Genomic DNA, 209,135 nt, shown 5'->3' with positions numbered 1-209,135 from the left:
TTTTTTTTTTTTGCTAGTTGCTTTACGTTGCACCGACACATATAGGTCTTATCCATTCAGGAATATTTGCCTGTTATCACACATTTGTCAGGATATTGTGTAAGAGCAGTTCTTCAAAGGTTGAAGTGTGAAATTTGTAAAACATCACTCATTTTGGATAGAACATTACCATTAACAGATGTTCAGGGTAATTATGAGCTTATAAAAAGTGTTGACAGTGAGGGGGGGGGGGGTCTGCATTGTCCCAACCCAGAAGTTATTAATGCCATTATTTTCACTTGCTTGACTGTCAAAACCTTGGTATCTGAGAAATATGAATACATGTTTATGAAGCACCCATCACAGCAAAATTTAGTTGTAACACTGGCAATATCTGTGATTAGAAAAGAAGTTGTATTACTTCTTGTGGGGTTGCCATGTGCTCAAGATGACCATACTCAAGAGAAAATTCTCTCTTACATTGTAAAAACAGGATGTAACATACTCCTTAACAATTATGTTTCACGTTGGTACTAACAACGTAAGACAAGCAGGTATAAGTACCAACATAGTTGGGGATGTGTGGGATCTGGTAAATGCAGCACGGATGAAATTTAAGAAAGCGGAGAATGTTATCAGTGGAATTCTGTGTAGGAGGGATACTGACTGGAGGGTGATTGGATATTACATGAGACTACGGAGTGGGTATGTAGGAGACTGGGAGTGAAATTTCTAGATCCTATTTTTTTTTTTTTTGCTATGGGCTTTACGTCGCACTGACACAGATAGGTCTTATGGCGACGATGGGACAGGAAAGGCCTGGTGTGAAAATGGGAAACCACGGAAAACCATTTTCAGGGCTGCCGATAGTGGGATTCGAACCTACTATCTCCCGGATGCAAGCTCACAGCCGCGCGCCTCTACGCGCACGGCCAACTCGCCCGGTTTTCTAGATCCTAATGGGTGGGTAGGAGATAGGGATCTGCCCTCAGATGGCCTTCACTTAAACTGCAGTTGTACATATAAGTTAGGAAATTTGTTTAGAAGGGTTATAGGGAGGTACATTCAGGGAAACAGAGTGGCCTAGGGAGCGGTGTTAAAGGAACAGGGAACTGGAAATCAAGTAGGGATGACATAAAACTGTTAGTGCTCAACTGTAGAAGTATTGTAAAGAAAGGAACAGAATTAAGTAATTTAATAGATATATACTTACCAGATATTGTAATAGGAGTTGAATCATGGCTGAGAAATGATATAATGGCTGCAGAAATTTTCTCACGGAAGTGGAGGGTGTATTGTAGAGATAGGACAGGAATGGTAGGAGGGGGGAATATTCATTCTCGTGAAAGAAGATTTTATAAGCTACGAAAAAGTTAAAGATGACAAGCACGAAATTCTAGGGGTAAGGCTCATTTCTAAAGATAATAGGCAACTTGATGTCTTTGGAGTGTACAGACCAGGAAAGGGTAGCGCAGATGCTGATTCAGAATTATTTGATAAGATAATCAGCTACGTGGGAAACGATAGGGAAAGGAACGTGATTGCAGCGGGTGATCTCAATTTACCAAATGTCAATTGGGAAGGTAATGCGAACGACAGGAAGCATGACCAACAAATGGCAAATAAGTTAATATGGGAAGGACACCTGATTCAGAAAGTGATGGAACCACCTAGAGGGAAGAATATTCTGGATGTGGTGCTGGTAAAACCAGATGAGCTCTATAGAGAAACCGAAGTAATAGATGGTATTAGTGATCACGAAGTGGTTTTTGTCGTTGTTAAAAATAAATGTGAAAGAAAGGAAGAGATTAAAATTAGGACTGTTAGGCAGTACCATATGGCTGATAAAACAGGCATGAGGGAGTTTTTAATAAGTAACTATGATCGGTGGAAAACAGTAAATAAAAATGTAAACAGACTCTGGGTTGGGTTTAAAGCAATTGTTGAGGAATGTGAAAATAGGTTTGTACATTTAAAGGTGTTAAGGAATGGTAAAGACCCACTATATTACAACAGGGAAGTAAAGGGACTAAAAAGGAGGTGCAGGTTGGAAAGAAATAGAGTTAGAAATGGCTGTGGAAGTAAGGAGTAATTGAAGGAAGTTACTAGAAAATTGAATCTAGCAAAGAAGTCAGCTAAGGATAACATGATGGCAAGCATAATTGGTGGCCATACTAATTTTAGTGAAAAATGGAAGAGTATGTATAGGTACTTTAAGGCAGAAACAGGTTCCAAGAAGGGCATTCCAGGAATCAGTAATGAACACGGTGAATGTGTATGCGAGGATCTTCAAAAGGCAGAAGTATTCAGTCAGCAGTATGTAAAGATTGTTGGTTACAAGGATAATGTCCAGATAGAGGAGGTTACTAATACTAAAGAAGTATTAAAATTTACCTATGACAGCAATGACATTTACAGTAAGATACAAATGTTCAAAACTAGAAAAGCAGCTGGAATTGATAAGGTTTCGGGGGATATACTAAAGACAATGGGTTGGGATATAGTACCATATCTGAAGTACTTGTTTGATTATTGTTTGCATGAAGGAACTTTACCAAATTAATGTAGAGTTGCTATAGTAGCCCCTGTATATAAAGGAAAGGGTGATAAACATCAAGCTGAAAATTACAGGCCAGTCAGTTTGACATGCATTGTATGTAAGCTTAGGGAAAGCATTCTTTCTGATTATACAAGACATGTTTGCAAAATTAATAACTGGTTTGATAGAAGGCAGTTTGGGTTTAGGAAAGGTTATTCCACTGAAGCTCATCTTGTAGGATTCCAGCAAGATATAGCAGATATCCTGGATTCAGGAGGTCAATTGGACTGTATTGCGATTGACTTATCTAAGGCATTTGATAGGGTAGATCATGGGAGACTACTGGCAAAAATGAGTGCAATTGGACTTGACAAAAGAGTGACTGAATGGGTGGCTCTGTTTCTAGAAAACAGAACTCAGAGAATTAGAGTAGGTGAAGCTTTATCTGTCCCTAAAAAAATTAAGAGGGGAATTCCTCAAGGCAGTATTATTGGACCTTTATGTTTTCTTATATATATCAATGATATGTGTAAAGAAGTGGAATCAGAGATAAGGCTTTTTGCAGATGATGTTATTCTCTACAGAGTAATAAATAAGTTACAAGATTGTGAGCAACTGCAAAATGACCTCGATAATGTTGTGAGATGGACGGTAGGCAATGGTATGATGATAAACGGGGATAAATGTCAGGCTGTGAGTTTTACAAATAGGAAAAGTCCTCTCAGTTTTAATTACTGCATTGATGAGGTGAAAGTTCCCTTTGGGGATCATTGTAAATACCTAGGTATTAATATAAGGAAAGATCTTCATTGGGTTAATCACATAAATATGATTGTAAATAAAGGGTACAGATCTCTGCACATGGTTATGAGAGTATTTAGGGGTTGTAGTAAGGATGTAAAGGAGAGAGCTTATTTGTATCTGGTGAGATCCCAACTAGAGTATGGTTCCAGTGTATGGGACCCTCACCAGGATTACTTGATTCAGGAACTGGAAAAAATCCAAAGTAAAGCAGCTCGATTTGTTCTGGGTGATTTCTGACAAAAGAGCAGTGTTACAAAACTGTTGCAAAGTTTGGGCTGGGAAGACTTGGGAGAAATGAGACGAGCTGCTCGACTAAGTGGAATGTTACATGTGATAAAATTCATTTTTGGGTCCGTATTGAAAATATTTGTATTAAATAACACTTGTATGTTTTAATATTCATCCACCTATTTAATACAATACAATTTTAAAAATTTTAAGAGATTGTCGCTATTAAAATTGTTGACATAAAATTAGTATATTAGATGGTACATGTTTCGCCCATTAACAGTGGGCATCCTCAGCCATATTTTCTACCTTAGAATAGATCAGGTACCTGATTAGAAATAATCTATGAATGCTGTTAAAAACTACGTCGTATAAAATATAGTGGAGACAACTATTACAGTATAAACAATGTAGTATGCTGTTATTTGACAATATTGGAGTCTAAAACACGGCAGTTGTTTGAGGATTAGGACATAATAAAAGTTATTACAATGAAGATAAAAATCAGAAAATACTTTCCATTTAGTTGTCAAATGGCGTATTGTTAAAAAAATTTTCTTTAATGGAAAGTTAAGTAATGGTAATGGTCGTTGGTTCTTGAAGTCAATAATTGTTGGTCGCTTTTTGAGATGATATTAGTTGGAAATGTTGGTGCCGTAGGCTATATTGAAGTCTTTGTAGGCGTCATTAGACCATCTTCTATGATGTGGTAAGAGTTTGTGATGTTGCTGTTGAGCGTGTTGAGCTAAGCGTGTTAGTTGGAGGGGAACGTTGTTGTCATTCGGTGGTTAGCCAAAGGTATGATGAGTTCCTTTCGACCGCTGAGATGTTAGTTTACGTTGAGAGTTTTAGAGTTAATTTTATGTGAACAATTTTAATAGGTACAATGTCCTACAAATTTTTAAAATTGTATTGTTTGAATATGTGGATGAATATTAAAACATACAAGTGTTATTTAATACAAATATTTTCAATACGGACCCAAAAATGAATTTTATCACATGTAATATCAAAGCCAATCAGGCAAATGTTAAAATGAATAAGTATTTGAATCTTAGAATAAAGATCGGTAAAATCTCAAAGGACACAACATTTCTTAAGGACTGCTTGAAACTAGGACCAATACCTAAGTTCCTCAAATCACTACAAAGGAAAAATATTCCATACCAAAAGTCAAACAGCACTCAAAATAAAGTAAACAACATATGACTGAGAAATGAAATTAAACAAATGTATAAGAAAAAATCATTCCTAAATTTGCAATTATACCAGACGCATTTGACCATCTCACACTATTCATCTCCACTTGAATGGAGCTCTTTTCTTAGGTACACCGACTATAAACTGACCACTATATTAGATAGAAAACAAAAGGCACTAAACCACAAGCTAACTTGTTTACAAAAAGCCGAACCCAAAGCCCTCAATCAGAACAGGAACACTAGGCTTTCTACACCTTCGTTGACGAACATTCCCACTACAATTAACTTATCTGACACAGTTTTCTCAGACAATGAAATGAGTCTTCTCAATAAACGCATAAAATACAACTGGCCTAATCCACAAAAGGTCGAAGATGTAATCACCACTGTACCGGGCGGTACACCTCCACGCCGCTAATTTAAAAGTTGCGCCAGTTGAAACTCCTCTGCTGGAGGAAGTCTGAACTTTATTGACGGTATTAATTTTCTACTTTCTCAGAAGATGTCACTACCTGTAAATTTCGGAATTTTAGAACTGTGTCATTTTTGATGTGTTTTTGTTTTGCTTGAAGTAAGAAGTGTGAACTTTCTCTTCTAGAGGACACTACTGAAGAACTACAATAGTGCACCCTAGTGCGAAGAAAAAGAACTGTTCTTTGGAGAAAATTTTATTTCAAAAGTTTGTTCTTTGTTAAATTTCTTTCTGTCATTGGTTAAGTTGGCAATATTACCCCTTTCTTTCCCCTTGTTTTAAAACTAGCCAATCCCGAATTTCTGAAATTAATTTTCCACCAATAATGTGTTTCTTCTTCATCTTGTGTAGGGGTTTCTCTTTATTCTCCAATAAAGTGATTGTGGGCGGGTGTTCTCATTCCCCTAATGCCTAGAACCTTCCGCGAGAGTATATAAACTGCTGATTTTGGGGTCTCTGGGCCACTTCTGTTCCATCTTTCAGTGTGTAAAGTACATAGCAGGGGGCGGGAAACGCCTCTTTCTTCGGCGGCGGTCAACAACAAGGTAATGGCCGATTAATTACTTATTTTCTTGCTTGCTCAGCAGTTTAACTCTCGGGGCGGGTCCGAAGCTTTTTCCATTATGTAACCTTCCTTAAAATGTAAAGAAACTTGTATCTATTTCATCTTTTGAACTGCATATCGGGATAGAGAGTGCTTAACCCTCTCGAGCTCCCAATCATAATGTTTTGAGGTGAACTTATTTTTCTCAACCTATTCTTCGTTAATATAATGTAAATTGTTCTTTTCTGAAGTCACCTCTGTAGTATGGGATTAGCCCTTGCATTAATGGCCTAGAGCCAAATTAGGTTTTAAAAACAAAGTGTATTAGGAGTGCAGATCGCCTCCTCTCAAATTGTTATTTTGGAGGTCATGTAATCAACCTTCTTTTCATTTAATAGACCTCAGTAGGTTGGGTATTTTACCCCTGTGTCTATGTCCAGTGAGGACAACTCGAAGGTGGAGTTGGTGTGGCCTTTGAGAGGCTTAGAGTTGAGAGCGAGTGGCTCTTTTTGAAAATTGAGTGTTGTATGCCTCGTGGAGGCTTTTCAGTGTAATTTGGAGCAAGGGCTCCTAGGCATGAATGGGGTTTTCTGCCCCTCTGTTGAAACTTGTGTTTAGGGTAAAACTGAGCTGATTGCCCAAGCATTGTGAAGTCAGGGCGCGAAGCCCAAATCCTGTAAATATTGTAACTACCCTTTTGACTTGCTACTTTGTACCTGCCATGCTTGTTATTTCCTTATTTTGAAAAGAAAATATAACCTTGTTAAATTTTAAATTAATTTTACTTTCGTAGCTTGAGACCCGTTCACACCCGCACCTTCTTTCACCTCTACCTACCACGGAAAGCTCCGTAACAAGTGGTAGCAGAGCGTGGTTGAATGGGTCTCATTTTAGCCCCTTTTGACGGCTAAATATCGTTCTGTTCCGAACTCTAACCATTTTCTCAGTTGCTGGAATTTTTGAGGTTTTCAAAATTGTTCTGTCACCATGCCCGGCCCTCGCGATGTTCTCCATCTTAACTATTTGCGCAAGGAGGAGTTGATCTATGAGTTAACTATCAGAAATGTACAATCTGGAGGCACGGTTGCAGTAGACACAAACAAGCTTAGAGAGTCCCTAGATTTGCCCATTTCCATCCTCAATTTGGGAGAGAAAGAAATTGACGACTCTCTTTCCACGATCACGGAGAATATTACTGGGCTAGCTTCTGTAGTTAGTTTTTTTTGATGAAAATGATCCTTCTCCTAATCAAATTAAGCGTGTGCAAGCTAGGCTGTTTCATTTTTCAAATAGAGTTAACGATCTGTTGTCTCTAAAGTTGAATGACGTTCAGAAGAAGGAAGCTAGTACGCTGCTTGAAAATATGTCTGAATTATCTAGCAAGGTCACTCAATTGTTAACTGGGGAAGTTCCTCCCAAAACTGATCAACCCGCCACGATGAATGTAGGTAGCGAGGAAGAGCCTCCTAAGGGAGAAGTCAATAGGAAAACCATTGCTGCTCAAACAACCTCTGCCCCAGTGGACGAGTCTGAAAGCCGTAACTCATTAAATAACGTACGTCCTGAATTAACTTCCTTGCCATTGAAACCTTTACCTACTATGTCACCAGGGTTTAGCAGCTTGCCTCATCCATTGGCAATGTTGCTCAGAGGTATCTCTAAGTTTTCCGTTAATACCACCAGTGACGTAATTTCATTTTTAAGATTTCTAGTTGAATTTCAGGATCATGCCCTTGTGTTTTCTCTTTCTCCATGTCAAATTTTGCAAATTATCTATCCTTATGCAATTGGTATTCTCTCTGACAAAATAGTAAGAGCCATCGCTGAACAGTCATCTATTGAAGATTTTCATGCACACTTGCTTGCAAATTTTATTCCCGCCCGCGCGAGGTCATCTCTGATTCAGAAGTACTATTATCGTGTACAGCGCTTGGATGAAAACTTGGCTGATTTCATACAGGACATTAAGTTTTATACTAGGGTGTTTGCCCTTCATTTTCCTGAAGACCAGATTGTACAGGCTATTGTAGAGGGAATTTCACCTCCCTATAGGTCATATTTGTGTTTCGCGGCGTGCCCGCAAACTTTCTCTGAACTCGAAGCATTGGCCGTCTCAGCAGAAGGAGTTAGATACGCCGATTCTTTGCGTGTAGCGAAAGAACCCCCGCCTTCCTTTAGTAATACTCGGCCTCCACCTCGCCGATCAGTCACCCCTCGTAAATGTTATGCTTGTGGGTCGCCTGACCACCTGCGCAATAAGTGTCCACTGATCAAGTCGAGTGGGACAAGGAATGGGGTTGGTTCATCGCAAGGCTGTTTTAAATGTGGGGCTTTCTCACATATCGCCAAGAATTGCCCAAACTCAAATAGCACCCCCTCCTGCTCAACTTCTGGTGCAAATTCCACCTATGCCAATAATAAAAAGTGACTAGTGGCTTCGGCTGAGTTGACTAATCCATCTTCCCGAGACTCAGCCCCTGGTAAACAGGTTGTAAATTCAGGGAACGAGCAGTCTTCAAATTCATCTTTTGAATGCCCTAAAGAATGTCTTAGGATTGCGGCGGATACCCCCGCACCTATTCCTTTTCTTAAGATTGAGCTAAATAACAAGCCTATAACCGCTCTATTAGATTCAGGTAGTGTTTGTTCAATTATTTCGGACCAATGGTATTCAAAATTTAAGTCTGTTTGTAAACTACCTGACTATGTCTCCTCTCCTGTTCAATATGTTTCGGCTAATTCATCCCCATTAGAAATTCTAGGTTCCTTACTGGTCAAAATTCGTATTTTTAAATTTACATGGAAAACCAAACTGTTTGTGGCTAAGCACTTGTCTTGCCCCATCATACTGGGAGCGGACTTCATTTCTCACACTGGTCTTGTGCTCGATCTTCAGAGTAAGTCGTGCACATTCAAATTTGCGTCCAAATGTAAAATTCCCTTGTTAAAGTGTAATTCTGTGTCATGTTCATCTATTTCGCCTACCCAGGATGAGATGTTGTTAGACCTTAGACATCTACCTGAGGAGCAGGCTGATAGTATTCGTAAATTATGTCAGTCATTTCCAGAGGTGTTCTCTGATACTCTTGGTGTTACTGACCTTATTGAATACAAAATCGAGGTCACGGATTCGATTCCTGTCCGTTTTCCACCTTATAGGCTATCTCCACCTAAAATGAAGGCTCTGAAAGAAATCATCGATCAGATGTTGAAGGACGGTATTATTAGGCCATCCAAGTCGGCGTACTCGTCGCCTATTTTTCTAGTCCCGAAACCCCAAGGAGGCTTCAGGCCTGTCATTGATTATAGGGCTCTCAATCGGAAGGTGGTGTTACAATCTGTGCCCCTTCCTGATCTTCATTCTTGTTTTTCATGGTTCCGTAAGGCCAAGTTCTTTACTATCTTGGACCTGAATCAGGCCTATAATCAAATTCCCCTTGCCGAAGAGTCTAAACACCTCACAGCGTTTGCCACGGACTGGAACTTATACGAATACAACCGCGTGCCTTTCGGGCTCCCCACGGGAGCAGCTGTACTCACTAGGCTACTAGATAGGGTCTTCTCCGACATCAAATTTGAGTACTTATATCACTACTTGGATGATGTCGTCGTATTTTCAGAGACTTTTGAAGAACATCTAGATCATCTGCGAGAAGTCCTCGATCGCCTTCGTAAGGCTGGGTTAACTGTCAAGTTGTCCAAGGTTGCCTTTGCTAAGCCCTCTATGTCATTCCTAGGGCATATTGTGTCACCTGATGGTGTAGCAGTCGATCATTCTAGAACACAGGCCATCCGTGATTTTAAACCTCCCAAGGACATTAAAGGTATCGCCAGGTTCATTGGTATGGTGAATTTCTTCAGGAAGTTTATTCCTAACTTCGCTAATAGAGCGGCGCCCTTAAACCTTCTTCGTAGGAAAGGAATCAAATTCGAGTGGGGACCTTCTCAACAAGCCGCTTTTGAAGATCTTAAATTAGCTCTCTGTAATGCCCCTGTACTTGCTATGCCTGATTTCTCGAAGAAATTCATCGTCCAAACCGACGCGTCGTCGTCAGCAGTAGCTGCAGTCCTTCTTCAAGAGACTGAACTAGGGAGGCGACCCATCGCCTATGCATCTAGGACTCTATCGGCTCAAGAAGCCAAGTATTCCATCTATGAGCTCGAAGGTTTGGCAGTCTTATTCGCCTTAGAGAAGTTCCGTCTCTATCTGGAACATGTCAAATTCGACCTGGAGACAGATAATCAAGCCTTAAGCTGGGTCTTAGGTAGGCCGCGTCGTACTGGTCGTCTAGCCCGTTGGGCCATCCGTATTTCTGCCTTCCAATTCGATGTCAGGCATATCAGAGGTACCGAAAATGTTGTTGCTGATGGACTCAGCCGCATGTTTTCCAACGACGTCGAGACCCATAAACCGGTCGATAGTTCATCACCTTCCGAGTCCATACTATCTGATGTTAATGCCATCTTAACAGATGCTCCCATGCTCTTTAGGGATATCGAGAAATACCAACGTGAAGATCCGACGCTGGCTCCGATAATGGAAACCCTTTCTTCTGGGGAACATGTCGTCCCTTATGTTCTGAGGAATGGTGTTCTATGTTGCCCCTCGAGGCATGATAAGATGATGAAAGTTGTCGTTCCAGCTGTTCTTGTACCTATGATCTTCAAGTATTATCATGAGACCCCATTAGGAGGGCATCTGGGAATCTTTAAAACTCGTGAGAAGATTCGTGAAATGTTCATCTGGAAAGGTATGGACGGTGAAATCCGTGAACTTGTGAAGGCTTGCAAACCCTGTTTGCTCAGTAAACCCACCATGTCCTCCAAGGTAGGCCTTTTGGCTTCTCATCAAGCGTCGCGCCCCATGGAACGCCTGTATATTGATTATGTAGGACCCTTCCCCCAGTCTAAGGGAAATGCTAACAAGTTTATCTTTGTATGCGTAGATGGCTTTACTAGATTTTCCTGGTTATTTCCGACTAAGCTGGCTACCGCTCAGTCTACCATTATTGCTGAAATTCTATTTTTGCCTCTTTTGGTCCGTGCCAATATATTGTATCTGATAATGCTAAGGCGTTTACATCTAATTTATTTCGTAAATTCTGCTTTGACCTGTCCATCTCTCATGTAACTACTTCTGCTTATTACTCTCAACCATCTCTGGCTGAAAGGGTTAACCGTAATCTCAGGTCCGCGCTTATTGCCTATCATCATGAAGATCATTCCAGGTGGGATACGTCCCTGCATTGGTTAGCTTTTGCTTTGAATTCGGCGGTTCATGAATCACATAAATTTACTCCAGCCTCATTGATGTTCAAGTTTGTTCCCAACACGCCGCTCTCTAACCTCTGGTCTCTGAGTGACATTCTGCCCGAGACAATAGATCCGGACAACATTAAAGATCTTTGGAAGAAGGCTAAAGCCAATCTTAAAGTGTCTCATGAAAAGGTTAGGGAAAGGTATGATCGTGGACGGAGACCCACCCCTTTGAAGGTAGGTGACCAAGTTATGGTCAAGAACTTTGTTCCCGCGGGCAAGCTTGCCCCCAGATTTCATGGGCCTTGTATCATTCTCGATTTTCTTACGCCGGTTACGTTGTTATTAAGTAATCCAGCCACCGAGAGGATATTTAGGGTTCACCTGTCACAGGTGAAACCAGTGTAAATTTTGTGTCAACTTGCTTCATATAATTGTGAAAGGAATATGAAGGTTATATTTTTTTTCGAGTTTCACCTTTAAGGCTTTCTGCCCCTTCTATAAAATTTAGTTTCATATGTAAGTATTTTTGTAAACCCTCCCCGCACCGTTAAACTGCCATTCTGTCCTTACCACGGCCATTACCACGCTCCCGTCTCCTGCTATACACACTGTGGCTTGCTTACATTAAATGCCATGGATATCTGCACGCCGCTGGCCCCTCAACCTCTCCACCAAGCCTGTGCCCTCAAAAAATGATGATGGTCCAACTATTCTGCCGCCTAGTTTCAATGTTTCAGTGCTCCCGCAGCCGCGTGGCGCCGTGCCGCGTCTGGGCTTGAGGACGGGCCCCCTCGACCCCAGCGAGGACGACATATGCACGGCGAGCCGGAGCTCTCCTCCCGGCCAAGGCTGATGTGCGGCGCACGACCTGCTACTTGCCCGCAGCCTGTATATGTTCACCGCGGGCGCGGCGTGTTTCAACACCACTGCTCCCCTCATAGTGCGGGCGAGCGGTATCTCAGGGTACTTGAGGGGTCCGAGCGGCCTCCTCTGGACGCAAGCTGCAACGGCCGCTCTGGCCATCCAACTTAATCAACATCTACTACATGAACAGTTACTATAAGCAATGACTACATTTGGGAATTCAACAGCAATATTTGGTGGACATTGCAAAATTTTTCTTCACTTTCAAGTATTAAAAGTTTATCTTTTGAATTCCACTTCTACAACCATAAAGACTTTACTTCACCTGCAACAACAAAATTTTGAAACTGAATCAAACCACATTAAGAGAATCTTATAAATTTTTTGGCAATTAATCTCCATATCTACATCAAACTTGGACCTTGTTTTCAAACAAATTTCATGTGTCACCCCTGGAGGAACGTTTGGGGGGGGAGGTCTGTACCGGGCGGTACACCTCCACGCCGCTAATTTAAAAGTTGCGCCAGTTGAAACTCCTCTGCTGGAGGAAGTCTGAACTTTATTGACGGTATTAATTTTCTACTTTCTCAGAAGATGTCACTACCTGTAAATTTCGGAATTTTAGAACTGTGTCATTTTTGATGTGTTTTTGTTTTGCTTGAAGTAAGAAGTGTGAACTTTCTCTTCTAGAGGACACTACTGAAGAACTACAATAGTGCACCCTAGTGCGAAGAAAAAGAACTGTTCTTTGGAGAAAATTTTATTTCAAAAGTTTGTTCTTTGTTAAATTTCTTTCTGTCATTGGTTAAGTTGGCAATATTACCCCTTTCTTTCCCCTTGTTTTAAAACTAGCCAATCCCGAATTTCTGAAATTAATTTTCCACCAATAACGTGTTTCTTCTTCATCTTGTGTAGGGGTTTCTCTTTATTCTCCAATAAAGTGATTGTGGGCGGGTGTTCTCATTCCCCTAATGCCTAGAACCTTCCGCGAGAGTATATAAACTGCTGATTTTGGGGTCTCTGGGCCACTTCTGTTCCATCTTTCAGTGTGTAAAGTACATAGCAGGGGGCGGGAAACGCCTCTTTCTTCGGCGGCGGTCAACAACAAGGTAATGGCCGATTAATTACTTATTTTCTTGCTTGCTCAGCAGTTTAACTCTCGGGGCGGGTCCGAAGCTTTTTCCATTATGTAACCTTCCTTAAAATGTAAAGAAACTTGTATCTATTTCATCTTTTGAACTGCATATCGGGATAGAGAGTGCTTAACCTTCTCGAGCTCCCAATCATAATGTTTTGAGGTGAACTTATTTTTCTCAACCTATTCTTCGTTAATATAATGTAAATTGTTCTTTTCTGAAGTCACCTCTGTAGTATGGGATTAGCCCTTGCATTAATGGCCTAGAGCCAAATTAGGTTTTAAAAACAAAGTGTATTAGGAGTGCAGATCGCCTCCTCTCAAATTGTTATTTTGGAGGTCATGTAATCAACCTTCTTTTCATTTAATAGACCTCAGTAGGTTGGGTATTTTACCCCTGTGTCTATGTCCAGTGAGGACAACTCGAAGGTGGAGTTGGTGTGGCCTTTGAGAGGCTTAGAGTTGAGAGCGAGTGGCTCTTTTTGAAAATTGAGTGTTGTATGCCTCGTGGAGGCTTTTCAGTGTAATTTGGAGCAAGGGCTCCTAGGCATGAATGGGGTTTTCTGCCCCCCTGTTGAAACTTGTGTTTAGGGTAAAACTGAGCTGATTGCCCAAGCATTGTGAAGTCAGGGCGCGAAGCCCAAATCCTGTAAATATTGTAACTGCCCTTTTGACTTGCTACTTTGTACCTGCCATGCTTGTTATTTCCTTATTTTGAAAAGAAAATATAACCTTGTTAAATTTTAAATTAATTTTACTTTCGTAGCTTGAGACCCGTTCACACCCGCACCTTCTTTCACCTCTACCTACCACGGAAAGCTCCGTAACAACCACTATCGCCGAGACACAGTTTCCCATAGAGAAACAAAACGATATTAAACACGAAATAAAAAAGAAAATACCTACTCTCGTAAATGACCTAATAACTAACAATAATTCTAACCTTTCAAAACAAAACCTAAAACTAAAAACTAAAATTAACAACAATAACGTCATAGTAACAAAGGCTGATAACGGCAATACAACAGTTTTAACGAATAAACAGGACTACATAAAAAAAAACAGAACATTTTTCTCTGATAAAACCTACACATTAATCAATAAAGATCCCATAGTAAAAACACAACGCAATCTAAAAACACTCCTTAAAAATTCAACAATCCTACTAAATGAACAAGACTACCAAAAAATGATTACTATGAATCCAAAAAAAAAAAAAAAAAAAAAACAACAACTCTAAAACGCTCAACGTAAACTAACATCTCAGCGGTCGAAGGGAACTCATCATACCTTTGGCTAACCATCGAATGACAACAACGTTCCCTTCCAACTAACACGCTCAACAGCAAGATCACAAACTCTTACCACATCATAGAAGATGGCCTAATGACACCTACAAAGACTTCAATATAGCCTACGGCACCAACATTTCCAACTAATATCTCAAAAAGCGACCAGGCCATAAAAACAACTCTTCAAATATATAAGCAAATAAATGAAAATCAACAATTATTGACTACAAGAACCAACGACCATTACCATTACTTAACTTTCCATTAAAGAATTTTTTTTAACAATACGCCATTTGACAACTAAATGGAATGTATTTTCTGATTTTGATCTTCATTGTAATAACTTTTATTATGTCATAATCCTCAAACAACTGCCATGTTTTAGACTCCAATATTATCAAATAACAGCATACTACATTTTTTATACTGTAATAGTTGTCTCCAATATATTTTATACGACATAGTTTTTAACAGCATTCATACATTATTTCCAATCAGGTACCTGATCTATTCTAAGGTAGAAAATATGGCTGATGATGCCCACTATTGATGGGTGAAACATGTACCATCTAATATACTAATTTTATGTCAACAATTTTAATAGGGACAATGCCCTAAAATTTTTTAAAATTGTATTGTATTGAACAGGTGGATGAATATTAAAACATACAAGTGTTATTTAATAAGTGGTATGTTCCAGTGGAGAGATGGAGTGGGAGGACATCAGTAGACGAATAAGTTTGGATGGTGTCTTTAAAAGTAGGAAAGATCACAATATGAAGATAAAGTTGGAATTCAAGAGGACAAATTGGGGCAAATATTCGTTTATAGGAAGGGGAGTTAGGGATTGGAATCACTTACCAAGGGAGATGTTCAATAAATTTTCAATTACTTTGCAATCATTTAAGAAAAGGCTAGGAAAGCAACAGATAGGGAATCTGCCACCTGGGCGACTGCCCTAAATGCAGATCAGTAGTGATCGATTGATTATGTTAAGAAACTTAATAATGTCCAGAGTCGCATAAATACAAAGAGAAGGAAACTTAACAGTCTCATAGGTTAAGAGTACTAAATTATCTTGTAATAGAGTGGTTCTACAGTAAGAGGATGAAATGTTATAATGTAGGCGTACCCTGTAAACTTGGCTATTATGTCGTCATATTCCACCCTTTAGTCAGTGATAAACTGGTTCAGACATTTTCATATATGCAGTGTAGTGTAATTCAAAACATGTCATATTTTCAAAATGTTCTTCAATTAATATAAAGTGTTCATTGCTATCACAAAGGCAACAGAACCAAAAGATGTATGTGTACTTGCAAAGGAGGAAAAAAAATTCTTAAAATTTTAAAGTACTGCCTTCATGAAGAACTTACTAGTTCACTTTTGAGCTCTATGCCAAGGTTGAAATCAAAATTAAATCTCATGATGTTTTTAATGAACCTAAATCTTTGCACAGTTTCATTAATGGGTTTCCTTGAAAAATATTAGGTGCTTGCATACCCTTTTAAATGTGTCTTGTAATTTTAAGAATTAATATCTTGCAGAGACTATGGTTTGGATGCATGATTATTTCAACAATAAAGATAGTGTGTTGGGAAGGAGATGAAGGCAAAAGAGTTGTAAGAATTTGCATAGAGTAGGTTATGAATTATGTGGAAATTTTAGAACAATACAAATTGGAGACTGGTGGTATCAAATGTGCAGCCTTCAGAAATGAAATACCTCACTTAATGATTGGCTTTCTTTCCATATTACCATGTATGTTGTTAATTATTTCTTTAAAAAATATACTCCAAACCTTTGTGTATTTCTACATGTAATCTGAATTTAATCAGGCATTTCTGGGCTCTAATTTTGTGATAATATTGAGCACATGTACTCATATTCTGAGTGTATTGTAGTTGATTCACTGTTTCAAAGTTAGTCTATTGCCATAAAAGGCTTTTCTTCCACCATCCTAATTGTATGCTAGTTTCTAAGTTAATTTGTTTTCAATAAAATATATTTAAAAATTTTCTTGTAATTTGAGCAAAATATGCACTAATTTGAAATTTTAAATTTCTTATGCTAAGAATTTTTTTCCATATTATGCTAGTTTCTTAGTTAGCCTAATTTGTCTTCCACAAAAAGAACATATTTAACAACTTTCTTGCAATTTGAGCAAAATATGCACTTATTAGAATTTTTAGATTTCTTATGCTTAGAATTTTTCCTATGTTATGCCAGTTTTTAAGTTAAATTGTCTTCCATAAAAACATATTTAACACTTTCCTTGCAATTTGAGCAAAATATGTTTAAACCAGTGTGTTGGAGAGAAAGAGAGCTTTTACATTAACAGAATGTGATTGACAGGGTTTTACTCGAAAAGTCAAAAATTAAGTATATTACTGTATCTTACCAGTAATGGAGAAAAGAAATACTGAACATCTAGGACAAATGTCAGATTATTTCACTGGAAGACTTAAGGAAAATTTCAGTGGATTTTCAGTAATGTTTGTGGAATTATTATTATTATTATTATTATTATTATTATTATTATTAAACATTGAAAATTTTGAGGGTTTAATTTCAACTAAATAACAGCAAATGAGTTTAAACAAGTTTCCATGAGAAAATTCCCTTAATTAAGAATTAACAGTTCAGAAATTTGTATTGATGTAATGTTTATACAGAAGAATTAAGTTATTTAACGGAAACTATGCTATTATTGTTAAATTGTTGTATTTCCTGTTATGAATTCCAGCACAATTTCATCATCCTCTGTGAATCATTCCCTCCTTTGTATTCTATTTTCCATTTGTAACTAATTATTTCCATTATGTATAATCTCCAATTTGTTTCTAAGTCAGCACTAAGACAGAAATATTTAACCAAATAGTAAAAATAAAATGTTCTAAATAAGAAATAAAGGAAGGTTTCCGGTACGTTAAAGAGCCTTAAATGGGATGAAATTCCAGTTTACTTTGGGTTCTAATTAGTAGTATTATACGAAGGACCTTAATTATTAATTCATATAATTATTTTATTTTCCAGTAAAATGTTAACTGTTTCTTCACGAGTAAAACGTAGGTTAATTACTAATCACCAAGGTTCATAAAATGAATATTAACTAAAAAATAGTAACAATCAAATTAAAACCCCTTGTTGCTATTTACTATCACTCTGAACTTTTACCATATTTCCAGAAAACGGAGTGCACCATCTCTCCGTCTTTAATTAGTCTCGGTACAACTGAAATAAATGTATTACCAATATGCTCTAATACCCTGAAAGAGCATCTTTTGAAAACGTTTTGTAAAGCACACAAGTTCTCATCATCAAAGTAATTCGTTCAACAACCACTGAAGTGACTTCCTATCCTTGTGACGTCATCAGCCGTGCTGTGAGGCCTGTAGTATTAGTAGGTACTGGTCAGACTGTTCAGATGTGCCCATTAAGAGTGTTTCCTAACGACCTGGAGAAATTTCTGCTGAATCAATCAAATGTACAGTTAAACTTTTTAAATACCAAAGTTTTTGGATGATCCCTTGACATTGCTATACAATGAGACATTAAAAAATCTTTAGCAATATGATCATTTTTTGGATAATTTTAAGTACAGTAGAGTCCAGCTAACTTAATTTGAGTTAACTGGGACTGATGCTACTTTGAATTACACAGAAATAAGAACTAATGAAATGGCAATGCATGAATAAACGTTTAATGGGTTCAAAAAAAGGGTTAAACAATAACGCTGCATACATACCGATGCTAGATATGGGCTAATATTATTACTTTTAAAAGAAACATAAATTTATATTTCAAGAAATTGTCAAAAATCTTTTGTTTTAGAATTGAGCCTTGTTTTTGAGCAGCAATGTCAAGCCACCTTCTAAGAAGCATAGTATCAGTCAGGTGAGCTTCCGCTTGCTGTTTGTCATCTAGCACTCCCAAATCCTCGGGTGTGGGTCATCAATGGTACAGCCTTTTCAGGCTCTTCTTCATCGTCACTGTCTTTAGCAGGTTCACTCATTGTTTTAACGACTGAAACATTGGTCAAGGTTAGTACTAATGTACAGGAGCGTACAGTAACGGTCGGCCTGCCATTGTTTTATTTTTTGTGACAGCTGTCATTGGGTGGGCTTTTTCTTTGACAGGAATTCATAAATCTGATGGACATTTATGACCTCAAATAAGGAGGGGATCAACAAAGAAACAACAGCATATGGATTCCACTCAACAATCAGACTAAGAATATTTGTCAACCTGTAGTAGAGGCAGCAGAGTAGGGTTCTTTACTTATGAATAATTAAGTGAAAAAAAAAAAAAAAAAACTGTACGAAACACACAAACAGGGTTTTACCATATTTTGCAAAAGTTATGTAAGACCGGCTCGAATTACACAGAGCCTCCAAATACCCGGCCTCTACTGGAATACCGTACAAGAATGAGCGTTCAAGTTATGAAAGTGAGATGCAATACCGATATAATGAGAGCCAGATTGCTAGATTTTGAAATGAATACAGATTAGTTAGGCTGGTTTGTTAAGTTCCAAAAAAATAGTTCCTCCCTCTCACTTCTTGCTAAAGGCACTTGTTTTTTTTTTTTAACGTAGCACGGACACGGATAGATCTTATGGCGACACTGGGGCAGGAACGGGAAGGAAGCGACCGTGGTCCTAATTAAGGTACAGCCCCATAATTTGCCTGATATGAAAATGGAAGACTAAAGCACTTGCTTTCATTGTGTACTATACTTCAGTCTATCTGCAGTCACTGACGACATTGCCACAGCAGCATCTCTTTTAAAAGTGTGCATTTTTATAAAGTGCTTTAGGAAATTACAGTTTGTAGAGTTCATCACCGTTTGTTACTGAACTGTGTTGACAACGTTTATTTAATTCTTCAACTTCAAATTAACCTACGGGTAGTTCAAATATCTTTACAATCTAGATGTGAGCCTGTGATATTCCTAAGCAGTGTTACATGGATATAAACTTAGTTACGTTTAGTTATAAGCTGTGATGTGATATTAGACATATGCTACATAAACATTTCAAAGGATCATTGCAAACAACATTTTCAATTTATAAAAGTCTTTACTAAAGATAACGAACACTGTACAGCTTCAACTTCACACCATTTCTCAGTTCAGGGATTTAAGCCAGGCACATCCCATAACTTCACACCAAGCGCATCCGATGAGATATCTCTGGACGGGATGAGGAACTCTCAGAGCGTGCAGAAGATCCTTCACTTTGGAACTGCTACGTAATGTCTTCCAGAGCCACTGCCGCGCCACAAAACGTGACAGAGCTTGCAGAGACTGAACCAAACATGCTGCTGTGAACATAAACACCAGTGGGAGGTCAGCGGTTCTCAATCTGTAGCAGGACTATCATGAGACTTTGGGGTTATGCAAGCAGCTTTCAAGAGAAAATCTAAAGAAGAAAATACAAAAAGAAACATATGAAAAGTGAAAACATTTACATTAAAATATTTTCCCACTACGAACTCAATATGTCAAAACGTTGCTGGTGAAGTTTTAACCTGGTGCTCTCTATTCAGTCACAGCCTACAAGATACTTTTAAAAGTTGCAATAGTGTACAGTATTTATCAACGTAGTGTTTAAGGGGTCATGATATTCCGAAGTCAGAAAACCTAAATTTTCGCTGGCTACCTTGTAAGCAAATAATATATTAAACTTGCAACTGTTGGAATACAATTATTTTAAAACATTTTAGCAACTTGAAACAGACCTTCAGCTAATTTGTACATGAAGACGTGCCAACTTTCGATGGATGAGGAGAAAGAAGTATGGTGACGGCCGAGAAGAAATTGGGTCAACTTAAACGTAAGTGATGTATACAACAAAAAACATTAATTTCATTTCAATATAATCCAGTTGTCACCAAGAAATGTGATTACTGGTGAGAAATAAAAAGTTTGGTGGAAGTCACTAAGCGCACTTCCGCTGAGTTCAAGGTCACGAATAAACTAACATTTTTTGAGCTTTGATGTTTCTTTACAATTTTTGAGTGGTGTTTTTGAAAGTAGGAAATATCACAATATGAAGATGAATTCAAGAGGACAAATAGGGGCAAATATTCGTTTACAGGAAGAATAGTTAGGGACTGGAATAATTTAACAAGGGACATCTATATAAATAAAACTGTAGGGGGTCTGCTGTCTGTAATTTCTTTTGTTTTGCCAATTTTTCAGATATTTAACTGTTTTAGGTCAACTCAAGACCGAATCGGTGGTTTTTACGTTTCGTGTCTGTTTGTTTGTTTGTTCCACCATCACGTCGAAACGGCTGGATAGATCTCAACCAAACTCCATATTTAGAGTATACTCACCCCAGGGAAGGTTTCGATATGCATATCATTTTAAAATCTTTGAATACACGGGGGGTTTATAGGAAAACCAGAATGGTTTTTCCACCATCACGTCGAAACGGCTGGATAGATCACAACCAAACTTCATACTTGGAGTACACTCATCCCGGGAAAGGTTTCGATATGCATATCATTTTAAAATCTTTGAATAGACGGGGGGTTTATAGGAAAACCTGAATGGTTTTTCTACCATCACTTCGAAACGGCTGGATAGATCTCAACCAAACTTCATATTTAGAGTATACTCATCCCGGGAAAGGTTTCGATATGCATATTATTTTAAAATCTTTGAATAGACGGGGGGGTTTATAGGAAAACCAAAATGGTTTTCCTCCATTTTCTCTTATACTATTGATTTTCTGTAAACTTAGTTTACCGTACGTGAAACGTCTCTTCATTATAAACAACTTTTGTTATGTTCATAATTTACCTTACTCTTCACATGACGGAGAAATTTACAATATTCCGCTGGTATCATGCTCTGCATTGAGTGACCGACAGACCGACAACGAACCTACAGGTTACCATGGCAACGTCTCTGACTGCATGCCAGCAGGGAAGTAACGTATTGCCATTTTCCTCATCATGCTTTTAAATTCGTGGTTGTTCCTTGGGTAGAAGGCAAGAGAGGCGTCAATCGGCCTATCTGCGGGATATTGGCGGAATATCGTAAGATGTTATAACTGCCCTCGAATAGCTTAAGTAATAACACCATTAGTCATCTTATCTGTTGACCTAAGAATGCCTGGGCCTAAATTTCTCCTCTGTTACCTCTTTCTAATATCCATAACTCACACCAACATAATTTATTGAGGGGCATTTGATTTTCCAATACATTCACTTGACATTTACATATTTGTCGTTATCCGGCTGTCCTCAGTTATAATCCATTTTCTATTACTTTCAACTTTCTTAACTGTATTTTTTTCTTCCTTAACTATGCCGTATGTACGCGAGTGCTACAAACTACTAGATGTATTTCCACCAAGACTCATATTTAGAATACATCTGTCCTTGATAGGTTTTAGGGCAAATATTTTTTCTAAATCCCTGAACTGATTGGGGGTTTATACGAAACCGAAACAGTGATTTTGCACGTCCACAAAATACACACAATCAAACTTAATGGAAATCTACCTACCTTGGTAGAAATTAATTTCTAAACCTTTTTTCTCATGTGCATCATTTCGATACGAGGATTAATAAGGGAGATATCATTAATGGACCGTTTTTCTGTACAAGTCCCATCGGACTTAACTCACGAGCGGGTGCGTGTAAAGCGTATTCCTTACAACTTGAAAACTACTGAAGACATTCGAACCAAAATTTATATTTAGCATCCACCTGTCCAAAGGTAGGTTTTAAACATAAATAACATTTCATGTTCCGGAATGGACTGGCGGTTTATAGGGAACCAAAATGGTGATTTTACTCTTCCACAATATATACAGAACAAGACCAACCTGACTGGAAATCGACCAAACGTGATGGAATTCCACCCCTAAACCTTTTTTTTCATGTGCATTTTTTTCGTCAGGAGGATTAATAAGGGAGATATCATGAATGATCACTTTTGCAGGTTAAGTCCAGCGGACATAGCCCAAAAGGTGTTGTACATGGAGCAGATTCCTTATCTATATAAATCAAATTGTAATGACTGTGTGCCTCCACACTGACTATTTTGGCGAAATTTTCGTACAGCTTTCCGTTTAAGGGGTAATAATGACCATCTCCATAATTTTTTGTTTAGTTTCCTGAAAGTCCTAATTTTTACCCGCCTCGCCCAAAATCCAGATTGCGGCATAATCTGCCAGAAGAAAAAGAAGATAATTGAAATTATACGTTTTAGCCTGTAACGAACGGAAAACATCCTAGGTCATTAAATGTTTCACTTTTTATCCCCGAAGAATATCGAAATATGCAGGCAATTTTAATGATGGTGCAGACCTTCGGAAATTCCTATCACATAACGGATTGCACAATCTCCGTTCAATTTGGAATGATCCACAACCTTGGTCTTATGACTTTTTGCCATATCTGTATCCATTTTACGTTTGATTTTTCTCTATTAATCGATGTTAAGTCAATTTGGAATTTTCACATGCATATTTCATACTTTCAATTACTTATATGAAATACAGAATCATCAAACTCTTCACGAAAATTGGCCCACCCAATAGCCATATGTGAGCCAAATACTATGTATGTAGCTGTCACATAATTATCCGAAAAGTAATGTAATGTGAGATAATCTTACAAAACCTTTACCCTGTTCCACGTTTCTAACTCAATCTGACCCAAGAATAGATGACATATCATAGGACCAGCCATTTAGGCCACTAAATCCGGCGTGTCTTATGGTATAATCCTTTGTCGATATGACGCACGTTTAGTAGCAGTTAATCTGTAAATGAAGGTCTTCAATATTGTAAACACGCCAACGAGCTAGAATAACATAGAGAGGCGGAAGCGCTGCCTGGGTGAACCTAATAGAACGAACGTCCGCCATGTTTCCTGTTGTCACACAACCAAGGGGGCATGGCCTTTAAATGACGAAAAGTGTAGAAAATGTGCATTTTAGAATCGCTGGGGGAGAATTAAAGTCCGTTGCCGAAAGCTTGAAGCAGGAAAGCGAATACCGCCACTTCATCATATTTCAGGACGAGGCCAACATCACGATCAGTCGATTGTAGGGTAGTTCGAAATCATCGCACAGTGACATACGAATAGGCCTCGAAATCGGAACAAGAGCGTTACCCTGCTTGGCTGTTGTGGTTAAGCGTAAATTAGAATAAAAACGATGGACATAAATATTTATGACAGGAAACCTTAAAATCATAGGGACCTATAATATGTTACAACCTCATTCTGTTAATATTTTTAAAATTATTGCATCCTCATGAGTACTGTGTTCCTTTCTTAATCTGTTTACCCTCCCGGGTTGGTTTTTCCCACGGACTCAGCGACGGATCCCACCTCTACCACCTCAAGGACAGTGTTCTGGAGCGTGAGACATTGGGTTGGGGGATACAACTGTGAGGGAGGGCTGCACCTGCTATGCTGAACAGGGGCCTTGTGGGGGGGGAGAAGGAAGCGGCCGTAGCCTTAAGTTAGGTACCATCCCGGCATTTGCCTGGAGGAGAAGTGGGAAACCACGGAAAATCACTTCGAGGATGGCTGAGGTGGGAGTCGAACCCACTTCTACTCAGTTGACCTCCCCAGGCTGATAGAATCCCGTTACCGCCATCGTGCCCCTTTTCAAATTTCGTGGCGGAGCTGGGAATCGAACCCGGGCTTCCAGGGGTGGCAGCTGCTCACGCTAACCAGTGCACCACAGAGGCGGCCCATGAATACTTTACCACAATAATAGTTTAGTGTAATTATTTATTATAATATAGGGGGATATCATGTTTCTCCCATTACCATATCATACTGGGATTACTAGCATGAAAGTTGTCCATTATGAAGTGTGGCGTAGTTTTAAAAACCAAGGCAACAGACATCTACAATAAAGGCTGTATACATTTCAAAAATAGCAGTAAAATGCTGTATTTATCATACTTGGTGTACGTTTGAACGAAATAAGTGATTGTGGTTACGTTTTCTTGGTGGTGGGCGTTTCATTTCCTTTATTTGTAAGTGTGAATGAACATTAAATAGGGCTGGAAATATACAGAGCATAAGCAACTGAATTGAGTGGGATACCATTTATCTCTTTTTGCCCTCACAACGCATTGTTCAGTTAATTCCTTGTTCTTTAAACGAAATCTGAAACAAAATTCGACAAATAATTACCGTGGCTATCCGTACTTTCGCTAAGTAAACAATAAAATGGATTTAATTACAAACAGAAATTACAAAAAGGAATCTCGGCTATCATTCAGTAATACTTACTTAAAGTACGATATATCCTTGGTTTTATTACTCCGATTAGTACAACCATACGCTGAGCTTACGGCTGGCATTCTTGAAAGCGAGAATCCATCTTTTCACTTCTTAAAACTTAGGGAATTAAATTGGCAAGCACGATCTCCCTTGTCACCTCAACATATGCTCTCGCGCCAATTTGCTTTGTTTTGACAACCGTTAACATGGCTGCCCCTTATCAACTTGCTTCAAGCAGGGAGCGCTGATGTCAGGTATACAGCCCCTCTATGTTATTCTAGCTCGTTGAAACACGCATATACTTTTGTATGTCGATCTATATATATTCACTGATGTCGATTTTTAGCGATCGAGAAAGGGTGGGTCTGCTATTGTAATCAGTACTCCCCACACCTTGACTGGCAGTAGGAAAGGGTTCCTTCTCCAACTCCTGTGTAACTGTCATTAGTAAGGAAGGCCTACAATTGTAATGAATAGTTCCCTTCTCGATTTGACTTGCAGAAGGCAAGTGAGCATGCAGTTTTGTTTAAAACTCCCCTACCCGATTGTGTTTGGCAGTAGGCAAGGGTGCCCGCCATGTCCTCATCTAAAATGTGACTGGCATTAGGCATAGTGGCCTGCTATTTTGATGGAAACTCACCAACTTGGTGTGACTGACAGTAAGCTGGCTGGCAGTAGGAAAATGGACCTGGCATTATAATGATAACTGCACAACTCAATTTCGAGTGATAGTAGGGTAATTGCCTGCCATTATAATAGAAACTCCTCAACTGTAATCTGTCTGGAAGTAGGAAAGGGGGCTGCCATTTTAACGAAAACTCCCCAAATCGATTCTGTCCGCGTAGTAGGCAATGGGGCCTGCAATTATAATGTAAACTTCCCAACTCGATTGTGAATGCCAGTAGGCAAGTGAGCCTGCCGTTATCATCACAAATCCGTAACAAACACTTTACATTGGAAACAACGTACGGGGACCTCCCCATGCTGTTTCTCGGATAACGCTAAGAGACATGCCATTTTAATGCTAACAATTTCGACAGGGACACCGGCTATCAATTAAGTAATACCTGGTTGCCAGCCATTAAGGATTTACGTAGGTAGTTCCCTTCCCTGTCCCTTCACTACTGTTATTTCAACTTTGTGTTTTCCAAATTTTTACGTTCCTCATCGCCAGACGTTTCATTCCGGGCTTGTGTCGATGTCATTTGTTACGTACACATGTTATGGTCCCTCTTAGACTGATTATAATGGTGCAGCCGTGCAGTGCACACAGTGCCAACACTCAATATATCATATTCTACAACATAAAAGAAGCCCTCACGCTATCACCAGAACAAATGTACATTGGCTAACATCGACATAATTTAAACCTTACTTCAAGATGTACAGCATATCAAATGAAATTCAGTTCATAATAGGCACTATTTAACTTAATAATGGCACACGCAATTCTTCACAACAACATCTGTATATCAAGATAACTTCATCACCTGCATACTAGCAGTAGTCAAGGAAAATTGGAATGAATGAAAAACAATTATAAGCCTCAACTTTGGCATATATACACCGTGTACTTACCAGTTTACAAGTACAATGCAGCAATAACAAACAGTACAAATTAGAACAAAAAATTGGACCCATTTTATTTGTTTTTACCATTTCATCCATTTTTAACCGGCCTGTTACATCGGGTCTAAAACTTTTTATGTATACATATTCTTAAAGACGATAAATGGTGTAAATATGTAACAATTTTACAAACACTAGTGTAAACAAGTGTAAACTTCATTTGATGTTCAATAGATTAGGCACAATGAGGCGATATGCCTCACATAACAAGTATTTTTTAAGCCAAAGAAAAAGATCCATTTACTATTTTAATAAGCAACTTTTTAATGTTTGGTTTAATTGGGTCAGTTGTATGAAGGTGTAATGTCTTACATGTGATGTTTTTGAAACTAATTTAATGTGTGTCAGCTGAGGATGACCCCATAGGGGTAGAAACCGCTACTGAATTTACTGCATTATAGTAAATAAATATTGTATTGATAAGGTGGAGGCTTCTAAATTATTTTTATGTTGTAGTAGCAATCAATACGGAAATGAAGCTAATAGATTATGATTCTAATGGTTCCGTCAGTTTCCGCTTCGAACACTAGCACTGTACCGTGTCCGGGTAGCCACCTGGTGATGAATGAACGTACTATTTTCACTTCTATTATAACGTCTAAAATTCTAAGCTCATTGTTTAAGAAGCCTTTCTCGTGGACGGTCGAGATTTTCTTCTGATGACGCAGAGAACTGTTCTCTGCGAAACGCAAAGAATTTCACCTTATTTTCTTGACACGGCATAAGCCCAAAAGCCTATATCATGTTTATAGCAGTGATTTATTTCCTTCTTACAATTGGCTTTAGGTCGCACCGACACAGATAGGTCTTATGGTGATGACAGGAAAATGCTAGAAGTGGGAAAGAAGCGGCCATGGCCTTAATTAAGGTACAGTCCCAGCTTTTGCCTGGTGTGAAAATGATAACTGCAGAAAATCATCTTCAAGACTGCTGACAGTGGGGTTCGAACCCACTATCTCCCGAATACTGGATACTGGCCGCACTTAAGCATATAGGAGTGTCTCTGGCTCTATCGCATGAACAAATGATACAAAACAAAACTGCATTAACAACTGATCACAACATTAATTGAACAGCAATCACAATCACACCAAACAGAAAAGAAAAAAAAGAACACCAGATTTGATGATGCTAGTTGTTTAAAAGGTCGTAACATCTAGGTCATCGGCCCAACACCAAATTTGAGCATTGCAATATTCACTTTCCAGAGAAGAGGTGAGGAAAGTACCAGCTGTGTGTGATTGGGCGACAGACATTCATCCTGGTTCCAGACCAAAAGTGGAGTACAACATTATTGTTTATCATCTTCATGAATGACATAATGAAGAACATCAAGAAAACCTCTGGTGAACTAAATGCAATGGCTTTTGCTGATGATGTTTTGATCGGTATTCCTCTGAAAGTTTATTTAATTCTTCATAACGTGGATTACCCTGCGGTATTCTTCCCTGAAAGAATTCCAATAATGGTTGTAGAGCTGGGTCTGTTTGTTGTCGAGACTCAATGAATGGAAGGTTAAGTTCCAGGATTTCAATCTCCAGATAAGCGAACCCAAAACAGTAGTGATGGCAGTAAACAGAGAGGGACGACCAGCGAACATCATTCTAGGAAACCATCCACTAGAAAGTGTGGAAAGCTTTACATACCTCGGCAGTGTAATATCTCGAGATACACTAGCCACAAAAAAAGTGGCAAACAGAGTGCAGAAGAGCTCTCAGTTTTACCAGCAAGCACGAACACTCCTCTGGGGTCCCAAAGTACCAACAAAATCAAAGCTGGTTATGTTCAATCGGTACTTCATACCAATCTTAACCTATGGTATTGAAACCTGCACCCTCACTAAGAAAGACTCATCAAGGTTGCAGGCATCCGAGATGAAGTTCCATAGGACCACAATTCAAAATACCAAACTGGACAAGTTAAGGAATGACGTGGTTAGAAAGGAAGCTGGGATTGTTACATCATTGTTAGATCGGGTCAGCACGTCCAGATTGAGGTGGTTCAGGCATGTAATGAGGATGGAGCCAACAAGGACAGCATACGTTAACTTGGAGAGATGTGGCAGGGAAATAGATGGTGGGAGGACCAAGAAAACACTGGATGGACATTGTAAAGATTGGGGAGATTGGGGAAGGACACTGGAGGGCATCATTAACAACAGAATGTATCTCAATAAGACAGAATAGAAGAGGCTCGCCAACAGTACCTGGGAAACTGGAACTGTAAAATGATGATGATGAATGAGAAAAGGACTTCCGATTACATGGCTAATAAGCCACTCCTAGCGAACAATAAGGGAAGCATTAACAGCAACCAATAAGAGAAGGACCTTCAGCCACTGAAAAGTCAGCAGTATCAAACCATATTTCAAGTTTTGCAACCACTGACTTAAAATTGGGAGAAACAATTAACTGACCAGGAGGTTGGGAAGCAGTGTAAAATATCAGGAGTCTCCTGCCTAAATCAGGAGAGTTGCCAGGTATAACCACAGCCTTCAAGCTCAGGAAATAATTTCTTCTATGTTGCAGACACTAGTTGAGAAAGCCTAAGCAGTTATGAAATAATGCTTTTAAGATAGGGAGAAAAGAAATATGCATAATATAGCTACCTTCTATCCTCTGCAAGGCAACGAGTGAAGAATACGAAGGAACCACATAGTCTTTGAGAATATGCAGAACGCTGTCGAACCCGTTCAGATAGTTGGACCATAACCATTCGAGAATATGGTTGGCGTTGCACGCCACTGAACTCTCGTAGATGATACGCACCATAGCCTCGTTTTGCTGCAGATCGCTGAAAAGGCATGCTGCCACAATAGCATCTGGTATGAGTAAATCACCAGTGTACTCTGCAGACCTGGAAAATGACAAAATAGCATCTGGTAAGAGTAAATTATTGGTGAAGTTGTAACCGTACGTATGTACGATCCCCGAGTTTTTAGGTTAGAAAATTTTCGTATATAGTTTGTAATGTTAAAATCATGTAATTTTGTTTATTTACAATGTAAAAACGTAATATTATAAGAAGAACGTGTAGTTAGGGAATACTGCATATGTGCATCATTATATTTTGTATACATTTCCATTTGGGTAAGAGTCTGTAAATATGGCCTAGCCATAAGGATTGTGCAACCGGGAAAACAGCGACTATATCGGGAAGGACGGTTGAGGTCAGTTGTGTGTGTTGCAACTAAGTGGCTTGGAAACACGGGGTACGGCAGGTTGTATCGGTTGAAGAATTGGAGTGCATCAATGTGGACATACGAGTGGACGTTCTATGTCACATCAAATACTCGATAGCCAATGTGAGGGCTTTGTTTTGAGCGAGATTTGGGTTGACTGAGTGACGCGGGAAGAGGTGCCTGTGAGAGCGTTGCTACCAGTAAACTTTTCAGGACGCTATAACCACGTGTAGCAAGCATATATAAGTGTGTACGCGTGTGCGGCGAGTCATTCTCATTCTGATTCTGATACTTATTCTGATTCTGACTCTGATGCTGATTCTGTGTGTTTCTCATTTGTACCGGTCTGCGGGAGCTACGTATTTGCGCAGTTTGCTATGCGATCTGCTATTGTTCGTGAGTATCTGTTACGGAGTGAACATGGTATAATCACGACGACTTACCAGCTTTGCAGTGGACTTTCTGTAAAAGAAAGTGTTTGTTTGTAACTTGTCAGCCGAGTATGCAGCTTCAGTTGATGGAGAATGTTGCTGTTTGCTTGCCTCTGGATATGTAACGCTTTCTGTCCAGCCGGCAATTGGAAAGGATTCAAGACGTCGATGAAGAAGTGTAAATAAGGTTAGGGATGCTCTTCGTAAAGAAGGTTGCACCCATATGTAGAGAAATAGTCGTCGTACTTTTCTCTACCAGATTAGGATTCACGGTAACAGTGGAGTGCAGTGGGGCTCTTACCTGGAGGTATGTTAAAAGTATAATGATGTTCTATTTTTTTATTGGTGATTTTAATGGTTTGTAATTTGCCTTTGTAGACGGCAAACACGAGTTGGTCTCGTTAAATGATATTTTATTTTTTATTGGTGATTTTAGTGGTTTGTAATTTGCGTTTGTAGACGGCCCACACGAGTTGGTCTCGTTAAATGATATTTTATTTTATTGGTGATTTTAGTGGTTTGTAATTTGCCTATGTAGATGGCAAACACGAGTTGGTCTCGTTAAAAGATATTTTATTTTATTGGTGATTTTAGTGGTTTGTAATTTGCCTTTGTAGACGGCAAACACGAGTTGGTCTCGTTAAATGATATTTTATTTTATTGGTGATTTTAGTGGTTTGTAATTGGCCTTTGTAAACGACAAACGAGTAAATCTCGTGAAGATATGATTTTGTTGGGTAGTATTGTGTATATTTGCTCTATGTAAACGGCAAGCACTAAGTGGGTTGCATAAGTGTTGATTTTTGTTGGTGTTTGTCACATATTAGTTCTTATTCTGGGAGTAAAGTCATAGAATCAAACTTAAAGTGAGTCTTTTGTCCGTGGAGTAAGGCTGAACCTGGCATGTTACCCAAATTTAATTTCAGGGGTTATATAGCAACAGGTAAGGTTATAAAGTAAGTCTGGAGCCTCGTCAGCCTGATGACCGTCGCCTTGGGAGAGGGAGTGGTTCGTTGCTCTACATAATTAAATATTCCTGCAATTGTTTTGCAGGTGGTGCCCATTATCCTTGTTATTTACACTTATTTGAGTCAACGTTTATCTGTTCAGTATTTCAATAGCTTGCAGTAGTTGCAATTGGCGCCCAGCGTGGGGCAGAATGATATCCAGGCTTGCTATATGACCTCGAGAGGCACATTTGGTCCCGTGTTTTAGTGAGCTTGTGTTAGGAGTTATGTATCGGTGTTGTCATGTTTTGAGTTCTATGTTTAATCAGTGGAATATGAATAACAGTAAGAGTAATAGTAGTGTAATGAATTTGAGAAGGAGAAAAGTGCATAAAGGAAGTATGTCAGTTAATGATGAGGAGAGCAGTTTTGACACAAGCACACAAAGTTTGATGAAAGTAGTTTTCAGAGTGATAATGTGTCTATGGAAAAAGTGTATGGAATTGTAATGGGGGGTGAAGGGGAAGGTAGTGAGCAAAATCAAAGTAACATGTGGGGTAATAATGAGTTTATGAAGTTAGTATTGGAGCAGTTGGCCAAATTGATTGATCAAGGGAATAATTTAAGTAGTCAAATTAGTAATCAGGGGAAGGAATTAAGTGATAAAATTAGTAATGTAGGGGAGGAGGTAAGTAATTTAATTGATAAGCATTGCACGGCAGCTAATGATTGGGGTAGTAGTGTGGAGAAAGGAATTGATAATGTAGGGAGGGAAGGTGGTGATTTGAGAGATTTTGGGGGCAAGGGGTGTGAAGAAAAGGAGGAGGATTTGTCGGAGGACCTACTATGTGCTAAAATTTATGGTGACAACACTGTGATAATTGATGCTCTTTGGGAAGTTGTAGAAATTGAAAAGGAAGTTAGTTGTAAAGGTGATGAAGATTTTGTGGAGGAGGAGTCTTTGAGGAAGACATATCATGTTGTAGAGGTTGGTGTAATTGAGGAGATTAATGTTACGTTGAAAATGTGTCAGAGGAGTGATGATTTTGAGATTAATGAAACTTCTGTTAAGAGGGTCACGAGCAACAGTGTTGATGGCATGAATGATGTGCGAGTGGGAACAGCGATGAAAGATATGGAAGATGTAGGGATTGTGGGAGAATTTAGTAGTAATGGTCGGGATCTCGAGGTCAGTAATAGTAGTGATTTCAGGAAGAGAGAAAGTGTGAGTGAAGGAAAGTATGAGAAGGGTTGTGCAAATGAGATTGAGGTGATTGAAGCTGGTATGTCCGATAAGGACGAATGGAGGAAAACTGTCGATGCTGAGGGTGAAAGTCTTTGTGAAGTGGAGGTTAGGTCACATTTTGTGCATAATGAGAATCATAAGAGTGGTTGTGAATATTATGGGGATTCAGGGTTTGAAGATTTTATGAGGAGTAATTGTGTTGGAAAGCTTTTTGGTATTTGGAGAAAGTTCAAAGAAAGTGAGAGTGACATTGTGTATGAGAGAACAGGAGGCCGATTCAAACGTATGTTGAGTGGAATATCTGATGCTGAAGATCGTACGAATGATTTCAATGAAGTGTGGAAGAGTATTGATGAAAGAGGTGCGATTGTGGTGTGTGTTCAGAACAGGAGGGATGTTTTGATTGTGAAATGTATATGTGTTCCGAATGAAAGTCTGTGTAAGTTGTGTGTGAAAGAATGGGAAGAGAGTTTTTGTGTGAGATTGGCAACCATAATAGATCTATCCTCAGCAGAAGTAGTATCTTCAAAGGGGATTGAATTAGCAAGGCAGTATTTAAGGAAGGCAGCTGATAGGAGGATGATGCAGCAGGGAAGGCATCATAGGGGAGGAGGTGTTACTAAAGGTTCCACACATTTCATCTGCAGACAACAAAGAAATTCATAAGTTTTTTAAATTGTATCAGGGACCTTACACAGAAGGTAAGAAAGTTGGCAAGTGTGCTTATCACCTGTTGAATAACAAAGGTGACATGATTGGTACACACAATATTCACAATCTTAAGAGGTATGTAAGGTGAAGTATTGTAAGTTCAGATGTTCTGTGTATGTTAAGAAGAATGTGTGAATTTTCTTTAAATCCTGAGTGACTTTGACAGGCTGTGTAGGCTGCTGTACTGAAAAGACTGTGATTTGCTCAGATGTATTGTATATAATCTTCACAAATCAAGGGGAGGTATTGTAACCATACGTATGTACGATCCCCGAATTTTTAGGTTAGGAAAATTTTCGTATATAGTTTGTAATGTTAAAATCATGTAATTTTGTTTATTGAGAATGTAAAAACATAATATTATAAGAAGAATGTGTAATTAGGGAATATTACATATCGATGGCCTAGATTGAATACCTCGTATCTCAAAAAGTTTTTCGTAAACATTATTTCCCTTAAGACTGGTCACACCTCCCAGCCACACATGAATATGCAGTCCATCAGAACAATGTTCATTGGGTTTATTTTCCTATGCTGATGCGTAAAGGAAAATGAACCTTATAAAATTAGACTGTAGGAGTCAGTAAATACGTCACGCAGACATACTTTCCTATAGTACGGTACGATAAGGTTCATTTTCCTTCACACGTCGGTATAGGAATAAAGACACAACGAACATTGTTCTGATGGACTGCGTATTCATGTGTGGTTGGGAGGCGTAACCAGTCTTAAGGGAAGTAATTGATAGGAAGAACTTTGTGAGATACGAGGTTTTCACTCTAGGCCATCGATATGTGCATCATTATATTTTGTATAAATTTCCGTTGGGGTAAGAGTCTGGAAATATGGCCTAGCTGTAAGGATTGTGCAACCGGGAAAACAGCGACTATATCGGGAAGGACGGTTGAGGTCAGTTGTGTGTGTTGCAACTAAGTGGCTTGGAAACACGGGGTACGGCAGGTTGTATCGGTTGAAGAATTGGAGTGCATCAGTGTGGACATACATGAGTGGACGTTCTATGTCACATCAAATACTCGATAGCCAATGCGAGGGCTTTGTTTTGAGCGAGGTTTGGGTTGACTGAGTGACGCGGGAAGAAGTGCCTGTGAGAGCGTTGCTACCAGTAAATTTTTCAGGACGCTATAACCACGTGTAGCAAGCCTATATAAGTGTGTACGCGTGTGCGGCGAGTCATTCTCATTCTGATTCTGATACTTATTCTGAATCTGACTCTGATGCTGATTCTGTGTGTTTCTCATTTGTACCGGTCTGCGGGAGCTACGTATTTGCGCAGTTTGCTATGCGATCTGCTACTCTTCGTGAGTATCTGTTACGGAGTGAACATGGTATAATCACAACAACTTACCGGCTTTGCAGTGGACTTTCTGTAAAAGAAAGTGTTTGTTTGTAACTTGTCAGCCGAGTATGCAGCTTCAGTTGATGGAGAATTTTGCTGTTTGCTTGCCTCCGGACATGTAACACTTTCTGTCCAGCCGGTAATTGGAAAGAATTCAAGACGTCGACGAAGAAGTGTAAATAAGGTTAGGGATGCTCTTCGTAAAGAAGGTTGCACCCATATGTAGAGAAATAGTCGTCGTACTTTTCTCTACCAGATTAGGATTCACGGTAACAGTGGAGTGCAGTGGGGCTCTTACCTGGAGGTATGTTAAAAGTATAATGATGTTTTATTTTTTATTGGTGATTTTAATGGTTTGTAATTTGCCTTTGTAGATGGCCCACACGAGTTGGTCTCGTTAAATGATATTTTATTTTATTGGTGATTTTAGTGGTTTGTAATTTGCCTTTGTAGACGGCAAACACGAGTTGGTCTCGTTAAATGATATTTTATTTTGGTGGTGATTTTAGTGGTTTGTAATTTGCCTTTGTAGACGGCAAACACGAGTTGGTCTCGTTAAATGATATTTTATTTTATTGGTGATTTTTGTGGTTTGTAATTGGCCTTTGTAAACGACAAACGAGTAAATCTCGTGAAGATATGATTTTGTTGAGTAGTATTGTGTATATTTGCTCTATGTAAACGGCAAGCACTAAGTGGGTTGCATAAGTGTTGATTTTTGTTGGTGTTTGTCACATATTAGTTCTTATTCTGGGAGTAAAGTCATAGAATCAAACTTAAAGTGAGTCTTTTGTCAGTGGAGTAAGGCTGAACCTGGCATGTTACCCAAATTTAATTTCAGGGGTTATATAGCAACAGGTAAGGTTATAAAGTAAGTCTGGAGCCTCGTCAGCCTGATGACCGTCGCCTTGGGAGAGGGAGTGGCTCGTTGCTCTACATAATTAAATATTCCTGCAATTGTTTTGCAGGTGGCGCCCATTATTCTTGTTATTAACACTTATTTGAGTCAACGTTTATCTGTTCAGTATTTCAATAGATTGCAGTAGTTACAAATTTTAACAATTTAAAAATAATCAATAAGATTATATTATGTCTATTAAAACAATAATATTGATCCATTAAAATTACTTAAAATGTAAACTGGAATGAATGACTTAAAATGTTACTATAGTATGTGTTGATTAGATGTTCGTATAAATCGTTGACCATTATATCTTCGCTCAATTTCATTAGACTGTTTATGATAAAAACAGTTATTCACATAAGGGTGAGCTCTTGTAATAAACTATGATGTTGTTTTTTTAAAAATAAACATGATGAGGAATGCTAAAATGACAGATAATGGTTGAAAAACGAACTTCACTGTTGATAAAACGTCGCCTGGATCGGCGTAAATGAACCTTTATGGGACTTCCTCGCGTTGTATTTCAAACATTATTTTGTGTAGTAATGTGTTAATATTGGGCTCCTAATGGAGAACTACTGATCTCGTAGGTGAAATTTAAATCGGGTGTATCCCGTGTGTGAATTGAGGGGAGATTTGTCTCTTGGTTGTTTACTGAGGTTTGATGGTCACTGACTTGCTGCTGCGTGTGTTGTACTGTTTTTATCATAAACAGTCTAATGCAATTGAGCGAAGATATAATGGTCAACGATTCAATATTATTGTTTTAATAGACATAATATAATCTTATTGATTATTTTTAAATTGTTAAAATTCATATTTTATCAATGTATATTAGACATTTTTCCTTTTTTTCTTTATATACAAGGATCAGGGCCCTGACCCACCATGGTTTATGTTATCTATAGCTGAAGATGCTCACTAAGATTGAGCGAAACATGTCCTACTTGTAATTAAATGGTTTTATCCTAAATATAAAGGACATTGTGTATTGGAAAGGTGGTTTTATTAATATAATAATTTCTTATTATGACACTTAATGTAAGATCATATAATTAATAGTATATCCTTTATTATTACATGTAAATATGATATATAAATCCAGTGTAATGTTGTGCAACACAGGGTAAATAGTCCAGAATAACGCACTGAAGGTTGATAGAATGTTCGATCCATTTGTACATAGGTTATTGGAGACTCAAGGAGATTCGAGAAAAACATGTTGGATCATACTATTCTGGAAGCCTGGCCAGGCAATGTACATAAAGAGGCAGTCTTGGGAGACGGTGTAGAGTTGTTAGCGAGAGTTACTAGTTACAGTCGTTAGTCAAGTGTGTGAACTCATGTTGTGATTTTGTTGTGTTGGTAATTGGTTGACATGTTAATGTGGCAGTCTTCTTCTTCTTCTTCTTCTTCTTCTTCTTCTTCTTCTTCTTCTTCTTCTTCTTCTTCTTCTTCTTCTTCTTCTTCTTCTTCTTCTTCTTCTTCTTCTTCTTCTTCTTCTTCTTCTTCTTCTTCTTCTTCATAGCAGTGTTTTGTCAAGATGGTGGTTCATTAATGTGTGTGTATATAATTTGTAAATAAAATAGCATACACAACAGGCAGCATCTCATGTGTGTGTCTTTGAGATTACAATAAGGTTCTTTAGCCGTATTGCAGAGGTGCCAACCTTTGAAGTGGGTTATCAGTAATCAAACTCCGCTCCTTAGCAGACTTTTCGAGTCAAGTCCATAGAATGATCCTCCCTCTTACCTTCCTGTCAGAATTTTATTCTACAGTATATCATATTACACAATAACATTTTCACACTGCCTGTTAATTCAGTGATAAAACATTCTTTGTAACTTGATTGGCACCCAGCAGCTGCTTTTCAGTGTAGGTATTCGTGAAGCATCCTTTCCTCGGTGATGACACTTTCGTCTTTTGAATCATTAAGTGATTCCAGTGTACCTACATGTGGTTAATGTAGCCCTCATTTCTGTAAATACAATATTATTTAACAATTTATAGTGGAGAAGAGCAGAGCAGAGTGACTTCATTCACACAATGAATTTAACAATGCTTACGGGTAATAAAAGAAAGTGACGATCGAATAGAAGCATCGTTGCCAACTCACAGGCATTGAAACAAGGAAGATTGAGGAGAAATGCTGCAAAGGATTGACATTTTTTTTCTTTTTTTCCGTAGAAATTTTTGTTCATGTCACTTCTCCGCAATAATTTTCCCTTTGACCGTAACGCCGTAATCATGAGGTGAAATTTGTAATAATTACGGACAATCCGTAATAATTGGCACTTCTGCGCAACTTGGTATCCATTCCACTAATATCTTCTTTCACACTTTCAAAGAGTTCATCAAAAGATTTCTTTTACATTCTGAAGTAACTCAAATATTTGGTACCATCATCATATAAATCACCGAATATTTACAGAAAAGGCCTCTTTTTCAAAGGACATTTGAACACAGAATGTGACTGAAACCCACGATGCTTTCTTTTCGACAATAACAAGAGCAACAAGAGGGGGCTAAGTAGCAACCGCTCGCAACACGGAATTCGCACAAGCTACCCTGCAGGCGATTTTGGTCACCAATTCCTGTCGCCTACTTTGAAGCGGTCCTTACATCAACAGCCTGCTTCTGAGGATGAAATGCAGAAATCTTATACTGAGTTGAAGAGACTCCCTCAACAGAAACATCTGTGGCTGCAACGAAAAGGCTTAGCCTCTGGAATATGACGAGAAGAAACTGAAAGAAAATGCCTTCAACTTTAACACATTTTATATATTAGTCCAGCTGGAAGAGAAAAATTCACATGACAGTGTTCACAATTAAAATTGAAATATTTGTTGTTTTTGCATTCATTTTGAAACAATGAATAAAAATCTGTCACGACTAAGTTGATTATGTACTTACAGGCTGGAGCCATCCAGATCACATCCGTGCTTTAACAATTTCCGAAAGAAATGGAACTTTATTTGCATAAAATATTGCGTTGAGTCGTTCGTATCACACTCAGACAGCACAAGCCCGACAATGGGAGGCATCATGCCCCCACCAGCCGCAGCGTTTACTGGAATACCTAATACATGAATAGAAAAACAAATTAGCTTTCTTAACCAAGCCTGACATACAATATCTCAGCTAGACTAGGGCTGAAATCCTGGTGATGATGGATATTTTTATCAAAACATGGCCTAGCATAAATACTGACAGCACATGAAATATTTTGAAAATACCGTGGATCCATACAAGAGAGAGACAGTTGTGGAGCTGTTGATATGAAAGTCAACTAAACTTTCAGCTTAGAACAATAATTCAACCAGAATGTGCAAGATATTCAGTTTTGCAACTGCCCGCAATTCCTGACATAGCAATTAGAAATCGGTGGGGATACCTTCAATGTGAGAAATGTGTACGTAATGTACCCATCCCGGGCATATCAGGGCAACTATTACAAACAGATATATAAATGGAATTGTTGGAAGAGAACCTTTGGAAGTCATTTTCCGGGCTCGAAGTCTTGTCCCCCCTACTTTCATTGCGTCAACGGCTAGAGCTCAAAAGCATATGGGCAATGGAATGTTCGTAAGAGAAAATAGGCACTACAAAAAATATAACAAAAGTAGGGTTCTCTATAATGTGAGAGGAATACACTAATATTATTAAATGAGAAGAATCTTTGTTGAGAATATTTGCTAAACATTTTATTATACTGATAAAATCACTTGGTAAGTACACAAGATGATGCCATATTACAACACATAAACAAAGAAATAATCAAGACTGAAACAATAATTATATATAGTATGCCTTAACATCCTTTTAGTTTATTCACAGTTGTACTTGTCGCTTGGCATACCTTAAATCATTTGAGTAATACGCACTGATACGTGGATTTATTTATAATAGTGATATTAAATGGCACCTACTATTTTAATAGGCTAATAAAAATGGCACCTTCTAGTTGAATCATATCTTTAATTAACTATCATGCTTGTGGAATGTATGCATTCCAATAGTACACTTCCTTTTACACACGAGATTGCATCGCCGTATATCAAACACATGGTCTATTTGACCACGACAATTATATATTACACTGAACACACACGCGTACCCTGGGTTTACCTAACAAATTATATTCAAAGTAAAATCAACCAACGCTGGTATCGAACCCACCACCATAAAACACTTTGGGAATAATAAAACACGTAAACACATTACATAGAAAAAATCAAACATATATCACAAAATACATCTTGAAGATATGGCTTAATTAAGACATAGTATCAGGTTAAACCCATGGTTCCAACGTGAGTCAAACCCACATACTTCAGTTTCCGAGGTAAAAAAATCTGAAATTCCTATCACGAGCTAATTTAGTACCTAAAAATGGGGAGTAATCCATCCTTCGCAAAATCATAAAATTATCCACGTTACTAATAAGATATTAGCATGGAATCGATACTGCACTGGCAAATGAAAGAAGGCTTGCAGGTAAATGTCAAGACTCTTGGAAACAACACAATCTCCCCTCAGACCGTGCAAATCCTTACACCGTAAATTCGTCACTCTATGACAATGGCTGTGTGTCCAGCTCTGCAGCTACAAAGACATCTTGTATTCCTTCCTTCTTTCTTTCTTTCTTTTCTCTTCCTGTCATCTTGGCTCGTTCTCAAGTATGCATTCATTTGAGAGCCACTACTTCTTATTATTTATTATCTGGCTATATATTCAGCCGAATTCAATATATCATGACAGCCATAATTATTATAGTCCTTTATCATTCTAACATCTCAAACATTTCACAAGCTTCACCTTCCCACATCATACCACTGCATCTCAAATCTGTTCTATTAAATTACAGAGAAGACTCCATTCTCCCAGGTTATTTAACTAATTCAATTTCACTCGCGTATCTATATAATTCACATATTACCTCGGTTTGAACATCTTCAATGATCATTTATTATCATATGGGATTTATAAATACCTGAATCACCTTGAAGCAAACATATAGTCTATATTCAAATTACTATGAAAATCTTTACCAGATAGTAACATTACAAAGAAGTTATAAATTTAGCTAAAGCACTATTCTTCTCAAAAATGTGTGCTTCATATGCACTAAGAATTTATGGGATCTATATACAAATTCATTCAATAAGCCCACTAAATATCAATGATTATTCTTAAATCACCTAGAAACCCTAATTAAAATAACAAATAATCTTTTCCCAGTCACATGCGTATAGTGTTCCCTACATTTAATATTATTAATTATAACATTTGAATATTTACAAATAAAAAATTGCTACGGGCATGCATATCTCGTGGTTTAATATATTCAAATCAAATGTACTCATCGAATGCTGGGTATGGTTTGCTGTCATCCCGAGGTACACTTGAAATTTTACACCATCATGATGACTGCTCCTCTCTTTGATAGTCCTTGATTCCTCTTCATCCTAACATGATCCTTGTCTCGAACTGTGGTCTTCTTAGTGGAGTTTCTAGACGTTCCCTGAAGAAATGATTGCAGGCACTTAGGCGCGATTCTCGTAGGCTCCAGTCCTTGGGTTCGATGATCACTCACAAACATACAGGCAAAAATGGGAAAATCCGTTACTAAACACTGTTTATGTGCTTTCAAAGAATCTACTGGTGATTAAATCCACTAATAACTTTAAATAGATTAATCCAAATTGTGGCAATTTGTATAAATCACTATTCATTTCCCCATTAATCACATAGTTTAACTAATTATCACCATGAGTGTCCATGGAGTATGCAAATGCTTTTTTTGTCAGGAATATCGTTCTTTAATTTTATTGAACGTCACTCACTCTTAAAATGCTTTAGATCGGTCACTATTAATTACTGAACGTAATTAGCTGTCTCACTACTTCTAAACAACCTGATGCGTTTGCTCTTTCACTAATGATTGCACCATGAGCCGCGACTGACTGTCGTTGATATTTAAAAGATTAAATGTTGAGATAAGACTTCTATTCATCACCACTATACATTATTTTGTACCACACGGCTTATTTTGCGATATTTTACATCGCACTGATGTGTTTTCCTTCCTCGACACAACACTTCATACACTGATATCCACAGTTCACTACTAATGTGCGAGTACTGCAGCTACACAAATTACAATGGGATATTGCATCTAGGTCCGGGTTTTATTTATAGTATCTGGACTGAGTGGTCGGGGAGGAGGCCCCTGATCGAAATTAAGCTCCGGTAAATGGAATCTTTCAGCGACGTGAAAGCAATCAAATTATAGCTCGTGACCCCTATTTTCTACTGATTTCGGCATGTAAAAGATCTCTGGTGATACATTTGATATTTACCCGACAAAATTCATTAAATCTCAGCCATAGACGCCCAAAAGAGATCCGGTTTACTCTATCTGCCATCTAGTGGTCCTAGAGTAAAACAGAACGTCGAAATTGACGAGCAGACAGCCAGATGGCGCCAAATCGAAATGTCTGCACATGGTAGCTGAGGCCATACGATTATTATTATTATTATTTAAAATCAATACGATCAGCGGGTCATTCACAATCTCAAAAGCGTCCTTTTAGCAATTCACGCGTCATGGTTCATCTCGCAAGACCTCCCACTTTTTTTCTCATGTTGCCAGATTTTGGTAGTCATCTTTAGTCTGCGTACCATTATATAACAGGCGTCATTACCGATCCACTATTAAAGTATTGCATTTATATGCATCAACAATTAGTATTAAATACATCGGTTCAAATGAGACATGACTCATAAATTTCCAGAGATTATCTCAGACGAAGGTGTTCTTCTTCTTCCTCTTTTTAGTTAATTATGGTGAAGTGGCACCAATGAATGCAGTGTTGAAGTGTTAAAGGATATTTATTTCTTGGGGGTTAACACACCTTAATTCAGCCCACTCTGCGACAACCTACATTTCCACGCGTAGCGTCATCTCTCCTCCTCGCTCGCACAAGTGAGAGCGCGATTTGAAAGTTCCGGGGTAATAAGTTACCCGATACAGCGCAGTAAACTGCTCCCTTCGGGCAGGCGTATTGCAAGTCACATCCCGGTTCGGCATGTAGACTACTAATTACGACATTATATGTCGCAGAATGTTGCGGGAAACGCATATATGATCGACTAAACCTCCTAACGTGCCTATGGCATGGTGATGAACGGTTACAGTTAGAAATGCATACAATAAATGGTTGATGGTTTTCCATCCATCCGTCCGTCCGTCCGTCCATCCATCCATCAGATCTGCATTTAGGGCTGTCACCGAGGTGGGAGATTTCCTAAATTATTAACTTATTCTTGTCTTAAATGATTTCAACGTAGTTGAAAATTTTAGAAACGTCTGCTTTTGGCAAATTATTCCAATCCCGTACTCTTTGTCCTATAAATTAATATTTGCCCCAATTTGTCCTCTTGAATTCTAACTATATATTCATATTATGACCTTTCCTACTTATTATTTCAATCTCATGTAGCGGAGAAAACATCATCATGATCATCTGGAGCTGTTTCTAACCACAAGCTGGGTCTGCTTAGAATATAAGTTTCACCATCGTTTTCCATCCATTCATCACTTCTCTTCTCTCACTGTCATCCAGTTCCCTCTTCTTGCGTTGATGCTCTTCTTTACACCTTTCAGCCATCTGTCCCTCGGTTTTCCTCTAGGTCTCCATCCCCATCCCTTCAACTCCATTTCTAACATCCTTCTTGGTATCCTCTCTTCTCCCATTCTCTTAACATGGCCACACCACCGCAGCCTTGCTTTTTCTATCTTTTCCCATAGGGGTAGCTCATTTACCAGTTCCCAAACTCTTTCATTTCTTACTCTGCCCATTTTCATAAGAAAAATATATGGTATTTTCAATACAATATATCAAATAAATGATATTACATAAGTCTTGGGACTAGTTTCAACCACTTAGTGGCCATCTTCAGCCAAATAAAATTACAGTAAACAGATCATGTGATAATTAAAACATATATATAACAGACGAAGACGATGTAGCATGAATAATTATAAGATTAAATTACACATAATAACAAAATTTATGATTATGATTTTCTTGTCGTGATATGATGTCTTAAAGTTCACTTCAATACGGAACAAAAATGAAACTGTCCATTCTTGTTAAACCTACTTGACACCTCTGAAACTTCATTTCCACTGCTTGTATTCTACTTTTATCCCTCCCCTTCATCACCCACGTTTCTGATCCATGTGTCGAAATTGGCATCCTTTACATCTCTGTGGTACATTCCTGTTCCATATCAATCGTTCCACACTCCTAAAGAATCCATTTGCACACCTTCCTCTTTCACTGATTTCCATCCTATTTCCTTCATTTTCTTCAGTTACACTTTCCAGATATTTAAAGCATAATGTGGTAAAAGAGAGAACATTATATGAACCAGTTTCAGTGTAAAGCCTAAAACAGATTGCAAAGGAAAACTACCACCCACCTGACACAGTAGACTGATTATTACGGAAGAAAAAAGAAAAAGTATCAGATAAACCACATCTGAAAACAACGATTTAGTGAACAAGAATACGTACCAGATAGTTAACATTTTCAAAAAGCAAGGTCTAAAAATAGCCTTCAGAATGAACATACTACAAAGACACATCAGCAAATGCAACAAACAAAAAACCTTCCTCACAATCAGGAGTTTATGGCAAGAAGCGAACTGAAATGGCACACATACAGGCCAAGCAAAACGCAATTTGCTCACCAGATATAAAGAACACAAAATTGTTGCTACATATAATCGGCATTCAGCATTCGGAGAACATGTATATGACAGCTCACATCATTTCATAGACACAAACACAAATCTAAAATTTAACATAAAAAACAAAAGCAAATCATAAAGGAGGCGGAAAAAAAAAAAAAAAAAAAAGGCCAACCACACCAACCTCAACGATCACACACATCCCTCTTCACACTACTAAACTAATTCAAATTTTGGTGCAACATTTCACATTATTTTTCATCAGCTTTAAACCCTTCCCAGCATCAACCGCTTATAAGCATCAAGGTAATTATTCACAAGTTGCATTAACCGCTTTTAAGAGTCCGAAGATTGCTTGTGCTTGTTTAAAGGAGCCTAACATCTAAGGTCATCGGCCCAGTCAGATGTTTATAGATATTTCTGACATATATTAGCCTTATTTTGCAACAAATACATTTTATTTCCATGGAATATCGTATTCTATGTAGAATTTTTGTGGCCGAACACACATTTTCTGTGTGGTCAGCAGTCAAAGCAATTAAAATCCCCGAGTGTAAACAAAGTAATTTTGCAGTGATATTGAGCGAATGCTCTTGCTTTGCGATGAAAGTGAAGTATGGATTGAGTCATGAATTCCATGATGACCGACACAAATGAGAAGAAATTGAAAATCTCAGACTGACTGGGTTATGTACGGAGGGCCATGCAACAGATTCGATTTTGCTGGCAATAGTGGGATTCGTGCTAACTTTGGGGATAATCCCGAATCACTGACAATATCTGAACATTTTCTTAGTGATGAAAACTTTTCTGAAGTAAAAAATAAAATTTTATATATATATATGCAACACGTGGAAAATCAATGCGCAGTTAAGGGGTTAATGAATCCTAATGGAGGTTAATCTGACAGAATGTATGTCTCGAGTGTGGAAATCTATGAATTCTCTTAAAAATTACTTTTAACACATGCACATAATATAACTCATGTACAAATCGTTTACGTACAACATTGTTTAGAATGTGAGGATGTTTTTTTGTAGAATGAAACATGTCATTCTTTATATGTGTGTGAGTTTTTACCAGATATGTTACAGTGTTATAATTAGTGTTTCAACAGACTGAAAATCTTTAAAGTTGTATAGTAAGAAAATGATGCTTTTTCAAACATAAAACACATCATTCTTTTTCAGATTCATCAATCACTGTTAAAAATCCACTAATAGAGCATTAGTTACCCCCTTGTTAAGGGCCTGTACTACGACAGCTGGATAAAAGTGTGGTTTAAATTTATGCGGCAGTTTGGACATGTATCTGGAAGTTAGGTTGAAAAGGCATACTACGACTTTTTAATGTCAAAAACTTCATTTTACTCCGTATTGAATCCAGATTTAAATTAAGGAGCGAGGGTAATTGGTTCCACCTATTCAATACTACAACAGTGTGAAGTCATTAATACATCACATATTTATTAGATTACAACATAGGGACCGGTTTCGGCAACTGTATTTGCCATCATCAGCCTAAGGAAAAATTGTTACAAGGCGTTATACAACTCTATATTAACAAAATTTTAAAATATATGTATATACAAATCGAACCATGCTCTTAAACTATTTTGTGTATTAGCTGTACACCATAAAACTTTTAATTGAAATTACTAGCATATTACTTATGTGATATACTATAATTTGTTAATTCTGTACAATCTTTTGGATATAACTAGTTAAAACATTGTCAATTCCTTGTAGTTGTTACAAAATGCTGATTAAGCATCTAGTTTACTTAAAATAAATCTCTTTAAAAAAATGTTTTTTTCAGCTGCTTAGACAATAAGGGCATACAGTTTTTCTTGGCCAATTATACATTCTAGTTACTAACATATATTAAAATAAATTCAGCTGATATCATTTTGAAACATTAAACATTTCTGTGTTTGGTATGGAGGTCCATTGTAGTACAGGTCTTTAGTAAAAAACGGTTCCTCATAAAATGAATGTTAGCAAACTATAAAAAGTGTTCACTCTCTGTCTTGATAAAATATGAAGTTAAACGACAATCCTTTGTGAATACACTGGCTTTTCGTAATATTAATGTGCGTTTTTAGTCTATATTTTGATTGTAGTGTTCTTAATTATGGGTAGACTTGATAATAGTAGACTGGTGGACCGGACTTCTTGAAAAACATTACGTTCAAAGGATTTTGAGATTCTAGAAATATCTCGAACCAAGACGGACCTAAAAGAAGGAACATATTACGTATTAGTGTAACAGAAACTGAGATAAGGAAAACACTTTTGTTTTAAGTAGAAACTCACCTTGACAACTTGGTGCTCGAGGTGAGTTTCTACTTACAAACAAAAGTGTTTTCCTTATCTCAGTTTCTGTTACGCCAATACGTAATATATTCCTTCTTTTAGGTCCGTCTTGTTCGAGGGAGGAGTTGGAGAGTTTGAGGGAGATAATTAGGATTCTCACAGAAGACAGGAAGGAAGATAGGACTCCCTCAAACAATGTACAGGTTACAGTAGGTGTACAAGAGGGAAGGGAAGGAAAGGGGGGAGTTGGAGAAGACAGGTGGTCTAATGTTCTAAGGGGAAGGAGATTGCAGGCTAAGGGCTCTATTCAGGATCAGAATTCAGGACAGGTGTCTGTGCGAAATCGGTACCAGTCACTCCAGGTAGAACAACAGAGGGAAGATGAGGGACAGAGAACTGTTGCTGAGATGTGTGGAAGTAGGAAGAAGGGAAAAGGTAGGAAAGGGAAATGTAGAGTAGAGGATAGGGAAAGACAGGTGGAACAGGGTCATGGGAAGGAGAAAAGGGCTTCTGCAGCTATAAAGGAAAGATAGGGCTGACCAGGAGGGGAGGGGATCAAATGAGGTGGGTAGGGTTGAGGCTCTGGTCATGGGGGATTCCATCGTTAGACACGTGGGGAAAGTGTGTGGAGGAAAGGGAACCAGGGTAGAATGTTATCCAGGAATTAGGTTGAGGCAGATGTTGAGGAAAGTAGATTGAGAGGAGGGGAAGGAGAAGGTGGTAGTGTTTCATGTTGGTACCAACAACGTAAGGCAAGCTGATATAAGTACCAACATTGTTGGAGATGTGTGGGATCTGGTAAATGCAGCATGGGTGAAGTTTAAGAAAGTGGAGATTGTTATTAGTGGAATACTGTGTAGGAGGGATACTGACTGGAGGGTGATTGGGGATTTAAATGAGACAATGAAATGGGTATGTGGGAAACTGGGAGTGAAATTTCTAGATCCTAATGGGTGGGTAGGAGATAGGGATCTGCGCTCAGATGGCCTTCACTTAAACCGCAGTGGTACGTCTAAGTTAGGAAATTTGTTCGGAAGGGTAATAGGGAGGTACATTCAGGGAAACGGGGTGGCCTAGGGAGCGGTGATAAGGGAACAGGGAACTGGAAATCAAGTAGGGATGACATAAAATTGTTAGTGTTGAACTGTAGAAGTATTGTAAAGAAAGGAATTGAATTAAGTAATTTAATAGATATATACTTACCAGATATTGTAATAGGAGTTGAATCATGGCTGAGAAATGATATAATGGATGCAGAAATTTTCTCACGGCACAGGAGTGTGTAAAATTCTAAATTCCCATGGAGGGAATTAGATATTTTTTGCCAATGGAGCATGTAAAAAATGTCAAACATATCAGATGTAAGGCTTTTCAGGCGTTTGCTCTATTAACCAGCGTTTCGTCTTAGGTCTGACACTAGACTCATCAGAGTGGGATGTGTCAGACCCTACCCACTGACGCTTAGGTGCATGCAGGTGAACCTATCAGAAGCCCTTATAAGAGGCACAGTCTGATAACTGCATACGGGAGATAAATCTCCACAATGGAATTATTGCCCGCCTAGCAATTCCAAATGGAAAATTCTGAGGGACAGGTATACTACCGTGCTAAATTTATTTACATTTTCAGTAACCTTATTGCCAATGCAATTAAAAAATTACTCCATCTTCCATATATCAATAATGTAGTTAAAATTTGTTAGTAGTAGGCAAGGAAATATTTAGCTTCTGGTTTGCAAAACTGCAGCCTATGTATTTGGCTGTTTGACAGGCCCTGAGATGTTAACGTGGCATTATGGAAATCGTGTTTCACAGAACACTATAATAAACTCGTTAACTAACATGGTGTTAACATTAATGATCAAGTCAGCAGTGTGTGGCATAAACATTATTTTGCTCTTCTGAATGATGTCGGGCATAATATTATCCATTTGCCACCTTTCACCTGTACTCGTTTTTGTTTAGAATAAAAGGTCCCATTTGAAATTGAACTTGCTCGGAAATAGGACGAGATAGTAAATTAGACTATGCACAGAAGAAAATTATAATGGAAGGTGATGGGAAAGAAACTTTGGGCCAGTAATTTTGCTTCAGTGGAGGAAAAACTGTCAATTTACTTTCTGAATGTGGGAGTGTTAGAAATCTAAAATGACAGATGGTACATACCTAAAGGGAAAAGAAAAGGTGTGGAATGAGTTAGCAAATGAATTCAATAGCCACTTGAATGTGACCACATGGTCAGCAAAACAAATAAAACACCTGTATAACAACCTGGACAGAATTTTATAACTATTAGGTTTTCAGTCTATTAAAACTAATTATGAGTAATAAATTTATTATTTTTTTATCTTTTTACTTTCAAAATCTTCCTCCACTTGGAGGCTGCCAAAGACAAAGAATACAGAAACAATCAATATGTCCTATACATTAATATACAACTTTGACAGGGGGGGGGGCACAGAAACACAAGAAGAAAAACATGCTGCCTACGACTCATTCTTTCGTTCTGATTAACTGAGTCCCTAGTGCTTGCAGGACGATTGCTGTTCCAAATCCTCAGGTGTATGAAGCGCACATGCTGCTGTGGTGAGCAGAAAACACGATACACGAAGGCGATGGACGAGACACTTGCGAAATAAAGCATTAAAAAAATACGCTTGAAAATGAGGTTGCATAATTTACAAGAAACAATTAAAACAGACTGAAAAGTCTCATTCTTGAAAGAACTTCATCAGCACTCAAAATATTTATAAAAGTACAAACAGTTTATGTTTATTTCTTATGAACTTGAAATCTGGAAGTTATCTTAATGAAGTTCTGTTTTCTTTCCAGTCTAGCATAGATTGTGCGGTGTTGTCATTGGCACGAATCCAGCTGGCCAGTCAGTTAGGTAAATTACTGCTAAGCCACGCCCACCTCCTTGGCTAGGTCAATGACATGCTGTATTTTGCCTACAGGCGTTTTATTTTTAGTGCTCCTCTTATTATTGTTGTTGGTGTTGCCGCTGCTATTATCATCATCCTTATATGATAATTCTTTTGTAAACTATGCAAGGATTCTTAATGAACATCGAATGGTTTGCTATTATACTGGTAATTATCTATTTTCGTTTACTCAACTTGTTGTAAATATAAAGATGCACACAATTTCAATTGTGTACAGTTCACACACACACACACACACACACACACACAAAAAAAAAACTAATAACTGCCCTCTTGAACAAAACACTGCTAAGAAGAAGAAGAGATTGCAATACTTGCATGTCAACCAACTACCAACCCAAGAAAGTTCACATACTTAACTTCAAACACTCGGCTAATGACTTCCACTACTAGTCTTATTAAACAACTCAACTCCCAAGACTGCCTCTTTATATACATTGCCTGCCCAGGTTTCTAGAAGAATATGACAACAGGTTTTCTTATAATTTCGAGTACCGGTACTCCAATAGCCTATTCACAATGAAAAGAGTTTTCTACACAATTCCAGTGGCAAGATGCGTTGTTCTGGACTATTACCGTGTGTTGCACAACATTGCATTGGATTTATACATCATCGGTACAGGTAATAATAAAGTATATACTATTAATTACACGTTCTTACATTAAATAAACTCATATTAATATACATACAGCACATGTTTCATGACATAACCTCGCAAATAATAATATCACGATTTATACCAAATAAAGTCCATACATAACTACGTAAATAATAATACTAATAGATGTAAACAACTTCATAGCCACACCTCACAAGTCATAATAATAATTGTACCGGGAGGTACACCTCAAGGCCGCGCATTCAAAATAAGCGCCTTAATGAATTCCTCTATCGACCAAAAGTTGAAAATGATAATACATGAAGTTGGAACTTCAATCTGAAGATGTCACCACTGGAAAATTAAGGAATAGCGTTGTGATGAAGTTTCCTAAACAGATTGAAATTCTCCTTGTTTTGTTCGCTATACATCAAGAAGTTTGAACATTTTTCCACAGATGACATTACCTAAAAACTCTGATCATGCACTCTGGTGCAAGAACCTGTAACTTAAAGAAGTTTTGTATTTCTAGGTTTTCCATACCTGAATCTATGTTCATTTATTTGTGGGTTGGCAACACTTCTTTTTCTTTCCGCCAGTTTTGAATCTATCCAATCAAAAATTTCTGTAATTAATTTTCAGCCTATCACAGGCTTCTTCTTGGTTTGTTGGGTTTAATTTTGAATGAACCAATAAAATTGAGAGGGTGTGGCCGGATTATTCATGAATGCTCTCGAACTATCCCTGAGGGTATATAAGTTGCAGCTTTTCGGGTTTCCTTGCCAATTGATCGTCGTCTTTCTGAGTGTGTGTGTTAAGGCAGGAGGCGGGGAGCCTCTTTCTTTGGCCAGCAGAACATCTACAAGGTAACGGCCACTTAAATTCTATCTTTCTTACTGTCTCCGCAACTTTATCTGAGGGGAAGGTCCGAATCTTAACTATGTAACAACCTTCTAAAATGTAAATCTTCTTTCGGCTAATGTAAAACTTCATAAAGTTTTTAACTGTAAATCGGGGATAGAGAGTGAGTTACGCTCTCGAGCTCCCCTTCATATTAGTTTGAGGTGTCTACGATTTAGTAACTGTTTTCTTTTCTGTAATGTATTAACTCATTGGACCCGAGCCACGGAACCATTCCATGCATCGTCTCGGTGTACCAAACGCCGGACCACGGAACTGTTCCGTTGTCTCATTTTACTACGTAATTCAACTTTTCCTCAAAGATGGCAGAGTGAGTTGCATTTGTGATTTGTGTAGGGACTCTTTCTTTGCAATTTTATATGCTCTTTGCTAATATACATTGATAGTGTGCTTGGTAATATTAGTTTGAAGTGGGCTATCTCTAGTTTTGAGATTCACTTGTAAACAAGATGGCTGCCAGTATAGAACTGATACTTACCGATATATAACCCCTTTTAGGACGTAATGATGATTAGGAATGAATTTTTTCTGTGAAATTAGTAGTAATATTAGTACTAGTGTGAGCAACGCTCCTGAAGAACAAATAGATGGGGAAATCGAAGAGGAAGTGCAAAGAGAAGACTGTGTTACAGCTCAGCAGGCGGACTGAATACGGTTCCGTGATGCTAATAAAATAAAATGTTTTACAGTATTCCTTCTTCCGCAGTTTGTGGTATGAAAGCCTTTTGTTTTCATGTATATGGTTCATGTTTGTGGGTTACTGTAGTCATGTCCTAGTTCGTGAACCATGGGCAACGGCTGAGTGGCCTAGTAAGTGGTCCTGAGAGTCGGGATACCAGTTGCTATGGAATGGGAGTGGGCATCTCGGACATATTCTAAGTCGTGGCCCTCCTTGTGCTCAGGCGGCTAGGACTATACAATTCACCAGTGGTCCATAACCCGTCAGAGGAGAGATCCTCACTTGGACTATGTGCAAGTAGGGCAGCATCCTGCTTTATGAATTAACCGAGCTCAGAACACTTTAAGCAAGCCTCGGACCTATGGGAGTAATGGAGTCCCACTCCCATTTGACAGGCGAGGGACTCCTTGGTAACAACTTGGCGAACGAAATGGAATTCGATGGGGAGCTATCAATATTAATGGGGCTTATGGAAGAAAGAAGGTAGAACTGGCTGAGTCAGCAAAGAGGATGCATCTGGATGTGCTAGGAGTAAGTGATATTCGGGTAAGGGGAGATAATGAGGAAGAGATAGGAGATTATAAAGTGTACTTGACGGGTGTCAGAAAGGGAAGGGCAGAGTCTGGGGTAGGGCTCTTTATCAGGAATACCATTGCACGCAACATAGTCTCTGTTAGGCACGTAAATGAGCGAATTATGTGGGTAGATTTGTCAGTGGGAGGAATTAGGACAAGAATTGTGTCCGTGTATTCACCATGTGAGGGTGCAGATGAGGATGAAGTTGACAAGTTTTATGAAGCATTGAGTGACATCGTGGTCAGTGTGAACAGCAAGGATAGAATAGTGCTAATGGGCGATTTCAATGCGAGAGTTGGGAATAGAACTGAAAGATACGAAAGGGTGATTGGTAAATGTGGGGAAGATATGGAAGCTAATGGGAATGGGAAGCGTTTGCTGGACTTCTGTGCTAGTATGGGTTTAGCTGTTACGAATACATTCTTCAAGCATAAGGCTATTCACCGCTACACATGGGAGGCTAGGGGCACCAGATCCATAATAGACTATATCTTAACGGACTTTGAATTCAGGAAATCTGTTAGGAATGTACGAGTTTTTCGCGGATTTTTCGATGATACAGACCACTATCTGATCTGTAGTGAACTAAGTATCTCTAGGCCTAGGGTAGAGAAAGTGAAATCTGTCTGCAAACGAATAAGAGTAGAAAATCTCCAGGTCGAGGAAATTAGACAGAAGTACATGGATATGATTAGTGAGAAGTTTCGAACAGTAGACAGTAAGCAGGTTCAGGATATAGAAAGTGAATGGGTGGCATACAGGGATGCTGTAGTAGAAACAGCAAGGGAATGCCTAGGAACAACTGTGTGTAAAGATGGGAAAAGGCGAACATCTTGGTGGAATGATGAAGTGAGAGCAGCCTGTAATCGTAAAAAGAAGGCTTATCAGAAATGGCTCCAAACAAGGGCCGAGGCAGACAGGGATTTGTACGTAGATGAAAGAAACAGAGCGAAACAAATAGCTGTTGAATCCAAAAAGAAGTCGTGGAAAGATTTTGGTAATAACCTGGAAAGGCTAGGTCAAGCAGCAGGGAAACTTTTCTGGACAGTAATAAAGAATCTTAGGAAGGGAGGGAAAAAGGAAATGAACAGTGTTTTGAGTAATTCAGGTGAACTCATAATAGATCCCAGGGAATCACTGGAGAGGTAGAGGGAATATTTTGAACATCTCAATGTAAAAGGAAATCATCCTGGTGGTGTTGCAAACAGCCAAGCTCATGGGGAGGAGGAAAATGATGTTGGTGAAATTATGCTTGAGGAAGTGGAAAAAAATTGTAAATAAACTCCATTGTCATAAGGCAGCAGGAATAGATGAAATTAGTCCTGAAATGGTTAAGTATAGTGGGAAGGCAGGGATGAAATGGCTTCATAGAGTAGTAAAATTAGCGTGGAGTGTTGGTAAGGTACCTTCAGATTGGACAAAAGCAGTAATTGCACCTATCTATAAGCAAGGGAACAGGAAGGATTGCAACAACTATTGAGGTATCTCATTGATTAGTATACCACGCAAAGTATTCACTGGCATCTTGGAAGGGAGGGTGCGATCAGTCGTTGAGAGGAAGTTGGATGAAAACCAGTGTGGTTTCAGACCACAGAGAGGCTGTCAGGATCAGATTTTCAGTATGCGCCAGGTAACTGAAAAATGCTACGAGAGGAATAGGAAGTTGTGTTTATGTTTAGTAGATCTACAGAAAGCATATGACAGGGTACCGAGGGAAAAGATGTTCGCCATACTGGGGGGCTATGGAATTAAAGGTAGATTATTAAAATCAATCAAAGGCATTTATGTTGACAATTGGGCTTCAGTGAGAATTGATGGTAGAATGAGTTCTTGGTTCAGGGTACTTACAGGAGTTAGACAAGGCTGTAATCTTTCACCTTTGCTGTTCGTAGTTTACATGGAACATCTGCTGAAAGGTATAAAATGGCAGGTAGGGATTCAGTTAGGTGTATAGTAAGCAGTTTGGCCTATGCTGACGACTTGGTCTTAATGGCAGACTGTGCCGAAAGCCTGCAATCTAGTATCTTGGAACTTGAAAATAGGTGCAATGAGTATGGTATGAAAATTAGCCTCTCGAAGTCTAAATTGATGTCAGTAGGTAAGAAATTCAACAGAATTGAATGTCAGATTGGTGATACAAAGCTAGAACAGGTCGATAATTTCAAGTATTTAGGTTGTGTGTTCTCCCAGGATGGTAATATAGTAAGTGAGATTGAATCAAGGTGTAGTAAAGCTAATGCAGTGAGCTCGCAGTTGCGATCAGCAGTATTCTGTAAGAAGGAAGTCAGCTCCCAGACGAAACTATCTTTACATCGGTCTGTTTTCAGACCAACTTTGCTTTACGGGAGCGAAAGCTGGGTGGACTCAGGATATCTTATTCATAAGTTAGAAGTAACAGACATGAAAGTAGCAAGAATGATTGTTGGTACAAACAGGTGGGAACAATGGCAGGAGGGTACTCGGAATGAGGAGATAAAGGCTAATTTAGGAATGAACTCGATGAATGAAGCTGTACGCATAAACCGGCTTCGGTGGTGGGGTCATGTGAGGCGAATGGAGGAGGATAGGTTACCTAGGAGAATAATGGACTCTGTAAGAGAAGTAGAGGGAGACCAAGACGACGATGGTTAGACTCGGTTTCTAACGATTTAAAGATAAGAGGTACAGAACTAAATGAAGCCACAACACTAGTTGCAAATCGAGGATTGTGGCGACGTTTAGTAAATTCTCAGAGGCTTGCAGACTGAACGCTGAAAGGCATAACAGTCTATAATGATAATGTATGCATGTATGTATGTATGTCTGTATGTATGGTCTTGTAAGTAAGAAATTTCTCATGATATGAAGCGACACTATATTTCCTCCAAAATAATCCCAGCGCCAATGCAGTTTCAATCCAACAAATATGCAGGGCTGAATGGGTTAAAGTAATTTCCATTCGAGCCACCTCAGTAGTTTGGGAATAGCCCCTGTTTCATCGGCCGAGAGCCCTGTAGGTCTTAATTTTTCATTATCTGGGAGTGCAGTGTATGCCTCCACTCTGTTTGTGTTCGGGCCATTTATTTAACCTGTTCCTTGTCGCAAAGGCCCTGTAGGTTAAGTACTAGATACCTCTGTAAGTTGTGCCTTGAGAGGCCAGAGACTGTAAGACTTGTAGGCCGTAAGAAACGGAGAGCCTGTTAGCTCTTTTTCAAAGTTTTGTAACCATAGAGAGTGCCTCTGGAAGGCTAGACATTGTAATTTAGGGAGCAAGGGCTCTTGGAATTAGAAGATTTCTGCCCTTGAGTAAATGATTCCTTATTGTTAATTAAAGTTTTGTAAACTGGATCCGGTATCTCTGGAATTGTAAAACTAGGGGCTTGAAGCCCAAAACTGTTAAAGTTCTAAATCTGGGATTTATCTAAGTCTTGTTTCAAAATTGCTTTTTTGTACCTGATATGTCATTGTTATTTCACTAAGTGAAAATTTGTTAAGTTTGTTGTTTTTGGAAAAGAAATACAACCTTCAGTTCAAGTTTTAAATTAATTTTGATATTGTAGATAGACCCATTCACCCCAGCACCTTCTTTCACCCCTTTCTGTTCCCTTAGTATGCTATCATAACTCTTTTCAATGTCTAGGAATAGTAGAAAAAGTGGTTTTGCCTATTTCCCAGTGCTTTTCCATTAACATCCTGACAGCAAAGATAAGGTCTGTAATTGTTCTTCCAGGCCTAAAACCATATTGTTCCAAACCCAACAAACCAAACCCCATGGCACTACAGTCCTTGAAGGGCCTTGGCCTACCAAGTGACCGCTGCTCAGCCCGAAGGCCTGCAGATTACGAGGTGTTGTGTGATCAGCATGACAGATCTTCTTGGCTTTCCAGACCGGGGCCACCATCTCACCGTCACGTACCTCCTCAATTGTAATCACGTAGGCTGAGTGGACCTCGAACCAGCCCTCAGATACAGGTAAAAATCCCTGGCCTGGCCGGGAAGCGAACCCAGGCCTCCGGGTAAGAGGCAGGCACGTTACCCCTACACCACGGGGCTGGCACTAGAGGTTATACTGGTCAAAAAGAGGAAGAAGTAAAAATAAATCGGAAGACGAGTTAAAAAACGGAAAGTTTCGGGGTAAATTGGAAGAGTTGGCAGGTATGCAAATGCATAGATTAATATACTGCATCACGCGCCCGTGTGATTGTGTGAAGCGCAATGCTATTTTTATCAAGTAATAAATTAAAATTTGCCAGGATTGCCTCCAAATGGCTCCTAAAATCTCTAGAAAAGTCACTAGTTGCTATCTTTGAAATTCTGTCACTAAATTAGTAAAATAGACTCCAAATCTAGCGACTAGTCTCTAGATTACAAGTGATTATTTTCATTTTGACCATAATGAAAATCAATTATTAAATGTTAAACAATTAATTTATTGGAACCACCTTTTCAATACTAGTTAAGTCTTTAGGACTATAACACTGTCATTATATTAAGTATGGTACATGTTTCGCCTGTCATTGCAGGCATCGTCAGCCATTAATTCTAACTCCAAGTCAGAGCTCTGAGTGGATGTTTACTAGGATTATTCTAAAACAATATTTTTATAACAATTTGCACTGAAGTACAAGAACATTAGTACATATTGGAGTGAACAAGCAGTTTATGTTTTCAAGTTCTAATGTGACGTCCCACACAAGTTCACATCCAATGGAAATTTATTAACTGTCAAATCTCATAATGCCGGTAATGAGAACGGCATGATACAAATGGGATTTAAAACATCTGTACGTTTTTACAGTCTACTGGAGATTAACTTGTAATAGAACTATTCTTAAAAACTATTTCTTACACAATTTACACTAATATATATATATAACATATGGTACAATTTGCAAATGAACTGACTGATCTTGTCTAAAAGTTCCAATGGGACATCCTACTCGTGTCCACGTCGTATGGAGATAATACAAAATATCAACACACATAATGCCGATGCTGGGATGGCAATTGTAGTCTATTGGATCATAACATTTAAACATTTCTTTTTACATTAGTAGGAGATCAAACACATTCAGCTTATATGGTTTCGGGATGGCTTAAATATTTTATGATCAACATCACTTCCTTGAAGAATGAGAATCGCTATTAAAGTGTAGTGCTGGTTGAATGGCAAGAATGCTGGTAGAGAGCTTGATCGAGTTTCATTAGATAACGGATTATTTCACCTCCATATAAACAAGCTGTATATTGTTTATGTTGTGAAGCTAAGTTATTCCGTGTGAGCCTGAAGAGGAGTTCAACTGGATTCTGGATGTAAGTGTGCGTCTAGTGAGTGTGTTGGAATCTGTGGAATATAACGAAAAAATGTGTGCTATATTAGGATGATTTATTAGTGGATTTAATATTCTTGACACTTACCCTTTAGACGTTAGGATGAAGTCCGGTTGTGTTGCTTGTGTGAGGTGGTCTGAACAGTCGCTTTATCTCTGCTTCTCGTATTGTAGGGGTGTGTCATTTTTGGCTGGGAGTGTGTTGGGTGGGGCTTAAGAACACTATTGGTGCAAGTGGGAGAAGGGGTGTGGCTAAGTGAGGGGGCAATGGCTGCTGTTGATATATGGGTATTAGTGCTGGATTTATAGTTGAAGATTTAAAAAACAATTATTACTGTTTATATTAATAGATGACAATAAGTTAGGAATTTGTTACATGACCGGGCTCTTTGTTTCTACGATGTCATTTAGATGTTTATTTTTATTGAAGTGTTGGTCTAAAAAGATGTAGGTATTTTCCAATTCAGTCACTAGACTACCTTTATTAATGATCTTTAAGATTTGAAGGTCCTGGTCTATGGTGGTGAAGTTATGCCCCTTTCTTTCATACGGATACTCATAGCGGAGTGTTTGTTGTGATTAGATGCGTTGTAACGGTCTAAATACCTTCTATGAAAACTGCGTCCAGTTTACACAACATAAGAAAATTCACATTGGGCACATTTGAGCCTGTAAATTCCTGAACTGGACTAGACTGATGTGAATGAACATGAACATAGCATGCGAGAACGAGAGCTTGACAATCGATATACACATTCAAGATTATAAATTTCATTATTGGTTCCGAAGTGAATTAAGATTACATATAATTTACAAAGTTTACTCCACCTACTTATTACTATTCAATAATTGCAATAAATATAAATACATTACAATATGTTATCAAGGGACTAGTTTCGACCCTATATGGGTCATCATCAGCCTAACTAAGATACACTTATGGATTTGCCGAAGTCCTAAGACAGAATTACATTGTGCAAATAACATTTTAAAAGAATGAACTGCAATAATGTACGTATAAAATGGTGGATTGCTGAACTGTTGTGGATAAAATAATGTTATACTTATCAGTGACAAATAAAATTTTAGTATTTACGTCAATTACAATTAGACTGTAAGAATAGTTATCATTATTACAATGATGAGTAGAATATGCCCTTTTTAGTGAATACTCTAAAATTGCACTTTAAAAACGTAACATGCCGGTTGAATGCAAAGTCCAGATGCTTCTACTGAGTTCTAAAATCAGATCAAAAATTAGATGTTGGTTTTTTCAGGCGATTGCTCTATTAACCAGCGTTTTGTCTTAGGTCTGACACTAGACTCTTCAGAGTGGGATGTGTCAGACGCTGACGCTGGGGTGTATGCAGGTGAACTTATCAGAAGCCTATTTATGAGGCACAGTCTGATAACTGCATACGGGAGATAAAACTCCACAATGGAATTAATGCCCGCCTAGCAATTCCAAATGGAAATTCTAAGTTCCCATGGAGGGAATTAGATATTTTTCCACCAATAGAGAATATAAAAAATCAGATCAAAAATTAGATGTTGGTTTTTTCAGGCGTTTCGTCTTAGGTCTGAAGAGTCTAGTGTCTAAATGATAACTGCTCTAGTGCTCTAGTGCAAACGCCTGAAAAAACCAACATCTAATTTTTGATCTGATTTTTGATATGCTCTATTGGTGGAAAAATATCTAATTCCCTCCATGGAAACTTAGAATTTTCATTTGGAGTTCTAAAATTCCGAGTGTATCTTCAGGTGGAGAATTGTAAGTTGAACATTGGTGCAGAGGGTGTCTGTCTTGCTTGAGGTCCAATATTTCTGATACAGAAATTAAATGTAGATAAAACCATGCAACATTCCTATAATATAATGTACGTTCAGTCCGTCAACGATGCCGCTGGTGGGATCCTCAACAGCTCTGCCATCAGCTGTCATAGATGACCTAGGCATCACTGAAGAGGCGTACTAGGAAAATGAGGAGTGAGGTAGTTTCCCGTTGCTTTCCTCATAGTGTGAGGAAAATTCCCAATCCAAGTTGGAACCAATAGAACCTGATGAAGAAAAAGTTAGAATAAACATGAGATATTTTAAAGGAAGGGAATGGCGAAAAACGAAGACAGAAAACAACGAGTATTCACCCTGCGCGCAATTTGAACAACCTGACCGGTGGAGTGCAACCAAGGGAATGAGAATGGCGTGGAACAGGGAGGAGCAATCCAGTGGAGCGGGTGACGTGGCGGGGAAATGGGAAGTGGCTTAAGGCGGGGCCGGCGGGTGGGGAAATGGTGGCGATTGTATCGGCGGAGGACCTTTAATTGACTTAACCTTTTAAGTGCTGAGTTACCAGTTGACTGTTTGGTACCTCAGTGCTGAGTTTTTTCATTCGTATGTAAAGTTTTTTGTAAAAGCCTCAATTTTTAACTTATCAATGGGGTTTAAACCTAGGAATTTCATTAGTTAGTCGGAACATAGAAAAATGATGAACTCTTCTCAGAAGAACTCTTAAGGTTTCACTTTACTTTTTCCTGCCTGCTGGCTCTTCAGAAATGTGTACGTGTGTGTTTTGTATTCAGGAATCATTCAAGACGAATATTTCCGCACTACAAGATGTGCGGTTAAGGTTATTTTTAATATGTATAACTTTCCCCGTTTTTATCTCCTTGTAAGATATGTATTGTTTAATTTCCTGTTGTGAATGTTTATCAAGAACTCAAGGGAGACTTCATTAGTTATTCGGAACATAGAAAGAATGATGAACTCTTCTCTTAAGGTTTCACCTTACTTTTTCCTGCCTGCTGGCTCTTTAGAAGTTGTGTGCGCGTGCGTTTTGTATTCAGGAATCATTCAAGGCAAATATTTTCGCACTGCAAGTTGTGTGGTTAAGCTTATTTTTAATATGTATAACTTTTGCTTTCTCAACGATGCATGTGTTTCTACATTCGTCCCTGTTTTTATCTCCTCGTAAGATGTGTATTATTTAATGTAACACCTTGTGTAAAATATTGGGTTATATGAAGGAGTTATATCATGTTCAAGATCATGCTTTCACGTCTCTGCACAATATTTAAAATGAAATTTTACCGTTGGTCTTTATAGCTATTGTTGAGAGTGAAGGAGAATTTCCTGTTGTGTATGTTTATCAGGAACTCAAGGGAGACTTCATTAGTTAGTCGGAACATAGAAAAAATGATGAACTCTTCTCAGAAGAACTCTTAAAGTTTTCACTTTACTTTGTCCTGCCTGCTGGCTCTTCAGAAATGTGTGCGCGGGTGTTTTATATTCAGGAATCATTCAAGAAGAACACTTTCGCACTGCAAGATGTGTGGTTAAGGTTATTTTTATTATGTATTACTTTTGCTTTCTCAACGATTCATTTGTTTCTATATTCGTCCCTGTTTTTATCTCCTTGTAAGATGTGTACTGTTTAATGTAACGCCTTGTGTAATATAAATGCCTACATGCTGGCCTATTTCCCACATTTTGGCTGATGATGACGCAAAACAGCGTTGAAACTAGTTCCAAGTGCAAATACATGTTATAAATAAACTATAACATTTTTGTATTGAAAAGGTGGACCGTTTTAAGTTTTCCTATTCCATTATCAGTGGGGTGATTAGCTTAAAATGTTTATAAATGTTGTTTGTTTATAAATATAAATGCAAATGGAAAATCCTACACTTATGTTCAATATTATTTTGGGAGAAAACAAAATTACACTTACATGCCCATCCGTGTATTATCTTTATACAAAGTAAAGAGCCCAAAATAATATTATTTCCTAAAATCTGTAGGCAACTGATACATGTACCTTCTTAGAAGTGTATAAGTTGATATTTTAAAATACTTTCCAAACCTGGAATGTGGTGATAGTTAAATGTTTTCTACTGGTTGTTTGTGATGCCGGTATGTTCAATTATCTGCACCAACTCCACTGGCACAAAAGTTTCTAAAAGTCAATGATTTTCGGGTTGTCATCAAACACTACTTGGCCCTCAGAGCCTGTCACAGTTACCTGAAACACTGGTGAAGAAAAGTAATCCATACACCACGAAATTAGCGATAAAATAGCTTTTGTACTCCCCGTGTTTTTCTTCTTTCGTCCAGAAGGAGGCTCTGTTTCTCTCTCACACACAATATTTTCGGCACTCCCTCTATCACTCTCACTTTCAAAATAGCTTAACTATTCCTTAAAATGATTATCTCCATCATCACTTTCCGCTGTGGTTAATAACTGAAAGATTCTGTGATCTGAAATAACATCGCTGCAAGAACAAATAAATTGTTGTTCCGCCATGTTTGTTTACATCACAGATGAACTCCACAGACGTCTACAAAAAGCTCTAAGTTACTTCCTGAAGCTATAATCTTTGATTAGTTAGTTCTACATAATGCCCAACAGATGGCAGAACATGTCGCTCGAAAGTGAACCGGGAAACTCAAAAAAATTAAAATTCTTGCGCACCGTCTATACGCGGGCGTAGCACTCATCGGGTTAAAGAAAGATTTTTGATCTGCTAACTTGTTTTTTCTGAAATAGGTAATGAATAAATCAAATAAAATATTAGACTTTTCCGTTATTTCGTTAAGGTTATAGTTAGCGTTAAAGTACTGGTCCACATATATATAAAAATTCTCGATTATATTAAGCAGAGGGCCCTTGTTAGCTATTTCAAGAATGTCCATGTCTAATTCAATGTTCATGAATTTATGATTATAATCGACCATATGTTGGCCGACAGCTGAAAATTTATTATATTTGACTGTGTTGGTGTGTTCCAAATATAATTCACAATGTAATTCTGTCTTAGGACTTCGGCAAATCCATAAGTGTATCTTAGTTAGGCTAGTGATGACCCATATAGGGTCGAAACTAGTCCCTTGATAACATATTGTATTTATAGACATTGCAATATTGTACAGTATTGAGTAGGTGGAATAAACTTTGTAAATGATATGTAATCGATATACGCGTTGCGATATACAGGTTTCAATAAACATAGCACATTCGCGCGCATTTCTCGTATTAATAAATGTCGATATTTCATTTGAAAGCGGCCATTGAGCAAAGGACTTCCGGCCACTGGCGAACAAAGCTGAAATGGCGGGATTTGAAAACAAATGTTTGAAGTTCACAAAAAGAAAAATTAGGTAAAATCGGGAGAAATAATAGAATAATCAGGAGGCAGGAAAAACTGTCAAAAATCGGGAGTCTCCCTCCTAAATCGGGAAAGTTGTCAGGTATGCCGTTCCTTTCAATGATCTTTCTATACATGACTTGACAAAGCTTCCAAACTGTACAAAGAGAAGAAGGAAACAGGAAAGATTACTGGTATTCCTCTTAATGGAACTGTAGGACAAGGGTGAAGGACAGCGTACCTCTCTCCAGAAGAAGATCCATCATTTCCTCAGCTTTTGGCTGCAGCAGGTGGTCTTTCAGTAGAAAACCCAGTGGTGATATACAAGTATATAAGAATTCATCATCATGAGGGACGCTCACGGGGATTCCAGCATTGCATACAGTAGGACCAAGACCAGAATCAAGGATCAGGGTCAAACACTCCAACCTGCACAGAACAAAACATTTTTACTACAGTAAAAGTGATTAATTTTATAAACAGAAAATGAAAAACCTGACTGAACAAAGACTTCTTTAATTTCAATTTTCAAGGTCAAATTTGTGAATAATTTGAACCTTTCTCGCCTTCCTCGACTTTAGAATAACACATGGAATAACAGTACGAGTTGTTATTGGTTTGCCCTGATCCTTCATTAATTCAATATTTAATTTTTGTACATGTTTCGAGAACTACCATCTCTTCCTCAGCGAATAAACATCACAAGCAAAATCTCCCGTATTCACGGAAACACAAACTTAATTACATGAATATTAATATTAAAACATGAATGCATTACACATACGATATTAAAATGTTCTCTTGTAAAGTAAAAGTTTGCACTTAAATTGTTATATCAACTATATACGAGGCGTGTTTTTTAAGTAAGGTCCATTTGAAAATAAGTACACAACGAAAGGTTATTTAAAAAAAGTAAATTTATTTTTAGGAAGTACATACTTCACTCTATTTTTCGACATAGTTGCCAAGTTTGTTCAAACACTTATCATACCTCATAACCAATTTTAAAATACCCTCTTCATAGAAACTTGCCGCCTGCTCCGATAACCAAGAGTTCACTGCCATTTTCACATCGTCGTCATCATTGTAATGGTTGCCACTGAGGCGATGTTTGAGGTGGAGGAACAGATGGTAATCTCTCGGCGCAAGATCAGGACTATAGGGTGGGTGGTCTAAAACTTCCCAGCCAAAACTGTCGAATAAATCGCGGGTCTGACCTGCAGTGTGAGGTCTTGCATTGTCACGGAGAAGGACAATTCCCTTTGTCAGCATGCCGCGTCTTTTGTTTTGAATCGCTCTGCGTAGCTTTCTCAGGGTTTGGCAGTATGCTTCTGCATTGATAGTGGTTCCTCGTTGCATGAAGTTGACCAACAAAACACCATGCCTATCCCAAAACACCGACGCCATGATTTTGCGCTGAGACAGAGTCTGTTTGGCCTTCACCTTTACAGGCAAGTGTGTGGGTCTCCATTCTATGCTCTGTTGCTTCGTCACCTTCTTCGTCATAACGAGTCAAGAACTTCATCGCACACTCAAATCTTTGGTTTTTGTGGTCCTCTGTTAGGAGTTTCGGGACCCAACGGGAGCACAGTTTCCTAAACTTTAGGTGTTCAGAAACAATGTTGTAAAGCAGGAAATTCGTTTGAGAGATTTGTTATTGTAAAGCGCCTGTTCTCACGAATCTTCACTTCAACTGAAGCCAGCAAATCGTCTGTAATCAAAGAAGGGCGACCGGAGCGGTCCTCATCATGGACGTTGTCACGGCCATCTTTGAACTGTCGTACCCACTTACGCACTTGCTTTCACTCATAACAGTATCACCGTACACTTCGCAAATCTGTCGATGAATTTCTGCAGCAGAGAGGTTCCTTGCTAACAAAAACCGTATCACTGACCGAACCTCACACGCGGCGGGCGAGTTGATAGTCTTAAACATTTTGAAAGCACAGAACAGAATCGTACAGGTTAGCTACAGAGCTGAAACTGAGCACAGTTGTTCCCGAGGCATGCCGGTACACGACGCACACACTCGTTGCGATATGCGCGCAAACTACTAGTGTCTACAACAAAAAGGACCTTACTTAAAAACCATGTCTCGTAGCTATACACTGAAAGTTCATATTGAAACATGTTCATTATCATGAAAGAAAACATTGACCAATGAAACCTCCAAAATCTTAAAATGTAGTCCTGCTACAGTTATCATTTCCTTCTTCACTGACAATTGTCTCATGAATCATTGGATTATGCAGCACCTTATGCCATGTTGAGCAGACCTCAAACTGATCAATACTGGTGCAAGTCTAATTAAAAATAGCAGGGATTAACAACTCGTGCTGTATCCTTGAAAAGTCAAATGGATATTTTTCTTATTAGTACATAGTGAGTCAGCACAATCTTGGTCAACAGTCAGACATGACCTATTCTACGAGTTTGTTAATATGGACCAATTGTGAACCATTATGGTTAAATTTGTTCATAGATATTCCTACAAAACACAATTTTCCTGGTAACCCCCCCTTTTTTTGTGTTTAAATTTAATACATTGTTTAATTAGAAGTAAAAGCACCACATTACAACTCACATATTTTCAAAAACTGATGTTTACAGATGTTGGAACAATGCGTGCGTGCAAGAGGAAAATAGTGTAGAATCATACTGAAGCTGGAAATGTGGAAATGGAACTGTAGTTGTTGTGAAGCTAAGGAACGGTTCAAGCTCTTGGCCGCATCTAGATAGCGAATTCTGAGTTCTACTCATTATGTCTAAAAGTGCAGGATTCCATCTATCAGCAGATAGATGAAATGAAATCTTCTACTGGCTACTGAAGGTTTAGAAGGTTATTTATTATTTATTCGTGTCAGAGGTACCAATATACAAAAAATCAATTCAAATTCAATTCAAAATATAAGGTGGAACATGGGGATATTTCGGTAAAGTATCCATCATTAATTGCATCTAAGCTTTGTTACTGATCCAAAACAAATAATGGAATGTGTTGTGTACATGCAAATAATTCCCACACCCAAATTTTAGAAAGGGAAAAGTACAGCGAAAGAAAAGGAGAAGGTATTTGCATAGCTTCGTTAAATATTTACATTGACAATCGATGTATATAAAATAAGAGCTTTGTCTGTACATTGCTCAGAATTTAAAAAGAAAGGTATTTCTGTATTGGCTGTGTCCACAGGAACAAGGAAATGCACTCCCCCCCCCGCCTTTTCTGTATGTATGTACGGGCATCATGAGAAAATAACTGACGAGAATTTAATGAAAATAGGTATGTAAAGTCGGGGAATGATGCACTACAATCTAGGCAAGGAGTTCTCAAACTTTTCCTGTCACGTCCCCCTTCTGAAACATGACATATCTACCACCCACCCTCCCATTCTGCTTTCCTTTCTTAGCACTTCTCTCAGGGTACTTCGCACAAAAACGGATCACGAGATCAATCAATCACTCCTGATCTGCATTTAGGGCAGTCGCCCAGGTGGCAGATTCCCTATCTGTTCTTTTCCTAGCCTTTCCTTTAAACGGTCACAGAGAAATTGGAAATTTATTGAACATCTCCCTTGGTAAGTTATTCCAATTCCTAACTCCCCTTCCTATAAACGAAAATTTGCCCCAAATTTGTCCTCTTGAATTCGACTTTATCTTCAGACTGTGAACTTTCCTACTTATTCGTCTACTGATGTCATTCCACACCATCTCTCCACTGACAGCTCGGAACATGACACTTATACCAATATAAATGGTCCGTTATTTACCAACTGATGAGCCCGACTTAGCACACTGGGGCGAAACGCTGGCAACCAGGAATGAGATGGCTGGAAAATGTATGTCCAATAACGGACCATTTATATTAGTATTATAAATTTTACTCATTCGGGACTAATATTTCAGGTTCCCTATGTGAATCAACATCTATATCATAACATACCACTTAGCCGAGCACCTCGTCTCCTTTCTCTCAAGTCTTCCCAGCCCAAACCTTGCAACATTTTTGTAACGCTACTCTTTTGTCGGAAATCACCCAGAACAAATCGAGCTGCTTTTTTCTGGATTTTTTTCCAGTTCTTGAATCAAGTAATCCTGGTAAGGGTCCCATACACTGGAACCATACTCTAGTTGGGGTCTTACCAGAGACTTATACGCCCTCTCCTTTACATCCTTACTACAACCCCTAAACACCGTCATTGCCATGTGCAGAGATCTGTACCCTTTACTTACAATCATATTTATATGATTACCCACATGACGATCTTTCCTTATATTAACACCTAAGTACTTACAATGATCCCCAAAAGGAACTTTCACCCCATCAACGCAGTAATTAAAGTTGAGAGGACTTTTCACAATTGTGAAATTCACAACCTGACTTTTAACACTGTTTATCATCATACCACTGCCTCCTGTCCAACATTATCGAGGTCATTTTGCAGTTGCTCACAATCTTGTAACTTATTTAATACTGTGTACAGAATAACATCATCTGTAAAAAAACCTTATCTCTGATTCCACTTCTTTACACATATCATTGATATATATAAGAAAACATGAAGGTCCAATAACTGCCTTGAGGAATTCCCCACTTAGTTATTACAGGGACAGATAAAGCTTCGCCTAATCTAATTATCTGAGTTCTATTTTCTAGAAACATAGCCACCCATTCAGTCACTCTTTTGTCTAGACCAATTGCACTCATTTTTGCCAGTAGTCTCCCATGATCTACCCTGTCAAATGCCTTACATAGGTCAATTGCGATACAGTCCATTTGACCTCCTGAATCCAGGATATCTGCTATATCTTGCTGGAATCCTACAAGTTGAGCTTCAGTGGAAAAACCCTTCCTAAACACAAACTGCTTCTATCAAACCAGTTATTAATTTTGCAAATATGTCTAAGATAATCAGAAAGAATGCTTTACCAAAGCTTACATGCAATGCATGTCAAACTGACTTGCCTGTAATTTTCAGCTTTACATCACCCTTTCCTTTATACACAGGGGCTACTATAGCAACTCTCCATTCATTTGGTATAGCTCCTTTAACCAAACAATAATCAAATAAGTACTTCAGATATGGTACTACCATATCCCAGCAAATTGTCTTTAGTATAGCCCTCGAAACCTTATCAATTCCAGCTGCTTTTCTAGTTTTCAACTTTTGTATCTTACTGTAGATGTCATTGTTGTCATAGGTAAATTTTAATATTCTTTAGTATTAGTCACCTCCTCTATCTGGACATTGTCCTTGTAACCAACAATCTTTACATAATGATGACTGAATACTTCTGCCGCTTGAAGATCCTTGCATACACACTCCCCTTGTTCATTAATGATTCCTGGAATGTCCTTCTTGGGACTTTTTTTCTGCTTTAAAGTACCTATACATACTCTTCCATTTTTCACTAAAATTTGTATGACCGCCAATTATGCTTGCCATCATTTTATCCCGTGCTGCATTTACCAGATCCCACACATTCCCAACTATGTTGGTACTTATACCTGCTACGTTGTTAGTACCAACGTGAAACACTACCACTTTTTTCTTTCCATCCTTCATGTCTTCTACTTTCCTCAATATCTGATTCAACCTAATTCCTGGATAACACTCTACCCTCGTGCCCTTTCCTCCACACACTTTCCCCACATGTCTAACAATGGAATCCCCCATGACCAGAGACTCAACCCTACCCACCTCATTTGATACCCTCCCCTCCTGTTCAGCCCTATCTTTCCTCTCAGCTGCAGAAGCTACTTCCTCCTCTCTTTTCTCCCTCCCATGACCCTGTTCCACCTGTCTTTTCCTATCCACTACTCTACATTTCCCTTTCCTACCTTTTCTCTTTCTCCTACTTCCACATTTCTCAGCAACAGTTCCCTCTTCCTCATCTTCCCTTGGTTGTTCTACCTGCAGTGACTCGTATCGATTTCTCACGGACACCTGTCCTGAATTCTGATCCTGAATGGAGCCCTTAGCCTGTGATCCCCTTACCCTTAAAACATTAGACCATCTGTCTTCTACAATTCCCCCTTTCCTTCCCATCCCTCCTTTACACCCACTGTATCCTGTACAGTTTTTGACGGAGGCCTACTTTCCTTCCTGTCCTCTCCTGCATACTCCTTAATGCCTGGCCACACCCACAGTTCCAACTCTTGCACTCCTTTGCCATTATTTATTTATTTATTTATTTATTTATTTATTTATTTATTCACAAAGCACAAGATACAGCTACACTGAGCAAATTTCACTTGCACTGCCAACAGACTATTTAACAAACGTAAACTTTCATAATAAAATATAAAAAACATAACAAAATATAACAAGATCAGGTACACAGCCTACTAATAACAACTGACCAAATCGAAAACCATAAGAATGTCCATATTCATAGCCAAGTCGTCGTGGGTCAAGATGGCGGTATAATCCCTTCACATCAACTTATCTTTAAGAGGCTATTTACACACCTCTCGAATACACTTTTATTTGATGCTATATCGAGTTCTTGTCTCCTGTTAATATTGTTAAAGAGTGTCGGGAGGCGGATTAGGAAAGATCGTTGAAGTATTGAGTGCTGAGTGTGGGGAATGTGGAGAAGGTCTTTGGTTCTGGTGGAGCGGAAAGGAACACGGAGAGAGAAGAGTGAGACAAGATGTTCCGAGCGGTAATGCCCATTTAAGATCCCGTGGAGGAAACTCAGGTCAGCTACCTGTCGCCTGATGTGCAGCGGTGACATATTAATTGCCATTAATACCTGCTGCGTAGACAGATTTCTGAGCTTGGGGTTTCTGTTCCTTACAATTGCAGCAAAGAAGGACACTGCTCTGTCTAACTGCTTAGTATTGGAGGGGGAGGCTGTTGTCCAAATAGGAGAGCAGTAGTTTAAGAGAGGTTGAATGATTGTGAGGAAGAAGTGACGAAGAGCAATGGGGAATAATGGGAAGAAAAGGAAAAGTAAAATAACTTATTCTGTGAAAAATTAAAATGAAAGGAAATAAATATTATCTAGGATTGTTCACGAAGATCACACTACAATAAGGTAATTAATATAGGCTACTACTACAATACTACTTAGTTGTACGTTTTTTCCTACAACACCCTAACAGGATGAAAATATTGTTAATTACTGAAAATGGAAAATAATACACAAGAATTACACAATTCTCAACTGCAATTAAGTCTACCCTAATTACTACAACAGAATTGTAGTAAGAGAAATACTACAGATACCGGTACCACAGATACTATACTACACAAATATTGCACAGTAATATAATAAACACACTAATTTCTAGGGTACTATAATACACTACAATAATTTTAAACTACGTTAAGACTACTTTCAGATACTTTAATACAGTACAGTAATTTTAAACTACGTCCAGACATAACCGTAAGTACAACAGGTTATTACTAAGCACAAACAGAAATGGAAATTACAATTAAAGTTTGAAATTCGCAAGACTACTCAAAATAATAGAATAAGCCCTCTAATTTCTAATAAGTTTCTACAATACACTACAATGATGCCTGGTCACACCCACAGTTCCAACTCTTGCACTCCTTAGCCATTATTTACGGAATAATGGGAAGAAAAGGAAAAGTAAAATAACTTATTCTGTGAAAATGGAAGGAAAGAAATATTATCTAGGATAGTTCACGAAGATCACACTACAATAAGTAAAACAAAAAATAATTGGTTTAAAGAAGTTCAGAATGATTTAGAAGAGCTGAATATTACAATAAACAAATTGAAAATAGAGAAGAAAAAAGGATTCTGAAGAACAAACAAATAAGCTTGTCATTAAAAACTGTACAACACAAACAATATGTCATATCTGATGAAGAAAGGGCAGCCAGGTCAGCCAGAATGAAGAGGTTTTGGGAAAGGAAGATGATGCAAGCTAAATCTTCAGTTATTTCTTTGTTAACGTAAATGTATTTGGGTTTGATTTAAGTGCTCCAATGTGGGCGTAAACTATGTAAGTAAATAAATAAATAACACTACAATAATTTTTAAACTACGATCAGACGTATCCTAATTACAATAGGTTATTACTAGGGCTCGGAGGTTCATGCATTTGCATGTTTTTTATAGGGGTTAAAAATGTATACTTATACATTATGTGCACGAAATATGGAATTTTCATTCATGGTGCATGTAACTGCATATTTTTTGTGATTTTGATAAATGCATCATATTTTAATATTTTAGCACCTATATGGCATATTTTAATCAGTTTAATGGTTTTTACAGTATTTTTAATCAGCTTTTTTCAGCTGGTTGATGTTGGCATTAATGTTGCGCATGATGCAACTTGTCATGTGGTGAGGAGTTATCATGTCACGCAGTGAATCCCCTGTTTCATCATCAATCAATCAATCAATCAATCAATCAATCAATCAATCAATCAATCAATCAATCAATCAATCAATCAATCAATCAATCAATCAATCAATCAATCAATCAATACTGATCTGCATTTAGGGCAGTCACCTAGGTGGCAGATTCCCTATCTGTTGCTTTCCTAGCCTTTTCCTAAACGATTTCAAAGAAATTGGAAATTTATTGAACATCTCCCTTGGTAAGTTATTCCAATCCCTAACTCCCCTTCCTATAAATGAATACTTGCCCCAGTTTGTCCTTCTGAATTCTAACTTTATCTTCATATTGTGATCTTTCCTACTTTTATAAACGCCATTCAAACTTATTCGTCTACTAATGTCATTCCACGCCATCTCTCCGCTGACAGCTCGGAACATACCACTTAGTCGAGCAGCTCTTCTTCTTTCTCTCAATTCTTCCCAACCCAAACATTGCAACATTTTTGTAACACTACTCTTTTGTCGGAAATCACCCAGAACAAATTGAGCTGCTTTTCTTTGGATTTTTTCCAGTTCTTGAATCAGATAATCCTGGTGAGGGTCCCATACACTGGAACCATACTCTAGTTGGGGTCTTACCAGAGACTTATATGCCCTCTCCTTTACATCCTTACTACAACCCCTAAACACCCTCATAACCATGTGCAGAGATCTGTACCCTTTATTTACAATCCCATTTATGTGATTACCCCAATGAAGATCTTTCCTTATATTAACACCTAGATACTTACAATGATCCCCAAAAGGAACTTTCACCCCATCAACACAGTAATTAAAACTGAGAGGACTTTTCCTATTTGTGAAACTCACAACCTGACTTTTAACCCCGTTTATCAACATACCATTGCCTGCTGTCCATCTCACAACATTTTCGAGGTCACGTTGCAGTTGCTCACAATCTTGTAACTTATTTATCACTCTATGGCCTGGTTTCATCAACGTGGGTTAAATATTCTCTAACCCTGGGTTTGTTAACTCAGGGTTAATATTTTAACTCATTCTTACAAGTCACGCGTTTCACCAAGCTATTTCGGCAGAGGGTTAACTAACACCGCGTTAACCCTCGCAGGAAACAGCTGTCCTAATAATCAAGGAGGCAGTGACTAAAAATCTGAGATCATGAACACACTTCTTGCGTGGTTCTTTTGTTTATTTCTTGCGCTGTATTTCGTTTTCTTCCTCAGGTCCATGGTAGATATTATTCTTTCGTGATCTTGAACGAAAAATGGAAGAAGTGCAGAAGAAAAATAGTGGCACGAATTTTTCTGCTTTAGAAAAATCATTACTTATTGAATTAGCCACCGAGTACCAAAGTATTATAGAATGCAAGAAGATTGACGGTATACAATTAAAAGAAAAGGAGGATACATGGAAAAGAATAACAGGGGAATTTAATAATATTGCCCACGTTACAGTGCGATCTACGAAACAACTAAAACAGTTCTATAAAAATTTTAGCTTCTCTGTGCCAAGAGTTGTTTTGAAAGTTGGCACACCTTCACAGCAATATTACACACGGAAGTAAATATACAGTTTAATTTCAAAGTGCATTTCTGTATAACCACTACGTAATACACAGTATAATGTTCATAAGTGTTGTACTATTGAAGTGGTGGTGTGCAGTTGCATTTCTATACGCCACTGCAGTGCTGTCGTTATCAATGTGAAGAATGATGTCATTCTCAATTCCAACATTCCTGTTCCTTCTCCTTCCTGTGAGATACTGACGCAGAGTCAAGTCCTGTGGGGGAAGTTAATCTCGGGTCTCCACAGCAATATTGTGTAATACCGCTGTTGCTACTATTACGGTCAATGTAGTTTCTTTTAGTTCGCAAGCCCAAGTTTGTTTCGATCAGCTGTGTATTCTAACCTCTCGCGAACTTCATCGACGAATTTTCTGACGACGGTTTTTGAAGTCTATCTCTTCAGAAATTATTCCTCAGATAGTTTTCAAAGTCTTTCCTTCTTATTATAGGCCTATTTCTGTTAGGAACACCGTTTAACAAATCTAAATAAAGCAACTTTGCATCAAATGCATGATTTACTGTGGCCATATTGCTTTTAACCTCAAATAAACAGTTTAACCCAGGTGAAAGGCGGGGTTAACTTAACTCCGGTCTTAACCTAGAGTTAAAAATAACCTTCCTTGATGAAACGGAATGAACAGTCAAACTCAGAGTAAAAACTGTGTAACTCGGGGTTAAGGTTTAACCCACGTTGATGAAACCGGCCCTATAGAGAATAACATCATCCGCAAAAAGCCTTACCTCCGATTCCACTCCTTTACTCATATAATTTATATATATAAGAAAACATAAAGGTCCGATAATACTGCCTTGAGGAATTCCCCTCTTAATTAATACAGGGTCAGATAAAGCTTCACCTACTCTAATTCTCTGAGATCTATTTTCTAGAAATATAGCAACCCATTCAGTCACTCTTTTGTCTAGTCCAATTGCACTCATTTTTGCCAGTAGTCTATCCTCATGTTTTGTGCTTAGCTGTCCACTGGCTGTCCATTGAGTCGTGTAACGGTGTTGTGAACTGGTTGTGACCAAACTATGTTTCGCGTATAAAGTGTCCGTTAAAAAGTTCTTTAAATGCCGAAAATAAGAGCAACGTCGAGTTGTAGATTAACTCATTTACAGAAGGAGTTGTCAGTTGACTTAATATCTGCAGATAATAGGGTACTGTTCTGTGGAGCATGTAAGAACACTATAGGGAGTGAGAAAAGATTTCAAACAGTTCAACACATAAACACAGCAAAACATAAGGAGAATTTAACTAGCAAACTCGCAAATAAAGAGCCTGTTCAAAAACAAATATTAGTTTTTACGAAGTAAGATTAGTAAATTTTCTTACGGCTTATGCCAAGCATGTTTAGCTGCTGATATTCCCTTGTATAAAATTAATAACCCCACATTAAAACATTTTCTTGCCAAATACACTCGACAACATGTGCCTGAAGCAAGTACATTGCGTAAAACTTACGTAGGACGTTGTTACAATAACGTACTGTCAAATTTACGAACTGAATTAGCGGATCAGTTTGCGTAATTGTCTTTTGATGAAATCATTGATTCTGAGGGCCGATTTCTTGCTAATGTAATTGTGGGCGCCTTAAATAAGGAACAAGGGACGATACCATAACTTCTTAATGTGTGTGAATTGCCGGCCACTAACAATGTAACTGTAACGCAGTGTGTGACAGACTCAATGAAATTATGGATATCTGGAATCAAATATGACTGGCTACTTTTATTTGTTACCGATGCACGTACATAAATGGTAAAATCAGGACAAACACCGAAAGGTATATTTCCTAACTTGTTTGGCACATGCTCCTAATCGCATTGCTGAGACAATACGCAATTCCTTTCCATTGGTAGATTGATTTGTGGCCTGTTCAAAGAAAATTTTTGTTAAATCTCCTTCGAGAGTCAAGTTATTTAGATCAACAGCAACCAATATCCAACTTCCTCCTGCGCCAGTGTTAACACGATGGGGAACATGGCTGGATGCAGCTTTGTATTTTGCTCAGCACATAGAAGTATTCAAAGAGGTTGTTAATTCATTGGACTTGAATGAAGCTGCATCAATACAAACAGTGCAAAATATTCTGTCAGGCATTGAGTTAGAAGAGAATCTTGTTTTTATAAATGCCCATTTTTCTTTTTTGCCAACGTCACTGGAGGCTGTAGGATCTCCCTTAAAAGAAATACTTACTGTTTTTGAAAAACCGATATCCAATGTAAATTCTGTTCCTGGTAGTATAGGACAAAAACTGAAAGAAAAAATAATTTACGTAACTTCAAAAAATCCAGGTTAAAAACAGTTGTGCGATATTCGAGACATTAAACCAGTATAATGGTCCGTTATTGGACATTATAAATTTTCCAGCTAACTCATTCTTGGTAGCCTGCGTTTCGCCCTCGTGTGCTAAGTTGGGCTCGTCAGTTGGGACTTAGCACACCTCCCAAGACGCAAGGCTAGTGCATACCGTGGAGGCCACTGCATGGGCTACTTGAAGCCACCAGCAGTGCCAATGCACTATGAGAGCTATACCTCATTTCCAAAAATTGATGCCTGCCTGGCTATCAGATGATATAGATATTGATTCCCATTGGGAACTTAATGAAGTTGCTAACTTTTAATACATTATGTCCGGCGTTAGATGTTTATTGTTTAATTTACTTTTTTCTATTGTATCGGTGAACAGATTTTGGGCACTTTCCTCAGGGCACTCTATAGTCACTAGGCTTTCAGTAAAGAATCGAAAATGCTCCTTCTTAACACAAATCTAATATTTTAATATTATCGCATACGATTATGGTATTGAGACCAGAGCAGATGTTGCACCTTACATGCAAAATGCCATGGGAGAGCTTAGGATTGCCTATTATTGTTTTGGTCCTAATATAAGACAGGGAATTTTACATTTTTGTGTTAAAATGTTACAAAAACTGCAGTCATTTTATATGCGCAGATTACATTTAAAAAGTTCGTATCATTTCCCACTCGTACAGCGAGCGCGCTTTCCAGCTGAGCTCACGGTCACGAATAAATTTCTGAAATTTTTATGATATTTTTTCTATTTCCAATCTGAATGTGATTTAGTGATGGGCAGAATTCAATATAATGCATACAGGAAATTTTGAGAATCGATACTTACATTCGAAACCATATTCTCGAGTTCAACATAACCTTTAAAAGCCGATGTAGGCCTAATTTACGCGGTAGAAGATTTACAGAAACTATGAACAGCATACCAGCGACCAAATTACAACAGAAGATTAAAAAAAGGGATTTTGCCATCATGTTGGGCAATTTTGTATTTAATGCGCTTTATTTTATTACATTAAAGAATTAAAAACTACTTGTGGTCGATTGTTGTTTGGCTTGGCGTTATTAGATTTTTCAAAGAGTTTGGCTGATCAAAGTTGCTGAACTGAATGTAAAGTTTCAAGATTCTTAACTCGCGTACCGGTAATAATTAATGTTCGTAGCCGGCTCCGCGGTCTAACTTGCCTGCCTCTCACCTGGAGGGCCCGGGTTCGATTCTCAGCCAGATCAGGCACTTTTACCTGTATATGAGGGCTGGTTCCAGGTCCACTCAGCCTACGATTACCGTTAATTAAGGAGCTATCGAATGGTGAGACGGCGAGCCCGATCTAGAGAGCCAGGAATAGCAGCCAAGAGGATTCGTCACACTGACCATGCGTCACTTCGTAATCTGCAGACCTTCGGGCTGAGCAGCGGTCGCTTGGTAGGCTAAGGCCCATTGGGTCTGTAGTTTGGTTTAAGAGTGTTTGCTCTAATTATACTTATTTCATTTTTGTGATGTTTAGCTATAATCTTCTTCATCCATTCCCTTTTCCAGATTCTCTCTGGGTAGGGTATGATGGTTTATTCATTCCCGGACTTCCTGTTTTCGCGTGTTGTACGTATTTTTCCTGGGGTCCCTCCAAAAATGGAGAATCGAGGTTCCACTGTACTGGGAACATAGTAAAATGGCAGACAGCACACACAGCCAAAGCGTATTCTGAACTGTCTATACTAACAAGGACGGCAGAGAAGCAGCTGACGGAGGGCGACAAGCTAAAGTTCAATTATCACCCAGTTCATACTTAAGCTCCCGATTAGTGCAGTATAAGAAGCCTATGATCCTAGCAGTGAATTGAAGAACTACATAGAACCAAGCTTTAATTTCTTTACGAATAATTGTGCAAAGGAGCTAAAAAAGTATTAAACAAGTGGGAAAAGGTGCTGACATTAAGAAAAGGTGCAAAAATGTGCAACTAAAACATAGTTAGGGCTGTTTATTTTATGATTTCTTTGCAAGACAAGCTAATTCAGGCATTTTAATAGTGAAAAAGAATTAATGTGCAGCACCTAAAATTCCTAGCTCTAGCTATCACATGTATCAAGACAGAGAAGAAGGGGGTTGTTGACATACACGCCTGTAACATTATCAGTTAAAAATAGTAAAGCAGTAAACAAATACCATTGTATCCTTCAATTAGATTTAACAAAACATAATCAAAATTTTACTGTAATTGGATACTGTACTATAACAACCAAACAAAGAGTAACATAATAAAATTCATGAATGACTTAGAACAGCTACTATAAGGAAAAATAAAAATAAATACTATTATTACAGGTGATGACAATATCAATTTTCTTGAAGAGGATGGACATTATAAAACTTATCTTCAGATGTTGAAACGTTACAATAAGATCTTGCCTACGAGAATTACACCATCTTCAATATTAAATGACCACACATTCGCTAATAAAGCTTCTCATAGCTATACTGTTTATAATATTATTCATGATTTAAGCAATCACAATATTCTAATATTAGATATGTTTAATAATTCTAGTAAAATATCACACTCACTGGGAGAGATAAACTCACATTATGCCAGCATCAATCAGTGCTTCACGTATACCCTAACCCTAAACATATTTCAACAACTGACATAAATGAAACCTATGAAAGCCTGTGCCATTATATCAGCAATGCAATAAAACAATCAAACTTAAACATTACACAAACTCAACAAGAAAAGTCTCCTTTAAACCATGGGCAACTTCTGCATTTCCTAAGCTGTAAATGAAAAACATGTTTTTTTTATCTGAAACAAAATATAAAAACCCATCAGCTCAAATAACAGAACAATAAAAAGCATATAGCAGACAAGTAATCAAACTGAAGAGAGAACTTAAAAAAACATATTACTGCAATAAAATTGTGAAGGGAAATGGTAACAGACAAATGTGGCCTACAGTTAGGAATATTCCCAGAAAATCTACCAACATTCAAGAGATCTCTGAACTGAAAGTTCGAAAAATCACTTATACTTCTGAAAAGGCATATACAGTAGAAGTCCGTTATAGCGAGAATTCACAACAGCGAAAAATTCACTCGCTATAACGGATTGTCGTTATATCCGATTTTTGTTTAAAAGTCGGAAAACCCTTCATGCACATTAAAGTCGGTATGAAACGGCAATCAGTTTGTTCAAAACTTGTGTTTCAGCAGATTATATCCACACCACGGCTTACTTGTTTGTTATTTTTCGTAATCCGATACTACGTGAAAGTGTATGTTTAATTTATTTCTGAAAAAATATAGCAGTGTATTTCTCCGAATCCAAGATGAACCCCACTTTTCCCTTCAAAAAATTTAAATCAGGCTCAAAAAGAAATGTTAAAAATCATATGAATGCCTTGTTGTACAGTAGGCCTACGCATTTTAGACTATTTTTAAATGTCGAACATTGACTTTCTTCACGCCGTTGTTTTTTCTCTTTTTTGCGACTGCACAATTATTCTTTATTTCCGCGGGTTTAAGGGTCATTAACTTAACATTGGCATCATAATACCGAAGAGAACTCGTTGAAAATTTTCCGGCATACCTATTTCATGCGTCTCTACAATACAACGATCCATCAGGAAATTATTCTTGCTATCTATAAAACTGTTACTTTTACGCAGCGTCAGATATAACCGGCTACCGCTACATGCTCGTCTCGCTTGTCGGGTTCGGCCAAATTCAGCGGCTAGCGATGTATAGGCCTAATCGCGAACGTTGAAAGTCAACGAATGAGTTTACTGCGCCACGGTATGGCCATTCCACCCTTGCGTTTTTCGTGCACATTTCCCACAATTTCACCTTCGACTTCTTTAAAGCGTCCTTGTTGCGGACCACTGAATGCATTTTTTGTGCAGTACGCATTTTTTTAGCTCTTTGTCTTCACGCTAACGTCAAATATTGGCTTTAGTTAGGCCTATGCCGTATTTTCTTGCGGCTGCACAATTATTCTACACTTCCGAGTGTTTAATAAACATTAACTTAAAATTGGCATCATAATATCGACTAGCACCCGTTAAAAATTTGTCGGCAATACCTTTTCCACGTATCTTTAAATTACGACTATCCATCACGAAAATATTCCTGCTGTGTATAAACCTTAATTTTACTAAGCGTCAAGTACAATAGACGCGTTATGACTCTGCCACTGAGTAGCCATGGCTTTTCTAAGAATTCGAAAGGTCGCATGTTTTGATGCCATTCTGCAGATTTGAGAAATACACAGGCACTGCACAACCGGTTGTCGCGGCTAGCGATGTGTAGTAAAGAGGCGGTCGTTTATTGTCAATGAGTTATGCGCGTGTGAAAAGAAGCAGTGTGGTTACCGCGGTAGTTGCTAGTGGTATTTATTAACTTACTGTTAGGCCGCGAATGCAACAACCCTTGAGTTTTCGCATAAGATTCTGAGAAAAAAAGTCTTGGATTCAGAAAAATACGGTATCACTCCAGAGATTTATGTGGCAAACACCTCAGTTTTCTTCTTCAAACAGCGTCACTTAACATAACCGTATATGTAGCCTATCATAAAAACATATTTGAAATGCATGTAGAGAAATAACCTCCTTGCGAAAAATTTACATGTAAATAGCCGTAACTAAACGGGAGAAGATATGAAATATCCTCTGAAATCAGTGATGTACTCTGCCATATCTTGAGGTGTATCACATTCTTACTTAATTTCCGTATATAACATTAAAATTAAGATATTGTTTACTTCAGTCTTTATTTTTAACGAGTTAACAACTGCTGTGGGCCACGTTATTTACGCATTTATTACGAAAATATGTTCTCTTTCATTTCAAATTTTCTTTACGGAATAGCTGTCGACGGGTATTACTAATCGCCAGTGCACATAGCGAGGAAACGATGCCGAAGGTAATCGATCGCATGCAATATCATCGCTGTGGTGCATAAATATTGGTAACGGATAACGTGCGCACGCTCAATCGCTCGTAATAATGGATGCGCCAGTGATACGGTTCTCGCTGTAACCGAAGGACGATACACAGTTTAATATAAGAATTTTGAAGGGACAGAAAAAAGTCGCCGCTATAGCGGACTTCTACTGTATGTGATACTTTTAATCTGCACTATATGAAAGTGGTGCAGGACGCAGTGAAAAATCTCCCGTCCCCAAAATAAATTTCATTTCTCAAGAATTCACCTTGTCAGTCAACATTACTTAAACCGAAAATAAAAACTGAAATTGTGGGAATTATAAAATCCTTAAAGTACAAAGATAATGTTAAAGATGATAAAATTAATAACATCTTTTTGAAAAATTGTGGTGATCATTTATTGTCATTATTTTTCCTTTTGATCAACATGTCATTAGAAAATGGAGTGGTACCAGAGAAAGGTACGAAGCGTGTTTTTTAAGTAAGGTCAGTTTTGTTGTAGACACTAGTAGTTCTCATGAATATCGCAACGAACGCGTGAGTCGTGTACCGGCATGCCTCGGGAACAACTCTGCTCAGTTTCAGCTTTGTAGCTAACCTGTACGGTTCTGTTCTGTGCTTTCAAAATGTTAAGACTAATAACTCGCCTGCCACGTGTGAGGTTCGGTCAGTGATAAGGTTTTTGTCAGCAAGGAACCTGTCTGCTGCAGAAATTCATCGACAGATTTGTGAAGTGTACGGTGATACTGTTATGAGTGAAAGCAAAGTGTGTAAGTGGGTACGACAGTTCAAAGATGGCCGTGACAACGTCCATGATGAGGACCGCTCCGGTCGCCCTTCTTTGATTACGGACGATTTGGTGGCTTCAGTTGAAGCGAAGATTCGTGAGAACAGGCGCTTCACAATAACAGGTATCTCAAACGAATTTCCTGACATGTCGAGATCAGTGCTTTACAACATTGTTTCTGAACACCTAAAGTTTAGGAAACTGTGCTCCCGTTGTGTCCCGAAACTCCTAACAGAGGACCACAAAAACCAAAGATTTGAGTGTGCGATGAAGTTCTTGACTTGTTATGACGAAGAAGGTGACGGCTTCTTGAGTCAGATCGTAACTGGAGACGAAACATGGGTTTCGCATATCACGCCCGAATCAAAGCAACAGAGCATGGAATGGAGACACACACACTCGCCTGTAAAGGTGAAGGCCAAACAGAATCTGTCTCAGTGCAAAATCTTGGTGTTGGTGTTTTGGGATAGGCATAGTGTTTTGTTGGTCGACTTCATGCAACGAGGAACCACTATCACTGCAGGTAGAACAACCGAGGGAAGATGAGGAACAGGGAATTGTTGCCGAGAACTTTGGAAGTAGGAGAAAGGGAAGAGGTAGGAGAAAGGGAAATGTGGAGTAGTGGATAGGAAAAGACAGGTGGAACAGGGTCATGGGATGGAGAAAAGGGAGGAGGAAATAGCTTCTGCAGCTGTCAGGAAAGACAGGACTGACCAGCAGGGGAGGGGATCAAATGAGGTGGGTAGGGTTGATGCTCTGGTCATGGGGGATTCTATTGTTAGACATGTCAGGAAAGTGTGTGGAGGAAAGGGTACCAGGGTAGAGTGTTATCCAGGAATTAGGTTAAGGCAGATGTTGAGGAAAGTAGAAGGGAAGGAGGAGGGAAAGGAGAAGGTGGCAGTGTTTCACGTTGGTACCAACAACGTAAGGCAAGCTGATATACGTACCAACATAGTTGGAGATGTGTGGGATCTGGTAAATGCAGCACGAGTGAAGTTTAAGGAAGCGGAGATTGTTATCAGTGGAATACTGTGTAGGAGGGATACTGACTGGAAGGTGACTGGGGATTTAAATGAGACTATGGAGTGGGTATGTGGGAAAATGGGAGTGAAATTTCTAGATCCTAATGGGTGGGTAGGAGATAAGGATCTGCGCTCAGATGGCCTTCACTTAAACCGCAGCGGTACGTCTAAGTTAGGAAACTTGTTTAGAAGGGTTATAGGCAGGTACATTCAGGGAAACGGAGTGGCCTAGGGAGCGGTGTTAAGCGAACAGGGAACTGGAAATCAAGTAAGGATGACATAAAAATGTTAGTGCTCAACTGTAGAAGTATTGTAAACAAAGGAATCGAATTAATTTAATAGATGTATACTTACCAGATATTGTAATAGGAGTTGAATCATGGCTGAGAAATGATATAATGGATGCAGAAATTTTCTCACGGCACTGGAGTGTGTATTGTAGAGATAGGATAGGAAAGGTGGGAGGGGGAGTTTTCATTCTGGTGAAAGAAGAATTTGTAAGCTACGAAAAAGTTAAAGATGAGACACATGAAATTCTAGGTGTAAGGCTCATTTCTAAAGATAATAGGCAACTTGATATATTTGGAGTGTACAGATCGGGAAAGGGTAGCACTGATGCGGATTCGGAATTATTTGGTAGGATAGTCAGCTATGTGGGAAACGACATGGAAAGAAATGTGATTGTAGCGGGAGATCTGAATTTGCCAGATGTCAATTGGGAAGGTAAAGCGAACGACAGGAAGCATGACCAACAAATGACAAATAAGTTAATATGGGAAGGGCACCTGATTCAGAAAGTGATGGAACCAACTAGAGGGATGTGGTGCTGGTAAAACCAGATGAGCTCTATAGAGAAACCAAAGTAATAGATGGTATTAGTGATCACGAAGCTGTTTTTGTGGTAATTAAAAATAAATGTGAAAGAAAGGAAGATATTAAAATTAGGACTATTAGGCAGTACCATATGGCTGATAAAACAGGCATAAGGGAGTTTTTAATAAGTAATTATGATCAGTGCAAAACTGAAAATAAAAATGTAAACAGACTCTGGGGTGGGTTTAAAGCAATTGTTGAGGAATGTGAAAATAGGTTTGTACCTTTAAAGGTGGAAAGGAATGGTAAAGATCAACTATATTATAACAGGGAAGTAAAGAGACTAAGAAGGAGGTGCAGGTTGGAAAGAAATAGAGTTAGAAATGGCTGTGGAAGTAAGGAGAAATTGAAGGAACTTACTAGGAAATTGAATCTAGCAAAGAAGTCAGTTAAGGATAACATGATAGCAAGCATAATCAGTGGCCACACTAATTTTAGTGAAAAATGGAAGAGTATGTATAGGTACTTTAAGGCAGAAACAGGTTCCAAGGACATTCCAGGAATCATTAATGAACAAGGGGAGTGTGTATGCGAGGATCTTCAAAAGGCACAAGTATTCAGTCAGCAATATGTAAAGATTGTTGGTTACAAGGATAATGTCCAGATAGAGGAGGTGACTAATACTAAAGAAGTATTAAAATTTACCTATGACAGCAATGACATTTACAGTAAGATACAAAAGTTGAAAATTAGAAAAACAGCTGGAATTGATAAGGTTTCGGGGGATATACTAAAGACAAAGGGTTTGGATATAGTACCATATCTGAAGTACTTGTTTGATTATTGTTTGCATGAAGGAACTTCACCAAATGAATAGAGAGTTGCTATAGTAGTCCCTGTATATAAAGGAAAGGGTGACAGACATAAAGCTGAAAATTACAGGCCAGTCAGTTTGACGTGCATTGTATGTAAGCTTTGGGAAAGCATTCTTTCTGATTATATAAGACATGTTTGCAAAATTAATAACTGGTTTGATAGAAGGCAGTTTGGGTTTAGGAAAGGTTATTCCACTGAAGCCCAACTTGTAGGATTCCAGCAAGATATAGCAGATATCATGGATTAAGGAGGTCAATTGGATTGTATTGCGATTGAGCTGTCTAAGGAATTTGATAGGGTAGATCATGGGAGACTACTGGCAAAAATGAGTGCAATTTGAATTGACAAAAGAGTGACTGAATGGGTGGCTCTGTTTCTAGAAAATAGAACTCAGAAAATTAGAGTAGGTGAAGTTTTATCTGTCCCTGTAAAAATTTAGAGGGGAATTGCTCAAGGCAGCAGTTTTATTGGACCTTTATGTTTTCTTATATATATATCAATGATATGTGTAAAGAAGTGGAATCAGAGATAAGGCTTTTCGCAGATGATGTTATTCTGTACAGAGAAATAAATAAGTTAAAAGATTGTGAGCAACTGCAAAATGACCTCGATAATGTTGTGAGATGGACAGTAGGCAAAAGTATGATGATAAACGGGGATAAAAGTCAGGTTGTGAGTTTCACAAATAGGAAAAGTCCTCTCAGGTTTAATTACTGCGTTGATGGGCTGAAAAGTTCCCTTTGGGGATCATTGTAAATACCTAGGTATTAATATAAGGAAAGATCTTCATTGGGGTAATCACATAAATATGATTGTAAATAAAGGGTACAGATCTCTGCACATGGTTATGAGAGTATTTAGGAGTTGTAGTAAGGATGTAAAGGAGAGAGCATATTTGTCTCTGGTGAGACCCCAACTAGAGTATGGTTCCAGCGTATGAGACCCTTACCAGGATTACTTGATTCAGGAACTGGAAAAAATCCAAAGAAAAGCAGCTCGATTTGTTCTGGGCGATTTCCGACAAAAGAGTAGCGTTACAAAAATGTTGCAAAATTTTGGGCTGGGAAGACTTGGGAGAAAGGAGACGAGCTGCTTGACTAAGTGGTATGTAAATACAAAGTATGTTACAAGTGTTTATTTATATATCCACCTATTCAATACAAAGATATCTTTTTAGAAATTAAATATTATTATAAAATGTTCAACTGAGGAAAGGGCACGAAGATCGGAGCGTCTGAAGAAGTACTGGGAGGACCGCAAAGCCCGAACAATCCCTTCAAAGAGACCTGAACGACGGACTGACTAAAGTGATCCTATGTGGTCATAAAAGAAGAAGAAGAAGAAGAAGAAGAAAATGTTAAGGGACATGTTTCGCCCATATTAAGGGCATCATCAGCCTCAAATTCAAACCTGTATGGTGAAAAATCAGGATCCTGATTGCTCTTACAAGCCATAAAAAGAGGATATCATTATAGGTGTCAGTCTAAACATACAAAATATTAGAATGTCCTTGGCTAAAATTGCAGTATCAAGCTGCATGTCATAAGTTCACATGAATATACTTTCCGGAGCGTTGAAAAACTTGTTGGGGTAGGGCAGTAAACAGCTCAGTCTTTATAATGAAACAGAAATGTGCCTCCTTGAAGATGATAAGAAAAAGCAAAGCTGATGTCAATATCGTATGTTGTGATAAGACAACAGATCTCTTAAATGGCTGTTCAGCTGCCTATAGTCTATGTAACTGGCTGAAGGAGTGAAAGTCGAATGTGTTATGATAAGATAACGGTCTTCCTTACGTAATTGTAGGAGCAAGGAAAAAGCATTCGGTTGTCTATAGATGTATTTATCTTATTTGAAGGACGAAAGTCGAAGGTTTATCGACGTTGATAGAGCTCTTTGGTGTGAAGTCTGTAACAAGAGGAGAGTGAATGCTTAGGAAGGTATTTTTGAAGAGAAAGTGGGTTTAAAGAAAGGTAAAACATGGAAAATGTATAAAAACACTTACCCTTTCATCTGTGAAGATGTAAATCAGTTATGGAAAGGTCAGTTGAAGAAAAATAACGTTATGTGTAGGTTCATTTATTTCTTTGACTGTTAATGCAGTTGCTATGGTAGCGTTGAATGACTGACACTTGTACTTCTGGTATTGTATCGATGTGAGATTGGCGGAGGAGGGTGTGATTGAGGGGAGGGGGTAGGCGGAGCGTTAAGTTTATGTGTTGTTGGTTGCGAGAGATTTACATGGTCGGACAGACGAAAGGGTAAGTGTTTTTATACATTTTCCATGTTTTACCTTTCTTTAAACCCACATTCTCTTCAAAAATACCTTCCTAAGCATTCACTCTCCTCTTGTTACAGACTTTACACCAAAGAGCTCTATCAACGTCGATAAACCTTCGACTTTCGTCCTTCAAATAAGATAAATACATCTATAGACAACCGAATGCTTTTTCCTTGCTCCTACAATTACGTAAGGAAGACCGTTATCTTATCATAACACATTCGACTTTCACTCCTTCAGCCAGTTACATAGACTATAGGCAGCTGAACAGCCATTTAAGAGATCTGTTGTCTTATCACAACATACGATATTGACATCAGCTTTGCTTTTTCTTATCATCTTCAAGGAGGCACATTTCTGTTTCATTATAAAGACTGAGCTGTTTACTGCCCTACCCCAACAAGTTTTTCAACGCTCCGGAAAGTATATTCATGTGAACTTATGACATGCAGCTTGATACTGCAATTTTAGCCAAGGACATTCTAATATTTTGTATGTTTAGACTGACACCTATAATGATATCCTCTTTTTATGGCTTGTAAGAGCAATCAGGATCCTGATTTTTCACCATACAGGTTTGAATTTGAGGCTGATGATGCCCTTAATATGGGCGAAACATGTCCCTTAACATTTTATATTAATATTTAATTTCTAAAAAGATCTCTTTGTATTGAATAGGTGGATATTTAAATAAACACTTGTAACATACTTTGTATTTACGTACGTTTCAATACGGACCTAACATGAGAATTATAACATGTAAGTGGTATGTTCCGAGCTGTCAGTGGAGAGATGGCGTGGGGGGACATCAATAGACGAGTATGTTTGGATGGTGTCTTTAAAAGTAGGAAAGATCACAATATGAAGATAAAGTTGGAATTCAAGAGGACAAATTGGGGCAAATATTTGTTTATAGGAAGGGGAGTTAGGGATTGGAATAACTTACCAAGGGAGATGTTCAATAAATTTCCAATTTCTTTGCAATCATTTAAGAAAAGGCTACTAAAACAACAGATAGGGAATCTGCCACCTGTGCGACTGCCCTATATGCAGATCAGTAGTGATTGATTGAAGAAGCATACTGCTAAACCCTGAGAAAGCTACGCAGAGCGATTCAAAACAAAAGACTCGGCATGCTGATAAAGGGAATTGTCCTTCTCCATGACAATGCAAGACCTCACACTGCAGGTCAGATCCGCGATTTATTGGACAGCTTTGGCTGGGAAGTTTTAGACCACCCACCCTACAGTCCTGATCTTGCGCTGAGTGATTACCATCTGTTCCTTCACCTCAAACATCACCTCAGTGGCAATCATTACAATGATGACGACGACATGGAAACAGCAGTGAACTCTTGGTTATCGGAGCAGGCGGCAAGTTTCTATGAAGAGGGTATTTTAAAATTTGTTAAGAGGTATGATAAGTGTTTGAACAAACTTGGCAACTATGTCAAAAAATAGAGTGAAGTTTGTACTTTCTGAAAATAAATTTACTTTTTTTGAAATAACCTTTTGTTGTGTACTTATTTTCAAACAGACCTTACTTAAAACACACGCCTTGTAAAATTGCTAGGACTATACCAGTTTTTAAAAGTGGGCAAGTGTATCTTGTCTTCCTTTGCAAAATTACTCGAGTCGGTAGTAAAAGTAAGATTCATGGATTATTTAAAATCGTGCAACTTTTTCCCTAAAAATCATATGGCTTTCTTCCACATTGCAGCACCCTGATACAAAATTCTCTCGAAAACAACAAAATTGCTGCAAACCTTTTCATTGAGCTAGAGAAAGCGTTTGATAAAGTGGTTCCAAAGTTACTTAATAGCAAAAAAACAATATGTATTTTTGAATGATACGATTGCCCTAGAAACAACAGTTACATTTGGTGTCCGTCAGGGTTTAGTACTAGGACCAATACTCTTCCTGCTATTTATAAACAATATAGGAAAACTTGCACTATAGTAGAACCTCGATAATTCGAAATTGGTTAATTAAAAATCCCACCTAATTCGAAGAAGCTCTTGTTCCTGGAAACATGAGGTACGGTTTTGCATGTTATTTAAATTGTTTAATTCGAAATACGGATGATTTGTAATTTAAAAAATACAATGTCTGTCCCATTACCGAAATTCAGACTTTTAATAGGGATTAGGCAGAGAAAGTTCACGCCAGATAGCGCTCGTGTACTACTGGGTAAGCGCAAGGCGATCGCCTTATGTTTACCCCAGTCAGCTGTAAGTAATGTATAGAATGTGACCGAGTTTTCTGAGCTAAAGCCGATTGTATCTTCTCTAATTTTACTCCAAGACTATATTAATTAATTGTATAGGTATATCCTCTAGAATATTACGGACGATTTTCAGCGTTTAAGCCTTAAACAGATGCAAAATGAGCTACGGAGCAGAGACGCTAAAACTAGCGGGAGGAAGGAAGAATTAGTACAGCGGTAGTTAGAAAATTCTAACACGCTTTATTATTCAAATAATAAATAGGATGCAGCATGCCTTTTTCTGATGATTACAATTACCTGAGTATTGTACACTGATAAATATATAAATATATAAATGTACCTCCACAAGACTTAAATCATAAATAGATATTTAAACACGGACTTGCTCCCGTGGCTTATAGACTTCGAATCATGCATTTTTTTAAGGTTGATGGCTTACATGAAACTGAAGATACAGCCTTTTTTCCACCACCAAAGGCATGTGAATATTCTTCAGTTTCCCAGTGCCGGTTCCTTTGAATATTTAACCATCAGCCATAAGGTGAAGATCACTATCACAAATTTGCATCTGATGGATTATTTCATATTCAGAAAATCGGAAATAGATGGAGCACCTGTTTCCAACTACAAATCATTGTGTTATGCTAGATACAGACTTTTCAGTGAATTTGTTTTGTTTATAAAAGGTTAATTTCAATCGGGTGAAATTATAAAATGCAGTGCTGTGAAATCCGAGTACACAAAACATAAGACATATAATGTGAAGCTTATTTTAGGAGTATCTGGTGACATTACAGGAGGGGAATGTGAGTGTTTTTCTGGAGCAGGCCCCAAGGCATGTTGTAAGCATATTGCTGCTGTAAGCTACGCCTTAGAGCACTTCCCCAGGACTGGTATTATTCAGTGTTCAGAAACATGCAGCCAAAATGTATAAACTTTTCAGCATCCCCCTGCCCTATGAAAGTGGAATGTTTGCCCTTGGAACAAGTTTTGCTATGTATAATCTCAGTTGCACCAGTTATAACTCTAGTCGAGGGGTATTTCTGTCTAAAAGCAAAGGGGCTGTTTTAGTTGAGGGGTATTTCTGTCTAAAAGCAAGGGGGCAATTTATCTATCAGACCAAATGTTCAACTCTTTAAATTGGCAGTACATGAAATTAATCCAAACATTAAATATTCTCCCAACAGTAGTTTTATTGATTCCGAAGTTAAAGCCTAGTTCTTCGTCAGATTTGTTGGTCCTTAGCTTCATAACTGTCAGGAAGAAACACAGTCTGTTTTCTCCCAGAACAGCAAACACCATATTACAATGTTGGACGTCTACAAACCCTGTATAAAGCAATATGACATCACGATTACGCATTGTTTACTCAACAACCAAATTACCTGTAGTATTTCTTGATTGCTGATGTCTTTGAAAATGGGAGTCACAAATATAACATTCACTTCTTCGGGTATATTTACGATTTCTTCCCGTACTTCAAAGGAGGCCATTTCTGCATATTCCGATAGTTTAGGCTTATCGTGTTAATCCGGCAATTTTCTGGTGTATGGCCTCTTCCTTGTTTTTGTTGTGTTCGTGCTCCATGGACAAAGCGATGGAACAGCGCCCGTTTTTAATCTTGCTCTCTCACCTTTAAATACAAACGCATAAATTTGCTGGTTATCAAAATGCCTAATTAGTTTATAGGTAGGAAATAGGAATTATTTCCCTTTGTAAATCGCACTTACCCAACAAAGTTTTTGTGAAGTCACCGGGTTTAAAATAATGGGAACACACTTTAATATTTTCGGTCAGATTCTTCTCACCGAAATTTTTCCTTCTAATAGTATGTAACCATTTCTTCCTCATTTCTTTATTTTGTGGAAACTGGTGAAACGAAAAAATGGGCTTCCCTGATTTTTTCAAAGAGGAATACTGCAAAAGCTCGGCATAGTTACGAAAATAACAACTTAAATTCATGGATATTTAGCGGCATGAGTACACTGGAGACAAATTAAGAGCGCATTGCGCTTACCCAGTACAACAGCAGTGCACTCTATCGGTGCTAGTTCTATACATCCCTATTGAAAACTGCCTTTACATTAAAAAAAAAATAGTATTTTACAGAGTAATTTAATTTCAAAATTTATTTGCGTCATGACAGAATGCGTCTTCCGGAACGTGCAGGGGTAGCTTTCTGCACTTTCACTCACTCTTCAGTGTGTCTACAATGTGCTTCACATTTGCTAAGTTCGAGTGAAATTGTATATTCGTATACCAATATACCCTATGGGAATCAACATCTTTATCATCTGATGGCCAAGCAGGCAACAATTTTTGAAAATGAGACAAAGTCTCACACAGTGCATTGGCACTCCCCGTGGCTCCAAGTAGCCTACGCAGTGGCCTCCACGGTATGCACTAGCCATGCGCCTTGGTAGGTGTACTATCTGCCAACTGATGAGCCCAACTTTGCACACTGGGGTGAAACGCTGGCAACCAGGAATGAGTTAGCTGGAAAATTTATAATGTCCAATAACGGACCACCTATATTGGTATTATTAATATTGTCAATGCTGATGAAACTGCATTGCTTTTTTAATGCCAAACCTGAACGACTTACGGTTTTAAAGGAGAGAGGTGCTAGCTGAGAAATAGTACAAGGGTGGGGACCTTGTACCGAGTTGCAATGCACAGTGCACATGGAAGCGAGGGACTTCCTCCCCTCGTCATGGGGAAGTTCGATAAGCCACGATGTTTTAAGGGCGTCGGGCACTTTCCGTGCCAGTACGAGGCACCTAAAAATGCAAACTGTACAGCAATCCAAAAAATAAAGCATTTACGCAGGGGAATCAGCATAATTTGTCCTCGTCTTTGAATTGTGTGTTATTTTCTTTCGTTGCACGAGGTTATGTTTGCTACTGATTTATCCAAGAGCATTATTTGAATGCTGTAAATGCACCCTATTGGATACATTACGGAAACAGTTTCTTCCATGGCACTTGAAAGGTTTAAACTGTAAATCAAAGTTAACTGCATGTAGTAATGGGTCTTAGTATATTTTGTGACACGGCAAGCGTTTGCATTTCTGAATTACAAATTGGCGGTTAATTCGAAATTATGTAATTCGAAGTCCAATTTTTGCATCCCAGCGACTTTGAATATATGAGGTTTTACTGTATATGGTAAATTGCTGTTATTTCCAGATGATATTTTCCTTTTTTACAAAGATACCACTGCAGAACAAATAATGGATAAAGTACAAAGAGATTTAGATACTCTCCTACAATGGGTCACAGTAAACAATCTCGTTTTAAATACTTCTAAAAGTAAATATAGTATATGTTTTTTTCCACTATGAAACAACCTCTTTAAACAGAGTAAACACTAAAATTGTGGAAAGAGTCTGTTCATTTACATACTTAGGTCTTATTCTGAACACAAATTTAAGCTGGAAAGAATATTTAACTCATATAGAAGAAAAGATCACTGCTGTTATAGGAGTGCTGAAAAGATTACAAGACATAGCATTAACTAGACAACAGCTTAGAAGCATTTATTTCTCGTTTATTCACTCGCGTCTATTTTACATGAATGTAATTTGAGAACTGTGCAACAGAGAAGAAATAAATGTACTTGGAAATACTTAAAAAAAAAAAAAAAAAAGAGGCCATACGATTAATTTATACATACAACTTCTGGAAACGGTGAGATATATAGGGACACGGACATCTTACCTGTCAGAATGCATGACATACTCTGAAGCACTACTCATGTACAAATATAAAAATGATATGACTTCCTTAAACACAGAAATTAGGTACAGGAAAGACATTCATAACTATCAAACTAGGTCAGTAGATCAGATATACACTGGCCGGATCTTCTTCAAGGTATGGAATAAATAGTACACCAGATTCTGCTGCAGCATCATACCACAAATTGCCAACTGAGTTAAGGAGTACTGATTTTTTGTCACTGTATTTTAAGAAGTCCATTTCTAGTTCTTTTTTACAAAAATATATAGAAATGTATTAATTATTATTGCCACAGTTAAATATAACTGCTACTTATCTCCATCGTACTGCTAACATTGTTGTGATCAACGTATATTATATTAAGAATATTAAATAATTTTACCATGAATTGTAAAGCCAAAACTGTAAAGGACAACCCCTCCCTCGAGCTAATAGCTCATTGGGACAATACACACAATGAATGAATGAATGAATGAATAAATAAGTAAATAAATAAAGAAATAAATAATTTGTGACAGTAGAATCCAGGTTTATTACAAATGTTTCTGAATGAGCCTCAGAAGCCCTCGGTTGGTCCTCCGTGTAACAACCAAACCTTCGCCTTTGTAGAGTTAATCTAATTCCTAGATAAAACTACCCTGGTACCTTTTCATTCACACACACTTTCCCCACATTCCTACCTATGGAAACCGCATGACAAGAGACTCAAACCCTTCCACATTATTAGATCCACTCCCTTCCTGATTTCCCTTATCTTCCCTAATAGCTCCAGACCTTACTTCAGAAAGAAGAGACAAGGATATATGAACTGTGCTTACTTACGAACAGCCATCGATAGCCAGACAAGGAAGACTGACCAGGTGCCTGGGAGCCAAAGCACTGTTCTTCAAAATGACGTCCCGAGACGTTTCCTCCAGCAGAATCTTCACCAATCTATAACAGAGTTTGCACCGTCTCAATAATACAAATACAAGGAGAAAGGAGATCACATTTTCTAGTACTCTTCTAAGTATAGGTAGGGAGCTGTCCTGGATCGATACAACAGAAGGGCAGGGCATCAACACTCACTGAAGTGTCAAACCTGACAATCTTGATGTGGGAAGAGAGAGAGAACAAAAGAGCTGAAGTACTTGATTTTTTTGCTACCTGCTGTATGTCGCACCAACACAGATAGGTCTTATGGCGACAATGGGATAGGAAAGGGCTACAAGTTGGAAGGAAGCGGCTGTGACCTTAATTAAGGTATAGCCCCATCATTTGCCTGGTGTGAAAATGGGAAACCACAAAAAACCATCTTCAGGAATACCGACAGTGGGATTCGAAATCATTTGAAATCATTTAAGAAAAGGCTAGGAAAACAACGGATAGGGAATCTGACACCTGGGCGACTGCCCTAAATGCAGATCAGTAGTGACTGATCGATTGATTGCAAAATAATAACAGGAAAGTTTGCCGCATTTATGAATATCTACAGGTGTGGCGGTAAAGCGCTTTATTATCATAATGTAAGAAATAGAGTTAGAAATGGCTGTGGAAGTAAGGAGAAATTGAAGGAACTTATTAGGAAATTGAATGTAGCAAAGAAGGCAGCTAAGGATAACATGATGGCAAGCATAATTGGTGGCCACACTAATTTTAGTGAAAAATGGAAGAGTATGTATAGGTACTTCAAGGCAGAAACAGGTTCCAAGAAGGACATTCCAGGAAAAATTAATGAACAAGGGGAGTGTGTATGCGATGATCTTCAAAAGGCAGAAGTATTCAGTCAGCAGTATGTAAAGATTGTTGGTTACAAGGATAATGTCCAGATAGAGGAGGTGACTAATACTAAAGAAGTATTAAAATTTACCTATGACAGCAATGACATTTACAGTAAGATACAAAAGTTGAAAACTAGAAAAGCGGCTGGAACTGATAAAATAACTGGAGATATAATAAACAAAATGGGTTGGGATATAGTACCATATCTGAAATACTTATTTGATTATTGTTTGGTTGAAGGAACTATACCAAATGAATGGAGAGTTGCTATAGTAGTCCCTGTGTATAAAGGAAAGGGTGATAGATATAAAGCTGAAAATCACAGGCCAGTCAGTTTGATATGCATTGCATGTAAGCTTTGGGAAAGCATTCTTTCTGATTATTTCAGACATGTTTGCGAAATTAATAACTGGTTTGACAGAAGGCAGTTTGGGTTTAGAAAAGGTTATTCCACTGAAGCTCAACTTGTAGGATTCCAGCAAGATATAGCAGATATCCTGGATTCAGGAGATCAAATGGACTGTATCACGATTGTCCTATCTAAGGCATTTGATAGGGTAGATCATGGGAGACTACTGGCAAAAATGAGTGCAATTGGACTAGAAAAAAGAGTGACTGAATGGGTGGCTACATTTATAGAGAAGAGATCTCAGAGAATTAGAGTAGGCGAAGCTCTATCTGACCCTGTAATAATTAAGAGGGAAATTCCTCAAGGCTGTATTACTGGACCTTTATGTTTTCTTATATATTAATGATCTGAGTGAAGAAATGGAATCAGAGATAAGGTTTTTTGAGATGATGTTATTCTGTATAGAGTAGTAATTAAGTTACAAGATAGTGAGCAACTGCAAAATGACCTCGATAATGTGAGATGGAGAGTAGGCAACGGTATGATGATAACCAAGGTCACCCACCAAGATGCATGGCTAGTGCATACCGTGGAGGCCACTGTGTAGGCTACTTGGAGCCAGCGGCAGTGCCAATGCACTATGAGAGACTTTGTCTCATTTCCGAAAATTGATGCCTGCCTGGCCATCAGATGATATAGATGTTGATTTCCACAGGGAACCTGAAATATTTGTCCCGAATGAGTAAATTTATATCAATGTAGTTTGTCCGTTATTGGACATGATATAGATGTTCTATTTACCAACTGATGAGCCCAACATAGCACACTGGAGCGAAACACTGGCAACCAGCAATGAGTTCGCTGGAAAATTTATAATGTCCAATAACGACCATTTATATTGGTATTATAAATTTACTCATTCGGGATAAATATTTCAGGTTCCCTATGGGAATCAACATCTATATCACGTCGTGGCCAGGCAGGCATCAATTTTTGGTAATGAGACAAAGACTCTCATAGTGCACTGGCACTGCTGGTGGCTCCAAGTAACCTACGCAGTGGTCTCCACGGTATGCACTAGCCATGCGTCTTGGAAGGTGTGCTATTTACCAACTGATGAGCCCAACTTAGCTTACTGGGGCAGAACGCTGGCAACCAGGAATGAGTTAGCTGGAAAATTTATAATGTCCAATAACGGACCATTTATATTGGTATTGTAAGTGGTATGTTCCGAGCTGTCAGTGGAGAGATGGCGTGGGAGGACATCAGTAGACGAATATGTTTGGGTGGCGTTTATAAAAGTTGGAAAGATCACAATATGAAGATAAAGTTGGAATTCAAAAGGACAAATTGGGGCAAATATTTGTTTATAGGAAGGGGAGTTAGGGATTGGAATAACTTACCAAGGGAGATGTTCAATAAATTTACAATATATTTGAAATCATTTAAGAAAAGGCTCGGAAAACAACAGGTAGGGAATCTGCCACCTGGGCGACTGCCCTAAATGCAGATCAGTAGTGAATGATCGATTGATTGGAAAATAAATAACAGGAAAGTTTGCCGCATTTATGGATATCTACAGGTGTAGCGATAATGCGTTTTATTATCATAATGTTTAATTTTGTATGTTCGTTGTCTCCATTTTAAAAATTAAGACATAGTATGTTTTGTTTGGCATTTCCAAGAATCATGAAAGTAGTTAGTAAATTCATAACATTATTTGTTAGATACGTCGCCAAGTGAAACAATCGCTATGATTGGATTTTTTAAAAATCACGTTTTAAACCTGCTTCTCACCAAAAATTACCTATATTGGCCCAAGTTAACACATTCACGCCCATCATCTGAGCGGCTATTTAAAGGGCTGGCCCAGCTATTCCAGCTGTTAGTGGCAGAGCAAACAACAACGAATTCTTTTCACAGTAAGTTCTAAACTGAACAAGATATGGAAACAAAATTTTGCACATACCTTAATGAAGTCCTCTAGTATCTCTGTAGGGTGTGCCAGGTAATGTCACACTTTCCTGGGTGAATGGGAACACTAAACATTCCAAAAAATAGCGTGTTTCACTAATAATTTTATTTTTGAAGCACACTTTGCACATTCTTCAGGGGAATTTGTCTATATTTGAGGGTGGAAACTTTAAGAGAATATACTCTTTTCTCTTCGCATCTAACCTAAATGATGGATCCTTGGCCGGTGCCCTTTTTGGCGGCAAAATTGCAGGACGTTGACTTGGAGCTGATGATGTAGATGGAGCTGAGATTTCGGAGAGAGGTGACTGTACTTGTATGTCGGGTTCACTTTTTACCCCGTTTGAGAATTGCCTGGTGTTCCTTTAGATCTTTTGGTACACCCCTATTTGCCCGCATTGTTCCCCATACGGCAGTGTTCTGTTCCCGTAATTGTTTCGCGAGTCAAACGCTATTTGTAATAATTGTCCATATAGACTGTATACCCCCAGCCAAGATGATTTTCAAGCAGCTGAAAGACTGTGCTTTGTAAATTCGCATCACTTGCATCATTTATATTGTCCCTACACGCCATAGTTATACTTCAGAACGTGACTATACACACGCTTCTGCAATCACAAACCAACTACGCAGCTAGTTGTACGAGCGCTAGGCTACCTTCAGAAACAAAAACAAAGAAAGTGCATTGGGAGGGAAACTCGCCATGGCCATGTGGTTTTCGGTGAGTAGAAACATTCATAAGGGTATTACATTCATCTCTCTCGCACATATTTGTGACCAAAATAGATCCCAGCTGCGTAGGAACGGCTCGAGTTCAAGGTTGCGCTTATCCGGGCTAACTCGGATACGGTCCACAGCATGGTCACGCGCTATAGGCAATAACTCGGATACGGGCGTGAATGTGCTAAGAGATGTGAACTGGTATTGCATATATGAGCAACATCTGTGGATGGATAGAACAAACTGGAGGAGGCTCGTACACAACCGCACCCGGCTTGCTGAAGCGAAGAAATGATGATGATGATGATGATGACTTGGTTAATGATCTTGCCTGCTACAGCAACAACCGTGGTGATGCAGCTCTTTTTAGACACGCCACCAATTGAGGGGAGTTGCATGTACCATTTTTACCGCATACCAACCTTCCTGCCATTCTTAAATCTTTAGCAGTACGATACCGGGAATCGAACTCAGGCCTGTGAGAATAGCAGCTAATTGTGCTAACCATTATGCTGGTGTACATTCTTAACTACAAAATACAGACATATAGCATGATTGCTGCGTACTTGCATTACGTGGGTCGGATACAAAACTATTCAGCTATTTCTGCAACGTCATCAGAGCTGCACTAGGCCTACGCTATGGAGGCAGACATTTCTTAACTTCGAAACACAGATGCACAGCATGACTTTGACGCGTTTTCACTGCGCGGGACAAAAAGCCACGGGAGTCTACTACGTGAAAAGGTCTAATACATGAGTAAATACAGTAATCGTTCTCTTATAAACTAAAAAATATACATTAAAAAACTTACAAAAATTCATGAGAATGACTTAAAATCAATGTCCCTTGAAAACAGTGGACGGTGATGTTAAAATCAATATACATACATAAAATAATTGGCCCTTCTTGTTTTATTTCATGTATTTCAGAATTTGAGATTGACCTGCATCATTAACAAGAATTCCCTGGCATAGTTTGCACAACCATTGGTATACGTTATACAGTGTATGTGCTGTGGGTTGGTATTTCTCCAACAATGCTTTTAAGATATAATATTTTACTGCCACAGATAGTCAAGATGTGTTCCAGGGCCAAGGAAGGATAAAAATCAAGTAACAGACAGAGAGAAAAGATACGTGAATAAATGGAGAGAAATAATGGGACAGTTAAAAAATTAATTTTTAACAGATAAATGAACAACTGGGAAATCCACTTTATCAGAGTGTGAGGAACTTGATCTGAAAGAAATATAAATAGGTGATGTATAAGATCTATTACTGCCCCATATTCACACAACACACTACACTACCAACCACCACAGAAAACATGCAATAGTGATTACATCCCTCCATATAGTGTTGGCGTCAGGAAGGGCATCTGGCCATAAAACAGGGCCATATCCACATGTGCGACATAGTTCGTACCCGCGACCCAGCAAGTGTGGTGAACAGCGGAAGAAAAAGGAAGAAGAAGAAGAAGAAGAACTGACATGAGACCTGGATGAAAATCCAATGAAGAATCCCTAATGAGAACGAATGTTGGACGAGACCAAATAGATCAACAATAGACTTGATATTTACAGTGCGAACGATAATGGAAAAACACCTGGAAAGGAATAAGGAAATCTTCTTCGTATTTTTGGATTTGGAAATAGCTTATTATACAATTAAGAGAAAACATGTATGGGAATGCCTACGGAAAAGGAATGTACCAAAATCATTAATTAACAAGATATAAATGTTGTATCATGAGAGTAAAAGCAGTGTACAAGTGGGGAGTGGTGATTCTGAAACATTCTATACAAAAAAAAAAAAGGTCTCAAGCAAGGAAGTGCACTGTCACCATTATTGTTTATGATATTGATGGATGAAATCATAAAACGTGTAAAACAGAGTATCAGTAGCGATGAAGTGAATGCTTTGGTATTTGCAGATGATGTGGTGATTTGGGGAAAAGGAGAAGGAAGTATAAACGAGACTGGACATTTGGAATGAAAATCTGAAGGAGTTTGGAATGGTAATTAGTAAAGAAGAAAACTGTAGTCATGCACTGTGGAAAAGAGAAAAATGAACATAGACGGAGAACGGTTAGAGAATGTAGAACAGTTTACATATGTGGGTAGCATTATTACTGGAAGTAATGAAATCAACCCTGAAATTAATAACAGACAAGTAAAGGTACAACATTTTATCATCAAGTCAGAGAGCTTTTATGGGGTGACAAAGTACCCAAGAGTTTGAAATTAACATTATATAAACAGTATTTCATACCAATTGTAACATACGGATTAGAATGGCTTATGAAGCATCAAAGAGCTCGAAGTAAGAACCTAGTCATCACTTTTGTTGACTTCAAAAAAGCTTATGACAGTATTCATCGGGAGTCATTACTGAATGCCCTTCCAACAGAAAACTGACCAACCTTATTGGAATCACTCTCAAGAATACTAAAGCAAAATTTAAATTTAGAGGAGAATTGTCAGAGCCATTTACTATCAAAACTGGACTTCGGCAGGGGGATGGTCTCTCACCTATTTTGTTTAATTGTGTACTGGAGAAGGTCATGCGAGAATGGAGAAAGAAATGCCAACCGAACATCAAGATTGGTAGAAATATAAAACTAAACTGCTTAGCAATTGCAGACAATCTTGCACTACTGGCAAATAATGTGGAAGAGGCTAAAGTCCAAATTGAACATCTAGAAAACATTGCAGCAAAAGTGGGATTACAAATTTCATTTGAAAAGACAGAAATTATGCCAACCTTTGGAGTGGACACCCCTGTCATTCAACTAAACGATAACAAACAAATTAAGGTTGTAAAAAAGTTCAAGTATCTTGGGGAAATTATAACATGGAACCTAAATGAGAAAGCCTCAATAGAATACAGAACATCAAAACTGAGACAAGCACAACGAGTCACATGGTCAACATATAAGAAGAAATCTCTCTCGATAAACGCCAAATTCAAACATTATGGTTCAGTAGTTAAACCTGAAGCAACTTATGCAAGCGAAACTCTGTTTAAACCTTTCCCACGGAATATCTTTGACTCACTGTCGGGCGAAACCAAGAGTAATAATTTGATTGTCAGGTATCGTTGTGGAGTACCTTCACTAAATAATTTATTCTGTAAAAACCACTTAAGATATCACTTTCAAATTTTGTAACAATGGAAAATACACTATAGTTATTCTAAAATGATATAATGAGATCACCTAATTACACGCAATCCCCCCCTGTTCAGAATTATACATCAGGAAGCATCCAACATGGTGCATAATGTTAAACTGCTTGTTCTTGAAGTCAGAAATTGCAGGACATGATGGGGCTCTTATTTTCTTGGTAATGCAGAGAACGCAGGAATTCACCCTGAATCTCCAAATTTATTTCATTTTCGGGATCAGTCGGATGACGATATTTAGATAGCAAATCGTGCTTCCTCTCGGACATACAAACAATAAACGATTTTTGACTGAATGGGATTGGAAGATAAATTGTCATTAGTTGGAATAGGCTATTATGTAATTAAATAGAGGCTCATAGTCCGAAACAGAATTAACTGAAGAATTAAAACTGATAATTATGTTTTTTACAAGTAGGCCTAATATTTTAAAAGGAGACGGTACCTGAATGAACATTTCCTGTCCTGTGCCGTATTTCGATTTCTCTCAGATTCATGTCCTGTCCCAAATGCTTCCCATACCATTTTTATTATCATACCTACAACATCAAACTCACTATCATTGCATTTGTCAACATATTGATCTAATTTGTAACAAATATCCTCCGCATTCAACTGGTTATGAGCAGCCATGTTGCTGCAATGTATTTACATTCAGTCAGCTGTTTGTTCTATCTAAGAAAACGTATAAAAGAACACTTTATTTTAGGATTCCGTGCATGCCAGTAGTATCGAGGAAGCCTAGGGAATTCACTGGTTCCAAAAAATTATATGTTTAGCAGACAGATGGCAGAGGAAGTCGGTTTGAAAGTCGAGTACGCTTTACAACGCAACCCGCAGGAGACAATGTGCGACTCCAGTACGCTTTACTACGCAATCCGCGGGAAAGAGTTAAGTTGAATACCAAAGCAACAACGGATAAAATCCAAAAAAATAGACAGAAGGATCATCAGGACAATCATCAATAAAAACATCAAGTAAATGGACAATGGAGACTGCTGCCTAATGAAATAGTCTATCGGGAAAATGAGTCAATTGTGGATACAATGCGAAAGAGGAGAATTGCCTTTTTCAGACACATAGTAAGACTACCAGAGACCAGACTACTGAAACAATTATTCAATTTCTTTTGGAAAAGTAAAACCAAGAACAACTGGTTTGTTGAAGTCCAGAATGATTTAGAAGAGCTGAATATAACAATGAAACAAATTGCAGAGGGAAAAGAGAAGAGGATTCTGAGAAGTAGAGATTAAAGACTAAAATTAAAAACAGTCAAACGAAAACTGTAAACCATTACAGATGAAGAGAGGGCGTCCAGGTCAGAAAAAATTAAGAAGAGAAGAGGAAGTTGAGAAAACATTACAACTAATATTGTGAAGACTGTAGTGTATATGGATTGATTTAAGTGCTCCAATGTGGGTGTAAACTATGTAAATAAATAAATAATACATACTAGAAATGCTGGTAACTAATAAGAGACAAGGTAGTAAGATCCAAGCAGTAGAAATGAAATTTTTTACATTGGTTAAAAAGACAAGAAGAGATAAATCCCAAAATATTAAAATCAGACCCCCATCCCCCCACGGCACTTAATGCCCTTGAAAGGGCCTTAGCCTGCCAAGCGACAGCTGCTCAGCCCGAAGGCCTGCAGATTATGATGTGACACATGGTTAGCACAACGCATACTCTAGGCTGTCATTTTTGGCTTTCGAGACCGGGGACGTGATCTCACTGTCAGATAGCACCTAAATTCTGATCACGTAGGCTGAGTGGACCTCGAACCAGCCCTCAGGTCCAGAGAAGAATCCCTGACCTGGCCGGGAATCGAACCCGGGGCCTCCGGGCCAGAGGCAGGCACGCTACCCCTACACCACGGGGCCAGCATTAAAATCAGAGAAGAGCTAAATATTGAACCGTTAGAACAGAACATACAGAAAGCAAGACTGAGATGGTTCGGACATGTAAAAAGAATGGGAAAGGAACGGGTAACAAGAAGGGAATTAGAAAGAGAAGTTAAGGGAAAGAGACCAGTTGGAAGACTGAGAAGAAGGTGGATGGATCAGATCTGGAAGGACATTAGAGAAGCTGGATTGGATGTGGCGGAAGTAATGAAGCAGGAAAAGTGGAAGGACAGAAAGGAGTGGAGGAGGCTTGTTAACCACACTTGGGCAACTGGAGTGGAACATTGATGATGAAGATTGTAGGTAATTCTTCTTTCTTGGTATCTGATCCCAATCACCTCCAGAATCTCAAATAGCTTGGTCCAATCATTATTAACGAATGCCTTTTCTAGATCTACAAATGCCATATATGTGGGTTTGTCCTGCTTATTTCGGTCCTCCAAGATCAGACGTAAAGTCAGAATTGCTTCACGTGCTCCTGAAGCCAAAATGACCTTGTCCCAACTCAGTTTCAACTTGTCCTTCCCTTCTTCTATAAATAATACGTGTTACAATTTTGCAGGCATGAGATACTAAACTAAAGGTGCAGTAGTTTTCACACTTGTCAGCATCGACTTTCTTGGGACTAAGTATAGCAACATTCAGATGGCACTTCTCCTGTATCATACACCTTATACACTAAATGTAATAACTTTGGCATGCTGAGGGGATATCATCAACCTTACTTACAAAACCAGAATGTCAACAAACCTTGCATTCCCACTGTGAACAGCTAGACTGAGAGCCAGCTGGTGATTATCGGATACCAAGTTTGGATTTGCTCTGTGCTGTAGCAGCAAGTTCACAATGTCCTCAAAACTCCGTTGACACGCAGCCATGAGAGGTGTCAACCCATCTTTCGTACTGAAATCAAATGGAGAATAAATGATCTTCAATCTCAAGACCTCTGACATGAGTAAGAGCATGAGCAGATATGAAACACACACTATTTGAAGGAAAGAAACTGTGAAAGAAAGGCTAAAATTAACAACAGAAGTACAATTGGACTGTGTTATGCATCACTTGACCAAGCGCCAATTCTCAGTTTTCCAGATATCTACACCACCTGGTAGCCAAGGCTTCAAACTACATGAAAAAAATATTCGTACTCTCGAACATCATTTATATCGAAAATAAATCGATTAGGACCATGCGCCAATCTAAATATCGCCTGAAGATATATCTGCATCAACTGACCAAAGACACTCTCACGCAGTTGAATTTTGCATCATCTGACTAAACGACATTTGGCAGTCACTTGGTCATGTTATGCGTATTGCTCTTTCCCGTCTTTTTATTCCTGTGACAACAGTGAAGTTTCTCCGCGATTGTCTACCGTCTTCATATCAACAAAATTATTTAGTGAGTGCCTATTAACACTATTCACGTCTGTTTTGGCATAGATCACTTTAGGTCTTCCTCAAGAGCTCAATGAATCGTCGAGTTAGAAAGGAAGGAAATCTACTTACAAACATTATTACAGGTTAGTTGTTTAACCTATATCACAGTACTACTAGCATAGATGACAAATGCATTTTACTTATGGATTGTTTTTCAAATAGATTCACCATTCTATATTCTCTTCTCATTACGCAGGAAGATGAGCCGGATTTACATCCAAAGACACCAGCTATTGCGACACCCGTCCACGAATCCCCAAAAGATGTAATTTTTTCCAGCAGTCTGATAGACCTGAGTCCAATGAAATGCTGTCATGCTACCCAAAGTACTGTTCTGAGGTGTAATACAGCCACGACTAGCAATCTTCAGAATGATTATTCAGATTTAGATCTGAGATGCTCTAGTGATTCAAACATTGTTGAGGGCAGAATGGATGCAACAACGTTGTTGAACGTAAGTACGATTTAGTTAATGGAAAAGAAACACCATCATATCCTATAGCATTGCCAGACAGATACTGTAGATCAGAGTCGGGTAAGGTGTTTCTAGGAAGAAATACATTCTTACTTCACAATATAATATTTCTGTTTTACAGGAAAATTCACAGTCTGACGATCAGCAGCAGTCCGTTCCTGTATTACTGGACGAACATCACTTCTTTCATTCCCATAGAGACGTTAGTTCCGATGATAGTAATGCTACTAATGAACATCAAAAATCAAATCAAAATCTCTTTATTTGCAAATGAGGTGTCTACCTCGGTGGCAAATGGTACACTAAAATACATTATTGTCAAGCACTAAATATTAAATTAACAAGAGAAGAAAATTTTCCTATAATACAATATTATACAATTTACGCTAACAATGTTTTCTATTAAACACACAGCTCATCCTTAATAAATTTATATTGTTTACAAAATTCTACTTATAATATCTCTTGTACTACTTACAAATATAGTCAACTGATATACAGTATGTGGAATTACTTCAAATGATACTATACAACTGGTATAAGATTAATATTTACATTGCATTTATTTATTTACTTTTTTTTTTTTTTTTTTAACCCGTTCTGGATCCTAAGTAGCATAACGACCTGCTGCGTCTTAACCAGAGCCCCTTTTACCACCACTTTTCAGAGTTCCTGAAGGGCCTTCACAGCTACCGTAGCGGTCCCAGGGCCCTCGAAGTCCCCACTGTACTTCACCCCTACAGGCAGTCCCCTACTTTGGCTGTCCAAACTCCTTAGACAGGGGATGGAATTAATTTATTCACACACATTTTTTTTATTTACAATAACCTGCACTGGTCGAATGCTCTCTAACACTTCATTTATTTTCTCTGTTGCTGTTTATTCTCTTCTTGAATATCTGCACAGATTTTGGAAAAGGATCAAACACTACCCCTGGTAAACTGTTCCACTCCTTCACACCCTTCCCAATGAATGAAAATTTACCCCAATCACTTCTGCTAAAATTCCTTCTAATTTTATGTTTGTGGTCAGTCCTGCCGATATAATTATTTTCCAACTGAAGCCTCTCACGGATATCTCCCCATGCTTCTTCTCCTGTATAGGCTCTATATAATCCTATAAGTCTAGTTTTCTCCCTTCTCTTAAAGTTTCCCACCCTAGTTTCTTTAACATTTCTGATACACTACTCTTTCTCCTGAAATCCCCTGTTACAAATCTTGCTGCTTTCCTCTGCACACTATCTATTTCTTTTATTAGGTATTCTTGTTGAGGATCCCAAACACTGTTTGCATATTCCAATAATGGACGAACCATACTCAAGTAACTTTTTTCTTTTAATTCTTTGTTGCATCCTTTAAGTAGCCTCATTTTGACATGTAACGATCTGTATGCTTTCCCAACAATGTCATTAATATGACCCTTCCAGTGCAAATTACTTTCAAATCTCACACCTAAGTATTTGCACTTGCCATCTTTTGGGATAACTACCTCATCCAAAGTATATTCAAATTCAGTTTTAAAGCTCCTGTTTGTAAAAGTTGTAACAGTTGATTTGCCTCCATTATCCTTCATATTATTTTCTTCAACCCATTGTTGGATACCTTCAAGGTCCCTTTGTAATTCTGAACAATCCTCAATGTTGTTTATTTCCCTATAAACAATTATGTCATCTGCATACAATCTTATTTTTGATGTTATATTGTTCCCTAAATCATTTGCGTATATTAAGAAAAGTAATGGACCGATTATACTACCCTGTGCAATTCCCTTCCAAACTTTCTCTTCCTGAGATACATTATTTCCTACTTTGACTTTCTGAGTAGAAATGTTTTTATCCAACGTGTAACCCTTACGTCCAATCCTATTCCCTCCAATTTCTTTAATAATATTCCATGTTCCACTCTATCAAAGGCTTTGGAAAAGATCTATGGCTATGCAATCTAACTGACCTCCTGAATCCAACTGATCTGATATGTCCTGCTGAAATCCCACCATGTTGTTTTAGGCTCCAGCATCTCTAATCATGCAGCTATTGTTCAACTCTTCAGCTGATGAATGAAGCATCTCAGATATTGGAAGGTCAAAACAATGATTCTCTGGGAGAAGGGAGACCAAGAAAAGGTCGGAAAAGAAAATACCTGTTTCAGAATCGAAGAATTAGGAAGGTGAAATTTGTTCAAAATGAAACCTATATCACACAGCGGGGAAATCTTAAAGAACCCAAACAATTTAGAGAATACATTTGTTCATGTAAATGTCTGAACAAGATAGGAATTGATGCATTGAAAGAAGAGTTTAAAAACTTGTATGATACTACATCACACGATGCACAAACAGCTCTTATTTGTGCCATGGTAACAACAAAATATGTCAAACGGAAGAGAGTGAAGGACTCCAACAAAAGAACAGCCACAAGAATTTACACCATCCGCGGTGTCAAAGTATGCAAAAGTTTCTTCTTGCAAACATTTAGGATCCCCAGTGGAAAGGTTCATCTGGCAATTAAGAAGATACATTCACCAAGGGGCATTGTGGATTGTTGTGGATTGGCTGGTGGAAGGAATAAACTCCCTGAAAATAAACTGAGAGAAGTCATAGACCACATAAAGAAGTTTCCACGTTACAAATCTCACTATAGGAGAAGCGAGACACAAGCAGAATTTCTTGCCCCTGAAATAACGGCCAATGTCATGTATGATATGTACAAGGACGAGGTTTCAAATCCTGTATCAAAAGCAAGTTATAAGAAGATATTCCTCACAAAGTTCAACATCAAAAGGAAACCACTGGAAAAAGACACAAGTAAAGTTTGCGACATCTTGGAAGTTCAGATTCAAAACACAACTGGATACAAAGCCGAGAATTTAAAAACCAAAAAAGAAAATCATCCTGAACAAGCCAAAATTGCGCAGGATATGAGATCATCAGTCAGGTCAGGAGTGATCCTGATACCGTATCCGACAGTAGACAGTACTACCTGCGACTGTCTGGCCGAGGGTTGGGCGGCCGACACCAAACCCGACAAACTAGGGGAAGACCAACAGCTACGGGTGGAGGAGTTTTCCCCTAGAAGGTTTGATGAGACCCTTGTGTAGGAAATGACACATAAATTCATCAGCTGCTGCCTTGCAGTGAGGTAGGGGACTGCCAAAGGCTAAGGGAGAATACCCCTGACAGAAAATCCCCAGCAGTGTTAGGCTTAGCAAGTCAACTGAAGGGTTATATCGATTGCTTTCAACTACAAAACGAGCCTCGGAACGCAAAGAAAATACCGGATAGACACGTCTTCTCAAACATCTGCAACGTATGATGACCGTAAGGCTGATGTTCAAGTACGATGTTCTGCGAAGAAGCCCAAAAGAAAGAGTCCTAAACACAGAATTGGAACATTAAATATCCTGACCCTGACTGGCAGAAGCGAGGAGCTGATAGATATGATGGAAAGGAGGAACCTCTGTATTCTTGGCCTGAGTGAGGCAAAGTGGAAGGGAAGAGGAACAAAAAAGCTAAGAAAAGGATACAAACTACATTGGAATGGAAATAAAACAGAAGCCAAAAATGGTGTAGGTTTTATATTAAGAGAGGACATTGATGTCATCAGTGAGGTAATATATGTTAATGAAAGAATTATTAAGTTGAACATCTCTCTTAACAAGAGAGTGCTGACAGTAGTCCAGGTGTATGCCCCACAGACTGGCTGTAACGAAGAGGAAAAAGAACAATTCCGAACTGATTTAGAAGAAGCTATAGAAAGAGAGGAAAATATCATAATAATGGGAGATCTAAATGCTCAAGTTGGATCAGACAGGCGTGGATATGAAAATGTACTAGGTCCACATGGTTATGGAGACAGGAACCCAGAAGGAGAAAGTGTTCTAGATCTATGTGTAAGGAAGGGCTTGAGAATAAACAACAGTTGGTTTCAGAAGCAGCTAAGTCATAAACTAACAAGATACAGTTGGAATGGAGATACTAAAACTCTGATAGATTATTTTATATCTGATATTGAAGCAGGAAAGACCATATGTGATGTCAGAGTTATACCAAGTGAAAGCCTGGACAGTGACCACAGACTTCTCCTCGCAGCAATAAAGCACATTGAAATTTATAGGCCTCAGAAATACAGGAAACCAAAAATTAAGACATGGGAGCTAAAGAAGACAGAGAAACAAGTTGAATACACAAAAAAAGTGACCAATAAATTACCATCAGATGCATTACAAGAAGGCAACATCGAGTGGACTAGATTCAAAGAAAGCATTGTCGGAGCTGCATTAGAAGTTTGTGGTAAAACTAATAGCAAAATGAAGGGAAAAGAAACTCCTTGGTGGAACGATCGGGTGAAGATTGCTGTGAAAGTAAAAAATGAAACCAGGAAAGCCAGAGACAAAGAAATGCAAAAAGGAAGTCAAAGGAACGAATCTAGAGTAAACGAACTGCAGCAGAAATACAGAGATCAGAAGTTACAAGTAAAGAAAATTGTGGCCGAAGAAAAACAGAAAGCTTGGACTGATTTCACAGATAAACTAGAGCAAGACAGCAAAGCTAATTCTAAACTACTTTACCGAACAATACGAAATATAAGAAGAGACAATGAATACATAACACCAATAGAGGAACCAGATGGTAACATAGTTAGGGAGGAGACAGAAATAAGGAAGATCATGAAATCCTATTTTGATAATTTATACAACAGTACTGGGAAAGACTCCAATGATGTAACCACGCAGGTCAGTTTAAGCTGCAATGATGAGCCTGACCAAGAGAGTCCGCCAACATGGAAGGAAGTAGAGATGGCCCTTAATAGTATGCCCAAAGAAAGATCTACAGGATTTGATGAAGTCAGTGCAGATATGATCAAAGCAACTGGTGCAATAGGAATACAGTGGCTTCATAGAGTAATTAATGCAATATGGAAGGATAGGAAAGTCCCAGATGATTGGAAAAAGGGAATAATAATACCTCTCTTCAAAAAAGGAAGCCGGAAGAAATGTAGCAATTATAGAGGGATCACTTTATTGTCTCATGGTTTGAAAATATTTGAGAAAATACTTGAAAAAAGGCTAAGGAAAATAATAGAACCACAACTACAGGAAGAACAATATGGATTCAGAGAACACCGATCAACTACCGATCTCATATTTGCACTTAGAATACTGTTAGAAAAGCATTGGGAGAAGGGCAAAGACTTAACACTAGTGTTTATGGATCTCGAAAAAGCATTTGATAGTGTTCCAAGGACGACTATATGGGAATGTTTAAGAAAGAAGAATGTACCCAAAGGGCTTATCCAGAAAGTTAAAATGCTTTACGAAGACTGCTGCAGTTGCGTACAGATAGGAAACGGTAATTCTGATTGGTTCCAAACCACTAAAGGAGTGCAACAAGGCAGTACCCTTTCACCATTACATTTATCACTGTCATGGATGAAGTCATGAAAGAAATTAAGCAGAACAATATGGACATCAATGCATTTGCATTTGCAGATAATGTAGTAATTTGGGGAAATACAGAGAAGGAAGTCCAAGAGAGGCTGAACACCTGGAATGAACATTTGAAAGCACACGGATTAACAATAAATAAATTGAAAACTGTTACTATGTCTGTCAACAGGCAGAAGAAGAAAGGAAAAATAATGCTGGAAGGTACACAACTAGAAACAGTAGACCAATATAAATATCTTGGGTGCATCATTTCAAGTGATAACAGAATACAGCATGAAATTAACAACCACATTAAAAAATCAGCTCAGTTTTACCATCAAGTTCGGAACCTTCTCTGGAACGAACAAGTTCCCTTAAGATCAAAGCAGATTCTATTCCAATCATACTTCACCCCCATAATAACATATAGCCTAGAAACCTGCACAACAACCCAACAAGTGGACAGCAAACTACAAGCCGCAGAAATGAAGTTCCTACGAACTATGGTACAGAAGACAAAAAGGAACAGGGTAAGGAATGAAAGAATAAGGGAGCAAGCTGGTGTGTACCCATCCCTGAATGAAAAAGTGACAAGGGCCCGTTTGAAATGGTTTGGCCATGTCAAACGAATGGACGATGGAAGGACAGCAAAACAATGGCTACACACAGTCGTGGCTGGAAAACGACCGGTAGGAAGACCTAGGAAGAGGTGGCTGGACCAAGTGAAAGAGGACATAGGAACAAGAGGAATCAGCTGGGATGTCGTCTTGAGAGAAGAGTGGTACATGGACAGACAGAAGTGGAGAGTGCTCGTAAACCACACCCGGGCAACTGGAGTGGAAAACTGATGATGATGATGAGATCATCAGACATATCGAAGGCAAAACAAGATGGCACCCTGGAAGTTCTTTGCTTTGACTTAGAGAAAACCTTGCCATTGCCTAGAATTCCTACAAATACAGTCTTTTATAAAAGGCAGTTATGGCTTTATAACTTAGGAATACGCAGCGGTAAGGATGAAAGAGGACACTGCTATGTCTGGTTAGAGGGTGAGGCAGGCCGAGGGTCACAGGAGGTATCCTCATGCCTGATGAAATATTTAATGAAATAGCTACCAGCTGTTGAAGAAGTCATCTTGTGGTCAGATTCCTGTGGAGGACAGAACTGAAACATAAAAATGGTTTTGATGTTAAAAGCTATCTTAGAACAGCATCTCACAGTGAAAAAAATCACTCAACGTTTCTTTGTTCCAGGACACAGCTTTCTCCCCAATGACAGTGATTTCAGGGACACAGAATGTGCATAAAACATCAGCAAAGGTTGTATACAGCAGAGGACTACATCAATGTGATGAAATTGTGTAGGAAGAGGAATCCCTTAGTTGTTCACAGAATGAAGTCTGAGGTTTTTAAAAGTACAGATTTACTTGAGAAACAAATCGTGAATCGGAAGACAAATAATTTGAGAGAGAAGGTAAACTGGCTGAAAGTAAAAGAGATAGAGTTACTAAAGACAAACCATTACAATCTTCAAGTAGGAATATAAAGGACAGCCAGTTGAAATAAACATTCAGAAGAAGAAACCTGTTGGAAGTCCTTCACAAAATGGCGTGACCCACTATTTTAGCAATGTGTTAACACCTCTGTGGCCAAACGGAAAACCCATTTCAGAAGCGAAGCTCAGCGACATACGCTCTTTGATGTCACTTATTCCAAAAGATGCCACTGATTTTTATCGTAAACTCTGCAGTCATCCAGGTATTGAAGACGATATTGATGGATTCGATTGCCAGCAACTTGATTTCATTGTTGAAGATGAAACTTAGATGAAGCTGATGATACTTCCCTTTCCTGTGTCAGATTGGACATTCTGAAGTTTGTTCCAATTTCTGTTATTAGTGATATCAAGTAGATAGACCGGCATAAGTGAAACCCATCTGTAAAGTGTTAGTATGTACTAGTATGGATAATATGTTTCTTTGTATGTATGGTAATGGTATTGTAGAATAATAAGCAGAAGTTTTGTTCAACATTACTCATAAAACTGTTTATACGTCTGTTTACCTAGACTATTACCCTTTCGTAGTAGCAATCCCCAATGTAAAACATAAGTAAAAGCATAACATTAATATGCATCACATGACCAAGGGACAAAACTGTCACGTGGTCAGTTGATGCGAAATAGACAGAATGAATTACTTCATAAAGTTAAAATTGACTAAGCGGCATTTTATGGATAATCAGACACTTAATGACTTGCTATGCAGTTGGTAATTGGTCTGTAAATAGAACTCACCTTAGTCCTTCTTATGGTGAAAGAAATCTGCCAATTCATTCAAAACTCAAATTTATATGCTAACAAACGCGTTCACATCAATATCTCGAAATGTCAATTTGGCGCTTGGTCAAGTCATGCATAACACCGTCCAATTGTTTGTTCCTCTTCCATTAGTAGGGACCTCAGAAAATCTATGTAGATATAAGAGTTTTGTCTGTACATTGCTCAGAATTTAAAAAGAATAGTATTTCTGTATTGATCATTTTGCACAGTAACAAGGATATACACTTTTTAATTTTCCGGCATTTCTGTCTGTCTGTACAGGTATCATGAGAAAATGGCTGACTGAGCTAGGTTATAAATAATTTTATTCATGCTGAGTGAATTGGTAGTTTAGGGCAAGACTTAAAATTTAACTCTCAAATGTTTACGTTATGAATGGTCCTATCGATAAAATAATGAATTATACTTTTGTTGCTTAGCCCATTTCAATGCCAAGCATTGTTAACGTGAATATATTGTTCAATTGTCTTAACTGGCAACAAGTAAAAATGTGAAGATGATTATAAAAAATCGTAAAGAAACAAACGCTTGAAGAATGTCTGACCCAAGGTCCCGGGGTGAGCTACTGACATCAGACTTGTGTGCCCTGATAGTTTCATTTGCACCCTGCAAATGGCATTCAAGAATACATTTCTTATACCGATAGCTCACAGCGAGACCTATGGCAAGAACTAGGAAAGGGGAATTGACCATCTTAGCGCTGGTTTGAAAAAGAATAAACGCACAAAAAATGGTGCCACATTAAAAAAAATATATTTACACTAAAATCCACCTATAGCAAAGAATCTTGGTGGTGATACTTGAAACCAATTAGAGTATATAGCACATAATATGTCCAAGAATTTTAACTTTCTGATGTGACCTTCCAACAGTGAAAAATGTATAATTTGTACAATACTCAGTGTAACTAAATCAAATCAGGTGACGTACTGTCCCCGTTAAAATTGGCGATATTACAAGTATTTTAACAAGTGGAAAGCAAAAATTTTATTGTCTGCTTGAAGCAGAAGCATGTTATCTGGGAAGTAGTGGCGAGCCGAGAACGAGTTTTTTTTGTCGTTCTGAGGGGTGAGATACGTCACCGAGACTGTGCCAAGGTCAGGCCAAACCACGTGACTGCCTTCGCACGCGCACAACCCAGCTTGTTTCTGGAATAGTCTGCGCAAATTAAAGGAGACCATCAGCCAATTACCGTTCTCGCTGAAGAACACGCCTCCCTGGCTAATTAGATAAAAGGCCTTGCTTCGAGTGAATCGTTCTCTTAATGCTTGTTCTCTTGTTCTGAAGCTCTCTGAATATATTCTTCGCTGTGTGAGACATCACGTTACCGGACCACGTGGAAAGAAAATTTTCAAGTCAAGTCGACGCCCGTTCTACCAGAATTAGTCTGATAATTAGTGAATTCTGTGGAATAAAAACGCCTAGGAGCCAAGTTAAGTGTGACAGTGTAGACGAGCTGTTTATATTCTGCGTGTGCTTGTGCAAAATACTTAATTTTGTCATCTCAGTTACAGCTTGTGACCAGCAATCTACGGAAGACGTCTTAGAATTGAACATCTCAAGATGAAGAATTCCGCAACCACCGGCAACGCAATTTCATCGAGGGACACCCGTTGCAGAGCCTCCATGGAGCTGTAAAAATGTAAGGCGTCTCTGGTAATTGGAAGGAGACTGGCCGGAGTATGCTGAAATAACTGACTGTCGACGGGAATCGAACTTCACAAAAACTTGAGTACCTTTTTAATTTAATTTATCTGTCTTACCTTTTGTACAACTAGAGGTCTTTCTTCTTAAGTCGTAGATCTATTAGTTTGCTGTAGTTAGAAATATTTCATTTTTCCTACTTCTTAAGGTGTCGTGGTAGACTAAGTACGTGTGAATGAAATTTTGGATCTATTAGAGTAGACATGTAGGTTGTCTTTGAATGATTTCCCATGCTTAAGGAGCTTATGTTTAATAATCACTGACCACACGATAAATCTACTTTACTTGTAATATTGAAAGTTACCGGACGGAAAATTTGCGTGTACATTTTGAGTGAATAGGGTCGAACCTAGTGTCTTTTAAGATCACTTGTTGTTTTTATGATGAAGTCATCTAATTTTACGATATTCCATGAGGATCAGTAGATGTAATAATCACTTAAATAATAATAATATTGACTAAAGATCGGGTAAAACAGAAGTAAATGCTCGTGAGCCATAAAACTACTGTGGGGTTCCTAAATGTGAGATGGAATGTGCTCTGTTCATGAAGGGTCTGGAATATGGCCAATCCTGAGGGATACTTGTTGTATAATTGTGCAGTTGATGATTTAATGATGATATTTGACTTATTCTTGTGTATTGGGAGCGCAAGATGGATTATAATTATTGGAGCACGTGTTGCGAGTGTATTTCACAAGTAGGAAGTAAAAATAAGACGAGTAAGGCTCACGCTTGCGGTAAATTCAACCTGTAGCCCAAATGATGGTAGTGCTTATGGATTTTACTAGAATCTTCCATTATAATTTCATGAATTAGGTGAACTTGCGTTGATATGTGAAATGTGTTTCTATCAAGTGATACCCATGACTTCGATCACTAGCCACCATTAATGTAGGAGAATTTCAGTGCACGGATTATTTCTGCTAGACATTACGCGTCCCGACCACCAATAAAAATCATGGATAAATTTGCCAAATCAGGATTCGATGTAAATAGTGTACATAAAAACGTGTTTCCCTAGTGTGAATGTGTGTGTGTAAATGTGTATATTTCTCTTGTGCCATGTTGATTTCATTTAATTTTGATCTGGTCATGCACTTGCTGTGACGCAGATCACACTCATCGTTGTGTGTCGCCTTAAGAAATAATTTTATGCCCTTAAGGGAAAGTTTAATTAAGTTAAGTCAAGGAAGACTAGGAAGGAATTTATTTTCTTAATTAGCGAGATTTAAAAGGAAAGATCATCTCGTTACTTTGTGAAGGCACTCGATTTGTAAATACAATTTATTTAACTAGCTCACACGTTGGTAATGTAAATTTCTAAATATCTGAAATACTTTAAGATTAATTTGAATAGAAATGAAATGCAAAGATCAGAGGTCGAAATTCGTTAGCCACATGATTGCTTTGAAACATTGTGAAAATAAGTCATTAATAATTAATTAAAAATCATTACTCTGAAATGCTAATGACGATCATTAGGTAAATGATGCAGTGGAAAATTAATGAGAACACGATCGTGTGACAATGAAACAGGTTAATTGAATGATAAGAAAATGATAATAATAATAATAATCAGAATAATAATTAATTAATTTTGAGAATTTTGGAAACAATTTTCATTTTCTACTGAAGTTCATGTTGGTGTCATTGACCAATATTAAATACTGTAAATGACAAATTCAGTTGAATACATCTTAAAACCACGTGTTGAGACTACTTTAAATTGGTAAAGCTTTGAACACATGTTAATTTATTTAATTCTTTCAGTCAAATGTTTGGTTTGAAAAGGCAAGTGGCCTAATTACTTCTTTGGTTTCATTACAGCACAGTAAGGCTGGAGATATGAACACGTGTCACTCTAAATCGAGGAAGAAATCCAATATTATGAAAGTTCTCTGTTAAAAGAAAAAAAAATCATCAAGAATATTTTATCTGTTTGTCTGCTTATGTGAATAAATGTCAGAGTGTTGTTTTAATATTTCTTTTTATCCTGCTTGGTCATCAATCCCTAACATCCCTTAAATGCCTCTAGAAAGTGATAGCCAACGATCGAACGGTCCACCTTGGGATCTCTCGCTCGAATGGCTGGGCTTAGCTCGGGAAAAATGGGGGCAGTACATCATATTAGATGCGAGAGATCAGGGGTAAAAAACGCAGAGATCTAGTGGCACAATTTTAGTTTCTAGATCACATTTCACTATTTTTCTATGTGGTCCTAAACTTGTGACAGGTACTGTATGGAAAACTGCTACAAATAAGTAAAAATGATTTTAAAATATTTTACCGAACTGAATTCTGGCGTCCATAGTTCATTCCATGTTAAAAAAACAACAGCGTTGCTCTTATGATAACAAGGTTATCATATCCTGCTCAACAGCATCACGGACATGTATACTGGTGATACTCGGTACTTAAGTTCAAAGTACAGGGTGGCGCACGAAATGTCATACACTCAAAATTGTTTACAGAAAATGTAATATACAACACAATGAATACAAAATGGCGTTACTACATTCAATGACGTGCATGGTTAGTCCGTGTGCAGGACATGTTCAATATGTCCACCTTCTCGGTGTACAACAGCTTCGAGACGAACCCGCATGTTCGTGATCACTCTAAGACACAAGTCCTCACTCAATCCTTGGAAGAAAGTCACAATGGCCGCTTGCAATTGCTGTACATTTTCTGGTTTATGGCGGTAGATTATCTCCTTCAAATATCCCCACAGGAAGAAGTCGCAGGGGTTGAGATCGGGGCTATGCGGTGGCCAGATTGAGCCGCTCTGAAAACGCTCGGGATATCGATGGGACATTACACGGGGCCCGAAAAGTTCATTCAGGAAGTTCAGAACAACATTTGCTGTGTGCGGACGAGCTCCATCTTGCATGAACCATTGTGTCTCTATTGGTAGTCGTGATGCAAAGAGTTCTGGAAGGAAACTGTTTGTCAACATGTCCAAGTAACGTGCACTATTGACTGCGTCATTGAAAAAGATTGGCCCAGTAATTCCATGACTGGAAATTGCACCCCCCACACACACACACACACACACACTTTCACACCATGACTTTCAACCTTGTGCACAATAGCAGGTCGTTCTTTCGCCCAAAACCGGATATTCTGTTTGTTCACTGCACTATTGAGATAGACGTGTGCCTCATCACTGAACCATGTGTTGTGCAATACGGGATCACCTTCTGCAATAGCCCACGCAGCAAACTGTACTCGCCGTTGCTTGTCAAGTGCCGTTAGTTTATGACCTGTTGTCATTTTGTATGGAAACACGTCAAGGTGAGACTGCAGTATTCTCTGAATTGACCGACGAGAGATGCCCAGCTGAACACATGCAGTTTTGGTGGATTTGGAGGGGCTCCGAGCTACAGCCGCTCTCACAGCAGCAACATTCTCCGGTGAGTGGACCGGCTTGAGGCGGGGCCGTTTTCTCTCCAGTTACCTTCTGTTTCCAATTGCCTGGCCAGTCTGTATACCGTCTGCCGACAAGGAGCCCACCGAGTATGGAAATGAACACGAAACCTTTTCTGGGTCCGAGCTAAGCTCTTTGTTTCCGCATAAACAACACTATCTTCACCTTCTGTTCACGCGTCAATCTCCCTTTGTCCGCCATGCTGTATAACTGGCAGCCGGTACGCATGCGCGACAAGTGGTGCTGCCTGTCGGATCACGCATGAAATAAGGTTTCTTTTCACGAAAGGACATGGTTGTGAGCCCAGGTTTACACATTTTATAAAACATTTCCGATCTATGACATTTTGTGCACCACCCTGTAAAACAAGAAAGGAAATAAGCTGCAAATTATTTTTTTGAAATCTAGTGTACAGGGGTTGTAGGGTAGGGGAGGGCTTATTTTGGTTTTTACAGCAATATGGATAAACTACTGCACAGTTATGAAGTTTAAGGGAAACTAGAAGAAAATAGACAACACACAATTTTTATAGGCTCAGGGTGGGGATGCAGTTCATTGCATTTAATAAATTTGTCCAGGCAATGCCAGGTACTACTGTGACATCATATTGCCCCACGAAAAGAATGGTAACAATTAAATGCGCTTAAGAAACAAAAGCTAAATAACAAATCAAAGCACAGGTAAACATCATACGGAATTTCTGTATCAGTACAAGCCATGCCGTGATGTATCGCTGCACACCACAGCATCAAAATCTTCAGTAACAACAGCTGTACAGTACAAGAATACACACATAAATAAATACCGTATTCACGCGAATAATACCCGCACATTAAAAAAAAAATATTGAGGCACGAAATTGGGGTGCAGGTTTTATTTGCGTCAATGTTGGCACTTTCTTTCAAATTCAGCCTTCCCAAAGTTAGGCTGCGGGGATTATTTGCGTAAATACGGTAGATGACTTCTCTACAACAGCGACAAGCTGCCAGCGATTCACAGCGTAATGGACTACGCGTAACATGTACCATACCGGAGCAATTCAGAAGGAAAACGAAGGAAAGCAACAAAGCGATGGCTGTTCCTACCACTATGCTTCCTCCCTGCAAATGTATTTATTAAATAGAGAATATTAAGTTCTTATTTTAATATGTCACAGGCTAAAACATGCCTGTGACATATGTTTGATCCTTTTCCAACATCTGTACAGATATTCAAGAAGAGAATAAACAGCAACAGAGAAAATAAATGAAGTGTTAGAGGGCATTCGACCGGTGCAGGTTATTGTAAATAAAAAAAATAATGTGTGTGAATAAATTAATTCCATCCCCTGGTCTAAGGAGTTTGGACAGCCGAAGTAGGGGACTGCCTGTAGGGGTGAAGTACAGTGGGGACTTCGAGGGCCCTGGGACCGCTACGGTAGCTGTGAAGGCCCTTCAGGAACTCTGAAAAGTGGTGGCAAAAGGGGCTCTGGTTAAGACGCAGCAGGTCGTTATGCTACTTAGGATCCAGAACGGGTAAAAAAAAAAAAAGTAAATAAATAAATGCAATGTAAATATTAATGTTATACCAGTTTTATAGTATCATTTGAAGCAATTCCACATACTGTATATCAGTTGACTATATTTGTAAGTAGTACAGGAGATATTATAATTAGAATTTTGTAAACAATATAAATTTATTAAGGATGAGCTGTGTGTTTAATAGAAAACATTGTTAGCGTAAATTGTATAATATTGTATTATAGGAAAAATTTTCTTCTCTTGTTAATTTAATATTTAGTGCTTGACAATAATGTATTTTAGTGTACCATTTGCCACCAAGGTAGACACCTCATTTGCAAATAAAGAGATTTTGATTTGATTTTTTTTTTTTGATTTCTTTCGTAATAGAATATAAAGTACATTATAATATTCCTTAATCACGAGGAATTATGAACGTCTAAGAGGATGTGTGTTCACTCCTTGTAGGTCTATAAGAGCAATAGGTAACAATGGTTTTACAAGAAATATATCCCTGCTCTATTCACTGGACAGCTTTTGTTTTTTTACAGAAATAATCACCTCATAATTTAGTTGGAAGTGTATGGACATAATGATTTGCTGGATGTAGTACTAGCACTTTGCCCCCGAAGAACCTGGGAATACTTGCTTTTTGCGCTTGTTGCAGCTTCCATATGATTTTCTCATTTAATATGCTGTTGTACAACAAATTTTCTTTCCACACTAACTGTAACACTGCACAAATTATAAAATAAAACCATCTTTTGTAAACACTTCTTTTAGAAATTCATTCATTAGTTGAGTTAACCCATTGCCATGCAAATATTTTCCTTGAAAAATGTACCTTGGAATGCGATTGTTTCTTCTACATTTTATGTTATGGATGCTAAAATGGTTACAAAAGTATACTGCATCAAACTAAGAACATTTTGGGTTAGTTTAACTTACTACAATTAACTGAAGTCTTTTAAGGTATGGTACACCCTGAAACGTGGAGGGCAACTTTGAATTTGTTGCACTCGAAGCATGATTCCTTCCAGATTCCACGCTCAAAACAGACTTTACATCTCCTTAATGGGGCTGATTTACTTGCTGTAAGAGCAATTTTTTTAGGAAAATGATTCCAGTGCCTTCCCTGTAGTCTCAATGGTGTGCTATCTGAGATGAACATCCCCTAGTGGCATAATCAGGAATGGTGACATCTTACAGAATTTTATTTGCATAGGCATTGGTTTCCTTGCAAATTCCCTCCCAAAAAGTGTCTCACTCACAACGTCATATACTGTAGCATTATCACCCAGACGCCTCCTGACTATAGTATTTAGCTCCCGATCAAATGCACACGCACTGCCTTTTGGAACATTACTGGCCAAACTCCATTTCCAATTGCTCGATGTGGCGAGGTTGTGTATGAAGTTATCTTCATCCTCACTATCACTTTCACGAGCGGAGTCACGGTACTCAGACGCACTATCACTACTAAAACTACTATTGCATAATTCTGAGTTATCTTCATCATCACTACCAAGAAGAAATTGCAGAATTCTTTCCTCTTCCTCCTCATGATTTTTACAAGACATCTTGTTCCGTGGTAGTATTCATTTCATGAACAAGATGACCAATTTTAGAAGCAAAATAAACATCGACAAAATGACCTTCGGATAATAAACATTGGCATGTAAACACGCTAGCACTATCTAGGAACATAATTCTAAAGTACAACATCACAATCGAAAGAAATCGGTAGTCAGACGTATTTCTGACTTGAGTACATGGTGACGGTTGTACCTATCATAGCATGTTAATTAACGCAGAACTCTTGATGGCTGTACCTGTCATTGTAGCGGAATGAGTTAAAAATGCACTTTATGGTGGTTTCACTTTTGGCATTTTCATGCACAGAAGTATCGTATTTCTCCAAATCCAAGATGACCCTGGATGCAAGGCGACACCCACTTTTTCCTTCAAAAAATTTAAATCAGGCTTAAAAAGTGCTTTGTAAAATGCCTTCCTTGTACATTACGCATTTTTACACTCTCTTTGTTTTCACGCCAACGCCAAACATTGGCATTAGTTATGCCATGATTTTTTTGTAGATGCACAATTATTATTTATTTCCGTGGATTTAATAACCACTAACTTAAAACTGGCTTCACGCCAAAGAGAACCCGTTGAAAATTTGCCGGCAATACACGTCTCTAAATACGACGATCCATCAACTGTTACTTTTACTCAGCGTCAGCCACTACACGCACGGCTCCCTTTCTGGGTTCGGCCAACTTTAGCGGCTAGCGATGTATAGAGTAAATTAATGTATTATTAGGGCCCACCTTTTCAATACAAAATGTAAAGTGTTTAAATTACATAAATGATTAGGGACTAGTTTCTACCTAGTACTAGGTCATCATTAGCCTACAGCAAAATTAAAACACAAATACCGAAGAAATTAAACAATGTAAAGACACGTAAGGTCTCGTAAAAGTACATACCATGTGAGATATTGTGCAGCACTATGTTAAAAAATAACTCTATGAAAGAGATTCATAAAAAGTCCAGTGCACATTAAAAATATGTTATAGATAGGAATCCTTGAGTTGCTGGATAAGGAGATTAGAATATGCTGGCTCCTTTAAGATGCTGGTATCCAACTGAAGAACCACTGAGCCGAAGTTACGTCGTTTATTTATGAATAAAGTCCAGTGCGCCGTATAGCATTAAAAAGTCCAGTGCGCACTAAAAAGTTGTTATAGAAAAGAATTCTTGAGTTGCTGGATAAGGAGATTAGAATAAGCTGGCTCCTTTAAGATGCTGGGATCCAATCGAAGAACCACTGAACCGAAGTAACATCGTTTATTTTGATTAAAGACCAGTGCGCTGTATAGCATTAAAAAGTTGATAGAGATGGAAATTTATTCAGTTGTGGGTCAAGGAATTCAACATATGCTGGCTTCTTAAATTTGCTGCCGTATATTCGAAGAACAACTGAGACGAAGTTAAGTCGTTTTTTAAGATATTCATAGACGTAAAAACACATGGATGCTGGAAAGGCTCTTCAGTTTTTTGGAACTTGAAGGAAGGTAATTGTTGCGCGTGGAGGCTTAAGAATCCAGAGATGCGCTACAGTATGTTAAAAAATAGAGATCCATAAAAAGGTCCAGTGCGCCGTATAAAAGTAACAAGTTGTAAAAGTAATCCTTAAGTTGTTGGTCATGGAAATCGAAAAAGGTTGGTTTTCAAGCGATGCTGCTGTACATTCAGAGATCAATTGAAATTACAGTAACATTGTCTTCTCAAGATGCTTATAAACTTGAAATAAATGTCGATGCGAAGTAAGATGCTAGAAGAAAGTTCTTCTGTTTCTAGAATCTTGAAGGACGATGGATGGATGTTACACGAGGAGGATTAACATATATGGAGTTAAGGTGCCCGTACACTTGAGAATAAATACTGGCGAGAACCTCTCGATAGCAGTTACTCGCCAATGGACACAGTGCCGAGAGCAACTAACGGAAATTCGCTCGTAACTCTCCGAGAGCTAACTTGTCTCAACGTCCTCGCTAGATGACACGTACTCCCCGGCCCTCTCGGAGATTAGCTCTCCAGATACGAACTGTGTTCGAATTGTGGCGATGCTATTGAGAGCTTGGTTCTATTTTCAATTTCAACATGACTAAAAATTGGTCACTGGAGGTAACAAAACTGTTAATTGAAATGTATGAAAGTCGAGAAACTTTGTGCTGTGGCTCAGGCGGCAGCGCGCCGGCCTCTCACCGCTGGGTTCCGTGGTTCACATACCGGTCACTCCATGTGAGATTTGTGCTGGACAAAGCGGAGGCGGGACAGGTTTTTCTCCGGGTACTCCAGTTTTCCGTGTCATATTTCATTCCAGCAACACTCTCCAATATCATTTCATTTCATCTGTCATTCATTAACCCTTAGCACTCACGCGGCGGGCCATGCCCGACAACGAGAATATCCCGCATAGATCCTATGTCGGCTATGTCGGGCAATGCCCGACGTGATTTTCTTCCCTATATAACTCCTTTGTCGGGTTACGCGTGCATGAATTACAGGTACAGTAAGCTACTGCAATCCTTCGACGAAAATTTGAAGCCATGTATAGCTATAATCTCTTTGAAATCAGGCTTTGTGCGCATTCTTTGAAGACCATGTGAGTTTGTAAACAAATGTTGCTTAGCAACATGGCATCGTTCGAGCAGCGTGAGAAAGACATAGCCAGACTTTTAGGTGAAAGTGACATTGATTTCAGCGATAGTGAGAGTGATTTTCAATTAAGTGGTTAGGAAGATATTGCGGAACGAGATTGTGTTGGTGAGTTGAGTGATGAAAATCCCGATAACGAGAAAATTATGCTAAATGGCAATGCTGGTACCTCTTCTGATGGATGGAGGAAATAGCGTAACACTGACTTGGACTTCAAAAGCCCATTCACAGGTACGTCAGGTTATAAACCACCGCAAGATTGAATGAACTTGACTTTTTCCAGTTATTATTCATGACTGACGAGTTATTGCCGGAAATTGTGCGCGAGACTAACCGGTATGCTGGTGTAAACATTCAAAAGGTTACGCCCCTCACACATGAGTCTATCAGGAGGTCGTGGATAGATGTTACTCTTCCTGATTTCAAAGCATTTTTAGGCATAATCCTAAATATGGCAATGAACAGTAAGCCTAAATTACGACGCGAGACTGTGTTTTTCAGCAAAACTTCCAGAAAAAAGCCTGGATTACATCCCGGCGAGTGTTTTGGGAAGTTCCACACAATGCACTATTACAGACAAAAAGTGACTGTCTGAGATAATTTCAGGTTTGAAAATGCCGAACATTGCACCTGAATACTGTATTGTACTGGTATTATATTTATTTTGTGTTTGCTTTAGTTGATTTTTATAAATATGCTGTCAATATGTTTGTGCTGTCTGTTATCCCCCTGCAAGCAGATTCTTAAATGGAGCTGGAAAGGCAGGAGTATTCAGAAGAAAAGGAGGGCTAAGGGTTAATCATTGCCCCAGAGAGTTCGACAGGCTTCGGCAGCCGGCACAAGTCCTATCCTCGCCGCTAGATGGGGGTTTCATTCATTCCATCCCTGACCCGGTCAAATGACTGAAAACATGCTGGATTTTCATTGTGAAAAGTACCGATTACCGTAACAGAGTGAAGAAACATTAAACTTTAGAGCAATAGGAGTGAAGTTTTTGTGTTCTGGAGCTGAAGTTCAAAGGAAACTTCACAACTTAAGGAATCAGGTAACTTAAGTCTGTTTAATAAAGGGGAATTAAGAGTAAATTGTTAGCTTATATTTTATTATAATAACATCAATTTGCATGGAAATAAATATATTGTAATGATTGTAAACTGGTTGTTATTATTATAATAAGTATATAATATAATACATATATACAATATTTAATCACTAATGTGGTCCTCTCTATTGTTTAAGGTATCTAAAGAATTGAAAAAAAAAAAAGAAAAACAGAAAAAGCAGTAGCGGGACAGATGACAATTTCCAAAATAGATTTTTTTTTTACAGAGAATAATCACAGCTGCCACGATTTGTCAGTGGTAGTGTGATAACATTTCGACTACTCTCCACTCTCTACAGGTGCACAAGTGGACAGGGTGTGACGAGAACTCATGAAAGCTATCTTGGCGAGGGACTCGCCGGGTACTGTCGATAGTTATTCGGGCCTAAATTAACTCTCAAATGGACAACAACCTGAGAGCAGATATCGAAAGTTACTCTACAAGTTAATCTCAAATGGAAACCCACCCTTAAATAAAGGTGGATAGAAATTCGCAGTTCAATGCGGACCATACATTTGACTCTGAATAAATGAAAGCAAGGAAAGAAAGAAAGAAAGAAAGAAAGAAAGAAAGAAAGAAAGAAAGAAATTTGGTCACGTGGTAGAAAATATTTAAATAAAATATGTCATAAGGGAATTAATGAGTGTTGTAATAAGCTGAAGAGAGAAATGGGGGTCGGTGAGGTTCAAAGGAAATCTTGAGGAGGTGAAGGGAGAAAAAGAATAGAAGGAGAAAAAGGGGAAGGGGGAGAGGATATTAAGGCGGGGCTGAGGGAAGTGGGAATATGGAAGATTGTTTAAGAAAAGTACTATAAATAGAATGAAAAATCGGACCTTTAATATTTGATTTTGATTATTTAACTCCATATATGTTAATCCTCCTCACGTAACATCCATCCATCGTCCTTCAAGATTTTAGAAACAGAAGAACTTTCTTCTAGCATCTTACTTCGCATCGACATTTATTTCAAGTTTATAAGCATCTTGAGAAGACAATGTTACTGTAATTTCAATTGATCTCTGAATGTACAGCAGCATCGCTTGAAAAACAACCTTTTTCGATTTCCATGACCAACAACTTAAGGATTACTTTTACAACTTGTTACTTTTATACGGCGCACTGGACCTTTTTATGGATCTCTATTTTTTAACATAATGTAGTGCATCTCTGGATTCTTAAGCCTCCACGCGCAACAATTACCTTCCTTCAAGTTCCAAAAAACTGAAGAGCCTTTACAGCATCCATGTGTTTTTACGTCTATGAATATCTTAAAAAACGACGTAACTTCGTCTCAGTTGTTCTTCGAATGTACAGCAGCAAATTTAAGAAGCCAGCATATGTTGAATTCCTTGACCAACAACTGAAAAATTTCCATCCCTATCAACTTTTTAATGCTATACGGCGCACTGGTCTTTAATCGTAAATAAACGACGTGACTTCGGCACAGTGGTTCTTCAATTGGTTACCTGCATCTTAAAGGAGCCAGCTTATTCTAATCTCCTTATCCAGCAACTCAAGGATTCCTATCTATAACATCTTTTTAATGTGCACTGGACTTTTTATGAATCTCTTTCATAGAGTTATTTTTTAACATAGTGCTGCACAATATCTCACATGGTATGTACTTTTACGAGACGTTACGTGTCTTTACATTGTTTAATTTCTTCGGTATTTGTGTTTTAATTTTGCTGTAGACTGATGATGACCTAGTACTAGGTCAAAACTAGTCCCTAATCATTTATGTAATTCAAACTCTTTATATTTTGCACTGAAAAGGTAGACTCAAATAATACATTAATTTAATCTATTGTAATCACAGTTCAATACGGATCTATCATTATGAAACTTATTTCATTTAATTAGCGATGTACAGACCTAATCGCGGACGTTGAAGGTCAATGAAAGAGTTAATTGCGCCGTGGTATAGCCATTCACCCCTGCATTTTTCGTGCATATACCTCACAATTTCATCTTCGACTTCTTTAAAACATCCTTGCTGCAGGCTACTGAATGCAGTTTTTGTACACTACGCAATTTTTTAGCTACCTCTGTCTTCACTATAATGCCGAATATTGCCTTTAGTTAGGCCTATGCCGTACTTTCTTGCAGCTGTGTTTAATAACCATTAACCCTGACAATTACACCATACGATTTTCTGACGTGTCGTGCGAATCAATGCCATCTAGTCCTCATAAGGAGGGGTGAGTTATCCCCATCACCACCTCTATTCCTTGTTCATTCCCTCTGGTAACTTTAACTTAACTTTAAATAATAGGCTTTGAGTGGCACATCTTCGAGATGTAGGGTGTAACTAAAACGATATTTATAGACGTGTTACTGTCAGGGTTAACTTAAAGATGGCACCATAATATAGAAGAGAACCTGTTGAAAATTTGACGGCAATAGTGGTTCAACGTATCTTTACAAAACGACGATCCATCATGAAAATATTCCTGCTGTCTACAAAACTTACTTTTACTAAGCGTCACGTACAGTAGACGTGTTATAACTCGGCCATTGACTAGCCGTGGCCTTTCAAAGAATTCGAAGGCTTGCATGTTTTGATGCCATTCCGCAGAGCTGAGAAACGTTTTTGTAGAGGCACTGTACAACCGTTTTCTAGCGATGTATAATAAAGATGATATAGATGTTGATTCCCATAGGGAACATGAAATATTTGTCCTGAATGAGTAAATTTATAATACCAATATAATGGTCCGTTATTGGACATTATAAGTTAGGCCAGGCAGGCATCAATTTTTGGAAATGAGACATAGTCTCTCATAGTGCATTGGCACTGCTGGTGGCTTCAAGTAGCCTATGCGGTGGCCTCCACGGTATGCACCACGTTTGTGTCTTGGTAGGTGTGCTAAGTACCAACTGATGAGCCCAACTTAGCACACGAGGGCGAAACACAGGCAACCAAGAATGAGTTAGCTGGAAAACATATAATGTCCAATAACGGACTATTGTATTGGTAGTATAATAAAGAGGCGGTCGTTTATTGTCAACGAGTTTTTTCGCGTGTGCAAAGTGGGTTTAAAGCAAATGTTGAGAAATGCGAAAACAGGTTTGTACCTGTAAAGGTGGTAAGGAATGGTAAAGACCCACCTTATTATAATAGAGAAATAAAGAGACTAAGAAGGAGGTGCAGACTGGAAAGAAATAGAGTTAGAAATGGCTGTGGAAGTAAGGAGAAATTGAAGGAACTTACTAGAAAATTGAATCTAGCAAAGAAGGCAGCTAAGGATAACATGATGGCAAGCATAATTGGCAGTCATACAAATTTTAGTGAAAGGAAGGGTATGTATAGGTATTTTAAGGCAGAAACAGGTTCCAAGAAGGACATTCCAGGAATAATTAATGAACAAGGGGAACGTGTATGTGAGGATTCTCAAAAGGCAGAAGTATTCAGTCAGCAGTATGTAAAGATTGTTGGTTACAAGGATAATGTCCAGATAGAGGAGGAGACTAAAGCTAAAGAAGTATTAAAATTTGCATATGATAACAATGACATTTACAATAAGATACAAAAGTTGAAAACTAGAAAAGTGGCTGGAATTGATAAGATTTCTGGGGATATACTAAAGACAATCGGTTGGGATATAGTACCATATCTGAAGTACTTATTTGATTATTGTTTGATCGGAGGAGCTATACCAGATGAATGGAGAGTCGCTATAGAAGCCCCTGTGTATAAAGGAAAGGGTGATAGACATAAATCTAAAAATTACAGGCCAGTAAGTTTGACATGCATTGTATGTAAGCTTTGGGAAGGCATACTTTCTGATTATATTAGACATGTTTGCGAAATTAATAACTGGTTCGATAGAAGGCAGTTCGGTTTTAGGAAAGGTTATTCCACTGAAGCTCAACTTGTAGGATTTCAGCAAGATATAGCAGATATCTTGGATTCAGGAGGTCAAATGGACTGTATCGCTATTGACCTGTCTAAAGCATTTGATAGGGTGGATCATGGGAGACTACTGACAAAAATGAGTGCAATTGGTCTAGACAAAAGAGTGACTGAATGGGTCGCTATATTTCTAGAAAATAGATCTCACAGAATTAGAGTAGGTGAAGCTTTGTCTGACCCTGTAATAATTAAGAGGGGAATTCCTCAAGGCAGTATTATCGGACCTTTATGTTTTCTTATATATATAAATGATATGAGTAAAGAAGTGGAATCAGAGGTAAGGCTTTTTGTGGATGATGTTATTCTCTATAGAGTAATAAATAAGTTACAAGATTGTGAGCAACTGCAACGTGACCTCGATAATATTGTGAGATGGACAGCAGGCAATGGTATGTTGATAAACGGGGTTAAAAGTAAGGTTGTGAGTTTCACAAATAGAAAAGTCCTCTCAATTTTAATTACTGCGTTGATGGGGTGAAAGTTCCTTTTGGGGATCATTGTAAGTATCTAGGTGTTAATATAAGGAAAGATCTTCATTGGGGTAATCACATAAATGGGATTGTAAACAAAGGGTACAGATCTCTGCACATGATTATGAGGGTGTTTAGGGGTTGTAGTAAGGATGTAAAGGAGAGCGCATATAAGTCTCTGGTAAGACCCCAACTAGAGTATGGCTCCAGTGTATGGGACCCTCACCAGGATTACCTGATTCAAGAACTGGAAAAAATCCAAAGAAAAGCAGCTTGATTTGTTCTGGGTGATTTCCGACAAAAGAGTAGCGTTACAAAAATGCTGCAAAGTTTGGGCTGGGAAGAATTGGGAGAAAGAAGAAGAGCTGCTCGACTAAGTGGTATGTTCCGAGCTGTCAGCGGAGAGATTGCGTGGAATGACATTAGTAGACTAATAAGTTTGAGTGGCGTTTATAAAAGTAGGAAAGATCACAATATGAAAATAAAGTTGGAATTCAAAAGGACAAACTGGGGCAAATATTAATTTATAGGAAGGGGAGTTAGGGATTGGAATAACTTACCAAGGGAGATGTTCAATAAATTTCCAATTTCTTTGAAATTATTTAGGAGAAGGCTAGGAAAACAACAGATAGGGAATCTGCCACCTGGGCGACTGCCCTAAATGCAGATCAGTATTGATTGATTGATTGATTGAAAAGAAGCTGCGTGATTACCGTGGTAGTTGCCAGTAGTGTTCATTACTGTTAGGTCGCGAACGCAAGATGACCCTTGATTTTTCACACAAAATTCCGAGAAAAAACTTTGTCTTGGATTCTGACAAATACCGTACTTGGGAGGATAATTCTGTACTGAAGCGGAAAGTTACATTACTGTTATTTCCAATCCCTTCGTGTTTCGATTTGTTCTTCGCCTTGAGGTAGGCGGGGGTGAATGACTGGCAGCAGAGGTGGGTTTGAAGGCTGATGCATTCCTTGTGCTCGAGACATGCTAGGAAATATTTTCCCCTTATTATCCGAGTTCTGTATTGCGTTCCTGAACATATCTTGGAAAATACCAATATAAATGGTCCATTATTGGACATTATAAATTTTTTCCAGCTAACTCATTTGGAACAAATATTTCAGATTCCCTATGGGAATCAACATCTATATCAATATCTTGGAAACACAAGGCTCACCTTTCCTTACCGTTTCTTATTCACCAGCAACTCTTGGTCAGTTTGCTTGGAACAGAAAGTTCTATAGCAAATCATATTTCAGTAGTACAGATCCCATTTGCGGCGCTCACAAGTAACTGTTCGAGCATTCAAAAGAGAGAGAGTAGACATTTGCAGTGACGAATTGCACTCTCATTTCATAAATATCTATAATTTCTTTAAAAAATTGTATGAAGTGTGTGATTTGCAAATACTGTTGCTGTAGGGAAAAAAACGCCATTATTGCTTCACATTTTGGCTGCTGGGACGCCTGTTTTATGTCATTACAACATGCTGAAATTATCAGTTAAGAAAAGAATGATAGTAAAACCATCAAAGACTATAAGACTGTATAATATTGTAGTGATTTGTGTATTCCTTAGTTCACCAGAGGGCTACTCCACCACATACTTTACGAACATGCAAGATTTCTTGCATGGGTCTCCTAGTTTATCCAACTTGTGGACTTCTATGTCTGACAATAGAGAATACATGCATAAATTTAAAAAACATTTTAAAATGATCTAAATATTCTTCAAAAGGCTATCGTCATCGTCGGCCGCTACTCGTATCCAAGAATAAGTTTTTCTCCTGCAATTCTTCTTAAAGTCTGTTGACTCTGTGGAGATGTCGCTGATTACTGATCACGCTAATCTTCGCATGAAACATACGGCCGCAAAGGTCACATCTAAATGTGGGCGGAGGATGTGGTTGGATCTGACGCAGTTTCCACTTTTCATGGGTTTCAATTTCTTGTATGCGATGTGCCTGCTCGAACAGTGAGACACCTTCTGTAGTAGCTTTGCGCCAAAGAACAGGGTTTTGTGGCCCAGATGTTAGCATTTATGTTGGTGCTATTCATAGTCTTCTTAAGCTGGTCCTTATAGCGGTTCAAAGGAGCACCTTGAGGCCTTTTGCCATGACCAGTCTCGCCATAGAGAAGTTGTTTAGGCAGTCTGCTGTCATTCATACGCTGGATCTGACCAACCCATCTAAGCCGATGAAGGCTTCTACGCTGTTCATATGAGCCTTGTCAAGAACTGCCACATTTTTGTGTTCTTTATATCTGGGGAGGAAATTGCGTTTTGCTTGGCCTGTATGTGTGGTGTTTCAGTTTGTTTCTTGCCCTGTGAGTTCATAAACTGCTGATTTTGAGAAGGTTTTTGTTAGTTTGTGTGCATAACCTTTGGTGGTGCTATTTAAGGATCCAACCAGTCTCTACAAAAGTGATACCTGGGTGAAATGTCTACAGTCTTTCAATGTAGTCACCAGCATTATCTAAAACTGGTGAAAGCCACAGAATCCTTCTAGCAGCACCTGTTCTGTTGATGCCTGCTGAATCTGGGGAACAGTCCAGAAGCGAATGACACAAAGTTGTTCCTTTGTTTCTGGGATCAAATCATAATCACCGAGACCTAAGTGTGGTGAATATGATGCATGGAAAAGCAAATCCAACCCCAGTAACTACACAAATCTGCTACACTGTGTGCCACACGTGCTCACCCATATCCTGCGACATGATGGGAGGGTTGATTGATATAAAGCACGATATTGGTAGGACTACAGTAACAGTGGCGACAGCCAGTCAGTTTGAAAGCAATTTCCCTTAAGTTATTAATGAGGTTTAAGATCTTGTTGTGGCTCATAAGAGAGAATTAAGTATCTCAAACTTGCAATTGAATTTATTTCAGTTTTAGAAATTAAAAATTTAACAGCTCACAACTTTGTCTTTCAATGGAAAGACTCCCATTAAGAACACCATGAAACAAATTAAGAATGAGAAGCGTACACCGCCTACTAGTCGTGAGACAGTTGTCGGTACTGTTTAAATACCTCACTATTACAAAATCTAACCCCCCAAGGACAGGTAAACAAAAGCTAGGATTTTGTTAACAAGCTGCTTTATGTTGCAACTGACACAGAAAGGTCTTATGGCGATGATGGGATAGGAAAAGGGCTAGGAAGTGGAAGGAAGCAGCCGTGGCCTACTGTGAAAATAGGAAACCATGGAAAACCATCTTGAGGACTGTCAACTGTGGGGTTCGAAAGCACTATCTACCGAATGCAAGCTCACAGCTGCACGGCCAACTCGCTCGGCCACAAACAAAAGAAAGCTATTGTTTTAAAATGTGTTAACTGAATAGTTTACAGTACCTGCAGTTTACTGATGCTCCATGCTCAACGAGTACTCTAACGCCTTTCTCCCAGCCTTCTTCGCAGGCCAGGAACAAGGCTGAACGACCGAACATATCGCCTTCGTCAGGACAAGCTCCTTTATCCAGCAGCTCTCTCATGATACGGAAATGACGCTTAAGACAAAAGGAGTCAAGTCATATAAAGACAGGAACAATAAAAGGAACACACAAGAACATGAACATAATACCAAGTCAGTACAGGATGAGGGAGCAACAGAAAGAGAAGACGAGGACGAACATGAGAGCACGAAAGGACAAGCACAACCATTAACCCTTTCGCTTTCAAGCTCTCAGTTGATGGATGTGTGAAAACTGTCAGCTATATTTACCCCACACTTCTTTTAAAATTACATGGAAGGCACACCAATAGTGTGTTACATCCAGAGACTAAATGGAATGCACCCACCAGTTTTGTACTCTTTGGTCTGAGAACAGATTCTTTGTAAAAAATAGGATGATGTAAATCAAGTTTAAGACTGTGGGAAATAACAAAAGCCAACACCTGTGTAACTGTAAGACGAATTCCGTTTATCGGGTAGATTTTTGGGTTCGATATAACATTAGATAACAACATGAAAGTTTGTATAGAGTATATATCACTTATTATCACTGCAAGTGAGTGATGTCTCTGAACCAGAAGGGTTCAATTTTTAAAAAAATGTAGAAACAAAGTTACAAGTTTCAAGTTTCTGCGAAATGGTGTTCGCTGCAGAAATTTGTGATTGATGTTAGTAGAAAGGTGATATTATTGTTTACTATCATGCTAAATATCCAAGATTCTATGTGCATTAGATTGAAGAATAGATTAAATTGTGTAAAGTGATGTATCACTGAAAAAAGTCAGCCATTTTTGCATAAAATACAAAATTCTTGCTGGAGGTGCTGGATTATTATCATAGTTATCTACACTTTCTTATTCGGACAAAGAAACATCATCAATTGAATAATTGTCAAGATATTCCAATATATCATAGTCAGCTAAATGAACTCTCTTCGCCATGTCGCACGCGATAAGAAACTAGGCTTAACCTAAATGAACTACTGTATATCCGAATATATCGAACACTTTGCCAACAATATGCACCTAATTACCTAAGAAAACTATTTAAATAATGAACTAGCAAGTGAACTAAATATAATGCCTATGATACTGCTTAATTTCACTTACAGTATAATCAGTATCATCAACAAAAATAGAGAGAAATGCTTGCATGTTTGCCACCAACCATATATAAACAAGACACCAAACTCCAGGGAGCACGTTTTAAATAAGAATATCGACAAATACGGATAATCGGCAGTTCCTGCGGTGTGTAACGTGAGTTAAAACTGTGCTCTTCTTATTCCATGCAAAATACTGCTATCTGGCATGTAAATAACGAAATAATAACAATGGCTGGTAACGATGGATTGTTATCATGACAGTTTTCGCAGAACCGTTACCTTGAAAGTATAAGGGTTAAAATGGCTCAAGCGAGATAGGGTCACCTTTCCTGTTCTCTATTTGAGTAAATCTTGCCTGACACATCCTCATTGCAGGGGTAGACTTTCAGGCAGGGACCCAGCCCCATGGGGTAGTGTGGAACCCATGCCCAGGGTTACAGCAAAGACCTTAATGGCGGATCCAGCAGAGGAGACTTTCGGAATGGCAGAAACAGCGGAAGAGGCACTCACTGGGGTTAATTACAAGAGGACATATGGCAGGGAATATGGGACTCCTTACCCGTCATGAAGGCAACCTGTCTAGGAGTAGGATGCTCCAAAAGCAATGTCCCCAGCCAATAGACAGGGTTGAGTGAGGGGTTAACAGCCTCACCCTGTAAAAAAAATGGATTCCTCAGAAGACTTCTATGAGAAAACTGGACGGAAATCATGGACCACTAAGGCAACGTTAAAGGATACGAGTAAGGAAAGCGTGTACTGTAGAATGTAAGAACAATGTTGAAACTGGTAAAAATGCAAGAACTAGAAATTTACCAGAAAATAACCAGGCACTGAGGATCAAAATAGATGGAGGAATATCGTAGAAGGCTGACACAGGGCTGTAGCGTTGGATGAGTGTGTGAGTGAGCAAGCAAGCGAACACATTACAGTTTACATGTTATAAAGGTTACTATTTGTAACTATATATCTTACAAGGATTGTTAAGGTCCACGTAAGGTTGAGTTAAGGCTGAAGATGCCCCTAATAGAGGGTGAAACATGTACCTAATAAGACTATAATATTATTTATTTATTTATTTATTTATTTATTTATTTATTTATTTATTTATTTTATGCCTTTGTATGTGGCAAAGTTAGGGCTCACGGCCCTCTCTTACACTTAACCACTACGTACAGTACATAATCATATACTTTGGTAAAATAACATTAACAGTCCCTAGGAGCTACCTAAATTTATGGAGTAATATTATAACAGATTATAAATGTTATTTTTAATGATTAATATTATCTAGCCTATATACATCTACAGCACCTAACAATAGTTCTAAATCACGCTTGCACTCATACACACTAACATTCATACAAGCTGGTCACGTATTTAAGAGGAAATCTTGACAAGACCGTTTAAATGAGACTGTTGAAGTGCTATTACATATACTGACAGGTAGTGTGTTCCATAGCCTTGCCCCAGACACTTGGAAAGAGTGGCTGTATACAGATGAATGATTAACCGGTATCATAAGGGTAGAAGTCGATCTGGTATTATGTCCATGGATAGATGAGAGGAAGTTAAAATGTGAGGACAGGTATTCAGGTGTAGATTTGTTCAGAAGTCGAAAAATTAGTGTCGCAGTATGTAAATTCCTTAGTTGATCAATTTTCAGCCAGGATAGCTTCTCATAATAAGGGGAAATATGTGTCCTAAAGTTCAAAGAAAATATAAATCGTATGCAAGAGTTCATTGTCCTTTGAAGTTTCATAGTTTGTTCTGCAGTTGCATCGGTTAATACGACATCACAGTAATACATTATTGGAAAAATGAGAGTTTGAATAAGTTTTATTTTCATGCTGTGTGGAAGAATGGATTGTTTCATTTTTATGGGGTGAAGAGATGCATATACTTTTCTGCAGACACTTGTTATATGGTCATTCCAGTTTAATGTGTCATTCATGACAATGCCTAGGTTTTTTACAGACTTTTGGAAAGGTATAGCTTCACCACAGAGCATGAGGTTAGGCTGTTGTATGATGTTTAGCGTATTTAAAAGTCTAGATTGTCCTATTATGATTGCTTGCATTTTCTTCGGGTTAATTAATAGGCAGTTCTCTTTAGCATACGAGCTAATTGAATTTAAAGTAGAGTTCATATGGTGGATTGCTTTGTCAATGTCGGGGACCTTAAAGTGTGAGTATATCTGAAGATCGTCAGCATAAAGATGATAGTCGCAGTCGTTCAGATGAGAAGAAATGTCATTAATATAGATTAAGAATAAAAGAGGTCCAAGAATAGACCCTTGGGGAACGCCAGATAGCTTAGTCCCCCATTCTGTAGTCTTCATGTTTGATACAACTCGCTGTAGTCTGTTTTTGAGGTATGAGCCCAAGAGCTGAATAGCAGAATGAGCCATGTGAAGTTTTTGTAACTTAGCTAACAATATGTCTATATTTACAGTGTCAAACGCACTGCTAAAGTCTAGAAGGATAAGTATAGTCAGTTTTCGTTCTTCCATAGCCCGTCTAATGTCATCCTTGATTTTGATTAGTGTAGTTGGAGTACCGTGTCCTTTCTTAAAACCAGACTGTAAGCGATCAAGTACAGAATGTTTTTCCAAGTATTTAACAATTTGTTTATGCATTATCTTCTCCAGAACCTTAGAAAGTGCTGTGAGGATGCAGACAGGTCGGTAGTCAGATGTATTGCTTGCAGGAGAGATTTTTGGGACAGGCACAATGAGTGCATCTTTCCATTTAATTGGGATTTTGCCTGAAGTAAGACAGGTATTAAGTAAATGCGTAAAAATGGGCAATATTATGTCGATTATGTAAGTCACGAATGAAATGGGAATTTCATCAGCTCCTGTTGCGTGAGATTTTATTGAATTAACTTCCCTTCTTACTTCATGCTCTGTAATGGTATCAAATTCAAATACAGGACGGACTGGGGATTGTTGCCTTAATATATTGTCAATGGTGTTTTGTACTGTCGTTGTGTCAGAAGTGAGACGTTCCGTGGAGAAATACGTATTTAACTCATCAAGGGACACCTCGGGATCAGTATGCTCCACAAGTGGTTTGCCAATACCCAGTGACCGAAGTTGTCACCATGTGGAACCAGAGTTAATGTTTTTGTTTAAATGCTGGAAATAATTAAATTTCTTATTACGAAGAACACGGTACTGCTCATGTATGTCAGCTAGCTGAGTCTGCTTATAGCGTCGGTGTAGTGCGTCTCGTTCTTTCATCATAGTCTTAACATCAGCAGTCAGCCAAGGGCAGGGTGGACGTGTTACTCTCACAGAACGCTTTGGTGCATGTTTGTTGTACAATTCATGTAAATGGGAATTAAATATTTCCACTTTCTCGTCAATGTCACTCTTCATCATTATGTCATACCAGGGGCAGAGTTGTGCATCTTGTCTCAGTTGTATTAAATTCATCCTTTTAAAGTCTCTAAACGTTACATATTTCGGTCGGTACTTCGGCACGCGAAGAGAGTATGCTAAGTATATAAGGTCATGTTTAGATATGTCAGGAACAGATACTTGACCGTGGTGAAGGATTTTTTGAGGGTTATTTGTTATTACTAGGTCTATGAATGTATCAGCGGAAATAGTGGAAGTATGGACGTGGTGGGTGGGTTTAAGGGGTAATATAGTCATGTCACAGGATTTAAAACTATTTTGTAGTCGTAAGGCGTCGTCGTTCAGAGTTAATAAATTGGTGTTAAAGTCTCCAAAAAGTATCACGTGCTTGTATGATGGTAGTAGTCTCAGCAAGCTGTCTTCTAAGTCATGGAAGTCTCGCACTGCATCAGGAGGCCTATATACTACACCTACAAGTACTTTTACAGAATTGACAAGCGCCTCTACAAACATACATTCAGGAGCCGTTTTTACAGCAGGAGTAGACGTGTGAACAACTTTACTCTTGAGCACTGATTTACAATATAAGGCAACCCCACCACCTCGTCTGTTTGTCCGATCATGCCTGTGAATATCATAGCCCGATATGCCAAACATGCTTGAGGGAATCGAACTACGGAGCCAATGCTTGCTTACAGCAGCGATATGAATTGGACTGTCTTCAAATATCATCTTCAGTTCGTCGAGGTGAGCAACGATGGATTGGCTGTTGACATACGCACACAACAGGGCGCGATTAAATGACATCAGTTCCTTCTCTAAAATGGTATGGGTAGAATAGGAAGTAGAAAGTGTTGAGGAACGGTCAGAGGCAGGTCGTGTCCTTCCAGACGTATGTTCCGGTGAAAGGGCTGTGAAGGGAGAGTGTTGGGGGTCTGTCCTACAGAGGAATGCTGAGGGGTGAGGGAGGGAGCAAGGAGAGGGACTTTCAATAGCACTTCTCAATTCAAGCATGCTAAAGGAGTGTAAAACATGCGGCTTATTTTAATTTCCTCGTACATACAGTGGCCAGCTGATTCACACAAATATACATTCACAACTATGCACTAAATTAAAAATAAATAAACTACACAGAATGCACATTGTTCATATGTTGCTTTCACCATATTGCCTGATTAATGATTGTAATTCCGCAAGTGAGTTCACTTGTAATTTCTTGCCGGATACGTGAGTGAGTATCCTTCCATCTCGGCTGTATGTGTTGCGCAGTCCAAAAGTGTCTTGTGCCTTATTCAAGATGTTCTTTCTCAGCCTAGTGAGGGATTCAGTTATAAGTAGTTTGGAGCCTTTCAGCTGTCGCTTAGCGCGCCAAACTTGATCCCACTGGTGGTGGCAGAGGAATTTTATTATGATAGGGCGATTACCCTCGGTCACTACGTCCGCAGTCAATCTACGCTGGCGTCCCAGTCGATGACCGCGATCAATGGAGTCCACGGACAGTTCGATTTTCAGGTTATCACGGAAAGTTTCAATGACCTTTCCATAGATGTCCTCATTAGGCGTTTCACTCACCCCATGCAGAAGGAGACAGTTACGCCTACTGTACTGTTCCGCTTCATCGCTCCGAGCCTCCTGAATTTCCAGTCGTTTCTCAACATCTGCGACATTGTCTTTCAGAACAGAGAGTTCAGCACAGATGGAATTTAGAAAAGTTCGGAAGTCCGCTTGAAGCACAGTCAGAACATCGCTGGGGTTGGTAGCACTGCCTGTGGGAGCAGACATGACTTTCTCCAGGCGGGCTTGGAATTGAGCCATTTGCTTTTCGAAGCCTGTAATTCTTTCCTTCACTTCTTTGAGGGTCATAGTTGCACACGCGATGAGTTTGTATCCTAAACTTTCAAATTATACTCACTCACGATTATGACTTGCAACTTGTCTTGCGATTTAGGCAGGTGAGTTGCAGAGCACACTTACATACGTCTAGCTCTCAGCGCCATTTATGTAAGAGTTTAACCATAAGATTTTTGGTATATATTGAATAGATGGTTTTATTAAATATTCTTGTAATATTCTTGATATAAGTGCTATGTTCCGAGGTGTCAGTGCAGAGATGGTATGGAATGACATCAGAAGACAAATAAGTTTGAATGGTATTTTTAAAAGTAGGAAAGAACACAATATGGTGATAAAGTTGGAATTCAAGAGGACAAATTGGAGCAAATATTTGTTTATAGGAAGAGGAATTAGGGACTGGAATAATTTACCAAGGAAATGTTCAATAAATTACCAAATTTCTTGCAATTATTTAAGAAAATACTCAGCAAACAACTGCCACCTGAGTGACTGCCCTCAACACAGATCAGTTCATGCTCTTCGCTCAAAGTGGAAAGAAGTCACTTTAGTGACATTTACAACCTAACCCTTGGGATGTCCTCAATCAACCATGGAGATCACAGCAAATGTTTGCTACCCGAAGTTTATTCCTTGTTATTTTACAGTCCAAGTAAAACTAATAAGCTCTCTTTAGTAATAGAGTCAATTCATGTTTCTGGAGTGAAATGAAACAACAAGCTGAAGACATTGCCTTTAGACATTGTCACTTCACTGCCTATGTAACAGAAATTAACCACACTATTTACACATTTACGTAGCGTCTTGAAGTCTAAACAATATAGATTGAAAACCAAATAACAAATTAGCTCTTATGCACCCCTGAAAATAAATAAAGGTTTATGCTAGGTTTCTCATTTATTATTTACTCCTGAAAACGGAGTCTTTTAGAACTCCAAATGAAGAAAATTATATTACTGAAAAATAACAACAGATGGCTTTCCCTAAGCACAGCAAATTACATTTATAGAAGAGAAATAGCTTCTCTAGGAATAAAATAGACCTTACTCAGTGTTTACAACCTATATATGTAACAAGAATTGTTTACCAAAATTAGACAAAGTCCATCCATCATAAAACAAATTCCAATTTTTCAAGAGAATGAGAGCTAACCATGCGTTTCAAAATCATATTTGCTTATTTCACATCAAAATGAATGGTAATTGACTGCTTTTAATTTAGAAACATTTTTACTGTTCTCTCAGAGTGCTATTCCACCCTTTCAACCAAAGTTTTACTCTAGAAGTATTAAAACCAAGATACGAATGTTACTTACACTGCTTACGGCTGTGTGGAGTGGAGTTAAACCGTTGAAGTCCTTTCTCGTGACGTCAGCTTGATGATACAACAAGGCACGGACCAATTCAAGTTTGTTTTCACTGCAAGCTGGGGAGAGAAAAAATAGCTATCATACTACACAGCAACTTAAAGTAACAAATATCAACTGAAGCCATGACAGAAAAAGCATTTAAGTCCACCTGTTCAAGTTTTAGAAAAGAATTACTGATTCTTACTATATTCACTTCCATAATTATCCTACTATTTTAGCATCTTTTAACAGCAAAACATAGGGGATGGAAAATGATGCTAATATCATTTCAAATATAGTGAAACACTGTCAAGACGTTTCCGCAGGAAAATGAACGTGTTAAGTGAGGAAACGTACTACTGCATACACAAATAAAAACTATACAACAGGGATATGGAAACACTAGATATGATTTTTCCGACATAAGGGGATTTATGTCGTATAACCACGGGTGCAGTGAAACTTTACGAGAAGAGAGTATTAAAAGAGGTGAAAAAATGAGAGAACAAATTTGAGAACATATTCTGCTGGAGCTTATAACAAAGCAATACTGGTAGTGCACTGAAAACAACAAATATGAAGATATTTGATCACGCCCATAAAAATATATTATTGCAGATCACACTCTTTCTAAAACAAATGTTAGAGGAAGCCTTTTATCAATATTTAGGGCAGTCGTCCAAGTGGCAGATTCCCTATCTGCTGTTTTCCTACCCTTTTCTTAAATGATCTCAAAGAAATTGGAAATTTATTGAACATCTCCCTTGGTAAGTTATTTCAATCCCTACCTCCCCTTCCTATATATGAATATTTGCCCCAATTTGTCTTCTTGAATTCCAACTTTATCTTCATATTGTGATCTTTCCTACTTTTAAAGACGCCACTTAAACTTATTCGTCTACTAATGTCATTCTACGCCATCTCTCCGCTGACAGCTCGGAACATACCATTTACATGTTATAATTCTCATGTTAGGTCCGTATTGAAATGTACGTAAATACAAAGTATGTTACAAGGTTTATTTATATATCCACCTATTCAATACAAAGAGATCTTTTTAGAAATTAAATATTATTATAAAATGTTAAGGGACATGTTTTGCCCATATTAAGGGCATCATCAGCCTCAAATTCAAACCAGTATAGTGAAAAATCAGGATCCTGATTGCTCTTACAAGCCATAAAAAGAGGATATCATTATAGGTGTCAGTCTAAACATACAAAATATTAGAATGTCCTTGGCTAAAATTGCAGTATCAAGCTGCATGTTATAAGTTCACATGAATATACTTTCTGGAGTGTTGAAAAACTTGTTGGGGTAGGGCAGTAAACAGCTCAGTCTTTATAATGAAACAGAAATGTGCATCCTTGAAGTTGATAAGAAAAAGCAAAGCCGATACACTGTTACAGATGTCAATATCGTATGTTGTGATATGACAACAGATCTCTTAAATGGCTGTTCAGCTGCCTATAGTCTATTTAACTGGCTGAAGGAGTGAAAGTCGAATGTGTTATGATAAGATAACAGTCTTCCTTACGTAATTGTGGGAGCAAGGAAAAAGCATTCGGTTGTCTATAGATGTATTTATCTTATTTGAAGGACGAAAGTCGAAGGTTTATCGACGTTGATAGAACTCTTTGGTGTGAAGTCTGTAACAAGAGGAGAGTGAATGCTTAGGAAGGTATTTTTGAAGAGAATGTGGGTTTAAAGAAAGGTAAAACATGGAAAATGTATAAAAACACTTACCCTTTCGTCTGTGAAGATGTAACAGTTATGGAAAGGTTAGTTGAAGGAAAATAACGATATGTGTAGGTTCATTTATTTCTTTGACTGTTAATGCAGTTGCTATGGTAGCGTTGCATGACTGACACTTGTACTTCTGGTATTGTATCGATGTGAGATTGGCGGAGGAGGGTGTGGTTGAAGGGAGGGGGTAGGCGGAGCGTTAAGTTTATGTGTTGTTGATTGCGAGAGATTTACATGGTCGGACAGGGAGGGAGTCGTGTTGGGTTGCGGGAGAATTGTGGGGGCGGGCATGAAGGGAGTCAAGTTAGTTAAAGTAGTGGAGGTTCTAGAAGATGTTAACTTAAGATTTTTAAGAATGTAGTTATGTTTAGAATTTAGAGTTTGCAATAATTTGGGTAAACTTTCGTATAATGGATTCTTGACTTCAATTAAATCATTGAGGTTTAGATTTTTGTTGTAGTGTTGGTCCAAAAATATATAGATGGTTTCAAGTTCATTCATCAACTTTCCTTTGTCTACTCTTTTAATAATTGTGAGGTCTCTTTCTATTGTTGTGAAGTGATGTCCTGTTTCTTTCATATGGGAGCTCATTGCTGAAAATTTATTGTGCTTAATGGCATTATAGTGTTCTAAGTACCTAGTTTGAAAACTCCGGCCTGTTTGACCAATATAAGAGGCGTTGCATTGCGTGCATGTGAGCCTGTATATGCCTGATCCTGAGTACATGTTTTTGCTTGAATTGGCTTACGTATGTGGACGACACATTCATAATAATCAATAAAGATCTCAATAACAGTACCGATATTTTAAATTATTTAAACAACCTAGACCAAAATATTAAATTCACCAAGGAAGATGAAGTCAGTGGATCCTTAAATTTCCTAGATCTCACAGTAACTCATATTAATGGCAACTTCGATTTTAAAATTTACAGAAAACCTACTCACACCCCATTAACAATCAAAAATACTTATTTACATCCTAACTCCCATAAATTGGCCACATTTCACAGTTTAATTTACAGAGCTTTAAAAATCCTTCTAACACCCAAGAACCTTCAAACAGAACTAAATTATATAAAGGATTTAGCAAAAATCAATGCTATAAACCTGAAATGATTAACCGTTTAATAAATAGGGTCAAATTCAAATTAACAACAAACCTCATCCCTGACAAACCCAAAAAATCCAAATTCGTTACCTTCACCTACAACAATCCAAACGTTCACCAGATCTTGAACCCAATAAAAAATAAAAATACCAGTATAGCTTTTAGAACAACAAACACTAACCAAAAATTATTTTTTAATCACAACACAGTCAATTCAAGCAAAAACATTTACTCAGGATCAGGCATATACAGGCTCACATGCACGCAATGCAACGCCTCTTATATTGGTCAAACAGGCCGGAGTTTTCAAACTAGGTACTTAGAACACTATAATGCCATTAAGCACAATAAATTTTCAGCAATGAGCTCCCATATGAAAGAAACAGGACATCACTTCACAACAATAGAAAGAGACCTCACAATTATTAAAAGAGTAGACAAAGGAAAGTTGATGAATGAACTTGAAACCATCTAAATATTTTTGGGCCAATACTACAACAAAAATCTAAACCTCAATGATTTAATTGAAGTCAAGAATCCATTATACGAAAGTTTACCCAAATTATTGCAAACTCTAAATTCTAAACATAACTACATTCTTAAAAATCTTAAGTTAACATCTTCTAGAACCTCCACTACTTTAACTAACTTGACTCCCTTCATGCCCGCCCCCACAATTCTCCCGCAACCCAACACGACTCCCTCCCTGTCCGACCATGTAAATCTCTCGCAATCAACAACACATAAACTTAACGCTCCGCCTACCCCCTCCCCTCAACCACACCCTCCTCCGCCAATCTCACATCGATACAATACCAGAAGTACAAGTGTCAGTCATGCAACGCTACCATAGCAACTGCATTAATAGTCAAAGAAATAAACGAACCTACACATAACGTTATTTTTCTTCAACTAACCTTTCCATAACTGATTCAAATCTTCACAGACGAAAGGGTAAGTGTTTTTAAACATTTTCCATGTTTTACCTTCCTTTAAACCCACATTCTCTTCAAAAATACCTTCCTAAGCATTCACTCTCCTCTAGTTACAGACTTCACACCAAAGAGCTCTATCAACGTCGATAAACCTTCAACTTTCGTCCTTCAAATAAGATAAATACATCTATAGACAACCGAATGCTTTTTCCTTGCTCCCACAATTACGTAAGGAAGACTGTTATCTTATCATAACACATTCGACTTTCACTCCTTCAGCCAGTTAAATAGACTATAGGCAGCTGAACAGCCATTTAAGAGATCTGTTGTCTTATCACAACATACGATATTGACATCTGTAACAGTGTATCAGCTTTGCTTTTTCTTATCATCTTCAAGGAGGCACATTTCTGTTCAATTATAAAGACTGAGCTGTTTACTGCCCTACCCCAACAAGTTTTTCAACACTCCGGAAAGTATATTCATGTGAACTTATGACATGCAGCTTGATACTGCAATTTTAGCCAAGGACATTTTAATATTTTGTATGTTTAGACTGACACCTATAATGATATCCTCTTTTTATGGCTTGTAAGAGCAATCAGGATCCTGATTTTTCACCATACAGGTTTGAATTTGAGGCTGATGATGCCCTTAATATGGGCAAAACATGTCCCTTAACATTTTATAATAATATTTAATTTCTAAAAAGATATCTTTGTATTGAATAGGTGGATATATAAATAAACACTTGTAACATACTTTGTATTTACATACCATTTAGTCGAGCAGCTCGTCTCCTTTCTCCCAAGTCTTCCCAGCCTAAATTTTGCAAATTTTTTTTTTTTTGCTAGTTGCTTTACGTCGCATCGATAGAGTTAGGTCTTATCGCGACGATGGGACAGGAAAGGGCTAGGAGTGGGAAGGAAGCGGCCGTGGCCTTAATTAAGGTACAGCCCCAGCATTTGCCTGGTGTGAAAATGGGAAACCACAGAAAACCATCTTCAGGGCTGCCGACAGTGGGGTTCGAACCCACTATCTCCCGAATACCGGATACTGGCAACATTTTTGTAACGCTACTCCTTTGTTGGAAATCACCCAGAACAAATCTAGCTGCTTTTCTTTGGAGTTTTTCCAGTTCTTGAATCAGGTAATCCTGGTGAGGGTCCCATACAATGGAACCATACTTTAGCTGGGGTCTTACCAGAGACTTATATGCCCTCTCCTTTACATCCTTACTACAACCCCTAAACACCCTCATAACCATGTGCAGAGATCTGTACCCTTTATTTACAATCTCATTTATGTGATTACCCCAATGAAGATCTTTCCTTGTATTAACACCTAGATACTGACAATGATCCCCAAAAGGAACTTCCACCCCATCAACGCAGTAATTAAAACCGAGAGGACTTTTCCTATTTGTGAAACTCACAACCTGACTTTTAACCCCCGTTTATCAACATACCACTGCCTGCTGTCCATCTCACAACATTATTGAGGTCATGTTGCAGTCGCTCAAAATCTTGTAACTTATTTATTACTCTGTACAGAATAACATCATCCGCAAAAAGCCTTATCACTGATTTCACTTGTTTACTCAATATCATTTATATATATAAGAAAACATAAAGGTCGAATAATACTGCCTTGATGAATTCCCCTCTTAATTATTATGGGGTCAGATAAAGCTTCGGACCAGTGGGTTATTACACATAATTTTTCTGGTCACACACTTAGACAATGAATTGGAGGTTAGACATGGTCATGTGTGACTGCAACAGAATGACTTTGGCCGAAATTTTGAATCAAACTAAACCTTGACCAATCAAGATCGATTCTTCAGCGGTGCCAAAACATCAATAATCTTAGGACTTGGTACATTGGTACAAAAATACTTATCAACAGAACAATTATATATAAAGCTTGAAATTGTAATTAGGTATAATAAAATATGTAAAGTATTGACAAGGCGGGAAAGTGTTCTATAGAAATCTGAATGATCCGAGTTGAAATGGAAGGTGCGGGTTTCAACATTTCGTCAACTCTGCGCGCTTAAAGATGTAGGTGACAGTCAACTTGCCGACAAACTTCAATTTTGTCTTCATTAGTAAGGAATTTCACGACCTTTTCCGTATCCATAATTAGGCTATCACAAGACAAATATGCACCACGCTAGTCAACTTCACAAAATTGTGTTCCAGATGTAGGCTACCGCATGATAAATATTTGCTACCTCTCACTGTACAACCAAACAAAAAATACATTTCTAACTTCTGAATGGAATGTGAAAATAATACAAACACAAACAGGCTCATTGTGTTATTCTGAACATTCCTGAGGCTAACGGCTTGCAACTTATCCTCTGAAGTTCAGGAATTTAAGGCCGGTTAGTAGTCGTGGAGGATTTTACGCAAGAACGAGAGAATGACAATCGATATACGAGTCGATATATAGGTTTCAATAAACATCGCATATTTGCGTGCATTTCTCGTATTAATAAGCGTTGATATTTCGTATGAAAGCGGCAATGAACGAAGTACTTCCAGCCACTTGCGTAGAAAGCTGAAATGGTGGAATTTGAAAACATATTTTTAAAGTTCACAAAAAGAAACAACAACAACAAAAATCGGGAGAAATAACAGAGTAATCGGATGGCGGGAAAAACTGTCGAAAATCGGGAGTCTCCCGCCTAAATGGGGAACATTGGCAGGTATGTAATAGTATATAATTTATTATTACCTGTAAATATGATGTATAAATCCAATGTAATGTTGTGGAACACTGGGTAATAGTCTAGAAGAACGCATCTTTGTCACTAGAGTTGTATAGAACATTCTATTAATTTGTAAATAGGTTATTGGAGACTCGATAAAACATGCAGTGTCAAACTTTTCTAGAAGCCTGTCCATCTCTTTGCATACCGTGGAGGCCACTGCATAGGCTACTTGAAGCACTAGCCTTGCGTCTTGGGTGGTGTGCTAAGTCCCAACTGACGAGCCTAACTTAGCACACGAGGGCGAAACGCAGGCAACCAAGAATGAAATAAGTTTCATAATGATAGATCCGTATTGAACTGTGATTACAATAGAGTAAAATAATATATTATTATTGGTCCACCTTTTCAATACAAAATGAAAATTACATAGGGACTAGTTTCGACCTAGTAATAGGTCATCATCAGCCTGAAGTAAATTAAAGCGTAAATATCGAAGAAAAACATAAACAATGTAAACACAAGTACAGTCTTTTTAAAGGTACATACCATGTGGGAATTTGAGTAGAGATATATTAAAAATAATAACTCTTCCAATTGACGAAGAATAATAATATATTATTTTACTCTATTGTAACCAAGAATGAGTTAGCTGGAAAATTTATAATGTGAAATAACGGACCATTATATTGGTATTATAAATTTACTCATTCAGGACAAATATCTTAGGTTCCCTTTGGGAATCAACATCTACATCATTTGATGGCCAGGCAGGCATCAATTTTTGGAAATGAGACATAGCTCTCATAGTGCATTGGCACTGCTGGTGGCTTCAAGTAGCCTATGCAGTGGCCTCCACGGTATGCACTAGCCTTGCGTCTTGGGTGGTGTGCTAAGTCCCAACTGACGAGCCTAACTTAGCACACGAGGGCGAAAAGCAGGCAACCAAGAATGAGTTAGCTGGAAAAAATATAATGTCCAATAACGGACCATTATATTGGTATTACCTGGTGAAGTAACGATGTGATACAGTTTGACAGTTCGTGGTAAGCTCTGGAGAGAAGGGAAGTAGAGTTTTATCGTCATCTAAAATAACATGTGAGGGAGGAGGGAGATTGGGCTGTGCTTCTGCGATGTCGTGTTTGATTATATCTCTTGTTCGTCTAGTCTGTTTCATGTCTACCCATTCTAAGTATTTGCTAATATTCTCGTATAAGATGTTTTTATGCTTGTTTTCATTGAGATTTTCTTCACCGCTTTCCAATTTATCAAGAACGATGTGGATGTTTTCCAGGTTGTTCATAAGATTTCCTTTATTTATCATTCAGATAATTTGAAGGTTCTGTTTTATATTGGTGAATTTGTGGTTGGACTCTTTCATATGGGATCCCATGGCAGAGAATCTTTTGTATCTTTCAGCATTGACGTGTTCTTGATATCTAATTGAGAAGTTCCTTCCAGATTGTCCCACGTAAGTTTTTTTACATTGAGCACAAGTCAGCTTATAAATACCCGATTCGTGGAATTCGTCATCTTTAAGTTTATTAGCTTTATTGTGACTAAAGAATCTATGTTTCGTGTTGTTGTTTGTAGAGAAGGCTACTTTGGTATGGTGTTTCTTGAATAAGTTGGTGATTTCGTAAATCTTCGGGTTATATAGATGTTGATTCCCATAGGGAATCTGAAATACACTGACTGACAGAGCAAATGCAACACCAAGAAGGAGTGGTCAGAACTTTATGCCAATTGCAGGGTAGACTGACGTCACTGAGGTATGCTCATGATGTGAAATGCGCCGCTGTGCTGCGCACGTAGCGAACGATAAATGGGACACGGCGTTGGCGAATGGCCCACTTCGTACCGTGATTTCTCAGCCGACAGTCATTGTAGAACGTGTTGTCGTGTGCCACAGGACACGTGTATAGCTAAGAATGCCAGGCCGCCGTCAACGGAGGCATTTCCAGCAGACAGACGACTTTTCGAGGGGTATGGTGATCGGGCTGAGAAGGGCAGGTTGGTCGCTTCGTCAAATCGCAGCCGATACCCATAGGGATGTGTCCACGGTGCAGCGCCTGTGGCGAAGATGGTTGGCGCAGGGACATGTGGCACGTGCGAGGGGTCCAGGCGCAGCCCGAGTGACGTCAGCACGCGAGGATCGGCGCATCCGCCGCCAAGCGGTGGCAGCCCCGCACGCCACGTCAACCGCCATTCTTCAGCATGTGCAAGACACCCTGGCTGTTCCAATATCGACCAGAACAATTTCCCGTCGATTGGTTGAAGGAGGCCTGCACTCCCGGCGTCCGCTCAGAAGACTACCATTGACTCCACACCATAGACGTGCACGCCTGGCATGGTGCCGGGCTAGAGCGACTTGGATGAGGGAATGGAGGAACGTCGTGTTCTCCGATAAGTCACGCTTCTGTTCTCTCAGTGATAGTCACCGCAGACGAGTGTGGCGTCGGCGTGGATAAAGGTCAAATCCGGCAGTAAATGTGGAGCGCCCTACCGCTAGAGAACGCGGCATCATGGTTTGGGGCGCTATTGCGTATGATTCCACGTCACCTCTAGTGCGTATTCAAGGCACGTTAAATGCCCACCGCTACGTGCAGCATGTGCTGCGGCCGGTGGCACTCCCGTACCTTCAGGGGCTGCCCAATGCTCTGTTTCAGCAGGATAATGCCCGCCCACACACTGCTCGCATCTCCAAACAGGCTCTACGAGGTGTACAGATGCTTCCGTGGCCAGCGTACTCTCCGGATCTCTCACCAATCGAACACGTGTGGGATCTCATTGGACGCCGTTTGCAAACTCTGCCCCAGCCTCGTACGGACGACCAACTGTGGCAAATGGTTGACAGAGAATGGAGAACCATCCCTCAGGACACCATCCGCACTCTTATTGACTCTGTACCTCGACGTGTTTCTGCGTGCATCGCCGCTCGCGGTGGTCCTACATCCTACTGAGTCGATGCCGTGCGCATTGTGTAACCTGCATATCGGTTTGAAATAAACATCAATTATTCGTCCGTGCCGTCTCTGTTTTTTCCCCAACTTTCATCCCTTTCGAACCACTCCTTCTTGGTGTTGCATTTGCTCTGTCAGTCAGTGTATTTGTCCTGAATGAGTAAATTTATAATACCAATATAAATGGTCCGTTATTGGACATTATAAATTTTCCAGCTAACTCATTCTTGCTTGCCAGCATTTCGCCCTCGTGTGCTAGGGTGGGCTCATCAGTTGGTACCTAGCACGCCTACCAATACCATTTATATTGGTATTATAAATTTACTCATTCAGGACAAATATTTCAGATTCCCTATGGGAATCAACATCTATATCATCTGATGGCCAAGCAGGCATCAATTTTTGGTAATGAGACAAAGTCTCTCAGTGCACTGGCACTGCCGGTGGCTCCAGTTAGCCTACGCAGTGGCCTTCACGGTATGCACTAGCCAGCGTATTGGTAGGCGTGCTAGGTACCAACTGATGAGCCCACCCTAGCACACGAGGGCGAAATGCTGGCAAGCAAGAATGGGTTAGCTGGAAAATTTATAATGTCCAATAACGGACCATTTATATTGGTATTATAAATTTACTCATTCAGGACAAATATTTCAGATTCCCTATGGGAATCAACATCTATATCATCTGATGGCCAAGCAGGCATCAATTTTTGGTAATGAGTCAAAGTCTCTCAGTGCATTGGCACTGCCGGTGGCTCTAGTTAGCCTACGCAGTGGCCTTCACGGTATGCACTAGCCAGCGTATTGGTAGGCGTGCTAGGTACCAACTGATGAGCCCACCCTAGCACACGAGGGCGAAGTGCTGGCAAGCAAGAATGAGTTAGCTGGAAAATTTATAATGTCCAATAACGGACCATTTATAATGGTATTATAAATTTACTCATTCAGGACAAATATTTTAGATTCCCTATGGGAATCAACATCTATATCATCTGATGGCCAAGCAGGCATCAAATTTTGGTAATGAGACAAAGTCTCTCAGTGCATTGGCACTGCCGGTGGCTCCAGTTAGCCTACGCAGTGGCCTTCACGGTATGCACTAGCCAGCGTATTGGTAGGCGTGCTAGGTACCAACTGATGAGCCCACCCTAGCACACGAGGGCGAAATGCTGGCAAGCAAGAATGAGTTAGCTGGAAAATTTATAATGTCCAATAAGGGACCATTTACACTGACTGACAGAGCAAATGCAACACCAAGAAGGAGTGGTTCGAAAGGGATGAAAGTTGGGGAAAAAACAGAGACGGCACGGACGAATAATTGATGTTTATTTCAAACCGATATGCAGGTTACACAATGCGCACGGCATCGACTCAGTAGGATGTAGGACCACCGCGAGCGGCGATGCACGCAGAAACACATCGAGGTACAGAGTCAATAAGAGTGCGGATGGTGTCCTGAGGGATGGTTCTCCATTCTCTGTCAACCATTTGCCACAGTTAGTCGTCCGTACGAGGTTGGGGCAGAGTTTGCAAACGGCGTCCAATGAGATCCCACACGTGTTCGATTGGTGAGAGATCCGGAGAGTACGCTGGCCACGGAAGCATCTGTACACCTCGTAGAGCCTGTTGGGAGATGCGAGCAGTGTGTGGGCGGGCATTATCCTGCTGAAACAGAGCATTGGGCAGCCCCTGAAGGTACAGGAATGCTACCGGCCGCAGCACATGCTGCACGTAGTGGTGGGCATTTAACGTGCCTTGAATACGCACTAGAGGTGACGTGGAATCATACGCAATAGTGCCCCAAACCATGATGCCGCGTTGTCTAGCGGTAGGGCGCTCCACAGTTACTGCCGGATTTGACCTTTCTCCACGCCGACGCCACACTCGTCTGCGGTGACTATCACTGACAGAACAGAAGCGTGACTCATCGAGAACACGACGTTCCTCCATTCCCTCATCCAAGTCGCTCTAGCCCGGCACCATGCCAGGCGTGCACGTCTATGCTGTGGAGTCAATGGTAGTCTTCTGAGCAGACGCCGGGAGTGCAGGCCTCCTTCAACCAATCGACGGGAAATTGTTCTGGTCGATATTGGAACAGCCAGGGTGTCCTGCACATGCTGAAGAATGGCGGTAGACGTGGCGTGCGGGGCTGCCACCGCTTGGCGGCGGATGCGCCGATCCTCGCGTGCTGACGTGACTCGGACTGCGCCTGGACCCCTCGCATGTGCCACATGTCCCTGCGCCAACCATCTTCGCCGCAGGCGCTGCACCGTGGACACATCCCTATGGGTATCGGCTGCGATTTGACGAAGCGACCAACCTGCCCTTCTCAGCCCGATCACCATACCCCTCGTAAAGTCGTCTGTCTGCTGGAAATGCCTCCGTTGACGGCGGCCTGGCATTCTTAGCTATACACGTGTCCTGTGGCACACGACAACACGTTCTACAATGACTGTCGGCTGAGAAATCATGGTACGAAGTGGGCCATTCGCCAAAGCCGTGTCCCATTTATCGTTCACTACGTGCGCAGCACAGCGGCGCATTTCACATCATGAGCATACCTCAGTGACGTCAGTCTACCCTGCAATTGGCATAAAGTTCTGACCACTCCTTCTTGGTGTTGCATTTGCTCTGTCAGTCAGTGTATATTGGTATTATAAATTTACTCATTCAGGACAAATATTTCAGATTCCCTATGGGAATCAACATCTATATCATCTGATGGCCAAGCAGGCATCAATTTTTGGTAATGAGACAAAGTCTCTCAGTGCATTGGCACTGCCGGTGGCTCCAGTTAGCCTACGCAGTGGCCTTCACGGTATGCACTAGCCAGCGTATTGGTAGGCGTGCTAGGTACCAACTGATGAGCCCACCCTAGCACACGAGGGTGAAGTGCTGGCAAGCAAGAATGAGTTAGCTGGAAAATTTATAATGTCCAATAATGGACCATTTATATTGGTATTATAAATTTACTCATTCAGGACAAATATTTCAGATTCCCTATGGGAATCAACATCTATATCATCTGATGGCCAAGCAGGCATCAATTTTTGGTAATGAGACAAAGTCTCTCAGTGCATTGGCACTGCCGGTGGCTCCAGTTAGCCTACACAGTGGCCTTCACGGTATGCACTAGCCAGCGTATTGGTAGGCGTGCTAGGTACCAACTGATGAGCCCACCCTAGCACACGAGGGCGAAGTGCTGGCAAGCAAGAATGAGTTAGCTGGAAAATTTATAATGTCCAATAACAGACCATTTATATTGGTATTATAATCTTCGGGTTATTAAAGGTGAATTTTACATATCCTTTTCCTTTTTCTGAATTCTGTTTAAGTTTAATTTGTTGTTGGTATTTGCATTTAGTGATGATTTTATTGATGAATTTCAAACTGAAACCATTATGTAGAGCCTGTTGACGAATGAAAGAAAGTTTCTTTTTTCTGTCTGTTTCTGTTAGCGGAATTTCACAGGCTCTGTTGACGAAACTATAATAAGCAGATTTCTTTTGCGAGATGGGATGTAAAGAATCACTTTTGATTGTGGTCGGGGTAAAAGTGGGTTTCCTGTATATTTTAAATTGGAAATGGTTGTCTTAACGAATTGTTTGGATATCCAGAAAATTGAGTATGCCTTTCTCTTCTTCTTCAGCTGTAAATTTTATGTTTGGGTCTAAATTATTCAAAGTATTAAGGATGCTGTGACTGTCATTTATTTCCTTGTTAATTATGGAATAGGTATCATCAACATATCGAAGCCAGAGATCGAGTCCTTTAATGTGACCTACTATCTGAGTGTGTTCCAAATAGTCGAGGTAAATGTTAGCTAAAATTCCAGAAGCTGGCGCTCCCATTGGAAGTCCATCTTGCTGATATGTTTTATTATTAAAAGAGAAGAAATTGTGGTTCAAAACGAATTCCAAGATAGTAATGAAGTTTTCTATTTCATGTATACTGATACGTTTGTGAACTAATAAATTCATCTTTATAATCTCAATGGTGTTCTTATTAGGAATGTTCGTGTACATGTCCTTGATGTCGAAGGAACTTGTTACATGAGATGAAGTTAACTTGAAATCTTTAATAGCAATGCAGAACTCTTTGGAGCCTTTGAAATTCCGCTAACAGAAACAGACAGAGAAAAGGAACTTTCTTTCATTCGTCAACAGGCTCTACATAATGGTTTCAGTTTGAAATTCATCAATAAAATCATCACTAAATGCATATACCAACAACAAATTAAACTTTTTTTTTTTGCTAGGGGCTTCACGTCGCACCGACACAGATAGGTCTTATGGCGACGATGGGATAGGAAAGGCCTAGGAGTTGGAAGGAAGCGGCCGTGGCCTTATTTAAGGTACAGCCCCAGCATTCGCCTGGTGTGAAAATGGGAAACCACGGAAATCCATCTTCAGGGCTGCCGATAGTGGGATTCGAACCTACTATCTCCCGGATGCAAGCTCACATCCGCGCGCCTCTACGCACACGGCCAACTCGCCCGGTAAATTAAACTTAAACAGCATTCAGAAAAAAGAAAAAGGATATGTAAAATTCACCTTTAATAACCCGAAGATTTACAAAATCACCAACTTATTCAAGAAACACAATACCAAAGTAGCCTTCTCTACAAACAACAACACAAAATATAGATTCTATAGTCACAATAAAGCTAATAAACTTAAAGATGACGAATTCCAGGAATCAGGTATTTATAAGCTGACTTGTGCTCAATGTAAAAAAACTTACGTGGGACAATCTGGAAGGAACTTCTCAATTAGATATCAAGAACACGTCAATGCTGAAAGATACAAAAGATTCTCTGCCATGGAATCCCATATGAAAGAGTCCAACCACAAATTCACCAATATAAAACAGGACCTTCAAATTATCTGTATGATAAATAAAGGAAATCTTATGAACAACCTGAAAAACATCCACATCGTTCTTGATAAATTGGAAAACGGTGAAGAGAATCTCAACGAAAACAACGAGGATAAAAACATCTTATACGAGAATATAATAATAATAATTTCGTGTGGCTATTTCTAGCCGAGTGCAGCCCTTGTAAGGCAGACCCTCCGATGAGGGTGGGCGGCATCTGCCATGTGAAGGTAACTGCGTGTTATTGTGGTGGAGGATAGTGTTATGTGTGGTGTGTGAGTTGCAGGGATGTTGGGGACAGCACAAACACCCAGCCCCTGGGCCATTGGAATTAACCAATGAAGGTTAAAATCCCCGACCCGGCCGGGAATCGAACCCGGGACCCTCTGAACCGAAGGCCAGTACGCTGACCATTCAGCCAACGAGTCGGACATACGAGAATATTAGCAAATATTTAGAATGGGTAGACATGAAACAGACTAGACGAACAAGAGATATAATCAAACACGACATCGCAGAAGCACAGCCCAATCTCCCTTCTCCCTCACATGTTATTTTAGATGACGATAAAACTCTACTTCCCTTCTCTCCAGAGCTTACCACAAACTGTCAAACTGTATCACATCGTTACTTCACCAGGTCGCGCTCAAAGACAGACCCTCTAGACAGCGCAGAATAAACATCTTTTCCAAACAAGAACGAGAGGCAAGATGTCCTATTCTGATGACCTCCATTTTTATCAAAGGAGTCTCCAAAGAACTTTTATTTGTGCTTATTGTCATAATGTTTTTTCTTTTCAGTTCTTTATTTATACAGCTGAAGAGGACCAGTAAGTGGTCGAAACATGTCCTGTAAGTTTTAATTTTATTCAATTTTGCCTGAGGCAATAATAAAGTATTGATTAGGTGGTTATTTATACTTACTTCTTGATCGCCTTCGAATGTCGACGAGAGGAATCGCTAGTGCACATAGCGAGGAAACGATGCCGAAGGTAATCGATCGCATGCAGTATCATTGCTGGGGTGCATAAATATCGGTAACGTAAAAAATTGCGTGTGCTTAATCGCTCATAATAACGGATGCGCCAGTGATAGGGCGCTCGCTGTAACTGAAGGACGACACACAGTTTAATATAGGAATTTTGAAGGGACAGAAAAAAGTCGTCGCTACAACGGAGTTCTTGTTATATGCTGTACTCGCTATAGCAGACTTCTACTGTATATGATTAACACGATACCCTTATCCCTTTGTTCTAAAGAGTCGAGTATGAAGTGAGACGAATCTTCGTAGCGAGGTTTTACGGCCGTATGCCCTTCCTGACGTCAACCTCACCAGAGAAATTAATGAGATGTAAGGAATGACGTAATATGAGTAACTAAAACGGACTTTTATATGTACCGTAGGTCTAAAAGTCGTGTTCACCATTTATTGTCTTTTTACCTTTAGATATACTGCCTTCCGATGAAAACAGCCAGTATAACTTAAATATATTCTTAGTTCGTTAAATAATAGTATAGAATGTTTACACGTACAATTTATAGCTCTTTATAGCCTAGGAGGCATGTGTTCACTGCACAAAATTTTGAGGTTATCGCATATTGGACCCCCCCCCCCTTACTAATTTTGGCTGTAAAAGTGGGAAAATAAGGGGTCTAATACACGAGTAAATACGGTATGCTATTGGTCTCTGGGGCTGCTACAAATCAAATCTTGATGCTATTTTTCGAATACAGAAACGAGCTATCAGAATTATATAGAGACGAAACACATTAGATCATTGCAGACCATTATTTAAGAAACTAAGTATACTCCCAGTACCAAGCATTTACATCATGCAATGCATTCTACACGTGAAAAAAAATATTGATCACTTCAGAAAGAATTTTGACAATCACAGTTACCAGACGCAAACAAGAAATATTATTTTGATCCAGCACAAGAGTAAAACCATTGGCCTGAGACATGTAGACTCTGTTGGAATTAGATTGTATAATAAGCTTCCAAATAAGATTAAAGATATTAGTCCCGTCAGTTCATTTTCTACAGCTTTAAAAAATCTCCTGCTGAGTAGCTGCTTCTACAGTACAGAACAATACATGATGAAGTGCTCGTAATGATGCTATTACTTATTATTTTGTAAATGTTCGTAATATCTAGTGTATAGCCTTTAAAATATGATAATGTCACATTGATTATGTACATATTATTAACACCACACCAACATATTTTTATTTTGTCTTGTAAATATTGGTTATTAATATTATTTATTATTTAAAAGATTAAGATGTGCTGTCCTAACATTGAGGTGCTTCTGTTTTTTCTTTTTCTTCTTTTTCAAAATGTTCATTATTGTGCATACATTATTGTTAGTATTAGAAAATCACTCGACAACTCCTCTACTGTTGGCATATTTCAAAATATGTAACTGTACAGTCTATGGAAGCTAAATAAATGAATGAATGAATGAATGTATGCATTAAACAGACCAACACTCAGTCTCTGAGGTCAGAGGAATTAACCAGATACAGCTAAAATCTCATGCAGAATCCACAAACCTCTGAACTGAAGGCCACTACACTAAAAATTGAGCCAAGGAGCAGACGGTAATATATCAACTCTTCTTTCTTCTTCTGCTCCCTGGCCGAATATGTGCCTGCACTCTCAAGTATCACTCAGAGTCAGCTTTTCTGTACCTGGGCCACTGCAGTGTTTTAATAATATTTGTTTTTACGTTCCACTAACTACTTTTCTGATGGTTTTCGGAGATGCTGACGTGCCAGAATTTTGTCCAGCAGGAGTTATTTTATGTGCCAGTAAATCTACCGACACGAGGCTGACACATTTCTAGTTGCTTTACGTCGCATCGACACAGATAGGTCTTATGGCGATGATGGGACAGGGAAGGGCTGGGAGTGGGAAGGAAGCGGCCGTGGCCTTAAATTAAGGTACAGCTCCAGCATTTGCCTGGTGTGAAAATGGGAAACTACAGAAAACCATCTTCAGGGCTGCCGACAGTGGGGTTCGAACCTACTATCTCCCGAATACCGGATACTGGCCGCACTTCAGCGACTGCAGCTATCGAGCTTGGTGACACATTTCAGCACCTTCAAATACCACCAGACTGGGCCAGGATCGAACCTGCCAAGTTGGGGTCAGAAGGCCAGCGCCTCAATTGTCTGAACCACTTAGCTCAGCAAGGGTATTCTTCTTCCCAAAGGTGGTTTAGCTGTATGCCACCATGCTGCTCCTGGGCGTCTTTGGCTTCTCCTTGATTCAACAAGGGCAAGAGCTTTCTATACGCCGCATGACATGATTGTACCAGCAGTGTTGTCTCCCCTCCAGTTTCCCACCGATAGCAGTGATACCGAAGGATCCTCGCACGTGGTCATCACGCAGTCCATCATTCAGAGTAACACCCACAGCATTTACATCTTTGGAGCCATACATTATGGCAGGTCTGAATGACATCCATCTGAAGCACAAGATACCCTTCGACGATCGTCATTTCATCCAGTCAACACTGATGTGATACTCTACGTCATTATTCAGAGATGCCAACCCTCAACGGTAGTGTCATGGTCTTCTGGGCCCTGTTTCATAAAACATCTTTCACTAATATTATTAGCAAGAAACCAATAATATTAACTAATAATATTAGTATTATGTTTCATAGAGTTATTAGCTAATAATATTAGTAATTAGTTTATGAGTCAACTTTATTAGTAGATATTCCTAATAATATTATTTAATTGTTACACAGACAACATGACTAACAAAAGTTACTCATATTACTGGGACTATTTCCATGAGTGTATTTTGAAACCAAAGCGTGTAATATTTTAATATTTTGGCATAAAATCGTGATCAGTGAAATGGTTGATTGTGATTCAAATAGTGATGAGGAACAAGTGTAGCTATTCGCCATTCAATAAATGTTAGGCCAAACACAGCCTGTACTGGTATATAACACACACATGAATACAATGAGATTTAGGTTAGATTACAGAACTTTTGAGTATTTGCTCGATAGGATTAGTAACAGAATGTTCCACTGCAAGGAATGAACTGCAACCTCAAAACAGCAGCTTCACATTGCACTGCACGGGTTGGTAGTGATACACAGTATCATTGTGTTTCCCTAGTGCAGTTCTGCTCGGAGACTCCAGCTATTCTTTAAAATCTTGGCTTATACCACTAGTATACAGAGACAGTGGTGATGATTATTGTTTTAAGAAGAAGTACAACTAGGCAAGTGGAAGCAATGCCAGGACTCAGGGAAGGGCCCCGTGGTCACCAACCCACACTCCCAAATTGAGAGCCCCTGGGCGCCCTTTTAGTTGCCTCTTACAACAAGCAGGGCATACCGTGGGTGTTATTCTCCTGCCCCCACCCACATGGGGTAGTAAACCAAGATTTTGCTGGTCCATCTCAACAGAGATTTTTAAGAGCACATAATAAAAAAAAGTAAAATGAACAAAGAGGGTTATAGTGTGCAAAGGCTGCGAATAGTTGACGCTTTAGTTCAATCACTTTTTGCAAAGAAACATTCTTCTCTCATATTATTTTCACTTCTTTTATCCATTCTCATATGAATCAAAGTCACAACAATGAAAATACCAAGTGAGCTTATCGAACATAATGTGTAGTCAAGCACTAGCCTACTGCTAGGAACAGACACAAACCAAGAACATATGCAACAGACCGATTCTAACCTCCATTTGTATCAGATGACTAATGAAATAATATGAGTGAAGATATTTTATTAGTCATGTGTAAATCTTTATGAAACAGAATTCGGTTGTCTAATAATTATTTTTATGAGTTCTAATATTATTAGTTATTTTAATGAAACAGGGCCCTGCAGACACGAGAAGATTGTGTTCAACTAAAAACCATGTGAAAAAAACATTCAGTCTGTACAACATTATTACTGTCATTTTTTGTCATAAAAAAGACAAGAGCATCTTGCTCTGCCCTTCGATCCTTTTGTTTGTTTTGTTTTTTAATTTCTCATAGCATGGGCAATCATCATGTTCAATTGAAAAATCACATTTGCATGTTCCACAGAACATGTGTTTCAGTGAAATTTTCTATGGTCCTAGGCATGAAAAGTCTTCTGTGTAGTACTTTCGGTAATACTGATTCGCTGCAGATCATCTTTCCCCACGATCAATCAGCTCTTCATTGGTCTAACATTTACACAACTTATTATTATTATTATTTTGGTTTATGCTGATCTTAGCTTTATCTAAATAAATGCATGTACTGCACAACATAAATTTGCAGCAATTTTTTTTTTTTTTTTTTTACAATTTGCTCTACGTCGCACCGACACAGATAGGCCTTATGGCGACGATGGGAAAGGAAAGGCCTAGGAGTGGGAAGGAAGCAGCCGTGGACTTTGCCTGGTGTGAAAATGGGAAACCACAGAAAACCATCTTCAGTGGTGTTTGAACCCATTATCTCCCGGATACAAGCTCACAGCTGCACAGCCTTAACGGCGCGGCCAATTGCCTGGTAATTTGCAGCAAAAGCATGCAACAGAAGTAATAGTCAGCGCAGGCAACTCATTAGTAAATCGCAGATAAACAGAAACCGAGCACATATGCCGAGAATATACAAAATTATGTTGGCTGTTAACGGTGTAGATGTCACCATTCAAAAAATGTTTTCTAACACAGAGTCTTAAGTATCAAAACTTATTTTTTTCATGTTGGCAGGAGAAATGGAAAATATATAAAAGAGCATTTCAATTTCATGAAATCCGTGACAATACAGCTTCCTCATTGCTGTAGTACGAGGAAAAATACTCTCGCGATAATGACACACCCAAGATACTCGAACGTGCCAGTCGTAGTAGTTCGCCAGCTAGGAAGACATGGCTCTGCAAAGTTGTAGAACAGCTGATCCTGAGACCATTTCTCTCCAGTGATGACCTCCCTTGTCCTAAGGATGCCTCAACCTCTTCATGTACAACATAGCAACTAGTTTTCTAAATCTTACAGATATGCTGGGAACTAGCTCAAAATATACACAGTACCTACGTGCAGTGGAGTGAGGTCCTCACAGTCAGCTAAATTAACATCAGCTCCATAGTTGGCAAGTAGCGTAATCAAAGACGTTTTGTTCTGGTGCTTGCAGGCAAGATACAATGGGGTATAGCCCTCATGAGTCCGAGCATTGGGATTACAGTCCTCTGAAACAAATAAATAAGAGATTGAAATCTCAAAAACCCAAGAATATGCGGGCATCCTAACAGTATGCAGTAAATAAACTTAAAACCCCGATGCCACAATATGGCACATAACATGAATTTTACTATTCAGAAATCCAGTCAACATCCGGTCACAGTGCAAAGGTGAAGAAGACAAGAAGGAAATCAAGATATATGAGTGCACCGAGAGTGTAGTGTTCCTTGCTTCCATGCATATCATACGGCAAAAAAAGTGTGAATGTGGTTTAAGTGTGAATGGAAAAATCACTGGGAATATGGAAGGGATTGGTGATGACATACCTTGATTTAGAAAAGGCATATGATTGTGTACCCAGAAAAAAGGTATGGAAAGTAATAAACAAGTTCATGTGGCTATTTCTAGCCGAGTGCAGTCCTTGTAAGGCAGACCCTCTGATGAGGGTGGGCAGCATCTGCCATGTGTAGGTAACTGCGTGTTATTGTGGTGGAGGATGATGTTATGTGTGGTGTGAGTTGCAGGGATGTTGGGGACAGCACCAACACCCAGCCCCCGAGCCACTGGAATTAACCAATGAAGGTTAAAATCCTTGAACCGGCCGGGAATTGAACCTGGGACCCTGTGAACCCAAGGCCAGTACGCTGACCATTCAGCCAACAAGTCAGACAAAGTGAAATCGTGTCCTCATCCTGAGGTGGTACAGTTCTTTTCAGGCTGGAGGTGAGCTGCATTCACCATTTGAACCACATACCAGCCTGCTTACCATTCTTAAATTTCTGGCAGCACCGGGAATTGAACCTGGGCCCCCGAGGACGGCAGCTATGGGGGAGGACTATGGAAAGTAATGCAACAGAAAGGAATTGGAAAACAAATGATGGAATATGTGCAAGCCATGTACAAAAATTGTTGTAGCAATGTCCAGACACATGCGGGAAGGACAGAGTGGTTTTGGAATGAAACTGGACTACAACTCACTGTTACTCATAATGGTTATGGATAAAATTGTGAAAGAGACAAAGATAAAACACGGGGACAGGGAGCAAACGGAGAGGAAATACAAAGGCACCTCGATATATCGAGTGGTAATCTTTTTTTTTTTTTTTTTTTTTTGGCACTTGCTTTACGTCGCATCGACACAGATAGGTCTTATGGCGACGATGGGACAGGAAAGGTCTAGGAGTGGGAAGGAAGCGGCCATGGCCTTAATTAAGGTACAGCCCCAGCATTTGCCTGGTGTGAAAATGGGAAACCACAGAAAACCATTTTCAGGGCTGCCGACAGTGGGGTTCGAACCCACTATCTCCCGAATACTGGATACTGGCCGCACTTAAGAGACTGCAGCTATCGAACTCAGTCGAGTGGTAATCAGCGTGGAAAAGAGGAAGACAATGGTGTTGACTAGGGGGAAACGAATTATAAAAATAAAGGGACAAAACCTTAAAATTGTGGAAAGCTCCAAATAATTGGGAGGCAAACTGATGCAGGATGCAGGGCTGGACATGGACATCAGTAAAAGGATTCAACAGAATGTGAGAAACTTGGTGAGGAGGAAGGAAGTACCAATGAAGTGTATAAGATGTACTACTGCTTAACGTCTTAGCATAAAAGCCCGACTATACTCACGATTTTATATATTTAATAAAACGAAAACCCGAGTATAATCGGGAATGTTGCTCACTGATCGGTAGCTAATTTAAAGGCCCAAATATACTTGTTTCTTGTCGTTTTTCAGTATTTCTGCCAGATATTTATAAAATTACTACTTCAGGTTCCTATTTTTGCCAAAAGATGTCTGACTCAATCGTAGTGGATGTCAGTGACTCAGGCAGCTCGTTTTCGTGGCCTTTCCCTATTTATTGCTATCTAAGTGTACTTCATCTGTTAGGTGAAAATGGAGAGTGAAGAAGAGTTTGACATTGAGTTTAGTGAGTCTGCTAGTTCTGTGTGCACGATGCTAGAGGGAAGAAGGCAGGAAGGGAATCCAGTACATGCGTAAGGAGTGCGATGCAGCATTGTGTTGATCCTTGTGTTAGGGCATTTCATACAGCCACAAACATATGAACAATGTCTTTCTTGTATAATATTGGGTGTCATGTTACCTTACTTGCCATTTGTTCAGTGCTGTGTTATTTATTTTACATGTAAGTTAAAACAAACTCGGGATTTTAAAACAGGAACTTTTCAGCAGCTATATTTCATTGTCAAGTTGGCAAAATTTACTTTCATTGTTACCACTGTCACTGTTTTTCAATAAAAGGTCCATTTTAACAACAACAAAAAATAGGTAAAAAAAAGAATCACAATTTTGTAAATAATTGCTATGTTAGGAGGTTAACACTTACATATGCAGCGGACAAGGGACAGAGTAAGAATATCAGGAAGGAAATTGAAGTGGACAGAATGGAGGGGAATAAACTTAGATGGGTTGAACATGTTAAGAGGGTGGAAGACGGAAAGATGCTCAAACAGAAGGTGGAGACCCAGACAGAAGTTGGAAGAGCAAGAGGAAAACCCAGACTAAGGTGGTTCAAAATGATCGAGAATAATATAATCACAAGAAACTTAGATTGGAACACAGCTAAGGGGGTTGGATAGAGGAAGAGGGGAAGGTGCCATCAACCCAGCGGGAGCTGGATGAAGAAGATGACACGAAATATACCTTGTTATTCCCTGAAATTTTTTCACTGTAATATTTTTTAAATAGTAAAACATCTTACGCCTTTGTGGCTCAGGCGGCAGCGGACTAGCCTTTCAACACTGGGTTCCGTAGTTCACACCCTGGCCACTCCATGTGAGATTTACGCTGGACGAAGCAGAGGTTGTTCTCAAGTGTTCTCGGTCATCTTTCATTCCAGCAACACTCTCCATTATCATTTCATTTGTTAGTCATTAATCATTGCCCCAGGAGTGCAACAGGCTTTAGCAGCTGGCACAATTTCCACTTCGCCACTAGATGGCGGCTTCAGTCATTCCATTCCTGATTCGGTCTAATGACTGGAAACAGGCTGTGGATGAATCAATCAGTGTAATGTTTCCCTTTCACTCCCTTTATTAAGCAGTCGATGAAACTTTTTAATGGTAACTGTTCATAAATACCACTATTCCCTAACAAAAACATTTAACAGAAATACGTGAACAGAAGTACTTGGTAATGATGACATCCAAGGAATGTGATAAATTGTGTTATTATAAACAAGTATCCTTGTAACCGAAATTCATACTGTCAGTCGAGTGAGCTGGAAAATGATATAGAACAAAATTTTATTAGACACATTTACTTTCAAGCCTGACATTGAAGTGCAAAAATGAAGTATGTACACCACACAATACAGTTTAAATTTCATAAAAGTTTTAGCTTGTACAGTTGAATTTACAACATTACTCAACAAGCGCCTTCATTCAGGAATAATAAATTAATATTTTTCATTTGTCTTTTGCTGCTCTTCCAATACGCATTTTAAAAATTTAGGTTCTCTTTTGTTGTAGTCTTCATCAGTTGTTAGACTTGTTTGATGCAACCCTCCATACCACCCTATCCTGTACTAAAAGTGTTCATTTCTATGCAATTCCCCCAGACAAAAGTCTTCAAAAACATCTTTCTAATTCGTATATCACCGTTCAAAATGAGCAAATTTCTTTTAAAGCCATCCTTGGCTGTGCTAATCTGTATTTGATGTCCTCCTTACTTCGCCCATCATCTCTTCTACAGGGCGCCAGGAAATGTTCTCCGCAGCGCCTACGTGCTGCTGCGCGAGGCGGCATCAGCAGTTAAGTCGGCAGCGTGGCTGCTGCTGCTTGTATTTAAAAAAAAAAAAACACTAAACTTTGTACTCATCACATCAATTCATAACAGTTGCTGGAAGTGTTATCCTTATGTTCGAAGACAGACTTCACGTCTACACATATTGTCAAAGACTTTCACTAAAGTGTCTTGCGTAATGGACTGCACATAATTAATTATATTCACTGTAAGGTCATCAATAATTTTTCGTCTGTTAAAACCGTAGGCCTGCCTGTTCTCGGTGCATCGTGAACTGAGCCGGTCACACAAAATTTACTTATCAAATCCCGAATGGTATCCCAGTTTGGACACTTTGAATTATGAAACAGAGCCTGAAAGTTTAGTTTTACATTTTCTGTAAACCGATCGCCTTCGCGAAAAGCGTATTCCACCAAAAAAAGCTCTCTCTTCAGTAGTAAACATTACCGCTTGTGTCCTGTTACACTATTTCAATAATCTGTCTGAATGCTCACTTAATGCAATACACACCAACGATTTCGACAGCCCACAGCTCACACGTGGCTATCCTGTTGACCTTGGCATCTCGGCGAGCGAGGGTGACAGATATGACACTGCGGAGAACATTTCCATTACTTTTGCTCTCTTCTTGTACTCCTTCTCCAAAGCAATGTTCATACCAATCAGCAATTTCTCCAGATCTTTTGCAGACTCAGAAAAAATAACAATAAATCTATTTCAATATCCCCTCCTTGGATTGTGATTCCCTTCCCAAATTCCACTTTGATTTCCTATACTGCCTGAAACACGGAAAACGAGGGGACAAAATGCAGCCTCGTCTCAATCCCTTCCAGATTGTTGCTTGTTCATAGCCCTCGAGACTTATCACTTCAGACTGATTTTTGTACAAATTGTGGATAATACTTCTTTCCACCTTCAGAATCTCAAATTGCTTGGTCCAATCAACGTTATCAAATGCCTTTTCAAGATCTATGAACGCCATGTTTGTGGGCTTGTCTTTCCCAATTTGATCTTCTAAGATCAGAAATAAAGTCGAGACTGCTTCATGTGTTTCTACATTTCTTCTGAACCCAAACTGATCTTCTCCCAACCTGTCTTTCCATTCTTCTGTAAATAATACATGGTAAAATATTGCACGTGTGAGATGCTAAATTAATGGTGCAGTAGTTTTTGCACTTGTCAGCATCTGCTTTCTTGGGAATAGGTGTAACTTTTTTGCTACTTGCTATACGTCACACCGACACAGATAGGGCTTATGGCAATGGTGGGACAGGAAAGGCCTAGGAATGGGAAGGAAGTGGCCATGGCCTTAATTAAGGTACAGCCCTAGCATTCCCTGATGTAAAAATGGGAAACCACGGAAAACCATCTTCAGGGCTGCCGACAGTGGGGTTCGAAACCACTATTTCCTGGATGCGAGCTCACAGGCGTGCGCTCCTAACCGCACGGCCAACTCGCCCGGTAATAGGTGTAACATTCTGTCTAATAATACAGCGAAACCTCGTTCGTGTGTTCCTTAAAGCACGTCGTAAATTTGAAGTCCTGATTCTCATCGTATTAAATCTACATAAAAATACCTCACTTGTAGCGTCACGAATTTTCGCTATTATCGCTTAGTACGATAACATTTTTCCTAGATCTGGAAATGTACTGTATTTGTCATCCCTTCTGAAAGAAATGAGATTTCCAACTCGGGTAAGAGCCACAGCTGCCTTCCTGAACTTCAAAGGATAAATTGCACTTTCAGGGAGAAAGCCATTAGCCTCAGGAATGTTCAGTTTTGCTTGGCGGTTAGCAGCGAGATTGCAGAGTGAGCCTGTTTGTGCTTGTATTTCACATTCCATTCAGAAGGTAGAAATGTACGTATTTTGTGCTGAGTAGCTAATGTTTGTCATGTGATACGGTAGCCTATAGCTCGATAATCGTGGGAAATTGACTAACATGGTGCATATTTGTCTTGTGATAGCCTAGTTATGGAAAATGTGATATTCCTTAATAAGTTAATGAAGACAAAATTAAAATCTGTCAGAAACTGGACTAGCTTAGTCTTGGAATTGCATAAGTGCGCAGAGGTAGCGAATGTTGAAACTTGCACCTTCGATCGCTCAAATTGGTCGAAGATTTGTTCGATTCAAAATGGTGGTGAAAGTCGTTCCTCGCAGTTGCATATGGTCGAATGTAACGTCCAATTCATTGTCTAAGAGCGTGACCAGAAAATAATGTTTAATGTGATACCCACTGCTCGAAAATAAAAGGCACCTACTAACATTTCTTTTAGAAAAAGTGTGATCCGCAATAATACTTTATTTTTGCTGCCCCCTGTGCATGTTTTCATATTTGTTGTCTGGTGTTTTTCACACCCATCAGTGTACCGGCAGTTGTTATCTTATAATCCCAAGGAGAAAAGGTTTTCATACTTGTTCTCTCGTGTTTCTCACACCTTTTAATACTTTCCTCTCATCTTAAGAAATGGTAGATAGGCCTATATTTTTCATTGTACACGCAGATACACAACGTAAAATGCCCTCATGTCGGAAAAAATCGTATCTAGTGTTTCCATATTCCTGTGGGATAGTTTTTATTCATATATTCATTAGTACGTTTTCTCACTTAACATGTTCTTTTTCCTTCTCCCCTTTAGAAACGTCTCAACGAGGTTTCACTGTACCAATATAATGGGTCCGTTATTGAACATTTTACTCATTCAGGACAAATAACTCAGGTTCCATATGGAAATCTATATCCATATCTTCTGTCCACCTTTGGATGGCAATCAACATGTATCATACATCTTCCACACTAAATGGAATAATCTTGCCATCCTGGTTTCTGCTAAGGTGGTCAGTAATTCCGAGGGTATGACATCAAATACACGTGCCTTGCTCCTATTTATTGGGCTGCCTGGCTGAGGCGGTAAAAGCATACTAGGTTCATCCAGAAGGACGTGGGTTTAATTTCCGGTCAGAAAGTCGAAAAATTTAATAAACAAGATTTCTAACTTCCAGAGGTGCATACGACCCTGAGGTTTACTCAGCCCATAACAAGAAAATGAGTACCAGGTTAATTCCTGGGGGTGGCTGGGCAAAGAGCTAACCACTCTACCCCACCAAGTGCTGATGTTGCGGGTAGTGAAACCTTTACCTTCCACCCCAACAAGGTCCTTCATAGCCTGTATGAAGATGACTTTGCTTTGCTACGTTACTCTTATTTATGTCTCTGAAAGCTCTCTTGAATTATGACCTCAACATTAGGTCTCCCATTTCATCAGTATCAACAGCCTTTTCTTGTTCCAGAACGATATCATCTACTTCTTTCCCTTGATACATTCGGATATGTTCCTGTCATCTTTCTGCCTTGTCTTCTTTCCCTAGGAGTGGTTTTCCATCTGTGCTCTTAATATTCATACTTTTTTTCTCCAAAGGCTTCCTTGATTTTCCTGTATGTAGCATCTACCTTTCCAAGAAACATACAAAAGCAGATAAAATATAAACAGGAATTTGAATGTACCGCTGCTGTTAGTAATAATTGTGAGGTGGGGCTTTGCCAGGATGTTGTTGGGGCTGTCTGGAGAAAGAGTTTGCATGCGCGAACGACAGGGGAGAGCTGGGCTGCTTCATAACGCCATGAGTGGACGAAAGGTGCATATGCATTTTGTGCAAAGCATCATAATCAAATTTCTCGCAAAAGAGGGCACCAAACCTTCCAAAATTTTGAGACGGTGTCGCGCACAGTTTGAGGAAGAAACACTTTCACAGACTCGAGTGTATGAGTGGGCTAAGAAATTTGCGGCATGAAGAGAAGCTGTGGAAAATCAACCTCATGAAAGGAGACTGGCGACAAGCATCAATGCAGACAACATTGTTGCCATCCGTGACAATACTGGTGAAGATCGACGAATACAAATTTTGCAAATTGTTTTAGCTATAGCCATAGGAATAAGTTACGGAAGTGTTCAAACCATCATCTGAGATGAACTCCATTTCAGAAAATTGTCTGCCAGGTGGATTCCTTGTCTCCTCAACCAGGAACAAAAAAACTTTATGCCAAGAAGTTTGTCAGATTCCTGCATCACTGCGAGGAGGAAGGAGAGGATTGTGACTTGTGATGAAACTTGGGTGCATCATTACACTTCAGAGTTAAAGCAAGCAAGCATGGAGTGGCGGTGAAGAGATGAAACAGGTCCGGTCAAGGCCAAAACATGGCCATTTGTGGAAAGGTGCTTGGTACGGTTTTCAGGGACTTCGCAGGCGATTTTGCTGGTGGATTTTCTTCACGAACAAAGGGCAATTAATGCAGCCTATTATTGTCGCCTTTTGGATGAAGCAAAAGACGCGTATCACAACAAGTGATGCTGGCAACCGATCCGAAATGTCATTCTTCTCCACAACAATGCAAGGCCACATACTGCCGCTTTATCGCTGGAAAAACGGGAGGAAATTCACTGCACACCTCTGGAACACTCTCCATACAGTCCAGATTTATAGCCCTGCGACTACCATTTTGTGGACCACTCGAACAAGACCTAGGAAGACAGAGTTTCGATGATGATGCAAGCGTAGAAAAGTTTGTGCAACTGGCTCCGTCATGTCCCTCTTCTATCAGGAGAGCATCAAAAACTTACCAATCCGATGGAGCAAATGTGTATCGAAGGCAGGACTCTATGTAGAAAAGTGATCTCTATATGTGTATTATTTTGGTTGATGTAATAATTTTTTAAAATCCTCTTTATATTTGATCCGCTATCGTACAACCTTCAACGTCCTTGCACTTCTTTTTCTGCCATTCTTTCCTAGGTGTCCGCACTTTCTATCTACTTCATTCTTTAATCACCTTTATCCTTTTTTGCCCTCCTCACTTTTTGCATTCGTGTACTTAAGCTGTTGTTTTTTATTTTACCTTTTTTATAACTGTTAGGTTCTTCAGTCTGCTGAAACTAACTTTGAGCAAATAAATTTATAAACTACGTAAAAGAGAGAACATATGGGAATAGTATTATACCTGGGAAAAAAAAGAACAAATTAGTTAAAATAGAATGACATATTTCATTCTTGAAAGAACATCATCAGATTCCATCAAATTACAGTCAGATATTTAGAATATTTATTTTAATTTCTGTTTAATAGTTAGGAACTTGAAATCTGGAACTTATCTTAATGATATCCTCCTTTGTCTCTCCTCCAGCCTATACTGCAGTATATGGAATCTGATGAGTCATTCTATTTCAACTAAGTTGTTCCTTTTTCTGTTAGCGTTCTCTTAATACTGCAGACTGATTTTTATATAGATTCTAGATAATTCTTCCTTCTCGGCACCTGATCCCGATCACCTTCAGAATCTCAAACAACTAACAATCGAGGGTTATGAGAAAGAAACAGCAATCCAGAAAGGGGTGAGGCAAGGCTGCAGTTTGTTCCCCCCCCTCCCCCTTTCAATGTTTATATAGAACAGGCAGTAAAGGAAATGAAAGAAGACATAACGGGGAAAACATTTCAGTTTCAGGGTAGATGTGGCTAAGACTTTCTGTTCGAAGTGTTCCATATACATTTGTAATTTGGCACCACGGTAGCAATAACCTGCAGCTATTTCTCGACCATCTCAACTCTATTCACGTAAATATTCAGTTCACCATGGAAATCGAAGTAGCCGGAAAACTACCGTTCCTGGATGTCCTAGTAAAACGCAACATCAATGGGAGTCTGAGTCATGCAGTATACAGGAAATCCACACACACACAGACAGGTACCTGCACGCCTTGTCTCATCATCACCCATCACAAAAGCAGGCTGTCCTAACATCACTGGTTAACAGGGCCATAGCGATTATCAGACGCAGAGCACCTCGAGGAAGAGGAAGAACACCTCACGAGAACCCTCAGGAAAAAATGGCTACTCGCTCAATAACATCCAACGAGATTTTAGAAAATCAGAAGAGAACAAAGTAAAGGCCACTGTAGTAGAAAACAAGGGGAAAGGAGAACTGACCCGCCCGAAAACAGCGATACTGCCATACATTAAAAACACTACAGACAGGATCGGCAAGATACTGGACAAATATGACATAAAAACTATCTATAAACTACACCGGAAGCTAGCCCGTTATTTACCACCAGTAAACGACACAAAAGAATTACAGGCTCCTGGAGTATATCACATTGAATGTAGCTGTGGAGCGTGTTATGTTCGTGAAACAAAACGTCTGATCTCCACCTGCCTAAAAGAACATCTTTGTCACACCAAGAACCATAACACAGATATTTCAGCGGTAGCCAAGCATTCCTACGAAACAAGGCACGGAATATCATTTGACAAGACCAAGATCCTAGCAGCTATCCCTTGGAATCTGGAAAGGAAAATCCGCGAGGCTATTGAAATCAAGAAACATCCGAACAATATGAATTTAGAACAAGGGTATAAAATCAGTAATTCTTGGATGCCTATCATTCATAGTTTAAGACTTACAGACCACAACATAAACACGCAGGCCGAAACTCCAATTACATAACATCGCGGGCAAGCCCCTAATACCTGGCTGTGACACATACCTTTCAGAATTCTCACGAGACAGCCAGGGGCTTACGTCAGCCAGAAAGACTAGGATATAAAAGACCAAGGTCAGGGTCACTCTTGTATTGTGACTGCTGCCTGGAAGACTGACTACCTCGGATCGAGTAGGGGTATTTCAGTCGTCTTAACAAAGAATACTGCAATGTATTCGAAACGTCGGCAAACTGTACGTGATGTACAGACAACAACAACAACAACACGGTTCAACCCAGAAAATAAACTAAATAATTCTTCACACCGTGGAAGCTTCACCTCTAAGAAACACTACTGTCGTTTTCATTCCCATTTGTATGTGCGGAAGTATTTTCAGCATCACTGTTACTCAAATTATCAACACTGACCCGAGAAGCGCCCTCATTGCCGTGTGCTGTATCCCCTCCTCCACGCTGGCCCATTACCTTCGCACGTCTTCTTGCTTTTGTAGCAGTCAATGAGAATTCCTCTTCCTAATCTTCAGAAACAACATACGATGGTCCGAGATCATTCAGTTTTTTTTGTTTTTTTTTTTTACGCACAGGTCCAGTTGCTGAAGTTTCACTTGCAATACTGCAGTTCAGTACACCCTCATCTTCACTTGACAGTTCTTTAAACTCTTCATCTAATTCAAATAAATAATCATCGTCACTGCTATCTAAATAAACGTGCATACATATTTCTTCTTCATTCATATTTGCCGCCTTTATATTGTAAATTCAAATGAGACAATTCACATTCATAGATAAACATGTGTAGTACAACACATGTGAAGCACTACTCAATGTAAACACAGCTAACAGGCCGCGGGTAACCATGACAATACATGGCTACATAAATCTCGTATTATTTCCATGGAGATAACAGAATGGCTTCCTTTGTGCACAAAAATTTGCTCTAGAAACTCCAGGGATATTGATCGACTTCAAGCAGGTCAAAGAATCTCAATACATAATCTTTCAAGTAGAACGAAACATAATGTTGAGGTGACCTTGACGTTGGACTGGAAAAGGTTAAGAAAAACATTCACATGTGCTATAATTGAAACTGCTTGGAATTTGTCCTATAAATTATGAGTAGGCCTACACATTTTATTGACTGAAAAATTTGAAAAATCTGTCAGATTTCTTGTCTATACAATCAGAACTTCTTAGACTTTTTAAAGTATATTAATAATTTATAGAACAAATTCCAAGAAACTTAATATGTACAGTGCTAAATTTCTAAACCCGAATTCAATTTTCCATGCCTTACACAGTTCCTACCCACGTTTTCTACCTCCAGTAACCCACCCTAAAGTACCCCTTCTTTATTTGCCTATCCTATCCTATCCTATCTTCTTTTAACTTCCAGTTCTCTTTTAATCTTCTCTTACCTACTAATCCTCCTCCTTTATTACATTATCCCATCTTTACTTATATTTTCTTTTCACCTCTCCTCTCGATAAAAAAAAAAAAAAAAATCTATTTTGCGAATTGAACTGTATACTATAATACCACCTACAGTTCAGATCATTACAACGTTCAAATTTAAACTCATACCTTACGCCACCTCAAGTACGACCCAAATTATTTTCTTCAAGAAATAACACGCTATGCACATGCGTTTTCATTTGTTTCCAATATTGCGCTTTTTAACATTTTTCTCCTCACAATTGTTTTTTCCGTAAACTGCTCTGCAACTCTAAAGAATCTACAAGATCCTATTAACATTGATATATACTTCAATTATATCAACTTGTATCATATATTTTCGCAACTGAAGCATTTGCAGGCTTGTTCTTTAAGCTATTCACCGAATTTCGTTGACATTTAAAAGCACAGTGCCGGACAATGCGTATGTTGCGCTAATCTTCAGAAGCTAGCATCTTACTTTATTTAAGCGACTTGCCTTCGACTTCTACACAATTTTGCGACTTCAAACTTATTAAATTGTGTTGTGACTTCATGCCTGGCAGTGTTTGCAGGCTTGTTCAATGAACTGTTCACCTCTTCTCGTAAACATTTTAAGGCACAGTGCCGGAAATTGCGTGTGTTGTGCTACTCTTCAGGGACTTGTGCCTTGCCACATATAAGTGACTGATTTTCAACTTCTTCTGGATTTTATGATTTAAAATCGCGCAATTCCAAGCCCTATTGTCTTATATTGCTTCTTGAACAGCTTTTGTGAAAGACATATCCTTTAATCTTTTGTTTTCCTATGCATTGTTTTTGTATTTTTAATCGGCTGATGATGACCCAGATTGGTAGTCGAAACCGGTACCGCTTTCAACCAAATAAGAATGTAACACAACATTTCTTATTTACTTGTATTGAATAGGTTGAACCACTTAATTTCTTGTTTCAATTTAATTCCTAATAAAAAGTCCTTTTCTACTGTAACTGACATGATCTTCGGCTTCAGACAGTTCAAGTGACAAGAGAGATCTTAGAACACTTTGGTTACTAGAAATCTTAAATGATGTTATGTATGAGTAGACTTGTGTATGTTTGCCGTACCAAACAAGCTTGAAAAACACCTTCCGTATGAGAAATATGTTGGTTCCACTGAACACCTGACACTATAGACGAGGTGTCGCTATAACAAAGTTCCACTCTAATTTCAACAGCAAGAAATATCTTCTTCTTTTAGTGCCTTCTCCATTTCTGAAGGTTGGCCACAATCACAGCAAAGTCTGTACCATGTTCGGCTGTCCTCATCAGTCTACTAGAATCTAGCTCTGTCCAATATCGTAAGTTCCTCAGCCAAGAGTGTTTCCTCTACGTCCATCAATTTTATCCCGCATGATCAATTTTAGTAGGTTGTACTTATCATCCATTATGATATGACCAACGTACGCTGCCTTTCTTTTCTTGATTGTACACACCAACATTCGATCCCCCCTCATGCTGCTGATTACAATGGTATTCGAGACGTGGTCAGTCCACGAGATCCGTAACATCCTTCAGGAAACCCACATCTCGAAGGCATTTATTCTTTTAATGGTGTTAAACATTTCAGAGTCCATGTTTCAGCTTTGTACAGAATATACATAGCATCTGATGATGTTATGACATGTCTCCAAGCTGAGGCCAGCACAAGCCATTTCTATTCGTACATGGATCTCTAAATCTGGGTTGAAGTCCTCAGTAATCCAGCTGCCAAGGTACTTCAACTTCCGCACTCGTTCAATTTGTTTCCCATAAATGATCATAAGAATGTCTGTGTTGTGAGTTCTGGTAACGGCCATCGCCTCTATCCTGTCCGTGTTCATTTTGAGTCCAAGTTTATCCCTTTCTGTTATGATTCTGTCTAGCAGACACTGAAGACCTTAAGTACAGTCAGCCAACATGACTCTGTCATCTGCGTACCTCAAGATTGTTGATCAGTCTACTGTTCTTTACTCCATCTTCCGCTTCTTGAAGAGCAACTAGGAAGATATGCTCAGAGTACAGTAGAACCTCGATTATACGTTCCCTGAAGCTACGTTTTCCCGTATTATCCGTTCAAATTACCTGGTCCCATGAGCATCCTAATTAAATCACGTTGTAATAATCCCGCATTATCCGTTCCTCGAAGAAACGATTTCCCGTATCAACTGTTCAGAAATTTCAGTCCCATCGACGCTAAATCCTCGATCATGCGTTTTTCAAGAAACTGTAACTCACGAAAGGACGGCAACGCATACGTGCGGATCTTGGTATTAACGTCCAGTCATTGCGGTAATTTGAGGAAGCGGAAAAGCGATCGGCGGTGAACTTGCATAAGGGGCCATCTTAGCATCACATTCGGGTGGTATTGTTTAGAGAATCGAAATCACAAGGCAGAGAGTGTCCACAACAATTGGAAGGAGACAGAGCGCATTTCGACAGCTCTACTTGAAGACGAAACGAGTTTCGTCAAATGTTCGTACTTTCAAAGCATCTACATTATGTCCAGGGTTACCGTAGATGTTTTTTTTTTTTTTTTCGAGTGTATCGCCGAACTGGTTTTCGGCACTTTCCTCAGGGCACTGTATAGTCACTGAGCTTTCAGGCAGGAATCTAAACTGCTCCTACTTAAAGTAACACAAATTTAGTATTATAATATTATCGCATACGATTACGTTATCGAGACCAGTTTTTGGGATTGCCTATTACTGTTTTGGTCCCTATGTAAGACTAGGAATTTCACGTTATTGTGTTAAAATGTTAAAACCGCAGTCGTTTTATTTGCGCACGTTACATGTAAAAAACCTTTGCATCATTTCGCACTCGTACCGACTTGGACAGCAAGCGTGTTTCCCAGCTGAGGTCAAGGTCGCGAATAACCGTAAATTTGGAAGTTTTGATGATATTTTTTCTCTTTCCAATTTAATCGTGATTAGTGACGGGCATTATTGAATATAATGCATTCGAAAACTTGAGAATCGATACTTACATTCGAAACAATATTCTCGAGTTCAACATAACCTTTAAAAGTCGATGTAGCCCGTAGGCCTAATTCGCGCGGTACAAGATTTCCACAAACTGACTACGAACAGTATACCGGTGACCAAATTACAATGGAAGATTTAAAGAAAAAGGGATTTTGCCATCATGTTGGACACTTTTGTATCTAATGTGCTTTATTTTATTAGATTAGAGAATTAAAAAATACTTGTGGTCGATTGTTTGGCTTGATGTTATTAAGTTTTTCGAACAGTTTGACCGATCAAAGTTGCTGAACTGAAAGAAGTTTTCAGAGGAAACCGACGAAGTTTGCGCGGTAAAACTGAATGTAAAGTTTCGCGACTTTTAAGTCGTGTACCGGTAATTAATGTTTGAAGCCGGCCCCGCGGTCGAACTTGCCTGCCTCTCGCCCGGAGGACCCAGGTTCGATTCCCGGCCAGGTCAGACATTTTTACCTGGATATGAGGCCTGGTTCCAGGTTCACTCATTCTACAATTAGCTTTAATTGAGGCGCTATTTAATGGTGAGATGGCGATCCCGGTCTAGAGAGCTAGGAATAACGGCCGAGAGGATTCGTCACACTGACCATGCGTCACCTCGTAATCTGCAAGCGTTTGGACCGAGCAGTGGTCGCTTGGTAGGCGGAAGGCCCATTGGGGCTGTAGTTTGGTTTGGTTTAGGGGTGTTTGTAAGATTTTAAGTATACATATTTCTTGTTTGTCATGTTTAGCCAAATTGTTCATGGTTCATTCATTCCCGGATTTTCCGTTTTCCCGTGTTGTACGTTTTTTTTCGGTGGTCCCTCCAAAAACGGAGAATCGAGGTTCCACTGTACAGATTAAACAGCAGAGATAATAAACATCCTTGCCATATTCCCTGTTTAATTCTAGTAGATTCGACAAATTTGACCATTATAAAGATAATTTAAAAGTCACCACCTTATCAATACACAGATTTATTTACTTCAAAATTGGTAAATTAGGTCAAGACCGGTTTCGACCCCTAAGGGATCATCTTCAGTTGACATACATATAAAAAAGATATATACAAAAACATCACATGTAAAATATTAATCTTTTAGTTAATTCAATTGAGTCAATTTTTTTTTTTAGAATGTTGGTGGGTACATCTTAGTTTGAAAACGTGTGTGAGATTTATAGGCTCACCATGTCCAAATTATTGCGTATACAGGTCCTATACCTCCCTACATACAGCGTCAAAACTATTACATTCAATACAACCCATCTATTTGATGAAAACACTGGCAAATTGCTTACTGAAATGGCAAAGTGTGTACATTTCTAGTTAAAAAGCACATGCTGTCATATTACAATTTATATTACAAAGTATAGAATAAAATTATTCTTGCATTTGTGCACATTGATAATAGTGAGACTATTGTAGGGTCTTCAAAAAATACCGTTGTTTGAGGTATGTCAATGTATATCTGCTTTTTTTAAATCTCAATAGTCTAGTTACATTCTTATATATAAGTTATGAAATTTCACTTTTTATGGTTCGGTCAAATGGAAGAAACATAGAATAACCTTGTTAATTTAGATTCTTCATGACTAAAATACTGGTATATAGTACATTATTAAAATAGATCCTTAATACTAAAATACAAGTATGTGGTACCTTCTGTACTTGTTTTATATATTAAAATGGGGTTTACATTTATTGACATTAGTTCTATGGTTTGTTATCATTTGTAAAGTTGTGGTCTAATATGAAAGCCAGTTGGAAATGTTTAAAGTTAGTCTGATGGGAAAAGATTCAATCCCTTGTTTATATTGTTTATTTTTGCCGCTTGTACAAGCATGGGATGATCTAGTTAAAATGAACTCTTTATACCTAAAATATTGGTATATGGTAGCTTATTAAAATAAATTCTTTACATTAAAAGTACTGATATGTAGTGCTATATGTGCACATTTTTCAAACGTAAGATAGGGAACAGTACTATGGGTTGTTACCGTTTGTGAGATTATAATCTGATATAACTGGTCAGTTAGAAATGTATGAAATGTTTACATAAATAGGACCGAATACATATTTATACTATGTTGCTTTGCCTCTTTTTACAAGTGAATTACGTGATGTAGTATAATATTGATGCAATTTTGTAAGCTGCTGCTGTTGTTGTTGGAGTTATCTTGAGATTCTGTATGTCGTTAGGAAAACATTTTCCTTTTTTTCCGCGTGTCGTTACTAGTTGAATGGGTGACTATTGTGAAGTGGAGTGCGTTTGAAATGTCGTGCGTTTTGATAAAGTTGCACGTTTGTTGTGGCGTGGAGGCTTCTATATGTTGTAAAATAATGTATCTGCAAGCAGAAATAATAAGTGTATAATATGATGTGCTGTAGAGATGTGGAAAGTAAGTTATATGTCGTATCACTTACGTTAAATGTTGAGACCGTGTATTCTGCATGGCTGCCCGTCGGGATCTGTTGCGTGTTATTCTGGGGCTGTAATTTGCGGTGACGGGAGTGGGGTTGGAGGAGGGGAGATCTTGGAACGGTTTATTTGTATGTATGGATTGTTGTTTGTTGATTCTTTTTAAATAATAATCTGCTAGGAGGGGAATAACGGCGTGGAAAAGAATATTGTTTTTGTCTGTATTTTCGTTCACGTTAAAATCTGGGTTGATGTATTTATCTAGGTTTATGTAGAATTCTTGCAGTATACTGAGCAAGGGGCTTTTTGGATTAGTATTAAGGATTTGCATGTCGTTATTGATGTTTGTAAATTTGTGCTTTTGATCATTAATGTGCTGTCCCATAGCTGAAAAATGTCTATGTTTGATAGCATTTACGTGTTCATTATATCGTATTGAAAAACTTCTTCCAGTAAGCCCTACATAGCTGGCTCGGCAGTCACTGCATTTTAGGCGGTAGACACCTGAATGGTTGTATTTGTTTATGTTGTTAACTGTTTTGGAATTGTATAGTATGTTAGTGTTGTTGCGTGTGGTTTTGTAGGCTATTTTTAGGCCTTGTTTTTTAAAAATGTTCGTTATAGAGTGTATATGGTTACTGTTGTAAGTAAATAATGCGTATTCTTTTTTTATCTTTGACGGTTCTAGTTAACTTGGTTTTTGGTTGGTTTTTTATTTTGTTAATGATCCGGTTTATCATTTCTCTTTTATATCCGTTTTGTTTGGCTATTTCGTGGATTAGGTTCAATTCTTTGTTTAAATCTTTTTTCGTAAGTGGAATATTATATGCTCTGTATATCATGCTATAGTATGCGGCTTTCTTGTGGGTGTATGGGTGGGTGGAATCTATTTTTATTGTGTTCGATGTATGGGTAGGTTTCCTGTATATGTTGTAAGTTAAATGGTTGTTATGTCTGGTTATGGATATATCTAAGTAGTTAATAGTGTTATTGTTTTCAGTTTCCATAGTGAATTTTATGTAAGGATCTATTTTATTTAGTTGTTCTAAAATTGTATTTTCATTGGTATGTCTATTATCCATTATAATAAATACATCGTCAACAAATCTGCACCAAAGGATAATGTTTTCTATTTTTTTGATTTCTTGATGTTCTAGGTAGTCCATGTATATTTCAGCTATTATACCTGATATTGGTGATCCCATGGGTAATCCTTTTTGATGGTATATGGTATCGTGAAATTTGAAGTAATTGTTATTAATGGCAAAGTGTAATAATTTTATAAATTCATTTATTTCTAACTTGCTTAGTTTGCTATAGTTATTAAGATTGTATTCTATGATTGTTATGGTTTCTTGTGTAGGTATATTAGGATACATGTTTGTTATGTCATATGTTGCTAGTTTGTAGTATTGTTTTATTTTTTTATTTTAGGTAATATTGCAAAATTCTATTGAGTTTTTTATGGTTTTATTTGCCTGAAAAACGTAATGTTTTTTGAGGAATTTTTGTATGAATTTTGAGAGTTTGTGGGTGGGACTTGGTCTATAGTTTATTATGGGTCTCATGGGAATATTGTCTTTATGGATTTTTGGATAAGCTTTAGCAGTAGGTATTCCTGGGTTCATTGTGATCAATTTTGTAGTTTCTTGTTCATCTAAAAGGAATCTTTGGTCTTAATTTGGAAGGTTTCATCTTGGAAACAAGTTTTTGTTTTTGTTATATATTCCTCTTTATCCATGATAACTGTTGTGTTTCCTTTGTCTGCTTTAGTTATTTTGCTGGATTTTGTTTTTAAGTTTTTAAGTTCTTTAATTTGTGTTTCGTCTATGATAGCTTGTTTGTTAGTTTCCTGGTTGATTCTATTAATGTATTGTGGTAATGTTTTTTTGATTTCATATCTGATTTCGTTTTGTTGTTCTTGAGGTATTTTGTTTATGGCATTTTCGGTTTCAGTAATGATAGTAGTAATGTTTTCAAATATTGAGTTATTTTTCCAATTATATTTAGGTCCCTTGCTCAGTATAGTAGATTCTACTTCATTGAACACTGTATTAGTTAGATTTTTGACTGGTGGATGAAATTCATGTTGGTTGTTTTCAATGGGTGTAGTCATATGTTGTCTATTTTGTGTATAGTTGCATGTATGTTGAATTTGTGATTGTTTTATGCATTAAGTTTCCTATTTAGGGTGTTTTGTTTCTGTATAGCTATGTTTGCTATCTTTTCATTACTTATTTGTTGAAAATTGTTCCAGTATGTATGTGGTAATTCATGTGAGGCTTTTAGGTGTGTTTCATACATTTGTATGTTAAGGTGTTGTTTCTTTTGTACATGAATTTGATCTCCTCTTTAAGCCATATTCGGTTTGTCTTATTTTGAGTGTTTTGGGTTTGGTAGGTACTTTTATGTTTGTTGTTATATACTAGAAGAATTCTACATAAACCTAGATAAATACATAGACCCAGATTTTAACTTGAACGAAAATACAGACAAAAACAATATTCTTTTCCACGCCGTTATTCCCCTCCTAGCAGATTATTATTTAAAAAGAATCAACAAACAACAATCCATACATACAAATAAACCGCTCCAAGATCTCCCCTCCTCCAACCCCACTCCCGTCACCGCAAATTACAGCCCCAGAATAACACGCAACAGATCCCGACAGGCAGCCACGCAGAATACACGGTCTCAACATTTAACGTAAGTGATACGACATATAACTTACTTTCCACATCTCTACAACACATCATATTATACACTTACTATTTCTGCTTGCAGATACATTATTTTACAACATATAGAAGCCTCCACGCCACAACAAACGTGCAACTTTATCAAGACGCACGACATTTCAAACGAACTCCACTTCACAATAGTCACCCATTCAACTAGTAACGACACGTGGAAAAAAAGGAAAATGTTTTCCTAACGACATACAGAATCTCAAGATAACTCCAACAACAACAGCAGCAGCTTACAAAATTGCATCAATATTATACTACATCACGTAATTCACTTGTAAAAAGAGGCAAAGCAACATAGTATAAATATGTATTCGGTCCTATTTATGTAAACATTTCATACATTTCTAACTGACCAGTTATATCAGATTATAATCTCACAAATGGTAACAACCCATAGTACTGTTCCCTATCTTACGTTTGAAAAATGTGCACATATAGCACTACATATCAGTACTTTTAATGTAAAGAAGTTATTTTAATAAGCTACCATATACCAATATTTTAGGTATAAAGAGTTCATTTTAACTAGATCATCCCATGCTTGTACAAACGGCAAAAATAAACAATATAAACAAGGGATTGAACCCTTTCCCATCAGACTAACTTTAAACATTTCCAACTGGCTTTCATATTAGACCACAACTTTACAAATGATAACAAACCATAGAACTAATGTCAATAAATGTAAACCCCATTTTAATATATAAAACAAGTACAGAAGGTACCACATACTTGTATTTTAGTATTAAGGATTTATTTTAATAATGTACTATATACCAGTATTTTAGTCATGAAGAATCTAAATTAACAAGGTTATTCTATGTTTCTTCCATTTGACCGAACCATAAAAAGTGAAATTTCATAACTTATATATAAGAATGTAACTAGACTATTGACATTTCAAAAAAGCAGATATACAGTGACATACCTCAAACAACGGTATTTTTTGAAGACCCTACAATAGTCTCACTATTATCAATGTGCAATCAATTTTATTCTATACTTTGTAATATAAATTGTAATATGACAGCATGTAAAAAACAGCATGTGCTTTTTAACTAGAAATGTACACACTTTGCCATTTCAGTAAGCAATTTGCCAGTGTTTTCATCAAATAGATGGGTTGTATTGAATGTAATAGTTTTGACGCTGTATGTAGGGATAGATAGATAGATAGATAGATAGATAGACATGATTTATTTTAACTGGCAAAGTTAGGGACACGTGTCCCTGTCTTACACTTAACCAGTGAAATACATAATTAACATAAAAATATATAACATACTGAATAAATGAAAAAAGAGAATGAAACAAATTACTACGGTAATATGCTATCCTGCTGCACATAAAAATAACTATTATAATACACAGTATAAATTAACATTTTGCTTCCTGCGAAGAAATTAACATACAACAAAGAACGAATTACAATTTCAATAATAATAATAATAATAATAATAATAATAATAATAATAATAATAATAATAATAATAATAATAATAATAATAATAATATAGATAAACCTACTAATATTTACAATTAATTTGTCCAATTCCAGAAGTATATCGCATTGACGAAATGTTCAGTTTTCATGAGTTTACTGTGGGTGAAAAACATTGCAAAATGGGGATAGGGATAAGGATAACTATGCAGGAAAACCACAGCTGAGTACTTTCTAACACTACTGATGAATAATACTAATAATAATAATAATAATAATAATAATAATAATAATAATAATAATAATAATGATAATAAGAAGAGGAAGAAGAAGGACCATGGGAAGAAGAAGAAGAAGAAGAAGACTGTCGCACTACGAGCTCGTTTCATAGAGATATTTTGAACACATACTTTTAAATCTTCCGTGGTATGATATCCCTCTGACCTCCTGCGGAAGGAAGTTCCATTCACGGCTGGCCACAACAGTGAAGGAATTGTTGTAGGTTGAGGATTTATGCTTAGGAATAGCGAGCAATGTCGAGCTCAGCGCTCTGGTGTTTTTATCATGGTGTTCAGAAAGGCTATGAAATCGTTCATACAGGTAAGATGGGGATTGTAAGGTAAGGATTCGGTGCAATGAAGTCAGGGTATGCAGCTTGCGTCTGTCTTCAAGGCGTAGCCATCCGAGGTCGACGTAAGACTGGGTAACATGATCTGAAAATTTCAGATTACATATAAATCTTACACAGGCATTCTGTGCACGTTGTAGTTTATCTCGAAGCTCGGTTTTCACATCTTTGTAAACTACGTCACAATAATCGAATATTGGAAGAACGAGGGTTTCAACTAGTTTCTTCTTTAAACTGAACGGAAAAGTAAATTTGAAATTGTTTAAAGTGTGCAACGTAGCAAAAACTCGTCTACTCACAGATATTATCTGATCCGTCCACGAGAGGTGCTGGTCAATGGTTACTCCGAGATTTTTTACGCTCTTGCAAAAGGGCAAAACTTGATTTTGAAGTTGTACGTCGGGGATGGACATGCGGAAATTGTCGGAAATAAGTCTTGGTTGGGCAATTACTATAGTTTGGGACTTTTTTGGGTTCAAAATAAGTCCATGCTGGTAAGACCATTTACTTATGGCCTCTAGATCCATGTTAATTTTCTCGATTGCTGTCAAAACGTCTGTTGGTTTTGCATGGATGTACAATTGTACGTCGTCAGCATAGATGTGACGTTTACAATGTGTCACCTGTTTAGCTAGGTCGTTGATATAGACAGAAAATAGCAAAGGAGCAAGGGTTGACCCTTGTGGGACACCTCTTTTTACATATTGCCACGAAGAAAATGCACCTTGATTGGTGACACGTTGTTGACGTTCGTGTAAATAAGCTCCCAACCATCTCAGAGTACTGTAGGAGAAACCTAGGTGATAAAGTTTGGATAGGAGCAACTCATGGTCTACAGAGTCAAATGCTTTACTGAAGTCCAATAATACTAGGATAGTCAGTTTTTGCTCGTCAATAGCCTGTCTTATATCGTCAGTCACGCTTAGTAAGGCAGTACATGTACTGTGATTGCGTCGGAAACCTGACTGGTGTGGGTCTAATATGTCGTGGTCGTTGAGATAGTTGGTGATTTGATTATGCACTATGTGTTCGAGTCCCTTGGCTACTATTGACAGTATATTTATAGGTTTGTAGTCACTGTTTAGTTTAGGAGATTTTATCTTTGGTAAAGGATGCACCAGGGCCATTTTCCAGACAGTTGGAAATACACTATTTTGAAGGGAGAAATTGTATATGAATGTCAATACTGGAATGATAGCGTCGATAATTTTCTTTAGCATTATGATACATATATTGTCCACCCCTGTGGATTTAGTTTTGATTCGCATGATAGCCGCTTTCACTTGAAGGGGTGAGACATAACTAAAATAAAATTTGTCTCTGCCTACGGGTGGTGTGTTGTAATTTGCACCCAAAAGATTTTCTTTTGCTTCTTCGTTTAATTGTACATGGGAGGATACGAAGTGATTATTCAATTCATCAAGAGAAACTTCCAAATCGTCTACCTTGTCCGGTTTATTTAGTCCAAAATGGCGGATTGACTTCCATAAAGTAGCGGGTCTTACGTCAGGTTTTATAAGGTCATGGGCGTACCGTAGTCGAGCGTTTCTTACTGTCTGAGTCGTTTTATTACGTAGTAGTTTGTAATAGATAAAGTTTTCCTCTGTCGGGTAATGTTTATATTTCCTATGAGCTGCATCCCGCTTAGCCATCATTGCTCTAATATCATCATTTAGCCACGGGGAGAGTCTTTTACAGACGCGTGCTGTTCGTATAGGGGCATGTTTGTCAAAAATTTGTAGTATCATGTTATTGAAAGTGGTGACCATGTCGTCAATATTAGTTTTATGAGTTATCTCCTGCCACGGCATCGAAAAAGCGTCTTCCAATAATTTTTCGTTGTTAATACGGCTATAGTCTCGGTAAGTCACGTGCTTAGGTTTATGTTTAGGGCATTGCAGTGCGTAAGACATAAAGATGATGTCATGGGCTGACAGTCCGGGAGCAGATGTCTGGCCGTGATGTAATACTCTGTCAGGGTTGTTCGTTACTATTAGGTCCAGTAGTGTGTGTGAAGTTTTAGTGTGGTGAGTGGGAGAAAGTGGGAGGACCGCCATGCTGCATGCCTGAAACGTATTCAATAGATGGGTGGCTTCGGAAGAATCTGGATCTAGAAGATTTGTATTAAAATCTCCCATCATTATAAAATGTTCGTACATAGGTAACAGTCTGTTAATATCAGTCTCTAAGTCATTCAGACGGCGAGCTTTAGGCGGTTTGTATACTACACCTACCAAGCATTTAACAGTAGCGACCTGTATCTCTATGAACATGTACTCAGGTTTACGCTCGTACTGTTGAGGCGACTGACAGATAATTTGAGGTTTCAAGCGCGAAGAGACAAAAGCACAGACCCCACCTCCCCCTTTGCCAAGTCTGTCATTCCTCAGAAGGCAGTAGCCAGGTAATTCAAGATTCTTAGCTTGATGTTTGACTTTCAACCAACTTTCACTGCATAAGATGATATCAAAGGACAGTGGAATGAAAATCGCTTTTAGTTCATCTATACGAGTTTGAGAAACTAAACTCTGGGCATTAAGGTGACATATGTGAAGTGCGCTTTTATGTCTATTTAGAGCTGACTGGAGAATGTGTGTTGTAGCTTCAAGGGGTGGGGTTCGGGTCAATGGACTAGCAGGTAGACAGGTTGAAGGGCTGGGCGGGGAAGGGGAAGTGTGACAAGGAAAAGTATTGCAATGGTCAGAGGGATTACTGCTGTCAGTGGTATGCATTGCCAATTGCTAAAATGAAAACTAACTAGAAGTAGAACACAGCATGCGAATACAACCAATGAATAATCAGCAATTTACGTATTTTAGATAGCTAAATTGTCTATAATAATAATAATAATAATAATAATAATAATAATAATAATAATAATAATAATAATAATAATAATAACGTGCAACAGCAGATTACACGTACAGAATAACTCAAGTAGGAGCTTATTCTACGTAGTGTAGATGTTAGGTCTATGTAGACGTAAATACGAGGGCCTGATTTAAATTTGAACCAGTTAGGAAAGTGATTAAAGAGTAAGTCAATCGACAGATGGTAGGATAAGAAGACAGATAAGCTAATCGATATTAAGATCAATTAATACGGTAAATGGATGGATAGATAGATAGACAGATGATAGATAGATAGATAGATAGATAGATAGATAGATAGATAGATAGATAGATAGATAGATTTTCTTAAACTAAATAAAAAGATAGCTTCTCGGCTGTGACTTACGGTAAAGGATGGGAAGTAGACTCACATTGTCAAGTGATAAAGCAGCACTGCAACAGAACCTGTATACGCAATAATTTGGACATGGTGAGCCTATAAATCTCGCACACGTTTTCAAACTAAGTTGTACCCACCAACATTCTAAAAAAAAAAAAAAAAATTGACTCAATTGAATTAACTAAAACATTAATATTTTACATGTGATGTTTTTGTATATATCTTTTTTATATGTATGTCAACTGAAGATGATCCCTTAGGGGTCGAAACCGGTCTTGACCTAATTTACCAATTTTGAAGTAAATAAATCTGTGTATTGATAAGGTGGTGACTTTTAAATTATCTTTATACTGTGATACTAATCAATACGGAAATGAAGCTAATAGATTATAAATTTGACCATTTTCAGTCCCTTAGTTCGTATTGACTAGGTTCATATAATATACTATGGGTGATTGTTTGGTCCGCCCTGTCAATATATTATCAATTTCTAATTTTATACAATGTTTCACACGTACATGTTTCGGGAGCCCCAACTCCCTTCATCAACGATTTCTACATCATACACCAATATTCCCCATATCTTAAGATCTAACATTATTCAGCTTTACATAAAGTATTGTCAATATATAACATTATTTTTAACACATATACACACAATGACTATTTCTTTATAATGTTTGTTGTAATGGAACACTTTAAAAAAAAGTTCAACTGGTTATTCGTATGTTGTATAACACTAAAATATGTATTAGAACGTCAGATGGTTTCCTTAGAAAAATCGACCGAAGAAAAATAGAACAAACAGTAGCAAAAAACATTTTAACCAGTTGAACTTTTAAAAATTGTTTTAAAGTGTTCCATTAAGTCTGCATGCCTACCTACGAATAATAATTTAATGTTATTTGCTTTACGTCCCACTAACTACTTTTACGGCATATGAAAGTAAATTAAATACTAATTAAGGGTGTGGAAAGGGCTAGAAAATTGGTGCATCAATGGGGTAAAACTCGGAAAAAGGAGGGGGACTAACATGAAACATTCCTGAGTGAAAAGAGCGTGCAAAGTTTCGAGGTGGTAGACACTTGAAAGTAACGACTGAATACAAACCTTCCTGCAACAGTAACTCAGCACAATCTTCGTGGCCTCCTACAATGGCTTCGTGCAGAGGAGTGTACCCACGATTATCAGCATTGTACACATGGTGACCTGCGTCTATCAGGCGTCGCAACTCACTGCGTAGCCCCAGTCTGGCAGCTTCGCAAAGTGATGTTGATATCACATTCTCCATAGTAAGAACCTGAAAACTACATACTTGATTTCAGAAAAGAGGACATCAAATCAACAATCATTAGACAAAGAAGACATGTATCACTATTCATACAAACTAACTAGAAGCTGGTGATGACTATTATTATTAAGCCCGTCTGTTGGCATGAAATCTTTAAGGTCCTAAATTGTGGTTAGCTGTTTCGAGTCCCGTTGGTGGAAAAAAAAAAATGGCACTATCAGAATGTTGGCTAGAAGGGTAGGAGAGCAATTTCTAATCACTAGAGTGCATGCCCCGCAGTGTAGGGGTAGCATGCCTGCCTCTTGCCCGGAGGCCCCGGGTTCGATTCATGGCCAGGTCAGGGATTTTTACCTGCATCTGAGTGCTGGTTCGAGATCCACTGAGCCAAGTCATTAACCTCAAAATTAACCTGGCCCGGCCAGAGTAGAACATTGCTTCCCTCCATAGTCAAGTCATAACATCTATCTCCTTGACTCTGGTGGCCCTGGAATGAACTACATTTCTCCAGACAAGTTAGACACTCTACGGCATTCGATCTATCAACATTCTAACCATTGAGATTTACACAACAGATGGGAAGACTACTGTTATAGTGATAAATATCTTCAATCAGTACATCGTGTGAATTTAAGACGTGTATTCTAATTTAACGTATTCTTACTTGAATGGGTTCATAACCAATTTAACTCAAGAAGAAATACCATATGATCATTCCTGACCTAATCTTCTACTAATTGACTATTTGGAGCACTTGTTTTGTATATATTTTGTTCTTCGAATTTCTACTTGCTGATGTATACAGCAATAATATAGACCTTCACCAAAAGTTAAAGGAAGTGGATCCATTTCAATTTCAGACGAATGCCGTTTAAAAAACTTCCTACCAACATTAACATATATATATTTTTAGACAATATTATGAAATTGATCTACAATGGTTTTAACTTGTGTTTGTAATATTCACTTCAAACTTTTTAATTATGTTATCAAAAATAACTTTTAATATCACAACATCTTACTCCAATTTTATATGACTAATTATTGTAAAACAGTCTTAATTGTAACTATTGTTTTAAGGTTATTCATTGTGCTGATGATGCCCGTTAAGAAGGGCGAAACATGTTCACGATCTTTCTATTTTTTATGATTATTTAACCACAAGAGTGGTAATTGTAAGAATTGACTATGTTGACATTAAACGAATATTTTGAAAATTGTATGTATCCACTGAGCCTACGTGATTACAATTGAGGAGCTATCTCATGGTGAGATGGCGGCCTCGGTCTAGAAAGCCAAGAATAACGGCCGAGATGATCTGTCGTGCTGACCACAGAACATCTCGTAATCTGCAGGCCTTCAGGCTGAGCAGCGGTCGCTTGGTAGGCCACGTCCCTTCGGGGCTATTGTGGTAAAATTTCAAAAGTCTCTGCAGTGTTCGCATGGGTCAAGAGCTGTTGATGCGATTCATCTGTTGCATGGTGATATTAAGGCTTGAGCAGACACCTTGGTGCTATTAGAGAGGAGTAGGCTATATGCCGGCACCGGATTTCGCCCTCTCCCTACCGCATAATCTCCAGACAATCAGATGTGCATGTCACCCATGGGTGTCAACTAGGAAGACCTACACAAAGCCTCTCCAGAGGTCATGACATCATTTAATAATAATTTTTATCATCATCATCGTATGGATTGACAAGTACATGTAAAATATAGCCTAAATATAAACAAAACATAGATTTTCACGACCCATAAATGACACAATATTGTTTACGTTGGCCAAACATGTAGAAGGTGAGTACGAGGGTTAAGGAACATCGCAGGTAGCAAGAGAAGTCTGCTGTGGTGGAGTATGCCATACAAAATGACCATCAATTCATTTTTGATGTAACATCTATAACTTGTAAAGAGAAACATTTCACCCCTAGAATCATTTGTGAGGCGATAGAAATTGCTATACACCCAAATAATTATTTTGATATAGAGGATGGCTATATACCGAGTAGAACATAACAATGTTATTGTTTTTATGTCCCAGTAACTACTTTTATGGGTTTTGGAGATGCCAGGTGCCGGAATTTAGTCCCAGAGGAGTTCTTTTACGAGCCAATAAATCTACCAACAAGAGGCTGACATATTTGAGCACTTTTAAATACCACCGGACTAAGCCAGGATGGAACCTGCCAAGTTGAGGTTAGAAGGCCAGTGCCTCAACTGTCTGAGTCACTCAGCCCGGCCAGAGTAGAACATGGCTTCCCTCCATAGTCAAGTCATAACATCTTTCTCCTTGACTCTGGTGGCCCTGGAATGAACTACATTTCTAACAGGGTCTTTCTATCTTAAATCCACTTACTGTGGAGTAACAATTGCCTTTCACAGTTTTCGTACTACAAAGGGGGATCAAATATAAACAGCATTTTATTTTTTATTTAAATTCATTTGTTGAAAAACACAAGGCAATTACAATTTATTTTTCCACATAGTTTCCTGCTTTGGAAATGCATTTGTCCCAACGTATGGGCAGCTTTTTCATGCCCTCATCGTAAAAAGAACAGAGTTGTGTCACCAGCCAGTTGCGCACAAAGTCTTCCACACTCTTGCCATCTTCAAATCATTGTCCTCCCAGAGTTATGCTACTTAGGTTCCAAAATGGGTAAAATATAAATATGTAAATAAATTCAATGTTAATTTTAATCTTATACCAGTTGTATATTATTATTAGAAGTAATTTCACATACTGTATATGAGTTGACTATGTTTGTAAGATATTAAAAGTAGAATTTTGTAAACAAAATAATTTTATTAAGGATGTGTGTGTTTAATAGAACAAATTATTAGCGTAAATTGTATAATACTGTATTCTAGGAAAATTTTCTCCGTCTCTTGTTAATTTAAAATTTAGTGCTTGACAATAATGTATTTTAGTGTACCATTTGCCACCGAGGTAGACACCTCATTTGCAAATAAAGAGATTTTGATTTGATTTAAGCGGTTCAAACAAATGGAAATCGCAGGGTGATAAGTCCGGGCTGTAAGGAGGATGATCAAGTGTAGTCCAGTGCATTTCCTATAGTTTGGATACAACAGCTGCAGTATGGGGCCGCACATTGTCGTGGAGGAGGATGACTTGTCAAATCGGTTGGTCTCGTCTTTTGCGGCGATATGCAACTCTCACCTTGTTCAACAGCTCGCAGTGTAATGCCTGTTGCTCAAGGTAAAATTTTCTGTCAAATTCATTGTACAATAATTTAATTTTATAACATTTCTGTTGCTCACAGTCAAATTCGAGTTTTATAAAACCTTTGATAAAACTTTTCATAAATTAGGACGTTCTATTCCGTAAAATTAATTTTACGAAACAAACCAATAAACGAAGCTGACATCACGATGCGCTACGTCGTGAGAAGATTGTGAAGCTTGATTGTAAACAAACACTTCTTTCTAAAATGGCAGGATCCGGGTGGACTAAGGAAGCTGTTAGTGTTTTACTGGACGAATGCCAGAAATATCCTTGTTTGTACAAAGTTAAAACGCCACTTTACCACAACAGAATTGCAAGAAGAGAGGCAGGAAACACAATCGCCGAATTCCTATATGAATGCTGGTCTTCTAACCTCAACTAATTTTCGACCAAGGACAGCATCCTCTACCTTCTTCTCTTCTTTTGATCCAATCCCGAGTCCAGCATTTCCTGGCATTTCTTTTCTTCCTTTTTACCACTGTACAACATATAATTGCAGCTAAAGCAGCAAGTTTTGCTTTGTTTGTTGGAGTCATACTCTCAAACACTTTCTCTCTTATTTTTTTGCTATTGGCTTTACGTCACACCGAAACAGATAGGTCTTATGGCGACGATGGGATAGGAAAGGCCTGGGAGTTGGAAGGAAGCAGCCATGGCCTTAATTAAGGTACAGCCCCAGCATTTGCCTGGTGTGAAAATGGGAAACCATGGAAGACCATCTTCAGGGCTGCCGACAGTGGGATTCGAACCCACTGTCTCCCGGATGCAAGCTCACAGCCACGTGCCTCTAACCGCACGGCCAACTCGCCCGGTCAAACACATTCTAAGTTGAACAGCTGATTCTTGGTTTAAAAAGTTTAGCGATAGATGCCAACACATACACATCTTAGTTCAGAAGTGAGTTCATAGATGGCCATCCCGATGATTCCACGGATTTTATAAAATAATTTTACTGTGAGCAACACAACTTGTTTTCACCAACATTTTTATAAAATTAATTGTCCAACAAATTTTCCAAAACATTTTATTGTGAGCAATAGGCATAAGCAGCATTGATTGTGTGTCGCTTGTGCATGTCAATCGTCGTCAATAATGTCTTTAACCTCACGAATGTTTTCGTCTGTAATGCTGGTCCGAGGATGGCGACCGTGTTGCTGATTTTCCACATGTTCTCATCCTTCCTTGAACTTTTTATGCCAGGCAAACACACGCGTCCTTGACAATGACTGATCACCGAACTGCGCAGTCAATCTCTGGCAAATTTCTGCCGCTGTAACTCCTTCACGAGCAAGAAATGTTATAATTACAGTATGTGTTGCACAGTGGAGGGGTGCACCTGTTGCTCCGACATTGTGAGTGTTACATGTAACTAACATTTAAATAACATTATTTAGAGAGCACAATTCTTAACTATAATTCGCAATACTGAAATGTTACTGTATTCTAGAAACCAACGCACTTCAGAAACTATGGCTCCTATATATTAACATCCAATATTTATATTTATATTTATGACTCAAATTTTAATGCCAAATTATAGTTGAATCAGTTTTATTTTAACACTGCAAACAATTTTTAGCCAAATTAAAAACTGTGTTTTGGACGTCAATGTGTTTTAGAATTAAGAGTTAAACCATTTTAACATCGCAGAACATATTGTCATAATTTTTAATGTGTATATTATTCTTGTTTTAAATATTGTTATCACTGAAATTAGATTTACATTCAATGTAATGAAATTTGTAACAACAAACCAAAAATGACAAACCTTGAGGCAATTGTATAGGCTGATGATGCTTGTGAATAAAAGCGAAACATGTCCCGGTAAATTAGTGTTGTAACATTACAACTTAGCAACACAAACTGTAATTTGTATTGAAAAGGTGGATCAAAATAACCAACAAATTGTCAGTATATCATTGTGAGTGTTACCGACGATACGGCGAGAAGTACCTAACAGCACGCTCTCCCCACTCCTAACGGTCCCGCCTAAGCATAGCAGAAGCGCGGGGCCAGTCCTACCAACTGTTGATGCTCAGGAACAAAAATCTTGTTTATATTTGATCGTCCTCCGTAGTTTGTCATTGCTCTGAAGACGGTCTTGGTTGCAAAATTGAAACACGTTAGCACTTAATATTTATAGCACGACCTAATATCTTCAAAACAATATTACTGTATGTCACACTAAATGCTGCTAACAAATAATACAGTTAAAGATTAAAATCTAGATTTGGTGCCACTGTGGAGAGTTTCCAAAAGCTCTCAGTGGGCAATTCTCCACAATGTATGTCACTGTTTATTACAGTCACAGTCTTTGAATCTCCATGGTTTCATCATAAAAACCACACCTGCCACAGCCTGTTTCCCCCTGTGGGTGGGGGCAGTAGAATAACATCCACGCAAGGGCTCTTAAGGGGACAGTCTGGAGATAAGCAGATATTTTTAGTTAACGCATGGATTTTCACGATACTTTGTGGGAATGTCACCGAATAAAAGCAGGGATATCACAAAAATTTATTTCATAGAATTAAGTTTTTCTAAAAATACTTTTTTTAAAAATATTTTTTGAAATTTTATAACTACCGTATATTCTCTTCACAAAATTTATTTGAGATGTTAATGAAAATTTGGAATTTTTTTTTAACAATTTGCTTTACATCGCATCGACATTGATTATGATGACGATGGGATAGGAGAGGGCTAGGATAGGGAAGGAAGCGGCCGTGGCTTTAAGGTACAGCCCCAGCATTTGCCTGGCGTGAAAATGGGAAACCATGGAAAACCATCTTCAGGGCTGCCGACAGTGGAGTTCGAACCCACTATCTCCCGGATCCAAGCTCACAGCTGCGAGCCCCTAACCGCGCGGCCAACTCGCCCGGTAGTTTGCAGTTAGGTAGAGAATACTTCGTTAAAAAGCACTCACTGTATATTGATTTTTCTGTATATAATTTTTATAAGGAGATAAATTTTACTAAAGTTTGTGTAATTTTTATGTTCTAAAATTTTGTATTTAGAGATGCCTACTACTTGAAATATTTCTGAAATAAAAAATTCCATACACGGGTTTATTAATATAGCTGTGATAAATGTACCATACAAATTGTGTTGTATTTGGAAGAATATTATGGGAGAAAAATGGGAATAATATGTAAAATAATAATTAGGGGGAAAATGCATTGGGCAGAGGTCACCCATTATAATATTTTCTCCAAAATGACCAAAATATTGATTTTTATCTCCAGACTGTCCCCTTAATTTGTGCATGTGGGTTGGCGACCATGGGGCCCTTGGCTGAGTCCTGGCATTCCTTCCACTTGCTTGTCCCAGGCTTCCTCACTTTCTACCCAACCTCTCTCGGTCAACTGTTGTTCTCTTCCAACCCCGATAGTATTAGATTTACAAGACCTAGAGAGTCTTTGATTTTCACATCTAATGAACTCCATTCGGATTCCGTATTGACTTTAAATGGTAGCTGTTAGAATGAACAACACACTGCAGACATATCAGCAAGTGCAACCTAAACAAAAAAGATCCTTTCTCCAAGTCAGGAGTCTATAAACACAAGTGCCAAGAACCTAACTGCAATGCCACATATATAGGACAAACAAAATGTAATTTCCACACAAGATACAAAGAACACAAAAACGCGATAAGATATAATCCGCATTCAGCTTTCGGAGAGCACGTATGACAGTTTACACCATTTCACAGACCAAAAAGTTTTACACATCAAAGATAAAAGTAAATCTTTGAATATTAAGGAAGCAATCAAATCCACGTCGAAAAAAAGGTAACAAAACCAACCTAAATGACCACAGAAATTTAAAGAATTCCCTGCTCTTCGCTCTACTTACATAACATCTGGTCAACTCCCAGGCCCGGTTTCTTCAACGAATGTTAAGTGTTAACTCTGCTGTTAAGGACACTTAACACATAATTTAATAAAATGGTCATCTCATCGAGAATTGCTAGCTCTAACAAATTGTTAATACTTGTGTTAAATTAACCTGGCAGCAGCCCTGTGTTAAACCTCTTAACAGCTGCTAAAATTTAAAAATGGAGGCACGTAGAAGACGTAAGTTTGAAGCTTTACTGCTGTATGAAGACTATTTATAAACTGAAGAAGGCAAGGGACGACCCATACTAAGAAATAACTTTTTAGAGTTGTCAGAAGATATATTTCTAAAGACCAATGCCATCATGAACTAGGTACTAGACGATATTGAAAATAGGTTAGTTTCCAACAGTGAGGACAAATATCATGAGGCATGATCCGCTTCGGACCACATGGAGGTGATAGAACACTAAAATGCGAACACATTTTACTCAAACTTGTCAGGTCCGCAACCTACTAATTTTTCGAAAAATTTATGACTCCCCCGATTCTAATGCAACACATATATACTGGAAGAGTTGCAGCCCAGACAAGGTGGAGCAGTGGCTGAGTGGTCATCGTAGTAGTCTCCGAACCGCGACGACGTGAGTTCGAGTCCCGCAATAGACGTACTTTTTTATACAAATTAAATCATTATTTCAGGGAATGTAAAGGTAATAATGCGAATAAAATGAATAATCAAATTGCTGTGGAACTTTATTTTCTACCTCAAATTAATATATTAATACATATATATACACAGAGAAAGAGATCCAGCAGTAACTGTGAGAACGTTTAGGCCTATATTAATTTCAGGTAGAAAATAAAGTGTACTGCAATTTGCATAATATTTTTGTTTCAATTTTTATCTTAACGTTCCCTCAAATATTAATTTATTCGTCTTCTTATTCTTCTTCATTATATGTTTACCTCCAGGCTCGCTTTTTCCCTCAGACTCAGTGAGGGATCCCACCTCTACCGCCTCAAGGGCAGTGTCCTGGAGCTTCAGACTCTGGGATACAACTGGGGAGGATGACCAGGCCCAGGCGGCCTCACCTGCTATGCTGAACAGGGGCCTTGCAGGGGGATGGGAAGATTGGAAGGGATAGACAAGGAAGAGGGAAGGAAGCAGCCGTGGCTTTAAGTTAGGAGGAGAAGTGGGAAACCACAAAAAACCACTTCCGGGATGGCTGAGGAGGGAATCGAACCCACCTCTACTCAGTTGACCTCCCGAGGTTGAGTGGAGCCCGTTCCAGCCCTCGTACCACTTTTCAAATTTCGTGGCAGAGCCACAGAGGTGGACATATTCATTTTTTTTGTGCAACAATTATAGCTGCGACGAGACTCAAATTCACGTCTACGAGGTTCGCAGACAAGTACTGTGACCACTTGGCCACCACTCTGTTTCGCTGTGATTTAACTCCCAAGTATATATGCCTTGCATTGGAATCGGGGATTCATCAATTTTTCAGAAGTTATTAGGTTGAGGACCTGACATGTTTAAGTAAGATTTGTTCGCATTTTAGTGTTCTATCACCTCCACTTTGTCCGAAGCAAATTCTGTGTAATGACATCTGACCTCATTTTTTTCGAAAACGAAAGCGTATTGACTTAAACCCTTATACACGAGTTACCGTTGCGTGTCTCCCCACAGGTACATTGAAGCTCGGTGAAATCGGTTGACCACAGGGTCTGGCCTCTACTTGTTAGATATTATACTTGAGACACTTTTCATGTAATTGTAGACGACTGTGTTCACAAGTGCAAGAGAAAGCGTGTAGAATCCTGCAAAGAATTCCTGCTGCCACTGCAGCATTAACAAGGCATTACATTATTTTCCCCACAATAAAAGAATGCCCAAAAACCATTCAAAACATATCAATTATCACATTTTCCCGGTGATAAGAATGTAAGATATCGAATGTTGTGATATAACAGTCCGTTCTTTCATTTTTTTAAGCACATTCGCATAATTTTAAATTAAATTAAATACAAACTCGCATTCATCATAATAACGCTTTTGTTGCCTCTTACTTGACATGTTTATGTCTTATCGGTCTCCGCTAACCATAACCTATAATAATGTCAACCATGTGTCTGTGTGACAAAATACTATTTCAACACACCACTAGGAGCGCTTTATGTAAAGAAACAAAAGACGCGTACTGCCAAACGCGTTCAGAAATTTAACGGAAATGTGTTCATTTGTCGCTAACAACTGTTTAGTAACAAATGTTGGAAATGTGTTCGTGAAACAGGGCACTTTTAAACGAAATGTGTTAAATTAATAACAATTGTTAGTTAACATTTGTTAAGTAAAATTTAACATACAGTTGAAGAAACCGGGCCTTTTTGTTTAAATTAGCACTCAATGGCCTTTTGAGTAGGGTCTAGCGTAAAAATGTCTAATAGATACTTTCCATTTCAATTCTGTGCTTTAATTCAATCCAAAATGTTTACATGCATTTATCCATAATACATAAATATATTATTACATGAAGAAGATTAATAGCCTTCTCCCCCCCCGACCCCTCGTATCCAGTAGATGAAGAAAGGTTCCACAACACTCACAATGCCCGGCCCCTACTTCCCCATCCCCTCTCTATGGCACAGTATGCTAGATTATAACATGAGGAATGTACTGAACTGCTCTCCCCTATCCAATAGAAAGGATCCACAACGTTCCAGTAGCTCGTCCCCTGCGCCCCGTCCCCTCTCCGCGGAACAACATGCTTTACCCAAAACCTTCCACTAGCCTTTCCTTGACCACAGTCATGAAATAGTGTTTGGTGACAACGGACTAAGCTTCGGCAATCCAGATAGGTACAGAATTTTTTTTGTTTTGCGTTGCACCGACACAGATAGGTCTTATGGCGACGATGGGATAGGAGAGGGCTAGGAGTGGGAAGGGAGTGGCCATGGCCTTAATTATTAAGGTACAGCCCCAGCATTCGTCTGGTGTGAAAATGGGAAACCACGGAAAACCATCTTCAGGGCTGCTGACAGTGGGGTTCGAACCCACTATCTCCTGGATGCAAGCTCACAGCTGCACGCCCCTAACCACACGGCCAACTCGCCCAGTAATTTTGTTTTTCATTACCGGTATGTTAATACTGTGATGGCTGAATACTTAAACACAGGCTAGAAAGTTTTTTTTTGCGTCCTATCTGGTGGCTTTCTTCAAATCAAATCCAAGACTCAAGAAATCATTACTGGCTCTCAAAAATTGTTGACTACACTGTGAGATGAAACTATTCCTCCAATAGCTGCCTCTGTGGATCAGCGGTAGAGTGTCGGCCTCCGGATCACAAGATAGCGGGTTCAAACCCGGCAGGGGTAGCCGGATTTTTGAAGGGCGGAAAAAAGTCCATTCGACACTCCATGTCGTACGATGTTGGCATGTAAAAGATCTCTGGTGACACATTTGGTGTTTACCCGACAAAATTCATTAAATCTCAGCCATAGACGCCCAAGAGAGTTTCGGTTTACTCGGTCTGCCATCGATTGGGGGTCTAGAGTAAAACGGAACGTCGAAATTGACGAGCAGACAGCCAGATGGCGTCAAATTGAAATGTCTGCACACGGTAGCTGAGGCCATACGATTATTATTATTATTATTATTATTATTATTATTTATTCCTCCAATTATACTGATGGCATACAGAGTAATTCCATTCAGCTAAATTTTCTTTGCTAATTGTTTAACGTTGCACTAACACATCAAAAGTTTTTGGTGACAGAAGGATAGGAAAGGGCTAGAACTAAGAAGGCAGTGGTTTGTGGTGTTCAGATTGTAAATTTTATTAACTTTAAAAACTCTTATGAAAGTATCTTGAATTGATAATTTAATTATTATGCCTTTGTAGGTGGCAAAGTTATGGCTCTTGGCTCTCTCTTACACTTAACCACTGGAGTAATACATCAATGGGAGCAGAGCTGAGAGTACATAACAAATAATCTACACAATAGTACATTACACATGTCTAACTCACAGTCATACAAATTAGTCAGCTGCATTCAGCAGGTAGTCGCAGCAAGCGGTCTTATGAAAAACAGGGCATTCTGAGTGGGGGTGATTGTTGTTTTAAGAGGAAGTACAATTACGTAACCATCCTCTATATCATGCTAATCTGAGAGAAAAAATGGAAGGGATCTGACACATCGAAAAATGAAGGTGTCGGCCAAAGGACGGCAAGGGCCATGAAGGGCGTGAAAATGAAAGACTTCCTAGGCCTTGAGTGCTATAATACCGTCGGGGCTGGAAAAGAACAAGAGTTGACCGAAGGAGGTCGGAAAGGATAGATGAAAGTGCGGAGCCTGGCACAAGTAAGTGGTAGCATGGGCGCCCATGCCCAGGGGCAAGGAGGGGCTGCCCCCCCTCCCCCCCCCCCCAGTTCTCAGGAAAAGGAAAAAAAATCTACTGTAGTCAGGTGTTTTTCTTTCAAGAAAATTATTTAAAAGTCAGTATTACGTAGAAGTGATAGTGCCCCCCCCCACTAACAGGCAGGGGATACCATGGGTGTTATTCTACTGCGGAATACAAGTTGCCATTAAATTCCAAAATATTAAAAATACTACATGCCCCCAGGTCTAGGCCCCCACTACAAACTGTCATATGGGCACCCATGAGTGGAAACAATGCCGGGACTCAGCTAAGGGCACCGTGGTCGCCAACCCCCGCTCCCAGGTTTAGAGCCCTTGGGGCCCCTATTAGTCGCCTCTTACGGCAGGCAGGGGATACCATGAGTGTTATTTTACCGCCCCCACCCACAGGGGGAAGGGAATTCCAAAGCCTGAAACCAGTCACAGCAAAAGAATTGTTATAGACCTACATAAAGGATTGGTGAACAGGAATAAAAAGGGAGGAACCAGGGTGGGTATTACTGCTGTGAAAGGAGGATAAGTACTTAAGTTGGGGTGAAATGTATAGTGGTCTGCCTTCAGTGAGCAGTCAGTATATCTGTATCAGTATGTTCTTCATTCATAAGGTTTCAGCCATGGAATAGCATAATGGTATGGGGTGACCAGTATATCGCAACTCAGAATGTAAGTACACTTAAGGCAACAATTAAGCGCTTGCTAAAGTTTCAAAGTCTGCTCCATCACAGTAGTCGAGGATGGGAAGCACTAGCGATTACTGTGATGTCATGATCTCTGGGCCTTGTGTAGGTCTTCCTAGTTGACGCCCATGGGCGACATGTAAATCTGATTGTCTGGTGATAATGAGGTAGGGAGAGTTCTTATGGTGACGGTGGGTTAGGAAAAGGCTAGGAGTGGATAGGAAGCGGCCGTGGTCTTAATAAGCCCCAGCATTTGCCTGGTGTGAAAATGGGGAAACCACAGAAAACCATCTTCAGGGCTGCTGACGGTGGGGTTTGAACCTACTATCTCCTAAATGCAAGCTCATAGTTGTTAATTGCACGGTCCAGCGCACACACAACTTCCCATCAACATTACTCTTCATAAATTCAGTATCACAACGTATGATTACCGTGCTTGTAGTTTCTGATAATCACGAGTGTGTGCTTCAAAACAAACCCGAGTTTCCTGTTGTACGCTTATCCTGGGCTGAGAAACAGTTGCTTTGGAAAAATGATAAGAGCTTCCTTCAGGGTGGTTAAAACAAATTGTAACTTTAGTATTGCACTACGGATACACATTGCTATAACATATAAAAATGTCATTACCATCAGACAAGTAGTTTTCCATGTTTTTTTTTTAAAGCGAGCAGTTCCTAGAGCAGAAGCCAAAAACCAGGACAATATTTACTACATCACCAATTTTCTGCTCCAGCAAGCAGGGTGCGGGTGTTTACAAGCATCATCCAATTCTACCTTTTGCTGCCAATTTAATCACGTTTGGCAAGGCCTTTGTAAATTTGCTTTTCCCAACTATCACGAGGCCTTCTTCTGGGCCTCTTACCAACAACATTCCTTTCATAGTATGCTCCTGGGGTCCTAATTGGAGCCATCTTTCTCACATGTCCATACCATCCTAATCTGCTTAATTCTAAAGTTTCCAACAGGCTCCTGTCCAATCCAAGTTGTTGCCAAATAGTTTTATTCCTTATTTTGTCTCTCCTTGTCTTTTGGAGGCATGACCACAGGAACTTCATTTCAGTAGCCTGTAGGCGACTTTGTGCAGATCTAGTCAACATTGCTGCTTCCAGTCCGTATGTTAGAATTGGTACAAGATATGTTTTGTACAGCATGAGCTTGCAAGCTTGGGGAAATGAGTCATCCCAAAGTAATTGATGAACAGAGTGGTAGAATTTTGTTGCAGCTTGTATTCTATTGCCTATTTCTTGGTTTATGGTATTTTCAAAAGAAACAAAGCTCCCTAAGTATTTGAAGTTATTGAGAATGTCTACTTTTTCATTTTGCACTTGCAGGTGGACTGCTTCAAATATTTACTACAACCACAAATAAAAAATAATTAGTGAACTTCAAAAACAATTTGTCTTATACGCTCTAATGCAGAATTAAGCAAGGCAAATATTGGTATAATTCATTTTGAAATAGTCCGACTCGTTGGCTGAATGGTCAGCGGACTGCCCTTCGGTTCAGATGGTCCCGGGTTTGATTCCCGGCCAGAATGGGGATTTTAACCTTCATTGGTTAATTCCAATGGCCCGGGGGCAGGGTGTTTGTGCTGTCCCCAACATCCCTGAAACTCACAAACCCCACATAACACTATCCTCCACCACAATAACACACAGTTACCTACACCTACACACCCTCATCGGAGGGTCTGCCTTAAAAGGGCTGCATTCACTAGAAATAGCCACACAAAATTATTATTATTTTGAAATAGGCCTGTCAATTCATTTGTAATTAACGCCTAAACTCAAGTGTTCATAATAAACAAACCGACAGTAAGACAAGTACTGGGAGACCAGAATAGATAAATAATTCCATAGTTAGCACTCACATGCTATTAAACATACCATATCCATTTACATACGAGGCCTAAAACCAGATAAAAATTAGCTCGAAATACAGGCTTATAGGAATTATTAGTTCAATTATAGAATCTTTAAGACTGCAAACCAAATAGGGTGATAGTTTTGCTGACTGACATTTAGCCCAGATTTCAAGCAAAAATCGCATTCATTGTTGACTAAGGTGAAATCTCATTCATTCTTGACTAAGGTGAATTCCCATTAATTTTAAACAAAAACAAAAGATTCAGAGCTAAATATTTTCAACCAAGGAGCATTAAAATAAATTCCAAAATCACATTTGGCTACAACAAACGAATATTATGCTATTTGCTTTACGTCGCACCGACACAGATAGGTCTTATGGCGACGATGGGATAGGAAAGTCCTAGGAATGGGAAGGAAGCAGCCGTGACTTTACTTAAGGTACAGCCCCAGCATTTGCCTGGTATGAAAATGGTAAACCACGGAAAACCATCTTCAGGGCTGCCGACAGTGGTGATCGAATCCAGCATCTCCCGGATGCAAACTCTCAGCAGCGCAGCCCTAACCGCATGGCCAACTTGCCTAGTAACAAACGAATAAAAGCCACTTTAAGGATATGGAGTAAATATTCGTTTATAGCAAGAGGAACTACGGATTGGAATAATTTACCAATTTACATACATTTCAAAAATATTTGAAGTCGATTAAGACTAGGTCACTGATATCAAATACAGTAGAGACAATACACGACACTGAGCGAGATATCGAGGGACAGCTATTGGAGCTCACTCTAGCAGATAGACCTGAACAGTACTGATTCTCTCATAAGAGCACGTGTATTTTTGTGTGAAGTTTTTGGTGTTATTTATGCGTTTCCAGTGAGTTGACATAATTAAATAGTAGCGTGTGTTATTCCTTGATATCTCCTCTCAACATAAGGGGAAAAGTATGTGCTGTGTTTGGCTGCAGTAATTACGAAGCAGAGAAAAATGCGCGGTCGTTCTTCAGGTTCCCTCGTGACAAGAACATGTAAGTAATATTGTGTTTGCATATATATTCTTCCAGTGACAGAGATTTTTATAGTACTTCATAATCTTCTGACCTGCTCGACCCATGTTTTAACTGGCATAAAATGTAATACGCATATGTTATTGTATAGTGCAGCAGTTAACCTTCAATACCGATGTGTTGTTGTAGGTGTGATCTGTGGGTTTTAAAATGTCACAGAAGTGATTTGGACAAGGTGTACAAGAAAGAAGGGACGTTACGCTTATATAAGAATTATAAAATCTGTTCAGATCATTTCCACGCCAGCGACTTTAAAAATCCTCGACTATACAGCCAAGGGTATGTTACATTTTTACTCTAACTGTACATAAATATTCCTCAAAGCATCACTATCGACAACATTTTCATACTCTTCTTTCTTTAATCCCTCTTCTCAGATCAAAGCCGGAATTTTATAGATTTTCTTTCTGTTAGTAGGCTTCATGTTAAGAGGAAAATTGTCCAGATTTTAAATGTTAATTCATTGCATCATGTGTGCAAGGAATGTGCCGATATTTTTATTGACAAGTGTCTTAATGTGATCATACAATGTTTTATAAATGAGAAAAAAGACAAATCCAACCGTAAAAGTTCAGGCAGGAATGCTTAAGCTAAAAAAGTAATGCATAAATGAAAGATCAAGCCATTTCACAGCAGCCCATTTCATATCTTGTTTATGTGTCTAATTTCAGTCTTTGAATAATAACCTTTTAAATAATTCTTCATTCATTTATCCAGAATTGCTTTAGCGACTTCGAAGTTAATATCTCAATAACACTTTCTTTCTAGACGTAATTTATTTATCCACTTCCGTATATACATTTCCATTGATATTTGAATTTAGCGCGATTTGTTCAGGTCAAGTCACTAGGAGCGCCACCGTCGAATTGTCTCCCATTTTAGCAAGGCGAAATCCGTAAGTGTCGTGTATTGTCTCTACTGTATTTGCTGATATGGAATCTGTCACCTGGGTGACAGTCCTAACTGCAGATCGGTGGTGACAGACTGTTCGAACAAATTCTTGATTTCAAATTTAAAAACATAAACAGAATAGGCATACTTACCCGCCTCTTCGCCTTCGGAAATTGTTACGGTCACTCGAAAAGCCTGTATTTTCTCTAACGCGCTAGATGCAAATTTTCAACAAACTGTGTTAAATTGCATAAGTTAATTAGTCTTCTGACTGGAATGTCATTTTATAGAACAACAAATTATAAGTAAATTTAGTCATTAAGAGCACATCCCGTTGATCAACATTGCCGCCATTGTCGTCGATTGACACTTGGTTTCAAAATGGCTGAAAAATAACGTAGCAGTTACTTTGTCCCAGTTACATGTCTGTCACTGTTACAAATGTAACGAGGACGAGAAATAACAGGTTATCGAGTAACGACAACAGAAAAACATACTAGTGAAAACAGTAACTGGGAAGTGGGGACCAGTCACTAGTAGCAGCTTGCACACTAGTAGCACCTTACAGACACAGAATGTGACCTTCAGATAGTACGCATGTCTTCCAAGTGAGAGCGGTTTCGTAGGAGATTGCTTTAAGTTCCTGCTGTCATCTGGTAGTGGTAACTAAAGTGTAAACTGTTATCACACATTCAACTGTTCGTGCAAGGCTACCTACATTATAATATTGTAAGTTTCACCCGTATAATTTTTCTTGTACCATAAATAAATTATTATGCTAACTTTCCATACTGAACTGATATTATAGAATGAACGTAGATAAAATGCATTTTGTAATACTATTTCACTTTGACATCATTATAATTGAATAAACCTGACCCCGCCGGGAATCGAGCCCGGGACCGCCAGGTGACAGGCGGGCGCGTTGCCCCCTACACCGTGGAACACAATGAGCACAATTGTTTGAATATTCATAACAAGTACAATAAACATTTCAGATTGTCATGAATGAAACGAACGTGATAACGTCTCTTCACCCACTTAAGTTTTTATTAATTCATTTCACACAATCCATTATAACAAAATAACACATTATCGGTTCTTCATTTTACTTAAACGATCCTCTTGTACCGGTTTGTGCAAGGTTTGGCAGGCAGATCATCATGTTTTCTTGTCTTCCATCCTTAACTGGGGCATTGTCAAACTCACTCCTCTAGATTTCAGAAAAAGATGCTATGTTGTCTTCTCATTTCATCCCCTGTCTGCCTCTTGATAACTTTATAGCAAATTGGAATGCGTGTTTTGCTGTTCAACAGTGTGTGTAGTGATGCGTGCGCGCATGTGTGAGTGAATGAATGGCAATTTGCAACACAGCTGTAAGGGGACAAGCTTGAAGCCGTGACCAGGCTGTGACCAGTAAAAGGTGAGTAACGTTGGACGTTAAACGGGGACAAGCTTGAAGCCGTGACCAGGCTGTGACCGCACAGAACACCAATGTGTGACCGGTAAAAGGTGAGTAACGGTGGACGTTATTTTTCACTGATACTTTTCACAATTACTTTATTGTAGCAGTGACAGATGTAGCAGTTACACAAAAATAACCGTTTGTCACACCTCTATTTCAAAGAATACAAGCTTGAATTGGTCTAACGTCGAACACAAAGAGAATTTTTGCGAATCACAGAGTAATATTTTCATGAAATATCCCTAACTTGTTAAACATAGGTTATCACAGGAGGTAACATTCTTTTTCTTCTAAAGCTTTATCTCCTACACTTGCGGGGTCGCAGGTGTGAACTATGTCGCCCATAGGATTTGGACGTGTGTTACGGCTGAATACCCTTCCTGACGCCAACTAATACGAGTTTTTAATGCCACCGGCTAGAAAACGTTGAAGGTTTCTCGTCCATTGGAATCGGAAACATGCGAACTGCGAGTTCGGACGAATCTATGTGAAGTCATATAGTCCGAAATCGTGAGTACGCTATCGTTCCTTGGTTGCGTATTCGGCCGAGTTATACAAGAGGTTTGTTCCAACACGATTCCGAATCGATTCTGAATCTGAACTGTCTGCTCATGCGCAGTAACTCGACGGGCGTTCCAACAATGAGAATCAGTTCTGAACGGTTCTGATTTCCCAGCTTGCTGTTCCAACACAATTCGGAATTGGTTCGTAACGGTTCAGAACCGGTGAAAACGATTCTCGGTCTAAAGCGAGAACTACACGTTCTGGTCATGCACACTAAAAGGTTTGTTCCAACTTCCAATAGAGTTCGGAACGCAATCTGCGCACTTAGATGTGCACTGCACTTCCTCTGTAACCCTAACGACCGAGATAACCCTACATTTCTTGAGAATTTGGAAAGTAAGGAAAATGAGTGATTTAGATGGTGACAGTGACCTCTATGAGGAAAGCTTAAGTGAAGAGGATGAGTTAGATATGAACATACTTAGAAAAAAAGAATGAAAATTATTTAGGTACGGTAACTAACAATTCAAGCTTTATAATTAGGTTAGGCCTATAATATTGAAGCCGAGGTTACGAATATTGGAAGCCTTCGCCTTCCACCATTCCAAGGGCCTTCATGGCCTGTACGGAGATTACTTTTCTATAATACTGAATATTTTAACTTAATTGCACAACGTTTTTTTCCCACGAGATTTTAATCCTAATGTAAACATATCAGTATAGGTACCGGTTCCTCCGTCCAGACAAGTATTGCGATTTGCTGAGCTCCGACAAATGTCACGTTTTTGGCCAGATTACGGTCACAAATCTGTGAGTTTGCATTCGGAAGTTAGTGGGTTTGAACCCCCACTGTCGGCAGCTGTGAAGATGGTTGTCCGTGGCCTCCCATTTTCACACCAGGCAAATGTTGCAACTTACTTTCATTAAGGTTACGGCTAGTACTGGTACTTTTAAAAAAATAAAGAAATTCTGCATTCTGTAAATCCTAGCATGTAAACTTGCCTTGTCCATTAATGTTCCCTGGAATGTCCTTCCTGCAACCTGTTTATGGAGATCCCACCAAGATATGATCTCAGGTCGCTGGATTCAGGGTCCAGAATGCTAACCTTTACACCATAGTCGCTTACCCAATCAACTATGTCTATGCCCACTTTCAAGCGCAAGTGTTGGACCCTGTCTTGAATTTTCTTTTCGAATTGTCCAATTGTGATGCTGAGGGGATGTTTTTCCAAAAGGAAAGGAGGAATAGGGGAAGCAGGGGTGCTGGGGTTTTCTTGTTAGATATAAATAATTTTGCAAGTCATTAAATATTAAAATGAAATAAAAGTGAAATTTTATGTATTAAACTTCACATCAACAGCACAAAATTTTCTTGAGAGTAAGCTAGTGAAAGGGGGGCAGTGTGGAGAAATATGTACAGCTATAGTAAAAAACAGAAGGGGGTAAAAAGTAAAATTCCAGACCTAAAATGGGAGAGAGGAGAGCTCAGGATGTGTCCTTGCAGATAGGGAAAAGGGGAGATGTAAAATTAGTGAATGATTTAATACAGTATGGAGGCCTGGATAGAAGGCAGATGGGTCATTAACAGAACTTCAGAAAGTGGGGAGGGGTATAGGAGAGGGCAGTAAATTGGCACCTTTACATTTTTGTAATTTTTGTGAACAATATACAAGAAGGATTGAACTTGCAAATTGTATATAGAAAAGTGAACTGTTTTATGAGTTTAAAATATTGCAGGAGGATCTGGACAAAATACATACAGTATCTGGACTCAGAAAACTGGGATGAAAATTAATGTTGAAAGGAGTCAAGCAGTTAGTTTCAGGAACATGCAGGATAGTGCATAATTGCTAAATGGGGGGAGAGAAGGTGAATTTTGAAGATAATGTAATTATAGATACTTAGAGGTCACATCAGGCAGTGGTAAATCTCACTGGGGAAGACATATAAGGTATGTAGTCAATAAAGCATTTAGGTCACTGCACATTGCAATGCGGATTTTAAAAGGAACAAGCAGGGGTATAAAAGACATGGCATATTTAATACTTGTAAGACCTCAACTGGAGTATGCTTCACAGGTAAGGGATCGTTATCAAGAATTTTTGGTAAAAGAATTGGAGTGGGTACAGACGAAAGCAGGTTAATTATGTGATGGGGACCACAGAATGACCAGCAATGTTAGTATCATGCTAAGAAAACTTGGGAGGGAAAGTTTGACAGAAAGGAGGTTGAGAGTATGTACCTGGCATATACAGGGGAAAGTGCTTGGGAGGATAATGGAAAGAGATTAAAGACTGAAGGTGTTTATAGAGGCAGGTTCGATCAGGAGTTTAAAATAAGGTTACGCCAATGGCATAATAACCGGGGGAAATATTCATTTGTGGGAAGGGGGGAAAAAGAATGGAATAGCTGAGCAAAGGACATCTTCAGTCATTTCCAAAAATATGTACATTCATTCAAATGTAGAATGAAGTCATGGCAGAAATAAGTAAGAAAATACCCCATTTGGAAAATAAATTTTCTAATTCTTATGTGTTTACACCATGATTAATTTCTGGTGAAAAGGATCATAGGCTTATTGCTTATAACTTTATATTTTCAGAACAAACAGTCCCTCAGTATGAAGATGATTCATTTTTATAACATTTTCGGGGCACTCGAGCAGTTGCTGAGAATATTGGCGAGCAGTTTCAGCAAACTCTTCAGTTTAAAAGGCACTATGGACAGTACGAAAAACTATCAGCTCTAAGTCAGGTCAGCAGTGGTAATTTATAGTTGACTATGCTTCGTGCATTCATTTCTCAGCAAAATGCCTATACATGTATTTTATTCATCTTTGGCATAATACATATGCATTGCTAATTTCAGGTTCTCATATTTCTGTGGTTTCATGGGGATGGGGCATCAAACTGCAAGTTTCAGAGATGCTGCTGACAGATTTGATGTTACCATCAGCTCTTTACACAGAGTGCTCCAAAGAGTTGTTCTTTTTTTGAGCAATCTAACTATCTGCCCACATAATCACCTGGCCTACAGAAGTTGAAAAAAGGCACAGTGAACTACATTTAAGAAAAAGAGGGTTTCTAGGTGTTATTGGGGCCATCGATGGCTCTCACATAAAATTGACAAAGCAGGAAATGTTTTTTTGCTTTTTTGCTAGTTGCTTTACATCACACCGACACAGATATTATCTGCACACTTTTTAGCGATAGATTTACACCCTAGTGCTAAATCAGTCAACTTCGGTTATCTTCGAGATTCGTATTGGCAGCCTTTGGAACACACACTAAGAATCGCTTATCATCGCTGTGCGACATGTGGCGAACACTTTAAGTACTCATACTGTTATTGTTTACACAGCAAAGCCAAACTATAGAATTCATGCTAGTAACACGTTTCGCATCGGGAAATGTTATATTGTATTATATAATGTGTGTGTGACACAGTTGTTGGCGTAAGATAATAAAGGTTTAGAAAATTCATATCGATCGATCATATTATCGATTCAATTCAGATTTCATTTCCATTCAGTTGGCAGTATTACCGGAACTGGCAGTACTACCTTCTTACTCCTCAACCGAGTACAAAAATCTATCACTAAACAGTGCGCGTACAATAGTTCTTACGGCGACGACGGGATAGGAAAGGCCTAGGAGTTGGAAGGAAGCGGCCGTGGCCTTAATTAAGGTACAGCCCCAGCATTTTCCTGGGGTGAAAATAGGAAACCACGGAAAACCATCTTCAGGGCTGCCGACAGTGGGATTCGAACCCACTATCTCCCTGATGCAAGCTCACAGCCGCGTGCCCCTGACCACTCGACCATCTCACCCGTTAGTCAGGAAATGACTCGCATTCCTATATAAATAGGAAAGGCTTTTATTCTATACCTACAGTGTTCCATCCATGCTTAAGTGATGCTGTATTGGAAGAGAATGGCATCGACATTATTGTGGAAAGGGCCTTATCTCAACAGGAAATAGGCGACGTTGAGGACGATGACGATGATGACGATAGAGATGCTAAGAGATACGGAATGACATTGTCAATACTGTGACCGTATCGTCACAATAAATAATTATTTCGAAGTATATGCTTGGGATAGAAGCAGGTTGGAAGCTTTCTTTATGTGGATGCTAGCAGTTGCATCATATTGCACAACGAGTCTCTCGCCAGAGTGGTGCTTACGCACCCAGTGGGTGGCTCAGAAAAACCCCGAACTAGGCACACGTCACAGAAGAAGCAGGAGAAGAACACCGTTCTGCCGACTCCATCTTTAAAATAAATGCTAACGTACAGCGATGCCAAAGCGATGGGGTGAATTTAAAGGTATTTTGGCGTAAATAGGGCCTGTTTACCCAGCACTCATCCGTCAGAGCAGTGGGAAGAATATTGGTTGAATTGTGAAATCAGTAGTCAAGGTAGAAGATAATCTCCCATGTAAATGCGCTTAAAAGGAGCTTATGGAACAGACTCGGCGTGCCGACGCTACGAGGATCACCAGATGCCTTTGGGGATTTCCCACTTCCCCTCCGAGCTTATAAATTAATTGCTACGAAACCGCCGATTATTTCGAACTCCGCACAGCATAGCGTACTTGTAGTTACCGAGTCGTCACACAATCTGGCGTATTGCTATTTTCCACAGGCCGGTTGGTCAAGGAGATGTCAAAATAAGAGAGGGGTGAGGTCCGCAGGCTACCCCGACCCTTGGCTTGCCTATAAGTTTTTGCACTTCCCAGGGTGCGTCAGTAGTCTTGGAGCAGCCTTCGTATTCGATATTGCCGCTCCTTTGTACGGAAAGTGAACAAAGCGGGAGTGAAATTTTTGTGTTTTACGCTTGTACATTGCTGATAAAGTGAGTAAACTGATGATAAGAAAACGTGCGTGATATATCGGCCGCGAAGCAGACTGTAAGTACGCGATAATGTGAAGTAGGCTATAACTGTACAGTAGTCATACCACGGATTACAGAACTTCTGACGAAGAACGCTCTTTTAAACTAATTATCAGTAGCTGTAGAAGAGAACAATATACAGGAATATAATCCTGGTATTCAAAGACTTGTTTTGACAAAGAATAAGGTAGACGTCTGATAAAGTGCTGTCAGAGTCCGCGCTAATTTATGAACAGTAACTAGGGAGAGATTATAGTATTCATTAGCGGGCAGTGAGAAGTGTTCCAGTACGAACGAACTAAATAGAATATCGGGATAAATACAGTGGATTAGCGTCACGACGATACGAGGCGGTAATTTGAACAGTGATACTACTGAAAATGTCCGTCATATCTGATTCAAAATTGAAGTAGACTTGATGAGGTAGCCATTATAATTAGTAACACGCAACCGTCAGTGGTTAAAGAACGGAGAGGTGGAAGTTAATGGTGTCGTGTGGATAAGAAGTGTGTAAAGGTGTGTCAACTATAATATATTTACAGTGATCCCTGTGCCACTCAAATGGATTACGCAAGAAACCCCATGGAACGTCTAGATCCCAAAACTCCGCGAGCCAGCACCATGGAGTAGACCGCCATCGGTAGGCCCCTGGAATTCCGGATGGGTCAGAATACATCAAACTGTTGAGTACTAAGTTATGTTTTTATTCCAATGCTAATATTTCCCCTTTGTAAATAGAGGTAATGATAGGATAGGATTATTAATCATGTGATTTGATAGGCTAGTTCCGCTTAGAATGGTCGGGAGACCCTTTGCTCATTTTTATTCAATTAGATAGATATGGGAAGGGAGTGATCCAGTAATAATGTATAGAATTTGGGAACCCTTTTAGTACCCATATGTGCATACGATACTAGTTGTTTATTAGTGCTGAGAAGGAATTGAAAGGGGGAAAAGCAGTAGAAATTTGTGTAGATTAATAGTGTGGATCTCGTCTGCGCAACTGCATAAGACGGACAGGATTAGCAAGTGACAGGTTCTTTAACAACTGCCCGTACAAAGAAAAGAGGTGGAATAGATGACAGCACTATATTCGTAAAAGTAGAAACAGTAGTTTGCTTGCATG

The 209,135-nt window shown here is 38.7% G+C and overlaps 1 protein-coding gene across 3 annotated transcripts; it reads right to left on the bottom strand.

Annotated features, from left to right (window-relative positions):
* Positions 1 to 19,378: 19,378 nt before the first annotated feature.
* On the bottom strand, positions 19,379 to 201,412 carry LOC136883385 (ankyrin repeat and SOCS box protein 3). Of its 3 annotated transcripts, none has more exons than XM_068229859.1 (11): positions 201,300 to 201,412; positions 184,971 to 185,167; positions 158,557 to 158,712; positions 138,137 to 138,246; positions 130,405 to 130,559; positions 101,784 to 101,936; positions 91,966 to 92,076; positions 62,475 to 62,662; positions 37,903 to 38,068; positions 28,821 to 29,068; positions 19,379 to 19,642 (listed from the first exon to the last, which is right to left on the bottom strand). In XM_068229859.1, exons 2-11 carry the CDS (start codon positions 185,149 to 185,151, stop codon positions 19,446 to 19,448), a joined length of 1,665 nt encoding a protein of 554 aa, XP_068085960.1. In that variant the 5' UTR covers positions 185,152 to 185,167; positions 201,300 to 201,412; the 3' UTR covers positions 19,379 to 19,445. The 3 variants fall into 3 exon arrangements, with proteins under 3 accessions (XP_068085960.1, XP_068085970.1, XP_068085963.1); XM_068229869.1 differs by having other exon boundaries at positions 19,379 to 19,639; XM_068229862.1 differs by having other exon boundaries at positions 184,971 to 185,160; positions 201,300 to 201,406.
* Between the last annotated feature and the right edge of the window lie 7,723 nt (positions 201,413 to 209,135).

This window comes from Anabrus simplex, chromosome 1 (genome assembly GCF_040414725.1).
Source record: "Anabrus simplex isolate iqAnaSimp1 chromosome 1, ASM4041472v1, whole genome shotgun sequence".
Lineage (NCBI taxonomy): Eukaryota > Metazoa > Arthropoda > Insecta > Orthoptera > Tettigoniidae > Anabrus > Anabrus simplex.
The sequence above is the reverse complement of the archived record's forward strand: the minus strand, read 5'-3'. Positions and strand labels throughout refer to the sequence as shown.

Bases quoted from the DNA above. Each gene is read 5' to 3' on its own strand.
- LOC136883385 (XM_068229859.1), bottom strand. From the start codon at position 185,151: ATGGAGAATGTGATATCAACATCACTTTGCGAAGCTGCCAGACTGGGG. The intron at 158,713-184,970 runs GTTTGTATTCAG...TATTTGTTTCAG, and splicing joins TGAGTTACTGTTGCAGGAAG to AGGACTGTAATCCCAATGCT. The intron at 29,069-37,902 runs GTAAGTACATAA...GTCATTTTCCAG, and splicing joins GATCTGGATGGCTCCAGCCT to GTCTGCAGAGTACACTGGTG.